Source organism: Eublepharis macularius, chromosome 7 (genome assembly GCF_028583425.1).
Source record: "Eublepharis macularius isolate TG4126 chromosome 7, MPM_Emac_v1.0, whole genome shotgun sequence".
Classification (NCBI taxonomy): Eukaryota; Metazoa; Chordata; class Lepidosauria; order Squamata; family Eublepharidae; genus Eublepharis; species Eublepharis macularius.
In genome coordinates, this window is record NC_072796.1 from 48,897,863 (window position 1) to 49,142,682 (window position 244,820).

The 244,820-nt window shown below is 43.0% G+C and overlaps 6 protein-coding genes across 12 annotated transcripts; 2 read left to right on the forward strand and 4 right to left on the reverse strand.

The window, feature by feature from the left end:
• Positions 1-13,800: 13,800 nt before the first annotated feature.
• Positions 13,801-22,750, reverse strand: TDP2 (tyrosyl-DNA phosphodiesterase 2). Its single transcript, XM_054985172.1, has 7 exons — positions 22,496-22,750; positions 22,334-22,419; positions 21,385-21,558; positions 20,243-20,334; positions 19,600-19,718; positions 18,621-18,791; positions 13,801-14,446 (listed from the first exon to the last, which is right to left on the reverse strand). Exons 1-7 carry the CDS (start codon positions 22,685-22,687, stop codon positions 14,165-14,167), a joined length of 1,116 nt encoding a protein of 371 aa, XP_054841147.1. The 5' UTR covers positions 22,688-22,750; the 3' UTR covers positions 13,801-14,164.
• A 114-nt stretch (positions 22,751-22,864) lies between these two features.
• ACOT13 (acyl-CoA thioesterase 13) lies at positions 22,865-27,599 on the forward strand. 3 transcript variants are annotated; one of them, XR_008597469.1, is made up of 4 exons: positions 22,865-23,045; positions 25,417-25,601; positions 26,394-26,648; positions 26,791-27,599. XR_008597469.1 is itself a non-coding variant. In XM_054986031.1 (4 exons), the coding sequence occupies exons 1-3, from the start codon at positions 22,962-22,964 to the stop codon at positions 26,551-26,553; spliced, it is 429 nt and encodes a 142-aa protein (XP_054842006.1). In that variant the 5' UTR covers positions 22,865-22,961; the 3' UTR covers positions 26,554-26,599; positions 26,791-27,599. The 3 variants fall into 3 exon arrangements, 2 of the variants coding, with proteins under 2 accessions (XP_054842006.1, XP_054842005.1); XM_054986031.1 differs by having other exon boundaries at positions 26,394-26,599; XM_054986030.1 differs by having other exon boundaries at positions 26,394-27,599.
• Positions 27,600-35,422: 7,823 nt separating this feature from the next.
• Positions 35,423-42,112, reverse strand: C7H6orf62 (chromosome 7 C6orf62 homolog). The gene is made up of 5 exons (XM_054985055.1): positions 40,008-42,112; positions 39,033-39,209; positions 38,264-38,389; positions 37,324-37,458; positions 35,423-36,681 (listed from the first exon to the last, which is right to left on the reverse strand). The coding sequence occupies exons 1-5, from the start codon at positions 40,134-40,136 to the stop codon at positions 36,556-36,558; spliced, it is 693 nt and encodes a 230-aa protein (XP_054841030.1). The 5' UTR covers positions 40,137-42,112; the 3' UTR covers positions 35,423-36,555.
• A 9,439-nt stretch (positions 42,113-51,551) lies between these two features.
• Positions 51,552-60,901, forward strand: GMNN (geminin DNA replication inhibitor). Of its 5 annotated transcripts, none has more exons than XM_054985261.1 (7): positions 51,552-51,852; positions 53,858-53,948; positions 57,855-57,950; positions 58,237-58,372; positions 59,414-59,496; positions 59,570-59,680; positions 60,423-60,901. In XM_054985261.1, the coding sequence occupies exons 2-7, from the start codon at positions 53,895-53,897 to the stop codon at positions 60,609-60,611; spliced, it is 669 nt and encodes a 222-aa protein (XP_054841236.1). In that variant the 5' UTR covers positions 51,552-51,852; positions 53,858-53,894; the 3' UTR covers positions 60,612-60,901. The 5 variants fall into 5 exon arrangements, with proteins under 5 accessions (XP_054841236.1, XP_054841237.1, XP_054841233.1 ...); XM_054985262.1 differs by having other exon boundaries at positions 51,564-51,852; positions 53,906-53,948; XM_054985258.1 differs by lacking the exon at positions 51,552-51,852 and adding an exon at positions 51,861-51,947.
• A 3,929-nt stretch (positions 60,902-64,830) lies between these two features.
• ARMH2 (armadillo like helical domain containing 2) lies at positions 64,831-66,299 on the reverse strand. The gene is made up of 2 exons (XM_054985862.1): positions 66,089-66,299; positions 64,831-65,273 (listed from the first exon to the last, which is right to left on the reverse strand). The coding sequence occupies exons 1-2, from the start codon at positions 66,297-66,299 to the stop codon at positions 64,831-64,833; spliced, it is 654 nt and encodes a 217-aa protein (XP_054841837.1).
• A 1,250-nt stretch (positions 66,300-67,549) lies between these two features.
• RIPOR2 (RHO family interacting cell polarization regulator 2) lies at positions 67,550-165,963 on the reverse strand. Its single transcript, XM_054985678.1, has 22 exons — positions 165,914-165,963; positions 111,423-111,549; positions 108,436-108,591; positions 106,682-106,760; positions 105,096-105,119; positions 104,429-104,482; positions 99,223-99,372; positions 98,107-98,170; positions 92,639-92,682; positions 90,808-90,933; positions 88,759-88,907; positions 87,281-87,410; positions 85,367-86,053; positions 82,584-82,771; positions 80,416-80,593; positions 78,878-79,013; positions 78,242-78,406; positions 75,835-75,993; positions 74,628-74,833; positions 72,723-72,806; positions 71,562-71,652; positions 67,550-69,047 (listed from the first exon to the last, which is right to left on the reverse strand). The coding sequence occupies exons 2-22, from the start codon at positions 111,521-111,523 to the stop codon at positions 68,947-68,949; spliced, it is 3,072 nt and encodes a 1,023-aa protein (XP_054841653.1). The 5' UTR covers positions 111,524-111,549; positions 165,914-165,963; the 3' UTR covers positions 67,550-68,946.
• Positions 165,964-244,820: the final 78,857 nt, after the last annotated feature.

Consider the following 244,820-nt stretch of genomic DNA (forward strand, 5'->3'; position numbering starts at 1 on the left):
TTGGGGGGGCGGCTTTTTTCCCTCCAGCTCTAATTTCAGAAGTCAGCATTGTCCAGATGACAAGCTGATGACAAGGCCTGAATGACTGCTTCCCCCAACTCTCCTCTGGGCAATTAAGACCTGGATTATGCTGTCAGTCGGAGAAAACCTGGGAGGTGTCATTTGGGAACACAGCTAAATTTTACATACTGCACAAATTCATATTTTGAACCAGCTAATGTTGGATTTTGGCAACATCACTAATCATAACTGGCAGATTATTTCTAAAAGCAGCAGGAACTCCAGTTTCTTACATTATAATTTCTCCTGGAGATAACAAATTAAGACACTGTGGGTTTTTTAAAAATATCAGTCTGTGTGTTTTTCACATGTCCAGTTTGGTAATAGGGGGAAGACAGGGTTGTATTAGTTAAGATTCAGTTGACTGCAAAAATAACTTTTTAAACTACCAGTTACAAATGTCCATACTTAAGGAAAGCAATTACACCTGTCAAAATTAAATATTCAGATTATAAAGAATTTATACATTTTTATAACTCCTCCTGGGATACAGAGATTGCAATATTCAGGAAACTGCAAGCATTAAAGCCTCCATAAATTCCATTGGCTCCAATAGGACTTAACCACATTTCACTTTAAGAATGTAATTACCAATTCCCTTGCTGGATCAGACCAAAACTCCATCAAGTCCAGTTGCCACTCAGACACTTCCTGGAAGCTCAGTAGCAGGGCATAATGGAAACAGTGCTTGTATCCTCCATACCTTATGCTCTATAGCAGGGATGGCCAAACTTGCTTAATGGAAGAGCCACATAGAATAAATGTCAGATGTTTGAGAGCCGCAAGACATGGTGCATTGAAGTGACTTCAGATGAAGTGGGTTTGGGGGAGTGTCCTGAAAGTGACATCAGAGGAAAGGGTGGAGTTTTGGTGCAATATGACATCAACAGAAGGGGTGGAGCTTGGGGAGATCCATCACCTGACCTTTGACTCAGAAGTGACAATCCTTGCTAGGCTTCACCCCCAAAGTCCACAGGTATTTTCTGAGTCAGACCTTGCAACCCCAACATTTTTACTGAAAATATGAAAGACATGGAAAGAAGGAAGGAGGAAAAAAGAGGGAAAGACATGGAAAGAGAGAAGGAAAGAAGGGAGGAAGGGAAATAAACTCAACTAAAATAAAATGTATGGCCATGGCGATACTCAGACCACTGGGAGCCGCACAATATGTCTAGAAGATCCACATGTGGCTCCCGAGCCGCAGTTTGGCCACCCCTGCTCTATAGCTTTGAGGTATAGCATCCATATTCAGTGGCCTAGAGCTCTGGAGGCAATGATCTCACTAAAAGAGTGCTATCAGATCCCCAGCTGTGATGGCCAGGCACACAGCAATACAGTTACTGACAAACCAGAAATTTCAGGGCATTTTCAGTTGCTATTTTCAATCACTGTTAATGTGTTTAAGGAACTGCACTCACCTGATAGAAAAAGAAGACCCCCGCCCACCAAACAAACTTGGCAAAGATGGGACTTCCAATTCACTTCATACCTTTTCCACCCCTCACATTTAGAAACAAGAAACTGTGAGTACAGTCATCAATCGGCCAAATATATAATCTCCTAAAAACAAGACTCCTCAAGATAGCAGAGTGACTAGAACCAACATCTTTTTTTTTTTTTGCTGGGCCCAAAAGAGATGGTAAACATTAACAATCAATCATAATAAAGAACAGCCATTTTGCTCCTGATGGTCCCCATTTTCATTATCAAGATAAATAAGGGTTCACCATCACAAACTGAGTAATAACACAGGGGTGGATACTTGACAGGGACTTTAAATCAGGCAGCTGTTTATGAAAGAGGCTATCACACTATTTTATACAGAACCTAAGGAAATGATCTAGCAGAGTACATTAAAACATTATTACTAAACATGGTTTAGGGGAAAAAACCCAACAACCTCCACCATAACTAGCAGACTACATATTGTGATAATCCTTCCCTATACATCCACAAAGGCTCTTGCTTTTTCCATGTTTAACACCAGCCTTAACTTGGATTTTTCATCAGCTATTTTTTTTAAAAAAATAATAATAAAACCATACACAGCAGGGTATGGGGCATACGAAATCCATAAACACTGAATGGGGAGTTTACAATTCTTACTCAAAGGAAAACGCCAGTAGTTTAAATTTTCTCCAACCCTAAAGCGAAGGTCCCGTTGTTCTCAAGGCTAGGAATTGGGAGCAAGTCCAGAAGGACAGTGAGAGACACTGAACCTATCATTAACTTCCCATCAACGTCCCATTCCTTGCCATACATAGTGCGGCAGATTTGTTGGAGAAAGGACTATTCCGCTCTGGACCAGTCGAGGTTACAAAATGAAGATCCCATAGAAGGCAGTGGTTAGAGACAGCAAGCACTAACCTGTCTTATGCTATTCACTTTTCCATGGGTTTACTCAGCATAAGACCAAGATACTCAATCCTACAGTACCTTCCTCTCAACACCAAGTTGTTGGAAGTTGGTTACTCAATAAAACTTCTGCCCAGATTACTTTGTCAACTCTTTACTAGTGTTTTCCAATTGCGACTTGAAGTATGCAATCTGAGAATCTTCGGCAAAACTATTATTGTGTGGAGGGGGAAGCAAAGAGAATTAAAATTCCACAGATTGTTTGATATGAATCATAATTACCTACTGGAGAAGAGACTCGGGAAGTGTGAGAAAAAAGGCTAACTGTGTTTGTCTTTTAAAAAATAACAAACTTTTAGAAATTCTATTTGTTTTTAAAAAATATGTATTTAGAAAAATCTGAAATATAACATCTCCACTTATCAGTCTAAAAATATCCAAAGCTAATTCAGATATTACTTTTAACGGGTACAAGTGGGAGAGCTGCAAGGACTTATGGACCTGCTGAGCTGATAGTATAGTATGCAGCTTTCAGCTTCTCTCTGGCATACTTGCATGATGAAAACTAGACAAGGGATGAAGGAACTGGATAAACTGAGAAGCCATCTTTTCAGGTCTCAGTGAATCACTCAGCAACTCAAGAACCAATCAGGGCTGAGCTGTTAACTGGTGTTTCAGCTGTGTGTAAAATTAGGGAGGTAACACAGAGCTCTCTGAGAACAGTCTCTCCAAGGTTGGATCTCAGGAACTTAAGAGACTACTTCAACCATTTCTGAGCTAGGTCCACAAACCTTTTAATACTTACAGTTCTGAACCTAAGTTCAGCCATTTTCTCTCAGAGTCTTAGTCTCAGGCTCAAAACTTCCTGATATTGCCATGTCCTGTTTCCCTTCTCTGCCACCCATATCCTCTCCCTCTTTTCCTGCTTCCTTCTCTCCTTCCCACTCATCTTTGTTTGCCCACATCTTCACTTTTCACCTTTCACCCCCACCCCACACACAGTCTCTCCACTATGGCCCAGTTGCATGGTGGGGAACCTGTAAGGACTTGCAGGAGAGTACTTCACTTTCCCCGCTATCTCATTCCCTTCACCATTTCTTCTTTCTCTCGTCCTGACAGCCTCCATATGCTCACCTTTCCCTATGTCCTTTACTCTGAGAGGTAGATTAGGCTGAGTGCTGTTGCCAAGTAGGCCCCCTCTCCTGCTTTAAGGCCTGACATGGACTGTGTTAAAGTTTCCTGCGTTGCTGTTTTACCGCTGCACCAAAGACTGCTTTGCACCTGTGTGCTCTAATACACGTGTCAGTTTCCTGCCTGCGTGTCAATTACCTTGCTGCTGCAATAGAAGGTGTAGTTCCCTGACTCCATGTTTGGATAACTACACAAAGGACTCTTTTCCTGGGCAACCCTGCCCTGACCTGTATCTGGACTTCCCAGTGTGTGTTTGGACTTTATTACAAGTGTGCCCCGTGCCTGCAGTGCCATCTGCCACGGACCGTGCCTGTTCCCTGCCTTGGACTGTGTTTTAAAGTGCTGTTCCCCCTGCCTCCATGGAAGCCTGCCTCATATGGGCCCAAGCCGCTGCTAGCAGCCGGGTGCCTGCCGGGGAAACCTCCAGCGAGCCTGGCTAGGCGCTCCCTGGTCAGTTCCCGCCTGGAGCCTCCCGCGAGCCGGGCGCCGAGCTTGCCCTCGCTACCGGGCAGCCTGCTATCCAGCCCCAGTTGTGCCCAGCCGGCATCCATGTTCTAAGGCAGCCAGAAGACCCAGGGAAGAAGACTGCTTTGGGAAGCCATTTCGGCGAAGCGGGCACACCACGTCCGCAGCGAGAGCACCTCGCCCCGCTCTGCATATCTTAGGAGCCGCCCCGGAGAAGGAACTAAGTGCCGACCATCCCAAGCACTTAGAGAATGCATCTCAAAGAAACCTCCGCATTCCAGAGCTGATGACATCAGGACAAGCCCTGTCCGCTGGAACATCCTTTCAGCCCACTCGGATTTCCCCCTCCCTCTTTTGTCCCCTCTTCCTGAGGTGTCACTTATCACAATGAGATTACCAAAGTGGCCCATCCAAGCCATTCAGTAACCCATTAGAACCTTTGTTTTAAACTGTGAGAACCACCAAGTACAGCACCAGCCCCAGGGTACGTCTTGGGGTATTTAAGCCGGTCTCCCAGACCGCATGGTGCGCGTGCCATCCTATCCAGAATCCCTTGCTGTCCATCTGTGGTCCCAGTGCTGGCATTGGGCCACCTCGCTGTTGTGTCTCTGCTTCGCTTCAGGATTGTGAGTATTTCCCTTACCATCGTTGGGAACCAGCTAATGCGAAAGTCTCTGCATTTCCTACTCTGTATTTCTTAGATCTTGTATGTTCTCTTGTATGCTTGTGCAAGTTTAGGCTTACGCCACATTGTTAGTAAATACACGTGATTGAAACTATTTGTAGTCTGCCTCTTTTTCACTAGAGTGTCTGAAATCGGGACCTCCGTAAACATAGGTTAAGATCCGCACTAATTTTAAGTTACAAACTGCTAAAGCTAATTTCCCCCATTAATAAGAGCAGTTCTGGTAACAGTGTGTGTGACTGGATCAAAGTCACCCAGTGAGCTTTCACAGCAGAGTGGTGATTTGAACCTGGGTCTTCCAGATCCTACTATGAAACTCTAACTACTACACTAGCTTTTGGAGTGGGGGCTGCTGTTGAACAGTAGCAAGCAGCCAGGACTGGATGAGCCACGCAAGTCATATGGTATCAATTTGTCCAGTGGTTATTGACCTCAATGATTCCTCCCTCAGAGGCCAAAAGAGCCCTGGAAATAGCCCTGCCCCCTCCTCCTGCCTTGTACTGACCAAGCCTGGAATACTGGCTAAGCTGTTATTGTTGCCTAGCAACATCCACTGAGAGCCTCTGGTTAAAGCTACAGACGCTTCTTTTATCATTTTGGACTTTGTAACGCCCCCCCTGTATTTTTTGTAGATTTCAGGTTTTTCTGCAAAGCTGAAGCATGTTTCAGGTGTGTAGGAAGATCTGTCTTGATAATGTCATAGCTTCAGTCTCCAGATTTAAGTATCCAAGATCAAGGCCACTTGGTTATTAGTATATAAGATTATACAGGTAAGCATTACTTCCTCCACAGCACATCTGTTATAAAATGCAGTATGTGGATCACTCATTGGCACACAGATTGCCCACAGTTAGATCCAAAGTCCTAAAGGCTGACTGCAGGTGCATCAGCTGTTTACACACTGCACTTTTTAGCAACAATGGACCTAGCGCTTAAAATATAGAAAATGAGATGCTGGTCCTCAAACCTTGTCTCAGAACACCATCTTCTGACCCAGAGACCCATTCCTCACCTGCTGGTCAGCAAAGAGATTCTACAGTCTGAAAACGCACTCTGTTCTTGCTCAGGAGCCCTTTCAACTACTATTCTGGCTTTATATGTTCCAGGCCTGAGACTTGGCCTTGAAAACAGATACTGGAGCTGCACACCAGCACAATTAAGACCTAAACAGAACAGAAGCACAAATGATCCTTTCACTGCAATACCAGCAAGAAAGTAATGTCCGAATCAACCTAATATTTAGTGGGAAAATCTGGAACACACATCTATAAGCTCAAGTATATTGTTCTTTCAGATATCTGGAGTTCTTCATTACAAATTTTGCACTTATTTGTTTAATTGGAAGAGGCCAGGAATGCTATTAAGATCTATACTCATAACTATCTGGTATTTATTAAGGTCTCATTTTAATTGTATTTTATTTTTATTATTTTAATAACTGTATTTTATGCTTGTAAGATAGATTTCTATTTTTACTGTTTTTTAACTTTGTATTGTGACGGCCTTTGGCCATATACAATTAAACCCACTGCTGCTGCTGGATCAGCCGAGGTTGATCAAGCCAGACGTGATGGCTTCCTTGGGATTATTCAGATCTATATTTCTCACCTGCCTCTGTAATACTTTTGTTCAAAGGTTCTTTTAAATTATGGCATTGTTCTACAAGATGACAGATGAACAGGGTAATTCAGGGCAAGAGGTATTTATACAATAGCCAATGTGATGCAGCACTTAAGCATCTTGGACTAGGATATGGGAGAACCAGGTCTAAATTCCCACTGTGCCACAGAAGTTTACTGGGTGGCCTCAGGCCAGTCACACACTCAAAGCATAACCTTGTTGTGAGGATAGATGGAGGACAGGAGAACTATGTAAGCCATTTCAGGTCTCCACTGAAGAGAAAGCGAAATGCGGAAACTGAGTGGCTGGACACATTTAATGGAGGCCTGTCAGTATTGAGAGGTTGCTCCCCACCCCCTAGTACAGTGATGGCGAACCTTTTTGAGCCCAAGTGCCCAAACTGCAACACAAAACCAACTGATTTGTTTCAAAGTGCCAACACTGCAATTAAACCTGAATACTGAGGTTTTAGTTTAGAAACAACAACTCATATAGTTGTCCAAACTAATTAACATATTTTGTCTTAAAAGAGCTCTCCCCCCCCCCCCACCGTCACAAATGAAAGTAAAGGAGCAGAGCAGAATGAATGCAAGCAGCTTGCGTTCCTTTGGAGCTCAGCACCACTCGGCTTGCACTCATTCATTTTCTCTCTTCCCCACCCCCCCAGCCGCTCCAGTCACAAATGAAAGTAAAGGAGCAGAGCAGAAGGAATCCAAGCAGCTTACTGATCCTTTGAAGCCCAGCACCACTCGGCTTGCGGTCGGAGGAAAAGGAATCACATGGGTGGGGCCAAAACCCACGTGACCTCTCTTCAGCTCTACTGGAACGCTGTTCCTGTGCGTTCCGGCTCCAAATGAGCCCTGGGAAAAGGAATCATGTGGGCGGGGCCAAAACCCACGTCTCCAAATGAGCCCTGGCTCGCGTGCCTACAGGGAGGGCTCTGCATGGTGGCTGTGGGACGCGTGCCATAGGTTCGCCATCGCTGCCCTAGTAGATTTAAGATGTGTGTGGCTATATATGTGAGTCCGGGGGGCTGGCCATAAGCCTTGTCAAGCATATGACTGAAGCATGACCAAAGTCGTATGTGTTCCTGATCTTTGGCCCAGCTGCAGATACAGTGAGACAAAATGGTTGGGACTTACTATACCGCCATCCAAAGAGAAGTAGGACAAGAAAAAGGAGATGAAAAGCAGCTAAATAAAGTCTGCTGAAAAAGGTAGAAAGACCCACCAATGGAGGGTCACTCTGATCGGAGTTGTGCACAGCAAGAAATTCACACCAATATAATAATAATAATAATAACCCCACCATAACACCTACAGAATTGCAAAAAGTGTTACTTGGAACAGTGCATATATTATACCGATACCTGGCTGATACTTAGGTCTCTGGTGGAAAACTTGTATCAGCTCAGCAAGGCCAATCAATGATAACATATTATCTTTATTTATTATTGTGTTGCGTGCAATTCGAATAACAACAACATTTGATTTATATACCACTCTTCAGGACAACTTAATGCCCACTCAGAGCAGTTTACAAAGTACGTTATTTTTATCCTCGCAACAATCACCCTGTGAGGTGGGTGGGGCTGAGAGAGCTCCCAGAAGCTGTGACTGACCCAAGGTCACCCAGCTGGCTTCAAATGGAGGAGTGGGGAATTAAACCTGGTTCTCCAGAATAGAGTCCCGCGCTCTTAACCACTACACCAAACTGGCTCTCCCACTACACCAAACTGGCAGACAGATAGCTCAACAAACCAGATCCACTGGGGGGAAATGCAAGTTGTAATACTTTGAAAAAAGTAGTTGCATTAGCTGATTCTTAAGTTGCTTACATTTGGAGGAACAGCGGATCACTACCTCTTACCACTTCAAGCAAAAAAAAGGTAACTAAATTGTAAAGAGAGAAGAGAGCAATTATCTATGGTGACTCACCAAACAGTGACTGAAAATTATATCACCTTTGGTGCACTTAATTAGAAAAGTGCTTAATACTCACTAAAGTCAACATGGTAACCTTAAAAATCGCAGCCGAGGGCTTCTGAGCCATAGGTCAACATTTAGTCTGAGAATACACATGGGACTCTTGTTCCCATTCACTTCAATGGAAGGAATAGTCTTGAAACATATTCAACCCTTTGCACATAAGGAGCTGTCACTCCCCCCCCCCGCTGAAGTAAATGGAGAAACCTTATCTGTAAGGGAGCTTCAGGGGCCATCCGAAGAACCCCACCACCAAGAAGGAACCACGGGATTAGGGCTATAGTCTTTCTTTTGTTTCAACATAGATTTTTGATCCACCGTTGTTTGTGGTCTCTGAGGCAAGATGCTCTTTCTTATGGGAGGGACCGTTTTTATACTAGATGTGTCAGAATGATTCAATTTCCCACCACCACCACACCCACCCACCCACACTGCAGAGAGGAGCTATAGGTAGCAACTTTTCAGAAGTGATGCTCAAAATACTTTTTAGTTGGGATGCAACACTTACAAATATTTTTAATGCAATATGCAAATCTGACCCAGGCAAGTCTGATCTCATCAGATCTCAGAAGCTAAGCAGGGTCAGTCTTGGTTAGTAATTGGATGGGAGACCTTCAAAGAAGACCAGGGTGGCTATACAGAGGCAGACAATGGCAAATCATTGCCAGTCTCTTGCCCTGAAAGCCCCAGGATGGATCACCATAAGTCTGCTATGACTTGACAGCACTTTTATTTATTTAGACTTATATCCCGCCCTCCCCATGAATGGGCTCAGTTTTCATCACAACACAACTCCTGAGAATAGCCATTTTAAAATGTAACGCACATTATAGCAAATATAGGTTTTCCTTTCACATTTCAAACACAAAATCCAATTTAAGCATCACAACAAGTTCTTTGCACATTTTGCACATATGCAAAAATGCCTGAAGTAAAACACATACTTGATATTTTTGTGTATTTGTATCATAATTCTGTTCAATTTATTATCAATACTGAAGTCTTGGGATCCTAACTAAATGTTGCCCACAAGCATTTTGAACTATTCAGTTCATCCATTTTTCCTATATAAATTGGGAAGGTGGTTTTCTGCAAACAAGAAATCCGTTGTTAATGAAGTGTGCCCCTGAGACAACAGGTTGCAAATTCCCAGGGAAAATGCTCCTATCCCTTTCAAAAAACGTATTTTCATGAAATAAGCCGGTCACCAGCATTTCTAGTCAACCGTTCTGCAACTTCAGCATAATGTAATTAAACAGGTTTCCCACAGCAGGGTTAAAACAGGTCAGGCGGGGCCGCCTGCATCTCACCTTGTCACAGGAGGAGCACACAACAGACAATGACTCTTCGATGTTGCCTCCAAAAAATCACCAACACAGATTTAGCGAGAAGGAAGGATGTACAGGACACACACACAGGGCTCTGTCGACAGGAATAAGCCGCAGTAGAAGCTTTTTGCAAACTGCACCTCAGCTATGCAAGCAAGCAAGCAACGCATCCTCCTCCCCCCGCCCCCCATGAACAAACATTTTTAATAGGCAGGGGGCAAAAAGACTTTGCTCGTTTACGGTTTTTTTAAAAAAACAAGCCAGTTCAAGGGTGGGTTCAACTCCGATCTTACCCGTATCTAAACAAGGAACAGACCCAGCATCAAGAGAGAGAGAAACCAAATGCATCTCCGCCAGATCTCCAGCAATTGCTGGATCCATCCCCCGCTGAATTTATCACATCGGGCATCTGTTCGCTTTCACTGCATGCACCAGCGAGTCATCATCGGCAGCACCTACCGAGGAAAGAAGTGACAGCCCCTTTTTTTTCCTACCTGGCGATGATTAATTGGGGGCGAGGGGGGAATCAGGCGGCGTCAGGGGCTGCAGGGCTGACTCCTCCACCGCCCCATCTGCTTCCCTCGTCTTCCCAAGGGTAAAAAGGGGGTGTGGGCACGGTAAGCAACGCTGGTAAAGGAGAGGCTGTCGACGCCCGGCAATCCGGAGCTTGCTGCTCTCCAGAAATGAGTGAGCAAAAGCCTTCCTCGCCTTGCCACGGGCGCGCATCCGCTGTTCCGACGGACGCCTCCCTGCGCTAAAGGCAAACCCCGCCGCCAGGGGGCGATGACCCGGCTCTGACACACACAGGCGCAATTCGAAAATATGCCGGAGGGGGAATTGCTCGGAAGGGCCGGCTGCAGAAAGAATGGGAGAGAGGGCTCGAGAGGGTCAGGCCGGGCGTTGAAAGCACGGGGGGTTAGAGGGGTGTGACTGTACTTAAGAGGGCGCTGTAAAGTACAGGTGCCTCCCATGAGGTGAGATCATTGAGACTTAGCACAGACTTGTGTCCCGTGAAGTCACTTTAATATTAACCGTTTATATTCACCGTCAGGAGGGGCTGAAGCATGTTTTGAGGATATTCATGTAAACTAGGTCGCAGTAGTGATTGTGTCTGGATTCATTCTCCATAGTTTTTTTTTTTCTCTTCAAGTGTGCTGTGTTGAGAGAAGTGTATGGGGTATTTTAATCTTTGGTGTAAAAAGGTATTATAATGAAGGCATTAAAATCATTTTTTTTTAAGTTGAAAACATTTCCTACCTATTTCAGGCATCAGGGAGTAAAAACAGCATTGTGTAGTAGGTTATGTGTTGGGCTAGGATCTGGGAGAGCCACGTTCGCATCCCCTTTCTGCCCGGGAAACTTGCTGGGTGACCTTGGGACAGTTACACACTCCCAGCCTAACCTGCCTCACAGGGCTGTTGTGAGGATATTCTAGAGAGTATCATGTAAGCTGCTTTGGGTCCCCATTGGGGAGAAAGGCTTGGTATAAATGAAGTAAATAAATGAAGATACCAGAAAAAATGAACCAACAAAGGCTTGAAAACAGTTTTCCTCCCTGAAATGCGCTGGGAAGGGATTATGACTCTGCCTTATATCAAGGCTGACCAGCTCAGCATATTCTCTCTCTCTAACCGCACAGCTCCTAGCCTTTAGGCTGTGTGAGCCATCCACACTGAACTGCAAAGCAGATTTTATTTTATTTTGAGTATTTTCTATAATTTAATTATTATTTAGATTCTCCTTAGCTCAGCATTTTCTACACCAGTGATCCCCCAATGGGCACTATGGCACCCACTCGCTGACACGTTTCCTGGTGCCCACCAAGTGTTTTTAGAAGGTGGGTCTCTTGCCCAGCAGGGCTTCTGACTGGCTACTGGAGATCTGATTGGCTGTACAGATTATAATAATGCTGTTTCGGCAGCAGCTACTATTACAGCATTGGTTTTATTCTCTCACTACTTTTCCTAGTGCATTTTTTTAATCACTCCTCTGCAAATTAAGCTACTTCTGTATGCATGGCTTCACCTCCTATGGCAGCCATTTTTTTTGGTTGCACCTACCACCCTGTGTTAGAATTCCGAAGGTGCCAACCGTGGTTGCCAGGTCTCCTGTGGATATTTGTGGGTGTTGGGGTGGGTGCTATTGATTTACCACTCTGTGGAACCCCATGCCACCCAGAAGCAATGGCGTCACACTCGTGTAGATTCTTTTGGTAGCTACCCCAGAGTAAATCAAAGATTTGATAGCTGAGGCAGTAATAAGCTCCTGTCACCTACCAACCTTCCATAGCATGTATTCAAAGTATAAGTATTCTTGCAGGCCCAGCCAGTCAGTCCTCTTTTACTTGTTTCACTTCAAGTCCAGGGAGGAGTAATTCTAGAGAACACCCAAAGTTTGTAGACTGCTTTGGCTGGTCCAAGTTACTTGACTCCTGCTGTTACCAGCAATTCCTGTCTATCGGGCGCATGCACTGAAGGCCTCAATAAACTTCAGCTGAACTATTAAATCCTATGCTTTTTTGTCAAGAGTCTACTTCTTTTGATAAAACAGCGTAGGAGCCAGTTTGGTGCAGTGGTTAAGAGCGCAGGACTCTAATCTGGAGAACCAGGTTTGATTCCCCATTCCTCCACTTGAAGCCAGCTGGGTGACCTTGGGTCAGTCTCACAGCTTCGCAGAGCTCTCTCAGCCCCACCCACCTCACAGGGTGTTTGTTGTGGGGATAATAATGACATACTTCATAAACTGCTCTGAGTGGGTGTTAAGTTGTCCTGAAGGGCAGTACATAAATCGAATGTTATTATTATTCTACTGCTTGTTAAATACTATCAGACAGCCCCACCCATACACACTTATGTACCGAGAGATGGTTATCTTGGGGCAGTAACAAGTCACAAATCCCAGTTTTCATTACTAACTTTTAACAAAAATTGACAAGATGACCTGCTTCATTTTGTCTATAGGCTATCCCCCCTTTCCCGTTCGCCAGTAGCCAGCTAGTATACGAATGTGAAATGTGTTCAGCACCTTGCAATCAGACCTTGAATCTCTCGTTTAAATGATGTAAAATACTTCTTCCATCTGGGTGCGCCACAGAGTGTGAAGACCCTTCTCTAATTCTAGCCTAGCTTTTCTTGGGCACTTACATCTCAAACTCACCATTCTCTGGATCAGGTGTCATCAGCATATTTGCATACTTCCATATAATCAGAGCATAAACTTTTCTTCCTTTCACCGGTTAAAGGACAAACTTTCCAGTCAGTTCCAATTGCTAAATTTACAATGAACTGAACATACATAGATTTGGATCTTTTGTCTGTTAATTTTTCAGCAGGTCTGCAGCAGCAGTTGAGAGAGAAAGGCAAGTTCAATAAGTATGGCTGCACTTCCCGTTTCCTCCTGTGTCCAGCCATATAGATTAGACCAATCCAAGAGAGAGGCAACAGCAGTATAATAATCTCTTTCCAAATCCTCCCATAGTCTCACCAAGCAGCTAATCAACAGGAAGAAGTAGAATGGACTTCTACCTTATTTGTCTGTGTATGTTAAGACATTACTCAAGGGCTGCAATAAATTCATTGTTAAGAAAAATGGATAATTAGTCCAATCATGACTCAGCTCTGTTTCATCCTGGGAAAAATGGCTGTACAGACATAACAGCATGTCTGCAGATTAAATAGCATGATTATTTCCATTAAGCAAAGGTAGGAGTTTAGAATTCCTTGCAAGTACAGGGTAACAGGGAAAGTGATGAGTGTACATCTGAAAAATGATAGGCTTACCTATCCATGGGCAATCATAACTTATCTATAGGATTTCAGAAACCTTAGTGGTCACTGTCTTTTGCTTCCTGACTGCAGACGTCCAGCATGGGGAGAATGATGGAGGTTTCCCTTATTTGGTTTCATTATGTGATCAGAGGGTTATACCAATTCAAGTGTATAATACAGTTAGCCCGTTGACTTCAGAGGACTTGGGAAAGCTGTGACTGTGTTTAGGATGACACTGTAAGGTCCTGAATCAGTAGCTCTTTTTTTCACTGACACTTCAGCAATACACCCAATAGTTCTACACTTACCAGCTTGTGTAAGCAATTGACTACTGTTTTTCCATATCAGCTAAAGAATCTTACAATCAGCATTTATTAAGTATTTTATACAATTATTTAAGACAGACTCAGTGAATTATTCTGATTTGAGGGTAACAGAATATACAATATTCTAAATGGCTTTTACATTTCTGTGGTCATAGGCATTAATTTTAAAAACCCACTTAAGTGCATTTGAAGGGGGAGAAAGTAGAAGAGAAAAAAGTTGGAAGAAAGAAAGAGCAGATTTTCCAACAGTTGAAGGAGAATGTTCATAAGTGTGCAAATAAAAAAAATCCTAAAACCAGTGTAAAATTTAACAACTATAACTGAAAACAGGAAGATAAGTGTCCTTAAAAAAGCAACTTAAAATTGTCCTTAAAAGGGCTTCTTATAGTATCACATCAAAATTGCAAAAGAGACCCCAGTGGTCACTAGGAAATTTGCCGCAGTCTAGTTTCTCCAGCCCAATTAAATCTAAACTCTGGGGGACAATTTGACTGTCAGTAGAAGCAGCTCGAAGAAGCAGGCGATCAAACCGTAACTTGCAGTTGTACTGTGCATTCAAATTCGTGTTCTGGCTTGTATCCCATGTGTAGTGACAATGTTCTGGCTTGCCCAAAAACTCCCAGATGTCCAGAACGTTGCTAGGCAGGCCACCTAATTCAGCAACCTGATTGAGAAAGAAGTGGAAAGCGTTTATAATGATTTCTTTAAAGCACACTGTCAACAGTAATTATTAACAATAATAGATCAGTCCCAGGGTATGGACTAGAGACACATCATATAGCAACCTCACTGAAGCTAAGGACATCTGTACTTGGTTGGGAGACTGAAAGAGACTTCTTTGTATACTACCTTGAACCCTATGATGGAAGAAAGGGTAGATGTAAAAGTAAAAAAATACATAGAATTTTAGAAATATATTAACATGACTGTTTCATTGTCACTTCATTTATGGCTTACTGTATTTATATCCTATGGTAATGATTTAAAGTGTGTGTGTTACTTTAAATGCTTGGTGTAATACAGGTGAAGAGTGTGGGTGAAAGAGGGGTGAGTGAGATGATTAGTTGATGACAGAGTGATTGGAGTTGAGAAGTGTGACTGGAGTGAAATCTGATTGGACAGTGGCAGTGCTCTGGGGGCAGAGTGAACTGCAGTTTTTAGTTACTGAGTGGAAAGATACGTTCTGCATTCTGGTTTAGACTGCCATGTTGTGTGCAGCCTGAGAGTGTCTATATATTTCTGAGACAAATACAACCTGTGTGGAAGCCTGAACTCTGTGTGTCTGAGAGTAAACAACCATTTTCTGTCTGAAGCAGGCAAACTGTTTGTGCACCTAAGAGAGAAAGTTATATATATCTGTGCAACTGAGCCCATGTAAGGAAACTTAAAGAATCAAAAACAATCTTTGAAACCATCAAGCTTAAGTAATAGTGTGAAACTGATACACTTCTTGTAAAACTTTTTTTTGTTTTTTGTTCATACTAGAGTATATGTTATTCCTATATATATATATATCCCATTTGTATCCTCGGGGCCAGATAGTCCCATGAAGGAGCCTGACACTTGGGCACATTATTAAAGGGACAAAATCAAAAAGAGTCCAGTAGCACCTTTAAGACTAATCAATTTTACTGCAGCATAAGCTTTCGAGAATCAAGTTCTCTTCATCAGATGCATGGTACAGAGACTGGTCAAATATAGAAGAGGAGGAAGGAGAAGGGGAGGAGACCAGTCTCTGTATCATGCATCTGACGAAGAGAACTTGATTCTCGAAAGCTTATGCTGCAGTAAAATTGGTTAGTCTTAAAGGTGCTACTGGACTCTTTTTGATTTTGCTACTACAGACTAACACGGCTAACTCCTCTGGATTATTAAAGGGGAAATTTAAATTAATAATTCTTGGTGGCAGCAATTTACCCAGAGAGTGTAAGAAGAGGGTTTAAGGCAAATTCTAATTACATGACAGAAAGGAGGACATAACACCCATCTTCTACCAAGGAGGAAGACAGCAAGGATTTTACAAAAATATTTATTTTATTATATTTCTATTCTGCCCTCCCCGCGAGTACTCCCCATTGCAGGACACCGCACACCAAAAGGTGACAGGATGACAATTTCTTCCCTAGCGCTACCCCAACCATGGAGAAAGGAGATGAGCCACTGCAAGGTAGTCCCTCATATCCCCACACTGGCGAGGTGGTGGGTCAACAGATTATAGTCAACTGTACTGAATGCTGCCGAAAGATCCAGCCAGTCAGCACTGGCTTTTACCAGTCGTGACAGGCACAGGTCCAAAGAAGACATGGAGAGCCTCACAGCTCGCAGGGTCCTGACTCCTGTCAACCTTCTCCCCGGAGAGCAAACTGAAAACACTCCAATGTCAGCTCCGAAGATGGCCAAGGGGTCTCTAGTTCATGTACTGTATCAACAGTGGCTAGCAAGTTGCGGCGGACAGATAGGATTTTATCAGCAAAAAAGCTCACAAAAGCCTCACAGCTAATACTCGGATTCAACATTTGGTGGTCTCCCTGTGACAGCAATCAAACCACATTAAACAATTTTGCTGGGCGTGAGCTTGCTGACGCGATGGAGGCTGCATAATATTTCTTCTTCACAGGCGTCACCACCACCCTATAGGTTTTCAAAAACATCCTATAGGATGTTCTTGCCTCTTTGTCTCGAGATCATCACCACACTCGCTCAAGCCGTCTCAGTTCCCATTTCTTCCACCGTAGCTCCTCTGTATACCAAGGAGCCAGTCTGGTGCAGGAATGCAGAGGGCAATGGAGGGGGGAAGAGATGTCGTTGATGGCTTCAGAGAGAGGGACATGCCAGTCCTCCACCAGCATATCTAATAAACTGTCAGGGAGCATCGGATCCTGCAGACCATTCTGGAAACCAACTAGATCCACAAGTCTCTGCAGGCAAGCATAAATCAATCAGCTCGCGGCCCATGCAAAGGGGGGGGGCATCCAACTGAGCCTTCAAGATTGCATGGTCTGACCATGGCACCAATTTGGCTACTTCCAGATCCACATGAATCCCCGTCCTGAAGATCTGATCTAGCGTGTGGCCTGCTTGATGTGTAGGGGTCAATACAAATTGGGAGAGTCCCAGCACTGGCATGAAAGACACCAGGTCTGTGGCCTATGAGCAAGTAGCATCATCAGCATGGGCACTGAAGTCCCTCAGCACTAAGAGTCTGGGATACTCCAAGGCCCACCCCACCACCCCCTCCAACATGCACAGCAGAGTATCTGCTGGTGCGCTAGGTGGTCGGTACACCAAACAGCCAAACTCTCCTCAACACCCCACACCAGGCCAACCCAATCAATACCAGAGATCTCAGGGGTGGGGAGCAGCCCAAAGGAGAAAGACTCTCGGGTAAGAATTACCACCCCTCCTCTCCAGCCTCCTGTTTGGGAATAATGGAGGAGTGAGAAACCGGGGGGGGGGGGGAGCATAGTTCTCCCAAGGCAACTGTTTTGCCCTCCCTCACCCAGGTTCAAGGGGTTGCCATGAGGCCTCTATTCCAGGCACTGACCAGACCTGCTTATCTGCTGTAAGCTAGCAGTGTCACACACCCTTCAACCATACCGTAATGATTTTAAGAAATGTGTGCATGTGTCTTTAAATGCTTGGTGTGATATAGGTGAAGAGTGGGGGTGAAAGAGAGGGATGAGTGAGCAATATGATTGGTTGATGACTGAGAAGAGTGAATGCAGTTTTAGACTAAGAATGGATTAAGGACATTCAGTCAGGAGAAAGCAGGCTAGCTGTGTGCTGCCTGAGCTTGTTTAAGTATTTCTGAGATAAATTTCTATGTGGAAACCTGAACTGAGTATGTTTGTGAAAGGACATTCAGTCAGGAGAAAGCAGGCAAACTGTGTGTGAAGCCTTAGAAAAGATCTGTGTGACTGGGTTTAAGAAAGTAACTTTAAGAATTGAGAACTACTCTTTGAAACTATCAAGTTTTAGAAATAATATGAAACCGATACGCTTTTCAAAAAAAAAAGTTTACTTTGTTTTTCTTCTATCCCAGAGTATCTGTCATTGCAATATTCCATTCCTATCCTCAGGGCCACATAGAACCACAAAGGAGCCTGACGCTTGGGCACGTTACTAAAGGGAAAATTTAAATAAAATATCTTGGAATATAATATTCCTGGTGGCAGCAATCTACCCAGAGGGTGTAATGGAAAGATTAAAAGCAAAATCTACCCAAGAGAAAGAAGGGGGCATAACACATACCCTTATAAAATTTTCACCATGCAATAACCACCTTGAATGTAAAAACTGTGCAAGATAAAAAGTTGGGCCTTCCAAACTAGTTCTCTCTTTCTTCCAGCATGTCTACTGAATAAACTTTTTCGTTGCTATTCCATTGGACTCAGTGTGTGTTTTCCTGTCAGACTTCTCGTGCTGATAAGGACGACAACATTGTTTATGCTAGTAAGTTGCAGTGGAATTATCATGACCCTCAGCAGCTGCCCCTTCCTCAGTGGTTAGCTGCATGGCGAAGCATAGTTTTCTTTTCTTCTGATACTGCCCTCATCTCCTTCCTGCCAATTTCCAACCAGCAGAGAAGCTTCTGCTGTCCTGGGACAAGTGGTGCAAAACAGGATTGGAAAATGCATGCCATGAGGCATGAGTTGTTTTGTCCAAACTGACCCACCAGAAGTCTCCACTAAAGTACAGGGAGATAAGTGTTAAATACCTCTCCCTCCTTGTGTTGTACTGCTCATGTTCAGGGCTTGAGAAGCACGTCCTTGTTCTTCTAGCCAGGGACCTCTGCAATACTACTCCTCAACTTAAAAATATAATTTGCTGCAGTTCACCTCTTTGTCTCTCAGATTTGTATCTCCTCCAAAGATCACAGTAGTGGATGCCGGAGTATTGCTTATTTTCTTCAGCACCAGCTTCAACTGGTTTAAACGCTCTTTGGCATGAGTCTTCGTACTCTCCAGATGAGAGGTCATAAAGCAGAGATCAATGCCAGATATGGTTCCCTGTTAGAGGAACAAGATGCACAAGATAAAGCCAGGTTTCTTCCACAAAGCTTATTTTATTTATATCCCGCTTTTCTCCCTCATAGGAGACCAAAATGGCTTTTCATATTGTTCCCCCCCCCCCATTTAATCCTCACAACAGTCACCCTATGAGAGTAGGTTAAGCTGAGAGACTGTGACAGGCCCAAGGTCATATAGTAGGCTTCCATGGTTGAGCGAGGGATTCAAACCTGGTAATCCCAGGTCCTAGTCCAACTCTCTAACCAAAGCTGTATCAGAACAGTTTTTTATCTCTCTGATCCTAGTGAATTATCTCCTCTTCTTCAAGCTCTGCCTCCTTCTGAATTTTATGCTGTGTTCTTTAGACTGCAATCCCTTTGGGCACACACTATGTCAGTTCCAGATTCTTCTATACCATGCTTAGTCCATCGCAATTGATATTATAATAATAAAAAGACAGGTTTTGCAAACTGTAATTGGTTTAACTGGTAGATTAATTAACTAACACGTTTAGTGAACTCTTAGGAGCTAATTATTAAATATGTGATGTTAGAGGTTAAGTCTATTTTGGTTTGGGAGTTATTACCAAAATAGGGGCCGAAAAAGAAAACATTAGTGATGATTATTAGATAGTTGCAAGAACAGGAGAACAAGTATGATGTTTTAAGTTCCCTAGAAGGAGAGTAAGATAAAAATGTACTAAAATTTATCCAGACATGGAATTCAGCAGTCTTATACTATGGGAGGACAATTTTAGAATAATAAATTATTTGTGAATTAGATGTACAAAATTCAACAGTTTACTCACATATACTGCTAATAAATTTCTCATCATGGAGGTAGTTGGAAATGGTGTTATTTCATGCTTTAAAATGGTTACTCTTGACTTTTTTAACATTATGGCAGTGAAATAACCTTCAGTGTTACCTAGAGAGAGAGAGAGACAGAGAGAATGCAAAGGTCAGCAATAAAATCATTCAGAAATTACACAGAATAAGAAGACAACCTTATTTATTTCATTTTATGTATTATAAAACATTCTACACTCCCTTTACTGTCCACTCAAAGCAATCAGTGTTCAAGAAAATGACACAGCCACTTTGGTTCTCTCATAATCAATCCTGTAGAGACAGAAGGTTCTACTGACTTGTTAACAAAAAAATTTTTTTTATAGGTAACGTTTTTTAAAAAAAAAGTTCTGCACCAAGAAGGTGCAGAACTATCAAACAGAAAATTTTGGATTGCCAAAGGGTTTCAATGATATTTGTGAGAATTCGGGGTTAACCCAAGAGACAGTAACTTCCCAAGGTCACTCAGTGAATCTCCTAGAGTCTACTCCAATCTTTGCACCACACAAAGAAAAGACAGCTGTAATAATCAAAATACTACATTAACACAAGACATGGGAATGCCATCATGAAGCTTATAATAATTAGTATAACTTCCTTTACCTGGAATAATCGTATAACTAACAGCTCTCTTCTGTAGATAGTTGAAATACTGAGGAATAACTTCCTGTAAAAATACCACATCTGGGCTGTACCTAAACAAGGAGAAGGTTATAAATGCAACCCAAGTAACACTGAGGTAGTCCCAATGATTGGGACCAACTGAACTAACAGTGCAGAATTAAGGCCTTTTAAATCCACTGAAGTCAATGAGCTGTATGCCTGCTTAGGATTGCGGTTTTGAGTCTGGATGTTTTAATAAAATGAAAACACATTTTTCTGATTACTTTAAAAATAATCAGTGGGCTGATTCATGTACCCATAAATTATTGTAATGGCAGTTCTCTCCCACATTTGAATTCTTGCCAAACAAAAATCCTTCTCTCTCACACTCTTTTGCCAAAATTTTACCAGCAATGAAAAAAAGACCTTGGTAGCTTGCTGCAGCAGGCTACAAGCAGTTAAGGGCAAAAAGGCTGGTGATCTCTTCTTTTTCTACAGGTATTTAACTTGAGCAGGGCCAGAAGAGCAAGCCAAAGGCTCTTGGGCCCTTAACCTGGGGCTCACAGCCTGGCACCTGTGAAAATCAACTGGCCAGACCTGGACCACTTTTCTTGGGTGGGGGGAGAGGATAATTTGAAAACTTTTTCTTTTTATAAGATTGTTTGGTGCCATCTGAAGAGAAAAGCAGCCCCAAACAGTTCAAACACAATGGCCCAACATTGTTATCCTTTAAAACTAAATGTAGCTACCAACAAAAATGTTGCAGGGAGATGGGAAGAACAACACTTACAATTTTTAAATTGAAAATCATGACAGAATTCAACATACATGATACTTCATAAGGAAATGCCATTGAAATATACTGATTTCAACAACTATGCCAATTAAGAGATCTTATGTTAACAGCTACATATTCAAATATTACTGGGGTTAAAATTATTTCTAGATGAGCATAATTATTCTTGGGAGGCCCTCATTTAACAAATATCTAGCACAAGATTTGATATTACATGAGCTAGGCTTGCTCTTAAAGGACAGCATGCAGCCCATTATGAAGTACATTTATTAATAAGCACTGCAATTATTTTAACAGAATTTTCTACCGTAAAAGTGTTCATAGGACTGCTGCAGGAGGTACTTACAGAGCTATATAGGAGCAGACTCCTCGAGCCCTTTCTTGCAGGTTACTCAAATCCAGGCCATCTATGTTCCAAGTAATTAAAGAAAATGTGCTATCATTCTCTTGTAAGCCAGGCCCTGCCTTTTTCACAGCCACAGCTGCACTGCCAACAGTCAGACCATCAGTTAGGTCAACACTAGAAAACATACACAAGAAAAGACTTTGAGAGACAAAATTTACTAGGCAAAGTAGCACATGTTCATTTTCTACAGAAAAATATTTTGGACAAGCCCCGCGCAAAACAAATCAGCTTGATATCAGGAGGGGCACTTAATGAGGTGAAAAGGAATGAGTCACAGCAGTTGCCCTGAGGTTTTGGCTTGCTTGCTTCTTTGGATAACATCAGGTACAAAACAGGAAGTACCAATGATAAGAGAACTGTCTATGCATTAGCTTATGAGGGTAAGCCACAAGTCACTGCAGAGACAAGATAAAGGACAGCAGACAGCTCTGATCAAAATCCACCAATGAGAATGAACCAAGAAAAGGGCCGTATTTCTTCAAATGGAATAGAAAATTTAGGGCACTTCCTGCAATTGTGAAAATAGCAATTGAAAGGTTGGGGTGGCTCCTATAACTCCTTTCTTTCAAGTCCACCAAAAGGCACATGAGAAATCCAAGAGCAAATTGGGGTGAAGTCTATGAGGCAAAGGCAGGGAGGGCTATTTAAAAAGTCAAAGTGGGACATGTCCTGGTGGCTTTTACCATGCCTCTCCCCATACAGCAAACAAATGGAGAATATGACAAATCCAAGAAAGGAACCAACCTAATATTACTTCATTCCAATCAAAAAACACTTGCATTTCGCACACCCACACCGGTAGCACGTAATACATTTGTATACACGTTAGGATTATTTTCCATGTTCCTTTCCAGAATTACAGTCTAGAGATGTCACACCGACTACTCACAACGTTTCAGTTACCGGAAGAGCCTGGGGGATCGTGTCTACAGGCAACTCCTCAAGGGGTGGTTCAAAAAAAGAGTTCAGCGCCCTCTGAAAAGCAAAGGCAAAAAGATGGGATCTTGTCTCGAAGCCATCGTTCCAAACCATCACGTCGGAACCTACCTACCTGCATATCCCAGTCATTCTCGGCCAGGTAGCACTGGGCCACAGCCGCGTCACTGCTGGTGATGGAGGCAAACTCTCCACAAAGGAGCTGCCGGCGCTTCTCCAGCTCTTCCTGCTGGTCCTCCTCCGCCACCCCCTGAGGGGGCAATTGCTGCTTCTGCTCCGTGCCGGAAGCCACGCCGCCCACCTCCATCTCTCCAGCTCAGCAGGCGGACCGCGGAGCGCCTCCCAGCTCAGCTCCCGCCGCTGAAGGAACAGGAAGGCGGCCAAGCCAGAAGAGCAAACACAGCGCCTCGAGCTTGCCAGGTCATCACACGGCGCGCAGAACCTCGCGCCGGCAAGTGGCGTCATCACTCTGCGCCGCAGACGCGATTCGCTCTGGTTGTGCTTCGTTGTGGGAACCGCTGCCAAGCCAAGAGGGGTCGGCGCTGGGCGGCTGCCTGGTGCTCTGAGCGAAGCTCTCAGCTATGAGTCAGTCGATACTACAGTCCGCCCGCCAGATGATGAAAGCCATGGTGGACTCGCCGGGGTTCGATCGGGTATTAAACAAGGTAATAGACATGAGAGCTGCGTGACCTTCCTAGGCGACCTTGACCTACGGTTGTCAGTTCCAGGTTGGGAAATTTCTGGAGATTTGGGAGCGCAGCTTGGGAAGGGCAGAGACAGCATCACCAGAGTATAATGCAGTAACTGCAATTCTACAAAGCAGCCGTTTTCTGCCGCTGAACCGGTCTCTGTGACCTGGAGATCAGTTGCAAATTCCGAGGGCTCGCCAGCCACCGTCTAGAGGTTGGCAACTGTATCGTGCTGGAAGCCAGTCGGGATCATGGGCATACGGTAAGGTGATCTAGGTTTGCAGGACACTCTCGTTGAAGGTAATGCCTTGTAGGAGACATTTGCGCATCTCTGCCGGTGTCTGGGCAGCTAATGCCCTGCCCAGAGGGCCGCCTCTCACTGCATGAACTGTCACACCATTTGACACAGCCTGGCAAAAGCTCGTGCTCCATTCAGTGTTATTACCCCACCATCAGGGTCAGCCCTTCTGTACCACACCCTACACCTTTATTAATTGTGGCACCTCCTTCCTGGAATAGCCTGGCACAGGAAGTTCACAGCCACCATCCTGCACTGAATTCCAGAAGCTTCGCTTTTGGAGGCCTTTTGTCAGCCACTAGGGTTGTGGGTTCTGTTATTTATTGGCAAGTGGAATTTGGTGGGGCAATTACTACCTGCTGATTGCTGTTGAATTTTAAATTGGTTTTTGCTCCTGTAATGTGTTTATTTTAAAAAAATTCTGCCTTGCCTTAGCTTGTTGAACAGTGCAGTAACCATGTTACAAAGACATAAATTATAATAGTCCAATAAGAAAATTAAAGCAGATTAATATACACAAATCATAAATTTAGAAGCACTCGAGTTATAACACCTTGTTAACAAACTCACAGCCCGGTATGTTAAACAATTCATCTAATGCTCTCTGGGACAAGCCAGCCTTTTGTGCCTTCATAAGTGAAGCAAGGACAGATAACCTCTTCATCCACTCTGGCAGGCCATTTCAAAGAACTGGGCCCACCATAAAAGAGCCTGTGATTCCACTGTGGCCATATAGAGAGTCCTAAAGGTAGATGCTTTAAGGAGAAGGCTGCCTGCTGGACATAACTGGTGCAGGGGAGCATACTGGGAGATGTACTTTCTGAGGATCCTAGACCATGAAGAGTTATTGTGTTGTGCTTTCACTGTGAGTTCCTTTGAATATAGCAAGGAAGGAACATACATTTTAATATAAAAAAATCTGAATAAACACACTGACAACCAAGTATATTCTGTTGATTTATTCCTAAGTATTAAGATCACAGCTGGTCTCAATGAAAAGAGGCTCAGTTTCTGTGATGGGTTGTGTATCCACATCAAATCAATCAGTGCTATATCAAAAGGTTACAGGCCAGTTCTCACCTTTTGAGAATCTGTTCTGTCAGAGTCATTTATTCCTGTATTATATGCTTCTTCCAAAGAGCTCAGGGCTACGTGTACATATCTACTCCTCGTCTGCTTCCTAGTTTTATAATGCTAACAACCCTGTTAGTTAGATTATGCTGCAAGAGAGCAACTGGCCCAGTGTCACGTAGAAAGCGTTGGTACTGAATAGGGCTTTGAATCAGTGGGATGTAGTGGTTAGGAGCACAGGACAACCTGGGTTCCAGTTTCCACTCTCTCAGGAAGTTTACTGCGTGACCTTGGACCAATCACTATGTGTCAGCATAAACTCTAAAGAGTTTTTGTATAAATAAAATGAAGCAGGGATTACATATATCATCCTAAACTCTTTAGAAGAAGGATAGTAGGATTAAAATGCAAAACCAAATGAGTCCAACAGTTAGCATTTTCCATGTCTTTTTATGTGCACAGAGTATATTGTCTTAGAAAAGGATTCTTCCTACCCCTTTCCCTCCCGACATTCTTTATTTTGATAACTTGTCCTTTCTCCCTATTCTGTGTAGGACTTTCAGCTGTGTTGTAGAAATGAACCTTTTTACCAGTTTACTGTAGTTTGGTATTTTCTTTCTTTGCTGAAAAGGAATACAAATTTATGTTAATTGTTTGCATTTGAAATATGCATAGGAGCTCTACTTACCTATGTCATCATATCTTTCCAGTGTATCCCTGTGATCTCACATCTGCTGTAATCCATATTAAGAATAATTACCAAGCCTTTTGGGATTGTATGGGTTTTACTATTGTTATGTGTTGTCATGTTTGTTTCATTTAAAAAAATCTTGACTGCCTTGAAGACATGTGGCCAGGAAGCAAAGAGGCAAATAAATATTTTAAATTAATAAGCAAAGGTTGAAATTTCATTTTGATGGTATACAGAAAAGCAACTGAGGCTTGACAGAAAATAATCTCTTCTGTTCTCGCTTCCAGATTACTGTTCTTTCTGCCAGCCCTAGGAAAATTGTATGTGAAATGAAAGTTGAAGAAGAGCACACCAACCGAGGAGGAACTCTGCACGGAGGGTTGACAGCAACACTTGTGGATGTTGTGTCAACAGCTGCTTTGCTACACAGTGAAAACCCAATAGCTGGAGTCAGTGTGGATATGAACATTACGTATGTACCTAAGAGGCAAGATTGGTTTGAATGCTGGCTTTGTTAAATGAAATTGTAAAATCAGAGCTTTGTTAAATGAAACCTCAGATTCTACAATTTCATTTAAGGGGTGTGCCATCTGTGGGTAAAAAATAGTGGCAACTATTTTGTTTAAAAGCTCATTCCTGGTACTTAATGCTTCAAAACTTGGTGTAGTGGTTAAGAGCGCGGGAGCCAGTTTGGTGTAGTGGTTAAGAGCGCGGGACTCTAATCTGGAGATCCGGGTTTGATTCCCCACTCATCCATTTGAAGCCAGCTGGGTGACCTTGGGCTAGTCACGGCTCTCTGGAGCTCTCTCAGCCTCACCCACCTCACAGGGTGTTTTGTTGTGGGGATAATAATAACATACTTCATAAACCGCTCTGAGTGGGCATTAAGATGTTCTGAAGGGTGGTATATTAATCGAATGTTGTTATTGTGGGGGATGTACTTTTATGCTGGTTGTCTAAGGACCTGTGAGTAATGTGTTTGGCTTTACAGTGCAATCCAGTGCAGAATCCTTTCTGTTACTGAAATTATAGGTGTGGGAGTGCACTGCTAATTACTTTTGGTTACATTTTAGCTTGAAGCAGGTTTAATTTTTTTAAATTAAATAGAATTATTTCCCTTCTGTCTGCTTTATTTACCTTTTTAGCCTTTGAAGTTGCAAGTCCAGCCCTCTATCAGTGTGCCTCACTGGCTCTTGTTTGTGACTTTAACATACAAAATCTTCTTTTTATACCACCCCCTCCCCCCTCCCCTGGCACATTCAAGCTATATGTCAGCAGCCAAGATTGGAGATGAGATCCTGATCACTGCTGAGATTCTGAAGCAAGGAAGAAGCTTGGCGTTTGCCAGTGTGGATTTAACAAGCAAGGCAACTGGGAAATTGATAGCCCAAGGAAGGCATACAAAATTCCTGGGATCCAAATAGAAGGATGTGATCTCTTTAGATAACAGAATGGAGCTTTGAGAAGACGGTATGAAATAATGTAACTCATGCAAACAAAATAGAGAAGAAACCACTGGGTATGAAACAGTAATGTCTAGATCCTGTTTTTTTATTCCATTTTCTTATTTTGTATGTATTTCATTGTAAACTACTGCGGGGTCATGATGATATAGACGTAATAAATGAAGCTGTTCACACACACAAATATTTTTCTTACAGTCGACATGAATTTGAATCTTGAAGCACTTCAGGAAAGAAGAAAAATCAACAGAGGAAGGATGAAAGCATTCCCGTCTGGCCTGGAGACTCTCCTCAGCTGCTGAAATGGGTGGACTTTTTATGGGAGAGGGAGCTGCCAATGGCTGTAAACTATGCTCTTGTAATTGCTTCTGGGGACATTGTGTGCATATGCTTCTTCATACAGATTTTCTGTTCTGAAACCAGCGTTTAAGAGATGCCAGAAACACCCTCCTCTAACTTGAATTTTATCAGTAGTATTGAATGTTGTGGGGTTAATGGGTATTTACAAGGGTGTTAAACTCTGCCCAGGAATTGTGACGACAGGTGGTGGGTGTCTCAGTTAGATAAACCTTAGACCCTGAGTAGGGCTTCTTGGGCTGTCCGTTCCTGATACACAATGGGCAAGGACTTGCCTCTTCATAGGCTCATTCAAAGATGTAAGGGCTCACAGATCAAGCTTGGCTCCAGATTCTTCACAGAATGGTCCCACTACCTACCTGCAGGTTCCTTTCCCTGTCTGTGTTGCTTTCTGAAGGGCTTCCAACATCATTGTAGCTTCCTTATTGGTGCTCTGATGTCACTTTGAGCCTGTTCATATTATATCCAGTGTTGCCAGAAGACCTGCGGAAAGGGTGCATCACACATTGAATCTAAAGTATGAAGTTCAGTGTGGAAAGAAAAAAAACTAATTTTCAATAAAACTTGGTGTTATAGAAGCTTTTACTGTGCATAATTTACTTTTCAGATGTGCTTTATCCTTTTAATAAATATGAAACAATTTAAAAATCCATCTGTTTATTCATTTCCCTTGTAATTTTGTTTAAATTGGGTTTTTTTTAAAGGCCTAGCATATAGAAAATGATTGTGTTGTGGTTGCTTTGCAGCTCGCTCTCCCCAGAAGTCTATCCCTACTATTGTTTTATGAACTATAGCTGAAATGCATTTTGGACCTCTCTGCCTATTGAGATCTTTAGTCCCACCTTTCTCTAAATGTCATCAAAACAGGCATGGAGCATAGTCCTGTTAATTGTGGCACTTGATTGCAAGGGAGAGGCTGACTTGAACGTGCCATTGTAGATTTTTAGATCTGCAAACAAAGGTTCCCTGAACTTGTGATAGTTTTGCTCTTTAATTATTGTTGAAAGGGGTTTTGGAGTCTATGGAATTGTTGCCATTCTTTTATATTATGTAGGGTATAGGAGACAAAGATCTCCCAAGTTCAGATCCTCACTTAACCATGGAAGCTTGGTGGGAAACCTTTGGCCAGTTGCTCTCATCCCAACTACCTTTCACATTTGGTTAATAATAATAAAATGGTGTTAAGTCCCAACTGACTCATGTTGACCCCAACTGACTCGTGAGGTTTTCAAGGCAAAAGCTGAGCAGAGGTGGTTTGCCATTGCTTTCCTCTGCGTAACAACCCAGATCTTCTTTGGTGGACTCCCATCCAATTTATAATCATGTCTAACCCTGCTTAGCTTCTGAGCTCTTGACAAGCTCAGGCTACTCCGGGCTATTCAGGCTGCTACATTTGGTTACAAAGAGAAATTTTTAAAATAACTGTAAATTATATTTCAGCTCATTCTCTGTTATCTTAAACTTACATTTACATAAATGTGCATATTTATATATTAGTATGTTTTTTAAGGACATTAATGGGCCTTTTTTTCTCTGAAGTGGGATACAATTTACAGTGTGCTGTGTTAGGTCTCCTTAAATACTTTTCCGTCTGGGAATCCACAATATTTATTACCCCTGGGATGCACATGTGGCAGCAATAAATGATCAAGAAATTCCCTGTAACACTGCTGCACTTTGTTTCAAGGAACCTCAGCACTATAAAGCAATTGCCCTGCCTGCCAAGGGTTGAGGCTAAGTGAGTAGGAGTCCTGAACCTTACCAATTCAGCACAGGATTAGTTTCTTCCCATGGTGTAGAGGACAAGGTTCAAGGGGCGGGAGGAATAGGAGTGAAGAATGTATACCTTATAGCATACTTCTCCCAACCCTAATTTTACAACTAGCATGCTATGAACTCCTTAAGAATTCTGCCCTTTCACAGAGGCGGACACAAAAAATACTGACAACGCAGGAATGAGGTTAGCAGTTGAGCTGCTGAAGGGGGCATTGTTGGAGGTTCAGAGAAGGAATAGTTAGTGCGGTATAGAGGTCAGTGTGTCAGACTAGAGTCTGGGGGAGACAGGTTCAAATCCCCATGGAAGTTTGCTGGGTATCCTTGGGGCAATCGCATACTGTCAGTCCAACCTATCTCACAGGGTTGCTGTGAGGATAAAATGGAAGAGAGGACAACAATGTAAGCCATTTTCAACCCCCATTGGTGAGGAAAGACAGGGTATAAATGAAATAAATAAAACTAAGAGTTTATTAAGTACAGAAGATGATTGCATTGGGAATTTTTTCCCAGTCATTATATAAAAGGGTATTTGTATTTTGTAGTCATGTCAATAGGTAATCAAGTGATTAACTAATAGTTTGTGATATTAATATTATATGGATTGCTAATTGTGAAATATGTGGCCTTTATTGACAACTTTTTAAAAAATCCATTATGGAGTGTTGCAATTAATTGTGCTAGGTAAAACATTTTTCCTCCAATCCTTTTAATCCTTCCTACCAGGATGACTTTCAGTAATTATCATTCCTAGAAGCTTGTAGGTTCCTGGATTGGAAGAAAGGAGAAGTAGTGGGAGGCTGGATTGGAATTTTCCTTTCCCTCTCCAGGGTCCTGTAAACTGTTTTAAGAGTGAGCAGAGCAGTTATCCACCCTCCGTTTTCCTCCCCCCTTCTTAGCTGTTAAAGAATCGAGCTGCTCTCTGGTTTTTTCTCCCCCTCTTTAACAGATTCTGAACTGCCTTCAGTATTTATGGGTAAATGACGTGGCAAAAAATACTGCACAGTGGTAAAATTCCTAGATTTAAATTAATAACAAAATACTTGTTTTTTGCAGCGATTGAATGCCGAATAGATTCTTTAAATAGTGGTGTGATGGGCAGGGTGCTGTATGAGCCCCTGTACCTATCACAGCCCTCAATAGTTGGCTAGTGGAGGGTAGCATGTAATAAATTTCTGTTGGTGAATGGCCAGTAAAGCTAAGTCTAGCTATTAAGAAGGCTAGATAATGTGCTAAAGTTTCTATGAGCGGACCTATGAATGGCAGCCCAGGTTTCAGGGCTTCCCCTTCCTTTTGACTCACACAGGCCCCTTCATTTAAACGACGTAATAATGAGTTTATTGTCTCTGGTAGAAAGGTTAAACAGCTTATTTTCAGTTGACAAGGGTTATAAAATTGTAATGGGTTTTCAGTGAAGCTTGGTAGCAATTTTCTTGAGAATCCTCAGAGAAAGCTCAGGGTTACAGAACTGACAGGCTGCTTCTGGTGAGAGAGATGAAGTAGTTTTATCTGGGAAAGGCTCACTGAACACTGGGATCTCAGATCCTTTCGCTACTGCCTTCATCATGTTAACAGAGATAATGGAAATGAGAATCTTGTCTGTTCAGTCCTTGTGCTTCCACAATCTGCTCCCTCCCCTTGACACAGACCCTGCAGATAAGGTTAACTGGTGTCTCAGGATTCTCCCTTGAGCCTCCCACCCCTCTCTGTTGTAGATTAACCTACCAAACACGGGATGCCTGGTCCTATCCCTGTCTTACTTTTCTGAATATCTGGCTGAACCCTAACTAACGGGGATCTTGATGCAAATGGAAATCTTGTGGGGTGGGATGGATTCTTGTTCTTTTTAACACCCTTGTGTTGAGCAGAAATCAAGCATGTGAAACTTTCCCAGATGCTTAGTGATGGCAAATGTTTGGCTGGCTGAATATTTACATCACAGAACTTTTAGACTCCTAAGATATCCTGGCAGGAAGAAAAGTCAAAGACAGAACTTGCTGACCGAAGTGACTGCAATCTGATCGGACTTCCTACATTTGCATCAGTTCTGAAGTGTAGACTTTAGTGAATGGTTTTGGAATCAGGCCATTTTAACCTTTTACTCAAGACATGCGGAAGCAGTCCATATTACCACATAGAAAAGAAGTGGTCTCAGGGTATGTTAGCATTATAAGCACAAACTAGTTTTAAATGACAGCATGGCATTTTACACAGATATCTAGTTGTTAAATATTGCTGGTAGGGGCTGACCATTTTAGATTTCATGAAGGGGCAATGAGATTTATCTGAGTTAAGAGGAGAAATTGCAAAAGCTGGATATAGTTAAGACTGAACTGTGAAAAGCAGGGAGATCATTTTACATTTTATAAGAAATATATTTATTTAAATACTCATACATTGATTTTCTTCCTGTAGAAGTTCAAAGCACCTTACACCAACAAAAAACCCACATATAAATAACCCTCTAAACCAGAATTACATCTTGGGCTGGTTCTGGGACCTGTTGACTAGCTCATCTGAATGCTCGAGCCAAGAGTCTTTTGGCTCATGCTGTCGGCCACACCAAAGTTTTATCAAGTATCTGAAACAAGAAACAAAAAAGCTGCTGCTCAGCAAAGACCTTAAACATCAGGTAAAAACATTCCTCCCCCTCCCTCCGTACAAGGGATTTGCAGCTTTGCAATACATGATCAGAACAAGTAGATAAGACCTGTTGAATCATTCCTAATAATTCTTCAGATTGACAGTATAGCAAAGAAACTGCCATTAAATTGGTGAGCCTCAAGAACATGAATTGACATAGAGGCTGAGGGATACAGTTTTATGAATTTTCTATCCTCCTCCTTCCCCTGCCCCATGCTAACTCTTCTGGCCATTGTAGCTGTGTTTTTAACAATATCTCCATGCTGAATTCTACCCACCAAGCAGCTCTGACATGTACTAGAGCAGGTCATAATAATACATTTTGTCAAATTGTTCTATCAACCATATGGCCTTCCTTAAATGGTACCTCCTGTTCATTGAGGTACTGAAAAAGATCCTCTAGAGATCTGCCCTTGGAGAGCTACATTATCCAGTATCCTCGAAGGGAGAAAATTACTGGCTGTCAGTTTAACAGTATATAACAAAAACTTGATGTAAGTATTTGCAACCTATTGCAAGTACTACTACTTTATCTACTGTAGGAAGCTGACTGCACTGCATTTTCTATCAAAGAAGGGCATCACTAAGGCTTCTTAAATGGGACATGAAAGGGGGAGATTCTGGAAAAGAATTATGGTGGTAAAGGTAAACATTATAGCTGTGTAGCATCCTGTCTTGCTTTGGAACAATCCAGCAGCTTCCAAATAGTGTTTATAATTTGTTACAATGAAGCAGCTGGAAAAACTTCCTACAGGAGAGTTCTCTCCCATTTGAGGCTTCTGAGATTTGGATCGCTGGTGCAGATGGTGTTTCTTTTCTTAATATGAGTCTATTACCAACTGTCTAGAGAATGTTTGTGATTGTCCACTTTTAAATATCTTCAGACTGAGTAGGGAAAAAGGGAAAAAAACAGTGGGGAAGTAAGCAAATTGCTGGCACCAGGGAATGCATTAAATGGTCTATTATATTATTCAGACCAGCTAGTTTCACAGGGGTGGTTACGAGGGTGAAATATGTTTAAATATGAATGAGTAGCTATCACTAGTGCTTTCTGTGATTTAGCGGTTTTTCTGATCATTTCAGTTTTGATAATGATGAAGCCTATCTTGCTGTTGAACTATGCTGCATTCCTCTTACACGGGATGTATTAGCACAAGCTAGTTTTCTCAAGTGGAGACAGTTTGTTTCTGAGAGAGTGCAGTATTAGGACTCAAGACTGTGGTGTGGAAGGGCCGCAGTCTAAATTCAAGTGTGTTGGCCTTCAAAATTCACTTTGGCACTGTGTATCCGCCACATATACCAGCCAGGTTCAAAAAAGCAACTTTATGGGGTTTTGGAGGTCTGAGGTACAACCAATGGATTTTTAAAAGGTTTTGAATGGCAGAACATCAGGCCATAACACAAACTGTTTAGGAAACCCCCTCAGTTTCAAATGAGTTTTTCTATGTGTTGGTGGCAGGAAACTAATTAAAACTAATGAACACTAATATTTCCTCAGGATGTGTGGGGCTACATGCACAGTTCATTGACCCAAATCACAATGGAGTAGCCCCCCCTATAGATTATTTTGGGTTTTTTAAAAATCTTGTTGAGTTTTTTATTGTGTAGTGTATGAACAGACACACAGCCTGGCCATTAAGGATTTCAGTCTCTCTATACAACTTCATCTTTTATTTTTACCTCACAATATTTAATGCATTTCTCAGGAGTTGAAGTTATAATGGATAATCATTTTCAGTCTGTATTTTTACCCACAAAGTAGATCTTTCCTTCCTCCCACTATCTTTTGCAGATCCCTGGAGCCATCCCAGAAGTTGCTGTAATGGGTTAGGAGTCTCTGGGAAACAGTATGGGATGTAGTGTGTGTGTGTGTGGGGGTGGGTGGGTTGCAACTTAAGCAAGAAACCACCATTGATTTCCTCTTTCCTCCTCTCACAAAGAAGTTACTTTAGATCTAACCCACTCAAGGGGAGAATCCAACTTTTTCAGAAATAATTTTAACTTTCATGTCTGTGCATTTAATTTTCAAATACAGGTTGTTCTTTTTGTAGGTAGTTAGACCTTCCACAGTTCTGGTTTAAAAATACATTGTTACCTTCAGAAAGCTAGGCTTGCTAATCCTATAGGGAAGATCATGTTATCACAGTAATTAAGCTGTCTGTTCATGTCCCAGAATGTATCTTAAAACAGAAAAATGGATTTGAAGCACAGTATTCAGAACCCCCTACATTGTGACTGCACAGCAAACAGAAGCTTAGAAAAAGAAACATATTGCTCCAAGAAACGTCTGTCTGGTTTTTATTTTCTAGTCCTTTGATCGTTGCTTATGCAATTCTACATAAAAGATGTTTGACAAATCTGGAAACCTTTTGGTATCATCTGGGATACGATGAATAAATCTCTCTACTCAAGCACCAGCTTCCCCCTCCCTCACAGACCGGTTGAAAGCAAGCAAGGCACCAATTTCCATAGCCTCTATAAGACCTTTATGATGGTATAATAAACACAATTCAAACACAAGAGGAATTGGAGATCTTTGGAGGGGGCAAAAAGTAATATAAGGATGGCTTCTAGAACACAAAAGTAGAAGGCAATGCTGCAGCTCAGAGTTAAGCAAGAGCATTTAAGGATAGCAGCTTTTAATCCTGTGCAAATAGTGTTTTTATGCTACTTACATGCATTTTTGATAGTTTGATCAGAACATTTTCTAGTAACGTTATACTGCCCTTCAGAACAATTTAATGCCTACTCAGAGCTGTTTGCAAAGTATATTATCATCCCCACTACAAACGCCCTGTGAGGTGGGTGGGGCTGAGAGAGCTAGAAGCTGTGACTGACCCAGGGTCACGCAGCTGGCTTCAAGTGGAGGAGTGCGGAATTAAACCTGGTTCTCCAGATTAGAGTCCTGTGCTCTTAATCACCACACCAAACTGGCTCTCAGTATAAAACACTTCCATCAATGGAGGACTGGGCAAACTTTCATCAGCTCTCCCTTCTGCATGCAGACTCCCACATTGCCTGTTGGAGTCCCCCCACCCACAGGATTAGTATTTCAGGATACTCAACCCACTAAAGCGGGGAAGCAAGGAAGTTCTGTTCAGCTGTGCTGATGGGTGTTGAATCCATCGTTTTACTGTGCATTGAGTGCTGACTAATTTTTCTAAAGCTGTTTTGAGAAACCTAATAAATAAATAGGATATCAGATGTCATGCTTAGGGAGAGGCAGAGGATGGAACAACACTATTTTTATTTTTCTCTACACTTGGATGTGTGGTAGATTCACCTGCCACTTGGCAAGCTGATAGATATGATCAAGCGGCCTCAGAATGAAAGCTCAGCCCAAGATAGTCTAGTCGTTCATAAGCAACCAGTTTTTAGATCTCATGAATTAGGAGCATTCAACTATTCCACAACTGCAAAGAAATGCTGCTTCATACCCGATTCATTTCCTTGGCATGGGTTATAGTGGAAACAACGGCTTGCAATTACAAATAGGGGCATTAGACAGAACACACAAAATCAGAAAGGGCAGGATTTTTATTTGCTGTCAAGACACACAACCTAATGTTAAGTGTACCTTAACAGTTGAATTTTCAATAACTGCAGATGAGGATTGACCATAAGTCCGATTTCTTGAGTACACTTTCAAATTTAAGGTTTGATTGAAATGAACAGAGTGCTAATTATATATGGGTTATTCTACTACACTTCTATCATGAAGCTCAATTTACTCAAATTAGCAGTTGCGCTTGCAAGGGCCAATTAACCCAGTTCTTCCTCAGACTCCTCTGGTATAACACATCTCATGTGTTTTTATGGTATCTATTGTATTTTCAATAGGTACCCTCACTATGTATGTTCACTTAAATAAATGTAGACAAACCTTATTGCTACTTGCATGACTGACTTTGCAATTAAGAGTAATACATCTTAAAATCATTTCAACTGTTATCTTTCAGTGGTTTATATAATGTATTATGTCTTTATTCTGGCTTTATTACAAACCCTTTTTTGTAAAATTCAGTAACTATCTTATAAACAAACATTGCAGTCACTGTTCACCTAATTTGTTTATTTCCAATTCCAAACAAAAGCTAAATACAGATTTTAAACAGATAAGCACTAGCTTTACCCAAAGGGAGTAGGCTTATACAGATTTACTTCAGTAAATTACTCAATCCTTAAGCAAAGCATTCTTTGCCAAAACTATACAGTAGTCTTCCTTATGTTCATTGCACAATCTTTAACAAAATATGTTCTGTCAAAACCAATTTTGACACTCCAAACAATATTTTACAATTAAATCCACAACTGCTTTAGAGTATCTTACTCCACCCCCTCCCCCAACCCCAAGAACTTCGGAGGGTTTTCCATAAGAAATGTTTTGGAAACCAGTATTTCCTACACAGTTCACCAGCAAGTTTACAAGTCAACTCTCAGGAAAAAAATCCTCTGCCAACACAGTTTCTGCAGCTGCTATTTTAAATTTAGCTGCATTAGGCTACTTCAGACTCCAGGTCTGTAAAATGTATTCAACTCAAAGAACACTCTACATTTAGTTATACAGCAAACTGGGGAAAGAGATCCAAAATGAGAATGCCAGTAAACTCAAACATGGCCAAGCAAAATAAAAGAGGCAGTTAAATGCCTACACCAAATGAGATGCTTTTCCTTGTAAGATTTCTCTCCCATGTTTAGCCTTCTACTGCAACAGCCATAGAACTATTAATCAGAATGAATCTGACAGAGCTCTGAGACAATCATGTTAACAGCAAAGCTATAAGGCTTTTGAACCATTGTGTTCACTTCTCACCCTGTGAATACTGATACTGGGGGGCATGACCAGCACAAATGGGAACACCACCATAAATGATCACTTTATGCTCTCAGATACATTCCTTTCAGTGTATAACAGTCCCTTCATTTCACATTTTGGTAGGATGCTCATGCAATGCAGAAATATGCAGAGCATTCTCTTTCACAAGGTCCATGCAGAAAACATCTAAAAAAAAAAATTAAAGTTCTGAGATACAAATGACAAAAGAAAATAATCCAGGATGATCAAGTTCCACGATGGGTAGTGTTCTGAACATGTGTCCATTTTCTTCTATTCCGAAAGAATAAATGGCGAGAAAAGTGAAAACTGCACTCCTGCATTCTGTGATCTTCCCCATTTTGCTGGCCAGTACCCTATTCTGGCATGTAAGGACGGAGGTGGTCCTCTATGGTACCAACCGCCCAGTGGGTGAGCTGCTCCTGTGGCAGATACAGGCAGATGCTGCATAACTTGAAGATTGTAGCTTTGTTTTTTGGAGTCTGGAAAGAAATACACAGATCTGTTTCAGAACCATATTGATTTATAAATACTACTGTACAGGAAAGCAAACTTTTAAGACTACTCTACTAATCTTTTCAGAAGTAAAGAAACATGCAACTAAAGGATACTGCCAACATTAAATCACAGCAAAGATTTAGGCACTCTAGGGTTGGCTGAATAGTGAACGTTGTCTTTGCTCAGCAAAGAGGGTATGCATACTGCCTCTTCTGAATGTATAAGACAACTTCTTAAGTTCCAGGAATGACATTTCTGTAAACAACAGCACTGCGGATACATAGATGCAAATCCTTACTTTCAATTCTATAGCTAGCAGAGATAAAACCTGATTGAAATGTTTCATTACATTCACAAAACAAAGAAAGCAAAAACACCCAGCTTATCAACCACCACATCCTACAACATGAACTGTGTCTGAAACATATTACACATTATGTCATAAAAAGAAACCTAGATGTTAAACCGTTTCAACATTCTGCCATAGCAAATGGCTTTATTTGTACCTGTTGCTATTTAAGTCAAATGGCAAAGACAGTGATGTCAGGTTCAGCTAAACAGACTGCTGTTAAAGCAAAATAGAGAAAAGTAAGAGAACAGTTATTCACTGGAATGAATCTTTTCACCTGCAAGTGCTGTCTGTCAATGAAGAGAAACACTGACTGGTTAGGGTTGTTGATAACAATTCCAGTCTTGTCCTTTCGGCTCAGTACATGCAGAAACTGTTTTTCATAGTCACCATGATGAAATTCAAACCTGACCTGTAGGAAGAAAATAAGTTTAAAATACAAAATTTAAGTAACTTCCAGATTAACTACATTCACAAATAGATCAGTTTGAAATTATAGTTACTGAAGAAATGTCAACATTTATTGGTCATTATGTCAATGCATCTACTCCCCGCCCCTTCTATCAGAAAGGGCTGGAGATCGAAAGAACCATAAGCAGAAGGAAACTAGCCACAAATATTGTTCTGTATGTTACAGCTGAATTCATGAACTGCTGCGATAATAGTTCCTATGCTGCTATGTACACCAGTTGTTCATCTATCACAAGCTGCTCATCTATCACAAGTAATTTCTCATACAACATTCTGTCATATGTCTCAGTGAAAAAGGTGGCCAATAAATAATGTAAAAATAAGGGTGTAAAACAGTCCTTCCAAGAGCAGAATACACCTTTCACATACGGAAGGGCACCCCAATATCCAAAACAGCAATTCCATGCTTACCTTTTTATGAGCAAACCAAGTCTAGTGGTTGTTCAAGATGCAGCACATCATATAAATTATTGATACAAAGCTACTTCAGACAATCAGTTTGCCACATGGATTAAACCTTCTATCTTGCATAACAGTATTAATAGTTAATTTTACTATATCACTTTAATCTGAAATGTTTTTGCATGTACGTTCAGCAAAAATATCTTGCCTTATATTTATACTAGCATTTAAATATAAAAAAGATGAGAAAATGCTCCAAAACAAATATAAAAGTGGGATTTCATTAAAAGTGTAAGCTGCTTACTCAGGATTGACTGTGGTACTGTCCTAAACATACATCATACCTGAACAGGCCTAAAGGGCTCATCATCAGATCCCTTCCACCTAGAAAAAAGAAGACAGACTATCTTCTCAATATCATTCCGAGGCCAAAGTATGAAGTCCATCTCCTGTGTACAGCCAATCACATCCTACAAGGAAGGAAAAATGTCACTTGCTGAAATATAATCACTTTGAACAATATGAGAACACATACTGACTGCTTAGCAGCAATAGACATATTTTAAAACACAACTATAACTTTTATAAAGGCACAATAGGAAATATTCTAAGGTTCTTCCCATAATGGCACCTTCCTCCAGCCCAAACAACCTTCCTTCCTCTGGTTCAACAGGCTCTTCAAAAAAGGCCTGTTGGGCCAGACCAAATGATGCAATCTTTTATTAAGATTTCCTATTCTGCTCTTTTAATTTTAGAATAAAGTTCCATAACACAGCACAACTTTTTTCTAGTGTGCGCGCGCACATATATATAGAGAATGCATTACCATTGAGATAAGTTTTACTTCATCATAGCATACATTCTAGATTTAAACATATGCTCCATTCCAACAAATACTTGTCTCAGAATTTTATCCTTTTGATACTCTAGATGCTTCGGTGCAAAGCCTTTCAAGGATTGTGTCATTTTATAACATTTACATTTTTATGCTGTGTTTTAAACATGGTTCTTAACATGATAAAAATCAAGTTTATTTGATCTAGAAATGTAACTAGAACCAAGAACAAACCCTTTTTATAGGATACATGAATAAACTGGAAGGAATTATTTTACCCTGCGCATAGACTGATAGCGGGGTGCATGCAGCTGTACGACATCCTTCTGTAGAAGCTCTATGGAACTTTCCAATGAATAGCTGGAATCTCGCACACCTTTCAGGATATTTTCTTCATAATTATTGGTCATGACTGGTATCACTTCAGGCACTTCAAAGAGTGCTGACTTTTTCCTCTAACCAAAGAAAACAAGTCAAGTAAGTACATTTTATTTCATGAATTGCCATCTGCAATTGCAAACTTCTTTAACACCATTGAGGATTGTAAGGCTGAACATAACCCTTTCCCACACAAGAACTAGAGGACTTGCTTAAGAATGTGCCTATTTCACCCGTTAAGTTCAACCAGAAAAAAGGACAAGGCTTCACCTAGGATTTCCCTCTGAATTCACTTTGGGATATGCCTGGATAAGTGCTCAACCACAGTATATTACATAACTACTCTACATTAACTCTCACTTTTTCAAAGCATAGTAGTAAAGAGTCCAGTAGCACCTTTAAGACTAACCAACTTTATTGTAGCATGAGCTTTCAAGAACCAGTTCTTTGTCAGATGCATCTGACGAAGAGAACTGTGGTTCTCAAAAGCTTATGCTACAATAAATATACACTTTACTATTTTGTGACTGCAGGCTAACACGGCTAACTCCTCTGGATCTATTTTTCAAAGCAAAGTTTTTGTTACTATTCATATCTCATCAATATCTAAAAACAGAACAAACAGTGCAATTCGAAGCAGTTATTCCAGTCTAAGTCCACTGAAGTCAATGAGTACTGAAAATGGTGTTATTAGAAGACTGTTACTAAACCAGAAGTTCAAGTCACTATTAAAACTGTAAACAGAATCAATCCTGCAGCATAAACATAATAAACAAACTGATTTTTTCTGTTACTTTTTTGCCTTAGACCCCTAGAATTCTAATGAATACAGTTGTCACAACACACCAAATCTCAAGAGTGAGAAATGTACTTACCTTGTCTTTGAATACAAAGGCGATATACATCTTGAAATCAAACTGATCAGCTAGAGACTCTTTTTTCTTTTTAAGCTGAGCACGAAGTCTGTTCAGAGCTTGTTTCTTCCGGGAGTTTGGGTCCCCCATTTTGTAATACAGATGGTACTAAAGCCTTTGGAAACCGTCACTAAACTATGGGCCCTTTTTTCACAAGATTCGAGTACAACAGAAACAAGTCATTTTATTCCTGCTAATACCACTGAATCAATAAAACACGGGCATAACCCAAAAAAATACACTTCAGGCAACTGTTTTATGAGGCTGTCTTATTAGAGGGGTCATAAAACAAAATAAGTAGTCCAACCATGGTTGGACAAGAAGACCTTGCACAGTATTTTCAAAAACTTTTAAGAAATTTGAAGAAGATGCACTGATATACACAGTTTAAACCACAGGAATAAGTGGGCAAGAATGGGAAAAAAATCTTATCACAATTTGTGTGTAGAATAAAAGACAATAATGGGCACAGACCCAATCCATTTGGGCGTGTGGTTTTTTGCCCAAACAACAAAAAAGAACCCCAAACAAAACAAAATTAAAGACAGTTTTCCATCCCATTCAGATTCATGACTCTGCTGATTATTCTCAAGATTTTTTTGGCTATTGCTATACTGCCTGGCTTTTAATAAGTATTACACTTGGTAGAAAGCAAAGGAGGGAATGCAGAAGAAGAGTGGATGTCCTGGGAGGTAATAGGTTTCCCTATCAACAACAAAATCATCAACAACAGACAACAGGGTGCTGGTTTGCAGAGGAGCAAGGAGTTTGGAAAACAGCAGAGTCATTTCTAACTTCATCCTGCTCATCATCAGGCACAAGGTCGCCCTGAGGCTGTGTCTGTTAGAGAGAAAAGGAATCATGATGGCCATTGAGAAGAGGGGGGAGGGAAGCTAAGGGCAGTATCCAGCCTAAAGGCTCTGCACCCGAAGCGATCTCTCGCTCTAGCACCTCCCTAGCAGGGAGAGAGGCCTACATCCCCCAACAGCCTGCCTGCCTGCCCTCCGTCTACTCCACCGAAAGGGCGAAAATCTGTCTCCCTCCGCCGTTAGGCCCCACACGGACTGCTGCTTAGCTGGGGCTGGGCATGGCTTCCGGGGAAGGGGCTGTTCTCTGCCTCGCTCGAGCCTCAGAAGGGGAAGAGGCGGGCCTGTGCTCAGCGCAGCGGGGGCACTGGCTCTGCAGCCCTCGATTCACTATCTCGCTTTCATGGTCAAGAAAAAATGGGTTATTTCCAATTTAAAAAAAAAAAAAGCTAAACACGCCAAGTTATTTCTGGGGGGGGGGGACAAGTTGACAAGTTTGCAAATGTTTTTTTTTTTTTTTTGCAAACTCAACTTACATTTCAGGAAAACGTTTTTCTCGGGCAGGCCCTTTAGATAAAAAAAAATACGGTGGAGCCGCCTCTCTTCCCCCTAGAGTGGTCGTCTGGCTCCGGTGCGGTTGTTCCCCCCTCCCTTCAGCCTCTTCCCTTCTTCAAGAAGCCGCTTCCCTCCCCGTCCCTTCCACTCAGGTGGCCGGAGAGAGCGACCGGACCCAGAAAGTGTGTGGCGCGGAGACCGGCTCGCTACCCGCAGCCGGCGGGCGCGGGCGGAGCAGTGGAGGCGGCGGCGGCGGCGCTGCTAGCAGCACGGGCAAGAGCCATGTCAAGAGAAGGCCACCAGGAATCCGCCCAGCCCCCCCATCCCCGCTGCGCTGTTCACGACGACCGGGCCGCCCGCTCTGCCGCTGCTCAGCCCCAGCAGCCTGGTCCCCATAGCCTAAGCTCGGCGCCCCGGAGCCGCCGGGGGTGGGCAAATGGTGGCGGTAGCGGGAGGAGGGAGGAGGAGGAGGAAGAGGCGGCGGCGGCAGTGGCGAGGCCGGGCCGGGCGGTCCCTGCGCTACGAGCTCCTCTCACGAAGGGCAAGAGAGCGACCGCAGCCCCCCTCCCGTCCCTTCAGGCGAAGGATAGAGCAGAAGAGTCTCTCGCGCCCGACGAGGCAGAAGAAGCCGAAGCGCAGCCGGAGCGAAAACCCCCTCAAAATGGCAGCCGACGCTTCTCCCGCTCGCCTGAGTCACACACAGCGAGAGGCTCCACCCGTGACCCGCCGCGCAAGCGCGTTAGGGCCGGCCGTACCATCTTTGCCCTAAAGCGGAGGGAAGAAAAAGGGAGGGAAGAAAGAGAAACGGTAACAGGGCGGGAGGGAGTAAATATCGACGTTGCCCGATTCGGCAACGCCGCGCTGATTGGTTCCACGAAGATGCGCTTTGTTATTTCTCCGTGTTTTCGCTGCCAGAAAAGCGCGCGACAAAAAGGATCGTCGCCTTACAGCAGCAAGTTATGCAAGTTAAGCGCCTCCCCCCTCCCATGTCACTCATTGCTGATTTGTTTTTAAGTCATTGTATTGTGATTTGTGGAATCTTTCTTTTATTGTAGTCACGTTATATTAATGTTGCATGAGCCGCATAAGGTTTGGCATTGTACTAAACGAGTGTTTCAAATAAACGGGGGGGTAGGATCGACGGAAGTTTGTGTTCAAGTATCCTGTTTCTAGGGGCGGGGAGGGGGGGACTTCGTCCTTATGGCTACAACGAGGTTGCTGAAGAGTATTTGCGCTCAACACGTAATTTGGAGACAAGGGGTCGAAGATGTTGCACGTTCCCGCCTCCGTTCCTTTGATTTTGGCAGACTGAAATCTTTCTGTTGTAGATTTCCTAGAAAGACAGGGTTTGTGCCTACCTGATCGCTTACCGGTTTGTTTTAAAGCAAGAAGACACCCTTCCGTTCCTCCCGGATCCTGCTCACTCAGCAACCCTAGCCAGCCTTCCCTTTTTTCTTTTTTAATCCTGCCGAACAGTTTTGCACGGAGCTCTTCCAGACCCGACAGAACCGCCTGCTACGATCTCTTGTGCTGGAAGGTTTGAGGTAGGCGGCCGGCGGGATCTGCAGCAGAACACCAGAATTTGAGTCCAGAGGCACCTTGGAGATTTCGGGGTGTAAGATTTCGAGAGTCAGGCTCCCTTCTTCAGGCACAAGGCCCCTTGACTCTTGATAGCTTGGTGGCGGAGAGTGCCCTCAAGTCATAGCTGACTTATATCGACCCCTGTTGGGAATTTCATGGCAAGAGACTAACAGAGGTGGTTTGCCATTGTCTGCCTCTGCAACCCTGGTCTTCATCGGAGGTCTCCCATCCAATTACTAACCAAGGCTCACCCTGCTTAATTTCTGAGGCCTGAGAAGATCAAACTCTCCTGGGCTATCAAGGGCTGGAGCCTCCTTCAGGGATTTTGAAAGCTTACACCCTGGGAATCATGGTGGTCTCAAAGGTTTCACTGGACTCAAATCCTGTTTTGCTGGAAAAAGTTACTACCTGTTCTAGCAGCAACAAAAAGTAGTTCATTCAAAATAAATTCCAGAAAATTAGGTGGTGTTTGGGGGGGGGGGCTGGATGAATAGATATAGGCATCTACTCTGTATTGGATTTTTGCTGATGTTATGTATTTGCAAACTCACATTTATATACCCTGTTGCATTATTGAAATGCCCTTGATATTAACTGTACCAATTTCACACTATAATCTGCTTTGACTCTCAGTGAGAAAAGTGGACTATAAATGAAGTGTGTGTGTTATGGCAACTCTATGAATGAAAGACCTCCAAAACCTCTTATCATTAACAGACTTGCTCAGATCCTGCAAACTGAGGACTTGGCTTCTTTTATTGAGTCAAGCCATTTCCTAATGCCTTCCACTTCTCCTAGCATTATTGACTTCTACAGAGAATCTTGTCTTCTCATGATGTGACCAGAGTAGAAAAGCCTTAGTTTTGTCATTTTAGCTTCTAAATGACATAAATAAAATGTCAAGGGGGGCTTTTGCTTTCGAAAGCTTTTAACTCAGTGTTCTGCTGTACCCAACCAACATCAGCTACCTGCCTGGAATTTAGTTTTAACCATTTAATGTTGTATTTAAAAATGTCACTTGACTTCTCCTATTGTGTACGATTCCAGTCCAGTAGCACCTTAAAGACCAACAAGATTGCCAGAGTGTGAGCTTTACAGAGTCCAGCTCGCTTGGTCAGATACCAGGAAGACCCTGGAAACATCTGATGAAGAGAACTTGATTCTCGAAAGCTTATGCTATAATAAAATTGGTTAGTCTTAAAGGTGCTACTGGACTCTTTTTGATTTTGTTGCTCTCCTTGGTGCCGTTGGACCCAAATCCTGCTCTTCTGCGGCAACCTGCACGGCCTGTTGCCTGCCTTTCTCTCAGTCCTCGCCCCCGTTAAACTGTGCTGTAACCGGCACGGGGCCCTGTGTCTTGGGCCGCCCGAGAACGGCACAGAAAGAGGTTCGGAGGTTACTTTGGCTCTCGCCTCCTTCCCTACCGCTTGGCTGGGCGGATCTCCGCCTCCTCCCCTGACGACGCACAAGTTCCTGTTGTCCCACTCCATACTCCCCCCCCCTTCTAATGAGCGTCATGCCACACAAAGAACTGAGCATGCGCCTTCTCATACTCCATGGAAAGGCAGGTTTCCGCCCGGAGACAAGCACGGGTTCCCTAGTCCCGCCCTTTCCCCTTGACAGCCCCGCCCCTCTCTGACGTCACCGTTCCCGAAAGCCGGCCCGCCCCTAAGCCTCAAGGGGAGAGAGAGAGAGAGAGAGACGAGCGTGTTGCCTGTGCGAAAGACGGCGCTGCTGTTGCGTAGCGGTTGGACTGTGTGTGACCAGTTCGAAGTTCGACTACCACTATTGCCATGCAGGTGGCCTTGGGTCAGCTCAGCTACTCCTCTCAGCTCCAGCTGTATTGTGGGGATAGTAATCACGCCGACTTTGCTCACTGCTCTGAGTGGGGCACTAATTTGTCTAGAAGAGCAGCGAATAAGTGCAGTTGTTATATGATTCCCACTCAGAGCAGCGAAGAGGGTCCCGCACACCTATGGATCTCCGTTTGCGATTTCGCTGTCCAGGTGTAGCATGCGGCCTATGCAATTTGCTCGGGAGCAGGCTTACGTTCGAGTAAGACAAGCATGGTGTTCGGCGCTTCACCCTTGTTTTCTGAAACTTCATAAACAAAGGTGAAGACGAGTTATTTACATCTACAGTTATATAGCATTTTAAATTATTTATATAGGCTTTGTTCAAAATTTAAATTTGATATATTTGCTTCTGTTGTTATGTCTGCATCTAGTCTTTCCTTCTAGAAGCTCTGCCCTGTACCTTTACTGCCAAACCATTCTAACGTAATTTCTAAACTACTTTTAATGTATACAAACATATTTAGGACAACTTGTAATGTTACTTTGTATACTCAGATAATGTTGCCCACCTCGAGGCAGGGGCTGTTTCGTTGTTATCGCTAGTGGTCTTCCCCTGGAGAAAATGGCAGCTTTGTAGGGCAACTCTATTGCATCACATTCCCACTCTTCCCAGAAATTTCCCACAAATCTACAGGAGTTTCTGGAGCTGGAATTAGCAACTGGACTAGTGTACTGAGATCCAGTAATAAAATAAGCACTTTTCTTCTCAGCTGAAAATACATGCATGCATTTAATCAGCAAAATGCATTAATTATACACTGCTCTCCACATGTTCAAGGCAATTTTGTAATTTAAAAAAAACAAAGTGATAATAAAAACTATAATATAAACTGTATTTGTGTGTGTTTAACTGTTATTAATTTTTTTAACCGATACTCGATTTTCCTAATATACAGAATAGGAAAAATATCTATAAACCCAAAAATGTCCCAGAAGAACCAATACAGTAAAAAAATAATACCTGTACATTAATGTTACATCGCCATCTAGTGGAAAAGGAGAGATTGCCAAGCCTGTGGTTTGAGTTCATAATTGAACAAGTTCAACTTTTAGAAGAGACAAACAAAACTTATTGCGCTCACTACACTTACAGTGCAATCCTAAACAGAGTTACTCCAGTCGAAGCCCACTGATTTCAATTGGCTTAGACTGGAGTCTAAGCCAATCCTCACTTTAGGATTGTTAGTGATTTGAGAACCAAGGGTCATAGGGCCCATAATGGGCCTGGAATGCAGGATGATTTATTAACTATAACTTGTTCCTTCCCAAATCTTTATGGTAGATACTTAATGGGATTTTTGCTGTTTTTATCAATGTTTTAAATGTAACTTGTGTTTTTATTGTTGTAATCCGCTCTGAGCCCACTTGCAGGGAGGGTGGAATAGAAACCCAATAAATAAAAATTATTATTATGGAGCAAACTAATCAGATCTATTCAGAAATAAGTCCCATTTTGTTCCCTTGGACTCACACTGAGAAAAATGTTCTTTCTCATTTGGGACATCTGTTACTTTTGTTTTTTTAGTGAAAAAGGAATATTCATGTCTATATCGTGGAGACAGGAATTGCCTACACTGTATGTTCCTGCTCTCTCCCTCCCAATACTGCAACTCTTTGCACCACAACCAGTGCACAAGAGCCACACCTCTAGTTCATCTCTCCCCATCCTGTTCTTTTACGTTCATTAACAGCATGATCCCATGCTGAGTTATCTCAGTCTGAGCTCTTTTAAATCCATGGGCTCAGACCGGAGTAACTCTGCATAGGATTGCACTGACAGGTGCAGCATGGAGGAAGAAAACCACATTGGTGCAGGATGTTGGATCTCTGTGTGTTTTATACGCCTATGGAGATCTGAGCATCACTAGAGCTTCAGAGCCCACCACCTCCTCTCATATGCTAACATAGCCCTGTTTTGAGGATCAAATTGTCAGGCCAAAGTGATTTCAAACAATCTGGGTGGGTTTGCAGTATATGATACCTTGGAATTTGATTGCCAAGCAACAAAGGTTGTAAATTAGGATAAGAACCCTGAATTAACAACTTTATCTGCAACCGCTGCTTTTTATGTAAGAGTTTGCTGATTCATGTTTGTAATCTATAGTAACCTTCAGGCCTGTCTCAGAACTGCATTAATCGCTGTATTTATATTTCAGCATTTTCCCTCTTATGCTTTCATTCAAATAGCCCTGCCACATAGGATTTTTTTTTTGCTTTCCTGTCCATTTTCACTTTTCCTATATTATTTTTAATTCTTAGCCTATCCTCTGAAACATTTGCAATCTCCCTTCTTTGCACTCTTCTATCCCAGCCATTAATGAAAGAAGCACTAATTATGAGCTTTCTTTCAAAGGCCACGTTTTACACCAAAGGCATGGACTGTGGTTTTGAGATGCAAAAGCCAAGATAATTTTGGCCTAATTGTTTTCTCTCTGAACACTAATTATCCTTCTCTAAGGTGAAAATAATAAGAACCTACTTCATGGGTTTGTTGTGATGAAGACTGACACAATTTTCAAACAGTTTGTACCACAGATATGCTGTATGACTAGGAAAGCACTCTACACACTGCAGCAGTCCATTAGTTACCAATGCCATCTAAAACAGAGTTATATCCATTGACTTCAATGGAGTTAGAAGGGTGTAATTCTGCTTACAATTGCACTATAGATCACTGGCTGTCTTGGTTCCTTAGGATTTGGATTTTGTAGTCAATCAACATTTGAAGTTTATTTTTCTCTATATCAGCCCTTCTCCACTCAGTTCCGACGAGGAACTAATCTTCCACTGGAGTTTCTATGCTATCGGATAAAGTGCATATGCAGGTATGGAGCTAAAAAGAATCTGGAAGACCCCCCCTGATGAAACTGCATGTGAAATGCATAGAGGTTGTACAATCATTAAAGATTCTTCCCTTTGCACCAATTGCCTCTCTTATTTGTTTTGCCTTGGTGCAGCCCCTTCTTCATAAGATAGTTCTAACAATTTCATACATTTTTGTACTATATGAGGCTACTCCCTCACTGGCACCCTCCTCTGATGCTCTACTATCCTGCCAGCTCTCCCAGCAGGTGTCCTCCAGCCTCCAATGGGCAAGAAAGGGGGTTGCACCACATTGTTCCTTCTCCTGCCCTGGGAGTCACAGCACCCTTCAGCTGCATCTCCCTTCACTTCCTCCTCAGCCTTCATGAGAACCTGACTTTAAAGGCCTCCTCTTGCCCCACCTCCCTGGCTCCTCTCCCAATCTCTACCCAGCCTCCCTGACTGGCCCTGCTCCCAACCTATCTGATGCAATTGCCTGGTCCCACCCACTCCATCCCAGCCTAGGGGCAGGGCTTGTGATCTGCTCTCTGCTGGCTTGCTCCTGTTGCTTCTGGATCCTCTCCAGTGGCTCCCTTCGCAGCTTGGGGCCTGTGCTTGCCTGTGGACCTGGCTGAGGTGGAGCTGCCTGGGCAACTACAGGAAAAGGGTGAGTCAACCAGGTGGTTGCAGGCTGTCCCCCAAGGCTGTGCCTGGTTGTTGGCTGCTGCTGCTGGAGGTGGCCTGGGGCCCTGTAGAGGCATCTGCAGCTGTGTTATTGCCAAAGGTGGTGCTGCAGGGCCTGAAGATGGGGCCTGCTGCTGCAGAGGGGTTGAACAGGAGGACAGCATCGCTGGACACACTAAAATGGATTTCAGCCTCCTTCAAAGTGTTTTTGCTCACACATCATTGCACGATATAAAGCAGAAGAAAATGTCTCTACTGAATGTTTTACAGCCTAAGCACAGTTAGACCCTTCTACATCCATTGAAGTCAATGAGTTTAAAAGGGTGAAACTCTCCTTAGGATGGCACTATGAATGATATTTTTATGCCCCTTGTTTCATTATTCGTGATTTCTTAGTTGTTATTTTTATGACTTTATTCTGTTATTTTTACTTTGTGAGCTGCTTCAGGGAAGTCTCTGGAGAGATGGCATATAAAAAGTTCTCAATAAATATATAAAATATTTTTAATTGACTATACATTCTAGCCAGTGTAGGTTTTATGTTTGCATTTTAAGAAATTTTTTTAAAACCCTCTGTCACATGAGGAAACAGTCATAGATATTTTCAATGGTATAGTACTACTTAAATAGCACTTTTTAAAAAATTACAAGTGCTTTATAAACTTATTTTGCTGAAGCCTAATAACACCATGTCAAATCATTATCTCATATTCTCATCACTTAGATACAACCCCAAACATATTTACCTGGAAATATACTCCCTTGAAATTAACATGGAACTACATCCAAGTAAACAGATTTAGGACTGGAATTAAGGGATAATGCACGTAATGGCTATATTTGTGTTAGCAATGTCCCATGGCAAGTGAGTCATTTGACACAACCTATAGCTGATAGATTTGTACATCATTGCAAACCACCTTTGCCATGAACAAGATAGTAAAGTACATCAGTCAACAGAGATGGTGGTTTTCCAAAGCCAGTAAAGTCCATGGCGAGCTGTGGTGATTTGAACATTGATTCAAGCAACACTGTATCCACTGGACAGCATCCCTATTGGAAAAACGAGTTCATTTGAATAGAACTTCATACTACAAATGTGACTTTTAGTCCCGTCATGTCCCTAAATATGATGCTGTTTATTACTCTGAGCAAATGATTCCGTTTTTGTGTTCTGTAAAAGCAGGACAGCATGTTTTCTGCACCTTGACATACCAAATCTCTTTAAATAGTGTGCTTTTTTTGCAGCAAACAAGCAAATAAATTGGCTGAACACTTTATGAGAAAACTGTTCAAGTCTCTATTGAAGTGCAAACAGTCATAACTCCAGATGTACTGATTTGTTTTGAAACACATGGAGAATCTGAAACCCATTATGTTACATAGAATTAGAGAAAAAGAAATATTGGGATTGGCAACATGTTTAAATGAACCCAAATGTCACAACATGTTTTTATACGTATCAAGCCTTTTGTGCTCAGCGAGATGTAACTTGAAGCTTTTCTGTGGGATTTCTGGTATTAATTATATGGTGTTTTTCACAGATGAGTTTCTAAATGACTGAAGGGAAGTTCTTTCAAATTAAAGCAAAAGATTCTTTACAATTCCCTCCAACATGAAGAAATTAAGGAGAGCAACTTAAGAGTGATGGAGCATCGAGTTAAGGAGTGGTTCCAGTATTATGAACACCTGGGCAGCATATCAAGAGCCAGGGGCAGCTGAAAGGAAAAAAATAAACAGAAACTCAGGTTTATTACATGGTAGAACATTACACAAAAGATACGACTTCAGTTAGTTCTAAAAGCCTACTTCGTTGATTTCAGCTCATTTATTGGTATTCACATGAATAGAACTGTTCATAGTTATAAATCTGATATGTTTTTTTCTGTTCAGAGCAGTAACTCTGAAGTGTGCGTCTGCATAAAGACTTCAGTCTTAGGCCTAGTTTTTAAAATTCGTATTTACATCTTCAAACATTTACAAGCTACCTTTGTCCAATTAACTCACACAAGGGAAGTTTGAGAAACCATCCCTGGAATGTACCACTTCAGTGTCTGTGAAGGCTTGTTTGACAATGGATTTGGGGATTGTTATTTTATTTTTAACTGTAAATGCTTTTAATTTATTATTGAAAGCTGCCTTGAACCACAAGCAAAAGTGGGGTCAAAATGTTCAAATGAATAGAACTCCCTGCAGGTGGAGAAATAGAAGTCAGGGAGAAGAATGGCAGCCTTAACCACCTGTATGGTGTACTAGATTTGTATGTGTAGGGAATGCTTTTCATGACAAAGCAGCTTACAAGCTTCCACCTGTATCTGAAGGAACACCTCCTCTGCTTTGCCTGCTTGTGTCACATGGTTCTTAAAATCTGCATTGGTCCTCCAAGTGGCTCTAGCTGCTGTGAATGCAGACACTTGCAGTGGCAATGGAGCATCCACATGGCGGTTTTTCACTTTTCTTATATCAGCCTCCCTTGGCCACCTGAGGGCTTTCAGTGGCTTAAAAAAATCAGCAACTGACATATCTCTGAAAATTTGGGGGGAAATCTTTATCTCATTAGTGCAAACTTGTGCAATCATTCAAAAACGACCATCCCAAAGCAACTTTAAGAAAGGTTCCAGCAAAGTGGGGAGAAGCTGAAAAGAATCCTGATGCTTTTGATACTGGTAAAAAGGACCACTCCTGTAAGAACTGTGTGACAAACATGCCCATTCATCAGTCAAATGTAACATTAGTTACACTGTATATGCCCCCAGTAAGTTGTCCGATTCTCATGCTCCCCCTTTCTTTTCATGCCGAAGGCGATTTAGGCAACCTGTCGAAACTCTCCAGAAAATCTTGATGTGCAAATGTAGAAACACAGAGATCAACTGGAATTTGTTATTCCTCCACCCCAAATCTGGATTAAACGGTGGTTTAGAATTCTGTTTTGTGGGTAGAGAACGAACTTTGTTAAACCATGTACGCACTGCGTTTGCATGTTAGAGACAGCTGGAGTTAGGATTTATTTATTTTATCCTCACAACAATCCTGTGAGGTAGGCTAGGCTGAGAGCGTGTGACTTGCCCAAGGACACCCAGATTCAAACCCCCACTCTGCCATGGGACCTTGCTGGGTGACCAAGTTGCCATATGTACATATAAGGGCGTAGGCTACGATCCTGCGAAACCTGAGGCAGTCTTTTCTGCCTCCCCCTGAAGCAATGCAAATTTCCCACCAACGGAACTGCTCCCGCGCGTCTATCAAGTCAATTTGGGACTGAAACAAGCCAAAGAACACTACAGGAGGCTGTACCCCCTCAACAGCTCTGCCGGCAACCAATCAACGCGCCTATCGAGAGTTGCGTTGCAGGAAGACGTCGCTGTTCAACACGAAGGGGCGGAGCCAGAAAAATTCCAGAGAACACGTTTGGAGAAGGTTTTCCTCCGACTGGACTGTAATTGGCCGGAGGGTTTTTGACTGGCGAATGGGTGCTCGCGGAGAGTGCGCGGCATGCCCCTGTCCCTCCCGCTGACCCCTGAGGTATTTATGGCTGCGCGCGAAAGGCTTCCTTGTTCAAGCGAGCGCGCGGGAAGGTCGGGGGGCGGCTGTCCGGAGAGGAACTCGCGGGTTGCTCGGTGAGTTCGCGCGGTGAGGCGTTGAAGCAGGAACTGGCCGTGCCGCCAAGAGACCGGCGTTAATATAAAGCGGGGCGGTTGTTCTTCGGGTGGGAGAGGCTGTTTCCCGTCAACCCCTGTAGTGCTTCCCTTAGGCGGGTTTGTAGAGTTGGGAGAGTTCGTGCGCGCCTGAATATGCTATCTTGGTTTATGAGAAAGCCCGTGGCTTAAGGTGAGGGTAGGTACGAAGTCCATTTGGGAGCACCCCTTCGGTTGAGCAACGCAACATGTGTGAACCACTTGCAGTGCAGTCTCGTGTAAATTACTGCAGGTAAACTCGTTGTGTTCAGTAGGCTTAAACTGGAAGGCCCCACTTACGTATGTTTACACTGTGCTGTGACTTCCACAGGGAGAATTTTAGGACTCTACCGAGTACTTAGTGGCAAAACCGTATCCTCGCTTCCACATGGGTACTCAGTAAAACTGGTCAGACTTAAGCACATCTCGTTGCTTCCGTTATTTCTGGCTTTGAAAATGAACTTTGAGGCCGAGTTCTGTCTCAAACGGGAGAGTGTATTCAAGAGCCAGTTTCCCTATAGTGATGGCAGTTGAGATGTAGGCAGGAGTATAGGATAATAAGTTAGGGTTACCGCTCTGATAGTTACAGGCTTGTTGTGTGTTGATAAAATCTCACTTTACGTCTGCTGGTGTTTTGGGTTGTGGGCTGCTTTCGGTTACTTTTTTTGACTTGCGAGCAGCTTTCAGTTACTTTTTTGGCAGTTGTAAGAACTTCCCTATTGGCCTGAAATGATATGATTCTGAATTTCTGTTCTTAAAAACAAAAGATCACATCTTTTCAGGCATATGTGTAGCTCTGAGAAATACTCCCTCTGGAATGTAGCAGAAATTGAAGTCTCTCGAATAGGGATGGCCAGCTTCTGTGTTACAATGGGCTGCACCATTATATAGAGATATGCTCTAGTTCTTACTTTCCAGATCGCTGCTGGCATGTGAACTCTGCCATATGGGAGGTAAGTGAGGCAAGGCTTCATAATAAAGCTAATACCAGCTAGTTTCATGCTAGATAGATAGATGTGACTGCATAATGATGGGTTCATTCAAGAGCTTTCACAACTCTTGAACTTATTTTCTTTAAGGATTAAACAATAAACAAGACATTTATTGTATAAAGTTTAAAATGTAGACTTGGCTGCAGTGGAGGGCTAGGACTAGGACAGTTCACCTTCACTCTAAAGAACCAATCAAGGGGATTTATTCAAGACCATTTACTGAAGACTTCATGACCTTTGCTACACTTCATAATTCAGACAGAAGCTAAAGATAATAAATTAATAGTTTGTTCTTCACCTTCTGCTGTATGCTTACAGTAATCATGCACATGGAATTGGTGATGATAATGTGATTTTGTGTGAAGAGGTGGGGGAGAAGACATAGCCATAGAACTTATAGAATGGTAGAAGCTGTAGAAACCGCCCGAGTCATTTGGAATTGATTACAGTTGTTTAAGGACTACTCTGCTTTTAAAGCAGAGATTATTCCCTGTGTTTCCATAATGGGCTGGCCATGCCTCTTCTCAGATGTTTGAAGGATGTTTGCATTAATAACTCGAGGCTCTGTGAACATGTTTGTATGCTTGTTTTCAGATGTGTGAATGCCATTTTCTTTATCTTATATACTTGGACCTTCTGAAAAAAAACAATTAAAATTGTTGAACAGTAATCTTGTGGTCCTTCAAAAAGTTGTATGACTTTCAAGCGCTCTTAATAGTATGCCTTACAAGTTCCGGGGCTTCCGGCTGAGGATGAGAAACTGATGTCTGGGGAGTCTGGAGAATGAAGTTCTAGTATGTGAATCCTTAATGGACTGTTGTGATTGTAGTTAAACAGAATAACTCTTACTATGTATTCTAGCATATTTTGTGCAAATAAGACTGCTTAAAGTGGACGAATGAATTCCAGGGTGAAGCAGAAGGCTGAAGCAGACAAATCTTTGGCTGCAAAGGTAACCAACTTTTAATGACTAATTTACTTTCTTTATCTGTATATATCAGAGTGGTTTGCTGTTAAATCTTGGCAAATAAAAGGTTTAATTTTCATATGAATTGGGCTCAGAGGTACTAGGTTAGTTTTCTTTGATTAGCTGCTGCTTACAGAATTAATTCCATGGAGGTAATTGGAATTTAGTTTTGTTGCAGCATTAATCCTTGGGTGTAAGAGCTGAAATAGTCAGTCATGAACTTTTGTTCTTTTCCTTATTTGTAAGGTAGTAGCAACTCATGCAAAATGCTAAGCTAAACATCCTCAAATTAATACTTGTTAGTGGGGTCAGAATGACCCATAAGAAGCGGGAAGGGGGTCAGCTTCTACAACTTTTATCTCTTGACTTTAATGAGGACAGTTGTCTTGTGGTGACTTATGCATCTTCACTTATAATTTTATCTATACAGCTGCAATGATTATCACTTTGACTCAAAATGCATCCCACAGGAAACTGAAAAGAAAATAATGGATGAAATTGACAAAGTGCTGGGTTCTTCCTATTGTCTTGTATTGCAGGTGGAAATTGGATAATGAAGGCTAAACTTGGTTTTTTGCTGGTGGCATCATGCTCAGTGCAGGCTTCATATTGATATGAGGGTCTGCTACACTGATTAGTAATATTCTTTCCTAAATACTTTCAGCGTTTGCAGAGAAGGATAAACTTCAGCAATACCTACCCTTCAGAAAAGGCATATTTAATGTTTTTTCTCCATTCCCTATTGCAGTAATAGCTGCGGAGAGATGTTGCCTTAATTTATAGCCTCAGAAGTCAAAATTGGTTCTTGCCAGTTAATCTACTGACGGTTTAGTTGGATTGCCAATTAAGGCTTGCAGACTTGTTCTACTGTAAGGATTTTTATGAGAGGTATATAAACTACCTACATGAGCAGTAATTGGATATGAATTAACTCCCTGCAAATTACTTTCTTCTTGTGCTAGTAACAGTAGGAATTCCAGTATCATATCTTAAGATGCCATACAAATCCAAGATAGAAGAAGGCTCGTGCTACCAGTGCATTTCATACTGCTCAAAAATTGACTGGACAGTCACTGAAGTTTCTCTGTATCCCTAGATGATAGGAATCTTGTTTTTACATGCTATTTTTGTGTAGTTCAGTACCCTGGAGTCCAACACAAATCACTTTAAATGTAATTGACTTTGTCACTTTGGTATTTTCATATGCATGTAGTTGCTTTACTATGGGAAACACCAGAATGCAAATCCTACTTTATATTCTTATCCTGCAGGGGCTGCACCTGCTCTGAGTTGCTACATAACACTGTTTTTAGTAGTGCTGTACTTAAGACATACTATGAAGTTGGCAAAATGTCAGAGGATCCCATGTTAGTATTCCAAAAGAGTGTTGAACAGTACAGGAGTTGAGAAAGTTGTGTTCCTTCTTTGGAATCATCAGCATTCTCTGAAGCCTAGAAAAAAATTAAATCTTTTCTCCAGTCTCACTATGTTAGAGTACAAACTACTTCCATACTTGTTATTCATCTCCTAGGATGCCTCAGGTAAAGGAAGGCTAGGTTCTTTCTCCACATTTCCTGATAAGACTATTAAGCTTTTTTTGTATCTCCATTGATTTATATATTTGAAGTGGTTTTGCTTCAGATCTGACTTTGGGTCCCTCAAGCTCCATCACCTGCAGTGACTACAGTGGTGCTGCAGTGTCTCAGGTTTAGGTTTCTCCCAGTGTCTCATTGCAGATGTTGTATCTGATGGTGCCACTGCTTTGCACTTTTCTACAACTGATCTGCAAGGCCCTTCACTTATAATACCTTTATGATCAAAAGATTTGCCAGTATTTAGCAAAAGATAGCTATTGCGCCAAAGCTCTTGTGCTATCTAATACCCAGCTAGTGAAAGCCAGCCCGCACTCCTCTGGTACATTTAGAAAGCACAAGTTCATAGCCCTCATTGCTGCTAGAGAGAGTGGTAGAATTAGCAGGTTGTCATCTGAGCCATGACCATTGTTATTGGCCTGGCTGGGGTGTGTGTTAGGCAAGAAAAGAAAAAAAATGGTTGGATTTGTGGGGTCACTCGGTGTGTTGGGTTGGCACCCTATATCAGAGCCAATAGGGGCAGGAAACCATTCCTCCCTGGCTCCAGACTTGCTCCCTTTCAAAGCACAAAATCTAGAGGGGCATGCCATGTTCACCTTTATTGTCTGGTAAGTCAAGAGATGGCTGCTAAATTTTATGGAACCATGTCAGTGAATAATACCGTTGTTAAGAAGGGCAAAGGAGATTGAAGACCACCCAAATGTAGAAATAAAGTGTGTGAAACTTCTTTGCTGCCTGTTAATTCTTGGCCTTGCTGCTTCCTGTAGGTCCTCTATATCTAGATTTTCATACTACTAAATTTTTACTTTCTGCCTGGTTTGTCTTCAGTTGGCACTCTTTGGTTGAACATAAAATATTAAGAGTAATAGATTAACTCAAGTAAGTGGTGGCCAGTGAATTCCTCTTAATAACTACAGCCCAATTCAGCAGCATTGAGTGTAATCTGAAATATAGCACAGTGCTGGTTCCCACAGTAGCTGGCACTTGTCCTGTACTTTAACAGTAAGTTAATCGGCAGTAGAAATTTTACCGTGGGAAAGGTGAGCTCTTGTCATGTGAAGTAGACTGAATCACTAACTTTCTCACGCTAGTATGACATTATGTTCCTGTTATCCCTGTTTGATTATCTACTGTTGTTTGCTATCTCATGGTGGCTGTGTAATGATTTTTTTAAAAAAAGACTTAATGCCGGAAATAAGTATTTACATATGACAAGGAAGGTAATAGATGTTCTGTTTCCCCAAAATAATACTCTTACTGGATCAGTGTGTTATGCCCCAAACAAGGCAACTAGACACCTGCCATGAATCAAAGGAAATTGGTACCCTGCGGAGTATCTTAAATCAACTTACTGCTTTAGGTGCTCCAATCTGTCTTTAAATAGGCATAACAGCATTAAACAAAACAATTACTAGAAATTCAACCTCTGCTTTTGGTACAGTACAAATGCCCATGTTGGTGATACAAGAGTTCTTTAAACAACTAAATCTGTTAGAGATCCAGTTACAATGCAAAGATGACCTGATTTGTATATTTCAGCTGGTTTGGGTACTAACTGTTCATAAGTGGCTATGAGTGGTCAGGTCTAAAATAAGTAGAGAACACATCTCTGGCTTTAATTCCGGCTGATCTCACAAGCACTGGACTTGCTGTTTGTCCTACTCACCTGGTGGTTTGCATTTAAACACATTTTAGAAGTAGTCTTCCTGGCAAAATATAAGTGCAATACTTTTAAAATGGATGATTAAAATGTTCAATATTCAGTAATACTTAACAGCTACACAGTATAACATTTGTTAAATATCTAGCATACAATTCAAAAGAATTCATATACCTAAAGGAAGAACACCAGATCACTAGATTTTTTTTCTGGTGTTGCCATGTTGTCAAATTGGTAAACTGAGGCATTTCAGCTAAAGTCAAAGACTTGTTAGCAATTTCAATACAGAAGAAATAGTTGAGTGACATCAATAATGACCATTGTTGGAGAAGTTCCCCAGAAGTGCTGAATATCACATACGATGCAGGAATGTTCAGTGCTTCAGTGGTATTATATAAATAGTTCTGCAACAGGGCATGAGTTTCATTTTGACCGAATAAGTATCATTTTTGGCCTGGCTGGGCGATTAATCCACTTTACTGTGATCTAGAATCTTCTTATGAAGTATTTATTGCTGTGTTCTATAATGTTCTGTAGTTTACATTAATGTTTGAGAGTTAAATGTATTTCAGACTGCCTTGGAAACATGATCTAAAATCTAGGTGGACTATATTGAGACTGTACTCTTCTTCAAAACAGGCGTCTACAGGTAATACAAATGGCCCATTCCAGAGACAGACCCTGAAGATGATACAGCCATCTGTTACGGGGTGTCTTGTTGGCCGGGCAAATGAGGTATGTGCCATTACTGAAAAACATTATTTGGGAGCTATTGGTTTCTCACATAAGCTGCGGCTTGCCTTCAGTTGAGTATAAAACTAAATTGCTAGTATATGCAGCATAGAGGCTTGAATAGGTATTGAGTTGGCTGTTAACTTTAAAGCACATCTGAAGATGCATGTTATGTTAATACAGTTAACCAGGAATATGTTAAGTTGTTTCAAGTAGATTGGCATGTAGGAGGGAATATTTTTGGGACAATGTACCTGTTTCTGAGAGTTTTTTCCATTAAAACTTATAGCAGGTCCAAACATCAATCAAGGGGAAACTCCGGAGTGAGCAGTCTATCTCTAAGGTTTGCAAACCTGCTTCTGCAATGGTGTCAGAACACAGAAATGCAAAAGGTGTCGTCCAGGCTTCTGACCTCATGGTAAAAGGTACATAGTCTTTTAAAAATAAAACAACTACCAAAATCCTGTATTAAGAACATGCAGCTATTGCACCAAGATATATATATAAACAAATGGTATTCTCCAATATGGCTCTTTGGATTATGGTAACATATTGAATTCTTGGAAATAGAGTAGATGTTAGAACTCATAAAGATGGAGGTGTGGGAGAGCACATGGTAGGATCCATAGATCTTGTTTCCCCTAATGTACATCATTAAGGATAACTTTAGCCAATTTGCTCATTGCAAAGGAGTGGTTTAACAACATTAAGCTTTCTGAGTGCTTGTGGATGATTTCTTGAAGGGCTCTGTAGGTAGAGTGCTATAGAAATGCACTGGAAAGGGTGTGGACATGTTTGTTTAGAGCATATTGGTTTTAATTACCCATTTTAGGCCTCACCTTTCTACTAACACTGACAAATTGGCAAGGTACTGTGACTTAAACTCTCTTCAATGAGTATACTCACATCCTCTTTAAAAGTACCATGTGTTGGCATTAGCAATAGCTTTCAAGCCCTTTTAACACTTGTTCAAGTTTTAATAGTTTAGCTGAAATACCAGTAAACGATGTGGGTTTAATGTACTGCAAAACACAATCTGCTGAATGGAAAGTGACTCTGAAGTTGCTTGTTCTTTGCCATTCAAGGAAAATACTTGCTTTTGGATCATTTTGACAACTTATTTAACACGAGGTAACTCTCCAGGTAACTTTAGTGGTCTTCTACACAAACCATACTTTCAGCACCCAAAGTGCTGAAAAATAGCTACTGTTACCATCTCTATAATTCAGAAATCTAAACGAGTGATACTTATCAATGAAGATAATCAATTAAGTTCTCATAACAAATGTGTCAGCGTGATACCTAGATTCAGTGATGAACTAATATCTTGATGCTATCCTATTAGGACTCACTCAGCAGGGCTGTTAACCATTTTGTGCCTGGTATCTCTATTGGCTATCAAGGATACTATCAAGATGTGGGTCACAACAACATTCTTGAATGTTAATAGTGTTAACTCTTTGTAGGCAATCCTTCATCTGTATATTGGAAAGAGTTGGCTGAAGAGAGGAGGAAAGCTCTGTATGAGGTGTTGCAAGAGAATGAAAAGGTAATTGCAGTATTGATGTGGAAAAGATGCTTTTGCTAAATGTCATTATTGAAAATCTGTCTGCTTTTTCCAGCTGCACAAAGAAATTGAATTCAAAGATAGTGAAATTGCTCGTCTAAAGGAAGAGAATGAAGAGCTTGCACAGCTGGCAAGCCATGTGCAGTATATGGCAACCATGATTGAGGTAAATTACTATAATATTAAATGGGGTGCTACAGACTTAATCAAACCCTACGCAAGAGATCCGTCTTGCAAGGTTGCCATGGGGAGAGCTGCTTCATAACGGAGGATGAGGTGTTGTCTCACTAGCATACTCGGACAACACTTGGATATATGGGACCACACAAATGAACGCTTCAAATTTTATGAACTATTTCAGAAAATAAAGGGTAGAATTTGCCCCTAGATGTCAGTCTGCATGCATCAGCTGTACCCCGGTGCTAGATATCAAGTGATATTTTATCAGCTTATTACAGTGAAGTTGATACAAAGGAACTGTTCTGAATTCTGAAACATGTAATTTATGACCTTTGGTAAGTATAATCTGGCATTCATTTGCATTAAAAGTTAAAACTCTAAATGCAAATTCTGTTGTGACCCACCATGCTCTTAATACAAGCATCAGTTTCAAAGCTATACTCAGTTTTGTTGGCTTGCCATCCTTGGGTTCAGCAAAATTCTAAGGAATTTGCTGAGTGGTGTAACTTTTAGAACTTGAGATTTCATATAGTTGATTCTAAATGTTAGTTGTATGGACAGGAACAAAATAACAGTACATTTAATTTCAAGTTGATTGCCACTGACTGTACTAGACAAGCTTCAGCAAAGGCTAAGACGTTAATTACCAATGTACAGTGTAATTGTAATCTGCAAACATTAAATTCCAGCAGTATTTTTGTCAGTGATGCTGTCTTATGTCTCCCCAGCAACTAACTGAACAGGCACCAGAAAGCTTGGAGACACTGAAAGATCTAGACCTGGAAGAAATTGTGTATGAAGATGAAGGTCCTTCTTCAGAAGAGGATTTAGATAGTGATTCTGAACAGGAATGTTCTCAGATCTCTTCTACAAAAAGTGTTGCAGACCTACGTCCATGTGAAACCAGTAATCCTTAAAACTGAGGTTTCTTGTGTCTGATCAGTGCTTCAGGGGAGACTAAACTGCCAGAGATTATTTGGATATTACGGGAACAGACTCATCTGACAACTGAAAATTTAAGAGCCAAAGTATAAATTGTGGCAAGTAATTTATAGTAATGCAAGTAACAGTATCATGTCAAAAGAGTTAGACTATATCTGGCCACTTGCATGCAATGGAAATACTATGTATTTCATCATGTAAATAGTTTTATTCATGTGTTTGAGTTTCATGTAACTGCCAAATAAACTTTATTATCTTATCTGTATGTATTGGATATTCACTGAGCAAATGGGTTCTAGCATCTGGATTATTATCTCTAATGAAGAAGCTGCCCTCTCAAGGCCTGATTGGAATGGGAAAGGCAGCCAATGCATGCAAAGGTTGCTTTGAATACAGACAGGTAGCTCAGATTCTGAATATGGAGAGAAGTGGACAGTGGCAAAGCCCATGCTCTTTAACAGAGCAATGCAGCATCAGTTAATGAACGACTGGTTGTAGAAGTCTTTGAATCTTGGTTTGTGTTCAGCTTAGTGTCCTTGATGTAACTTTGTTATATATATATATATAAAGGTCACAATCCTAAAACATTAATTCTGTTAAAATGCATTTCTAGTTATTTAGACTGAGGTATGTTTGCAAATAAGGTCTCTGTTAAACGCTGAACAGTTTCTGAGGGGAGATGTTCTTTGAACATTTCAGAATAGCCCCTAGCGCTTCTCCCCTACATGTATGTCTCTTAATGTTGAAGGAAGTGCCCACCTTGCATTGTCAGACTTGCATAGCAGAAATGTAACTGATACACATGTAACATTTTAACTGATGTGTATGACGAGTGGGGGAAGTGACTGATCACCAGTGCTATATGACTAGCAGAACATAAGTAATTTACCACTAACCTCGAAATGAGGTTTGGTTAGCAATTGGTGTCAAATTCATCAATTAACACCAGGGATCAAGGTGTATATTATCACTCAACAAAAAAAGGTAATACTATCCTTGCCGCTAGTTGTGCTTCTTGAAGCTGGTCACCTCATTGGTGACTGTTCCTTTAAAACTCTGGTGGCTTCCTTCTTCCCTACCCCCAAGAAACAGTCCTGATGTAATTTTTTTCCAAAAAAGAGCAGGGAGAGGTAGCTGGTACTTTACTCCATATGTTTAGATGACTTCTGCTCCCTTCATGTTCTGTGAGAGGGTTATCAGACACAGCTTGGCGGAGGTACAACACACAGCTGATGGTTTAACATAGTTAATTCTTAATAATATTTCTTAATTGATAATCCTTAATTCTGGTATTAGATCACTACTTGTTTGTAGGTAAGTGCTACATAGGTGTAGCAGGTTTTTTTGGAAGTGGGGGGAGAAAGTAATTGTACACCTTTCTAAGGCTCTTCCAAATCCTACTATTCTCTCCAGAAGTCTGTGATCTGTTTGCCAACCTTCATTCTCAAGCAGAGGATTATTCACTAGTCAATATCTGACGTTTTCAAAATGACTGGGACCCAGTCTTACTTGGTAGACCAAGAGACATGTTGATTTCCTGCTACAAGATGCATCTTTATATGTTCCATCCTTTCTAGGCTCCCTTCCTCCAATATCCCTATTTACCCTCATATTCCTGGTCTTTTATATGCATACAATCCCCAGAATTACTTTAACTGTATGTTGCTGGCAGTGTTCTTTGAGGGAAAGACCTGCCTAGATCTAATTCTGTATTTTTTTCCATGCAGTGAATGACTTTTAAAAGCTATTGTGATCCCAATAGCAATAAATCTTTGCATGGCTAACAGAGCCCCAAAGCTTATACTGGAATAATCACTCGAGGTGCCCCAAGGCTTGCTCTACTGCAATAGAATACTCCTTCTATTCCTCTGTAATTACAATCCCAAAGGAGTTCTCCCCTCCAGTGTTCAATGGGAAAGATTGTTGGAACCTTTCTCAGGCCTACTTCTATTATCCATACAGACTAGAAGACCTACATTGCACTGAGGGAGATTGTTAATGCTCTCTGTGCAAATGAAGTAAAAAAAATGTACACAAATGTATTGCAGAATAAAGCATTAGTTAAGGTCAACTCAGATAAGTGTAGCTGGTTTTTATTTCTGTTGACTTTGGAAATTTAATTGTAAAAAATCCTTTCATATATTCTGATGGCAAATGAATAATTCTGTGGTTTAAGTAACCGGTTTCGTTATGGGATCCTTTGAGAATAGTATATGTTCTGTTGTCTTCAACACTGTACAATACTGCATTATTTCCATCCCTTGACAGAGAACATTATACCTGACAGAGCATTATATTGCCAAGTGCCAACTACATAAATTTTTAAGCGTTTCAGTTACACAAATATGCATTTTATTTATGATGCTGTATACTATTATCATATACTGGAAGTCCGTTGATTAAAATGCATACCATATTCAGCAGCTCATAAGCATATTTAAATTAGACTAAAAATTGTTCTGCTGTATGGGATTTCAGAGCTTCCTCCACTGGATGAGATTTGAGAATTAGAGAGTTGTCCCCAGAGATGTATAGATGTAGATCAACATCGGGCATTAGAATATTCAAGGAAGGAACTGTTGCTTCCTGAAGTGCACTTGGAGCTGGAAGAATGGTATATCTACATACTACAATATACTTAGTAAAACATTATCATTTAATACTTGAAGGCATTTTGAGGTGGTGGTGGTTGCTTATGTTTTTTGAGAATTAAAAAATATCTGGCAAAGTATTGAGGCCAAAAATATGAGGGACATAGTTACACAGATTGAATTTTACAAGGAGCAGAACCCCTGTGGGGATTTTTCCTTGGCAGATGAGTACATTTTTAACAGACTAAAACAGGGGCTTTGTATTTACTCAAACATGCATATATGTAGAAACATCTTTACAGTGAAAACCAATAGATAATGAACTTTGGAATAATACTACTTAAGAGTATGTATCTCTAAATTATTTTAGTCCTGATTTCCTTTTTGAGCATGCTGACCTGCTTGAAAGATTATGGCTGTGATTCTAAGAACACTTTTTCTGGGAGGAAACTAAATGAGACTTGTGAGGACTGGATTGTCCCTTTTAGTTAATTTTGAGGTTGTATAATAACTGGGGAGCTTAATGATGAGGTTGAGAGGTATTCAAATTAGGACAAGTCTAGATGGGTTAGTCTGTGATAGCCAAATAAAGTAGGAGTCCAGTAGTATTTTGGAGATGAACATTTACTTTATTGGACTCCTGTTTTATGTAGGATATATTTGATATGGCAAGAAAGGTATTACATATACAGTGGTTAGTTAGTTTCATGTATGTATGTTCTGTATTTAGGGAATATATACAACACACATTTGAGGCAGCTCAATAAATGATTGGGGAATTGGGTGTCTTGCGTGTTTCAAGTCAAGGTTCTTCCTCAGGGGTAGAATCTACAATGAAATAATTCCTGATTAGTCATTGGGTTGTACCCTTCTACCATTCTGGTCAGCTGTGGTTTGTGAGTTTTGTAGGCAAATTCTGCCAACTGTGGAGATTCTGCCAATGTAATGTGCTACCAGTAGATTCAAAGTAATTCATGTATGGAAATACCATGTGTAGTGTGGCCCATAGATGGTGCATTCTTAGGCACTTACGAAACACATGAAAAACAGTACCCAAACTTGTAACCTCTTGTGCTGTGTAAGGATCTCCTTTCAATGTATTTCATTCAAACACTTTTTCAGCATTAAAGATGTCGTGCACATAACTCCTGATGAACACAGAGCAGAAATATGCTTTTTACTGTACAAGCTGTAGCAGGACTTCTCAGCAGTGATGAGCAGAATATTTTAGAATCATGTCTTCATACTACCACTTGCACATCTTCCCAATAGTCCTTTCTCAGCTCCACACCCATTTAGCTTAAGTGGTGCTCTGGTGTTGCCAGACCATTCACTGGGCACAATGGCTACTTTTAATGATGTGGAGAAGGCTATTGAGATTTGGAAAAATTTCAGTGGCAGCTTAGGAAAACAGACCTTGAATGTGTGTTATTATATGTTCGTTAGTATATGCTGTCAACTATAAATGATAGGAAGTACTAGCATTTGAACGTCACAGAAAGGCTTTAATCTCAAATATTTAGGAAACATGCAAAATTCATTGGGGTCTGCATGTAATACAATGGTCCTGTCAGGGTGCATTTCTGGGCATTTTGCTCAAGGACTAGTTTAATTGTATTTTCTGATATCCCAGGAGTGAAAGCATTATTTCAGCATAGTTTGCTGGCCAGCCAAACCATTCCATGCTAGAGAGGGATTCCAGCCTATTCTCTAGCATTTGTCCGCCTGAATCCTGAAATAATTTAAGATAAGGGAGGTTGTTACAGCTGACAACAGTCATGAGATAACAGACCCAGAACTTCACAATGATGATATCCTGCTCATCATCAGTGGAATCTTCATCCTCCTCCTCATCCAGGAAGGCAAGAAGAATGTCAGCGAGATGGAGCTCTTTGGCAGCATTTTGGTTGGTGTAATTTATGTAGCACACACCACATAACCCTTTCAGCACTGCAATCCTCATCTTCCTGGAGCTCTCTGGCATGATCAAAATATTAATCATATCCTGAATATATTCTGAGGCAGGAGCACCACAGGAGACACCACCTGCAAAGAGAAGCATTTGTCTTAAGACTTCTTTAATATGCTGGAGACAGTGAACCTGCTTTAATAACTCTTCTGCTTGGATAAAAGCTGTTGGTTTTAATGGCTCTCTTTAATCTTGGTGGGTGGGATCTTAGTTTGATTCCTTGTTGGTACTTGAGTTGTTTTGTGTCAGTTGCTGCTACCACATACAAATCCCTCACACCTCTCTTGTAGTACCTTTTAATTACCCACTGTCATATTCCAATTCCAGCACCAAAAAATACAATGTGATATGTTACCACAAACATTAAAAAGGGTAAACCACTGTGCTGTAAGTTGAGACATCTAGTCAATTTTTGTATCTTTTATGGTTTGATATGATGTGTCTTTCACTTATATGAAGTATTTCAGATATGTATATTGGCCTGTTTCCAACCACACATTCTGAAGGCTTACAGGAACTTGAGAAAATATGAGGGGGGAATTTCTTTCCTCCAGTTTCAGCCTATTGAGCCTCCTGAAATTTTGTTCCTCAGGAACTAAACTCCCAATCTTACTGCCCCACTTTTTAATCAATCCCGTGTTTGAAGGCTCCTGATGTCTGAATGAATGATATTCAAACTTCTTAGCCATTTGAACATTCAACTCATGCTCAAATCTCAAGTTGCTTTTTCAGTACCACTTTTAATATCTTTTTATCTTCTTTAAAGAAGATAGAGATCTTGAAGTTACTTTAAAAGTTTTTGGAAAGATGTGATTAAATTAGCTGCCCTAATTCAGCCTCAAACCTCACCGATAGGTGTTACGTACCATTCTCTAGCTCTCTTGGTGCATACCTGTGTAAGCTAGCAGTCCAATATAATGTGCAGCTTTGCCTCTGTCCTCTAAGGGGAGCTTTGTATCTCTCAGGTTATCACCGTATCTTCTTATTTTATCAGCGTGAAAGTCACCGTCTATTGGTGGAATAGGTTCTACCTCCTCTTGAGGAAAATTAAATTTCATAAATTTTTCATACCAGATGTGTAGCTTATTTAATATATTCCCCATATTTCTCAAAGAACCTACTAGGAAAGAAATCTTTATAAAGTTGCTATATTCCCTAATACAAATAAGAAACTATTGCAACTGCTGGTTTACTTTTCACTTCAAACCCAAGCAACAGGTAACTAGGAAACAATTTGGAACACAGTAAATAGAATGGAAAATAGAACAAAATGGAATATTGAATCCTGTTCCTGACTCAAGGATTATAGTAAACTAAACAAGTATTTACATTTTTACTTTTCAAAAAAGTGAAATCAATACTCCAATCTTTTGGAGCTACATAATATAAATTATCTGTGTGGAATTTATCCCCTTCCTGTATAATTTCAAATCCAACCCCCCCCCCCCCGCCGCCCCTGTTTTCCCAGTCAAGGGATTTTCTTCAATTTTTGCTGTTCCAGATTCCATATTAATAATCTGGGAGGGGGTTGAAATTAAAACAGGTGGTATGATAATGCCTTTGCATGAATTTATTATATGAATTTAGACTGCTGGGAGCTGTTCTGATCACCCCAGTGCAACTACAGAGCTGGAAAAGGTAGAGCAAAGGGCAATTCCGAAGTGATTAGGGGTTGAAGTAACTTCCTTATCAGAAAGCTGAAGTATGAAGCTTTTTAGATTAGAAAGTAATGTGATTGCAGGAAGGGAAGTGATGGAGAAAATGGGCAAATTTATTCTAACGCCCCATCCCCCCAATCCAGTGAAACTGGTAAATGCAAACATCTTCCAGTGAACACCTCCCAAACAAATTGCAGAAGACAGCAATTCCTTAGAATAACCCTTCTAGGCATTGCCCTTTGGCAGCTGGCTACAGGTAGCCACCCATTTATTACCAGATATATTTGCAGCTTTTAAAACCAATTCAATGAGACACCAATGGTCCTGCTTTCCCATTGCTGAAGGGGTCCATCTGCCCGTCTCTCCTGTCTATAAGCAAATAGAATATTTGGACACTGGTGTGAGTAATGTAAACAAAAATGGCCACTGAATTACCTCCCTACAACTAGCAAACATATCGATAATTTTCAAAGGAGAGTTAATGTCCAGTTTGCTGTACTGTTGACAAAAGACATTAAAGCCAAGCTTTGAAACTTCATTGGTAGGAGAGTTATTTGACAATTGAACAAGCAAACCAAAATAAACTGTAGCACACATGCTATTTAGTAATTCAAAAATAACATTTATTATAACTTAACTGTTGCAGTAAATATAAGAAGTACAAATACCACAAAAACTAGAAGGCAAAAGGAAGTCAGTACAAAAAAAGAGAATGATAGGCTTTTGGGAGCCACATGCTGTAAAAATCAAATCATAATTATTTCACATATTGTCAGAGACTTTCCTTCCATAAAATGCTTAAAACTGGCTGTACAGATGTATCTTTTAATCAGAGAATATTTATATATAATTTATAAATATACATACATATATATATATATCTATATACAGGTTTTTAATATTCACAATCAAAAATACTGTCTTGCCAATGCATTTGGCAAAGGGTGGTGGTTTTACTGGACTTTTAAAAAAAGAATCTTCAAAATCTGCATTTTTCAAATAAAAACTAACCCTTTTCCCAACAGTTGTATAGCAGCTACCAGCTATTAGTCTGTATCATTGGTGGGGACAGTAATCCAAGGGCTTCATAAACAGACCCTCTTATGCTTTGCAAGGAAGAGGGATTCTGCAGACTATGGGCCAAGCTACACATGACGAATGACACTTGAACGGCAAGTGTATTTCTCCCTGTTCACTTGCCCTCCACTCAATCCACTTGCCGTTCAAGTGTCATTCGTCATGTGTAGCTTGGCCCTGTGTTTCTAAACAATCTCCAAGAACTCTGCCACTAGTTCTGAGTTATCAATGTAACAGATTCTCATATGTTTATGCACAACACTTTTTTCCTTATTGGAATCTTGGGGGTGAGGGGAAATCAGGATTTTAATGCAAAAAAAAGAAAGAAGAAGCATATTGTGTGCATTTGCCCCTTTTCTGGGATAAGTAGTACATGTAACCTTCCATTTGTGGCTTCCAACCCACACACTCACTTGACGACAAAAGAAAATCTCTGGAGTAGTGAGAGTTCACTACCAGCTGGTGGGGGAAAGCAAGAATGGAAATCTAAAATGAGTCAGTGAACTGACAACTGGTGTTTGCATCTTGCTGTTTCCAGAGGCAGGCCATCTTGAGAAGTTCATCTTAAACTTTGCTGCTATAATAAACCGTGGCAAGTGAATAAGAACTGCTGCCTAGTTTTCTTCTCTTTTCTCATGGCTTCAGAAGAAGCTATCATGTTTCAAGTAGATGCAGAAACGCACAAAGCAAACACCAAATTCTATCAAAAATGCTTCAAAGCTGATTTCAAAATACCTCACAATTGCTGAGGTACAGCAACCACACAGTTTCATTCAGAAGCAAATAAAATAATCACAATCAAGGACAGATCACTGTTTCATTAAGAGAAAAATAAAAGACAATAGGAAGCCAAAGTTAGACTTGCCATATACATTTTTTCTTCAAAAGTCCATGAGTTGCTAAGTTTCAGAGCATCCTTCAAAAGAGTTTTTGCAGTTTAGCTACAGCACCACTGAGGTTAATACAAACAGCCACTGTGACTGTTGTTAAATGTTTAATAGGCAGATTAGAATACTTAAAAGGCTGTGGCCACCTCAGTCCCACGTCGTCCACCAACTTTAATGAATTCACGAGGGAATTTATCTAGCTGCTCATACGCCAGCCGCCCATCCTCTCCTGAGCACAAAAATAAGAACAAAAGTTTTATTATTTCAGCCTGTGGCTTTTTGACAAGGGAGACAATCTCTATGAAGGCACAAAGGACAAGGCAGGAATCCCCCTTGTCTTCCCATTCTATTTACTTCCTGTGAACAATAGTCATTTGTATTTGCTACAGAAAAGTGACAAGATTTCAGTGGTTAGTTTTTAAAAAGACAGCTATTGCTCACAAACTAGGTTGTCTGAACCTGAAATCTGTTCCAGCTTTGTGTAGACTAATGGTCACTTCAATTGGTAAAAGAGAACATACACATCCAAAGACTGAGGAGGTCAACCCGGGCATACTAAAGTGTTTCTGGAGCTAACTTCAGGTCCTGGAAGCTTTACCATAGAAAGGAAAGATGGCTATGTCCCCTATTTGTGCCAATGGCCGCATTTGTCAATGGCTGAGAAATAAGGACTGACAATTATTAAATAAGAAGGCTTCCTTGCTTCCCTTGCTGGAGTGAGAGAAGTGTGGCTCCATGAGAATTCCATTAGCTACCATTTCTATTCTCACCCTTGGGACCCATTCTTATGTTATCCGAGCAGCCTTTTCATGTAACTGGGTCCCATTCTACTCCAGTAACATTTGGATTGTGAAATCATGTGGGAAGTGCTCCAATGGGCCACAAGAGAAGAGAAGAGCATCTCATATGATCCACCTTTCCATTTAATTCCATTTGTCCAATTGTGACATGAGTGGAAAGGGACTCAGTCATGGGAAAGGGATGGTCCAGAATCTGTTTTCTTTCTTTGTGTGGTACTTGGGAAGTATGCATATTTCCAGAGAATTATGATACCAAACTATGTGTCACTGAAAGAACTCCTAAAGTCTTCCTTTACAATTCTATGTTCATGTTAGCATGTCACTTAATATGTGTCTGCATATGCATCCACCAGAATCGGGTCAGTGCCAGGCAGGGGAGGGTTCCCCTTATGATCTTTGGAGCTTTTCGCGCTCCGCTAGTATGAGCCGGGCCACTTCTTCTGGACCCTTTCAGCTCACCTATACAGTCGTCTTCTGACGTTATATGCTGACTGCATTGCACGGGAGGCTGAGGCCGGCGGATCGCTTGAGGTCGGGAGTTCGGCAATGCAGTCAGCATATAACGTCAGAAGGGGAGGGTTCCCCTGCCTGGTACTGACCCAGTCCTGTCTGTTTTGGCCCCGATCCGGGACCAAAATGGCCACTTTCAGCCATTTTGGTCCCATTTGGGAGCAGATCAGGGCCAAAACGGCCAGGACTGGGTTGGTGCCAATGAGTTATGCTAATAAGTTCCTGCAGCTCTTTTTCTACAAAATGATCCCTGGGGGAATGTATCATCTGACACAGTCCATTGTTTATCTATCAGAGTTCCTCTATTTTTGTTGTTGGTGGTCAATGTTTCCTTCAGTTTACTTAGCCCCAGGTAATAATAGTTTCAGTAAACATTATCAAAGATTTACAAAGATGGGAAAGGTTGAAAATTTTCTGGTTAGGAAGAATTTCTGCAGTCAAAATGAAAGTATTACCAAATTTGACCTTTTTGTTTCAAATGTTACCTGTTTATATAGATGAAAATATCTTTAAAAATGGCAGAAAATGATAAGTAATTTTGTATGGAGGGAAAAGAAGTCAAGAATAAGGTTTTAAAGTATTACAGGATGAAAAAAAGAGGTCTAGCTGTACCAAATATTAAATTGTATCACCTAGCAGTCACATTAGACTGTGTGTCAGACTGGATTATAAATTTTAATCAAAGGAATGTTAAATTGGAGATAATATTAAAGAAGGAATATATAACTATCTATGGATTAAGAAATCATTAAAAACAATTCAAAAACAAGATGACAGTCAAATTTTGAGAGGTGGCTTCCTATTAATATGGTTTCTCTGTAGAAATAGAATAAGTCTTCCAATCTCACCATTGACATCCCCAGCTGATGTTTATTGTGATAATGGTATAAGAAAGAAAACTGACCGTATAACCTATGATGACAATGTGATGGATAAACAAAGAAAAATAAAAACCTAGCAAATAGTTCAAGATGAAGGGAAAAAACATTCCATGGTTGTTATATTATCAAATAGTATCAAAACTGAAAGAACAAATGTCCAGATTTGAAGGAATGGAAGAATAAACTGAATGCATATGAAACAATGGCAAAATTGACATATTTTATACACAATAGACTGATTACAGAATTTCAAGAAAAATGGGATTTTTTTTAATTATATGGCTGAAAATCAAGATTAAAATTAAATTAAAACAAGGACAGAAAGAAAAAGACTTGGGTAATACATATCAATAGACATGAAGATAAATGGGAAAGATAGAATAAAGGTATTTAAATAGAAGTGAAATATTAAAAAGTAAATTTAAGTAAGTTCTATAATATATGATTTGATTATAAAAATTAGAGATTATGAAGTTTATATTTGTATGTTTGTAAAATGAAATAAATAAAAAAGATACTTTATAGAGATAAGGATCAAGATATTCAACACACCAAAAGAGAGCAGGGTTTCAGAGGCGACTTTTCTGATTTCTTCATTATCAGACTGGCAAAGTGTGACAAGCATTTTAATACTTTCAGTTGCCTGTGAATAAAAAAAGCATTGCTAATTATTTTCTATTCCAAATTTTCCATTATGTATTTACTTCTATTTAGCTTATTTCTTGTCCAGTTCTCCAACCCTGTATGTAAATATGTGCTTTATGATGTACTTGCAGATCTTCATCGTTTATTTGGTTGTAGTGTTAATTTCACTGGACAAAGAAACATGTGTACACATCTGCCACCTCCACCAGAAAACAAGCTCTTGAACTTTTTGCTTATGCTCACAGGGTGAAAGTGGTTGTGTGAGGAGGAGAAGCAACGATTACATGTTTTGTGGCATTAGCCTTTGGAAGTCAAACCTTGGTGACGTCCAGATTCAATTGCTGTAAAACGCTGTGTGTGGGATGCCTTTAAAGAGATCTTGGAAACAACAGTTCAGAATGCATCCACAAGGGCAGGACGTATGGATGCAAGATTTTTAATAACTTCATCGGCTCAGCTTAGTTCACTATTCTGGTTTTGTCCGAACTTTATTATGCATCAAGAGTGTTATGGATGGACAGTGTAATTCTTGAGTTAGTCTGGACTGGAAATAGATATATGAAAACTGTATGATATTAGACCTTACAAACTACAGCATCAACATAAGCTATACTTTTCTCTATACATGCAAAGGCACAAAAATACTGCAGTAATTGGAAGCAGATCCCTGTCTGAGAGTGGATACAAACGCAGTTTTTGTTATCACTGCACTGGGGACTCCTCTCACCCTCTTTTCCAGTGTCTGCAATCCAGAAGGAGAGCTGTGTTTTTTGCCTTGCTATACAAACATTAATTTTAAAGCTACATATTAGCCATATTACATCTCTTAATATTAGCCAGCAATCTTAAGTGAGAGAGGCCTCATGAACAGTTGACAACTGGCACCCTGGAGCTCTATCAAGGTCCTAAATACTGTTTTTTTTAAAAAGCACTCATTTAAGAAAAGTAGCATCACAGTGGCAAATAAAAAAGGTTCTTGTTGTTACTGAGTAGGGGCTATTGAAATCCTCACTGCTTGCTACCTGACCTTCTGTTGTACCTGTGAATACAAAGATGGTAGAGTTTTACCTGGAGGCATTTCAGTGCCAGGCAAGCAGCTTTCTGGAGGTGGAGGTTGGGTTGTGCAAGCATTTCACAGTAATAAATTAGAGCCTGGAGCACAAAGAGAGAGACCATGAGGAGGAGGCAGCAGTTGCAATACTGTATCACAAAAAAGACAAATCCCACACATGATGCAGTGGTTTGCAAGGTATTCTCTATGGGCTATTCCAAAGTATCAGTTTATTGTGCAACAAACATGCAGCTGTTACTCATTTGTTGCAGAAAATCTAGAGGTCTTTCATTTCATTTATTTATTTTCTATTTATATTCTGCCCTCCCCACATTTCTAGCAGGCTCAGGGCGGATTACAGATACATAAGAGGTTAAAATATATAAAACATTATAAATTAGAAACCATAAAAACATCCAGTTTTACACAATTTAAAATGCATATAAACATCAACATAGCAGCACAAAGTCCAACTGACCAAACCTAAATCATCTCCAGAGCATCTTCACAGTAAAAAGATTTTTAAGCAGGGGTATTGGTGGTGGGGAGGGCCTAATCCACCATCAACCAGCCAGGGGGGCTTCGCCTAGCACCACCCATATGCCTGGCGGAACAGCTCCATCTTGCAGGCCCGGCGAAAAGATAAATCCTGCCGGGCCTTTGTCTCATTAGACAGAGCGTTCCACCAGGCTGGGGCCAGGACCGAGAAGGCCCTGGCCCTGGTCGATGCCAGGCGGGCCTCCCTGGGGCCAGGACCTTTAGCAGTTGTTTCTCACTGGAGCAGAGAGTCCTCTGGGGTTCATATGGGAAGAGGCGGTCCTGCAGATATACTGGTCCCAGTCCGCATAGGGCTTTATAGGTTAATACTAAAACCTTGAACCTGATTCGGTACTCCACCGGTAGCCAATGCAGCTGACATGGTGCTGACGTTATATGCTCACGCATCGGCAAACCTGTGATGACACAAGCTGCTGCATTCTGCACCCACTGTAACCGCCAGATCAGGTTCAGGGGAAGCCCTGCGTAGAGTGCGTTACAGTAGTCTAACCTAGAGGTGACCGTTGCCTGGATTGTAGCTTCATGAGAGCTACAATCCTTTTTGCCAGTTGCATTGCATCTCTCGAGCACTGCAATGATAATATGTTATCACTGGGAAAATGTAATGCTGCTCCTCTGCTAATCTGTGCTACATAAAATGTGGTTGCATGAGTATCATAGTTACTTACGGAACAACACTTGTGATGTTGTCAGCAGTGTGCGTGATACAACTCTAACTTATTTCCACCTTTTATGACAATTTCTGAAGTTTAAATATTTAATTAAAATTATTTTAGAGGCTGTGCTCACTCCCCACAGGAATGTTCATGCAACAGAAAAGCTGACAATACCTTCTAAAGGTCAGCATGGTCAGCAGTGGTAGGCCTGCTCGGGGAGGGGGGGGGCATGGCTCAGTGGCGGAGCATCTGCTTAGCATGCTGCAGGCCCCGGGTTTAATCTACAGCAGCATCTCCAATGAAAAGGACAAGGTCGTAGGTGATGTGAAAGACTTCTGCCTGAAACCCTGGAGAGTCACTGCCCGTCTGAGTCAACTATAAACTATACTGACTTTGATGGACCGTGGGTCTGATTCAGTGTAAGGCAGTTTCATGTGTTCTTGTGAAAAGTGTTCTAGAATTTCCAGGACAGTTATAGAGACGGCCAAGATCTAATGGGTTTTTCCCAGTAAGAAGCAGTGCCTCCTCGAGGAATGGGCTCAGTGAGGAGAGATGCCACTCCTCCATCTACTGCAGCTTGGAACTGGAGCTGCATATACTGCAGGGTTCCTCCTCACCAAGGATCTTGAATGTCCTAGCTACTGTCCTAGATGAAATCTAGCTACTCTATTATACTGACAGTCAGTTACAATTTCACTCCTTACTTACCTTTTCCCTGAAGAGCTTGTCTTCTGCGGCCACTAATAAGATCGATGCAACAGCTTCACAGGTCTCCCTCTTATTCTCAGTTAGGAGGAGGACAGCCAAAGATCTCAATACTTCTTGCTGAGGCGGGAGGCTGATGGAGGTTAATGGGATCACATTCTGCAAGTACTTTTCATCTTTCAAGGACTGCAGAGTCTGAACCGTTAAAGCTAAAACGCAAAGACATTTTCGTGAAGTTCCTATCATGTTAGAGGAGGTCTACTTATAAGCCCTCTGAAATAGCCTTGTGTGCCAGTTGGCTGCTCCATGCAGTCTCTGTAGAGTGATTTGGTCTGTGGATTGCCCTCTGGGCACACAAAGTGCCCCTTATCTTGCAATACTGGCTGAACGCACATTTATCACATGCACTTGCAAGCATTCTCTATCTTTAAACATGGGTTAGGAAATTTCAGGTTAAAGATGCTGAATACACAGAAGTTTCAAGGGCAGTTAGAAATGCAAGTTCTTGAGCTTGTAGGCTTAGAAGGAGACATAAAAACATCTAGTATCAGATACCAAACTCGTTTCAAGTTTATTGGCTATCACATACAAAGCCTTTTATGGCCTTAGACCCTCATGCCTGCAAAACCATGTCTCTACCCATGTCCCGCCATGACCACTTCACTCATCTGACCAGGGCCTTCTGCAGGTGTCATCCTGAAAATGGGCAAGATCAACTACTGCCAGTACATGTGCCTGAATAAGGAGGAAGGCTCCCATATCCCTGGCATTTCACAAATTGTAAAGCAGAATTGTTCAGGAGGGCATTTTTAAAAAGGAAAGAGGGCTACCTCGTTAACAGATTAGTCCAGGGAAAGGCACAGTGTTTCAACTGATGTAATACCACTTTTTAACACAACTTGTTTTATATTTATCCTTTGTTCAGATAACAGCTTTATTTTAAATTCTTGCAGTTCCTTGTTTATTAGATGTTATCATCTTATTGACTGCATTGATTTATAATGCGTAATCTGCCTTGATTCTCACTGACTATAAATAACATAAAGAAAATAAAATGCATTTTGCCTATCGACTCCCTTGATTTTAAAAACATATCCCCAATGTACAGAAAACAGTCGCCCGTCTTATTTGTGCAAAAGGAATTATTTCAGGCTAGACTCTGAAATGGTGTGGTGGTTTCCTTCCTTAAGAAGCAGGTTATCTTCCTTACCTTCTCTTGCAAGCTGAAGCAAATAGTTTCCCAGGTCAGTAACACTCCTGCTGGCAAAATAGTTGTAATACTGAAACACTGTTACGATTTCCAAAGACAGGCTGGAAGAGAGGAAAGGCTCTGCTCGGTCCAAGATATGAGACACCAAGGTTTTGAATACTGTGAGTGGGAAAACAAAATAATTACGTTAAATACACCTTAATGAAACAAACTAAAATGATTGGAAGACCTGCACTTAGCCGAACTTTTAAAAAGTTGCTTCCATGTCTTAATTTTTAGAAATGTTAAAAGGGCTCTAAATTATTAGAGAGGAACAAATAGTTTGCTCAGTTATACCCATATCATATTACGATTGTACCAGGGAAAGGTTTGATGTATTAGTATGAACTGAGATCAACAGAACTTGCACAAGGTACTTAGCTTAAGATGCATTACCAGCTCCTGGCTGGGAAATTCCTAGAGATTTGGGAGTGGAGCCTGGGGAGGGAGGGTCTGGGGAGGGAGGGACTTCAGGAGAGTAGAATGCCATAGAGCCCATCCTCCAAAAGCAGCCATCAGGGAAACTGATCATTGTCATCTAGAGATAAGTTGTAATTCCAGGAGATCTCCAGACCCCCACCTGGATGTGAGCAAACCTAGTAGAATCCTTTGTTTCTCATGGGCAGCATCCAAAGAGCTACCTAAGCAGTATACACCAGGATGATTTTATGGGGTTCTTTGTTTGATTGCCAGAAAATGTTTTGGAATTTAAACACCACTCCTTTTGAATTTTTTAAAAATTACCATATATGATTGGTGAAGTGGGGTGGCAGCGATGCTGCTATTCAAAAAGCAAGTGTTCAATACTTATATAAATGGAATTATTTGTGCACAGTTTTTTTCAAAATGAATCGAAGTGTTTAATTGGGCTGTGAAGCAGCTGATTTAAAATATGTTGATTAATCAGGGCAGTCTTTTTAGCCTGGACTACATATTTAAAATTATTTTTAACCTTAAGCACTTGTAAGAGTTGCAGATGGCAGGTAGCATTTTAGAAGAGGCACTACCCTTCACTTTCACAAGAGAGAGGGTGCCTGCTGCAATATACAATACAGAAACTAAAGCCAAAGAGGTTTGTATCCTGCTGCTGTTCAGCAGATGGATGAGAGATGAGTACTCCCTTGGTACTTTCTGACCTCTGAATCATATAACTTTCTATAGGGGAGGGGTCCCATTTCCCTGGAAAGGTTGGTAGCCATTCTATACCACTAAACCATCCAGGTGCAATTCTAGAGAATACAATATAATATCGTTTCCTAGCACTGCTTGATCTCAAAGATGCAGCAAAAATTGTACACATTATCACAAAGGATGATAAAATGTAAGATGAGCGTCTACTGCACTAGCCTAGTAGGATGACAATTCTGGCATGATCACATCTTGTATCTGATACTGAACCTGGCCCCTGTACAGATTGTTAGACCTAGAGAAGGGGGCCAGGAACAGACAGGAGACATTTTTCTACAAACCCAGGGGAACCAATGGCAGGGGGGGGAGTTTACAAGTTCCCCCCAACTGGAGCATCACTGTCTGCATAAGAGCAAGCAACATTGGTCTGAGTGCTGGGAAAGGTGCATGCTGAGTGTTGGTAAAGTTGCTGACCTACCTTGTCACCACTAGGAGGGAAAGAGGAGGGAAGCCAGGGTGTTGGGCGCTGTGATGTTAGGGCTGCCAATACTGCCACCACCCACTTCATCCATCTCTTCCTCCTCCTGGCTGCCAGGAGGGAAAGGTGGTTGTAGACAGTAGGTGCCCAGGGCCAGTGCTGTCTGAGCTGAGAGGGAGCCCAAGTGTCCATGGCCAACCCCCAGGTCATGGCAGTCCCCTCCCCCACCTTAAGTAGCCCCCCCACAACTGAGTAAGCTGGGCAAGGGAGAAGTGGGAGCCACTAGCCCCTGCCCACTGGCCCTACAGGCAGGTGGATGAGGGAGGAGTGGGAGGGCAGGGGGAAGAAACAAGAGTCACCACTGCATCTCCCCCCACTGCATGAACCACATACCGTAGTGGTGGCACTGCAAGCGGAGGGAGGGGGTTAGTTGGATAGGTGGCCAGCCAACTGGGTGAGGGGGGATCCCCCCCCATGAGTCTTGCTGTTCCTCCACTGAATCTATACAGATCAATACTCAAATACGACTTCGGGTTTCAAATACAACACATTTTGTTTAAATTGATGGATATTTAGAATGCAAGGCAACAAATTTCAGCACAATTATATCTGCTAATGTCTTTTTAACTATTTCCTGGTGATTTCAGTCAGGTCGCAAATGATCTGAAGGCTTTAATTTTTGCTGATGTCTTACAGAATCTGTCCACCTAAGAGGAACACTGCATCACCATTAAAAAAAAAACACACATTCAAGAATGGCACCTGTTTCTGCAAGCCCTGGATACTCCTCGTTCACAGCTGCAGCAAACGTGACATCCAGCTGTTTGATCAGCTTGTCTGCAGAGGTGTGATACATCCCAGAAGAATGAGATGTACATTTGTTCCAGAAGGACAGGAGGGAGATTCTTTTCTGAAATTCTGGAATTGCTGATAGGGAAAGAAAACCATGAAAGGAGTTGATGCTGCTAGAAGGAAAACTAGACAGATAGTATTCCAATTATCGCTGAACAACATGTGTTACACCTAAAAGGGCCCTCACTGAAAGCGAGTGTAAAATACCAACTTACTTTGAGAGCTGTAAGGAGCTACTTCTGCTTTTCAGAATAAAAAAACACCAGACATAACACCTACTTATACATTTGGTTTGATTATGCCCTGTATGTGCTAGTAAAGGACCTCTACCCAACACTATTTCTGCATATCCATGTTACACAGAATCTGTGTTTGTTGGTATAGGATTCTTGAAAAATTCACAATTAGTTTTTGCTAAAAACAAAACAATCTTCTAGTCCTCAGGGTAGCAGAGAAACTGATAGATTAAAAATGTATCTGCTGGTTAAATGCTCTTTTTCACCTGTGTGATATCAAGAATGCCTTTTACTTTATGCCATTTCTTACCTTCACTTACAGGTCTGACGTTCCCCGTGTTCTCATTACTAATCTCTGCAAGACACTCAATCACTAGAATCTGTTGTGATAGTTTATCTAGGAGGTTTCCTGTTACGAATGGAGTTTTGTTGGAAAACACAATTTGCTAAAAAAAAAAAAAAGTAGAGCAAAATTATATTATATATACATGGGCAAAATCACATATAGGGGGGGAGTATATCTGATGTACTAGTATTATAAATAAATCTGTTAAAATGCTCTAATATGGAAGAACATAAATTGACCAAATGATAAGAGCTGGCATAGCACTGTGAAGTGATGGACTAGGATCAAAAATACCCAGGAGGTTCAAATCCCCGATTTTCCATGAGTCGTGAATTTTTTCTTCCATGAGTCATGATCTTTTTTCTCAATCTAACCTACCGCACAGGATTTTGTGGGGATTAAACCGGGGGGGGGGGCATATCTATGTATGCTACCTTACTGTCCTGGAGAAAACATGGAATAAAAACAGAGGCGTGTGTCCAACCTCATAGTTCTAACCATCGGAGGTTTTTGTATGTATATGATTTTAATTGCTGAATGTTATTGTAAAATTTGTTATGCAATTGTATTTTATGACTGTTGTAGCCCGTCCTGAGCCCACTTGTGGGGAGGGCGGGTTAAATACCTAATAAACGAAACGAAACTCAACTAAATTAAGGATTTAACTGTACATGTCTTACAGAAGATGGGGTGCTTATTTCTACTGTTTCCCCATCCCATTTCAGACCTCCACTTTTTTTTATTCACAGCACTTATATCTTGCCTTTCTGCCCAGTCAGGGACATCTAAGTGGCTTTTCCCTCAGTGCTATTCCTAACAGTCCATTGACGACGCCCCACCGCCCAATAGGGCTAAAATTTCAGAGGTCTTAGGGGGCTGCAGAGTGAAGGGGAAGCCCCAGTTCTTGTATTGCTGAATGTATGCCAGCATATTTTATAATATAGTATCTTGGGGGTTACCTTAACTTGTGGTGATGTTTTGCACAAGTCTCAACAAATTGAGTAGATTATGTAGATTTCAGAGAATTTAATCCCTTTGGATTTAGTGTGGTTTATGGCCCAAACCACTATGAATGTCTCCCAGTGCTTACACTACAGGTTCACACCAGAGAAAGTCAATTGCTGATTGATATCAGTCCACTGATATCAATGTAGACATGTAGTCACAATTCACCTAATCCCCATTCATTCCAATGGGATTTATGCACAATTTACTCTGGGCTGGACTTAGTACAGCCTGCTGCTACCACACACATGTATGATTAGCTAGCCTCCACAGCAAGGAGGCTAGCCCCTTGTGGGTGCTTCAAGTGTTTACTCTTGAACTGATCTCCGTGAGTACTATAAAATATCCAAAGTTCAGCACAAAGGAACATGGAGATGCATAGCAATACAAATAAGAAGACTTTAAATGTGACAAAAATGAACAAAATCCTAAATGCTGGATACAAACACCTGTCCTGCAGCAATCTGTTAAATAAAAACCTAGGCAAAGGGTGATACCTGAATAAGCTGTGTGCAGCACTGCAAGTGCTTGACTATGGTGAGGTCCAGGCTTTCGTTCCCTGAGGTCAATGGGAGAGGGCTTCCAGCTACACTGGTACCAACTCCTGTGTCTTCTGTCAACGCTTCACTGAGATGCCCTCTGGCTTCTGGGTGTTCTGACCTGTAACTGTTCATGCTGGGAGGTAAGGAAGCAATTTGATTTTCTTTTCATGTAGACTTGACACAACTCACATCATGCAAAAAGAAATGGATGAACGCACCGATCTGTAACCAAACAGCCCTTGGTAGGCGAAAACTCTTTTAACAAATGCATCATATCTCAAATTGGCAGTGGGATAAGGTAGCAAAAGCCAAACAACTGTCTACATTTAAAGAATATATTGCTTGCACAGTGACCTGCTTGTTTCTCTGAAACAATACCTCTTTTGTGCAGAGTTCTCACTATGAAGCCTTTGAAAATCAGCCTTCATTAGAACTTGTTTTCTAACCCACCCACCCCGCATCCACCACCTAAAAAAACCTTGGCCTGTTGACAACATGCTTTGCCAAACTGTTTTGGATTTAACTGAATTACAGATTTGTGGTTTCAAAAGTTGTACAATTAAGACCTAATCTGTCAGTGCTTCACCAGTACTTGATTAATTGCCAGCCAAGGAATCAAAAGGGGAAGCTGTGGGAGCAGAAGAGATGATGATTTCCTCCGGTGTTTAAGACACATCAAGTATGCAAACACAAGCTTAATCTTTCTTTTTTAATAAGACAATAAAAATCTCACTATTTAAATAATTAGTGATTACAATGAAATACAGCTTGCAGAACATTTGAGAAGTAAGCCAAGAGCCTCTGTGCTTGTACTAACAGATGTTGCAATGTAATAGTTTTGAACATTTCAAATCAGCAGCAGGGATGTTATCAGACTCTCAGGATCTTCATTAGAACAAGATCAAATTGCTTTGGAAGCCAGGCCTCTTACTCTTTCTGCTACGGAACTTTTCACCAGGCTTGACTCCACATTGACCAGAATCAAGACTATTGAGTTTTCTGGATTTGAGATCACCCCTCTAACAGTAACTTCAGGTGCAACAATTACACTGAAAATTGGCTTTGTTATGCCATAACGGTACTTACCTTATACTTAGTCTTAAGAGCTAGAGGTACATATGAACAACTGGGGTGCTACCCCCATCATTAATCCATTTCTGCACTCCAGGGCTTGAGTGAGGTGCTCAAATTTTCATGTCTTAGCCCAGGTCGCAATACAGATTGAATAATTATGATTACATTCTTAATTACATGCCCAATTAACTCTTCTCAGCACAGAGACAGCACCTGTGAAGTGCTGCATCCTGCTGCATTCAACTGATGCACTGGAGCCATGATTCCCCATGTGGCACCATTGGGCATCATCTCTGGATTTCCTGGTGCCCAGCGCCTAGAAGCTGTGGCTGACCCAAGGTCACCCAGCTGGCTTTAAGTGGAGGAGTGGAGAATCAAACCTGGTTATCCAGATTAGAGTCCCGCACTCTTAACCACTACACCAAAAGGCAGTATAGTAGGATGGGTAAAGAGTCCAGTGGAGCAGAAAGTGCAAGAGCTGTATCCTTTCTTATTTAGTGCATTTTTATTGCACTCTTCCCTCTGAAGAGATCAAAGTCGTTCTCCCCTCCACCATTTTGACCTCATATTAACCCTGTAAGGTAGGTTAAGCTGAGAGAGTACTGCCCCAAAGCCACCCAGTGAGATTCATAATGATTCCCAATTTCAGCCTGGGTCTTCAAGTCCAGCACTCCCTCCCCAACACCACACTGGTTTTCTTGCTGTCTCACAGCTGTTAAAGAGAGAAGCACCTCCATACCATGACTAAGGAACCCCACCTAATGGCACTTAAATTTTTTTTTTTGAAATGTGACTTAGAGACTCTTATCAATGCAACAAAGAATATTCAGGCACCATCAATTAATACTGAGAATTCTATTTGCATCCTCAATAGGAAAACCTTTCCCAAACCCACAGACTCCAGTGAAGTATACATGCTCTGCTTCCATCCTGGGGTCCTGCCTGATCCCCAGATATATCATTATCCTTGAACAACGAGTGTATATTCAGATGTTTGACAACTAGTAGAGGAGCCTGCCCTAAAGAGGAGAAAATATTGACTTCCTTACCTGTTTTTCTCAGTCTCAGAGTCTGAGAAGACAGAGTCAGCCCCTCGACCACCACCATTGCAAAGTTCATCGGTACCACCATCATCCTCATCAAAGTCAGAGGTGTTCAAGAAATCAAAGCTTTCCAAAGCACTTTCAACTGTTAGGCTTAGACTGGATGACCTGCTGTGGTTTACTGGTGGTCTGCACTGCAATACCAAAGGCAAAATGAATACACAAACATTATGCTAAACATTATGTAAGGGGAGGGGGGTAAGTAAAACTTTTCAGCCTAAATTATTTTGAGTACATTAATAAGAAATTGGTGGACAATTAATATTTATTTGCTATATTTGCCTGCATTGCCACAGCTTGCATGCAAGGTTATTTTCTATATTGTAAAGTTTTTACTTTACAGGCTTCAGTAAAGGATGGCTGTGACTTATGGAGAATTATTTGGTGGTTAGCAATAGTAAACAGCTGCAGTGATTGGGACAGTGTGTCTAATACAAATTAGCCAAGAAGGAACTTAATTTTTTACTAATTCATAAACCTCACTAATGAAAGCTATACCAAGTCCATTTATTTTTTAAGACATGAAAGAAAAATGGTGACTTTTGAGTTCAGTTCTGAGTTCTGTTTTAGATGGCACCTCTGGAATTGAGTTCAGGCTAGTAGTGAGAGAGGAGAATTGGCAAAAATCACCTCTCATTTTGCTGATGAAAATGATCTTTAGATTCAATCATTCTTTGAAAAAAATCTTATTTTTCTACAAAATAGTAAAGAGTCCAGTAGCACCTTTAAGACTAACCAACTTTATTGTAGCATACACTTTCGAGAGCCACAGCTCTCTTCGTCAGATGCATCTGGACTCAGGTGCTACTGGACTCTTCGTCAGGTGCTACTGAACTTTTCACTATTTTGCTACTACAGACTAACACGGCTAACTCCTCTGGTCTTATTTTTCTACAACAGTGGCATAAGCATGAAACACACTTTCATGTGGAAATGCTCCTAATAAATTCCAGTTTAAAATGTTATGTTTTAAAGCTGCAGTTCTTACTCATTTATTTCTTTTGAAAACAAATATGGTGAGGGAAGGTAGGAAATGCAAAGCCAGTAGATTAAATATAAAAAATCATGATAGTTCAGACCACTTGTCTTCTGTTCAAATTAAACTATGCATTTAACTGTACACTTCAGAGTTACTAAAACATACAATAGTCATTCATTCTTGGTTTGACAGTTAGTAGTTTCCAAGCAAATGCAAGAGCCATTATTACACATATCTACTTCTAACAGAAACTGATCTCTAAATGTAACTCTAAGGGGATACTACTGAAATGGTGGGTGCCTTACAGTGCTCAACTAAACAGAGTTATGCCTTGATAAGCCCACTGACTTCAATTGACTCACTGTGCAATCCTAAACTTCTTAGGATCGCACTGCCAGAACGGTATAATTGCTTAAAATGGCACCATCAGTGTCAGCAAGTTAACTGTCAAACTTGGAGAGCTCGAGTCAGTTCTCAAGGAATGAAGCCCACAGGCTACTGAGTTTGTTAGAGAGAACTCAAACATATAATGATCAAAGAAATTTGTAAAATATTTAGAAATTGCATGAGACTGTTTTCTTTTTTAAAAAACTAGCTAAGGTAACACCCTAAAATCAAAGAACTACAAGTCTGTCGACACTTGCTCCTACAGGCTAGCTGACTAAAGAAATAAACAACACATTTTGAACTTGTCTGGAATAATTATCACCTCATCATTTACTTTAGTAATTAGTCCAGAGCTCTGTATTCTAAAGTGCATACGGAGCTCCAGCATGTGTGTGCTTGTCTCTTACGGCTCTGTATGCTTGTCTCTTACAGCTGTATGATCAAGTGGAGCAAATCAGTCGAGTCAGTTACAGTACCATGATCACATATTAACAGTTACCATGCAAAAGCAGGTGTAAATTACTTCTTATGCACCAACACATGGTGAGCTGTGTGCAGGTCTATTTTTGTCTGTGGAGGCCTGAGAAACTGCCCTGCTTTGTATGGCATGCTGTTCCTGAAGCACATCATTAATTTGCCCCATGTTATCATGCTGAGTAACCAAAGCTCCTCTGATATTTCTATACATATAAATCTACATATAATTCTGTGAACCACCTTATTTATTCCTGGCACACCATTGCCTCAAATGGGGGTGGAAGGATCAAAACCAAAAGTAACAACTCGTTCAGTTTCTGGATATCCCATCATTTATTTGTAGATAGAACCAATATTTTTCCAGAGTTTCCATACTGGTTTTTGTCTTCCCTTGGCATTTATTCCCATCTATGGGTTCTTTACTTGGCGGGGGGGGGGGGGAGTGTGACACCACTGAGACAAGGGTGCATCAAAAAGGGAGACTTTGGAAGAGAATGCTTTTCCCCTTTCCCCACAATCATAGCTACATTGAAAAGGCTTGATAGCCTGAATAAACAGCCAGCAGCAGTTTTGTGTGTTAGCTTTACAACACATGGGATTGCCCTTCCAGTTGGTTATCTAACCTTCATTTTGGTGATCTGTCTTTAGTCTATGCATTATTTGTGACCACAGCACCACCCATATTATTTCTAAGTTAATCTTCAATTCTGTATCCAATGCGTGGACTGTATTCACTCAGTGTTGGTGTATGGTATACATTCTTTCCCCCAAAATGTAAGTAATTTTAGATAACTGAAGTTTGGGTAAGGACGTCTATGTTACACTCTAGTGTTTTTAGTGCATGAGACTGAAATTCATGCTTTTCTTTATCTGAAGCAGAACTTACTTTTAGAATTTCATCCAGGTGTGCTACTTCTTGATCCAAATCTTGGAATTCTTTAAATTGTTCTTTATGGGGCTCAAGTGCTAGAAGCAGCCCTTGAAATGCTTCTTCTAGGCTTCCATCTACACAGGATTTATAGCCTTCAGATTCTCCACTTATTGATCCTTCACAATGCAGTTTTTCCGGTGTCGTTGGACCTTCCCCTGAAGTGAGTCTTTTTACAAGCTGCTTAGTGATATTGCCTTCAAAAGTATCCAGTTCCACAGGTTTGAGCTCTGATAATTCATCTGTGTCCTGCAGAAGAGATACTGGGGCACTATTATCTAAGAAAATGTTGTTTCTGGAAACTGGAGATATTTGGCAGACTTCAGAATCTATATTTGAAATCCTTTTTCCCTCACTAACTGGTGTATGTTCTTGCGGCTTTATATCTTTAGATTCAGGTATGGAGTCCACTGATGAGTTGGTACTGATGCTGTCCATGGCATGAAATTTTGATGACTTCTGCCCATTATGTTCTGGAGGTGTGACAGTAATTTCAGGATTAAAATTATCCATGGCAGAAGAGGAACCAACTAAACTGGAAGAGTGAGTGCAATCTCCATTGGAAATATCATTGAAGCTGAAAGACTTTGGCCTCTCATCAACTTCTGTGGTCCCATTTTCAAAGACATCGTCATGTAAATTTGACTGCAAATACAACAAGAACTGTTAAAGATGAAAAGCAAAGTAACTTTCCATGGAATGTTAAAGCCAACTCTTACCATAATTAATTTTAAGCCACTACTGACAGAAAATGGAAGCTAAAGACAGGTCTCTCTGGAGTTGTGAAATTTGTCTTTTATTTAAAAGACATGAAATAGCAAAAAGGAAATATCAGAATGGAACTAGCATGAGTATAGGAAAGAAATCTTGGGCTTAAGTTTTTCGAAAGTTTCTACAAATTCACTTAGCACTTCATGCACAAAAGAGAATGCAGAAAGATCATGTATTTTGCTGATCAAATTTCTTCTACTACAAAATCAGTGTGTGGAAAAGAGCATACACCAACTTGTGAAACTGATTAAAAATATTTGGCTTTTTATCTAGAAAAGTGTTTCCAAATTAAAGTCAAGAACTCCTATAATCACCAGCAGGGCCCAGCCGGACCTATAGCGACTCAACAAATTCCCTCAACACTTAGTCAGCAAAGTAGATCTCTCTACTAAGGTTTGTGGCATGCAAGAAAATAGAGGAACTGCTTGAGCAATAGAAAAATATCATTCAGTGTAAAGAAAACTCCCACAATCCAGACTCACATATCGTTCTAGCCCTGTCCTAGGCCTCAGCCTGAGAGATGGCAGGTCACTAAAGGAGCGACTGCGACGCAGCTTGTCAAAGAAAGTGTCCTGCAGAGCATCTACAACTGAAAACTGGAGCTTGTCTTGTGGAGGATGTAGCCATTTCTTCAACAGTTAAGGCAAAAAAGGGGCAGTTAGTTGACTAGTGGTGCAATCCTGAGAACACTTTCCTGGGAGTAGCCCCTTTGAACAGACCTGAGCAGGATCCTTAGATGACCTGTTTATAAATGTGCCCAGATCACTGTTTCATATGTGACTGTACAATACATAGCTCAAAATGTCCTTGAGATACTGGAATCTCATAGTAAAATTTACAAAAATATTATTGTAATCTAGATCTAGGGAAAGTGGGGACGAATTAATTGAATTTGGCTAGTTAATAAGGAAAAGAAACTTTAACAGCAATTATTATGAGGAAATATTAGCAGCATGTTTGTTAGCCCAAAAAAGATTAGAAGGACATCAACATGTAACTACTATAAATATAAAATGGTTCAAAACAAAACATTAACTATATCTGGTAAGCTACCAAAGATTTTAAAAATATATATATATGAGATGGTCACATTCAGCTTACAAAGAATGAGTGGTCCTTGAAGGTTGGTGTTTCTGGAGTGCCTTGACTGTACATGGACATCCTTCTCTGAAGAGCAGATGCTTTGTTTGTGCTGCTTGTGGATGGGGTCATGTCCTCAACATCAAATGGGCTGCAAAAGCATAAGCTTCTTCTTAAACTGAATTACCATTACAAGGACTATCTGTTTTCTTTTCATTTTAGATTATTACAGCAAAGGGACATACAACCACTTTCCTAGTGGGGCTTTACAATCTCTAGCAATACATTCACAGGACTGTATTTTTGCACTTTCCAATTGTTAAGATGCCCACACTTGGACATCAACAAATATCTTTCCATCTTAGGTATATGAAAAGCATATATTCTGTATCTACTACATCATATGACAGAGTTCAACAGATTATGATCTTATTAAATTTTCCAATTTAATACATACATAATACCTCCTAGTATTAGTACCTCTAGTATTATGCTGCCTTTTGACCCCATTGTTAACCATTTTTTCCTCTATACTCAACTGAAGACAATATTTTGTGCACTTTAGGAGAGGGGCAGTGGTTCAGCAGCAGAGCACCTGCTTTACATGTCCAATGCGGACTGGGCCCAGCATACATTCGGGACCGCCTCTCCCCGGAGGTCACTTCAATCAGCTAATAAGCAGTTGCTGATGGTCCCTGGCCCCAGAGAGGTCCACCTGGCCTCTACCAGAGCCAGGGACTTTTCGGTCCTGGCTCCAACCTGGTGGAACTCTCTGTCTGAGGAAACTAGGGCACGGCAGGATTTGTTATCTTTCCGCCGGGCCTGTAAGATGGAGATGCTCCGCCAGGCATTTGGTGGGGGCTAGGCTGTTCTCTTGCCGGCCATACCACCAAAGACTGTCCACCACCCATGCAGAAGCTTGTACGTGTGACACAGGGCATGATGCAAGAGCCGAGCCCTGTGCCTAAAATGCTGCATTTTAATATTTATTCTGCCAATCGAGAAATGTTATTGTATAAGGAATAGTGTTTTAATGTTTGTTTATAATATTTTTATTGTTTTTAAACTGTATGTTACAAATTGTATGCTGTTACACCGCCCTCAGCTCATCTGATTTGGGAGGACGATCTAGAAATGCAATAAACAAACACACACACACACACACAAACACACAACAACAACAACAACGCCCAGCTTCTCCATTTAAAACGATCAGGTAGCAGATGATGTGAAAGAACTTTTCCAGAGTCCCTGAAGAACTTGTGCTAGTCTGAACTAGTCTGAATAGGCAAAGCTTAACAGACTGATACAGTAGAAGGCAGCTTCAAATGCTCACCTAATGAAGCTGCCTCTATTCAACAAAAACTTATGCCACAATAAATGCATTGGTCTTTAAGGTGCCAAAGCCATCTTTTTTGTCTTTACTATATCAGACTAACATAACCAGCTCTTTCTTATTTGAAATGACAATGACACACCAAAATAATTACATTACTTACTGCCAAGTGATTTCCAGGTTCAGCTTTATCGTACCAAGGTCATTAATGTCCACAGCAACAACCTGAGGCTGAGCAGCAAACAAATCTTTTGTTTCACAGGTAACACTTCCCACCAGAATGTGAGTAGCAAGGCCTTTCACTTCTGTGACCTGAAAACACATTCATGTTAATAATTAGGAATGGAATAATGATGTTTTAACAGTATATTGGTTCAAAAGTATAGCCCAGAGGTAGCTGTTCTTGCTACATGGCAACATCACACCTTCTTGGAGTGAAAGAATAAATCAGCACTTGCACTTTAAGCTCATGTATAATAATGTAAGAAAAATGCCTGAAAGGGACACCTCCCACATTTCTATCATTCCAGAGAACGTGTAAAACAGAATTGTTCGTGACGGCATTTTTAGAAAGTGAACAGAGCTGCAGTTTCAATGTCTGTGTTAAAATTGTAGGCAGTTATATTGCACCGATGATTGTATGTATTATCCTTTTTTATTGCATTGTTTTCTAAAATTCTGCAAACCATCTTGAAAGGAATAAAGGGAGTATAAAATAAGTAAGTAAATAAATACGAATCTCTATTATGTTCACTGAAAGGAAACCAGTTTGAATTGGGATGTTATTCCCTTTGGGGCAAAAACAGGATTGATTCTGGTATGGTTTTTTAAAAAGTTTTTTTAAGGTATTTTTCAGCCTCCCATATAATCTTGTTCTTTTTCCCTTGGATCTACGGAAAGTTTAATCTCCTTTCCCTCCCCATCTTCAGCAAACTGGAAATCCATATGCAGTGACAACTTTTCTGTGTTTGGACATCAGCTGTGCAGTTGCACAGGCATTTAGTCGTTGGACTATTAAATACCTTAAGACTTGGCATAAAACTACAAAAGACACCAGAGAGTCACAATCAGGTTGCCAGACATACTTATTCACTACTGAATGTGCTAATTAAACAGACCATTATCATTCTGAGTGCACCAGGATGAGGAAAATAAATCTTTAATGCATTATAAAGATAAAAATATGGAATAAATTAATTACATATTCTAACATAAGCAGAAAAAATGTAACACAGGCTCTCAATGTAGTCCTGTGACTCAGAAATGCATGCTTAGCAATAGCATTTCTTCTGCTTTGTAGTTGGCATTTTCTGCAAATCTGACAAGTCTAAATCACTACCTCCAACTGAGAATAATTCATTTGGTATTGAATTTAAATCAATAATATTACTGCTTAACATCTATTTAAAGATACATTATTGGATTGAAAGAAGCATTGACAGAGCAACCCTAAGCAGGTCTACTCAGAATTCTACTGAAGTCTACTCAGTGGGGCTTACTCCCAGGAAAGCGTTTTTATTGGATCGCACTGTGAGTCTTTCTACATGTGCATCCGTGCTTTCTGGGTTTCTTCTCTCCTCACCAGTTCCTGTACTGCCATTCCCCGTGTACTTTCCTCTGGGGCAACAGTGGGAGTTGCAGCTGGAAGCAACAACTGGAACACACCATGTGTATGTGGAAATGCTCCAGTTCTCCCCATGTGGTTCTCTGGATTCTAGCCATAATAAATACGCCCAAGGATCTAGAGGTGAGGATGAAAGCGATGTTGTGCTGCATTTGAGATATTCATAAATTTGCACATCTCACTGAAATTGCCTTACACTTCAAGGGATGGCTTCATATGAAGGTTGAGTAATCATCTGATCTGTCATAATTTGATTACTCAGAAATGTATGAGTACTTTGTGTTGACTTAAGAAAAACATTGCTTGAGATGATATGAAAATTCTGTCATCTGTGATTATGGCTCATTCACACATTAAAGTCTCCTCTTGGTGCTGAGTAAACCAGGTCATACTCCTAGAAAGCATTCACTGGATTTCTTGTCTGGCTGGCTTATAAGCAATACATTGGGAAACCTAGATGGACTCCTAAAAATTACAGTGTGCATATGTTTATTTTGGGAAATCTGGGTGGCATTGTCCATCACCGACTGGATAACTTTGTGGACACATTTTAGTGACGTGTGGCTAGATGCACTTTCGTACTGATACCTTAATGGAGATCAGCCCAACAATAAGAGGGAAAAAGATCATTTCTTCTCCATCCCAGCTTTGCTTGCCATTGACTTCTATTTTGCCTTTCAGCTTCCACCTCTGTCGGCCGTATCTCATGAAGATCTGCAAAAAAGAAAAATTGTCTTGTATTTATTTATATACTTCATGTATAGCCCATCTTTCTCACTCAGATTACAAAATAAAAAACAATTCTATCAGTTAGCATAAGACATCCAATAAATAATGCAAAAAGGACTAGTACTTCAGAACCAGAAAACAATGCAAACAAAAAATGCCTGTCACAGGCTACACATTTGTCCTGCCTTCCCCCCCCGCCACCATTCATTCTTTAATCGAAGAAGAATCCCATCAATTTGACAGATGAGAACAACTGCTACAGAATGTGAGATACTACGAATATGTTGAGAAAGGGCCATGCCTTTTTTCCTGCCTGCCCTCTTGTAAGCCCCATCATTTGTAACCTTTTGCAGAACCAGTGGAATGGATTTGTACCACGTAGTCCCAGAATACTAGAATCGTGCTCCCTGTCCATACCTATGCATGGTGGCAGTTTTGTGTATATATCCCTTCAAAGGAAGGGAGTGTGAATCCAGCAAGAGCTGGAGTGAAAGGCTTGCTTTGGAAAGCTAGCCAATCACATAAGGTACTTGTTGAATGTAATATATAAAGCAGGACTGAGCTGCATGATGTCACCAATGTGCCAAAACTATGCCCTCCCATTTGATATAGCACAGTGTGAGATTATCTGGTTGCTAAGGGGGCATGATTGGCTCTGGGTAGTTTTCTTTTTTGCTTTTATTAGGGGAGGGTTTATTTCATCTAGTCATTAAGGTGGCTGGTAGGAGAGCACAAGGTTTAATGGTAAGCACCCTGAAGTATCTGTCAAATGAACAAAGGTTTACCTAAAACAATGTCTTAAGGTTGACTGGCCCAGGGGCTTGGTAAAGAGACTCTCTGAGAATAGGGAAACATCAACGAACCATCCAACCTGGCCCTCCAACCTGTGCAGAGGGCATACAGCGTAGTACCTCTCAGCACATAGGTTGACATCTAGTGGCTTTGTTTGTGCCAAGAGTAGATGTGCTTTGTGCACAAAGACACGGGAGATTTAATCTCAGCTACTGAGAATGTGGATTCAAGTTATTAATTAGGCCTTGTTGCTGCAGGTTACTATTTATACAATTGACCTTGGTTTCATCCAACATCTGAATTTCATGTCTCCCTTTTGGGGCTCTGTGAGCAAAAAGGAGAACATCTACTTTTTGAAGATGCCTACTTTTGTTTAGGGATGCTGTGCAAGTTTGTAAAGCTTGGATTTCAACATGAATCACGTGTTTCCAAGCAACATTGCTACATGAACACAGGCTTGCACTGTAGTTGAGCCAGAGACAGTGATTGTACTCTGGATTCCAGCCATACTAGTTGTTGATGAAGTTACACTGCTGCCTTCAAAAGCAAAATGCTTGGTTTGCATTGTTCTAATTGCTCTGCTCTAGTCACCCTGTCCAGACTGGATATGAGAGTCACAAGAGGAGGAAAACAAATGCCAAGAACGAAATATTGGGAGACAGGCTGACACCCTTCTAAAACAAAGCTGAAGAAAGATCTGTTGTTATCTTGCTAGCCATCAATCAGTTCAGTGGGACCAATCTCATAGTCTTTACGTGGGAAAGGCTTGGAGTGCATTCATCCATAAACAGAGAATAGTGGGATCTTTCTTGCTGTACAGGATATGGGGACAAAGAAATGCCATGTGGAAGCCTTTGAACATGATGGAAAAGTGACTTTTTAAAACAAGGTTACTCACCTCATACTGGTCTCCAGGACAAAGTCGAGCAAAGCCAGCCAGACCTAGAAGCCAACATTTGAGATCCGTTTCAGAAGAACTGATTATAGCCTTTATTTCTTATATCAGTGACTGTTTTCCTGGAACCTGATTGCCAACACTCCACAGTGCTGCCAAAGAACTTATGCTACTGCGAGAATAACGGTATCACCCGGCATCTTCTTCGCATCAGTGGAGAGGATGCAGGATGCTCCAACTGATGCTTACATTTGCTTTGTCTTAGAAAATAGTAAGGATGGACACCTGATTTATGTTTCTGCACCGAGAGTTGATGGGATACTTGGGAAGACTACTGAGAGAGTTAAACGATCCTAAATGCCTAATTTTTCTCCACCCTGGCAGGATTTGACTTCTTACCAGAACACTAGGCCCCACTGTAGCTCCAAGGCAGATAAAATACCAACTCCATCTCAAGTACCTTCAAGTAGGACAATGGTATTTCATATGGAGTCTCATTTACAAAAAAACTCCCTTTCTTTTTTCAGGGGCTTCATTGTTCCAAGTCACAGCTCTGCTTATACAAGGAAAAATTCTAACCCTCTCTGCAGGAACCTCTACCACAGTGAAGGAATTCCCACTCATGGGCACTGGAGAACACCTGGAGCTCTAGATGGGGATACACAGGGGTTTTTTTTAACATGTTAACATACTTGATAAGTAGAGCACAGAGAAAGCCCAGTTTAAAATGAAAATGAATGGCAGCTCCACCTGTAATATCAATGTTGCTATATACACAGGACACCCAATTCCCAAAGTCTACATACACTAATAGAGAGAAGAATTTTATCTTAATCTAGGCAGACAGCTTTGGTCATAAAAATGGTCCCAAACTACAAGATACAGTCTCTCACCAAATGTTTTCACATGATTATGGTTTAATCTACATAGTTATAATAATTAGGAGACACCTAACTATATGATCATAGTGAACATGCTGGTGAGTTGTAGCTAGTTGACACTGTTAGAATAATCTGAGCAATACCGCATGTAGCTTTTGACCTTGATATACTCCCAAGTCACTATATTATGATTTACTGAATCAGCATACTAAGGTCTGTAGAAACGACACTTTCTCAGTTATATGGGAGTAGCAAGGAAAGCCAATTGTGTGAAAGGGGTGTGTGTGCTTTTGCATAGTATTACTACTTTATACCTGTAGGTGGCAGCAGACCCTCACAACCTCCTTTAAAGTTTTTCATAAAGGTGTTTAGAGCAGGATAACATCTTCATAATTACTCTAAAGTGATGTCACTAAATGCCTCTGGAGAGTAAGAAGTAAGAATTAACTGGACACTTCAATCTACCAGGACATTCCATCAAAGACTTAAAGGTCACTGTAGTTCAACAGAAACCTTTCAAAAACAAAATCCAACGGGAAGCTGCTGAATTGGAATTCATATGTAAATTTGACTCTGTCAAGCTGGGACTGAATAGGGACTATGAATGGTTATCTGATTATCAGAGGTAACTGATTTCCTCAACAGAAGCAAACTGATCTCCATATCAGAAGGAGCTGTTTGCATCTCCATATCAGAAGGAGCTGTTTGCATCTACTCTGCCCTCCCCTCTCCTCCTCTATATCTGACCAGTTTCTTTTTGCCCTCCATGCATCTGACGAAGAGAACTGTGATTCTTGAAAGCTTATGCTATAATAAAATTGGTTAGTCTTAAAGGTGCTACTGGACTCTTTTTGATTTTCCTTCAACTACAGACAGTGGTGTCATCTCCCCTTTCGAATGCCCTTCCCCTTGAGGTCTGCATGGTGGCCTCTTTATTGTCCTTTAGGCTCAAGGTTTTTAACTGAAATCTTCCAACTTGTTAAGCTTTTTCTTCTGGTCTACTTCAAGTGGCTGTTTTATGGATATCATTTTAGGCTGCATTTTAATGCAGTTTTTAATTTTATGGTGGTTGTTTTTAATGATTTTATTGCATTTGTTTTTATTTTGTGGGACACCTCAGATCTCTGGAGATGTGGCATAATTTTTTTATATATAAATGTGTTTTATTTATTATTATTTATTCCTACTATTAGGCACTTCAATATTTCATCTATTTGCATGCAATAAGCAGTTTAGAATTGATGCACACTCTTTTTCGTTTCTTTTTTTGACATTGTATTCTGCCACTCCTACAAGGACTGTAGGAGTAGCGTTTCAACCTTTTAGCAATCTTTTGAGGTCAGTTAATCTGAGACATAGTAACTTGCCCAAAGCTACATAGTGAACTGCATTGGTGTGCAAGGACTTGAACTGCATTTCATCTGCACTTAAAAATGAGTGTTAGGTAGAGGGGACAAAAGCTTCTTCGTTATTTCATAAGCTTTCTAATAAGGCAATATATTTTCATAGTACACAATGCATAGGGGAGTGCCCCATTGAATAGACTTGAGTGGTATTTAAGATTCAGATTGCTCTTTAAAATAACTACCATCCTGAGAATAAAAAAAGATATAGCGCTAACATTTAACACAAAAATTAAGGCAGGGGCAAGCGGGGTATCAGTGATGACTGCAAATGCAGCCAATTTTTAGAGTTCAACTAATGAGTGTCAAAGCACTGCAGCAACATAATTTCTACCAGTATTGTATGGAACAACCTTGTATCCATGCAGTGGTTCTGAGCATCAGATATTCTGTTTCGGTCAAGAAATATTTGTCACAGAAATTCTGTGCCACAGAGCTCAGACTCTCTTAACTCCTACCCTGGAAATCTAGTTGGTCTTCAAGATGCTACTGAACCTGAATCTTGCACATCTAGAAATAGAACTCGGACCATCTGTGTGCCAGTATTCTTAATTCATAGGAACAGATTTCCTTTCCACTGTCATATAATATTTGTTAAAGCCACCAGTATACTAAGGGTTAGTCTAATATATTTTGACACAGCTATGCCCAGTAGCTCTGTTCCTACTGCTAAGAAGAATTCTTGCTTTGCCTATGAAAGTAAACCGTCAATTCTGCTGTCTTCCCACTCTGCTCCTACTAGCAGAAGAACAAAGCAGCCCTCTGCTGGGCTCATATTACCTCCCACTTTCTCATTTATTTATTATTTATAAATAATTTACATTTACTAGCACTCTGCTGCTGGCTCCATCTCTCTTTTGATGCCTTAGTATGCCAACTTTCTCTCTACTGCCCACACAGCTGACATCTACTTGTAGATATATGCACCCCCAAGCAAAGAGAAGCAGGAATGAAAAATGCAGACCTCTAGATACACCCACAGACCAAAATTATCCTTACTTCATCCTAGCGTAGAGTGGCTGTAGGGAGTATTTTAGCCCAATGCAAGTACAACAATATTTTGCTAGTTCCATAATTCCGACACTTTATGCCATACACTGCTACAATTAAAGCTCCAGCTTCTGAAATTACTGGATGGCACAAGAACCCTGTATCAATTCCTACTGGCTATGAAAATCCTATTTTACATTTACTGTAAGCAGTGATTTGGATTCATGTGGCCAGGAGGCCCTGATCCTTGTAACAGCAATATATTCATGACAATCCTTACAATCCTAAGGATAGTTTCCTGGGAGTTAGCCCACTGTATAACATGGCACTTATTTCTGAGCAGACATTTTTAGGATTGCTCCAAACATGACCTATTTACCTTCAATCTACTGTGATATTAAAAGCAAGGCTGTACTCATTTACTACTGACCACAGAAGCAGTTGTTACAGTGCTAAGAGGAGGGGGGATCCACTTTTTAGGTCTCAGGATAAGACTCAAGGACACTTCTTGTGCAGAACTTCTTAACGTATAAAAGCTTCACCTCAGGGCTGAAAGAACAATGGCTACTACAATTCCAATTAGTATTGGGGGAGGGCCATGGTTCCAGCACTGCTGCCAAAGAACAAGGTGATCTGGTAGTATGAGCCCTTGCGGACCTCTGCTGGTACTATGAGGTCTGAGTACAGCTACTGTGCTGTACTCTTAAAGAGCAATGTGTCAGACCAAACTTTTTGAGAAAAAAGGCATCTTAAAACTAAGTCACATTATGTACACTTCAGATTGTGATAGTTTAGTTTGCCTGCAGCAAAATGAAAAGGTGTGTTTGTGAAGGAAAAAGGAGCAGTCTCTTTCTATATGTAGCAGCAAGATTTATTTTTCTTTGCACTCAAAGATGTTGGAGTCAAAAAAGCCTGAAATAGAAAGACAAACCTCTAGGATTCTGGCTACCTTAATGAAGGACCTAGGTGCCAATGCTACCCCCTTCCACTGATGTAAACCGTGCTATTTATCAGCAAGTGTACAAGTTAACTTGATTTACATAGAACTGAATACCTGAAAGAACACTGAGATATTACTTTAATGGGTTGGAGCAGCAAAGCTTTAATATTGGAAAATATATTATGTTTTGATTAATTTATAGGTGGTTTTTAAAAACTATTTTTAAAAATAGCTGCCCCTTACTTTTAACTTTGATAAAGTTAGGGAAATAATTTAGAAGTCAGAATCTTGTGAGTGCGCTGAGAAAGACCTCGCTGGCTTGCTGCAGTAGGTTAGCAGCAGCTGAGGTTCACCAAGACTGACTTCTTCTCTCCACTTTCTGTAGTTATTTAGCCTGGGGGTGGGAGCAGAGCATGAACCTTTGAGCATGAGCCGGAAGTCAAGAATTAAAGGGCTCTTGGCTCTTAGTTCAGGGCTCACAGGCTAGAAACTGTGAAAATCAGCTGTCCAGACCTGGACAGCCCAGAGTTGTTTGTTTCTTTATCATTTAGAGGCTTTTTTTCTCTTTGTAAGCTGCTTTGACCAAATCAAGCACAAAACTGAGATTATCATACTTTGGTCACATCATGAGAAGACAAGACTGTCTGGAAAAGTCAATAATGCTAGGAAAAATTTAAGGCAGTAGGAAAACAGGAAGACCCCCAAATCAGATGGCTTGACTCAATAAAGGAAACCATGCCCTCCAGTTTGCCAGATCAGAACAAGTCTGTTAATGATAGGTTATTTGGGAAGTGTTTCATTCATAGGGTTATCATAAGCTGGAAGCAGCTTGATAGCACATCACACAAACTCATACAAGTTGCTTTGGGTTCCTCTGAGGAGAAAAGTAGTCTAAAGCTGCTCACCCAAATATAGTTAGTTAACCTGTTAAAGATGTATGAATATATTAGTAAAAGCAGCAGCATCCACTTATATGTCACTGACGTTGCTCTGAAGATGCAAGTGTAATAAAATCTAATTATCCCACATACCTTCAAAGCAAGAGGAAAAGTAAATGCTTGATATTCCAGGATGTACACTTGATTCTGCTTACTTTGGGTGTAAGGCACAGAGAGTTTTTGAAGTTTTAACAACCATTGTGGTGGGAGAGAGAAAACAAACCTCTTATCTAAATTGGTCTGTACTCTCAGTCTTTCCAGAGAGCACTTGCCCTGCTGCTTGTGCAGGAAAATGCAGGAGAAAAGACAAGCCAATTACCTTTCATCTTGATACAGAACTCCCCCATTAGATTCTCCATCTCTCCTTCAATAGTACACATGTTCTGTGTGGGAAAATAGAAGACTGGCATTATATTCAAAAATTGTTATATAAAAGGTGAATTAAACCTGGTTTTATAACCAAGGGCATAAAATAGCGAGGCAGCTTTGAGTATGTGTTCAGACAATTGTCCACAGGACAGGAAGAAGGAACCCGTGGTCATATATGTGGGAACAGGTGATGAGACTGGACCCTGGGAACATGCCATTTAATGTATATGTGCACAGTGTGAAACATCCAGTATCACCTATGACAATTTATATGCAAGATCCGCTCATTTCCGCACTGAAGTGTTATTATGTGGGCATCTGCAGTGAGCTGAGATCTGAGCAAGCTTCAGCTATCTCAGTACTCTTGTTCTTCGGCTAAGCTTCACTCATCCAGCTGCTTCTCTCTACAATAATAACTTTCCCAACAGTACATTGAATCTCCTGTCTTTATTCTGCTTTAGAATCCTCAGACAAAGGTTCTGACACCTCATGTTCTGAACTGCATGAATGATGACCGGAAAAAATTTCAATGGAAACCACAATGGAGCTCTTTTCCAGGCACTCTGAGTGCCACAGAAATTTCTGTGACATTCTTAGATCCAGAGGAATTAGCCGTGTTAGTCTGTAGTAGCAAAATAGTAGAGTCCAGTAGCACCTTTAAGACTAACCAACTTACTGTTACATAAGCTTTTGAGAACCACAGTTCTGCATCTGACAAAGAACTGCGGTTCTCAAAAGCTTATGCTATAGTAAAGTTGGTTAGTCTTAAAGGTGCTACTGGACTCTTTACTATAATGTCTTCAGTGTAGTTAACTTGCTTTACTGGGGGCCTAAATGTTCCTTTGGATCTCTGTGTTCACAAGAGGATGATCATATTCTAGGCAGTGGAATGCACAAAAGATACTCATTACAATATGTGATTATTTTCAGTGATTATTAATTAGTTTATAGAATTTAGTCCTTTAAAAATCCCATAATCCATTTTCCCACTACAGTTCAATGTTCCCACAATAACCAGTGGCAAATTCAGCCTGGGGAAGAGCATGTTAAATATATCGCTGCTTACCTCTGTGTACTCTTTGTAACTTTTGTTGATTTCTGACAAACTCTCTCTAGCTGCCTTGCTGGCAGGGGACAACCCAAAGGCTTGCTTCATTTTGCTGGCACCATCACGGAGCCGTCTTTGGATACAGTAGGCTTCAAAGAGTTCATCTACCTGGAAGAAAAAAACAGAGGCCTCATTAAAAAAAAAAAGACAACTCAAAGAAGTTAAATGAGGCAATTCTGAATGTCTTCTTTAGATAACTGAGTAAACAACTTTAGTGCTGATGCCATGTCTTTATTCAGGAAAGCAAACTCAAGCTCACTCCAACAACAAAGGATTTGACAGGTACTTCAGCCCGTCAGATTTCTAACTATTACTGTCCTATGTTGATCTGGGTTTTGTACAACTTCCATTTCTCTCATTAAGCTTTCTTTAAAACCTGTGCTGCTCTTAATAAAAGGACCCACGGCTGTCTGTTTTAAAGCTTTGAATTATTTCTCAGAACAGGACAAAAGACACAGCATTAGTGAGCCATTGTATTACTCTGAAGAGGCTATTTCAGAGGATAGCAAAGGAGAATAGTTAAGTTTCTGAGTCAAGGCTTTTCTGTCAGGGCTGAGTAATGCTGATGATGGCTTTTTTAGTTTAGTGCACTCCATGGGCAGTGATCATGGTTAAGCTGAATAAAAATGAGAAATCAAAGCCCAAACCCTTTCGCTCCTAACAGACGAACTTGTCCAAGTATTCTGTGTTCTGAAGAACTTCTCATAGTGTGATTGTGCATGAGTGCTTAAATAATTACCATTTTCAAACACTTTTTTATGTGACTGATTCTAACTTTCTACCAAGGGACAACAGATTCCTTGTAAGACAGAAGTACAAACAGTATTTCTTTCCCTGTGTCATCTGACAAGAGTCAAAGAGCTCAACTTCAGAGTCTTACAGTGGAATCTCAAGCAGAGTTACACCCTTCTAAACCGATTAATTTCAATGGACAGAAGGGTTTGACTCTATTTAGGGTTGCACTGCCAATCAGCAAGGTCTCACTGGCTCATCCAGCTACAAAAGATGGTTCTCAAGTGAGATGATGCTCCATGAGATGTCTTGGTCCTATTGTTTTGGACTTTAACAAGAACCAGAACCTTGAAACTAACTGCCAAATACTGTTATTCCTTTTATAATGTTTTCTATCCTTGTCTTGATTTTCATCAGGACCTGTGTTTTGCCCCAGTGGAGTAAAGAGCATCTCTGTGAGACCATTTCACATCAGGCAAATGGTATCCTGGATGGAAGCTTGACCTCATGTTGTGATCCTGATTCAGATCGGGGCTTTTAAAAAGAAAAAAGCCCACACTTTGTTAACGGCACTTCCATCATCTAATTTAGTTTGGCCTATCAGCTCTCAGGTTAGCTATAAACTACATATATACTTTAATGCATAAATATAAATTAAAAACCAACTAATAACAATTAAATTGGAATTAAAAAGTACAAATGCAATGAAACTGTGGGATGAATAAATAACTCTCCTGAAGCCAAAAGCTTGGCAAGCTTGGCACCAAGTGAATAGATGAGAAGGGGTCATTCCATAATCAGGGTACGCAAAAGGTCTGTTTTCTCATGTTACTGATCAACTGAATCGCAATAATGGCAGGATATAGAACAAGCAGGGCTTTTTTTCAGCTGGAACGCGGAGGAATGGAGTTCCGGAACCTCTTGAAAATGGTCACATGGCTGGTGGTCCCGCCCCCTGATCTCCAGACAGAGGGGAGTTTAGATTGCCCTCCGCGCTGCCGAGTGGCGCGGAGGGCAATCTCAACTCCCCTCTGTCTGGAGATCAGGGGGCAGGGCCACCAGCCATGTGACCATTTTCTCTGATGGCAGCCCACTGAGTTCCACCACCTCTTTTCCCAGTAAAAAGGCCCTGAGAACAAGTCTTCAGATGTAAGTCTTCATCGTGAAAAGCTATGCCTTGGAGTAGGCTGTGCTTCTGATACTCTGCTCCAAAGTGGTTAATAACTAGCACTTTGCTTAGATATTGAAAGCAAGTAGACAACCATTGTAGTTGATGCAAAGCTAGTAAAATATGAATTCTTTAATTAAATGTAGTAGCAATTTTGCCGCATTTTGCACTAATTGAAACTTGCAGGCTGTTTTCAGCCTGTAATCTAACATGGCTATGATCAGGGCATAGTAGCCAAATACTGATGTTCAAGAAGTAGGGTCTGTAAAGCATTCTGTACAGTAAACAGGTCATGTATAGGTTGCATGCAATTCTTCCATGAACAGAGTGAGTTCATGGATACAATTTCTACTGGTTTCCCATACCTCTGGAACACTATGCTATATAGTACAGGGTGTAGTAGCAAGAGGTACTCAACTTATGTTGCCTTTCTTTCTTTTTGTGTGGGGCTCAAGCTTACTCCACTCACACAATGGAAATGAGAATGATTCCTTGCTGTAGGCTCTTGTGCCACATGACCTACTGCTCTGGAAAGTCCCCTGGCCAACAGCAGCAACTTTCTGAAGGCATGCAGAACGTTGTTGGGTGAATGAGAAGCCTAACAACATCACTTCCCTGAACTCACTCCATTCACAGAAGTATTAGATCCCACCCAGGAGTGGTTTAAACAGCAGGAATATATGTAAAAGGTTAACCTTTTTAGCCACACAATGACATTTCATATTTTTTTTAAAAAAAGCTTTCTTGAGATATTGATGCCTGTTTACACCGTTTCTACTTTTAAATGAATTCTCAAAGCTCAGCACCAGTGGCAGATTCACAAATCAATTTAACAGGCTTTAAGTGGCCTGGCGCTTGAAGGTCAGGCTGCCTGTCTCCATTCTAAGGAGCTACTATAAATAGTTGTCATTTGCTGTTTACTTCTGTTAACAAGGGCAGGGAACAACATTCTCTCTCATTCTCTGCTTGCCTGAGCACAGCTACCACGAGTACCCATCTGCTATGGTACAGATCTGTCATTAATAGTATATTTCCTGTTTCCCTTGCTTTGTTTCCTGTTCAAAATTCAACTTCAGATCCAGCTGTCACAGGAAGACAGCATACACTGGTGTTTATGATAATCTAAAACTTCTGCTGCATTCCACTGAAAAGTTATCTGGAGTAGCTTTTCATATTTTTGGCCTTATAAAAACTTGCCTCACATGAAGCTGCTGTTATTTGTCACCATGGGTTACAGAACAGACTGCTAGTATATTGAACAATTTAAGTATGGATTTAGCTCTGTACCAACTCACTCTTCAGAACATTGAAATCATTTTGTTCTGAGTAGGAGGGACTTGAATACAAAGTACATTGCTGCACAAAATGTTGCCGGCAGGGAACATGTTGTTTTGGAATCTTTCTTCGTGAATATTTGATAACATAAGTTTGGGAATAATGAAGAAATGCTCTACTGTAAGAAGTTTAAGTAGAGGCAACACTATTATATATTGTTGCAGAAAAATGTAAAACACTACACTTGGAGACACAAGCTAAATATAGGCAAAACTTACCTTAGGGGTGTGCTAAAAAAATTCATTATAATTTTGCATCTGGGACTTCGGGGAGAAAACTTTACCATGACTGCTAATTTGGGGGCAGAAAATTACCACTTTGGAATTCAAATGTACGTTCGGGGGCGGGGGGGCTCCAGTATTTCAGGATCATTATTTTCAATGGGGAACCAATGTGAGGGTCATAGAAGCCATAGAGGCCAATTTTGCTGACAAAGGATTGCACAGGTGAAAGAAGGGTCTCTTGCTTCTCCCTCTGCCCTTTCCCTGATCCTAAAGAACCCCCAGTAGGAAGTTATTCATATAAACTTGGAGCTGTAAGTAGAGTAGTCTGAGCACTAAGCTCAATACAGAATCTTCCACAGAAATTCTTTCTCTGGGACTTGTCTCCAAAGGTGATTGGCTGGGAGAACTCATCTCTTGATCCCTTGCAAGGATCCAACTGAAAGGGGAAAATGCCATAGCCTGGGAAATAAGGATAATCAAATAAAAACAGGACACCTGCTGTTGCTTCTGCTGCTGGCAAGCACCCAAATATGAAAAACATCATGGATTTTTCAGTGTGTGAATGTTTTGAAATGCCTAAGAATCCCTGGTTTGTGTTACTATTCCAGAAAATCATGGTAATGACACAAAGCAGTGATTTTTGTTTATATTTTTGGCTTTGGGATTATAAAATACACCCTTAGTGTCTATACACAAGGACTCTATGAAAATGATGGCATTTTACTATCATATAACTGAACCATTTAATAAACAATGGGAAAGATATAACATGGGCCATTTCCACACGACTTACTGGCCTCTGGAGCATTGAGCAAAACATGTGGAAGATAGCGTCTTCTCGCGTGAAATCGCACCAGGAAGACGTGATGTCATGCAAAACTCCCGGATGATAGCGTCTTCCTGGCGCGATTTTACGCAAGAAGACGCTATCTTCCACATGTTTTGCGCAACGCTCCGGAGGTCGGTAAGTCATGTGGAAACAGCCAGGATGCAGATGCATATACGTTTAAAAAGATGTGATTAGTTTGATATTACTAGAAATTGAATGGATCGTGCTATAGATTCAGGATCTAATTGCTCACTGTACTTGAATTCAAGAACACACTCCTTTCCTGTAAATTAGGTGGGCTAAGCCATGGCAGGTTTACTGCCCAGCAACAGAGCAAAAGACAGGGCAGAGTTTGCCTCTCTTTGTCATCAGTACCACACAGAGATTAGTGATGCATGCAGGATTTTAGACGGACCCTCTCTCCAACATATCTGTCAAGGCAGGGGTATTTATTTATTCCTTTACTTAATGCATAGTCCACCTTGCTCACTGAAACTCAAGGCAGATTACAGAGTGTAAACCAATATGATCAACTGGATAAAAAAACTAATAATCAATGTAATAGGATTAAGATTACATGTTCTCAATATAGGGCAAATGTGCATGTGTGCTTTCCCCTGGTATCTTAGGAAACATACCTCTATTTCCCTACTTCTTTATAGACACACAAAGCTGCTCTCAGTTGCTGTGAAATTCCCTCACAGGCTGCACTTTATCCCTACTTTATTCCCCCACTCCATCATTGCTTGCATGTTCTAATCTAAATGTATTTGAAGAGATGCTTTGTGAGGAGGTTCCTTTGGAATACTGGACAATGCCAAACAAGTTTTTGATAAAAAGCTAAGAACAAAGTGGGAAGCAAGATGAAAGGACTACCTTGCTGATGTGAAACTCCAATTTTCTCATATATCTTTCAATAGCTTTCATTTGCTGTAAAATAATTAAAAATAATTATAGCGAGAAGAACGACAATTGAGACTAGCAAGCTAATTTCCATTTTTAAAGAACTTGCTACCTAAATCAGTTTGTCCTGAAAACACTGTCCTTTTCTTACAACAACTTTGGATTTCATGTGACATTTTTGGGACATAAGGATAGAATAATAAACTTCAAATGTCATTTGAGAGCCTAAAATAAATAAAAATAATTGTGATTATTTTTATAGATAAGGCTTTTAAGCTTAAATGCAAGCTATTCCTTCCCAGACTCTGTTAAAGAGATTTTGAGTTCCAAATATTGTGTAATGTGCCTACGTATTACCAAGAGCAATACTGAGCTGCAATACATGGCAAAAGCTTTGGGCCTCGATCTTCAAGCCACTTTTTGAAATAAATTTTCTGGCTTGAGGGTGGCTGTTGTACATGGAATGATTTAAAGACTCAAGATGGACATCATGATCCCATCCTCTTCTTTATCTCTGGCACAATTTCAGAGGGGTTACCTAAAACTGTGTTCGCTACACCTTAACTTTATGCTCTGCTGCCAGATGGGATTAAGCTCTTATCTGTATATTGCATTACAATGGACCAAGAGGGCAACATACCTTGTCTAGATCATACAGCACCCCCTGTAATGAATGAAATTAAAAGATTAATAGTACCTAAGACATTATTCCTAGTAAAGAAACATTATGTTGCTACACACAGTATCATTTAGCCAAAATAAACTACAAATTGAGGACCTGCTGTATAACTGCACATGAAATAGCAGCAGCAGCAGCAGCAGCAACAACGTTCAATTTATATATCACCCTTCAGGACAGCCTAAGTGTGTTATTACTATCCTCACAACAATCACCCTGTGAGGTGGGTGGGGCTGAGAGAACTGTGACTAGCCCAAGGTCACCCAGCTGGCTTCAAGCAAAGAAGTGGGGAATCAAACCCCATCCAATTATTAGCAAAGCAGAGAAGTAACCCATTTGGTCTGGGTAGAGAATAAAAGACTTCTTATATTACTTAGGTGAAAAAGGAACATATGCTAAGTTAGACCATTGGTCTGTCAAGGTCAGACTGGGGCTGAATCCACACATCCCAGTGTCATGCTAAACGTTCGCTAAACTTCTGGAAGTATAGCGAATGTTTAGCGCAATGCTGGGACGCGCCAGAACGTGTGGATTCAGCCTGGCAGTCTCTGTCTAAGGTTAGATCACCTACTAAATGCCCCTTATAACAGAAGATGGTATGGATTAAATCTGGAACCTTCTGAATAGAAAGCAGATGCAAGATATGCTAGCTTGCAACCACTTTCAAAACTTTGCTCTGCTCACCTGTTTTCTCCTCTGTTATATCATTATGATGCACATTACTTTCATGACATATTACTTTCAAAGGCTGTTAAGCCTTTGGTTATCAATGAGCAATTTTTTAAAAAAATGTATATGTTCCCATTTTCTTTGTGATATTTAATAGGGTTGGATGACAAAACTTTTAAAAGGAATGATCTCTTCTGTTTCACATCCACCATATTTCCCCTCATATTGGAAAAAGATTCACAAAAGTTCTTGCTTTCCATTGTAAATTGGCCTTTACAGTGTGCACTGAAATGTGTTTGATAGAGGAAGACTTGTGAAAGAGATGAGCAAATTTATGGTTCTTTTATCATCATATGTGGCATAACTGGGCTTCCTATGAGTATTGTTGTGGGACAATTTCTCAGGCATCCACGCAAGATGATTATTATCAAAAATGAGGAGAAACTGATAGGGTGGATGTTAAGGGATTCTGAGTTTCCTCTCACAGTGGATCCACCCTGACACCCAATGAAAAACTCAGCAGTGCAAGATTAAGGACATGGGGGCTCTAGTATGGGTCAGATATACATTCTAGTAATTCAAATGTTCCTAAGTAAGACAGTATATGTGCTGACTATTATTTCACATTTCAGGGAGCTGGATTGCCTGAAAACATTCTCATATGACTATTGTCATCACATCAAAAATTTGCTGCACTAGAGGGAAGCATTTATCAGTCAGTAAAGTAAAGCACACTTTTTAAGCCTCTCCTGCATGAAATTTGAGACAGTGTAGTTTATTTTCACTAGCAGGATTCCACTATCTCAGTCTGTTCATGATCCACCAGCTTAGTAAGTGAAATTCCAGTCCCTGCTGTTGAGTTCTATGATGAGACATACCAGACGTGAGTTTCTTTTCATGTCCTTTAACTGAGCAGTCAACTTATCCAGCTCTGTTTGATGCACTTCTAGATATTCACTGTAAAGATAAACCCCCAAAATGGAAACATCAGCTCTGTTACATTTCAATGTTTAAGTTCTGTGAAAAGGAAAAATCTGTTTTTCAAAGTCTTATGGCTTGCCACAAATTATGTAAGCAAGTAAATTAGTTTAATGAAGTCATGATTATTACTGAAGTCTACCCAATATAAAATTAAATCTGATAATAAAAGTGACAATTGCATTACATTATGAAATTGAAAACAAAGGAATAGGTATATAGATATTGGGAGGGTAATAAGAGAAAAGATTAAAATATGCAACTTCGGGATATATAAATAAAAAAATCAGTGGTTAATGTTCAAAGTAAATAATTTCTTTAAAATTAAACATGTGACTTACATTTCTATTAATCTTCTATGTCTTGTTAGAAATTAAAAATATAACTATAAATGGCTTTCAAAAAGTGCTGATCACGTAATTGATGTGTCTGATTCTAAGCTCGCCACACCCTTGCAGACCAAGAGCACATAACAAATTTAGAATCAATGGACTGAACCCAAAGTACGTTGAGAACAACTCTGCTCACATAATGGAATTTGCTTACCACCCCTTCCTATTGCACCCAAATGCTATCCTCAGGGACAGGAGACCTCATGGGAACAACGCTGGAAACAATGCTGTCCAACATGGGAGTGAGGAATTGGTAAAAATCACTCCCTGTCCTCTGCCAGTGGAAGTGTTCTTCCATGAGGGGAAAATGAAGTTTGGCTCCAGCTTCAATTCTGCTAACAGCAGAGCATTCCTCTGGTGCAGGCAGGGTTATGTTCCAGAAGCACATGCCTCTTCTACTGGAGGAAGATTCTTCCAAAAGCAGGAAAATAGATTAAATAAAACATTTAGGGCACTGCCTTGTTCAAGCCTTACTGAAATGAACATAAACTACACAGGAGCATGATAGTGCTCTTGAGAAGTTTTCATTAATTTCAGTGAGATCTGATCACTTTATCATTCTTGCAAATCCTCAATTAATTTTAGTGGAGTTTGCAAATAACATGCAGGTGGTTTGTGCCGTTCTTTTCCATTTGTTTGTTTACATTAGCTAGCAAACGAGACACCTGGTCCTCCCTGCTCTGTTTGCCAAAGGGTCTCTATAATTAACTAGAAGTCCCCTCTGGAGGTGCATGCTGCAAATGAGAAGAATATAGAGGAAGGGCTTTCAGCGGCTTTCTCCTAAGCAATGAAATTTCTTTTTCTGCTAGTCAGAGTCTAAATCCAGAATCACGGTGTTCTGAGTGTAACCAGAGCAGAGTAATCAGACAGCTACTTAAGAACAAGCAACTTTGAAACTGGGCTCATGAATGGGACCAGTCAAAAGGACTACTGCATGTGGCAACTTCGGGCTGTTCCATACTTGTTATATAGATGCGCTGCTGTCATTACATTCAGCTTTTGGCATGCCAATACATGGGAGATAGTAATAGCATGCATACGCACAACCACAGCCACAAATTTACACAACCATTTCGGCAAAAGGTGCAGTGGGTTGTGGAACTAAATGCTGCATGAATCAGCCCCAAGTTATTAGATGATTACAAAAAAAAGAGGCAACCCCAGCGCATAGCCTAAATTCTTATTTCCTTCAAGGAATCCATTTTTCTTCATAGAGCAGTAAAGATAACTTGCAGTGTTCCAGATACAATCAAAGTCCTTACTCGAGTCCACTCTTTAATGCCTTGTAAACCTCTCCCATCCTTTCTGGTTGAGGCTCTTTAGCAGTGCTGTTGTTCTTGTGTCCCAAATTGTGCATCTTCTTCACTTTTGCCTGGGGTTTCTTGAGTGCAGAGGAATTTTCAATAAAGGAGTTACACCTACAAAAGCAGCATTAAAAGAAAATGTATCTGGTGTGAAGAGGGAAGAGCTGTAAGTCACATGTCCCTCTTTATCTCAAAGAACATCACTTAAAGAGCTTTCCTGAACTTAATCTTTCCTGGATAAAAGCAATTTCCTTACTGTGGTGTCTACCAGAGGACTATTTTATGGGTTAATGGGTTTGAGTTAACGCGCTATTGGCATTGAATGTTAACAAGCTATTGGCATTTGATGTTTCACTTGCTGAGACTTCCAATGCCTTTATAATTCCATCTTATTTGTTTTATTTGGATAAAGCTGTAAACAGCATGCTCCACTGCAAAGGCGCCCTGTGGGTAACAACAATCACATGGAATTAAAAAAAAATTAAAAGGGAAAAGTTTGATACTAGTTTAATTATTTACTGTGTAGTGGTGTTTATAATTGTATTGTACTTACTAGATGTTGAACTATGGATCTTGTTGGCTATTAGCTTCCTTGATTAAGAAAGGATGTACTTATTATAAATAAATAAGGACATCAACCAAATGAGGTGCTCGTTCCACACATCATATTTACTTAAATGGGGTTTATGTAGGCTGGGGTGGGTTTGTGGTAGTTTTGTTTTAAGCTGCCACAGCCAGTAGTAATGAGCTTAATACCGGCCGCCAAAGCTGGCCTAAATCAAAAACAAATTCCCCAACAATAATGAATGCTATCTTCTTGCTGAGAATTTATTATTATTGTTGTTGTTATTGTTATTAACATCAATATATCAACATCAATATATCAACATCAACATCAACATTAATATTAATAGTTCACCTTTCTCACTTAGATCTAAAGTGGATTACACAATGAAAGTGAAAATACAATATAATCAACAGCTCAGACATTCACTGAGCAAAGTACAATAATGAACAACAGAACATTCAGTGAAAAAGATACAATACGGCATTGTAGCAGAAAATTGGAAAAACACGCATAAAGCCAAGCACAGAGATGAAATCTTTCTGAAATAAAGTGAACTAATTTGCATGACATGTTTAGCAACGTGGAAAGCTCCCTAATAAGCATATGTCTGTATCAGCAGCCAGCATCTAACAGAGTAGTATATAGTCTCTGTCCCCACCAATGCATCCCTCCGAGCTACTTCTTATGACATAGCCCTCTAATCTTGGTTGAAAGCCCTCCTGAATAATTCCGTTTTGCATAGTTTTCAGAAAGCCAAGAGAGTGGGAGCTCTCCTGACCTCCTTAGGCAGGCCATTCCATAAACTGGAGGCTACCACAGAGAAAGCAAATTAAGCCATAATTGTGAGGTATGGGGTAACCAATACAGCATTAGAGAGGTAGGTTCTATGGGTGTCCAATTGGTTATTGTTGGCCTAATAAAATGTGTTATATTTCTGGTATCAAATTGGATCATGAAGCTGCCAGACATTTGGTCTGTCAAGGTCAGTATTGTCTACTCAGACTAGCAGTGGCTTTCCAAGATCTTAGTCAGAGATCTTTCACATCACCTACTAAATGATCTTTCTAACTGAAGATGCTGTGGATTGAACCGAGGACTGTCTGCATGCCAAGCAGATGCTCTGCCACTAAGACACAGCCCCTCTCTAATGTCAACATCATATTTTGCGAAAGGCTCCTCCAATTCCCAATTCTGATATTTCCTCACTCAATAATATTACAATCAAGAATTATGTAGGGGAGGCAGCATAAGCAGAGAGGAAGGGAGAGGAAGCCGGGTCTGGATCCCAGCTGGTCCATGGCAAATTGGCCCTTTAAAGTTTAAAGAGATATTACTTTCTGTGATCAGTAGACATACAGTGAAATCCTAGGCAGAATTACTCCAGTAATTGCATGGTCTTAGCCTAGAGTAATTCTGCTTATGATTTCACTGTATGTCTACCACCCATAGAAAATTAAAGTTTAAAGGGCCAATGCACCAGGGACCCCAAGAGACGGGCTGTGTTTCCTCTCCCTCGCTCTTACTGCTGCCTCAGGAGGGAAAGGCACTTCAAAAATTATCATTTTAATTTTCTTCAGGAAAGAGCATGATTACTGTTTTCAAAAAATTGTACTACTGTTCCAATATTTTTTAAACAGGAAATTTTCCCCACACAACTCAACTGGAACAATAACAATATTTCTTATAGATAATGAAAATGATAATCATGCCCATGCTGAATTTCCAATATGGAGTTAAAACAATAGTCTTTGAATTATACTCCTCTGGTAGATTTCCTCTCAGATCCCAAACAAGAAGGACATACGCCATACCTTTCAAAAAAATGGAATAAGACTAAATGGGCCATTGCTTGCCCAAGGCTCCTTACCCCAGCCCTTATAATGCTATGTTAAAAATAATTTTAAAATGTATATTCTGGGCCAAGAAAGGCCTCATTTCTGTTCTTGCTATCCTAGTCTTGAGAACTATGGCTGCTAATGAGACGTCATGTCCTCGCCTAACTGATATAAAGAGAATACATTAAACTGTTTCAACTGAATTGGATCTAAAGAAAGCCAGAGTATGTAATTTGGATCACAGATAATGGGAAGAAGTCTGACAGTGGACGAAAAGATGGATTTCCTTTTCATTGCCACATCATATACACTCAAAAATAATGGAGCAAAGAAGCTACCTAAGGTTAAAAGGCAGGAAAAGTAAAAAAGATAAACTTGGGTAAAGATAGGTTCTTCCCTTTCCCTTTGTTTGGGATGAAATATTGCCTGTGAAGTTTTGCCCATTTTCAGACAGTGGAATGAAAAAAGGAGAGATTCCCCAAGGTTTTTTTTTAATTGTTTGTTTACAAAATGATAACTTAAGCTTTGGAGATAGGACTTGCCTGGATCTTCGTTCTTGAAGACCACTGAAGCCTGCAAAGGACTGGCTCCTAATAATCCCATTAGGGCCTCCTGGGGAGAATGAATGTGATCCTACTGACATGATTTCTGGAAACCTGGAAGACAGCCCTGCAAGATAAATGATAAAGAGGTAGGTTACAATGACAGGCAGGTTTTAAGTCGCTTGCTGTCCTAGTCTTGTGCAGTAAAAGGCAAATAAATTGCACGAGTTACAAAATGAATAAGTATTTGCTTTCCTTATAATTTTTTTAGCCAAGAAGAGCTTAGTTTTCAGGGTAATAACAAGCATACCTACAGAAAAGATTTATGAAATCTGTTCATTTGTTTCTGCAGTTTTTCACGTTGCTTTTGTCTGTTTTCAGACATCCACAGAATATTTCTGTTATCCTGGATTTTCCAACAAATACATTATTGTTTTACCTGAAAAGTCATTTGGGCAGATTGTTGTAGATTATAGCAGTTGGCTAACACACGTTTGTTTGTTTGTTTCTTTGTGATATAGGGCTTAGTCTTTTAGAGTAACACCACAAATTTATAAGAGGAGTTTAAGCCATTCAAGACCTCAGAACTGTTTCCATTTTAATTTTATTTCAACCATATTTACATATAATAAACTGCAAACTCTACTAATCAACTCAATTACTTCGGTATACAATGGCACTTTGTTTCTCAGTTATGAGGCACAAGATGCATACATACATTTAGGCCTTATTACTCTGCAGAAATATTTTCACTCACCACTCAGGGGAGGGAGAAACCAGTATAACTTCCTCTCTCAAGCACAGAGGAATGATCCTATTCTCCCCCTCCCCCAAAAAATATTACTTGGGGATCAGGCTCACTGTTACCATCATCTTTGAACTAAGCTTCTTTTCATTTATGGTAAAAAAATTAATGGTTAGGAACTTCAACTCCCACCTGAATAAAAATGCTTAAAATCAGTTATCATATTTATTAACTGTGTAAGTGATTGACTGCACTTGGACGAGAGAGCACCCAAAAGAGAAATAGGTAGCTATCCAGGAATGAAATGGTAACGCTGTCTTCATAACACATATTGACAATCTGCTGAAATGAGACATTCCTCAAGCAATTTTAAGCATTTCTTATTTATTACATTACATTCATACTTTAGCCTTGTACTTCAAATAGGTTCAGAATGTTAAGCAGTGGAGAAGGAGAGGGGGTCGATGACCCACATGCTACTAATTGCTTAGCCTTTGCATAGCTTATGGGAGATGAATGATGAACCTCTAGGCTGAAGCAAGAGAATATGCTGAAGGTAACATGGTCAGACATACGGGTTTCATGGCAAAAAATTCTACAGCACTTTAAACAGCAGATGGGATCAGTTATAGTCATGATGAGTTCATCTGCTTTTGACGAGCTACTTCATGGTTGAAACTGCCTATCAAAATAACAGCTTACTTTCCAAAATAATACATTTCCATCAAGTCCTTATTAATGCACATCAAAGGATAAGCTGCTACCGGGGAATGAATTTATGTGTCAGTGCAAGTTTGAATGGAAATGTGTGTATGTGTATGGATTAGGGAAAGGGAAATTTTATTTATTAACTTATATCCTGCCTCTTCACTGCAATGGGGACCCAAAGCGGTTTTTATATCATTCTCATCTTCTCCATCTTCACAACAACACTGTGAGGTAAGTTAGGCTGAAAGAGTGTAATGAGCCCAAGGTCAGCCAGCAAGCTGTCATGGGAGAACAGGGATTTGAACGTGAGTTCACAAAACAATTTATGCTAAGGTACATTTAGAAACACAGAGAAAACTTCAGATGTTTTGTGCACACAATTCAGGGGAATGTCATCCTAAACCATTATGTCCCCCATTATGCCACCCACAAGGTCTTGCGCTCTGCGGATAAGCAGCTTTTGGTGGTCCCCGACCTGAGGGACATTCAACTAGGGCCAGGGCCTTTTCTTTCCTGGCCCCAGCCTGGTGGAATGCTCTTCCAATGGAGATCTGGACCCTGTGGGACCTTTTACAGTTCCACAGGGCCTGCAAAACAGAGATGTTCTGCTGGACCTTTGACTAGGAGCCAGCATTTTGTCCTCCCTTCTGACTGCCATACCCTCCTTTTGCAGCCGCCCTGGAGTTACATCATGACGGTGCCTGTGGTTTATGGTGATTTTACAGTAGCCTGATTTGTTTGGTGGCACCTGGATTTTTTATGCTATTTGGATTACTATGGATTAATATTGGATTTTATGATAATTGCAATAATGTTTTATTGTATTTTAACAGTACATTTTGTTGGAAGCTGCCCTGAGCCCACTTGCAGGAAGGGCGGGGTGTAAATTGAATAAAATAAATAAATAAATAAAATAAATACCACTAAAGTACATGAAACACAAAATTACAAGCAGGTTAAAGTTGTAGCTTTCATCTGGAGTAGAAGCTTGTAAACTTTTGAGTTACACAGAACATCAGGTAGAATGGGGAAAAGTAGACATTACACGTACATGAAAAACAAACTTGGCCATAGATCCAAATTTCTTTCATTTCTGACAGATGACCTAACCTCTTTTTCAATTTAAATTGATCATAAGGTATTGAATGTTGTTCTAATGGGTTAAGAATAATAAATGATCCTACTCAGCAGATTCACCTGTATTCAAAAAGATATTATGTATGGACTGTGATACTGCAAAACAGACAGTAAGTATATTCAATAAAAGAATTATCATACGCCCCAGCCCTAAAGCTATCTCTGCCTAACTCCCATTTTGTTTACTATGAAAATTAAAATCAAACATAGTTGCTTTGATGTAGGAATCCTTGAGCCTAGTCCCAATACAACAGATCATGGGACTTGATCTCTGTTGTTACAGTTGAAAGCTATACCGCATAGGAAGGAATGCTATCTCTAAACATACAGAGCAATATTCATTTTATAACTTCTTTCATAGCCCTCTCACCATACCAGAGGCAAAATGAGAGCACAATATTGCAGATAACTGCTAGTGTCCCTGCCCTGGGGAAGAAAAATCACCACAGCATCTTTCCTTCTGGAGACAGAAGAAAATCACACAGGATGGGGGGTAGGTTGAGGAGAACTCAGGAGTGTATTCCTGAAGAGGAACAGTAGTCTCCCACTCACCATCTATAATGTGAAGCCCCCCCTCCTCCTTTAAATCTCTACTTCAAAACTCACTTATTTGGTAATCCTTTTCCCTGCATCACTCCCTGAAGCCTCTTTACAGATCAAATTTTAAAGATATGCAATAAAGGTATTTCAATGGTCCATCTAAAAATGTAAAATGTGAATATGACAAATGTTTGCAAAATTTTGTGGCACCATAAATGGCTAACAGGTTTATTGACCCATAAGCTTATTGAGCTAGCTCTCACTTTGTTACATGCATAAACAGCACAATCCTAAGAAGAGTTGCTGAAGTTTAAGTCTGTTGAAATCATTGGGTTTAGACTGGAGCAACTCTGTTTAGGAAGTGCAGTCAAATTATATGCACAGTAGGGGAAGGGATGAGCAGATCATGACAATGGTTGAGAGGCTACGAAATGCAGGATATATAGCTTGTGATATTTCTATGAAAAACACAAAAGTATTCAAAATAAGCACAGGGCTGCAAAAGAATAGAGAGACACACATTTAACATCAAAATGGCAACATTGAGAAACCTGTGAGCAAGCACTTCAATCACTGCAACTTCAGCACAAGAATTTTAGACTTTATCAAGTGGTCTGATTGTTTTAACCTGGAACCTAACAGGTCTGGCACCTTTCTTAGCCTCCACAAGTCACAATAATCAAGGAGTCTTGTGTTATCAACAAGTATAGCTGTTATGAATAATCACAGCGTTTATCTTGCATACTTTTGTTTTGCATAGAAATGTCTCAAGCTATACCTCCTGCATTTCACAGCCTTTTTCAATCATTGTTCACAACTCCACCCTCTCTGCTGTAGATGTAATTTTGCTGACTGAAGCTTCACTTCATGCATCCTAATTAAATGGGTTCAAGCCCATGAAAACTTATACTGTCCTGTCACTTATATGTAGGTGACAGGATGTAGACTATATGTAGACTATAAATCTGCTAGTCTTTCAGATGTAAAAAGCCTTTGGTATTTTTGCTGCAACAATCTAACATTTTTTCTTAAAAAAAACATGGTTACTAAGTGAAATATGGTCAGGAAGCTGGCTACAACTCTAGCCCTTTTCAAAAAGGTCCCTGCTCCCCTGCCTACATGTAATCACTGGAACATGTGCATGGTGTCATGCACAAAAGCAAACACACATTGGCTCTGTTCCCAGTTCCATTCTGTTTCCACCCAGGATGCTGCATCTGGAGATGGCTTCTCTGTCGAGAGTAAACTTAGTGGTAAATCTAGATTTGCCGCTGCACTTGAATGAAATGGTTCTTAGATTCTGAATTCTCTACTGCCTGTTTAACACTCCTATTTTCACTAGTGTTTTTTTTATCAAGTCTATTTTTTCTCCTCAGATTTACCCTGACCATCTTTAAAAAGCATCTTACTGGTTTTTCACATTTCCATGTTTTGTTACAAAGAACTTACCTTCTCCCATAGGAACCTACTTGCTGTCTTCTCATTGGAGGCCCAGTTCAATGTTTCTCCACTGTCATGGGGGGAGGGGAAGCTTTAAAGTAATCTTGACCTACAAAATATTTTGCTGAAGGCTACCAAGTCTACCCAAAATGCCACTTGAACTTCTGAATTAACCATTGTGCTTTGGGAACAAAAAGTTTCATGAAAGCATTACTAGTGCAGGTTTGTAACCTGCAACTCTTCTACTCGCCTGCGGTAAATTAAAATATGTAAGATGATTTTAAATGGTTTGTGGGATGAATATGCAAGTTTTAAGTCATTCATACGCACTGTCATTTGATAATATATGTTTATTAAAACAGACTGTGAGGAAAACAATAGAGGGAGAAGGGGAAAATGTGGGCAAATGTCTTTACACTGACTCAGAATAAGAATCAACAAAATAAGCCAAAGGACACATAGAAAAGATGGACTGTGAGGGGGGATTAAAGAGAAGGGAGAGGCAGGCACTGCGTATGTAGCAACCTACATATAAGTGACAGGAAGGGATAATGCGAGGAATCGTTTAAGGGAGTAGTAGACCTTTGGTTGACTGAAGATGGTAGAGTTGGAAGGATGGAAGTTATCAGTATATTGAGAAACAAGTATTGTGCATCTACACTCTCTACAGATGCTTACACAGAACTCAGAGTAGGTAGTAGAACAATGTTCAGGAACCTACACTTTCTTACCTAGGAAAGTTATATAGGGATGCAAATGGCAGGGCATCTGTTCAGCTTTTGATAGTCCCTAGAAGTGAAATATGTTAATTGCAAGTTCTGCAAAGAAGAGACTACGATTTCCACACTACTGCTTTTGCTTAACAGAAAGCTTGAGAAAAGCATTTGTTTCATAATTGGATTGATATCCTTTTCCCCTGGTGTGTTTTAATGTGGTGAATTTAAGAGGCTCTGCTGTTCCATCACATTCACGGATGCTTATATTCCATTTATTACAGGCTAATTAGCAGAATTACAAGTGTGAATGTCACTGCAATAAAATCCTCAGAAATCTGGAGAGCTGATGATAGTAGTCTCCATGTTTGGTATTGAAGTCCCACTTCAATACAAACACATTGTGCGTATAGAAGGATTATCCCATTGTACAGCATGTTTTTGATCTACACCAAAATTTGAACCTAGCTATATTTTAATAAAGACCGCCTCCCTCCTTATGTTCCTCTATGGCAACTTCGCTCATCTGAATAGGGTCTCCTGCAGGGGCCAACCTGTACATGGATGAAATCAACAGCAGCCCGTACACAGGCTTTCTCTGTGATAGCCCCTACCTTGTGGAACGGCCTACCTGAGGAGGTCAGGAGAGCCCCCACTCTCCTATCTTTCCACAAATGATGCAAAACCGAATTATTCAAAAAGACTTTTGTATTGTAGCGAAGGGTCTCAGATGCTCCACTAATGAGTTAAGGACCATAGACTTCACCACTATGTTGCCTGACGTACTATCTGTTGCTTTAAATATGTGCTCCTACGTCAGTGCTAGAATTGCTCTGTTTCAGCATTTTCTTTAACTCTGTATTGGATTCTTGCTAATGCTATGTCTTTGTAAACCTGTGTTTATTTACCCTATGTCATTGTTTATGAAATTGTCCTTGATACTGACTGTTCTAATCTCACACTGTGTAATCTCTAGTCTTAGTGAGAAAGGCGAACTATAAATGACACACACATACATACATACATACACACACACTCAAACAAACAAATTACGGTCAAAGGATATATTCTCAGATTTCCCTGATCTGCAGCGCTTGAATAGCAGGAGCAATCCCATTTGTGCAAAGGTGTGTATGTGCATAACTGCTGATTAAGTGAAGTGTGTTTATACTAGAATTTGAAATGCACACTGGAGCACGCACAAGATACATGCTACTCAAAAATCATGACTAAGAAGATACTGAACTAAGCCCACTGAAATGTCAAGCAATCACAAGTGATACAGAGAATTTGCAAACAGCAGAATCATGACAACAGCAAAACAAACAAACAAATAAATAATTGGTATTCACCATGCTTTATCAGTGGGGAGACTGTGGTACCAAATGTATTCCTTCTGGAATAATATAACAAAAAATATCTTACCATGAGCCAGAAAATGTATCATCCCCTTTGAGGAGCCTCAAAACAAACCTACCTTCATTGAAGGCAAAGGCCGCAGAACTGTGAACCAGAGATAATCTTGTGAAAGTAACTTACTAGCATCTGCGTCCTTTCAAGTAAATCTTTAATAAGAGGTAGAACAGGTTTGAAAGACTATCTTTCATTCTTTTGAACTTTTCCACTATAGTCATTTATGTGTCAGGAATGTTGTTCTTGCAATTTTCCAGGGGCTTTGAGTTTGTACAAGGACACATCGAAGGCTGTGACTTTTAAAATGTCTCACTACACAGCAGCTGCTGTAAAATTTAGAAGCAGTTCTGTAAATCAATTAAGGTATGTTATTATGGGGGTCATCTACAGATCTAGGATAGAACAGTCATTAGTATTACACCACTGAACTACACCTACCACTGTACTGTACTCTCTTTATTCTCCTGTTTTTTTCCTCATAGCAGATAACTTTATCAGAACCATAGTGGCTACTGCTGGGTGACATTTTTCTTGCAGAAGTGAGTAACCTATTCTTCCAGTGCATTCCCAAGAACATTTTCCTGGGAGTAAGCCCCATTAAACAGATCTGAGTAAATCTGGGTAAGATTGCTTTCTTACCGAACCTTAACACCATCCAATTTACTTATGTACATATGCTATAAGTCCTTGGTTTTCTGTTCAACTGTACTGAGAGACGGGAAGCTTTTTCCATAATCCTTTGCAAGTTGCTTTCTTCAGCCGTGCTCCAGTCATGAACTGGTAACCAAGGTTACACTGACTTCCTATGCACCACAGGGACATTATATTAGTTCTGTACCAGCTAAAGTGTTTGCAACATAGATTTTTAAAAAAGGGAAGTGCAAACTCTCTCACACTGGTCTTGTTTCCAAACATGAAGAAGCTTCATGTTAATATCCATATACTTCCTGTGGCTCCGTCCACTCACTTGTTTGCTCTTATCATACAACTCAATACATATAGGACTTCCTTGGCTTTTCTACAACATAAACTGTCATCCTCCCACCCCTACTTACTTTTGTCTCAAAATGTAATCTTCTGCGTTAACATCATTTTCTGGTTCTCAAGACTAGTACACTTTGGTTCTCATATGGCAAGCCTAAAGACACTTTTCCGGGATTAAGCCCCATTGAATAACAAGGAACATACTTCGGAGTAGACTTGCTAAGGATTGCTTTCATCATAAGCTGCAGCCACCACATGATTCCCCTAACTTACCTACAGTTACATCATGCTGGCGGCAAACAAAAAAGTTCTATATTAACCTAACCAACAGCAATCCCATTCTAACCATTTTTGCAAATAGTGAGCTTGTCAGTTTGCACTTAGACAGTGGTCTAAGATGGTATGTAAATTCACCATTCTCAGTCCTACCATCTCTATGCCCCATCACCAACCACCCACTTCTGTGCTGTACAACAATTCTAATAATTCTGTGGCATCTCATCTAATGACAGCTACTTTTAGTGCTGAGCTGACCACATGCAAGTTGACCACAAAGAAATTTAGCAACAAGAAGAATGGGGGTAAATAAATATTTGTTGCCCTGAGTATTTATTTTACTATGGCCCATTCCACATGGCCAATCAGTGCTGAATCACCTTGGGCTCCCGGAATTCTGCACTGTATGACTTCAAGATGATTTGGTAGCTGCTTTCTTATACCAGATGAGCTGAGATGTGCCTGTTTGAAGCCACCTTTTGTGAGGGCTGGAGCCAATGTCATAAAAAAAAAATTCAACGCATGCATCATAATGTTGTGATGTTTGAACCCAGTGTATCCACCATTCCCCTCCTTCTCCCTGTCCCTATATTTGCTGATTGGGCAATCCCATGCCTACCATTTTTTTTAAATTCTGGAGATGCAATTGGGGGCAGAGTTATGGGAAGAAATCTACAAAGTACTTTTTGTGCTTGTTCCACTAGCTTCTAGCAGATTGCTCTGGTGTAGTTCGAATTGACTGCTTGGTGCAAAACGGCGCCTCTCTGACAGAGCAAAAGGTTCAAATGCTGCTGCCAAAAATCCCGTGTTCTCTCTGGCCTCCTCACATCATGTGACCATGATATGGGATGGGGAAGGCGAATTCTTGAGACGAGTCCCCCAACCCTATTTCCAAATCAACATGAACATGGGCCCTGGTTGTAAATAAAGGAAATAAAAAAGGAAACTCAAGAAGTGATCGGTGGCGAATGTGGATTGCCATCAGGGAATGGGATGGACATTGTGCTTAAAGGGGTAAAATGCATGAATGTCTCACAGTGTTGTGAGTGACTCTCCTCTATTTAAAAAAGGAGGGAGGGGAATGGATGCTCGGTTACTTGGGGCTTGTTTCAGGCTTCTCCTAACACCAAAGAGCGGAAAAAAATGTGTGTGGGGAGCTGGGGAAGGAGGGAACATTTTCCACAGCAATTTGAGAAATAACTCCACAACCTTACAATCCTTTCCTCACTTAAAAAATAATAACGAGGGAGTGTGTGGAGAGCTGGGAAGGGAGGGAGTGGTTTCCACCAGGTGGCCAACCAATCAGCTCCCAGGGAAAGGAAAAGGGTAGGGGGAAGAGATGCAATTAGGAACTAAGAATTCTCCACACATCAGTGGAGACACAACAGTGGCTTAAAAGAAAGAAGCCTTATGTGCACAGGGGAAAAAGCTGGGGAAAAGCCAAGGGAAGGTTGATTCTGCATTTCACACATCCTTTCCTTGTGTGGAAATCTCGAGATTGAGAGAAGCAAAATGGAATCATAATTGCCCTAAATTGACCATGTGGAATGGTTAGGTGGAATATAAATATGCCATATAAATAAAATAAATGGGAGGAATGACTTCTCACACAGCAGAAAACAGAGGCTGAGGTATTTAAAGGGCCAGTTCATACAGAGCATTTTTCAATACATGAGCAGCCCCAATAATCTTCACACGTACATTCATGCGGACAAATGCAACATATGAAACATGTAATCACAGGTAAGGATAACAGGAAGTCTCATGATTACAGCTTCTGGGGGGAAAGCGGTTTTCAGTCATGGGAGTTTCTGCCAGATGTACACTACATTTGTTCATGCCAGCACATTCCTGAAAAGGATCAGACTAACCAGTAGAAAAAGAAAATATAGTATATGGACCAATATAACTCAAAACATACAGCATCTAAAACCATGTGGTTTGAACATACAGCATATAAAACCATGTGGTGTTATTATTCAGATGAAGGACATAAAAGTAGTCAAAGCCAGATGACAGCACTAATACAGACAACTAGGTTAGTCACAAAGAAATGTGTCAGAATTTCTACAGCTTGCTCTGCAAAAATATGCTGGCAACTCTGACACTGCCAATGTCATCAATAGACTGCTGAACTCTGGATATTCTTTCTGGACATAAAATAGGAGTCTAGTGGCACTGCACAGACTAACAGAATTTATCCAGCATAACCTTGGGGGAAGGCACCATCTGTTGAAACTTTCAGGGGGCACTGTAAGGATACTTTATTTGCCAGAGCTTTGAATGGAGAATAAGTTTCAGGCATTGTCGAAGGCTTTCACGGCCGGAGAACGATGGCTGTTGTGGGTTTTCCGGGCTGTATTGCCGTGGTCTTGGCATTGTAGTTCCTGACGTTTCGCCAGCAGCTGTGGCTGGCATCTTCAGAGGTGTAGCACCAAAAGACAGAGATCTCTCAGTGTCACAGTGTGGAAAAGATGTTGGCAGGTCATTTGTATCTACTCAGGAGGGGAAAACATACATAAGGATTCAGTCCCACTCCGACCCATTGTGAGTGCCATTGGTTCACCGACATATGAATTAGCTAGACATCTGGCTGATCTCCTACAGGACCACATCGGGAAAACCTCGTCTTACATCAAAGATTCAGCAGATTTCATCAACAAAATCAGTTCTCTGAAACTCACTCCACAAGACATACTTGTCAGTTTTGATGTTGTATCCCTGTTTACCAAGGTTCCAGTAAAAGACACTATTGCACTTATTAATCAGATTTTCCCAGAGGATGTAACAGCCTTATTCCACCATTGTCTGACAACCAGTTACTTCCAATGGGATAACGAATTCTATGAACAGATGGATGGGGTGGCCATGGGGAGCCCTCTAAGCCCAGTTATAGCAAACTTCTACATGGAACATTTTGAAAAAACAGCTCTAGAATCAGCACCCCACAAACCTAGTGTATGGTTCCGATTTGTGGATGATACATTTATCATTTGGAGCCATGGGGAGGAAGAATTGATGGGGTTTTTGAATCATCTCAACAACATCCACCGGAACATACAATTCACAATGGAGAAAGAAATCGAGGGAAAACTCCCATTTCTGGATACCTTGGTCATCCGCAAAGCAAACTTTCAGTTAGGTCACAAGGTCTACAGGAAACCAAGTCACACTGATCGGTACTTACACAAAAACTCCAATCACCACCCCCGACAGAAAAGAGGCATAATGAAAACATTAGTGGATCGCGCAAGACGGATATGTGAGCCGCACTTTCTCAATGAGGAAATTAATCATCTAAACCACGCACTTCAGGCAAATGGCTACTCCAGAAATGAAATCCGAAGAGCAATCAAACCCAGGATGAATCAAACAACCAAGGAAAAACAGTCTCCTACAGGAAAAGTGTTTTTGCCATATATCAAAGGAATTACTGATCAGATGGGAAAGCTTATGAAAAAGCATAACCTTCAAGCATTATTCAGACCCACCCGAAAAATACAACAGATGCTACGATCAGCAAAAGACAGTAGAGACCCCCTCACCTCTGCAGGAGTATACCGTATACCCTGCAGCTGTGGACAAGTTTACATCGGGACCACAAAGCGTAGCATCCAGACAAGAATAAAAGAACATGAAAGACACTGCAGACTTGGACAACCTGAAAAATCAGCAGTGGCTGAACATAGCCTAACTCAAACAGGGCACAGTATCTTATTCCAGGACACCCAAATACTGGACAACACTTCCAACTACTTTGTCAGACTGCACAGGGAAGCCATTGAAATTCACAAGCATAAGCAAAACTTCAACAGGAAAGAAGAAACCTTAAGAATGAACAGAGCATGGTTTCCAGTTCTGAAAAACACCAGGCTAACAAAACACTCTATACTCGACAATAGCCCTGCAGAGAAGATTAGCACATCAAGCACCAATCCATATGCAAAAGAACCTCCTCAGGATACAGTGAAGCCTCCCGCCATTAGCATTCCACACCCTGGGAAACTCTTACAGGATGACTCAGCTCAACCCCACCCCTCCTAAGTAGATACAAATGACCTGCCAACATCTTTTCCACACTGTGACACTGAAAGATCTCTGTCTTTTGGTGCTACACCTCTGAAGATGCCAGCCACAGCTGCTGGCGAAACGTCAGGAACTACAATGCCAAGACCACGGCAATACAGCCCGGAAAACCCACAACAACCATAAACATGTTCTCTTCGTCAAATGCATGATACAGAGACTGGTCAAATATAGAAGAGGAGGGAGGAGAAGGGGAGGAGAGAGAAGAGGCAATTAGGGGGGAGGGGGAGGGTGCAACCAAAACATTCCTTTGCTAGTATATGTAAACATCTCCTTTTGGTGTGTGGATCAGTTGGCTTCAAAGGAGTTTGCCCTGTTAGTTTGTAGCAGCCAAACAGCTAGACCATCCAATTCAGATGCAGTATGAGCCTTCGATAGCCACAGCTCTCCTTGCCAGATGCATCTGACAAAGAGATCTGTGGTCCCTGAAAGCCCACGTCAGGTGGCCAACTGATCCACACACCAAAAGGAGATGTTTACATATACTAGCAAAGGAATGTTTTGGTTGCACCCTCCCCTTTCCCCCCCTAATTGCCTCTTCTCTCTCCTCCCCTTCTCCTCCCTCCTCTTCTATATTTGACCAGTCTCTGTATCATGCATCTGACGAAGAGAACTTGATTCTCGAAAGCTTATACTACAATAAAATTGGTTAGTCTTAAAGGTGCTACTGGACTCTTTCTGATTTTGCTACCACAGACTAACACGGCTAACTCCTCTGCATCTAAAGATAAACATGGTTTAGCAAATTATATACATGTCCCCCCTTTGGCATCTCAGTGAGAGATCTCTGTCTTTTGGTGCTACACCTCTGAAGATGCCAGCCACAGCTGCTGGCGAAACGTCAGGAACTACAATGCCAAGACCACGGCAATACAGCCCGGAAAACCCACAACAGCCAAGTTTCAGGCAGTTTATTAGGCTGGGTATGAACTGGGAAATTAGTATTACTTAGATGCTTTTATTTATGTAAACCACCATGACTATGTTTTAACAACAACTAATATCCATAAGGGGTAAGCTACAAGATATTAGCACTATACTGAGTGAAGAATCCTAGGTCCTTTTTAATACTTGAGGGGTAAATAAACTTGCACTTGAATTTGAATTGAGAAACAGTGTGGTGTCAGAGTGGTTAAAGTGTCAGACGAGGATCTGGGAGACCCAGTTTTGATTAAGGAATATCTTGCATATCTCTCACCTTATGAATGTTAATTAGTCCAGCTATACTTCTGTAACTTCTGACTGCATCTGCTTATCTTGTTTCATTCCGCACTACATTTTACTTTAATTCTATGCTGCCTATGGAACAATCTTAGTAGTGGTTCTCTCTCAATGTTAGTGATTACTCTTTTGATTGAATCTTGTTTTACTGGCCTTTCTTTGTAAACCCCACCCCCCCCACACACACACCTTTCTGTTGCAAGTTTAAATGCATGTACCTCATGTATCTGAAGTGCACTCTGATCCATGAAAACTTAACAATGGAATAAATTATGTTAACCTCCACTGGATTCCTGCTTTATTTTGCTGCTACATCTGTAACTATTTTACTGATCAGGATTTATTCAACAGAAATGAAAAAGTTTTATGTGACAATAGATGAAAGTTAGCTGTGACAGCACAAAACAGGTGCAACTATTAAAACACCTAGTGAAAACTGTAGATCATATCCCCCCATGAGGAAAACTGCACCTTGAGTGTAAGTGTTAATGCATGTGAATTTAACATATTTTGCAGCCAGTGCATGTGTAACACAAAGGCGATTTACATACAGCATAAACAGGAAAAAAAAACAGGGTGTGAGAGGATCAGCAGATGATAAGAACAGAAACCAAGAAAAGGCATTCTTTAGAACTGTTGCATTATCTCCTTCTGGGTTTTGTTGTCTAAAGAAGAGTGTTGTAATAAAAAACTGAACTACACCCAAGACTGATACAAGTCTGCACATTCCTTTAAAAATACATTTACTGTATTTGCATTAAGAAAATAAATTGCATTCTGTGTGTGTGTTGTTGACTACTTATCACTAGTGCAGTCCTAAACATAATTGCATCTCCACACACACCCATTTTTGTTCTGGTTCTTCTGAAACCACTTTTATCCTGAACTTTTGCTGGAAGCCGATTTTGAGTCTAGTTTTTCCTCATGCACAATTTTCCTTTCAGTTTTGTTTGTCCCACCCACTCCCACCCAGCTCCAAACAACTTTTTGATGATTGTACATTGGTCATCATTGAACCTCTCCTTCCCCGACCTTCCTTTCCAACTCTCCCGATTTTGTTTTTGATCTTTTTTTAAATCATCAATTTCATATTGCTATAGCAACCTACTATTGTAATAACAGGTGCAGCAGCTGGTTCTTGGAATTCCCAGCATTTAATTTTTTAAAAAGTAAGTCTCTAGCTTATTCCACTGTGGAGATATAAGGAAAAAGGCATATCTCTGCAATGAAATGGGCTAGAAACTTTATTTTTTTTAAAAAAAATGAAGGCTAGGGATTCAGAGAACTTGCTGCACCTATTATTACAATGGTTGGTCAATATATTGATATGAATTGGACTATTTAGAAAAATAGCAAAAGCTCTGGTGGCTCAGGAGATGGGGGATGGACACTTCTGCCGCCGGAAAAAGCAGCATGGTTTGAAAAGCACATAGTCGCTGCTCCACTGGGCTCCATCCCAACAGAGGTTGGTTTGCCCCACTGGTGCTGGCCTCCATCTTCTGGCTCTGGATGATCCCAGGAAGGGTTCTCTGGTTTGCACCATAGTGGAGGGACTTAGGTATGGGTGGCAGAGCTGCTCCCCTTTTAGGCTTCCCCGTGCAAAGAGTGGCAGTGTGTTCATTTTCTGTCTTTAAAAAAAACAAAACCCTATTGATAAAGTGATATAAGCACGTGCAAAAAACCTTAAAAAGGTGTGTGTTTGCTGTGATGTCACCAATGATGCCACTGATTACAACTGCACTCTTGCTTGAAAATCCTGATTATTTAAGGAACGTGAGCAAGAAAATAAACCTCCTCCTCAACTGCAAAAATGCAAAAGGAGGGCAAGAACTGTACCCAAACCAATTTCAATACCTGTGGATGACCTGCTAAGAAAATCAGGAATAAGTTAAATGTGCACAAAAGCCTAAAGAAAAGAAGATGGTTCTCTTGGCATATCCAGACTTACAATGTCAAATTCAGAATTCGTGAATGATTGTTCCTTTTTTAAAAAATCAGTATTTCATTCTGACCATATTTTATCTCTTGTTATTTCTGATTCTTCAGGACACACTTTTTCCCCCTACAGAGTCTGGAGCAATGAGAAGCATTAAAATGAAATCATTATAGATACTGCTACTATTACGTGCACGTGAATGGATCCTGTGTTGACTACGGAAAAGCAAAAATGGAACTTGGAGGCACCTAATTTTCATTAAAAGCTAATGGGAATAAGGACACACAAGCCGCATCACAGTTTCTGTTTAGAATGTAATCAGCTAGGTTTGCTGTTTCAATTTCTCCTGAATGCAGCATTTCGGCATGTGTCTCTGTGGACATGGATAAGGCCTTGATTCTGTAATTATGCTCAAGCCTGTTAATTTGAAACAACAGATTCCGTTTGAATTGCAGATGTACAAAACCCAGGTTTAAGATGCTGGCGGCACACTGTTCATGTGGTACAGGATTGGCTACCACTTAAATGTCATCAGTACAGGGATATCAGGATAAATGAAGATCGAATTAAGATCTGACAGCATTCATCTTTACTGAACCACAAGGGTAATTCTCCGTTACCTCTTTTCATCATATCTCTAGGAATTTGTAACAACAAATCCTGTCTTTTACAATTCTCTCTCCTCTTTGTATATGTTAAAATATCAACTGTTTTGATGCTGATAAATAGGACAGATCCGAAAAGCTTTAGTGTTCTAGTTGGAAAATAAATCACAAAATGATTTCTCAGGATTTTCAGATGAAAGCATTTCAGGTGAAAACCACTCTGCACTTTCTTTCATATTTCCCTGATGGCAGACCATTCTCTCTCTCTCTCTCTTTCCCTCTCCTGTTAACGTCCTTCACAGGTTCTTATGATGCTAAAATGGGGAAAGGAAAACTATGTACATCATTCTGAGCTCCTTGAAGAACGAGTAGAATAAAGATATACTAGACTGATAAATGTTTGAATGTCAGCAAAAATGCTAACTTTGAACCCATCTTTCTGGACACGCTAGTTCTGTCTATGCAAGGAGTTGTTTTGTTTTTTAAAAAGGAAAGATCCAATCGAACATTTCAACCCTACTGTGTAGTCTGATTTGGTACAGTCCAATCAACAGAAACATCATGTGAATATTCTGATCAGGTAGCTCAGCTCTTAGTTACTCCTAGTTCTTGCTCATGTACACTCCACAATGTGTTCCATGATCTTTTGCTTGGCAAGAAGGAAAAGGAAAGGACTTCCACTCTGCATAAAAAAGAAAATCAACAAACACCCCAGTCCTCGCTCCCTGAAGCCCTGTTCACAATATTTACAGTGAACAACTGTATAATCTATATACAGCGAACAGTTAATTTTTCTTTATACGTACACTGAGCAATTCTCATGTTACATTCACCACATATACAGCTGAATATGTGATTACAACTACAAATTTATCAAGGTACTGGTCCTCAGTTTCATTTGTAAGGTGAACACAGGTTGGTTCTTTCTTACAAACAGAAGTATACACGTACAAATATGTATGTTCACTGAACATGTGAACAGGGCTACTGTTTGATTAAAGTGGCTTTCAAGTAACTATGTTTCACTATGTGCCCTCACCGACTGAGGTAAAGAAAGAACTTGTGCTAGGTGCTCCAGCATTAGTAAAATTTCAAGTTAGTGGCAGCTCCCGTTAGCAGTCAGATGCTCAAATAAATATTCATCACATGAATGAAGATAAAGTATATACTCAAAGATCATAACCTTTATTGGGCAGGTTTATTCATTTAGAACTGCTTTGCAAGCTTTAAAGTTGCATATATATATATATATATATATATATATTTATACAGAAACAAAGGGAAATTAATTTCTTTTTTCTTTGCATGTCCAGGGTTGGTGGCTTGTCACCCGATTCCCTTGCTGGGTGAACTGAAAATATGGGTCTTAGAAAAGCACTGCCAAGAACATATAACAGCTCATCAATCAGGAACATTCCAGTATTCAGTTCCTTTCAAATGGCATGGAACACACTGGCAGAAGCTCAAAAAAGCAAAGCACAAAAAACCTGGCATCCTATGAACAAAATTGGCACCTGATGATTAGGGCAGTGCCTCCACAATCACATTCCTGCTTCATTGAAATGGGAGGGGCCACAGAAAGTCATTGCAATGATGCCTACTGAAGAATGTGTGACGGGCAAATCCTGTGCTGACACTAATTCTACAGAACCAACAGTAACCCTGTCTACACTTCTTTCACTAACCTCTACTGTAATGTAGATAGACGCAGGAAGGTTGAATGTATGACAAAGGGAAGGCTCAACAGGGTAGAACACACTGGACTGCATCTAACCTGCAGGAAACATACAGTTTCTTACATATCCAACCTAAAGAAGATTGTATAGAGATCACCTGATTGCAGAACACACTAGAAACACAATCAATTCAACTCTAATACATTTCAGCCATTGCCCAGTGTTGAGAGTATATGGGAGGGCATTGTACAGTTTCCATGTTTGCAAGCATCAAGTTTTACGTGAACATAGGGATGGACTGCATGCAAAACTGCCACAGATGTAAGCAATTTCTGTAAGTGGAGTGAAACACATCTACTTTCCTTTTTGCACTGCAGCTCCAAATGCCAACCGAAATGCTGCTCACTGGGGACAGCAAGAGGAAGGAGTTGGAGGTCTGCCATAGGAACAGTGACAATCACCCTCCTTCCACCAGCAGAAATTTCCCACTGCTGTAAGAAATATCCAACTTACCCACTGCTGTAAGAAATATCCAACTTACAGAATTCAGATTAATAAGGATCTCTGCTTTTAACCCAAAAAGCAAAATTCTACCTTCATGGCTGTGGACATAACTTTGACAACTAGCAGCAGTACTGTAACCTCAGAAGCAAGAATGGGGCTGTGCAGGATTTGCAGAGGTCAAGGGATAGGATGCCATGCTCTGCATCGACTCTTCCCTTTGGCTAGCAGAAACAGAATGATGTAAAATGAACATTTGGTTTACAGTGGAACAGAATTTGGATCACAGTACTCTTATCTTACCACTATGTACAGTGGGAAAAAACGACACTTAATCTCCTATGGAGACTTGTAGATACTTCCAGGTCCTTCTCCCTGTTCCATAGGCTCACGTGCTTAGCCTACATTTAAGAATGTCATAGTCATTTTAGAATTGCTAACTTCTAATGAAGAAAATACAACCAGACTCCTTTCCTAATGGCCGATGGTCTGGGACACGTCAGATCACCAGTACTCTGATTGTACTGCTTCTTAGGGACAGCAGTGTTATAACATGGATGATCTGTTGAGTAGTGAGAGGTACAGGGGTACAAGAATTCCATCCAGCCTCCATCATGGAAAAGTGCTTTGACAGCTGCGGTGGTTTTCATAACACTGATTTATTGATCACAGCTGTGTAAGATGACTGGACCCGCAGCTAACTGTGGTTTGACAGTCAAAAAATTTGCCACTTCTGTTCACTACTTGCGCCAGCTACTTGTCTGCCAGTTGCAAGTTTGCTGGGTTTTGCATTGCTGGACTTTACATTGACAAAAGATCATGTGGCAACCTTCCCCTAGCACATATGCTACTATTTTGAACATATTTTAATGAAACCTTACCCTCTGGGAAGGGCCTTTTCTGGGGCAAAGTGGTATACCTCATAATGGCTTAGTAGTTAGAGGTGTGCAGCAAAAAACCCAATTGACTTAATTTTGATCTGGGATTTTGGAATACCATAAATATTTGGTATTCTTGATATCTAGGTAAGATTCTTGATTCAGGTTCAGTTTTAACCAGGAATGCCACATATATTTGGCCATTCCCTATGGGGAAGACTATCTGGGGGCCTCTTTTAAGTAACTTCACCAATTTTGCAGAGGACCAAGTCCTGCCTGTCCACTAAAGATACTCCAAGTTTCAAGAAGATTGGACCCAGGAGTCCAGTTCTGTGGGCCCCTGAAGAAGGTAACCTCAGCCACTTTCCATTGTTTCCTATGGAGGAAACATTTCCAGTGCTTTCCAGGCAAAGAAACCTTAAGCAAAGAGGCAACTCCTGGCCAAAAGCCACTTCCCAATACAAGCTGAACCTACAAAGACCAATAAATCCAGAATCCAAAGGAAATCTCACTAGAACCAAGCCGAAGCAAGTGGACCAACATAACACCAGAGAATCCCACTAGAACCAATGTTAACCAAGAGAATATCAGTAGAACCAAACTGAAGCATGGAAGGACACTGTTGCAAGCATAACAGAATCAGTTTTGCTTAAAGAACCCCAGCAGGCAGAACCCAGGGCCAATGTAAGCACTACAGAACCAACCCCAGACCATAGAATCCCAGCAGAACCATGGTTAAAAAACCAAACTGAAGCAAGGAAGGATGCTGTTGCAAGCCTAACAGAACCAGAAACCAACATCAAACCATTACCAGACAAGTCTGGGAAGCCTGAAAAGGGAGGAAACCTCACTCAATCATTCACTCCCCCCTTCCTCCTGCCTCACTCCCTCTCCCCTGGGGGGAAAAAGCCCAGGAAAGCATTGGAAAGTTGGGGAGAGAAAAAAGAGTTTACAAGAGCTTCCAGCTAGCTTTAAAAAGGCTGTAGGTGCATTTGCTGGATAAACCCAAACATATTTATAATCCCCATTTTATTTGGGATTCTCTAATGTTATTTGTTATACCCGGACAATACTGAATCAGCGATTATTCAGTATATATTCAGTATACTGAATCGCACACAGTGACCATTAATGAATACTATACAAGATAGCTCCTCTTCCTAATATTTTGAAGGTTTTCATTTTTACAACAATGCATTTGTCTCTGATCATTTGCTGTCTGTGTTCTGTGTTAGGAAAACATCCTGTGTTTACAAACATCAGGATTAACGTATAACCATGTATGTTCCCCTAAGTGCTATAGCATAAGAAACAGCTGGTCTATGCGACTGTTGTTAAGTGTTGCAGCCTGTGGCTCATGGATAAGTCCAAGTGGCTTAGAGATGAAGTACTTTCTGCACAGTACCAAAACCCTACAAAAAACTGTGATGAAAATTCACCAATCTGCATAGCTAGCTATTGCACATGAAAACTTTCTTGCATGGAGACAATCAGCACAGTAAGGACGATAAATCAAAATCATATAAATGAAGACAAGATTTTAAAAACATGTTTAAAATGAAAACTTATTGTAATACATACACAAAAATGTCTTCAAACATTATCTACGGCTGTCAAACACACTGTTTAACAGTATACCATGGGCCCTTTGAAAATGGAAAAGCCACTTCCCATGGGGGCAATCCAGAGCTTCAATCCAGAGCTGCAAGAAGCTCCAAGCTTAAGAAGCTTAAGTTTTTTCCCACCTGCTATTTTTCTGCTCCAGTTGTCTCCTTAAATGTCCATGTCTCCTGCATCCTATAGAACTCTGGACTCAGCCTTTCCTCCTGGTGTCCATTTACTATAGGTTGATCTAAAGCTATAGTCCACAGTAGTATTCTGGTATGAGAAATGAGAAAAACTCACATTTTGCTGCCGTTCAAGATATGATTCATTCAAAAGATGACAAATGAGTAAAGAATAATGAGACTGAACAAATATGACAGGGAAAACCTTAAGCTCCTTACAATCTTTTTAATAGAAGGGAAAGTACCCAGAATTCCCCACACTTCACTAAGAGAATCATCTAGTGAGCATAGCTTGAGGCTGCCTTATAGCAGCTTCAATAGAACTTCTGCGCTTCTGACTAGTCTACTTCGAGGAATGTCATGCCCGCTCATGCTTGGAGTATGATACTACACCGCGTCCCTTCATTGTCTGTTTTCAGCTGGTATTCTTTGCCGGTTGAATGCCCACAAACACAAGGGGGTCTATCTTCTAAAGTTAGCAGCTTAGCCTAGCAAACAAAAATAAACTCGATATGTGAACTGTATCCCTTGCCTCTACTTCAAGCACAGCATACAGAACTGTATCTTTTAATCTATCATTTTTAGAAGAAACAGAAGGAAAGACAAATGCCTATTTTCTTTTTGCCTTCCAGTCACCACCAGTTTTCAGATATAGGCAGGCACTTATGATTGTGGCCAGTTCTGGTTGTAACAGATAGTTATGACCAACATCGCACTTCTTCTACAACTTCCCTACTGAGGGTTTTGTCTTTGAAGAGACAGACAACAGAACACTTACAGTATGATATCTGAAAAACTATAATAAACTGGATTATAGCTAATTAAAAGCCTATTTGTTTCTGTCTGTAGAGTCTTTAATAGGTGGAATCACAAAAATCACAAATATTGAAGATGCCAACATTTGCTGATCAAGGGCAAAAATATTATGATGGAATATATGAACAACTATGCCAGCATGTAACAATATATTAGTTTATGATGCTATTGCAAAGATGATGTTATTCCTTGTCTAAAGGAAGTTATGCCACCCATGCACACTTTCCCCCTGCTCCCCTGGCCTGAGATCTACTCCTACTTCCCTGTACCTAGGGGCAGACTGGCCATTAAGGCCACTAGGAAGAGCCCCAGGGGGGGCAGAGCTGCAGGTCCCAGCCTCACTGTGGCAAGGGACGGGACACACACCCCATCCTCATTGCAAAGGACACCATGCACTTGCCCAGCCTGGCCTTGCTGCATGCAGCAAAATCACTTCCTTTCATGAGGGATAGGACAGGGATAGGCTTATCCAGCCTTACCTCACCTGGCTATCCAACTTGACCAGACAACTCCTGCTCTGGGATGGTTAGGCAAGCTCTCTCTTTCTCTCTCCTTCTTTGGAGAGAGAGAAGGGCCAGGGTTGGGTGGAGCCAGAGTGAGGCAGAATGGGACCCCTTTTCAAGGTCATTTCTCACCCCAATCTGCCCTGTCTGTGCCATGCTCAGTTCCCATTTTACTGTTTTGTCAAGGATGTTAAAAAGCTTTAGCTAGAAATGGGGCAGGGAGTAGACATTACTTTGTAAGACTGGTGTAGGTGGTGTGATAAGCTACCTGCAATCTAAGGTCTTCCAGACCTTATAAGAGACAAGAAGTAGCCTTCCACTTCATGTATTCCCCTCTGCCCTTTCTACTTGAAATGTCTCACTGTACACATTAAATTGATGTCAGCCCACTCTTTGTTGTACTGCTCATATTGAACACCAGTGATATGAGGCATGGGCAGGAAAATGCATCTCCTAATGATGTTATATTGCACACTGTGTTTAACCAAACATCAGGGGGAAAGATATACAGAATGCCAGCAATTTGTGTCTCTAGGGCTGCCAGCAAAGTGTAGCAAGCCCTGGGACACTGGGAGTGGCAGGGTCCCTACAAATGGTGTTGTACAGATGCCGCATCAGTTCCTGTGTGAATCTGGAAGTGGTGGCACTGCATCAGAGTAATGCTCTAAGACTCACCCAAACTCTATCAGAATTTTGGGTGAATCCTAGAGTGCCATGCCCTTATCTGGATAGCACCTGATCTCATCAGATCACAGAAGCTAAGCAGGGGTGACCTTGGTTAGTAATTGAATGAAAGATCTCCAGTGAAGACCAGGGTTGCAGAGGCAGGCAATGGCAAACCACCTCTGTTAGTCTCTTGCCTTGAAAACCCCACTAAGGGGGGAGGGGGTCACCATAAGTCAGCTATGACTTGACTGCACTCTCCACCACCACCTAGAGTGTCATGTCAATGTCACTTACAAGTTTGCAGCAGAAGTGATGTCTTGGCATCTCCCTGAACTTGATTCCCCCCCTTCTATTTTGCTCCCAGTGCTCCACCAAGCAGCAGTAGGAGCCTGGAGGCAGCAAAGAATAACCAGCAGAAACAAAACTTTACTCCAATATCAGTGACTAGTTCCACAGTATTTTGTACCCCATGCTCAGGGTGAACTGGGTTTGGAGTTTTTATTTCAATAAAAGTGTTTCAATAAAATTAATTTAGCAAAATCTGGGACTCATCACCTATTACAGATGTTAATTTGCTTAGCATTACTAGTACATGTATTTCTCCATTTTTAAAATTAGATTTCATTTTTACAGAACCGTATTTCATGGCTCCTTGACCCTGCTGCATATTTTTTTTAGAGCTCCTACAAAATATAGAAACATAGGTGGCGGCACTCATTGCATCTAAAGAAGTGGGCTTTAGCCCTAGAAGCTTAAGATGGAATAATTTTTTTCTCTTGAGCTGAGCACTCCTCCGTTTAGTGTTAGAGCTAATACCTCCCAAGGTTCTAAAACTTTAAAGGTAACAAACAGCCTTTTCCCACAGCACAGAACTCTACCCCCCCCCCTCCAAAGAGAGGCTTCAAGTCCTCCATTGTTTTGTTATCCAGCTTTCAATATAGACTTAGGGCTACAGCCACCACAGGAAGAGATTTGGGGAAATCACTTGTAAAACGTTTCTGTAGTTTTACAATGAACTTGAATGATTGGTGGTGGATGGAGAGCCAAGTCTCCTCCCCAGTCTGGCCAGAGAGCAATCCCATCCACGACCACCTCCCTCCCTCTACATTATCTGGAACCACTGTGGGGATGGATGTGAAGAACATGTTCTTTAAGCAAGAAAAAGAGGATTCTTCCTGTTATCCGGCATGCCTGCCTCTTTACCATGTTCTCTATATCAGACCTAAGAGGAAGGAGACACAGGAGCCCAGTGAGAGAAAGGGGACTTTCGTTTGTGTGCTTTCAGTCAGAAGTGTATCATTAGTGAGAAGGAAAGAGGGCAAGCAGTCAGTGCATCTTAAGGAGTTGGATTTGGCACAGGGACCAGCAGTTGCCATCCTTTAGTTTATTGCCAGGCCTGCATATAAATCAAGGAGGTGCAGCACAGGAATCTCTTAACACCGCACTGGGTTTCTCCCAGGGCTGGCAGTTAGCATAGGAGAGTTTCCCCAAATAGAAAGGATCTTTCACCTTCCATGCCACCCTCGCTGAGTATTTCACAACCTAGATTTGCTCCTGATTAGCTATGCACAATTACAGATGATAATGTTTCTAATTGGGAGCATTCCTTGCTATGGTCTCCTAGTGTGTGGCAGCAGAGAAAAACATGACCACTGAAACTAGTTAGGCAAAATGTCAGATCACATAATATGAAAGCAGAGCTTAAAGATATGCAGCTTGCAAAGTAATTATACTGGCATTTGGAATTATGCCTGAATAATAAACGTTACAAAATGCCACAATCCCCCCCCCAACACCCCACGTCAGAAGAATGCCCAGTCACAGAAAAGCAGAATTAGGTAAAGAATGCCATGACTCCACGGAGTAGTATGTTTTCTTCAGCTTTGCTCAGGTGCTGTCCTCAAACTGAATGAAGAACGCACTGAAGGGTGGTTATGAATCTCTTGATTGACTGATAATGTTATAAAATTGGGTAGGATAAAACATAAGGAAATTCTGAAATGGTTCCAGTATGGATGATAAAGGAATTCTATTCAGAGATATAGGATTGTGCTATTTCTGCCTAAAAACACTACCTGACTACCACACAAATCACAGAAACTGGAAAAAAAACTTCTTTCAGTGGTTGGGCAGAATCCATGGAGAAGTTTTCACAAGCAAGCACTCTGGCAATGAATGGGAACTTGAATAGGAGAACTTCTCGGTAAATTGTGCTCAAAATTTGCAACTGTGCAAGAGATTGCTGTAAGTTCCTTCGAATTCCATCAGTGCAGCACAAATAATGAGAGAGTTCTCAAGGGGCATAAGCATGCAGTGGTGTCTGTTCCATGGAGCTGTAGGATTCTAAAACACAAGAGGGCATCAGTTCTGCTTACAGGATTGTCACATTCCAAATAAAGGAACTAGCCTTTACTCCTAAGCAGCATGCAACAAGCCCTATAATAGGCTAAAAGAACAATAATCAGTTTTTATCACTGTAACCAGAAACAGCCTTATCACTGTCAAAAGAAAAATCTCAAATGAAAATACAGTCTTGGTACTATTCTTCACATGAATTTCAAATCTCTGTGACTTTAACATGATACCTATTGCTTCCAGGAAAAATGGCTTGCAGAAGTAGACTGGAGATCAACATGAAAAGGCAGCTCAGCAGAATCTTTTTATCCCTCAACGAAGTAAAATATCAGAGCTATATGTCACCCCCACCCCAATTAATAAAGATATCTGTATTTCCTCACACATCTATTCTTACCTGGAACATTCATCAAGCTAAAGCAACTGCTAGATTTGAAACAGAATATTCTTTTCATAAGACCTTGCAATACTTAATTCATTCAATGGCATTCTATGCAACAGCTCACAACTTGTATTGAAATGCCATGCCCAATTGCCAATGGCAACAAGCACTTTCACCCTTTTAAAAACAATTTCCGTATTGCAATACCATGTTGCAAAGAATCAATGTTGATTTGAAACATCTGAAATAATTCAATGAGGACAGCTGACACAGAGAATGAGCATAGTATGAGCAACATCCAACACTACCATATTTTGAAGGAAAATGCAACAATGCTAGAGCCCTCGCGAGTCAGAAAATTAAAGGGGGGGAGTAAAAAAAGGCACCCACCTAAATGCACAGATTCATATCCATAGCAGGAAAGTTGAACACTCTGCTTTGCAATCTCAAACTTCCTCTTCTAGAGTCAATCCTCATAAAAGCAACAATAGGATCTGAATAGAAGCCCGTACTGCTGTCTATGCAGCCAGCCCTGGCTTAGTTAGTGTTTCTGATTTAAAGGTGAAAAGACTGGGGAGGGGAGAGAGAACAGCAGTTACCAGCTTGTGTTCAGTCATTAGCTGGTCTGACTCACTCCTCTGCCAGCAGAAGCACCAATGATTCTGTTACCCTGGTAAAGTTACAGAAGAGACAAGAGGGAATGTGTGTGAGAGAGAGGAGGGAGGAGGCCAGGGGAGGGGTGCAGTGTCTGACTCCAGACTCCTCTGTGTTCTGGCTACAGGGATCAGGGAAACAGCTGCTTGTCAGAGACTTAACTAGCTGCTCTAGGTGAGAAAGACTCTCCCTTTTCCCTTCATTTGATCACTCTGGCATTCTTGTTTGCTCTCCAGATATTTATGCAATGCAGTACCCCATAACTTACAGGAGCCTGGAGTTTTTTGTTTTTTTTTAACTGTGGTAATAGGGATGCCTCAGTAATCCAGCAGGTTTGATTTCCAGTGCAGAAATAGTTCTGCTGGTTCAGACAATTATTCCAAACCTTCCTTATGCTCGATTCTACACAATTTACTTTCCATTAGAGAAAAGAGATATACAAAGGTAGATGTGCAAACTTTTGCACAAGTTGAAGAAAAGGAAAAACAGAGGTTGCATACACATCTGAACAAATATCAGAAAACACATTTCTGAATGAGTAGTTCAGCATTACTGGCGATGGTATGTGCAATCCAATGAACATTAGAATGCATGTTCACGTACACAATTATCAAAATGACAGAGTAGTTTACTAGATGGGTCTAGAGCTGGAACGTGGCACACATGGCCAAAGCTTATTGTTAAACAAGTACACTTTGAGGGAAGGATCTATAGCTGATACTTTCCAGGATGGTGCATATGCATGTGTGCAATGCATCTATTGCCCATCTAACTTAGCTCTTTTCTTATTCTCAAAAAAATGACTTTGCTCACTCATTAAGGCAAGATAGAATGGAAATTATGGCACAACCAGCAACACTAGGCAGGCAGCTGCTCATGTAATATATTGGCACTCATATTCTAGCCTGCCACTATGATATACATCAGTTTGCCAGCTATTTTTTTTCAAGGAAAACAGTAAGAACATTATAAGCGCTAGAGATGTCCAAGTCTATGGGAAGACAGAGGAGAAAACTAAGCAGAAATAAACTAAAAGGGCAGTTTCTGCTTCCCTAAAAGGTGATTGACAGTGCCATCCTTAGCAGAGTTACACTCTTCTAAGTCCATTGAAGTCAATGAACTTAGAAAGGGGAAATTTACCTTAGAATGGCATTGTTAATTTGAAATGATTTCCTGTTCTTCACTGAAACCATTCTATTTTTCCTTTACAAAGAAAAGGTTCTGCAGATTCTTCTTTTGATTTGCTTAAAATATTACATATTGGGGATGCCAGCCCCCACCTTTCATCCCCCAGCCCCTCTCATCTGGCCTACCAAACCAATGGGCTTAGACTAGGGTTGCCAGCTCCAAGTTGGGAAATTCCTGGAGATCTGGGGGGTAAAACCTGGAGAAACCTGGAGAAAGTGGTGTTTGGGGAGGGAAAAGACCTTGGCATGGCATAATTCCATAGAGTCCACCTCCCAAAATAGCCATTTTCTCCAGGTGAATTGATCTCTGTGGCCTGGAGATCAGTTGTAATTCCGGGAGATCTCCAGCTACTACCTGGAGGCTTAAGCAAAAACAGCAGGGAGAAACCCGGATAGTAATGGCTAGAAACAACAAGTCCGGGAATAAACCGTTAGCCAGCAAATAGATTGTATAATATTCTTTTTTAAGTAAGTGCAAAGTGCAAAAGTGCAAAAAGTGTCTTGACCCAAACAGGAAATTGAGCTATTATGCTGTAAGAAATTGAGCTGTAGAAATACGTTTGACTTCATGGAAGAATTTCCAGCTTTAATTGTGCCCAGATGAAGTGTGATATACACGAAACGGGAATTGTATAGGATGCCTGCATAATCCCGTCGGCACATCCTTGGTTATTACTGCAACTTGGATTGGACTGGAGTCACCTCTTTCCTTAGCTCTGTGACTTTTATGAGTGAGCCCATTGTGGCGTTTACTACAGTTTTGCTGGATATAAGTGTTTACCATAACGACTTGGACATAGGAAAAGGATTTTGATTAATTGTATTTATTGAAATTGTATATTTATTAAGACACTTTTTGCACTTTTGCACTTTGCACTTACTTAAAAAAGAATATTATACAATCTATTTGCTGGCTAACGGTTTATTCCCAGACTTGTTGTTTCTAGCCACTACCTGGAGGCTGGCAACCCTAGCTTAGACTGGAGTAACTCTGCTTAGGATTTTACTGTTAATTCTGTAGGTGGGAGACACACAGAACCGTGTTTGAGAAGAGGCTCTCAGCTGGACAATGTGGTAGCGAGCCAATACAATGCACAGCGACTTTATCTATACAGATTTTACATTTTAAATACATTTCATATTTTCCTTGATTTCTACACAGAGTACCTACCTTCCATCTCAGTTGCAATCTTTGAATTCTACCAGTAAGAACTACCTAGTAACTGAAAACAGCAGTAACTCAAATTGACATTCAGCAAAGAAAGTCTCAAAGATGTTTTCATGATTATTGATTGCTAGCCAACACAATTTTTTCCAGTTCTTTGAAAGCAAGCTAAACTTAGTTTAGATGCATGAGGAAAATTACATAGCCCAATATTATGCAAGAACATTAGTAAGGGGAAAGTTTTTCTCAGCTGTGATTTGAGACATTTTCTCCCACACGTTTTTTTTTTAATATTTGAAGTCTGAGTAGTAGGAAAATACAGTGTCTGCCACACAAAGTCTTTAGGGAAGCACGGGCGCCCGACTTACCGGGTGCCCGGTTTGCTGCCGGGAGGCGCAGGGGCAGGGCAGGCGCGGCGGCCGGAGTGCTGGCTGACTCGGTCTCAGCCGGGCAGCCAGCACCCAATCAAATTTGAATTCCGGCCGGCCAATCAGCCGGCCGGGGCGGGGCCGGGCCAGCCAACGGACCTCAGGGAGGCAGTCTTCCCTCTGGTCCGCTGGCTGGGTATTTATTTAGGGCCCGGCCCGGCCTCATATCACTCGGCTTGGGCGGCGACAGAGAGAGGAGCAGCGAGGAGAGAGGGAGCGACGAGCGGCAGCGAGAAGGCAGAGAGAGGAAGCAAGCGGCGTCGGACCGGCAGCACGGAGGCTGAGGCTGGGGAGGTTTAGCTGAGCCTCCCCTTTCGACGCCCGGCTCAACTGCCGCCCGGCACTCGGGCCCCTTGGCTCTCCTCTTCACCATCTGGCCGGCAACCTCGCGGGCCGGGCTCCCTGCCCCTCCTGTTAGCACAGGGCAGGTGGGAGCGCCGTGGTTGGGGCTAGGGGCAGAGCTGAGCCCAGGCCCCACCGCGATGAAGACAGCTGACGAGGACGGGAAGGCTGTGGGCTGCGACTCGCACAGCCGTTTGACAGCCTCCTGTTGCTCCCTGCCCCTCTGTTAGCCAGGGCAAAGGAGCAGGGGAACCTCCCCCAACGGAAGGCACCGCAGGCCGGGGCATGGCTCCACCCAGACAGGCTGGAGGGCCGGGGAAGAAGTCCCGGGGGGGGGAAAGTCCTCACCACTGCCCCCCAGGGCCAGCAACAAGGGGGCCGCCTGTGGCAAGGGCAAGAAGGGCTCTGAGAGCGGGAAACCCAAGAAGAAGGCCGGGGGCCGGGGGAGGAAGCCCGACAGCGGGGGGGCCAGCAGCGGGGACCCCCAAAGGGTTCCTCCCCCGCCACGGAGCTCCCCCACACCACGGTATCCAGGGGAGGTAGGGGGCAGGCGAGGGAGGCCCGCCCTAGGCTTCCCCCCAAAAGGAAAGGCACAGAACAAGGAGGGAGAGCAGCTGAGGATAGCACAGCCTCCTCCCTCCAGAGTATCAGCCGCACATTAGAATTGCTCTCAGCCAGGGTGGAGAGCCTGGGGAACTTCAGGCCTGGGGGAGCCGCACCTCCCCCAGGGCCTGTCGAGGTCCCCTCAAGCGGGCGCAGCAAGAGGAGGAGAAGCAGCCCCGCCAGAGGGCGCCGAGGGGAGAGGTCATCAAGCTCCAGTTCGAGGAGCTCCAGCCGCAGGCGGCGCCCCTCCACTAAAAGAAGGAAGGCCCCCAGAAAGACAAGCCGAAGCCGCCGGCGCCAGGAGGATTCAGACAGCGAAGGATCCACAGGTGGGTCCTCATCGGAAGATGAGTGCGGCGGGGCGGGCTACTGGGATGCAGGGGCCGCCATCCCCGGGCTCCCAGGCTGGGCTTCGCAGCGCAGGGGGGCAGCTGGTGCTGGGGACTCCCGGGAGGTTTGGGGAGCAGAGGACAACGAAACACCTGCCCCGTCCTCTAGGTCCTTCACGGACGAAGAGGATCCCCCGGGGATTCACCTATCTCGCAAGGCCCGGGAGAGAATCCTAAACGGGTTCTACGTAGACGTTTTCTCCCTCCTCAGGCCGGAGGCAGAGGATGGGAGGTGCCCCCCGTCCAACAAACGGGATAAAAAGATGCCAAAAAAGGAGACAGCTGAACGAACCTTTAGTAACTGGATGGAAGGGTTCACTGTCTACATGGGGGTGGTGCAGATAGCATATCCGCAACGGGGGTGGCATCTGTCCAACCATTTGAGCAACGTCCTACGGGCCCGGGCCCTGGCCGGGGACGCGGCAGCTATGGATTACGATGAGGCCTTCCGGAAGAGGGCTTCCCAGAACCCCAGGGCCAGGTGGGACCTCATCAGCCAGAAGCTCTGGCTCTGGCTGGTGGGCCCCCAAATGAAAGGGCGGGCCGAGCCTGCCCGGGGGGGACGCTGGTTCAGCCGGCGGGACAGGCCTCGCGGTCTTTGCTGGGAATTCAACCAGGGCAAGTGCCAGCGGTCCAAGTGCCGCTATGAGCACAGTTGCGAGTCTTGTGGGGCCCCACACTCCCGCCAGGCATGCCTGCGAGGTTCCCAGACCACGGCTCCCTTTCGGGGGGGCGGTCCTCCAATGGCGATGCCCATAGGGACGGGGGGTCGAATTCCACCACCGGTCACCAGTCCAGCAGCGGCAGCAAGTAGCCCTGGCGGCGCTGAGTTAGGGTTGGCTCGCACACCTATCCGCCTGCAGGCCCTCCGCCCCCTCCTGGCACAATACCCTAACAGGCTGGCGGCCGCCTTCCTGATGGAAGGCTTCTCCAAAGGCTTCCGAATTCCTTTCATGGGCCCCCGTGTGGCCACTTCCTCGGGCAACCTTAAGTCTGCAAGGGAGTTGCCCGAGGTGGTCGCTGCCAAAATTACCAAGGAGGTGGGGGCTGGCCGGTTGTCCGGCCCCTTCTCTTCCCCCCCGTTACCTAACCTCAGGGTTTCTCCTCTGGGGGTCATCCCCAAGAAGGCCCCTGGGGAGTTCAGACTCATACATCACTTGTCATACCCGCGTGGTTCTTCAGTCAATGATTGCATCCCCCAGGAGCTGTGCTCAGTGAGATACGCCTCCTTTGACCAGGCGGTCCGCCTTGTCCAGTCCTGTGGGCGGGGGGCCCTCTTGGCCAAGTGTGATGTCCAATCCGCTTTCAGGCTACTTCCAGTTCACCCTCAGGACTTTTGCCTCCTGGGCTTCAAGTTCAGGGATCAATGGTACGTGGACAGGGCCATGCCCATGGGGTGCTCCGTTGCCTGTGCCGCCTTTGAGGCATTCAGCACCTTCCTGGAGTGGGCCGCCAAGGATCGTATGGGTTCCCCCCACATTACTCATTACCTCGATGATTTCCTGATCATGGCGCCCCCTGGTGGTCACACTTGTGCCATTCGGCTTAGGATCTTCCAGGACTTGGCTGATGAGCTGGGGGTCCCGCTCGCGCCGGAAAAGACGGAGGGCCCCTCCTCCCGTCTCACTTACCTGGGGATTGAACTCGACTCCGAGGCAGGCCTTTCTCGCCTCCCCCCAGACAAGTTAGCCCGGCTACGGGCCATCATTGAGTCCACGCTCCCCCGGGAGAAGTGCACCTTAAGGGACCTCCAGTCCATCATAGGGCATCTTAACTTTGCCTGCCGAGTGGTTTCCCCGGGCCGGGCCTTCTGCGCCCGCCTGGCCAGGGCGTGCAGAGGGGCATCGGCACCGCACCATCACATACGGCTCACTAAGGGGATAAAGGAGGATCTCAGGGTCTGGGGGGAGTTCCTCTCCAATTACAATGGGGTTTCGCTGTGGCAAGGCGCCCTCTCTCCAGGCTCCGACTTGCAGGTGCAGTCGGATGCAGCGGGCAGCCTGGGGTTTGGGGTCTTCTTCAAAGGTAGGTGGTGCGCACAGTGATGGCCCTCATCCTGGGCCAGCTCCGGGATCCTCAGGGACCTCACCTTCCTGGAGCTGTTTCCCATCTTGGTCACCGTTACAATCTGGCGGGAGGAGTTCAGGGACAAACGGGTCCTCTTCTGGTGCGACAACCAGGCGTCAGTCCGGGTGATTAACAAGCAGTCCTCTCGCTCTGAGCGGGTCATGCGGCTCATCCGGCATTTTGTTCTATGCTGTCTTTCCGCTAACATCTCATTTTCAGCCCGGCACGTAGCAGGTTTGGATAACAGCATGGCAGATGCGCTGTCTCGCTTCCAGATGGAGAAGTTCTTCTCGCTGGCCCCTCAAGCGGCACGCACTCCCGACCCGTTCCCAGCGAACCTGTGGTGGATTGGCGAGACACAGTGACACAGGGAATTCTCAGCTCGGTGGCTCCCTCTACTCTGCGGGCTTATGCCAAGGCAGTGGCGCGCTTCCTCACCTTCGTCGGAAAGGAAGGAGAGCGGTACCCCTGGCCGCCATCCAAGACCACGGTGTTGCGTTACCTGGCCCACCTGCGAGGATCTGGCTTCGCTCCAGGAACCATGCGGCGCGAGTTGTCGGGAATCTCTTTCGTCTGCAAGGCAGAAGGATTCCCTGATCCATGTGACGGTTTCCAGGCTCGCAGGGACATAGAGGGGTGGGGCAGGGTCTCCCCACGGGCACCTGACCAGCGCAGGCCCATCACCCTGCCCATCCTGCGGGCGATCGTGCAGGCGCTCCCCGACATCTGCTGGTCTTCGTACGAGGAGCGGCTTGTACGCGTGGCCTTCACCCTGGCCTTTTTCGGAGCCTTCAGGGTCAGCGAACTGGTGGCGGGGTCCCGCCAGGATGCCTCTGGCAGGGCCCTGGGAGCAGGGGACGTGGTTCTTTCCAGGCGCAGGGTCACCATCTCAGTTCGGCAATCCAAAACTGACCAACGGGGCCGGGGGGTCTCTGTCATCCTGCGGGCCTCTCGGGAGCAGGCCATCTGTCCAGTCAGGGCCGTCCAGTCTTTCCTGGCAGTCCGGCCTCCCCTCCCTGGCCCCTTACTGGTGCACAGGGGCGGCGCCCCATTTACACGCTACCAGTTCGCGGCCCTTCTGCGGGCATGCCTACAGGCAGCGGGGTTCCCGCCAGCGGACTTCGCATCCCATTCCTTCCGCATTGGCGCAGCCATGGTGGCGGCAGGCCTCGGGCTCCCCGCGTCTGCCATCCAGCAGCTCGGCCAAGTGGCGGTCCCGGGCCTTCCGCACTTACATCCGCCCTGCCCGGGCTCTGGCTCATTGAGTCTGTTTATGCTTCATGTTTCAGGGTGCCGGAGGATTGTTTGGATTTGCGGCCACAGTATCGTGCATTGGGCCGGAAAGTATGCGGCGTCCTCAGGATGGGGAAGACACCTCGGGTTGGACGATCGCATCGAGATTCGCTGGATTGGCTCCTGGGGCATGTGGTGGGAGGCGCTGGTTCCCACCTTGTTTCGGCAGGCCCGCCGGGAGAGCCCACCCGACGCCTTGATCATCCAGCTGGGAGAAAACGACCTGGGCAGGCGGGAGGCTCCGGAGCTGAAACGGGCGATGTGCAGCGACCTGGACTATCTAAGGGGGCTGTTCCCTCGGACTTTCTTCCTGTGGTCGGACTTGCTCCAGAGGCGCTGCTGGCGTTTTGCGCACCACCCCGAGAAGGTGGATGGAATCCGGCAAAGGGTGGCCCACGCCATGGGACATTACATCTCTGCTGCTGGGGGCCTGCTCATTCGGCACTCAGACATCTCGTTCCGCATGGAGGCATTGTTCCGCCCAGATGGGGTGCATCTGTCCAGCTGGGGGCAGGACATTTGGCTGCAGGACCTCAGGGATGGTCTGATGGAGTGGTTGCGGCGGTAGGAGCTTTGGCGGGAGCCCCCCCCGGGGGGGGGCTCTGGTGGCGGTTGGTCATTGGATCGGATCTCTTTTGGGGGAATCAGGGCCTCCGCCCTGGTTCCTGTAAGGGGATTCCCATAAGGAATCTTGGAGGTGAGGCACGGAGGTGCATGCCCAGCTCGGGGGCTGCCAGGCGGACTCACCACCAGGCGGCAGGGGAATCATGCAGGGGTGTACACCCAGATGATCTCCCCCTTAATGCCGCTCCTTGGGTGCCCCCCCTCAGCTGGGTCCTGAGGGGGGAGGGTTCATCGGCTGGCAGGCGGGTCAGCCGATGCGTGGGGATCCGATCCATATGACTGCCTTCGCTCCTTACCTGCTGTTCGCAATAAAGTTATGGCCTATTTTCACCCAGCCAGTGTGTGGTCTCAGTTTGTCGCCAGCGCCTGCCACCCGTCGCGCCATCAGCCTAGGCTGCAAGCACGGGCGCCCGACTTACCGGGTGCCCGGTTTGCTGCCGGGAGGCGCGGGGGCAGGGCAGGCGCGGCGGCCGGCGTGCTGGCTGACTCGGTCTCAGCCGGGCAGCCAGCACCCAATCAAATTTGAATTCCGGCCGGCCAATCAGCCGGCCGGGGCGGGGCCGGGCCAGCCAACGGACCTCAGGGAGGCAGTCTTCCCTCTGGTCCGCTGGCTGGGTATTTATTTAGGGTCTTTAGGGAAAAGATGTGAACTGTGTGCAATAACTGAGAAACAAATGTACATTAATATATTCCTCAGTAAAAAAATCTGTGTGTATCCCATCAGTTGCGAAGGATCTATGCATTGCTTATTTATCACTTGGTCCTTTAAACTACATAGATATTGTGGCCAGAAAAAGCACCGAGTTCCTGTTTCTATTATTTTAAGGGAGCAAAGGGCACACATGTGCCTTTCACAGATTATGTGGTTCATACAGTATACATTCTCATTTTACACAGGCTGGTGATACATAATAGAAATATTCTCCATGGGTAAACAGAAGCAAAGCTACAGCAATGCTCATCATTCTGGGCTTACCTTTTGATGTATTATATGTTTAATCATGGAGGCTGTGTGCTGCAAGGGAATGCACATCTAACTAGATTTTTTTAAAAAAAACTGAGAAGGAACAGCAATGAGAAGGCTTAAATACAGCTGGAGCATATTTAATCATGTGGAAAAGTCACACACTTAGTCCTGGTTTAACCTAAATATGTCTTCCTGTCATAGATGGACACATTTCAAGCTTTAGAGTTCTTGTTCTTTTTGCCGTAGTTTGGAGACCTCTAGCTGGAGTTACTTGTAAAAAAAAAGGGAATGGTTTACAAAATGGCTGCCCCAGAGAGGGCAGAGATAGCCCAAATTACCAGCTGTTGCACCACATAAACCATACGCTGGGATATCTGTCTTTCTATTTGATCTTTTAAAACAGCATTTTTGTCAGCATTACTAGCAAGAAACAGCTGTAGTGCTACTAGACTGGTTTATGTGGCAATGGGGGCAATCTCTCAAAGGGTGGTAACTTTCTGGAATTCAGAGTGGGGGAGAAGGCAAGGCTCATCTTGAGAGTGAAGGAATTTCAGAAAAATAGTATTTTCCCCTGGGAATGGGGCTATTAACTACGTTAGTTTCTGCTTGAATGGGCTTCCTGCCTGAACATAACCATTTGCTCAACTGCCATTGAGGGGGGAAGATGGATGGCTATTTGGACAACCTGTGCTGGGCCATAAAGGATTGAAATGTACACTCTGATTTGATTGGAGAGAAGACAGGAGAGTGATCCATGTGGGATTTCACCCCAACCTCAATACCCAACCGTGCAATAGGGCGAGGGGAATCCCACCCAATAAGGTGAGGGGAAATGGAGGGACCATCCTCTGTTTATTACGTTCAGCAGGTTTTGTGTTTATCCCAGGGAGGGGTTGCTTAGGTGCTATCTGTCTCTCTCAAGCTTAGATTAGCCTTACATGTTTTAGTTCCTTTCCTAGATCTGCAGTGACCCTTTAGTGCTGTGATATGATTTCCTTATATATTTGTGCTTTAGAGTTTAGAGGTGTGTGACAAATAAACATATTTCTATTTTAAGAAACCAGGCTGTGAGTCTCACCTTTACATTTGACTGCTTCTCCCATACATTGGCAAGAACTTCCTGGGTAGGCTAGGTTGTACAGCAAACAGGAGAAAATGAGGTGGAAGCTAGCAGCACATGCAACTATACAGCACATGCATGGAGCCCCTACTGACACCCCATGCCAGAAGATGAGGGAAAGAGCAGCGGTTGAGTGGTGGCACTATACATAGTGGGAGGGGGAAGAAATGAGATGAGTCCCTTCAAACTCCTGTGCCCCCTCACTCCACTGGGACAGAGACTACTGGCCAATGAGGACTTCTTGTGTCTTCTGAGCCATGAGCTGTAGAATATCTACCACAAACCAGCCCACAATTTATCCATAGATTGCCATCTGCATTCTGTCAACTCCTAATTTAGATATATGTCTTCTCCATTAGCACAAGAAACTCATTTCAGCTTGTTATTATGTGACTGCAGGCTAGCAGTGAAACTGGAAACTAAGTTGACTTGATATATGAAAGCATATGAAAAAAAATTCAACAGCTACTTGTGTAATGAACATGCCTCAGTTTGCTTTTCAACATTTATAATGTGGATCCAACAAGTAAAAACTTTTCCTGAGCTTTCAGGAAGCCTTAGGATATAGTTCTCCTCTCCCCATTTCCCTCTTCTCTCATTTTTACCTGCGGACATGACTTGCAAGCTATTCAATATAATTTTCCAGTAGTAATGGAAAAATCCCAATACATTCCCGTTCTTCCTCTTCTTCATTTAGTGTTATATTCTGCTAAGCCCCCATGAAATCACAAGTTCTTTAAAAAAACATCTAGATGCAATGTGTTTGCCCCAACCTGCTTTTCACATCATTCAATGTTCCAGATGTTGCTACTTTTGAAAGAACTGGTCAATTCATGTGTGTCTTGTTTTGCTAAATCAGTAGAAAATGCCAGAGAACGCTGCTGCCCTCCACAATTAGAGAGGCATAAAAGCTTCTATTGTATTGTTACCATGATTGTGCTACCTATGAATTATTCACCCATTGAAGTGTAATCTGCCACTGCATTAAAATAGGTCACCTAGGAAGCAGCCAAGTGCAAATCACAAACTGAGAATCCCGAAAGCAAAGTTTATATTGGACAATTTAAGAAAGGCATCCTTGCCCAAACTAATCTGTTTTGGGATTCACTCTAGGCTGTATTACATTTACACAAATGGGCTGTTCGTTAATACTAGCAAAATATAATATTTGAGTGCTTGGCACTGATTATCTTCTCAAACAATTGTCTGTGATAGAATCACACAGTCGTCTAAGATGCCTATTCTCAGATCTTGCAATCTGTGTTGCTAGTTCTCCTGCAATTTTCTGAACATTCAGGAATAATATGCAAAGCAAATTATTTCCACTGAGAGAACAATTTGTGATAATCCTTATGAACATTTACAATGGGGATGATGCTAGGGGGGAAATGATGGGAAATGTGTGATGGGAACAAATATGGATAATATATGGTAACATGCCTGAGATTATTACTAACAATATACCCATAACAATGTCAATGAAACAGGGGACCATTCTAATTACTGATAATAACAATAACAAAGCTAATTATGTGTTTAATACATTATTGGATTGACACACCAGACTCATCAATTGGTAGTCCCCATAGTAACATAAAATGCAACAAGCAAATGCAAATCATAGCTATAATAGAAATGAGTGGTTCTCCCATGCAGATCAAAAGCTCCACAATTGAGGGGCCACCCAGGACTAAGATATATTGTTTGTGTGATTCTGTGGTGAGGAAACTGGGCAATGGTATCAGTTGGGGGGAAATCCAGTGGCTGGATAGTTTAAGGATAGCGATTGAACAAATCAATAGAAACAAAAGAAGAAGCAGGGACCAGTGGGAGGATAGGATTTTTCCTTCTCCATGAGTGCAACCCCACCCCGCCACTTGTCCCATATATTTACGATGCAATAAAATCACAAAGAAAATGAAAGGATAGGTACATTGAAGGGTGCACCAGTTCTAAATTTTGGAGAGACTAGTTTTAACGGTTTTAAAATATGATTTTATTTTGTACATTTTAATTTGCTAGACATCTTGGTGGCCCTTGTGAGGGCAGAAAAGTAGGATATAAATTTTGTAAAATAAATTACCATTCTCGTAAAACATTTTTAGGAGAATGCCATACTAACAATTCATCTGAAATAACTCAAATAAGCCGGAATACTATATTTATATTTTTATTAATTTAAGAGAAAAAACAGGAAAGGGTCACATTGCTGAAGTAATATCAGAACAGTTAAGAGCCGTTCTACATATTTCATGGGATGAGGCGTATTAAACTAGCTTATCTGGGAGAAAGGAGCTTCTCCAATGATATCTGTTACATGCAGACAGCTTTTTAAACAGAGACCATTCTTAAATATGCCCCCCTGCACAGTCATGGAGTTTAGAATTCTAACACTCCAGGTTATCACCTCATTCTGCTAATGCGCATAATGGATCTAAAGTCAGCGGCTCACTAGCAAGGGTGTCTTTGAGGAGGGCAGCAAGTAGTCCCTTAGGGAGTATACTGTATGCTGTATATAGACTTCTGCTGCTGTGGTTGCTTTGTTGCCAAACTCACTGCAGAATGTCATGTTTGTAAAACCTTGTCAACTCTGACCTCTCTCACTGACTGCCATGCTCAGATGTCTTTAAAATACATGTGGAAATGGAGCACAACATTCTTATCTGCAAAGCAATTGGGTTTTCCTCCCTGAAGTACTGAGTTTTCTCCCATGAAAATCTGAAGACTTGAAAATCATATTTTTTGTGCAGCCAGTCTTTCTTGCGTGCCACCACCCCCACCCCTTTTACGGCAAAAGAAAAGAGCAGGCTTGACAGAACTGTACATTCCAGTTTCTTACAATGCTTAGCAACCAGAACAGGCTGAGCAATCTTTAAGTGCTTGCCTTGTATGTGTGAGTGTCTGAAAGGGTTTTGTATTCTCTAATTAATATGCCTGAAAAGCATCTGGAAACCTGTTACATGTTATCAAAACAGTAAAAATCAGGTATGTGAAAAGGCAATGATTGCAAAAGCAATAATGAAAATGCTGTCGGTACTACATATTTCTAGGTTCTAGATAGTCTAGATAGACAGAAGGGACTATGCAATTGTTTATGGCTAATTAGCTTTCAGGAGGACGTGTGCTGTCTGGATTGTATGCTCTGTGTGAGCATGACATAGTGTAGCATTTGGATTCAGGCAAAAGAATCTTGGCTTGTATCTTACCACTCTGCTCAGCATTTGAGGCCTTCCTCAAAGCTTCTTCCTACTTAAATGGCTTCTCCTCTGACATTAAAACTGTTTAAATAGGAGGAACGCTCCCCCAGTTTACAAGGATACAAACCCTTATGTCCTATTTATTATTTATTTATTGTATTAGATTTTTAGTCCGCCCTACCTGCCAGGCGGGCTCAGGGCAGAGTACAACATTTCAATTTACATAAATAAGAATTAAAAACAGATAAAACAGTATACAAATAACATTAAAACAGCTTTATGCAATAAATACAATACAGCTAACACTCTTAGTCAAAAGCAGCAAGAACTATAAAATGTCTAGCCCACATATTTATGAAAGAGAGTTGAAAATAGGGAAGCTGTAACTGCTTAGAGATTGGTAGTCCTCAGAGACCTCTGAAAAGCTGATGCTGGGAAGCTCAAAAACCATGGGAAAATGCCACACGGCCCCAGAGGCGGGGGGGGGGGGTCAGATATCACACATCCCTCCTCTTCTGTTGGTGGAATTTCTCTTGATGTAAGAGGCTCCACTGGCACAACAGGGAAGCAGGGGTTAAGTCATCCAGTTCCCTTTCTTCACAACAGCCCCTCATGTTCCATGGCTGTTTGTCCCTCACAATCTGTGCAGCAACTTTTTGGAGGCCTCACAAGGCTGCTGGGGGAAGGAAGAGCTGAGAAAGATCCACCTTTTACTTGTAGTTTGTGTAGGATACCATTACTATATGCCAAGGGGGGGGATGGGAACATGGGTTCCCTGAACTGCGTATTTCAGGAGTAGGTGCTTGTTGACAAGCATCTGAGGACACCTGGGCCCACCAAGATCTTTTTTCCTTCAGGCGGGCCTGTAAGACGGAGATGTTCTGCCAGATGTATGATTGAGGCCCATCAGGGTTTCTACCAAATGAGCCTCTCTCCTGCTCTCCTCTATGTCTGTAGGGGGTATTGACCATCTACCCCCCATATATGAGTGACCACGCATGGTTAAGCTGCACCTCCACCTCCATCAGATGTTCTATGGTTTTTATATGGTGAGCAGGTGTTTTATTAGAAAGCGGTGTTAATTTATTGTAATTTTATCTTGTATATTTTATCTCCTGTTGTAACCCACCCTGAGCCCTGAGCTTGCGGGGAGGGTGGGATATAAATATAATAAATGATAATAGTAATAAAAAGACTATCCATGTTGTAAGGGCATAATGTGCCAGCGGGTAAGATGCCTTGGAGCAAAAAAGAAATTATTTACCTAGTACAATCTGCTTTATAATCATGTGCCTGAACTGGAGCTTTTGAGGAAAGGAGCTTTTGGGGAACTTTATGTGCCTGAACTGGAGCTTTTGAGGAAAGGAGAAACATTTTGGATTCAGAAATGACAAAGCGAATTGTAAATTGTATCTCCCACTCTGTTTTCTCTGATATAACCCAGCACAAATGGTTCAGTTTGCTCACAATTACGCTTACTAAAGTATGTCACTGATAGTAACTATAGCTAACTGGGAGAAATAAACCACAGTTATGTACAAGTGTTCTTATTTGTGGTTTAACTTTGATCTTGGACACACACCTCATCTGTCCCTTCCTCTGAGATTTTGAAACAGACAGCTGGGTCAATGAGACCTGCCCACTGTATCATGCAAGCTGAGTAACTATATGTTACAACTGTCACTTGAAGGCCACATGAAACGTTCTCTATGTGATAATGCTGTTCCGGTAGCACTTCACATGAACTGAATGAAGAGTTTCTGCACAGCCTCAAGATGAATACCACTCTGTGCAGTGATATAATGAAAAAGACAGGTTTTTGCACAGTAAGATACACACCAGGCTGAAACAATAGATTGATTTGATCTAGCACATTGTACACTGCTACTTATCCATCTTGAAATAAGGAATAAAGTAGGTAGCCAACTCTTATTCTTTACTCAGGCTTTGCTTATAGCACCCTATGTAAGACAGGCAGGGCAAAGTATTACAATTCCATTTCATTTGACTTTGCCATAAGAAGAAATATTGTGACCAAAATTCTTCAATTGTAGCAAATGTTAAACACTCAGGAAACACTCCGTAGAACATAAGGACACAAAGGGCTGCTAGCTTCTGTCCCACAGCTCTACATCATCCTCCCACTCCTTCAAGAGTGCTTCAGAGTCAGGAAATGTTGTTTTCCAAAGCGCAGAGACAAATGCCACTGGTATTGCTCTGGTGCTGGAAAACAGGGATGAAGACTCCAGCCAAAAAAAAAAAAGTAGCAATGCAACAATTAATGTTATTTATTATCTTGGCACTGATCAAAAAACACAAAGCACAAACAGGGGAGGTCCCTGACAGAAACCAACGACCAAGGACCACAGTCCTAGGAGACCTATCAAATACAACACAATTTTGTTTTAGTATTTTTTTTAATTTATAAAGTGCAAGGTGCAAGTGCAATTAACATCTATTAACAATTCAATACATATACATTCATACAATTAGTACCCCAAAACACGCTTTTCAATCAACCAATGTGTCCAAATCACAGTTTATATCACCAAACAAAGTCCTTTTTCTTATCTATTAATCTCTTTCTTTGTTCCTTTTTGTAGGCAGAAGACCATTGGTGGAGAACAAAGGCTGCATCCGACGGGAAGCAACAGTCCAGGAGAGTTGGCAATGGGTGCGCTAGCAACTAAAACATCCCGTTTCGCAATGCTTCTTCACAAGCCACATTCAGAGAGCGTCTCCAATCAATATCCATTCCATGCATTGGTAGTAAATTCTTTGTACACACAAAGCCACAATTCTAATAATTGTAACATGTTTATATTTGGCTAACCTCTTCTGCTTTGTGGTAAGTGGTAAAAATGGAAAGGGCGAATGGAGAGACAAAGAGGCCTGGGTGTTGGATATTGACAAAGATCACAACAATTTTAGGTTCTACTGATATAATCAGTATCAGTATGTGTCAAAATTCTCACCTGTGTTACAAGAGCAAGACTGCAACCAGTATATATTGAAAGTCTTTAATACATGGAACTCATCATCACAAGGACATATATGTCCCTCATGAGCCTGCCAAGGACCCTTTTCACAGGTGTGGTTTGGGAGCTCCATGCATGGATTAATTCCCAGGCATGCATGGGCCTGATTCAGATTGGGACTTAAGCCACCCCCATCATGCTGTTTCCCATCCTTAAATATTCCAAAGGAGCCACTGCTTACCCCACTGGGGAAACATATAGGTTTCAGCTCAGCAGCACCACAAGTAAATTTCCCAATGAGGGCAAACACTGGCTCTCCAGAGCCTTTTCAGGTTGAATAAATAGCACACAAGGAAAGCCTTCTCCCATTCCCCACAGTGCCAAAATGATCAGGCCCATAATGCAGCTGGGAATTAAAAGTCCCAATGCATATCTGTTGACTGTGTCCTTGGAAGATATAAAGACTATGCATCATATGATTAGACTCTAACAGTCCAGAATTCGAGTGTAAATGCTGCAACAAGAAAACCCAATTTATAGTTGAACTACAATTATACTGCTTGTAGAAATTAACACACATGCACAATTTCAGTACTTTATCCAGTTGTATTTATTTTTGTGGAATAATTTTTTTAAGGCATTGGAGAAGTGGGAGGGAGGTTAAGATGGGATAACTGATAAAGAATGAGTTGATGTATAATCCAAAGAAGGACTCTAGAGCTACTAGCAGGCATATTGAGGAGTGCTTAGTACCAAAATATCATCCCATGGATTGTGAAAGTCACATAAAATAAGGCCACACCGTTTTTCCCTGGGCAAGCTGGCATGCTTGAAGGGTCTTGTTTTGCTATACCAATCAGTGAAAAAAAATGGTGATAAACTATTATGTGAGTGTGGGAATTGTACTTAACAACATTTGATTTATATACTGCCCTTCAGGACAACTTAACGCCCACTCAGAGCGGTTTACAAAGTATGTCAGTATTATCCCCACAACAAAACACCATGAGGTGGGTGGGGCTGAGAGAGCTCCAGAGAACTGTGACTAGCCCAAGGTCACCCAGCTGGCGTCAAGAGGAGGAGTGGGGAATCAAACCCGGTTCTCAAGATTAGAGTCCCACCACTCTTAATTGCTACACCAAACTGGCTAGAGTTGATTTTTACAAATAATGATTGAAAGATGGATATTATTTGTACAGAATTTCCTAACTGCTAAAATACCGCAATTAATTTTTGAGGCTTTTAACTACTATCAATCTTTTCTCACGAAGTATCAAAACTATCTGCTTTCTGCTAGCTTCCTTCCCTGTAAACTTTACGTAACCCAACTCTAAATGGAATCTAACTCATTAAAAACTAGTTTTGCTGTTGTGCTAATGCAGATAAAATCTAACATTTGCGAAAGATTAAGTGTAGCATAATAAATACACCGATTTCTTTTAATCTGTACTTTTGTAACTTCATTCAAAGATTTTTTCACAGCCCTGAAATATAGGGAAAGAACAGGTATAGAATAAAATAGGATTTATTATGTGCTTTTAATTTCTCAGGATTTTGCCCTGACCTAGATAACCCAGGTGAGCCTGATCTGATCAGATCTCAGAAGCTAAGCAGGGTTGGCCTTAGTAATTAGATGGGAGACCTCCAAAGAAGACCAGGGTTACAGAGGAGGGCAATGGCAAACCTCCTCTGTTAGTCTCTTGTCATGAAAATCCTGCCAGGGGTCACCATAAGTCAGCTATGACTTGAGGGCACTCTCCACCACTACCACCACTCAGAATTTTAAAACAAAAAGGTTATTTTAAAAACTTGAGTGAGGGGGCCTCAACTCAGAAGACTGACTGAGATCTGTGTAGATCTCCAATCATACTTCAATCAAAACCCTCCAGAAGACATCACAACATTGCAAAGCAGTATATATATCATGAGCTATATAGCTCATGTTTAAAAACATGTCTGCAAGGACTTGTGTGGGGCATCTCATTTCCCCCTCCCTCACTTCTTTCCCTTCCCTGCATCCCCTTAGCCTTCCCCCCTATTCCTGCTTCCTTCTCTCCTTCCTATCCACCTTCCCTCTGTCACAGGCTCTCCCCTATGGTCCAGTTGTGTAGTGCCAGCTGAGCCAGGCCCAGCTGCATGGTGGAAAACCTGCAAAGACTTGTGCGGGGTACTTCACTTTTCCCTGTATCCCCTTCCCCACACTATTTCCTCTTTCCCTCCTCCTTGCAGCCTCCAAATGCTCACCTTTCCCTATGTTCTTCTCTCCTTCAACTTAAATTTTATCTGCCCCCCCCCATCTATAGTTATTAATTTACTTCATTTATACCTGCCTTTCTCAACAATGGGGACTCAAAGCAGCTTACATTGTTCTCATCTCCATATTATCCACACAACAACCCTGAGAGGTAGGTTAGGCTGAGTGTGTGAATGGATCAAAGACATCCAGTGAGCTTTCACAGAAGAGTCATGATTTGAACTTGGAGTTCCCAAATCCTACTCTGAAACTCTAACTCATATTTTAGTGCTGGTTCCGGATATTGGTGCCAAGAAAGTAACTTCCGCTTGCATCCAAGTGCCACCATTATCTGGGCTCCAGCCACACACATCTGAAGGGTGGTTACTGGCATTCTCTGAACACCTTCCCTGCTCCCCCCAACACCATGCAAGTTTATTTGTTCTGTGTTGCCTTGTGCCAGCTCTAGTTTCCTGCTTGAATTTGTCCTTGATAGCAAGTTAAATGATGTATTTCCTAACCCAATAGTTTTTTAAAAATTCACATTCTTAGCCAGCACGTGTGTTCTTGTGTGTGATATACATTTATAGATGTATATTTTCAGGAACATGGAACACTGTTAAACATACGTAATTCCCAAGAGACTAATATAAAGCATGCTACTATGTTTATCATTCTAATATGTGTGTTGATAAGGATACAAGTCCTTTTCAAGACAAGGAATTATATCGCTGATCCAATAGTACTCTTCTGTTCGTAGAGAAATCTTCTATTCACAGTAAGAGTCTTTCATTTCGATTTATGGAAGGAGACTTTACATGAATACATGATTGCTTTATACAAACACGATTCCTTCTACGAATGGAAGATTGTGCACAGATAGACGTCCTTGGATCTAATCCATTAACTGTAATCAATAAATATGGGGAAATCACGTGTGCCACTGTGGTCTGTTGTTTAGAATCTTACTAGAACCTGAAACGCTATGGTTCAAATACCCACTCAGCCATGAAGCCCTCTGGAATACCTTGAACAAGCCTTTCTCTCAACCTCTTCTGTCCTCTGACGGCAGGATAATAGAGGACTCCTCCTTAGGATCAGGAAGTGTCAGGGAAACTATGGCTCAGCAACAAGACTGTCCCTCCACCTCCAGGCAGCACTGAAGTCAGACTGGCAAGCACTGAGTCACACACCGGTCAATACAACGTGGTTGAACCAGCACATCTCCTACTAAAGACCGAAGCTTATGCATTTCTAGAGGGAAGCAGCTCCACTTGTTCTCAATGTTGTTTCTGGGGCCTCGAACTGCAAGGACTTAGTTGAGCCATAATCCTGTGAGAAGCTGTCTTATTGCTCAATGGCAGACCTTGGAATGCAAGGCAGGAACTTCTCTTATGTTTGCCATCTCCAATGATTCGGTCAGGTTGGAGGAGAATGTGTAGGGCTTCTTGTTCAAGACCTGGTCCTATATGGTACAGGGACAGCTGCCTCTGACACTGGAAGGTTAATCAAGTCTCCTGTTGGCATGGCATTGGGGTGAATTCCTCAACTGAGACCTCTGGATCTAGTGAACCCCCAGGGAAGGGGTTCTGATAACATTATGGGCCTCAGTTGGAGGCCCCATCTCAAATCTTATGTTATCTGCATAATGGAGGAGAGGGAACGCACCATTCCTACTTCATCCAGAGGTATCAAATGATGCAGGAATCAGGACTCTAATCTGTTTTCATGTAAAACTTTTTCCAAAAGCCACATCTATTCCAAATGTTTTACGAGCAGAGGAGAAATATTGCTTGCAGTTGGGAATGTTGTTCCAAGACAGGGGGCAGACGCTGCTCTCAAACTTTTGATAGAAGAGGAATTACGGAGAACATCCTCTTCCCCAGAGCTCTAACTTCCTCTTAAGGGATCTATGTTCAGTAGGGACTTAAAATGTTTTGAAATGTGACTCTACAGGAAATTTGGGTTGCATGATGATGAGCAATTCGGCATTTTCTGTTCTTTCCACTGGAGTTCAGGGTGTTCATATGTAGTCATAGTTCTCTGGGAATGGGAGATAAACTACAGGGACAGATAGAACGGTGATGAGCTGTGAAAGCTTTCAGGACAAATTGGTCTCAGTCTCCCAACAAGTAGCGTAATTTACACATTAGGGTGCTATAGCAGCTTAACTACCGAAGAGAACACAGTACCACTAGTAATTTTGTGGAAATAAAAAAGATGGTTTTTAAAATGAAAAATACAGCAGTATGTATCTGTTAAAAATTTAACATTTCTCACACATGAATGCATCTTGAACTAGGTATATATTTTATTTTAAAATAACAGAGGCTAAGCCTTATAAATGCATTTATGAATGTGACCAGTATTCAAAAAAAATGCTTAATTCCAGGGGTACGGGGTCTTACACTGAGAGCCAGTGTGGTGCAGCGGCAGAGTGATGGCCTAGGATCTGGGAGACCCAGGTGTGATTTCTGCTGTGCCATAGGGCCAAGCTACAAGTGATGAATGACACTTGAACGGCAAGTGAACAGACTCCACATGTATTCCTCCCTGTTCACTTGCACTCTACTTGCGCTCCACTCAATCACGTAGAGTGGAGCGCAAGTGAACAGGGAGGAATACATGTGGAGTCTATTCACTTGCCGTTCAAGTGTCATTTATCACTTGTAGCTTGGCCCATAGAAGTTTGCTGGGTGACATCGGGCCAGCCACAAACTCTTGTGCCAGAGCATGATTCTGATAAAGGTTTATATGTCTCAGTTTGCCAACTCCCCCAGCCTCCTGCCTACATCGTGGTCTTCCAGAAAATCACTTTGCCATAGATGTCAATTTTGAACAGACAGTTCTGGTTGGCAGATGACACCCCTTGGGATGTTGGATGTTTTTTTACTGGGATTCCATTTCAGTTTACTCTCATCTTCTGTGTATAGCTGGTTAAAAGCAGGGCTTTTTTTCAGCTGGAATGCGGTGGAACGTAGTTCCAGCACCTCTTAAAAATAGTCACATGGTTGGTGGCCCCACCCCCTGATCTCCAGGCAGAGAGGAGTTTAGATTGCCCTCCGCACCACGGCGCAGAGGGCAATCTAAACTCCCCTCTGCCTGGAGATCAGGGGGCGGGGGCCACCAACCATGTGACCATTTTTGCTGAGGGCAATTTAAACTTTAAAAAACTCCCCCTCGCCCCCCCCCCCGTGTTCCAGCTGAGCAAAGTGATATCATTGTGTGGTCCTGGGAGCATGGACACACTTTGAGCACGTGATTGTGGTACCAGGGGCGCTACCTCCCACCAAGAGTTGCCCTGTGTGCCAGCAACCCACTGAGTTCCACCACCTCTTTTCCCAGAAAAAAAGCCCTGGTAAAAAGAAATTCTCAAACCACCTAAAGGCCTAACCTACAATCCATGCATCATACTCTACACAGCAGTGAGTGATTAATCATCTCAAAGGTGGCAAACAGATCAAGGTTTAGTTCTTGTTGCAGTTGTACAGAGATAGTCAACCAGGGCCAGCAAAGATGTCCTCATCTCAAAATCAGGTCTGACATCAGACTGAAAAGGGTCGAGGGAAGACATGTCATCCAAGTATTGCTACAGTTACTCTGCCACAAGCTGCTCAACATTCTAAGAATGGTAAATCAAATGGTCTATAATTAGACAGGAGTTAATTGTTGTCATTCCTCAGGTGGGGTGAGCCAGCTTATGCTGCCACCACTCTGGGATTTAGGGTCCCTTGGGAAGGTCCAGAGTACCCTCCCAACCCTTCTGACCTCCGTAGCGTGGCCAATAAACAGGCGTGAGGACCTAGCAGAGTAACAACAAACAAAAGGATTTATTTACAAGGAGGTCAGAATATCAAACAAACAAGCAAAGTGCCTTAGCAACAATAGATGGGTGAAAGCAAAATAAACAAAAGGCCCTAGTGCGACTGAACTCACTGTTCCTCTGTCTGCCAGGCCTGTCTTCTTACCCTACCTGGAGGAGGGCCTCTCCTCCTAGTAGAAACCTCCTCTAACCTGCTCCCTGGGAGAAAGAACACAGGCTTTTTTTTTCCTCCCACACTTATATAGTACCAGCCCCCTGCGTTCTGATTGGCCAAAATGGCCCAGGGGCTCCTGGGAATTGTAGGCAGGCCTACTCCCACTGCTAACAGGCTTCTGAGGCCTTTCTAGGACTTCCTGGCACAGCCAGATCATGACAATTGTCTAAAAGGTTTCCCCCTGCAATGACTTAACAATCCATCAATGATTTAGAAAATATTCCGCTCACAATCCTCCATCATGCATTGAATATTTGCAAGATCCGCTGGGGGTCACCATAAGTCAGCTATGACTTGACAGCACTATCCACCACCAATAACCAACCACAGCAAGGTCCAGATTGTAGGTAATGGCATTCACAATGAAAGCCAGTATGATGCAGTGGTTAGAGTGTCAGACAAGGATCTGGGAAACTCAGGTTCAAATCGTGGAAACTTTCTGGGTGACCTCGGGCCATCCACACTCTCTCTCAGCCTAACCTACATTACAGGGTTTCTGGGGAGATAAAGGAACAGAGGTGAAGGATATTGCAAGCTGTTTTGGGTTCTCACTGGAAGGAAGTGAGGTATGAATTCCTAAATACATGAATGCTCAAATTCTGTTGGAAGTAATTCAAAGAGACCCAACTGAAAGGATCCCTACAACCAGGACTAGCTGACGCTATAGACATCCCTACCCCATGATCCATGGATACGCTGGCATCCAGACTGGAGAAGGTTTTATCCACAAAGACGCACTCCCATTTAGAAGTCATTAGTTGCTGAATTGCCCTAAACAGCTCGACAGGATGTAATTCAGTGGTAGCAGAGAAGTAAATTTCTTTGGTGCTGCCATGTTAGAAGCTTTTAAACGAGCTTGAACACCAGCTCTGTCAGATTCATCCCTAGATGTCTATCAACAGCATTCTAGCCATCTCCCCATCCTCTACAGTTCCCTCAGTTCTAATGAAAACCACAGAGCTGGGCTCCTACTAAAAGAGAGAACATAGGAAGCAACTTCATCAGCAGCTAGCTAAAGCTTATCATTCCAGGTTCAATCCATGGCTTCAACAAGGCTATCATTCAGACAGTGAATGTTATTTGCATCTTAAAGAGCTTTCTCCAAGGAAAGTGTTCTTAATCTTTTTTCCTCAAGACTCAGCCTACTATAAAAATGTAGTTGCCAATTTTCAAAGAAGAAGTTTGCAGAAGGGGGAAAATACAACTTATACATTTTTAAATCACGCCATCTAAATTCAATGCAATTAAAATCCAGCAGGGAGCTTCTGAGCAGAAGGCAAAGAAGAACATGGCTGCATGACCCAGTAAGCAAATCAGCTGTAGGCAATGAATCACCTGTGGGAACTGGGAACATGGGCCTTTTCTTTATGGCCCTCATCCTTTGGGACTCCCTCCCCAAGGCAGACGAACTTTTTTGTTTTTAGGAAGCTATAAAAACCTTTCCAAGTTCTTAAGGGGTTTTTTTAGTGCAGTTAATGTTGCACTATGTGATTCAAGAGTAATTTTTATTAGCTAAGAATATCTATTTATCACAGGTCTACAACCAATGATATAACTGATTGTTTCAAGTTAATAGTTGGAACATCAGTGTTGCTTACATCTAAATCTCCTGATCACTGTTGAGTTTCACATTATGAAGTACGCAGGCTGGGAGTATGTTCTCTAGCCTGTGTAAATGGTCAGGTCTGAGCTATAGGTTCTTCTCAGTTCCCATGTGCACAGTGCTCAATTCTGATTGGAAACATGGCATGCATGGAGAAAGGGTTTCAGCCTTCTCCCCTGCACCATTTTCCCAACCTGAAATGGTCCATGGGTGTTATATGACCCATTAGAGGAACTCCTGGCTCTCCTCTTTGTCTGTTGTCTCTTCTTTTATTCTCAGATTTTTGCCTCTGGCCTCTTCGATCCCCTTTACTCCCATGGATCCCTCTCTCTTCCAATTTTCCTTTCCAGTTTCTTTCCTCTTTCCTTTTCCTGGATCTTGTGCTTGCCTTTCTCTGCTTCTCTCTTTCTGCAAGCAGCACAACCAAAAACCCTTAAGAACCGTTCAGTCAGTAACAGCCAGAGCCCTCTTCACTGCCCATCCACTCTGAGGCAAGCAGAAAGATGAGCTAACCCCCTACTAGAGATTCATCATGACAACTATGACAAAATGTCTTGGTGAAAGGAAAGCTTCCATAATCAGATGATTCCCCATGAATCAAAGCGTACTGCTAGATCCAATCCATTTGTTTGCTCAAGGTTACCTAATGTAATTTGATAAAATATATATACAGTATTACAGAATGCTTGAGAAATTGTGTCATCTTCATGGAAACTGCAGAAACTGGGTCATGTAGCATAAGAGCATCCATACAAGCTACTCAGCTGGAAAATGAAAGAATGGGAACAGTGAAGGCCCTACAGGCAAGTATAAACATGGTGTTGAGTAGCCATCTAATTGGCACTGCAATCATTCTAGAGATACATAGGCTAATATTAATTTATTAATACATTAAGAGAAGTCTAATAATGCTGACTAAAGTACATGCTTTTAAGAACCATCCCACTGGATAGATAATAAGAACTGTTATTGTTTCTATTTATTTGCAACAAATCAAAGATACCAGATTCTGGTATACAGCCTCATTGTGTCATGTGAAATCACAAAGGTTTCCCAGCCACAGCATGATCTCCTGAGAAATTTTCAACAGCCCCAGAAAATGTAACAGCCTGATACATCCAAGGAGAATACAAAAATGTTCTGAATGCATTTTATATATGTGGAGGTTGGACTGAACAGGAGCTGTTTAAATTCCTTCCTGAACAAGTGACAGCAGATACAGATGCACAGAGAAGAGTATAATCTCTTTCAATAGTAATTGGCTACTGTGATTAGGGCAACAAAAAAACAACCATGAGCAATTATCACCTGCATTTTTTAAGGTGCTATACAAACTTGCTGCCTTGCTTGGCTTTTTCATTTGTGAAAATTGGTCTGGTTGAAACCAGAAGTCAGTGAGCTCTGCAGATGAGTGAAGTAATTCAGAGTAAGGGATTAGAAACCATCCTTTCCTAGCCAGCTGTGTAAGGAGTTATTTTTGTTGGTTAATCTATCATTAAAAAAAGCATCACCAGCTGCTCAAAAGGAAGTGCAAGCAAGTTGTTAAGTTTAATTTGAATTCTTAGGATTAAGTGCCTCATTAAAAAAAGAATAAAGAGGTGCAGAGTCCTTGGGGAAAGTGGCATAAAAAGTCAATAACTAACAGAGAAGAATGGATAACAGAGAGAAGAATGCTATCTGGAATGCTAAAGTTCATGTCTGCTGGGTAGAACCGTCTCATGGGGAGGGGAGGGAGAGAGACAAAATGCTTGCTTTGGGGGAGAAATTCTGGACCCAGTTCTCTGGGTAAAGCTCTAGAACACTGGCAAATGTATAATGGGTTGGTAGGGCTGCACAGAGCTCATGAAGAGGAATCATCCTTACTTTAGATTACGTGGGTAGCCACATTGGATTATCGTGGAACAGCAGGATTTGAGTCCAGCAGCACCTTAGAGACCAACAAGATTTTCAACCAACCTTAAAGACCAACAAGATTGCTTCTTCCAATGAATTTTATTTATAGTAGTAGCAGCTTCACAAAACTGTTCAGATATATAAACCTTCTGCATGGCAGGTGCTTGGTGCATTATAGGTCTCTATTCTGCTGCCACTGCATTCTGGGACTCATAACAACAACCAGCAGAAAACAAAGAGTGAGCCAAGGCACAGACCGGGCAGAAGAACTCTGTGTCCTTTTCATGTGCTTAAAGCAACTTGAGGGTTTGAAAGGCATGTTAGGGAAAGACCTTCACACCATTTATCTCCAGCAGAGTAATTTACATGCAGACACTTTTAGCAGGGGGGAAGGGGATTTCTTGGCCCCTTCCCTGCACACCATTTCCCTGCACTCACAAAAAAATTCCTCCTCCACCCCCACCCCCGATTGTACCAGTAAAAAGATATGGGCATTTTGTATCTCTTACCTAAAACAGGTAAAAGCAGCTTGGGGTAAGGCTGCTTTTCAGCCAGTCTTCCTCTTTTGAGTGCATCTGCAATTGTTTCATTGTATAAAAGGGGGAGGAACCTTTCTAAAAAGTATCATGAAACCACAAATAGTTCTACCCTTAACTTGAAGGGGGGGGGAAGGCAATACCCAAAAATGCAAGTCTGAAAATGGGGTAAGCCACACAAGAGTGGCACTTCCTCTTTCACATGCTTTAACCATCTATACATTGGAGAAAGGAGCAATATAAATTCAAGCACTTATTGATGCAACCCATCTGTATTCACTTGTCTTTTGTTTAAAGAAGTACGCATAGATGATCTGACCCCATTACTCATCCATCTGCAAATACACTACATCTCAAGGGCAGATTTATCAGAGTAGTTGCTTCCACAGCATACCCTCTCCTACATTCAGATGACCGACGCCTGTAACGCACATACTGTACTGCATTCTGCCCATAAAGCCAGAATCTATTCAGGTCTCCTGCTTTCCATCTCTTGCACCATATGTTTAGTATCACTTAATGCAAGTTACTTAACATTAGAGAGTGATGAAAACAAGGAGTTTTGTACTCTTTCCATTCAGATCTATTACTTTACAATCACATGAGTACTTGAGAGTTACTATGGTTTAATTTATCTGAGAAAAGGATGTACCTTTATGTATGCGCCATTGCAATTGACACAGCACTTTCCCTAACTACTTCAGGTATACTACCACCTATATTGTCTGTAACATTATAAAGCTCCCTGGAAAAGGTGAAAGAGATTGTGGCTTGCTTGTCTAAGCATGGCAGAGCAAGATTTGAACTTGGGACTTCACACACTTTATTACAAACTTCCCTAATTTAAGTTGCGGTTCTATACAAAGTGCCTTATTCACTCAAAGCAGCTGTAGTAGGACAACAAAAATATTGTTATATTTAATAGAAAACTGACTGTCTACCATGTAGTTGATGAAAGTAGCAAAACCAGGCCACATATAAACAAAGGCAAGATTCTCTAGCTTCCTGGCGGGACTCCTCAGACACGCAGAAATATAGACTTTGTATGTAGATTACCAAAAGAAAAGCAAAAAACCTTTCAAAACAATCTAATGAGGACTGAAAATGCTAAGCAGAGAGAGAAGGTTGAGAGCAAATGAGCATCAGCTAAATGGGAGAAAGGGGAAATCAGTCTTCTAAAGCCCAGGAGAACTTAGGAGGGAAATCTTCAGGGTGTGGAGTTTCTAAATTGTTCGCTCTTGCTATTCCATGCAGGTCCCCAGCTTATAGGTAGTATTCTCCTTTCCGTTAAATGATTCCATTCTGGTTTAGCAGGTACAAGATCTACAAAATGCTGAAACCATCTCAGTTGCACACTGAAGCAGTTGTATCCTTTGTAGGTATATCCTCAAAAAGGTTTGCTGTGTTAAGTAGTTCAGTAAAAGGTTAATGGCTTACAGCTTGCAGTGTCAGTGCGCTACTGTAACAGTGTTACCATAAAAATATATATGGTATCCTTTTTTAAGGCTATCACCTTAAGCATGTTTATTAAGGAGCAATTCCTCTTGGACATAGGCAGCCTTACTTCAGAGAAAATTTACCCAGGACTGGAACACAAGCTGTCCCAAGAGCTCTCTTTTGAAATGAGCTCTCTTCTAACATTAATCTCACCTACAACATAAATGCATTCTTTCTGATATTAATACAAATAGTTATTCCAAGTCTCAAGAACACACTCTCTCTTTCCTCTAAGGAATTCAATGTGCTGACGTCCCAACTTTAGCAGGTCAGCATGGATAAAGGAACGGCTTTGTCAGAGATCATTTACCTTCACAAAAGCTATCCCCTGCTTCATCAAGCTCGGCCAGATCTTCCTCTTCCAGATGTATCATGGCCATGAGTAAGCTGAAAGCGGCAGCCCTGAACTAAAGCTGCTTTCAATGTTACTGCAGGTCTGTTTCCTTTCATGTGCTTCCTAAACACTGTGGTGGTACTAGCAGTAGCTTCCGCATCTGCACTTAGGAAAAAAACAAGTCTGATTTGCATAAGCAAGATAGCAAAAGGAGTCTGTACTCAACAATGCTCAGCCATGCTTCATTTTAAAGACAAGAGTCTAATTTCAGTAACTGTTTAAAGGAAGACACTACGATTATAGCAGAATTATGTTTCATCCTTCACAGCACAATCATAAACAGAGCTACAGCCTTCTAAGTCCAAGCCATTTGGCTTAGAGCCAAACTACAAGTGACGTCTTACACAGGTTGGATACTAGTCGGCTTCCCTCAAGTTTTGATGGGAAATGTAGGTGCCCTGGTTTTACAGCTTGGCTCTCCATTACAGCTGCAAGACCAGGATGCCTCCATTTCCCATCAAAACTTGAGGGAAGCCGACTAGTGTCCAACCTGTGTAAGACGTCACTTTTAGTTTGGCTCTTAGAAGGTATAATTCTGTTTAGCATGGCACTGTCAAGCTCTGTGAAGTTCCAAAGCTTTCCAACAGATTAGGAAGAATTACCTTGTTGAAGGGCATTTTCCATGCTACATATTTTCCACATGGAAGGTATTTGCATACAGTAAATGCCTGTTTTAACATACTTTAACATACAGTATGTAGACTATCATGCATGACAACCACATAAAAGTTTTTTGGGGGGTCCTGCTTGTATTAGAAAATGATGGCTAACTCATGTTTATATGCCTCAGCAACAATGAAAAAAATCCTGTATGTACAAACGCAACTGTAACATGTAACAATCTACTATAGGCTGCAAGTTATTTCCTAGATAGAAAGGTGGCCACTGGAGAAAGATTCATTTAGCAGAAAGAAGTAACTGGATCCAACCCGATAAATATGGATTTTAGTGACAAAGCAATAGTTCTGAAAAAACAACAACTGGAGGTTATCTAGCCCATTTTCCTGCTTTATGAGGCAAATTCATACATAAGAGCATAAGAACTACTTGCAGCATTAGACCAAGTCCAGCTTTCTGTTTCTATTAGCAGTCAGCCATATGTCTCATGTTGTTGCTATATTCCATAGTATTTCATATTCTATAACTGTATTATATTCTGTGAAAGTTCACAAACAGGTCATAAAAAGGAAGATCTTTCCTTCTGTATGTCCCCACAGACTGGTACAAGTACACAGCCTTAGGTAACAGTCATTGATAAGCCTTTCTTCCATGGATTTAATAATTTTAAAAAGCAGTGATCACAATATCCTGAGGCAATTAATCCTATGGTTCATATAAGTTACTCCACACACTGACCAACTTCCTCTAATCAGCAGATGCAATTGAAAAAAAGAAAAAAAATTAAACCATATGTCCACTTCACTCTCACTGCACTGCAAAGACTTTTCTCCATCACAAGAAGCCTTTCTTCAGAAAGAAAAGACATTCTCCATTGGAGGAAGGAAAACTATGAAGCGAGGGAGAGGGTTTCTTTTGATGGAGAAGAGTCTTCTTCTCTTAGATGATGACTTGGCAGAAGGCAGTCATAGGATCCAACACAGTCATAGGAGCCAACCCCATATATGTACAGAGAAACTGTACCATTTAAGAAGAACATTTAGATATCCCTTTGTTATTTTCATAGCTGTTACCATAAATGTAGCAAATGGCTTCACAATAGATATACTCGCGAACATGGCTGAAAGCACTAATTAGAACTGCAACTCCCGAGACACATAACTATCCTAAGAGTCAGGGCTGGATCTAAATCTGGAGCAGAAGAATCTCCCAGTTTTGAATGTGGATCTTTATCCAGCTGACTTTTTGACTTCAAGGAGGAATGTGATGGCTAATTTCTTATCACAAGACAAGTCAGCAATAGTCATTGTGGAGAAATATCTCTTTACTTTGGGGTTTGGGTTTGACAGACCCCCCCCCCCCAACACACATTCTGTTTTTTAAAAAATTTCTCTCTTCTGGCAGAAGGCAGACAAAAAGGGGGAAGCCAGTTACTTCCAAGTATCTCCCCAGTATAAAACTTCAAAAATGCTAATGGCCATCTTGATCAGAGACAATGAAATGATAAGCTCACACCTTGGCTTGAATCTAACACCTTGAAGCAGACCCAGAGACCTGGTGATGCAAGGGGCTAGATTGTATTTTCAGGAAATGATAATTTGACCCATGATGGGGCAAGAAAACAAATGAGATAATATCCTTTGTCAGGAAGGGACAGAGGTCAATTTTGCAGGCCTATCTTGGCTGATTACATCTGGAGGAAGGAGCTCTCACACCTGAGCTCCATCCTGAAAGCAACCACTGCCATGTGGAGCAGACAAAGGGCTGGCTGCCTAGACAAATACTCTGAAGAAACAAACTTTAGCTCCGAAGTAACACACTTTAACTTCTAAGTTAAAAGACCCACCCTAGAACAAGATCAGTTAGGGCATGTATAGCGTGAGGGGCAGAGGAATTGTGTGTTTTCACCTTCCTTTTTTATTCCTTGATCAATTTGTTGCAGTGCAAAGTATGTCTGTGGGCTTTTTACTTTTTATAAATTCTTAACTATTTTTAAATGCTGGTAGTTTTCTCCATATCACATAGACCTCCATCATTCAAACACACTATTTAAAACAGACTCAGTGGAAGAGAAGCTGTCAGTTGCTAAATCACTATCCACACAGTAACCAGTCACTTGGCAGCAGGAGATGCAGGCACTGGTTAGAGCCTTAGAATGGCAATACAGGAACAGAGGCTGGAAGTACTAGTCCTCTTGGTGGATAATTGCTAAAACAAATAATTGCAGGTAGCATACCGAACAAGAAGCAAAAGATAGACCCCTTCAAGGGTTGGGCAGGCTGGGAGAGTGGCACATTGCCAGGAAGAGACTTGGGACAGTCACCAGGTGTCTAGACACCTCAGAGGGCCAAATGGAACAGTGCTCATGGGTCAGCAGAGCTGTTCAGCCACCGTTACACTTGTACAGGCAGCTCTACAAGATTTTAGAATATTGATGGCTGGACCAGAATGAGAATCCTGCCTATACTGTAGGTAATGATTAGATCAATGTGATGCTTACACTGGTGTGAGTCCTACTAACTAGATTTTTCAAACTGGGACAACTCTGAATGGATGAGGGGATGGAGGAGTGGCTGTTTCAGCAGCTGAAAAGGCACAGGCTGGGGGACAAGAGCTCCTGGTCTCATTTTTTAAAAAATGTCCCGTGTTCAGCTCTAAAATGCCAGTGCTGTGACATGGGTCATCCTGGGGATGTCATAATGTCTAATTGTGCCCTGAGACCTAGATCTGAAACAGCCCACTTGCGGGGAGGGTGGGATAAAAGTTTGAAGTAAATAAATAAATAAATAAATAAATAAATAAATACATACATACATACATACATACATACATACATACATACATACATACATAAATAAGTAAATAAATAAATAAATAAGAATATCAGGTTTGTTGGCAAACAGGATACAGAAAATGGAGATTTCAGTTGAACTCACATTTCATTTTAAACATCCAAACATTTTACAATTCTTATCCTGTTCTTTCCTTATTCTTGTTACACGGAGGAATAAGGATTTGTCTAAGTACATTCTGTCAGCCAGTTCAAATATAATGCCAAGCTTAAAAGTTGCATGAACAATCTTCTATTTCATGACCTCCATCATCTCTCCCTTCATCTCCCACAAGAAACAATTTGCTCCCTTTGTTAACATTTTCATGATGAACCACAGTTATTATATTGAAACTGGCACATTACAGTTTATACTTGCGCTCCAAACCAGGATTTCAAGCTAGGGCTTGATTGTGGTTTCCAGACCTGGCTTGAAGAGAATACACAAACCATACTTCACTGGTTCAAATATAATGGCAACTATGCTTTCTAAGAAAAATGAGGAAACTGAAGCCTGTGAAGGTAGAAGATGGGGTGGTATGGAAGGAGTCTGTGAACTGAAGGGTCGCTAATATAATACCAAACCATGGTTTGTTCCTGCATGTGAACTGAGTCGATGACTGAACTCAGACATGAAGCCAAACCACGATTTTTACTAACCATAACTTAGAACACAAACCACTGTTTAAGCTTTTAAACAGGCATGCAAACTAGATTTGCTTGTGTGCTTGCATTTCCCATCTACTTGGCATTCTATTTTTTTCATCCAGTGGCTTTTGGAAGCAGACTAACAGCAGTAATAATGCTTTGTCAGTTTAGACAGCATGATAAACTAGTGCTAAGACAAATTATAATTACCAATTCTGGTTTTTTAAAGCTAATTAAAAAACATTGTTTGCCCATTCAGAATTACAATGAATTATATTTAAGCTCCCTGAGATTTCTGAACTGAGCCACTGAGTCATAGTTGACCCTAGTTTTCCAAGTCTAAGACCAATATATGATAACTACAACATCAACAATGGTACATTTGTATACCACTCTTCTGAACAGATTAGTGGCACAAAGTCAGTGTTATTATTATCCCCACACCACATGCTGGAGGCATGGCTTACCCAAGGCCATTCAGTGAGTTCATGACAACAGTGAGATCTGAACCCTCAAAGTGCTGCACCATAGCTCAGTTACTTAACCACTATGCTACACCAGCTCAAACTGAGATGCTTAGGAAGAAAGACTTCTAAACGAAATGTTCATTAGTAGAATTGCCATTGTCCTACCTGTGATACAAAGCAAGAGAAATCCTTGCCATGTCTTTCTGATGAATGCTGTAATCATGTAATTTAATGATTCTGCAGTAAGACACAAAGGCAGAGTATTTATCATCTTCATTCTGTGTAATGCAATGCACAGTCAGTGCACATACTTTATAAATGTGGCATAGAAGAGTTTAGTTATTTAATTCAGTTCCTGAAACATTAAAGAATGAGTCAACTTCATTTCTGTTGGTGTTCTCCTTCTTGCAGCATTCAGATTTTCCCTTGGATTTAAATCTGTTCCCTCGTGCACTGCTTTCAAAGCTCCACATCCGGATGCCTGTTACCTTGACAGCCCTTGTTTCTTTTATTTACAGGAATTAAAAAGCATCAAAAGGCTGTTTTCTTTCAAGAAAACAACTGTCACCTAAATGAGCACACAAACTAGCTTGGCGATGAATAATAATGATTCGCTCAACCTCCTCTTCAAAAGCCTCTAAGAGAAGTCTCACTTTCATCACCTAAATAGCAGGCTCACCTGCAAAGCATAAACAGCCAGTGAAGTATCTTGCAAAATGGGGCTGGGGCAGGGGAGTATGCAATGTGCTGTCTTTGTTACATGGTTTCCCATTTTAAAATAATCTATGTATTAATAATTATTAATGCTGATCTTTCTTTTTTCTTGACCAATTAATTTCATTAGTTATTGTAATTTAGGGCCTGTTGCCTCTCTTTTCTATGTCACCTGAAATGCTGCTAGAATTCACTAGCTGCTAGAATAAAACTTTTAAAAGAGCTTCTCTGTTCCAAATCTCTCCTTTCAGTTTAGAGCAACCAACCCCCGTCACTTCAAGGGTCATAGAAGCTGTCTCACATCAGTCATTGGTTTCATGTTAGCCCAGTATGTAAACTCTTATTAGGTGCAGCTATCCATGGTCTGAGGCAAAGCATTTGTGTGTAAAATGCTGTCAAGTTACAGCCAACTTATGGCAGCCCCTCATGGGGTTTTCAAGGTTCAGGGTTGCTACACAAGTTCAGGGTTGCTACACAAAGGCAAGCAATGACTAATCACATCTGAATGTCTTTTGCCTTGAAAACCCTATAGTGTCACCCATAAGTTGCCTGTGACTTAATAATCATAACAACAACAACAACATTCGATTTATATACCGCCCTTTAGGACAACTTAATGCCCACTCAGAGCGGTTTACAAAGTATGTCATTATTATCCCCACAACAAAACACCCTGTGAGGTGGGTGGGGCTGACAGAGCTCCAGAGAGCTGTGACTAGCCCAAGGTCACCCAGCTGGCTTCAAGTGGAAGAGAAGGGAATCAAACTCGGCTCTCCAGATTAGAATCCCGTGCTCTTAACCACAACACCAAGCTTAATGGCACTTTCCACCACCATCACAAAATAGGATCACAATTTTTTTTTAAAAGCCACGTGTGATGGACAGGACTGGCTCCAGTTCCACCTCTCCTGAGAGACAGCCAATGAGAGTGGGTGGAATGCTGAGCCAATCAGAGTTAGAGTCCATTGGAGGGGAAAGAGGGCTTTTGAGAGAATGAGGAGAAAGTTTTGAGACACTGCTCAGAGAAGAAAACTGGGTGTTAACCTGTTCTTTTATTCTGAAATCTTTCCTGTTCAATTCCAGTATGTGTTTTAGTTTAAAAATCCATTCACTCCTATGTCCCTTCTTATAAAGTTTATTTTTGTTTGGTTTAACCCTGGCTGGCCTGAAGTTGTTAGCTGAGGGGCAAATAAGGCACATACACCCAAATTCTCTGGTCACATGAAAAGGGCCTAGTCCATTAAATGGTGGAACCGTAGACTGAGGGAAAGTAACCTCTGAGTTCCCTTTCCCCAATAGTGGGCTGTAGCTGGGTGAGGGGAGGCAAACACAGGGAACTGGCTTCCTGTCTGATTGAGCCTCTGGAAGAGGAGAGAGGGGACCCAGTGAAGATTTGGGTCAGGGCTCTCTGCCTGCTGTAGTGGAGGCTAGACAGGTGGCATGTGGTGGGGAACTCCTGGCCTTTACCTGCCTGAGTGGCAGAAATGTGAAAGGCTTGGGGGGGTATATATATATATACATATATATACATACGCCGTACCAGGTTATATATTATGCTCATTGCAAAGAACAGCCTGAATGTGTCTGGTTTCCCCTAGCCTATAGGTTGAGAAGGCTGCAGAGGATCACAATCACATATGCAGGGAGAAGATGCTGGTTGCCTTTCTCTATTCATTCTTTATTTCATTTTTTCCTAGAAGTAGGGAGGGACAGGGGCAGGGGAAGTTAGAAGAAAAAGAGATCAAGTGGTTAGCAGATCCTCCTCCTCTATTCATGCAGGAACGCAAACCCTCCTCCAGTTTTCCCTGCTTCTCAGCAGGGCAGCTTTGATTACCCTCCACAGGCAGAGCAGGGTTGTTATAGCATGGTCAGTGTAACGTGCAGCCCACTTTGAGAGACTGAACCCATCGTGCCATTCTGTTTAAATCAGTGAGAAAACTCCCATGGCTCACATCAATTTGCTTGGGTAGCATGCTGGAACAAAATTTTCTCTTTCAATGCACTTTGCATATGAGCACACTTTAGAGGAATGTAACAATATATGCAATTCCATTCCCTGTGGTACACTACACAAATATGCACAATAGCTCTAGGGAGAAAGAACTGATTAGTTTTTTTAAAGACAACAAAAATACTGATATATCTCAAAATTAGGACAAATGAGCTCCCATTTAAGTGATTGATAAAATGCCAACATTTAAATCAGTACCTCAATATTTTACCACAGTATCTCCAGAACCTATCTTTCTTGTTTTATATTTATTTAGAAAATGTATAATCTGCTTTTCTATTCACAAGAATGCTCAGAGCAGAAAAGAAAATTCTTTATATGTTTGCGTAATCAAAAAAGGTTCAACAACACATTTTAATGGGCCAAATTTGCAGACTTGCTGCACTGCAAATGCTAACAGACTCCATGGATATGAGACCACAATTCAAAATGCTCTACTGTTGTTGTTGACCTCCTGCAATGAAGGAGGTACCCGTAACAGAGAATTACCACTAGACTTACATAAGTGGAAAAGTTCATTCAGGAGCAGGCATTCCATCAGGTATCCTAAAACCAACTTGTTTTAAATATAAAAGGTAACTCCTTGAATTTAACCATTTGCGACTCCATCTTGTTTGAATTAAATTTCAGTTTATTCATCCTAACCCGGTCTACTACTATTTTTAGGATGACATTACTACTCCTGGTGCAAAAGAAAAGGAGAAACATCAGCATACTTAGGACAACTCACTCAAAAACTCACATGCCCTCTCCTAGGGGTTTCATGGCAGACAGAATAAACCACTGCAGTAATCTACAAGGGATCTCCCATCGGAAACGACGGAAGCCATGCAGCGCGGTTTTCTGAACGCTTCCAAAGGCACAGAAGAAACACTACAAAGCAGTGGTCCTCAATCCTAAATCCACACAGAAGTTTATACAGAAGGGTCAACAATTTATATCAACTATATATCAACAATATAAACTGCTGAGAGGCCCAGGAGAATCAACAGGACTGAAGTGTATCCCAATAAAGACAGTCAACAAAGGTGACCAACGTTCTTGTAGTCCCAGTCTCCTATTGGAAACCAATGGATAATCAACAAATAATCTGCATTACTGCAATGCGACTAGATAGAGCTACTCAGTCATATTTTAATTATAGTGCACTAACTAGCAAAATGCAGTCCGGATGAGAGTAGCTGTGTTCTACATTGCTCACTTCACTTCTACAGGTCATTTTTTACCTTTTATTTTCATGCCTATTAAGTACCGCAGCTTTTGCCCATTTACTTTAGTGGAAGATGCGTTGACTGATGTGCAAGCAAATGGGACTGAGATACAGGTGGAAGAATTGAGTGATAGCTGATGATGTAACAAAAGCACTTTCCTAAATTAGAGGAAGCAATGCTGTTTCCCTATGTGGTTCCTAGAGGAAAGTGAATCTGGGAATTTCTCTCACAAGAAAAAAGTGGCAGGTTTCCAAAATACAGTTGTCTTTCGCTCCTTCTCAGCTTTCATATGGTACCTCTGTGAAGTAAGCAGTTCACACACATTATTTGTAGAACTGTGACACATGATTAAATAACTATTTATTAATGAAAGCATATGGCAGCATCAATGCACAGAATTTATGAATTGCAATAATTGTATGGACATGACCAATTATCGCTTCCATGCAGGGTGGAGTAGTTCAACTCAACTTTGTATACACCCCTAGACAAATTTATTGTTTTTTGGGGGGTGATCTCCTTCTGGGCAGCCCTAACCATAACCTTGCTCCAAACAGTTGCTCAAGACTTCAGAAGGAGTTTCTGCGCATCTAGTATCCTTCTCTTCCTTGTATTAAGGGCTGCTTCAAGAACAGTTCAGAATATCCTTCCTCTCTAGTCTCTCCCTCTCACTGCTTGCTTCTTGTTGAACTCTTCTCATATGAGTAGTATCTCACTCAGTAGGTTCTTGCTCATGAGCAGGTCTTTCTCACAAGTGGAATTATTCCTAAGCAAGTTTGCTGCTCTTACCTAAGGGAAGTGTCATGATATGTACAAAACCTGCAATGAAACAATTTGGCATCTTTAAGAACATGATGTATCATGATAGCGCAAGATTGTGTTTCCCAGCTTTCTAAGGTACTCTCATTCATCTGACTGACACTTTCTTGGAGATAGATGGCTTGAGGATTACAGCTAACATTTGACTTCCAGGTTTGTTTGTTTTTTTTAATGTAAAATGCCATTTCCCTATACCTAACAATGCTTGCTACATTCATTGCTGGGTGCACCCAGAATTCTCTGAACAATTTCAACAGCAACGTTTGCTTCTGTTTTTCTCAAGCCACAAGATAAAGAGGGCACATGAGAACGGAAACTGCGGTGAGGAAAACCTAACCACAAGCTATGGGCAACCTACTTCCACTCTGGTAACATGGACAATATTGCAATAAATAAGCAGGAGGGGAGGTAACTTCCAGGGTCACAGTATACTTCCTAAAGCTGGATTGCTTTACCCTGAAAGCTTGAGCAGTGAAATTGATTCTTCAACAAATGTTGCAAGACTCTTTTGAAATGTGGTGAAGCAAAGGGAAATTAAGAAATGCTGAGATCACCTCCACATACAAAAAGGTGAAAACAGGAAACTACTATTTTGTGGTTCCTCTTACTCTTCATCCTTCTTTACCCCCAAGAGTGAGAAATCAAATCTAAATAAGTGTTGGTTTTGTGGCCACAAAAAGGAAACAGAGAGAGATTTAAATATAAAAAACAACTATCAAGATACCAAAATTAGCAATTGATCTGCAAATGTTATTTTGTCACATTCAGCCTTTCTGAGGAGGGGCAGATTGCTAGAAGTAAGGGCCGTATGCCAAAGAAGCCCAAATTAGGTACAGGGAAGGTATCTGGACATCTTCGGTATAGGCCCTTCCTTCTAGCAATCTGTGCCTCCTTAAGAGGACTCCCAACTCAGGTTAGATACATCAAAGGCAATTAGTGCTTTCATGCAGGCTACATTTAAATGGAGTAAAGGTGCTTTGGTAGTGGCGTTTCATTTTATGGATTATTTGAATTTATTTTGTTTATATACCTTCACACTTCTCGTTCTTTTAGGGTTTTTAAAAAAATTGGTGCCAACAAAATTATCATTCTTTTAGTTTTTACATTTTGCTGTTAACATGGTGTGGCAGATACAGTGTTGGACTAGGATCTGGGAGACCCATATTCAAATACTCTTTTTGCCATAGAAGCTCACTGAGTGACCTTAGGCAACTCACGCTCTCTAGCCTTCTTCACAGGGCTTTTGTGGGGAATGGAAGAGAGAAAAACAATGTTGTAAATTGCTTGGGAGAAAAGCATGATATAAATAAATACAGAAATTTAAAGCTGGAAATAAAACGGAGATTTCAAGAATGGTGCCGCATTTAGGGGTTTGAAATGTTCCGTGGAAAGGACAAATCAGTCTGGCAGCAAATGGCGCCTCTCATAATCGTCCCTTCTTTATCCTTTGATCTCTTCACTTACAAACTCCTTTTTTTTAAAAAAAGAATTTTTATTGGATGGGTTTACAAACATAAACATAAAAATCATTATCATTGTTCACCCCACTGCATTTTCCCCATCCCCCCCTTTTTCTGGTGACTCCCAGCAGTTTTCCATACCCAACTTAATCTAAAAAGTATATCATATAAATTCTTAAAATCTATAATGTATATCTATATTATACATACTAATCAAATCTCTTTACTTATCTTAACTATCTACACTAACTATATTGCTTATCTTAGTTAAAAATATAAAATTAACTATAAAATACATTTTATAGTTAAAAATATAAAAATTATATAAATAATACTAGGTACATATACTAACTAAAAAAAAAGAAAACTACATATATATATGTAACATACTATTCCTTACATACCAATTAACTATATTATCTATATTTCACATATACTCCCTATAACCTTATTACTCATAATTATACTCCCCTGTAAATATACTATACTAATCCAATAAAATACAGTAAAATATACCCCTTTTTAAACTTAAGTAAGTTTCTATCTCTCCTACTTCTCCAAAGACCACAGTTTCCCCTTCATGTCCCACTTTTTCTCCACATATTTCTTAAATTTTCCCAGCTTAATGTATAGTCCAATTCTTCTTGTTCTTTCAATTTCCTTGTTAATTTGTCCATTTCTGCCATATTCAAGACTTTCAGAATCCAGTCTTCCATAGATGGTATCTCCTGAGTCTTCCACATCTGTGCATAACACATTCTGGCCGCCGTAATCATATAAAACACCATAACTCTGTCCATTTTATCAAAATCTTCTAGGTTCATACATAATAACAGCAATTCCGGGGTTTTATTTATATTCCTTTGTAAAATATCTGACATAACTTTAACTATATCTCCCCAGAACTGCTTAGCCTTATCACAAGTCCACCACATATGACAGAATGAACCTTCATGCTGTTTACATTTCCAACATTTATCAGACATCTGGCTATTACCATTGGCCAACTTCTTCGGTGTTAAATACCATCTATACAACATTTTATATACATTTTCACGCACAGTGGTACATGCTGAAATCTTAAGTACATTTTTCCATACCTTTTCCCAAGCTTCCATTGAAATTTCCTTATTACAGTTTATTGCCCATTTGACCATCTGAACTTTAACAACTTCCTCCTCTGTAAACCATTTCAGTAATATCTTATATATCTTAGAAATTATTTTCTTCCCCCCCTGAAGCAAACAATTCTCAATCTCAGAGTTTTGTAATCTAAAACCATTTTTCCTTTTGTCTTTCTCATATAAGTCTTTTATCTGCATATATTGAAACCATCCATATTGGAATGGCAATTCATCATTACCTTTAAGCAAATAATTGTTCTGCTTTATCTCAAGAATCTCTTTATATGTCAACCAGTCTTCCCCTGCATATTCTGTTCTTGGGTTTACTACTTCCACGGAGATAATCCACATTGGTATAGACTCTTCCATGTATTTCTTGTATTTGTTCCATAAAACAAACAAGCTTCTTCTTACATAATGGTGTAAAAACATAGAGTCTGCTTTCACTTTGTCATACCATAGATACGCATGCCATCCAAATAATTTATTGTATCCTTCCAGTGCTAATAACTTCAAATGCTTCAATGACAACCATTCCCTTAACCAGTCCAAACATACCGCATCATGGTCTAATTTAAAATTTGGTAATTGCAAACCTCCTCTTTCTTTTGCATCGTACAGTACTTTCATTTTAACTCTGGGTTTCTTTCCAGCCCAAACAAAGTTTAGCATCATTCTCTGCCACTTTTCAAATTGTTTACTATCTTTAACAATAGGTATTGTCTGTAGTAGAAACATCATTCTTGGAAGAACATTCATCTTGATTACTGCAATATGACCTAACCATGACAAGTTCATTTTATTCCATTTAATCATATCTTTATCTATCTTCACTTACAAACTCCTTAGCTGTTTGTCCATTGGCTGTGACACTATAGTGGGGCTTGGCAGCCCTTCTAACAGCCACTGGATGAGCTGGTCTGACATCGAGACAAGCTGGATAGTCTACCACTAAGTGGTTTGAGCGTTAAGGGAGAGTTTGAATTTGATGTCACTGGACAGCTTGTGTTAAATTTAATCACATCCATCACTGCATGGATGCCACGGACTTCTGAATGGCTCCTTGGTAGGCTGAGTGGTTTTTGACGCTTTTGATTAAAGCACGCACAGGTGACATTTGCTGTGTATCTGACATTCCAAAACCTTATATGAATGATAATTCAAGCTAGAGGATCACAATTTTTAGCTGATATTTGGAATTACATATTTAAGTCCAACAATTCTTTCGCAGTATGTTTAAATAGCTGGAAAATATGGTGACAGCAGCATTCATCTAATCAAAAACTGAACGCTGAAGAGGAGCTGCTTGTCAAGAGCTGCAGTGCTGGCTTAGATAAGCAGCTTTATATTATATGCCTCGTGAATGGTGTTCCCTGCGAAAAGTTACTCCTGTCTAGTTTATGCAATACTCTTGAGACAAGGGTGAAAAGCATCTGAAGCAGGCATGGTTGGGAGAGAAACAGCATCTAAAAATGGAACTCCTAAAAGATATTAGCATTCCATTTGTGATTGTAGTTTACTGTAGTCAGTGAAAATAAGCTTTTGCATTTCTCCATGTGAATTTTCTCATGGAGCAAAATAACCCAGTCATTTCCTGGCTTTGTGAGTGTCTTACCATTAACAGTAGTAGCACCAAAATTTTCAAATATATATAGTGCAGTTACTTGTTTCCCTGTACATGGCATCTGCTTCAGCATTATTATATCCCTGAAAATTTCCAACTAGGAAATTTGCTGATCTCTCAGACACCTATTAGCAAAGGGATTATTCTCATATTACATGTCTATCAGCAACATGTACAGTATGAAAAATGTGAGCCAAAGAATTTACAGCCTGTTACTTCACAAATAATTAACAAGTTGTTATAGCTGCAGGAGTGCAAGATGAGGATTTCTGAATTGACACGTAACTGGAGCCTGTCTACATTGCAAGGATTTCACAGTTGGAGCCAAACTGATTGAGAATATTCCATTTTCGATCTCTCTTCTTTTCTACTGAGAATCATGCATACAACACTGTTAGCAGCAATCTAAAAACAGCTGATTTTAATAGGCTGGCTCTCTTATAATACTATAGAATAGAGTGATTCACGTATTTGACTTGAAACAGATTATGTAAGAAGTCTCAAACCAGGGCCTCCTTGCAGACAAGCTCTGGTGCCCTACCTAAGGCATTGGTTTCAAAAGCACCATCTAAGCTGAAGTATTCCGAAGTTGGTAGAATTTGGCCATTGTTTTCTATGGGAAATCTAATCAATAGAACCAAACTGAAGCACGGGAATGGAATCCCTCCAGAAACAGAGTGAAGCAAGGGAACCAACATCCCATTAGAGAACCACATCCATTCCACCCAAACCAAACTGAAGCAAGGGGCAGTGTTGCAACTTAGCCCAACATAACCATTGTCATTCACCGCAACCAGGCACTGGGTGAGGAAGCACCACAGAACAGAACCAAGTAGTAACCAGCCACAAGAACAAGACACTTCCTTGCTTCAGTTTGCTTCTGTTGGGTGGAATGCATGTGATTCTCTGATGTTCGAATCTTTCAACTTGCTTAGATAGTCTTATGCAAGCCACTCTTAATACAGACTAGCCTTACAGCAGGGGTTCCCAAGCTTTTTGAGCCTGTGGGCACCTTTGGAATTCTGACAAAGAATGGTGTGCACAGCCACAAAATGGTTGCCACAAGAGGCAGAACCAACCACAAAATATCAGGGAGTGAGATCATTCATAACTCTTATAGTAACTCTTCAACTTTTCAGACAGAAGAGCTGTTTAACAAGGTGCCTTTTCAAAAGAGTATATTGTTTAAAATATTTTCTTGCATACAAGCAGCATGCAGTCATGTAGTGAAGATCCTTGTGCTGGGGTGGCAGCTGCTGCCAAAGCAACTTTTAAAAAATCTGCACAGCCAATGAGAAGCCCTTGCAGGCCACAGCCCCATGTGGCCCTGCTCACTTTCCAAAATCACTTGGTGGGTTGCCAGGAAAGGTGTCAGCAGACACCATGGTAATTATGGAAATCATGTTGGGGATCCCCATCTTACAGAATTGTTTGTAAGGAATTGCAGCAAATTCAGTGTATGTGAGGAGCTCTGCTAGATCAGATTATGGGATTACCACACAGGATGCTTGCAATATAAGGCCTTTAAGACCATGGCCTGAAACATATTTCGTAAGCAGGAGGTTGACCTTGGCATTGCCTCAAAGTGGGGTACACTTTTTCCTGTAATCCTTCGTTAAATACGGCACAACATGCAATGAATGCAATGAATACAATTTTATACATATAAAATGTAAGTTTGATGATATAAATAAATGGAAAAAGCTGAAGCAAGCTTTATGGACAGGCTGTTCCTCTTTTTAACTTCAAAACAGCTCCCATTCTGGGAACAGAAATACAACTTCATGAAAAGTAAAATAGCAGCAGCTCTCAATAGGAAAGATAGGGTCGTGGTGGAAAGGTCAATAAAAATGTCAATTCAGTGTGCAGCATCAGTAATGCAAATTCTTTATTAGAGATTATTAGGAAAGAGACTAAAGATAGAATGATCACTTATACTGCCCTTGTATATACTTATGGGGAGGGTGGCATTAGGAATACTATGTACAGCTCGTCACTCCAACTCAAACAAGGATATTATATAGCAGGAAAAGGATTTTTAAAAGCAACCAGATTATCAAGAGATTAGAGTGTCCAGTCTAAAAGAAAAGGTACTTGGTACTATTTAGCAGTGCACCCCTCCCCTACCAAATACAAGTAACAGGAAACAAGACAGAGTTCTCTAAAAATCATAAATAGCTTCTGGAGAATGAACAGAAGGAATTTTTCCCTCTCTTACAATATTAGAATTCAGGATCACCTAATGAATTGGTGGGTAATAGATTCTGGACATATAAATGAAGTACTTCTTCACACAATGAAAACTTAATAGAATTTGTTGCCCCAAGATGTGGTGATACCAAATAGCTTATTACTGATTTATTTAACAAAATTTATATCCCACATTTGACCTCAAAAAGGCCACCAAGGCAGCTAACAAATTAAAACATACATAATAGATCACATTTTAAAATGATTAAAAATGACAAAAACAACAAAAACACATTATTAAAACAGTTAAACCATAGCTAAAAACACACAAAGACAAAAACAACAACTAAAGCATTGGGCATGAAGGAGGTTTCACTGAGAGAATACCAACCCAAATAATAAAAAGTCTTCACTTGCTGGCAGAAGATAGCAACAGAAGGGGACAGACAAATCACCCTGGGGAGATAGTTCCAGAATTTTGGTGCCACTTCCATAAAGGCCCTCTCCCAGGTTGCCATCCACCTAATCTCAGAAAGTGGGAGTTCTCAAAGCAGGGCCTCCAAAGATGACTGTAATGGCCAGGGAGTGCCTCATAAAGGAGTAGGCAGTCCTTCAGTTTTATTATCAATTATCTAATCCAGGGCTTTTTTTCTGGGAAAAGAAGTGGTGGAACTTAGTGGGTTGCCTTCAGAGAAAATGGTCACATGGCTAGTGGCCCCACCCCCTGATCTCCAGACAGAGGGAAGTTTAGATTGCCCTCCGCGCCACAGTTCCAGAACTCCGTTCCACTGCGTTCCTGCTAAAAAAAACCCCCCTGATCTAATCTATTATAATCTATTAATCCAATTTTAAAACTAAAAGACAATAAAACCTTTAAACATATTAAATACAATAAACCTATCCTTATGAATTTAACCATGATAGGTAAATAAAACATCCCACAACAGTATCCTATATCTAATTTGGAACCTGGGTCCCAGGTGGATCGATAGATCCAGAGAATAGGGCCAGGTACATGTAAGGGGACCTCCTCAGATTTGCAGAAAAATACAAAAAAAAAAGGTTTTTAAAAAACAAAAGGAACATTTGAATGAAAACAGAGACTTCAAGATGCTCTGCTGTGACTTTCAGACACTATTTTTTTCCAAGGAGAAGAGCTGCATTAGCTAGGAAGATAGGTGGGTCAGAGGAGTCAGAGCCACTGCTGCCATGTTAGCCTGTCATGACCAGTCCACTGACTCTGAGCTGGAGGGCTGAGATGAAGAGCCTGAGGAGCCAAGTCCAGAGAAGCAGGAGGGATTGGCAGGGTCAGGGAAGGCCTGTTGCTACAGAGGCACCTGCTAACCATACTCCATCAATGTCAGAGGCAACCTTGCCAGAGCCTGCAAGTGAGCCCCCACCACCAGCCCCTAGAATAACCACTAGGCCTCTGCCAGCCCAAACAAAACCCAGGCCCACAGACCGCCCCCCCCCCAGGACCTTCTCTCACTCTACAGGAATGGGGATGACATAGACTGAGGTGGCACATAAAAGGCAAAGTGGCAGGCTGGCTGTGTGCAACCTTCCTATAGATGCAGAGCAGGATCCTGGACTGCAGGACCCTGGCCAGAACCCGGCACAGCTTCAAGAGCTTCAGCACCTGCTAGCAGAAGCAGCTGAGCCAGATCACTTTCAGGCCATTTAGGCTGAGGATTGAGAAGGCTGCATTGCTGGATCAACAGCTCCCCTAAGTGCTGTGCTCCAGCATCAGGCCCTTGGTTGCTCCATGTTCTTCAGCCTAGTCAGTTCAGTTGGTGGCTCTACTCCAGAGGAGTCCATACCTGGCCAGCCTGCAAAGCATAGGACATAGCCAGCCAAGCAAGAGAGCAAGGAGCAAGAGTTGCTGCCACTTCCCCTCTGCTGCCAGGACTAGAGGCAAGTGGGTGATGAGGAAGGCAAAGGAGTGTGAGTAGGAGCTGCTGCCTTCTGCTCCAGCTGCATGACTCAGTTAAGTGGGTAGAGCATTGGGAAGGAGGGAGAGCAGTGGTGGGGAAATGAAAGGTGGGACAAGCAGATGGGAGGGAGAGAATGGGGCAGCAGCAGGGCTCCACTACAACTGGGCTTTCATCCTCCCCTTCAAGTTTCTCACGGGTCCCTGCTTGTATCCCTGATTATCAGTTGCTGGGGGAAGAAGCAATGCCTTGATTCCATGTCTGTGGGTTTATTGGCCATCATGGAAAATAAGATGCAGGAAAAGATGGACTCTGGATTTCATCTGGTTGAGCTCTTATTCTTGTCTAAAAACATGTATTAAACAGCTGCTTCACCAAGGCTCTAATGCTAAAACTCTGAAAAGGCGAGCTGTGGCTCATGAAATCTCATGCCCTACCACAAATTTTGTTAGTCTTATAGGTGCTACTGGACTCTTGCTCTTTTCTACTGCTAGGGAGAAAGTTTCATTGAAGTCAGTGCAGATTATACATGCTTAGAATTGCACTGTAAATCTTTTCATATGAAGGATTTTTTTTTGTTTCTTGATGGACAGCTATCCTTAAACAGTTCTTTCAGAATTAAGAGAAAGAGGCATCACTCTGTAAAAGAAATGAGTAAGACTTGTCCCAGAAGAAGGATTTCATGCCCCAAAACATATTGATTTAACTGCAGTACAACATTTTTCTATTACCTTTGAGGCTTTCTCCTCACCATTTTTTCCCACAACCTGGGCCAAATTTTTAAAATATTTTGCAACTGTTATTTTGTCTTCCTCTTAGCCATCTAAAGTATCTGTATGCACATCGAACGGATATTGCAAGAGACAGGATGCAGAATTACAGAATTCACAGAAAATATGACTCATTGGGTAGGGTAGTACATATCTGTGAATAGTGATGCCTATCTTTACAGTGCCATGGTGCTGGGGAATACTTGTTGGATTTGCCCTTTTGTGTCTAATAGCCCAGTTCCATAGATAGAGAAATTGCTAAAGTACAGAGCCAGGAGTCCCAGCAGCTCCTGGGCGTTCACGCTCTGATTGATCTTTCAGCCCTGCTGATCAAAAGGCAGACGAATATGAACAAAAGCTTGGTTGAGGTTGGCAAGGGACTGCTGAACCCAACAGCATCTCTGGAACCACCCACATGACTGCAGTTCCTCATGCTAAATACTATATAATATATATACTAGAGGAATGGTAAAAACCCACCTTCACCAGTTCAAACACTGAAGGTTATGTAGCTAGTAATCTGCATCTGTAACAGTTGTTTTTTTTTTAAAAAAAAAAACAGGCTACTACGTCTTTACATTTAACAATTAAAGCAAAACTGCCTTGACATCACAGGTGAAACATTAGAAGAGAACTAACAGGAACAAGTGTTACAATTTTATCTTGTTTGCTTGCACTGTAATTTTAATTTGCTCGACTCAAAACAACATAACACTCTTACTAGCAGTAACTCTTTATTATAAGGAAAAGTCTACTCTCACACATGAATACTTTTTATTTGCATCAATTTCTTCATCATGGCCACCCAATCAAATGTACTGAAGCTCAGTTATTTCAATTGTGAATTATTTTATTCAGATGTAAGCCTCATTTTACTCAAAGGGCTTACGCCCAGGAAGAAGTATTTGGGCAGCCCAATCCAAGAGCGCCCACTCTGCTGTTTCCCTGACAACCTCACCAGCACCAGCACCAGCCAATGGCTGCACTGCCCCCCGACAGGAGTGTGAGGGGCAAGCAATGGCACAGCCAATAAGCAGGCCATGATCTCGGCTGCCCAGTGATACCATCTCCCTCCCTGCCAGGGAGCAGGCAGCCAAGGACCATGCACCCCTGCAGCAGCAGCAGTACACAGCCACACAGCATACCCAGGCGGGGAGGCCGCCTAGTTGATCAACATGCAGGGCATGCGTGCCCCTGGGGAGGCAGGGTGAGAGCCACAGCACACTGGGGATGGGGCCAGCAATGCACAGCCAGGAGAGAATGCTCCCCAATTGTCTCAGCAATGGCAGCAGAATCTGCCATCTCCACAGCTGGGAGGCTGATTGGCTGCTGGGGAGGGGGCTTGGCTGTCATGAAGGTGTGTGCAGATTGGTCTCAGCAGTAGCCAGCATCCTGCGCTCTGCTAAACTGCTTGGGAGGGGCCAGGCGTTGGGAGGAGTGAGCAAGTTTTTCCCATACAATGGGCGCATATGGGTTACATCGCCGTTTTTCATGGCATAGCTTTCTACTGCTGCAGGGGGCATTCCCAGGCTCAAAATGGCTTAGGGAGTTGATTAACTCATGCCCCACCCCCTGGACCACCCCCCTGGACACCAGCGCAGGGACTTCCGCCACACTTGTGCCTGTGCCCAGCTGCCGTAGCTGGGTGCCAGTGAGAGGCAGTGATAGAGCGGTGCCACAGCCAGGCACCATCATGGGGGCAGGTTACACCAGTGTAAGCGTGGGTTATGATGGTGTAACCCCTAAGTCCATTCCCTGTGCACTTTCTGCTCCACCCCCTCAGGATTGGGGTGTTAGTACTAAACTGTACATTGCATGCATTTCTTTATGAAACAGTGTGTAGTAAATACAGTGTGTAGTACAGATGCTTCCTTCCCCCTCATACATTTAATCTGTCACCAAAAGAATTAAATACACAATGGACTCAATAATACATCATTTATCTATCAGACAGGAAAAGGAAGAATGTAAAATATAAGCAAATGACTTCACACAGAGGTCTTAACTTTTAATGACAGGAAGATTAATTAAATACAAAAAGATTCAAGACAAATTAATTCAGAGTTGGTCTCACAAGTATTATATGGTTACACAATTAGGATAAAGGCACGGCCTTTGTTTTTGCCTTTCAGAACTCGAGTTTGGAATTCCTGGAAGGATACTGATAGGCCCAGCATGATGGTGTGGTTAGAGTGTTGGACAAGGATATGGGAAACCCAAGTTCAAATCCCCACTCTGCCATGGAAGCTTGCTGGGTAACCTTGAGAAAAATCACACACAGTCAGCCTAACCTACCTCTAGGGCTGGCAACCTTTAGGTAGTGGCTGCAGATCTCCCAGAATTACAACTGATCTCTAAGCCATAGAATAAGTTTCCCTGCAGAAAACGGCAGCTTTGGACAGTGGATTCTATTACTTTTTACCCCACTGCGGTCTTTCTCCTCCCCCAAATCTCCAGGAATTTCCAAACCTGGAGCTGGCAACCCTACTTACCCCACAAGATGGCTGTGAGGATGTAAGCAGCTTTGAGTCCTCATTGGAGAGAACAGTGGGGTATAAATGTGGTAAATAAATGACAGTGATCCTTCAAAACTGAATGTGTAACAAATCTATTCTCTCAGTTCTGATATGAACATACTTAAATGAATGAAAGTTTTACATCTAAATCTGTATTTGTTTTATGAATATTCAATAAACAATTATTTTTACCAATCAGTATCCTTTGAATTTAATTTGAGGGGAGAAGAATGAAAGGTTGCACCCCTGCATAAATGGACTAACCTCTCATTATTTAATAATAACAGTTCATTTGTATTATTGCTCTTCTGGACATATTAGTGCCTACTTACAGCAGTGAACAAAGTCAGTGTTACTACATTATTTATATTCTATATTTCTCACTAAGGCAGATTACACAGTGTGCTGAAACAAAACACAGATAAATTGACATGACATACTAAACAACATGGAACTATCCAGTAGAAGCATATTTACAGCAACAGGCAGCATACAGTAGTATAGCCTACAGCTTCTATCTCTTTACCCAATGTGTCTCTCTCGACCATTTCTCAAAAGCACAGACACAGATTGTGTAAATAAAGTTTGCAGAAAGCCAGGAGAGTGGGAGCTTTCCTGACCTCTTCAGGCTTCTCATAAGAAGTAAATCTACCCCCTCCCCACTCCTGCACACACACCTGGCATGTCCAATCTCAGTGCACTATTACTGTACAAAGTGGCTGGCTGTTTTCTTTATGCCAGGAAACATAAGAAAATAACCACTACATTTCTATATCGCCTTAGGGCACAAAGCAGAAAGGAACACTAGTAGTTTAATCAACACTGAAATACAGTGCAAATAACACAGAAATAAAATACTTTACTGCTCAATCACTATGGGACTAAGCAATGGCTATTTGGAAAAATGAGTGTAAGTGCACTTCAAAAATCTGTTGAACTCAATGTCACTTATGTATGCATTTTAAATTTGGTCCTTTTTCTTCTGTGGCAAAAAAGAAATTGTCTCACTTATTAGAAAAGAGGTATTACTTGGATTGTCATCTTGTTGAAGAGGCAATAATAAAGATTTATGTTGTGGATTTATTGTCAGGGCTTGCTGCAGCCACCACTGGGTGGTGCCAGCATGCCTGGCCCTGACATCAAAGGGGTGTCAGGGATACTGCAGGACCCTGCTCTGTGGAAGGAGGGGTGGTATACCTCACCCAGACTCCCTCTCAGTCCACTCACTGGCCTACTCAACCTACTCCAGCCATCCCCCCTTGATCTCCTCCATCAACTTACCTCCTATCACTCCTACTCAACCCACCACACCCTGTGGGTGGACTTTCCTTATATCCTACCCTTCATCCCCAGGCTCCACCTGCCACACCCCTCTTTTGCCTTCCAGCATTGTCCTGGGCTGCCTCAAGCAGTTGCAGCTGGGGTAGCTAATTTTGCTGCGTTGGCCAGCTACAGCTGTGTCTTGTTGGCTGGATGTCAAGCCTCTCTGGCTGAGCTGATTGCTGAAGGCAGGCCCAGCTGTGTCTCCTTGGCTGGCTGCCCAGCTTCTCCAACAGAGTGCTTCAGGCAGCTCCACCTGGAGTTGCTTTGCTCCTGGAATCCCCTGGGCCATGTTATTGCCTTCTAGCTGGGCTGTAGGCTGGGGCGTGGCTCTGAGCTGCTGTGGCTGCTTCTCCTCCCTGGCTGGTAAGGTCTCTGCTTGGTCAGCTGCTGGCTGGCTGTGCCTGCTTCTTTTACCCTTTCCCTCTGCTCTGGCTCCCTCTGGGTTGACCTCACTCTCCCTGGCTGGCCTCCTAGCCTCCCACTGGAGGGTGGGACTAGCTGGCCTCCACTCGCCCCTTCTAACCCTCTGAGGCTTGGGTGCTTCTCTCCCTCCCTCCTGTGTAGGTAGGTCCAGGCCTTGGGGCTCTGCTGGGGTGGCAGGGCGGCTGTCTCCCGTCCTGTTCTCCAGATAAGTCCGGGGGCTGGGCTATGGACCCAGGACATTTATCATTGCCAACTAGCCTGTCCTTTTAAAAGAGATATAATGTGAGAAAAGGAGCCATTGAAGCTTTTCATGGGCTACAGTTAAATAACATTATCTGGTTAAAAAACACCTCCTTTGCCCTCTATTAAGGGGCAGGATGGTTTCCTCCAGGCCAGGTGGCAACCCTATGTGGATCATATTGCAACAAGGATACTAACAACACAATGAAGAAAGACAAGCCATGTTTTTTTCATCTTAAACTAACAAACCATGATAAAATGCAAATATCATAATACACTCTGAGCATGATGTCATGTTTTAGAAACAATGTTATTTTACTCAGATCCTTTCAAACACACCAAATCTGAAGCTGTAAAAACAAGTACTTCCTTTAGGAGGATTATGAATTTGATGACAGATTCAGATTCCTGAGAGACAGCCCCATTAGTCTAGAAGTACAAGTCTTCCTGTTGGCATATTTTTACCCACTAAAGAAATATATGAACAAATAAGTGATATATGAAGAAACTGTAATTGGCAGCTATTGAGCTTTTACAGTAGCAAATCCAGACCAACCACAGATAAGGTAGGGGTTTCTACTTGCTTGGGGATTGCCAAAAAATGCAGAAAAATGACACTAAATACAAACCAAAGTATGGTCTCCCCCTCCCAACACACACACACACAAGTCTGGAACAGGGGATTGGGGGGGGTGTAGTATTTTCAAGTTGTTCCCCTCTCAAACCATTCAGCCAGAGCCCACAATTTGTAAAGCTACAATAAATCAAAAAGAAACCTCAAACAATAGTCTAACAATCTAAAACCAACAGCAACCATCTAAAATAGATAAAAAACTATGTAAAATAGTAGTAAAAACAAGGCACTAAATGACAATGAGAAGTCCAGGACTCAACTATGCTTTTTGCCAAAGGCATATGTTTTATATGCATACCAGAGCCCCAATGGTATTTAGGAGGGAACAATTAAGTACAGAGAAGGTGTTATGGGAGAGGGTACTAAAAATTCCACTATTTCCAACTTTAAACTGCCCCAGTGGGTCTGCTGCATCTTTGGATTTCAAATTTGCAGATTTTAAAAAGATATTAACTCTATAAAAAGTTATTTTGGTAAGTATGAGTGACTAGTAATACTGTTGCCACTCATAACCAGTAAACATAAGGCTAATTAAACTAATTAATAATTCAGGGTCTTTTAAAGAACATTTCTTTTAAAAAATGAAACACACCAGCTATAAGCTTATTTTGCAGGCTGTACACAATATAGTACATTTTTCAGATACCTTAAGTATTGCCAGACTGGACCATGTACAAGGCACTCTGGAATGCAGGTGCCGGTACTAGAAGTGCTGACTCTCTCATTACTTCATCCAGAACTCACAATGTAGTTGACTGGATATAATGTTTCTAAGTGAGATGTAAATAGTGGTCTAAATTCCTGTGCACTTTTGAAATCCAAATATTTTCTTACTAACCATCTGTTGCTATGCTTCACTCCTGATACCATAGCGGTTAATGGTTGGACTGCAAACCAGCACTCTACTGGTTCAAATCCCACTACTGCCATAAGCTCAGCAGGGAGCCTCTCAGCCCCAGCTGTATTGCAGGTATAATAACTATAGTTACTACTACATGGGTAACATCTTTAAGAGGTAACAACAAGCCATAAAACTTGAGGGATACTGAGGCTCACACCCTCCTTCTTCCCCTTTCCTTCATTCATGGGGTAATGAAAGATTTTCAACTGAGTAGCACCTTTAGCTAGTGCTAGTATCAGTTGGTTCCACAGCTACAGCTCTCCTTGAGAGACAAACTGAAAAGTCCTCAGAAAAAAGTTCCTCAGAAAATTACTTTCCCCCCTCAGCATTTCTTCCAGTCCTTCACATCTCTAAACCTCAGAAGACAGGACCTTCTCAACTTTTGACATGCTCTTGTGTGCTTTTGGAACCAGGTTAAAGCACACCTTTATGCCCAGAAAGTGTGCTGAGTTTGTTAATTTTGTTCTCCTTCCATATGTGACCTCCTATTTTTAGTTTTAATCATAATTTTATCACTATTGTTTGGTTGTGATTGTAATCCCAATTTAGTAATCTCTCTGATACTATCATTATTACTATATATATTTATGCTGCCTGTTTAAATGTTCCTGATTTTCTTGTACTTAAAATACTGTCTTACTTCAGATTTGCTGGTTTCCAAATTTGCAATTTTGGAGAGGATATGGGTTAATAAACTGAAGTTTAATCCTGAAAAGAAAAGTGTTACTGGTGAATACAAAACTGGACCACAGGTTTAAGGTGTCACCTGTTCTGGAAGTGTTGCCCTTCCCTTAAAAGAACAGTTTTGGGTTCTTTTGGACAGAGACCTACTGCTGGATAAACAGGTGGCAGCTGTGGCCAGGAGTGCCTTTTACCAGCTTCAGCTGATTAGCCAGCTTTAGACTTTCCTGGCCAGAAAAGATCTAGCCACTGTGTTACATGCCCTTGCTACATCAAGATTAGATTACTGCAACGTATACTACATGGGACTGCCCTAGAAAAGTTCTCAGAAATGTCAATGCAGAAAGCTGCAGCCAGGATGTTGACTGGAGTGGGTTGTAGAGACCATATCACTCCAGTTTTAGCCCACCTATACTGGCTTTCAGTCGGTTTTCAAGCACAATTCAAGGTGTTGGTGTTGACAAGAAAAGCCCTGCATTGCTTCAGACTGGCATACCTGAAGGACTGCCTACTCCTTTACAAAGCTACCTGGCCACTACAGTCTTCTTCCAAGGCTGTGCTTCAGGTGCCGTCGTCTGAGATTAGGCAGTCGGCAACCTGAGGAGGACTTTCTCAATCGCAGCACCAAAACTCTGGGATTCTACTCCAAAAGACTCTCCTGTCCCCATCTGTTGTTGTCTTCTGTGTCTTCTTTTTGTTTCATCTGGCATTTTCTCATTGATCCTCCTGCCCTATTTTTAACATTTTTATGTTTTGTGTATTTTAACTTGGTTTTAATTGTTTGAATGGTGTGTTATTTATTTTCATTCACTTGATGCCTAATCTTTCCCTCCCAATAGGGATCCAAGGTGGTTTACATAATTCTTCTATCTGTTTCATCCCCACAACAACCCTGAGAAATAGTATATTACTGGCCCAAGGTCATCCAGCAAATTTCTATGACAGAGTAGGAATTCAAACCTGGCTCTTCCAGGTCTTAGTGCAACAGTCTAAACACTACAGAACACTGGTTCATCTTGGTTTTAATGCTTTTTGGGATGTTTCTGTTTATGTATGTTTTCAATCTGTCAGCCACCTTGATGGCCCTGATGAGGTAACAGTAAAAAGGCATGTTATAACTTTTGTAAATAAACTATTTAAGCTCCTATTTTTATTTAGCTGATATTGTTAAACATGCATATTTTAATTTTTTTGTTATTTGAATCATATATTTTAATGTATTACCTTGTTTATTTTGGTGTTATGGATTTCTATATAAACTACATATAGAACTGAATATGGTATCTGAGCATGATGTCTTCTTGGGTCCGGGGAACATTATACCAGAGGTCCATTAGGTCTTGAAAGCACCGGCCCACTCAGCTCTCTTGCACAGATTGTTTTATTGGAAGTTAACCAGTCCAAGCACCTGATGGTTACACTGCATTATAAAGGAGAAGAGGCACAATACTGGAACCTGCCTCTTTGTCCCAAAAGCTCTCTGAGGCAACTCCTATCCCTGTCTCCTTCTCCTCTTAGCTTGTTTGGTTGCTGCTCCTGTGCCCTCCCCCTCCAGTCAGCCTTTTCTCCCTTTTTATAACCCCAGATCTACACCTGGTCCTTGTGCTAAACTCTACCCTCCTCTTCTATGTTCCATGCTTCTTAGCCAGCTCTTGTTATCTTTTAAAAAAATTTTTAAAAAAATTATTGGGTAGAGTAAAATAGGTATTACAAATTTCATAAAAAACATTCATTTAGTTTCTCCCTCTTACAAATTAATTGTCTTACATTTCTCCAATCACCATTTCCCACCCTCTTCCCCCCTTACCCTTGACCCTCCACAGCACTAAAACCTATTTAAATCTTAATATATTACTCTATTCTAGTACTTCTAATTTTTCTAATTCTTCAAGGTAAAGTTCTTTTTTCACATGTTTTAATCCCTATCCTAAAGACATCAATAGTTATCCATTGAGTATAATTGTCCTTTTACATCCCATTCATTTTCCAAATATTCTTTAAATTTTTCCCAATCCTTTAAAAATTCATCTTTCAACTTTCTAGTTCATCTCCACCATGTGTAGCAGTTTTTGTATCCAATCTTTGATCTCTGGTATTTCCTCTTGCTTCCAATATTGCGCATATAGTAATCTTGCTGCCACCGTCATATACCAAATTAGTATCCTATCTGTTAGTCTCATTTTTTCCATTTTAAGTCCAAGTAGAAATAATTCAGGGCTTTTCGGTAAATTACCTTTTATAATTTTCAACATTTCTGCGTGTATTTTGGACCAATATTGTTTGGCTTTGTCACAAGTCCACCACGTAGTAAAAAGAGCCTTCATGTTGTTTACATTTCCAACATTTAGTTGACATAGCACTACTCATATTTGCTAATTTTTTCGGTGTCAGTACCATCTGTACATCATCTTATATCCATTCTCTTTTAAATTAACACATGTAGATATTTTCATGGTATTTTTCCACAAAAATTCCCATTCATCCATTGTGATCTCTTTGTTGAAATTCAAAGCCCACTTCACCATTTGATGTCTTAACCACTTCATCTTCTGTATACCATTTCAACAACAATTTATAAAGTTTGGCAATTATCTTTGTTGCTTCCCCAAGTAAAAGTTCTTCTAGCTCTTAATTTCTGCTTCTAAAGCCTACTTTCCTTTTATCTACTTCAAATAAGTCTTTAATTTGTCAATATTGTAGCCATCCATATTTAAAAGGTAAATCTTCCTCGGTCTTCATTTTAACAGTATCCCTCTCAATCAACAATAAGTCCTTATATGTTATCCAATCATCCCCTTGATACTGTATGTGGTTTTATCACTTCTGCTGGTACAATCTGCAATGGTCTTTTCTCCTCAATGTATTTTTTGTATTTTTGCCAAACTAGAAAAATATTTCTCCTTATATAATGGTGTTGAAACATTCCATCCATTTTATATTTCTCATAACATAAATATGCATGCCAGCCAGCTCTTGTTATCCATCACCACATGCCCTGCCTTAAGCCACCTGGGTTTGGACAGCCATTGCTCCCCCATCTAGGTTTGCCTGCTACTCCCATGTCTTCTGAGCTTTCCTGTGGCAGACTGCCAAAGATGACCTGTTGCTGAGGCTACCCTGGCTGCACACTCCTGCTCATGGTCTCAGGTCCAGGTTAGTGTTGTTGCTGGTCCCAGGGGCATGCGGACTGAGCCAGCGAGAGCACATTCATTCATCTGTTACTTTTGCACATTGAACTGCTAGTATAAGTCTACTTATACAAATAGTATAAAGTCCTACGAGTTTTCACATGGAAAACCTTGTGGCTATTTCTGTAAAAATGGATTTATATATATTTAGTATGACTTGCTGGCTACATGATGAGTTAACTGATGATTACACTTTGGATTGGATCTTGTTTTAAACTTTTCTCTTTGTAAGCAAAGGCCCCCAGACTTACCTGGGCAGCCGGTTTGCCGGCGGCGGGGTGGCCGGCTGGGACGGGAAGCCGGGCGTGAGTTTCTTCCCGGCTGCCTCCTCGCGCCCCGGCCAATGGAATTCAAACCCCGCCCGGCCAATCGGCCGCGACCGCGGGGCCGTTGGGCCGGGTGGGGCGGGGCGCCGGGGTGGGCGGACCTGAGGGAGCAGTCTTCCCTCTGGTCCGCCGCGTGGGTATTTACCCAGGCAGCCGAGCCGGGACGCCTCAGTTCTTTCCGGCAGGCGAAGTGAGCGGACGTCCTCGCGGCTGTGCAAGAGGGGCTGAAATCACTGTGCGCAGCACGCGGTCGGGCGGCCGGAGCTTCGTCGCGGAGAGAACGAGTCGGCGGTTACGGTGAACATCGGGGGCAGCGGGCTCTCCCAGCGAAGAAGGATTTCGCCGCCGCGGCCACCGGTGGGACTCGAGGAAGGAGGCAGTCGTCCGGCGGGGGAGGAAGAGGCCTTGTGCGGAGCAGGAAGAAGGCAACCGGGAAGAGGAGACATGGCCCCAGCGGTGCGCCGGAAGATGGCGGCAGGCCCTGCCGCGGCCACCCGGGAAGGCCACAAGAGGGCGAAGAAAGCAGAGGACGGGACATCCCGCTCCAGGCGGCGCCCAGGCGGGGCCGCTGCTTCCCAAAAGGGCTCCAAAGCAGGGGGAGGGGGGCCAACAGGGTGTCCGGCCCCGCCGCGGCAGGTCGATGAAGGGGCCCAGCCCTCCAGGCAGGCAAGAGGGCCGCGGCAGCACCAATGAGCTCCCCAAAGCCAACCGGGGGAAAACGCTCAGGCCACAGGTCTGCAGCTGCGGGGCTCAGCGGGGAAGGGCCAGCAGGGCGGGGAGGAGCAGGGCCAGCCGAAGATAGCACCCTGCTGGGAATTTCACGGGCCTTAGAAAAGCTCACCTCAAAGGTCGAGCTAATGGAAGCCTCCAGCCGCGGAGGGGCCCAGGCTCCCAGCCAGCCCGAGCTGGCCCCCAACAGGGGCCGGGGGAACCATCCAGGGCAATGCAGAAGGGGCAGAGAACAGTCAGCCTCCAGTGAGGATGTATCCAGGAGCCCGGCGCGCAAGCAAAGGAACAAAAGGAGGAAGAGGAGGCATAGAGCACGCCGGAGCTGGGACTACACAGACAGTGAAGGATCCTCAGGTATGTCCTCCGACGATGACGCCCCAGGGGAGGATTACTGGGGGGTGGCCGCGCATGTCCCAGGGCTCCCTAGGTGGGCATCCAAATGCAGGAGGGGCCAGGCAAAGGAGAAAGGGGGGGCGGCAGAGGTGTGGTCCACGAGCCCGTCCGGAGAGCCCCCCCAGGCGGCACCGTCCTTCACGGACGACGAGGACCCCCCCGGCATCCACCTGTCGAGGAAAATCAGGCAACGCATATTGGAGGGCTATTATGTGGATGTCTTTGCGCTAATCAGGCCCGAGGCAGAGGATGGCAGGAGCGCTCCCTCAGCCAAAAGGGATAAAAAATCCGGCAAGGGGGAGGTGGTGGAGCGCACGTTCAGCAACTGGCTGGAAGGTTACACTGTCTATATGGGGGTGGTCCAGGCAGCCTACCCCGAGAGGGGCTGGCACCTCACCAACCACCAGGGGAATGTGCTCAGGGCCAGGGCCCTGGCGGGGGAGGTGGCAGCCATAGAGTACGATGAGGCCTTCCGCAAGAGGGCGTCACACAACCCCAGGGCTAGGTGGGACCTTATCAATCAAAAACTGTGGTTGTGGCTGGTGGGACCCCACATCCGGGGCCGGGGGGAGGGCCCCCGAGCCTGGAAGGGCTCCAGCCGGCGGGACAGAAACCGCGGGGTCTGTTGGGAATACAACCAGGGAAGGTGTTCGCGAACCAGGTGCAAGTACGACCACAGCTGCGACTCCTGTTTCGGTCCTCACCCCCGCCCCTCTTGCCCCCGGGGGAGCACAGCCGCTCAGCCCTTTCGGGCTGGCCGGCCCTCCCAAGGTGGCCCCCGCAAGGAGGGAGGACCCAGCCCGGCCACCCCCCAGCCCAACGGGGCAGGCAAGTAGTGCGAGCAGGGGGTTGGGGGGCCTGGCACCTACTCCAATCAGGCTTAGGTCCTTGCTCCCCCTCCTACTGCAATACCCTAACAAGCGAGCAGCCCGCTATTTGGCGGAGGGTTTCTCCTCAGGCTTCCATATTCCATTCATGGGCCCGCGGGTCGCTACCACTTCAGGTAACCTGAAGTCAGCCAGGGAGATGCCCAGGGTGGTCGAGGCCAAGCTGGCAAAAGAAATATCGGCTGGGCGCATAGCGGGCCCCTTTCCCAATCCCCCTTTGCCCAATTTGAGGGTCTCACCGCTAGGGGTTGTCCCCAAGAAGGCCCCCGGGGAGTACAGGCTCATTCACCACCTGTCTTACCCCCGGGGGGCGTCAGTCAATGATGCCATTCCCCCGGAATTTTGTTCGGTTAAATACGCATCCTTCGATCAGGCCATCCGGCTGGTACAGGCCTGCGGCCCGGGCGCACTAATGGCAAAATGCGATATCCAGTCAGCCTTCAGGCTGCTGCCCGTCCACCCAGATGACTTTTGCCTGCTGGGGATCAAATTTCAGGGCCAGTGGTTTGTGGATAAGGCCATGCCCATGGGGTGCTCGGTTGCCTGCGCAGCTTTCGAAACTTTCAGTTCCTTCCTGGAGTGGGCCGCGAAGGAGCGGATGGGGGTCCCCCATGTCACGCACTATTTGGATGACTTCCTGATATCGGGGCCCCCCGGGGGGTCGGCATGCGCCGATCGGCTCCTTGGCTTCCAGTCCTTAGGAGCTGGGCGTCCCCTTGGCAAAAGAGAAAACAGAGGGCCCCTCTTCCCGGTTAACCTACCTGGGCATCGAGCTGGATTCAGTGGCGGGGATTTCCCGCCTGCCAGCTGACAAGGTCGCCCGCTTGCGATCCCTCCTCTCCGTCGCCATATCGCAAAAAAAGTGCACGCTCAGGGAAATACAGGGCATCATAGGCCACCTGAATTTCGCCTGCAGGGTGGTATCCCCCGGGAGGGCCTTCTGCGCCAGGCTCGCCCACGCCACCAGGGGTGTCCCTTCTCCCCACCATCACATTCGGATCACAAAAGGTATCAGGGAGGACCTCAGAACATGGCTGCGCTTCTTGGAAAGCTTTAACGGGGTCTCGATGTGGCAGGGCTCCCTCGACCTGGGAGCGGCCTTCCAAGTCCACTCAGATGCTGTGGGCAGCCTGGGCTTCGGGGTCTACTTCGGGGGGCGGTGGTGTGCGCAGCACTGGCTGCCAGCGTGGGAAAAGGAGGGGATTCTCAGAGACCTCACCTTCCTCGAGCTATTCCCTATCGTGGTTACCGTCGTCATTTGGAGGGACTTATTAAAGGACAGCAGGGTCACTTTCTGGTGCGACAACCAAGCGGTCGTGCGGGTGATCAACAGGCAATCCTCTCGCTCTGAGCGGGTCATGCGGCTGGTCCGCCACTTTGTCCTATCTTGTTTACGGGCTAACATCTCGTTCTCTGCGCGTCATGTAGCAGGTGTGGATAATGGCATTGCGGACGCCTTGTCTCGATTCCAGATGGAGAGGTTCTTCAGCCTGGCTCCAGCGGCCCGTCGCACCCCAGAAGAATTCCCAGAGGACCTGTGGCTGGTTGGCGGAGAGCAGTGATGCAGGGAGTGCTCAGCTCCGTGGCCCCGGCAACTCTCCGGGCCTATGAGGCAGCGGAGAGGAGGTTCTGGGCATTTGTGAAGGAGAGTGGGGGGCCCCGGGCATGGCCGGTCCCTCTGGACTGGGTCCTCCGCTATCTGGTTCACCTGCGGGACGCGGGGCGAGCCCCCAGCACAATTCGCAGGGACATGGCAGCAATTTCTTTCTTCAGCAAGGCCTGCGGGTTCAAGGACCCGTGCGACAGCTTTTTGGCACGACGGGCGGTGGAGGGTTGGAGGCGGCTGGCCCCTCCTCCCCCGGACCGTCGGAAGCCCATAACGCTGGCCATACTGCAGGCCATCGTGGTCCTCACACCCTGGGTCTGCCGTTCCAAATTTGAGGCCCTTCTCTTCCGTGCAGTTTTTTCCCTGGCCTTTTTCGCAGCCTTCAGGGTGGGGGAGCTGGTTTGCGGGTCCCGGGGCGACACCTCGGGCCGGGCACTGGGATTGGGGGACATCAGCTTCCACAGGGGATCCCTCCGGATCAGGGTGCGCCGGTCAAAAACGTATCAGCTCGGGAAAGGGACCAGCATCCTTTTGCACCCCTCATCGATTGTTGCAGTATGCCCGGTTCGCAACACGCGGCGGTACCTTGCGGCCCGCCCCAGGTCCGATGGCCCTTTGCTGGTTCACGCAGATTCCACCCCAGTTTCCCGTTTCCAGTTCTCGGCGGTATTGCGGGCTTGTCTCGCCAACACCGGCCTCCCCATGGGGGACTTCGGGACCCACTCTTTCAGGATCGGGGCTGCCACTTCGGCAGCAGAATGGGGCATGGGCCCCTCCGAGATTCAGGCCTTGGGATGGTGGAGGTCCAAGGCATACCGCACCTACATCCGCTCCTCACGGGGCAATCACTTATAATCCCGTCTGGTCCCCTTTTTTCGGCAGGTCTCCTCAAGAGGGTCTGGATCTGCGGGCACAGCATTGTGCACTGGGCCGGGGAGTACGCGGCTGCGTCAGGATGGGGACGGCACCTGGGCCTCGACAGCAGGATCAGCGTCACCTGGATTGGCGTCAGGGGCATGCGGTGGGAAGGCCTGGTCCCACTAATGCAGCAACACGCCAGGCAGAAGGGGGCTCCAGATGCAGTAGTCATCCAGCTTGGAGAGAACGACCTGGGCCTTCGTGAGGGACCGGAGCTGAAGCGGGCAATGATGAGGGACCTGGAGCGGCTAAAACAGCTCTTCCCTGGGGCTCACATGGTCTGGTCCGACCTACTGCAACGACGGTGCTGGCGCACGGCTCGGAGCGCCGAGAAGGTGGACAGGATCAGACAACGGTTGGCCAGAGCCATGGAGCTGCACGTCAGAGATAGGGGCGGCACCGTGATACTTCATCCGGACATTTCCTTTAAAATAGATGCGCTCTTCCGCCCGGACGGGGTCCATCTGTCCAGCTGGGGCCAGGACTTATGGCTGCAGGACCTCCGTGATGGCCTCCGGGAGTGGTTACAGTGCTAGGAGTTTTGGCGGGAGCCGCTTTGGGGCTCTGGTGGCGGTTTGGCATTGGGATCCGATCCCTTTGGGGGGAGATGGGGCCTGAGGCCACTTCGAACCCTGTTTATAGGGGATTCCCTTAAGGAATTCAGGGAGCAGTGCCTAGGGGCGGGACCCAGCTCGGGGGCCCCGCCACAGCGGCGCACTCCCTGGTGGCAGGGGGTCAATAAGGGGTGTACACCCGATTGTCCCCTCCAACTGCCATCCCGCGGTTTCCCCCTCACAGCAGGGGCCTGTGGGGGCCGGAGGGATTGGCTGGCAGGCGGGTCAGCCAATCACTGGGATCCGATCCCTATGCGGCCAACACTCCTTGTCACTGTAAGCAATAAAGTTGTGGCCTTGTTTGACTCCAACCTTGTCTCCGTGGTTTTGTTTCACCGCTTTCCCGTCCTGGGCCGGCCGCCCATTATCGCTAGGCGGCAACATTCTTTCCCCACTTTTCTATTGTGTAGAGTGGGCCTGATGTATTTACCCTCCAGTTCATTTTATGAGCTGAGTTCAGACTCCCAAAAGCTTATGCTGAAATATGTGCTGTTAGTTTAAGGTGCCACCAGACTTCAGTTTCATTTTGGTCACAGATACAGCTGTGTAAAGATCTGTAAATATTCTCCTCTAATATTATATTACTGACACATGTTGCTCACTTCCATGGAACAGCTAAATTAAACAAAAACAATGTATGAATTTAAGAGTTTATCTTTTCTTTCTGACTGAGAGTACAAGGACAAGTTTGGAACTGATTAATGAACTACTTAAGACCTGTTTCCTATTCTGCATCAAAACTAGAACAATATTGTGCATTCTTTCTTATATTCTTGATTCTTGATTCTGTGTTCTCTCTTGAATAACATGCTCCCCCTGTTTAAGAATATTCATGAGTTTGCCTTAGTTTACACAAAAGCTAGACACATCCTGCTGTGGCTTCCCCTGATGATCTCTTAAGGGGACCCCCAAAATGGGGTTAGACCGGCAGCCAGAGCAGCTGAATCTAGTCCTGTGTCTCAAACCGCCCCCAAGTTGGGACAACAGCAAGTGTGAACCAAATGGTAATCCACGTACCAGTGCATCACAAGAGAGAGGGCAGGAGGGTGGCAAGCAAGAACAGTCAGTTGCTGCCTCAAGTCAGGAACAAAGGAGCCGCAGGCCGGAGGGGAGTAATGTCCTCACCCTTCCCCAGAAGCCACTTGCCTGGCTGCCTGAGATTGGACCCTGGGCCTCCAGTGCAGGAAACAGCAAGAGTGCCCTCCCCCCAGCCATCACAGCAAATGAAATAGTTGAGAGTGCCCACTGACATGCCCCACCACCACGACAGCTGAACTTCTCAGCGGGAGACTGCATCCAGCTTCAACCACCAGGACTGCAAACCAGCACCCTGGAAAGTTGGGGAATCATGCTTCCTGGGGGTTAGCTCTGTCGAATAGGCCCAAGTAAGAGTCTGAGCGGACCTGCTTAGGATCGTTCTCTAAGGTATCCTTACTTACATGAATATAATGCACTGGAAAGAAGTAGCGAATATGTTAGGTACTAGTGGGAAATTGTCTGCTTCTGTTCCTTTACATTAAAAGTCACGCCACAAGTGGATCAACTGCAACAGTCTCTGAATCCATGGCAGACACAAACAGGTTGTTAAAAAACAAGCCTGATAATAAAATATTTTGGTAAAGAATATCTAGACTTCAAATTAAACTGTAGAAGTGTGCTAGTTTTTTGCCATCTCAATAAAACCTTTGTAGAAGAAAGAAAATGACAGGCTGCAAATTATATCCATGAAGAACAAAGGCAGACAGTGAAGTAACACCACAACAACTTTTGTTTCTTCAGGCATTTAAAACTCCTAGGCTCCTGAACAGATGCTGTTTATAGCACAGCTGAAAATTGCTGAAAGTTTATATGAATGGAAGTTGAGATGCCAAACCTCCAACTTGGAATGTAAGGTATTCTGCCACTGGAGAAAGCAGTCGTGCTAACAATCTCAGATACTCATTGTACTCACATGTATTCCAGGAAAGGCAACTGAATGCAAACATAAGTGGTTTCCTAAGCAATCTGGAAACATTATAGCAAATTCAAAGTTCTGTTACCGCCTAGGCCGAGTGGAGGGAGCAGGGGAACCCGCAACAGACCGAGACACACGAAGATTTGGGTAAAACATGGCCACAACTTTATTAACAGCAGAACACAAGGAGTATTGGCGCTGCATGTGGGTCAGATCCGCCAAAAGCATCGGCTGCCCCGCCTGACAGCCGATGAGCCTCAACCCCCCCCAGACCCAGGCTGGGGGAGGGACCCCAAGGAGTGACATTTAAGGGGAGATCACCTGGGTGTACACCCCTGGGTGATTCCCCTGCCACCTGGGAGTGAGGATGCCGTGGCAGCCCCCGAGCTGGGCATGCATCCCCATGCCTCACCCCCAAGATTCCTTAAGGGAATCTCCTTAAGGGGGAGCCTGGGGCGGAGGCCCCCGGCTCCCCCCAAAAAGGGATCTGACCCAATGCCCACCGCCACCAGAGCCGCCTGTGGCTCCCGCCAACACTCCTACTGCTGGCACCAGTCCAACAAGCCATCCCGGAGATCCTGGAGCCAAATGTCCTGCCCCCAACTGGCCAGATGGACGCCATCGGGGGCGAAAAGGGGGGGCGATGCTGTGAGAAATGTCCCAGTGCGCGATGAAACGACCGCCGACTTCCTCAACATGGCGACGCATAGCCCGAGCGACCCTCTGCCTGATGCCATCAACTTTCTTGGGGCACCGTGCCCCGCGCCAGACCCGCCTCTGGAGTAAGTCCGACCAGATCAAGGCCGTCCGAGGGAAAAGTCCTTGCAGGCGACCCAGGTCAGCGCACATGGCACGCTGAAGATCCGGCCCCTCGCGTTTGCCCAAGTCGTTCTCCCCCAGTTGAATGATGAACGCATCGGGGGGGCCGAGCCGGCGGGCCTGGCGAACCAGCATCGGGAGGAGGGAGTCCCACAGCATGCCCCGTACTCCCATCCAGTGGATCTGCAGGCGATCTTCCAAGCCCAGGTGGCATCCCCAGCCCGATGACGCCGCATACTTCCCGGCCCAATGGACAATGCTGTGCCCGCAGATCCAAACTGACCTTCTTGGCCCTGTGGAAAGACCAAATGAACAACCACCACGTCAGTGCCCAGTCGCCCACTGCGGGCGGATGTAAGAGTGAAAGGCCCGGGACCGCCAGCGCCCCACAGCCATGATGGCCCTGTCCGACAGCCCGAGGTTGGCTGCCTCTGTGGCGGCTCCAATGCGGAAGGAATGGGTGCCGAACTCGGAGGGGGGGAGCCCCGCCGACCCCAGGCAGGCCCGCAGGAGGGACGCGAACTGATAGCGGGTGAGGGGAGAGAGATCCCCGTGGATGAGGAAAGGGCCCTGCCGGGAAGGACGAACGCGCAAGTAGGCTCCCACCGCCCGCACTGGGCACAGCGGCCCCCGCCGGGAGGCCCGTAGGCAAATGGCGGCCCCTTTTCCGCGTTGATCTGTTTTGGAACGGCGGATAGTAATGAGCACCTGTCGGGGGGACCAGGCCACGTCTGTGAAAGACAGTGCCCTGCCGTTCGTGTCCGCCCGAGAACCCGCCACCAGCTCGCTCACTCTGAGGGCCCCGAAGAAGGCCAAGGAGAAAGCAGTGCTGAATAGCTGCACCTCGAAGGAGGACCAGCAAAGGTCAGGTAGCACCCTTAAGATGCGGCGCAGGATGGATAGGGAAATGGGCCGCCTCCTGTCTGGAAGGGGAGGGGCCAGCCTAGCCCAGCCCTCTATGGCCCTGCAAGGGATGAAACCGCAGCATGGGTCAGGGAAACCTAGCGCTTTGCAGAAGAAGGACACAGCCGCCAAGTCATGCCGCATGGAGCGGGGGGCCCGCCCCAGGGCCCGCAGATGAGCCAGGTACCGCAGCACCTCCTCCTGAGAGGGGGGCCGAAACACCCCGGCCCCCGCCCCCCACGTGAAGCCCCGAAAACGCTCAACCGCTGCCGCGTAGGACTTGAGCGTGGTAGGGGCCACAGAACCGAGTACTCCCTGCATCACGATGTCTCTCCAGCCCGCAACAGCTCCTCCGGAAATGGGTCGGGGGTGCGTTGAGCCTCTGGAGCCAGCGCAAAGAACCTCTCCATCTGGAATCGAGACAATGCGTCTGCCAGGCCGTTGTCCACACCTGCTACGTGCCGGGCCGAGAAGGTAACGTTAGCTGCCAGACAAACCAGGACAAAACGGCGAACCAGCCGCATGACCCGCTCAGAGCGAGAGGACTGCTTATTGATGACCCGGACGGTGGCCTGGTTGTCGCACCAGAACACCACCCGCCTGTCCCGTAGGACCTCTCCCCAGATGGAGACCGCCACCAGGATGGGAAAAAACTCGAGGAATGTGAGATCCCGCAAGACCCCTGACCCCTCCCATGAGGATGGCCAGCGCTGGGCGCACCAGCGGCCCCTGAAGTATACCCCGAAACCCAGGCTGCCAGCAGCATCAGAGTGGACCTGGAGCGCGGTCCCCAGGTCGAGGGGATCCTGCCAAAGGGAAACCCCATTGAACGTGGACAAGAAACGCAGCCAGACCTCCAAGTCTGCCTTGATCCCCTTGGTGAGGCGAATGTGGTGGTGGGGGGCGACCACCCCCCGGCAAGCCCCGGAGAGCCGCGCACAGAAGGCCCGCCCCGGGGACACTACCCTGCAAGCAAAATTGAGGTGACCGATAATAGACTGAAGCTCCCTAAGGGTGCATTTCTCCCGGGCCAGCGTCCCCGCGATCAGATCCTGAAGGCGCCTGAGCTTGTCCGAAGGAAGCCGTGACAGCCCCGCCGCCGAGTCCAGCTCAATGCCCAAGTAGGTGAGGCGGGACGCCGGGCCTTCCGTCTTTTCCGGGGCGAGGGGGACCCCCAACTCCGCCGCCATCGCCTGAAAGGTACACAGCCGCTCGGCACATGCCGCGCTGTTAGGCGGAGCCACGATCATAAAGTCATCGAGATAATGCGTGATAAAGGGGGCCCCCATGCGCTCCTTGGCAGCCCATTCCAGGAATGTGCTGAAGGTCTCAAAGGCTGAGCAGGCTACGGAACATCCCATCGGCATGGCCTTGTCCACGTACCACATGCCCTGGAATTTAAACCCTAACAGGCACTGGTCGTCAGGGTGGACCGGTAGCAAGCGGAACGCTGACTGGACGTCGCGTTTTGCCATAAGGGCACCCCGCCCGCAGGCCCTGACTAACCTGACCGCATGGTCGAAAGATGCATACCTGACTGAGCAGAGCTCTGGCGGGATGGCCTCGTTTACCGAGGAGCCCCGCGGGTAGGAGAGGTGGTGTATGAGGCGGTACTCACCCGGGGTTTTCTTGGGCACCACCCCCAGAGGGGAAACCCTGAGGTTAGGCAAGGGGGGGGCTGGGAAAAGGACCTGCCACCCAGCCCGCCGCGACCTCTTTGGAAATTTTTGCAGCCACCACGTGGGGCAGCTCCCTGGCCGATTTTAGATTGCCCGCAGAGGTAGCCACCCGGGGGCCCAAGGAGGGGATGCGGAACCCCCGCGAAAAGCCCTCCCTCAGGAAATTGGCGGCCTGTCTATCGGGGTATCGCGCCAACAGGGGAATCAAGGCCCACAGCCTGATAGGTGTGCGGGCAAGGCCGAGGAGCTCGCAAGAGGGGCTAGTTCCCACCGCCGGCAGGTTGGGAGGCTGCGGTGCCGGACCCTCCCTCCCTGCGAGCGTTGCTCCCGGAGGGCCGGCCACCTCGAAAGGGCTGGGCCGCAGCGGACCCACGGGGGCAGGCGGGGCGGGCGTGGGCGCCCCCACAGGCATCGCAGTTGTGCTCGAAACGGCACCTAGGCCGCTGGCATCTCCCTTGGTTGTATTCCCAGCATAGGCCCCTCCCCCTGTCCCTGCGAGGGGGCCAACGGCCGGGACGGGAGCCCTCCCCTTTGCCTTTCATGTGGGGGCCCACCAACCAGAGCCATAGCTTCTGGTTGATGAGGTCCCACCGCGTGCGGGGGTTATGGGAGGCGCGCTTCCTAAAGGCCTCGTCATAATCCAAGGCCGCCGAGTCCCCCGCCAAAGCCCGGGCCCGAAGCACGTTCCCCAAGTGATTGGTGAGGTGCCACCCCCTGTCAGGGTAGGCGGCCTGGACCACCCCTAAATAAACTGTGAAGCCCTCCAGCCAGTTGGAAAAGGTGCGCTCGGCGGCCTCCTTTTTTGCCCCTTTTTTCTCCCGCTTGGACGAGGGGGCAGACCTTCCGTCCTCTGCCTCCGGCCTTAGCAGGGTAAGGACGTCTAAATAAAAGCCGTCCAATATGCGTTCCCGGACCTTGCGGGGGAGGTGAATGCCGGGGGGGGTCCTCGTTATCCGTGAAGGATGAGGTGGGTGGGGAGGAGTCGTTGGCACCCCAGACCTCCCGGGGGTCTCCCTCCCCGTGACAGCCCCTGGCCCGCCGGCGCTGGGCCCAGTCGGGGAGACCAGGGACGCCAGAAGCCACTTCCCAATAGCTCCCGTCCTGTTCCCCCTCGTCCGAGGACGAAGACTCACCTGTCGTCCAGTCGCTGTCTGAGTCCTCCTGACGCCGCCGATGGCCTCCCTTCCCATGTGCCGTCCGCCTTCTCTTAGCCGACCGCTTCCGCCGTCTGCTGGTTGACCTCTCGGGGCTGGATGAAGGGGAGCGCGAGTCGTACCGCCTGGGTCGTGCCGCACCTCTCTTTGACTTGTTGCTCCCCTTCCGCTGGGGGACCTCGACAGGCTGTGTGGCTGCAGCCGCTGCCACGGGCCCGGAGTTCCCCAGGTTCTCCACCCTGGCTGTCAGGGCCTCCAACGCCAGGCTGATGCTTTGCAGAGCGGAGGGGTTGGGATCCCACTCAGGGCCCCTTTGCGGAGCATTGCCACCGTTCCTCCCCTTGCCCAATCTGCCGGGCCTGGCAGCCGAGGGGGCTGGCCCGCTGGTTGCCCTGTCCCCTTGCTTGCACCCTGGCTTACGACTAGGCTGCCCCATGTGCTGCCCCTTTGCTCTCCTGGGGGCTCGGGGCTGTGCGGGAGTGTTGCCAATGGCCTTGCCCCGAGTGGGCTTTGCCTGGCTGGCCCTGCTGCTCTGGGGGGCTGCAGCTGGGGGCCGCCCCCCTTTAGTGCCCTTGCTGCCCCCCCGTGATCCCTTATTCCCCCCAGCTCTCCTCCCTGATGGGGCCATGCCTGCTGGAGGCGCGGCCAATACCCTGTGCCCGAGCGGGGGAAGGGAAGATAGGGGAAAGACCAAGGGACGCAATAAAATGCCCCCCCCCCCCGGCAAAGGGATGAGAGGGGAGCGGAGGGGAATGCCAGCTGGTCCCTGCCGGGCTGCTGCCGCTTCACCAATGCACGGGGGTAGAGGCTCAGCTAGACCTCTCCCCACGTGCTCGAGTCCTCCGTCTGGTTGCCGCCTCTGCCGCTCGCTGCTCCTTTGCCCCGACGAAGCACGGGGGCCGAGGCTCAGCTCAACCTCGCCCACGCGTCCTCTCTCCGCCGCTCTTCCTCCTCCGACGATGACTTCTCCGCCGCCCGGTCGCCGCCTCGCTCTCGCGTGTTCTCCCTGGCCGCTCCTCTTCCTCCGACGAGGCCTTCTCCGCCGCCTGGTTGCCGCCGCCTGTCGTCTCCTCTTCAGCTCGCTGCTGTTGCTCCGCCCGCAGACCGAGGAGAAGTGAGGTGGGCGGGGACGGCAGCTGGGTAAATACCCCACTGCCGGACCAGAGAGAAAACCGCGGACCCAAGGTCCGCAGCCAATCCCCGCCCCCCCAGGGCTGGCCTGGGCCGCCGCGATTGGTCGGCCCCGGATTTGAATCCGATTGGGCGCCGGCCCGCCCGGGCGTCCCGGGCGAGCCGACGCCCAGCCGTTGCCTGCTCCCCGTCTCCCTCCCGGCCCGCCGGCGGCAACCGGGCGCCAGGTAAGTCTGGTCGCCCCTGTTTAACAATATTAACCAGTATTTTTCTTTTCAAGTAGAGAGAAGTTATAGCAATTAGTTTTACATTCATAAGGATGCTGTAATTTGACTACCCAATTTACAGCCTATCGGTATAAATAAAAATGTTAGCACGAACAGAGCAGTTGGTAAAATATGTTTAGATGTTGCTCCTTTTTCTAATAAATGATGACAAATGATGACAGGAAAATCTGGGTAATGGAGGCACACGGGATTGAAGGAAACTACAAAAAAATATCCTTCATTTGGATTTACCATCATATAACAGTGATGAAGCCCTGCTTCTGCATAGCCTAGTGGTTATAGGCTCTACCCTAGAAGCAGGACTGGAATGTATGGGCTGTTCTTAAGATCTGCTGAAAGCCACAGAATCTGAAATAGATCCTGCTCACACTGTGCATACTAGAGATGTAAAATTTCTAAGAATTTTGAATCTCTGAGGGAGGGAGAATTGTTTTCTTTTTCCAGAGTTCTTTCTCAGGAAAAATCATTTTGGGGGAAAATTTAAATACATGCAATTCTTTATAAACCTACTTTGCTGATTTAACAGAAGTGCATCACCTATATAAGTGAGTATATATAGTTTTACTTTTGATTTATGCGACTTAACAGTATAAAAGAACAATCCTAAACAGGTCTGCTCAGAATCCTATTTAGGTTTATTCAATAAGCCTTACTCCTACAAAAGTGTTCTTAGAATTGCAGTGCACATGTCTTTTTGTGCAGAAATGTATAATTTGCACGGAAACAATCCCATACAGCTTGCCCTGGATGGCCCAAGCTGGCCCAATCTGATCAGATCGCAAAAGCTAATCAGGGACAGCCCTGATTAATACTTGGATGAGAGACCACCAAGGAAATCCAGTATTGATACACAGAGGCAGGCAATCACAAACTACCTCCATTCGTCTCTTGCTTTGAAAACTCCAGCAGGGGGCGCCATAAGATGACTGTGACTTGATGACACTTTACACACAAAATCTCACATGGTCACATTAAGCCTACCAGCATATCCAGTTAAACTTAATAACTTTGGAAATACTGGACTCCTCAGTCATGTATCATTAGCATACAAGTTAATTGTAGACAAAATTAATTACATTTAAGCAATAAACATATCCATATTATTATCAAATACTTTTTAAAAAAATCTTCATTATGAGTGAGTAAATGCTTTGTAAAAGAGAAAACGTTTATTCTGATTTTTTTTCAGCACCTGAAACCCAGGGGAAGTGTCCTCTGAAAAACTATGCCCTGATCCCATTTCCCTCAAGTTTTTAAAATAGACCTTCACATCTCTGTGATGTACTATAGAAACCTTCTCAAATCAGACTTCCAAACCCTTCAGTGGACAATAACATAATCTACTAAGTACTTCAGCAAAAATAGCTATATATCGTGTTATCAAATGAGGTAACTAGTAAAATGCTCATAAGTAGATATGGAGATGGAAGAACGGCCTCTAAGGACCTCCAGAGGATGAAAAGCATATGTGTGGTCCACCTTATAAAGAGACATTTCAATGTGTGCACATATACACACCATACCACTGTAGGTTACCTGTTTGTGGGGGCCGTGCAACACAATGTTAAGAGTACAAGACAGGTTTTGCCTCACTACCACATGTTTTCAAGTGCAGTATTGAGCAACTGTTTTATAGATATGGGAGAAAGTAAAGTTTGCCCCTAGTGATCCAAGGATGAACTAAACCTGTCATCTGCCCCTAGTAATAACAGAATCTGAGGTGATAGGTCATTAAGTTTTGACTCCTCTGTTCCCAAAATCTCACTTGGCATGGAGCCATGTCAATAATACAGTCTCTTCACCAACATAACTGCCTTGCGGGCTCTGTTTCTTGGTCACCAAATGTTTCATAATTTGCTATTTATATGAATAAAGAAGTATTCAGCAGTCCCACATTGCCATTTTGATGCATACTGACAGGGAAAAAAATTAAACTGAAACAAGGCTTAAAGTAAGATCATGGGCATTTTTTTAAAAAAAGCCAAAGATGATTTAAGACTGGCCATTCCTTCATTGAGTTTAGCAGGATTTGACCATTTTAAGACCAAGGTATTCACTTCTGCGGTTTATAAAATGTATCTTTTCTACATATACTTTGGAACACAACAACTAACTGGTGATATTGCTGGTATCCCAAGATTTATATTTTATCGGAATTCTCCTATCACTTTAATCTGTCACAGTTATATAGATATTAGCATAATGCATAAAACCACGTGACATAAGCAGAGGATGGTGCCTGAGAGGATAACATCAAACTAATTCTGAAGTAGCATGAGTGCACATTAATAGAAAAGTTAGAAAACATCCATAAAAGTGCAACACAAACAAATAGATATATAGATATGGATATGTGTTGCGGTCAGCATTGTATTTAAAAAAAATATTGGGTCCTATGCAGATTAATATTCTCTCTCTCTCTCTCTCTCTCTCTCTCTGTGTATATGTATCTCTGTGTGTGTACACACACAGAGGGAGGACTATATAATATGAATATGCAGAATATTAATCTGCATAGGGCCCAATTTTCTTTTTTTAATACAGTGCTGACCACAACACAACATTCCATTGTAGTAATCTTTATTTTTTTTTTCAAATACAGGGCTTAATCCCAATGGGCAACATAGAACCCACTTCTACCATACATGTATTTTTTCCCATGTCTGTATAAGGATTCTTCTCTCCTCTGGCTTTGTATTCTAGCTTCTCTTGGGGAAGATACTCCATCTTTCTCCTTCTTTTATTATTTTTTAAAAAAGATAACGATGCTAGTGGCATCAATGCAACCCACTTCCGAATACAACAAAACCCTCTTATGGGCCCTAAGCCACCAGCTGAAGATCAATGCTTTATTGCTCTGCAACTCTCCTGAAAGTTTAAGCTGCACATCAAATACAACTAATTAAAGGGTTGTACTGTCATCACTTTTCACTGTGTAACTCTAGATCTTGGCTCCTCACTTTTGATGCATCTTGTCAGATATGACAAGGAAATCATTTTCAGAAGCCTTGTCACAGTGCCACTTAGTGGACAATGTAGATCAAAGAAACCAAGTTAGTGGGTTTTTAAAAAAAATCTCATTTTCCTTTATCACCAGTTCACTCTCTTCACTCCTTGTTCCAGGAAATTAAATGAACAGAAAGAGATTACAGTGGAATACTATACAGAAAAATGCCAATCAACATCTAATGGGTTTAGATTGGAGTGACTCAGTTTAGGATTGCACTGTAAATTCTTCATCTTAATGGACCTCAACAGCTTCGCTTTAGAATGGCCATCAGTGCTTCCACTTGACATTTTTAACATTAGATATAATTACATCCATATATAGGTGTGTCATATTAGAACCATTATAACAATAGGCACACAGCAGGAAAACTTGTGTCATCTCTTTCTGATGTGGATGCAATGTACTTAAATAAGTCAAAAACAGACAGCAGAAAAAATGTTACCTACTCCACAGATCAACGCTCTAGTTCTCTAGCTAGCAAATGAAATTTTTACAGTGAAGAAAATGTCAGGCTATCCAGTTGAATGGGTAAAGATGCACTCCAGTCCATTTACATATAGCTACTTTTGTTTCTTTCAGGGATATATATTAACACGAATTAGCAATACATGCAGAACTAAATTAAAATAAATTACTTAGAAGCACCGACCTATAATATTAATGAAAGCTGTGTAAATCCAGCAGCTCTCCCATAATTAGATCCTTTAAAAAGTGGGGGAAATCACAAAAACTTGGTGGGGGCATCTCATTTCCCCCATGTCGTCTCCCCCCCTTTCCTGCTTCCTTCTCTCCCTCCCACCCACCTCTATCTGCCCTGTCTTCACCTTTCCACTCCCACTCCCAGCAGCCTCTCCTTTATGGTCCAGTTGCATGGTGGAAAATCTTCAAGGAATTGTTCAGGGTACCTCACTTTTCCCTGTATTCCACTTTCTACACCGTTTCCGCTTTCCCTCCTGGCAACTTTTTCTAAACCCACTAAACAACTTATCCCTTATCTACCCCCATCTTCATAAATATTTATTAATTTACTTCATATATACCACCCTTCTCCTCAATGGGCCTCAAAGCAGCTTGTATCATTCTCCTTGTCTCCATATTGTCCCCACAAAACCTTGTGAGGTAGGATAGACTGAGTGTAACTGGATCAAAGTCACCCAGTGAGCTTCCACAGCAGAGTGGTGATTTGAACCTAGGTCTCCCACATACTACTCTGAAACTCTAACCACTATACTAAACTGGCTTGGAGGGGGGCTGCTGCTGAACAGTAGCATCAATAATACACCTGCAGCAGATCGGTCTCAGGACCAACAATATTACAAACGTACCACTCAGCACCAACAGTTTTAACAATTTATAGGTGTATTATTTAAGTGTATTATTGACATTCTGTTACTACGCGGGGCGCCCTTCCTTGTTTTGGCTGAATAGTAGCAAGCAGCCAAGCCTGGGTGAGTCATGCAAGTCATGTGGTATCAAGTGTCTCGTTTGTTCATGCCTCCAATCTTCAGATTTAAGTATCCACAGATCAAGGCCTCTTGGCTATTAGCATATAAGATGAAAAATGAAATCTTGCCATCAAGTCAGCGTTGACATGGCAACCCTTGGTGAGATTTTCATGGCAAGAGAGGTGGTTTGCCATTGCCTGCCTGGGCCACCCTGGTCTTCGTTGGAGGTCTCCCATCCAATTACTAACCAAGGCTGACCCTGTGTAGCTTCTGAGATGTGATGAGATCAGGCTTTCCTGGGCTATCCAAGCCAGGGTTAGTATATAAGATATACAATCTGAATATAAAAGATAGAAACCTCAGTTGTATATGAAGATAATTTTTAAAAGTATTAATGGTAATTTCTGTATCATATATGATTCTGAATGCTATTTGTAAAATAACATAATAGAAATTATATGTAAATAAAGAATGATTATTGGGATATTAAATGTCAAAATTTATCACTACAGATGCTTTCTCCCAAGTTTCACTCCATCTCATGTTCAAATGAGCTATTCACTAACTTTAGCCCCCCGAGACCCAGCTTCAACGAATATTATATTGCTGGTTAATTTTCTTTGTAGGAAACTGATATGTAATGCTCTGTCTGGTTCTCTGGTACATTACATCTGATTGTGCTAAATAAAATAGCATCTCAGTCATAATCTCCCGTTGAGCTCCTTGATTTATACAACTTGTTAATGATCAAAGAAGGAAAAGGAGGATGAAAAAGCTTTCTTTGCTGGCCTATGACAACATTCCAACTATTATCTTTAAACATTTGTGCTGGGTCTACATTCACACACAAGTGCAATCAGACACCTGCTTGCTTTTAGTGAGAAGAAATTGCCTGCAGGAACATGGCGGAATGTCCTCTTGACTGCTGCACCCATCAATCCCACAGCAAAAAAGAACAGGTGGGGGTGGGACCTGATACCCTTCTCCTATCTCTTTAAGTATAGAAATTTGCAATATATCAATACGGGCAGTTTTTTTCCAGTGAAAGTGCAACAGACATCAGACAACACCATCTTTGAGACAGGGAATGAACACTGCTACGCCAACAAGGAGCACCTTAAAGACCAACAAGATTTCCCAGGTATAAACTCAAGAGTCAAACTCCCTTCATCATGTACCTGATGAAAGAAACCTGACTTTTAAAAGCTTGTTGGTTGTTAAGGTGCCACTGGACTTGAATCTTGCTTTTCAACTGCAGACTGCCATGGCCACCCCCACCTGAAACCGCTATACCATCAAATCCCTACCTTTCCCCACCCTTAAAGATTTTTGAGGGAGGGAGTTGTTTCTATAGTTAACGTAATTGCCTTGTAGCACCTTTAAGACAAACTATTTTATTATGGTATATGCTTTCATAAACTAGACCGTACTTTGTCAGATGTCCTGAGCTCTGGATTATGAAAATTTAGGCTAGAATTTGTTGGTCCTTAAGGTCCTACAAGATTCTCTATTGTTTTGGTTGCGACTTTAACCCATTTTTAAAAATGAAATATTTGGTTTTCCCCACCCCCACCCAGATGCTTTAAGTCTGCTATGCTGGGAGAGATCAGGACCTCTTCATTCTTCACCATAAGGGTGTGAGTGGTAAAATTAGGAAGAAAGCAAAGGCAGTTTAGAGGAAGGAAAGAGCTTTCTGGCTAGCTGTTTTTCAGTAGTATAAATTCATCAAACATAAATGTGTTAGAAAGTAAAACATTAGCACATGTGGAAAGGAACAAACAGGAAATTATAAAATAGTTTAGATGAGTTGCAACATTTAGCTAAATACTAAAAGTTTCCCCTACTGTGTACTAAATCTCTCTTCAGGGAAGCTTACAGCATGTTGCTGAAACATAAGAGAGAAAGTTATTGAGCTACTGTTCTCAGCTACCCAGCACATTCATCCTGCTAGAAACCCAAGGGGTGGTGAGAGCTGTTAGTCTGTGCTGTCATAGCAACCAGAGTATGCAGTACTTACATGCAGGGTTCAAGAGAATCCAAAATAACAAAGACTATTCAACGGAAGCCAAATGCAACATGAACAGTTTCGTTAGCAGAAAGAATGTTTCTCTAATAAATGCACAGTCTAGTAAGTCAAAGCCATACTTTAAAGTAACCCTGCACAACTTGTGGCTTAACAAGCTGAATGTAACCCACCAATGGATGGGTGTTTGACAATACAATTTTGGTAGTCCTATGCAAGACAGTGCCCTAGTAAGTTGTCATATATAGCTGCTGGGTTGCATTTGGCTTAGTGGGGTTTTAAAACCCTCACTGATTGTATTACTATGTTTTCCCACTACTTTTCCTTAATGTATTTTATAGAAGCTGGCACACTAAACTTGCTAACATATGGTTTTTACACACACACTCCCACACTCCGGCTGTAATCTCCCTAAACTCTACATGATGCAGATTTGCACCCATTTAAAAAGAAGGGGGGGGGAACCCTTTACAATTACCTTATTTTCCTCTTGGATCTTAGTGATCCTCAAGCAAGTAGTAGTGAGAACATATGTTCCCAGTCACTTGTTTTCTGTTAGGCTATGTTTTTATAACACATGGCTTGTTCTGTATTCTGAGAATAAAACTATAGTGGGCCTCTAAGTGAAAATATTACATTAGCATATCAAAGAAGGATCAATGACACAAACTTCAAGACAGGAGACCTGGCCACAGTTACCCATGCCTTACATTCAGATTGTATTACTGCAATGTGCTCTATGTGAGACTGTCTCTGAAGAGTTATTGGAAACTGTAGCTGGTTCAGAATGTGACTGCCAAGTTGTTGATGAGTGCAGGCCATTCAGATCATATATAACTTTGCTTCTGTACCATCTGTATTGGCGTCTAGTTACCTTCTGGATCCAACTGAAAGTGATGTTTTCCACCTTTAAGGCCATAGCCAGCCTCGGACTGAGATACCTTAAGAAATGTATGAACTTGTCCCTTGTGTTCCCCCACTATCTGTAGCCCAGGAAGAAGTAAAAAAAAAAAGAGCCTTCTCTGGAGTGGCTCCAAGACTCCTGAATTCCTGCTTTGCTTCTCACTGCTCATTTTCTGATGTAAGTTTTAAAAGGTTTTGCTTCAGGTTTTAATATGTGAATAGTCAACTGGTAATATAACTCATACAGACCTACAAGGAGCCCCGTAGCACAGAGTGGTAAGCTGCAGTACTGCAGCCCAAGCTCTGCTCACGACCTGAGTTAGATCCTGGCGGAAGCTGGGTTCAGGTAGCCAGCTCAAGGTTGACTCAGCCTTCCATCCTTCCAAGGTCGGTAAAACGAGTACCCCATTTCCTGGGGGTAAAGTGTAGATGACTGGGGAAGGCAATGGCAAACCACCCCATAGCAAAAAAAGTCTGCCAAGAAAAGGTCATGATGTGACATCCCCCCATGGGTCAGTAATGACTTGGTGCTTGCACAGGGGACTACCTTTACCTTTTTTAGACCTACAAGAAAGAAGTATTGAACAAAAATGTTCAGCTAAAAAAATTGTTAAAGAGTAAATTCACGAGGTTTTCAGCAATTCAGTTCCCAAGATTTTTCTCTGTTACATTTTTCTAGCCTGCATTTTTCACCAAACACGAGGAAAACAAGCAACTACAGAGAAAATGAAGCACTTCTGCATTTTTCTTAGAAGTCTTCTAATGCAGGCTTGTCTGACATTTCTGGGTTATGTCTTTGGAAATTAACAGAGTTGAAGTTTTTATTACATTTCCAAGCAATACCCTATTGCCTTTCCACCACAAGTTTTGCAATACCACTGCACCTTTTTGGCACCCATTTAACCACGGATAAGTAGGCTACTGCTGGCACCAGTGATTATTTTACATTTCAAGGTATCTACTCTAATGATCGCTTTGGGCTTAACTTGGGCTGTCATGCCAAATATCCCATTTTCACCCATCAGCTGCGGTCATTAACAATCTCCCTGTTCTTTCCACATCAACCAAATGTCAAAGGTGCTGCTCTTCCAGAAATCATCCATCTGCAAATCTTTTTCCTAATATTAGATTTCCTCACAAAAATTTAACTACAGCCGATTTCGGTTTCGTTTTCTCAGCCATGTCGGACGCTCCTCTTCGCTGGCTCGAGAGGAAGCGGCCGAGCACCCTGTCCAGGCGGCTGATCTGCGAAGATTAGCCCCCAAAACTCCCAGTGAGGGAGGCTGGGTCCGGGACACTGCGGGAAGAGCCCCCCGGAATCAATGCGGGGGGTTAATTGCCCGTTTGTCCCTACGGAGGCCGGTGGACGTGCGCGGTGCCTCGAGTGCTGCCGGGCCATGAGAAACGGCAAAGAGCAGAACTAGGCGAGAGCCTACAAGTAAGCGAATTCCTTCTGTTATTACAAGCGTACGTGAAGGAGAGGTGAGATCTGAAGCTAAGAAGGCTCACTCTTCCCCTTTGCTGAGTTTCAAAATTTGGTTGGCGCCCCCCCCCCCAAATGGCAACAAAAAAACAAAGTCCTGCCCTTGGCAAGTCAGTTTCGGCTGCCTTAAAGGGAGAATCACTGGAGGAAATAGTACGGAGGGCGGTTGGTGAAGCTATAAAACCCTTTGTTGACAAGCTGAATGAAACAGATCAAAGGGTGGGCTTAATTGAGAGTGAAGTGAAAACCATCAAAGAAGCAGCGGGGGGGGGCAGAGAAGTCTGCTCGGGAAAGTGCGTCACTCGTGAAGGCTACGAATAAAGAGCTTAAACTGGTGGAGAATCAGTTGATCGGGCTACAAGTGGAACGAACACAGACAATTTTGCGCCTCCAGAATGTGAAAGAGGAGGAAAACGAGGATTTACGGGGTCTTGTCTCGGAACTATTGGCGACACCCGCAAGGGCAACTAAAGAAGAAGTAAAAAGCGCCATTTTGGAAGCCCGTCGGGCTACTTCAAAATATGCAATGAAGCGTCAGTTGCCGCGCGAGATCATCATCGATTTTTCATCTAAGAGGATCCGGGACACTATCCTATACAATTCATACAATGCGGATTTGGACTTCTTGGGCAACAAAATTAAGATATTGAAAGACGTCCCGTTTCTAGTTCGGAAAAGACATTTTAAGTATAAAAAGTTCGCAGCTCTTCTGAGAGAACGTGGAATAAAGTACAAATGGTTATTCCCGGAAGGAATCTGGTTCAGCCATAAAGATCAAGCCTTTAAGATATTATCAGAAGATCAACTAAGGGATTTTGAGGACAGGAACCCAGAATTCCAGTGCACCAAGCAAGACGAAAAGGAGAAGTCTGAGGGGGAGGGGGAGGAAATGAGCACTGCGGCTGCAGCTGCTCAGAGAGAATTGCGTCCGGGACCCAGGAGGGGAAGAAAAATTTAACTTGAAATTAAATTGTAATTTGCATTTAGTAAGGTCAACCACTCCATCAATATAATATAAAGCTTTAACTTTTGAATAATGACAGTATGAAGGGAAAACAGAAATGTAGTGTTTAGTGTTTGTAGGGCACCTTCCCCTTTTTTCCACCCTTCCCTCCCTCTCTCTTTTTTCTCTCTTTTTTCCCATCCCTTGTGTTATTGTAGTCTTTTGTAGTTACTGTTTTGTAGGGTATGTATGTATGTAGTAGTTGTATGTTAGATATTGAAAAATAAAAAATATTACAAAAAAAAATTTAACTACAGCCACAAAATTTCCAAAGTATAACTACACAGATTGAAGCATGTTCTTGATATTAAAATGTCATTTCAGCTTATCTCACTATTGTCATCAAGAATGTTTGTTGTATTATTTTTGTCACAAAAGCATCTGATGACATGCCAGTCTTGTCCAGATTAAGGCAAAAATAAAAGATTAATTATTTCAGTTTTTTTAATAGTTACTTTGGTAGACTATTGAAAATAAACCAGAACATTGACACTGACTTTACTGGAATATGAGTCACTCATTTCCAGCCCAAATATATTTACTTGAAAGTGTATGAATGCTCTTTGCATGCTCCTCAGCACACGCTACTTCATGTGTGAATGTTTCCTAGTGCTGACACAATTATCTAGAACAGTGTTTCCCAACCATTATTCCATGGAGGAACCCCTAAATTAATTTTTCAAATCCCAAGGAACCCCTACTTATGTAAATGCTTACAGGTCAGAAGAAGTTATTGGCGAGGAGTGCAATTCAGTACCTGCTAAAATACTGTCAAGAAAATTTATTTATAAAGAGCAGCTCTCTCTCTCTCTATATATATATGTTTATACATCAGCTTACATTATAAGAAAAACATGAAGTATTTTTGTAGGATCTAATCATTTTTTCTAAATATCAACATATCAAATCAAAATAAAGTTTATGTAAACATCAAAATAAAGTTAACATCCAAAGTCAATAGGTTCGCTTTCAGTGTGATTTTTGGGCTTATTTTTTAACAATGTTGAATTCTTGGCTGGTTTCTCACAGAACCCCTAACAATGTCCTATAGAACCGTGGTTGGGAAACACTGATCAGGAACATTTTTAAGCCCACCCTTTTATACCAGTTTGGTGTAGTGGTTAAGAGTGCAAGACTCTAATCTGGAGAACCAGGTTTGATTCTCTACTCCTCCATTTGAAGCCAGCTGGGTGACCTTGGATCAGTCACAGCTTTAAGGAGCTCTCTCAGCCCCACCCACCTCACAGGGTGTTTGCTGTTGTGGGGATAATAATGACATACTTTGTAAACCATTCTGAGTGGGTGTTAAGTCAACCTGAAGGGCGGTATAAAATTTTATATCATCATCATCATCAGAGCAGCATATGTGTTGCCTCTCACCAGCACTGAGAGCTACAGGCAGAGAGAGAATGACTAGTCCCTTTTCTCCCACTGAATTTCATGAGAGGGTAGTGATTTGAACGCCTTTCTCCCAGATCCTAGACTGACCTTTGGCTTCCTCCATCTGTTATAATAATAATAACAATAAAAACGACAACATTTGATTTATATACCACTCTTCAGGACAACTTAATGCTCACTCAGAGCAGTTTACAAAGTATGTTATTATTATCCCCACAACAAAACACCCTGTCAGGTGGGTGGGGCTGAGAGAGCTCCAGAGAGCCGTGACTAGCCCAAGCTCACCCAACTGGCTTCAAGTGGAGGAGTGGGAAATCAAACTCGGCTCTCCAGATTAGAGTCCTGCACTCTTAACCACTACACCAAACTGGCTAGTTGGCCAGCTAGAAAAGCTGTTGGTAGCTCTTCTAGAACTGGTATTCTGTATTCACAGGAAAGTTGTATACTTCTAATGGCACAGAAAAAGGATTGGCTAGATAGTGCTATAAGTGATCTGAAAAGTAGTTATGTAATGAGTGGCTCTGGGTAAAGATGTACCCAGATGTACCGTATCTGTGTCAGTCACATAAATAAAAATAATTAGGGAGGCACCAAGATGTACTTCTACATCTGAAAGCATATGTTCAGCCACCACATAAGCAAATCTTGCTTCCTGGATTGAAGCAACTGTATTACATGCATGCGTAGTGCCATCAAGTATTTTAAGTATTATAAATTTTTCAAATTGTAATTTTAAAGGTAACTGATAAATGGACTCTTAAAACACTTAATTCCATTCTCTTCTTACCACTTTCTTCATCCTGATACATTGTAAGCAAAAAAAGATGTAAATCCCCAACATACGCTTTGGAAGTTTAATGCTATTTCAGAATGTACATATGTAATAGGGATGAGAGGAAGAATCACAAATGTTTGGATGCTTCCTCATATCAGTCAGCATGGCCCATAGAAACTGGAACGTTGAAAAAAAAGTGGTTAGAATATTTCTCCTAATATTGTAGTTTTTTCAGATCATGACTGGTCTAGAACCCAGAGGTCTGTCTCATATGAATTATCTGAACATTTGTCTTGACTTTTTGGCAGAATAGCCATGGGAATGTAGTTTTTTCAACACAAGCTACATTAGAAATTATCAAGAGGATCCCAGTTAAGTTGTATACAGTATTCCTATATAATCAACAGAACTAGTATGAAGGAGAAAAATTCCATTCCACTAAGGGGGAGGGAAACGTCTTGTCTCAAGAGAATTTTACAGATAATTAGGAAATCCTAAGAGACCTGGCACAGCACATGGTTCAAAATCAAATCATTCCAAATTTCCATTTAGGCTGCATTCAAATATCCATACTGGACCATATCCCCTTTGGTAATCAATATTGTGCATACATTCCTGTTGTACATGTATGGTCTTCATACATTTAGAAGTCATGAGAATAAAAACAATTAAATTAAATGTTAAAGTGTTATTATGTGCTTTTGATTTTGAACAGAGGCACCCTAAGTAGGTCTACAAAAAATCCTACTTAGGTCTATTCAATGGGGCTTACTTCCAAGAAAGCATTCTTAAGATTGCACTAGAAGTTTTCAAGCATATTGCAGGGCTCTGATCTTAAAAAAAGCAAAGGTCACATAAGAGATTTTTGACAACCTCCCCTTTCAACAGTAGCCTCACAAACGGAGAAGCTGCCCCTGAGAGTTAAATGGGGAATCCTCAGGTAATGTGTGGGGCTAATGTGTGGGGGTTGATGGGGTAAAATGGTTGTAAATCAACACTCCTCCATACATAAGATTTTGCTTGGGGAAAGAGCAGCATCTGCTCACGTGATGAATATTGTCTAATTGTGATCCTTATTTTCTCAGGTTTCTTAGTATGTGCATGCTGGGCAACAGTTTCCTCACCATGTTATTTATTTGCAATGGCTTTATCCTAGCATAATAAAAGGTCTCCAAGTCAGCTACCAATGATAACAAAAATAATCTAAAAAGGAAACACTGCAGAAAAATAATATTAATTAAGGAAAGTTATTCTCTTATTTATAGTCTATCTTTCCAATCCACCATAGTAGCTCCAGATATAATACAAAGGCCTGCCTAGCAGACAACAAAATGATTCCAACTGAAAGAATCCAGGTTCAACATACTATCATTTATCAACAAAACCACCAATACCTCTAACACACAACTCCTCATTATCCTAAGTCACCCATCCAAAGCCCAAACTGTATTGCTTACAGAAGCAGGCTCTTCACCACCACCACCTTGGAGAGCATTCTTAAGAGCCAGGACTACTGCCAAGAAAACTTGGGCAGTAGCCAATTAAAAAAAAAAACTTTAAGAGAAGTTGCTACTAGGAGAAAACTGGGGAGGAGGGAACCTGAGATGGTGCACAGGTTTACAATGGGAGAGAATGTCTTTAAACTTGGCTTGTCCCAGGTTGTGTAGGGATTTAAAGATTAAAATCACCACCTTGAATTGAATCCAGCATATAGGCATCCAGTGAAGCTGTTCCAGAACAGAAGTGATGTGCTCCCATCAATGGATCATAATCAACTGACTAGCCATCCTATTGTGTGCAGCTTTCAAATAATCTCCAAGGACAGCCCTATGTGAGGCAAATTGCAGTAATCTAGTCTAAGGGCTACAAAAGCATGGAACTGCATGGCTAGATCAATGGGATCTAGGAAGGGCCAGTTTCTGCACCAAATGCAGCTAAAACAATATATTCTTTGCAAGTATGTTACACTGACATTCTAGTAGTAATGCGAGATCTAATCGAAACACTAAACTCTTTACAAAAGTTGTCACATGGAGCCCTACTCCAACTGCAGCAGAGAGTTCCATCTTGCCTGGGCTCCATTTTGTTCCTCCTCATATACTTGAGGTATCCACATGCTTGCCCAGCACAGACACTGCTGCCTCTTGTAGCTTGTTCAATGAAATGGCAAGAACTGGCAATCTACAATAGGTTCAAGCAGACCTCCCTCAGCTGGGCATTCCATAATCATGGTTCCTTAACTGAAAAGTCCATTTTCCCCTAACCGCCCAACTTCAGGTAGTATGGATGGAGAGGATGGGGACATGAAGCTGGATCTCAGTTTTTGATCTGAGTAGGTCCAGGTCTGCATAGGAACAGATAAATGGGAGTTCCCATGAGATTTTATGCCTTCCCTAGTAAGTAAGCTTATTAACATCATCTGTTTTCAGGCAAAGTGAATGTCAAATAAGTGGTGTCATAATCAATAGCCATGCCTATCAATTTGGCTCCATGTTTATAAGCTGCAGGTGATAACAAATGATTCCACAGCACACTCTCATTTGTTTTCTGTGTTAAGGCTAAAACCACAGAATTAATAATACTTGCAGATTACAGAAGAAAGAATTGAGGTTGTATTAATATCAGAGGAGAAAATAGCCCCACTTTAAAAACATTTTTTATCCACAGTTATAAGACTGTACTCCATACCTTTCAAGGATGGGAAAAAACAAACAAAATGAATGGGCTTTTCCAAAGTACTTACAAGAAGACACGGTAAATCCCTGTTCATGCAATTTCTAATGATGACACATTTTCTATGGTTACCATAGACATCACCAGCAGTAAATAATCATATATGTTGAATTTTCAACATCATCACAATTAGAAAGCTTGCTTCAGACATGTCACACTGCATCTCCCTGCTTTCTTCATTTGCCCATACAAATTTACACTGTCGTTCTGCTGACAGTATTAACTATGGTGAACTTTACTGATGCTAACCATAGCAAGCTTGCTTGAAATCTGGGTTTCAGGACAGTCTGGATGGCAAAGGGAAGGCTCCCACAGGTAAAAGATCCGCTAATTTTGCCTAAAAGATCAAGAAATATATCCTGATAACAAAGATTCAAAATATGAAATGGCACCAAATGGGCTAAAGAACCCTGATTTGTTAAATGCATTAAGGTATCTTGATAAACAGCTGCTTGTTTAATCTGTGGTTTGTATAATGAACTCTGGTAAGCACACCAGACTCGGGTAAATATTTGCGCATAACCCCAGTTTGTCTGCTTCTTTCCTCTTCTGTATCATCCAACAGGGAGGACATCTCTATGCTGCTATCTGCTCCAGGAAGGCAAAGTGGGTGGTGCAACATTGTGACATTATTAAGACATAGTCAGAATTAGTACAAACTGATTTTTTAAAAAATCTACACATCCTAGTTTGAAGCCCAGATTGGTGCCTACCAACTAATCCCAGTTTGCTGCACTTTGCACATCACAGTGTTTGATCAAGCCATGGTTTATAAATTACTGTTTATCACAAAGTCAAATTCTGAATGCAGTTTTAAGTTTTGAAGATGCCACAACCATCAGACAGATATATATATATATAAGCATGTTTACTCACTTGACTGAAGTGTCTTTAGAATTACAAAATAACAGTTCAATTCTAACCATTCAACCTTTTTATTTATTACAATATGTGTATCCTGTCTTTCTTGCTATCAACTGAAGTTGCTCAAGAGGCTAACAAAAACCAGTGTACACCAGCACCCTAATAATTATAAACACATAATAAAGACCAGATAAGCAACTAGTTAGGACTTCAGACTAGAATGACATCAGAGATCACTTGCATTTAAAAGTTCTTTTAAATATGAAAGCATTCCATAATCTCCGAAAATGGGCGAATGGTTGCCTCTTGACCTTTTAGGGGAAGCTTGAGCCACAAACAAAAATTCCAAAAATCAGACTGTGGCAGATCTAATGGACCAAATAGAGAAGACAGTCAGGAAGGAGCTCTGCAAAGATGCACTGGTTCACATCACAGCAGGTTCATCCACAATTCCTACCAATATTAGGATGGAATCATTTAAAAATAGTTTATTTGTATTGTATTATTCATAAAAAGAGTTAACCTCATAGCGATCAAGTTGTTAAAATATTATACTGCTTCCTTTTTAAGCTTGCTGAAGCACAAAATTTTGCCACCATAGGGTGATTTCATTAAAACAATCAGTAAAAAGGTATAAAATTTGTCAGATCTGCTTGGATATTTGGATAGAATTGGGGTAATATATATTTGCTGAACATACTTGTAAAATGAACAGTACAACAGCTCATGTTTGACTGTTTCAACCATGCCCAATTGGCAAGTGCAGATGAGCTGGAGAAAGGAATACGTTAATATCTCCATTTCAGAAGAGCTGATGGCAACACATTAAAGTGGGCCAAAGTAAAGGCTCTGTGGCATTTAGAGAATTCTAATCATTTAAAAATGTATGCACCCTCCTATCAAAATGCAACACACACTTCACAGCAGAAAGAAAAAGAGACAGAGATAGAAAGAGATCCTTTTCAGTCCTTTTGTCAAAGTTCATAGGGAATTCTCTAGAGATATTCTTAATTTTATTATAACTGTTCAGAGTGCCTGTGATCAGTCATCCTCAAAAAATGTCATTCTCAAAAAATTATTTTGGCCTTTGGAGTTCCTGATCATTCACCTGAGTACATGCTTGACCTGTGCAAATGGTCATTAAGCCCAGAAACATCTTCAATATCTGGTCAACCTCTATCACTTTAGAAGAAGACATGCTTCATTGTAACACAAACTCAAGCAATTCTCAATGTATTTGCTCTGTTACAGCCAAAGTTGCAATAATCCTGGAAAATGCTCATTGGAAATCTGAATAAAATCAAAGTATACTATTAATAATCAATAAGTAACAAGTACTAGACAACTTCTTGTACAAACAAAGTTGTAATAGAACCTAGAACAACTAGAAATCCAAGCATATAAACTGCCAGAACACTGAGTATTACCAAGACAAAACAATGTTATGGTTCAGTTTGCTTCCTTCTAAGGATGAGTCCAGACAATTGTGTTCTCCCACTGACTGCAAATTTTAAAAAGTAGAGAACAATGGGAGTCTATAGAGCTTACTTGCCTGAAAAAAAGATGCGACAAATGCATTGTGGTTATCATACTTCAGCATGTTGCATTTCTTAAGCCTAAGTGTGATGATGACCATGAAGTGCATTCAATTCATTCATACAACCTAATTCTGGAGGATTCCACCACAAGAGATGGAGAGGAGGAAGGTGATTATTTGAATATTATTAGTTACTGTGAGAATGTCCTGCATTTGTTTATTTTCTTACAGTCATTTTGCAAATGCATGTTCTCACTCAGTCAAGCAGAAAAGGCAAATCAAGAGGAGACATTTAGATGTACTGATTCTGAAAGTCTGTTTGTGATATTTTTCCAAAAAAAATTCTAGAACTGCTTTTGCACATATTATGATGCAGCCAGAGCAGCAGCAGCAACCTTTATTGGCATTACATCCATGTTAACAAAAACACTCGATGCAACCAGAACTCAGTCTACAAATACACAACTCGCCTCATTGATGCAAGATACAAAAATTTAGCTACAGTTTCTATAACTTTTTGGTTCTGAGTAGCCAATAGGAAGATAACTTTACATTTATCAGATTTTCCAATTTGCTCTCCCAACAGTGGGTCAACGAGTGTGGGACGAATATCACAGTAATAAGTACAATACAAAAAAACATGTTCCAGGGTTTCTATGTCTCTCTGAGCACAAGTGCATAACCTGTTAGCATATGGCGTTTTATGGAATCTCCCATAAAGTATCGCAGAAGGTAGCACATTAAACCGAGCTAACAAATAAGCTCTGCAATAATGTGGGGCCACTAAACAAGTGAGATATTCTGCCCTATACCCATGGGGTAAAACCCCCAAACCTAGGGGTGAACATCTGCCTACTGCAAGACTCCTGAGATTCTGAATCTCAATGTCAAGGAGTCTTTGTCTAATCAGTGCATGAGCTGATTTTTCTGTGAGGGAAAACAAATCTTCAATATTAATCCCTATTGAGTTAATTTTTTTCTATGTTGTTAAGCCACATGGATGACTGAGACTCCATCAGCATGTAAATGATGAAGCTAGCCTCATTATTCTTAAAATGTAGATGTAACCAAAATGTGATAGTATTAATCCATGCTTTAGTCTCAAGGAGTCTTTGATTGGTTTCAAGGCAGATGGCAGCATAAGACACACACATGGGAAGGCCCAATATTTTCCGTAGGAAGGTGGATTGTACTCTTTCTACTTCTTTGTTGAAAGCCATAATCCATATCGGTACACCATAAAACAGTCCTGCACTACTTTTGTGGTTGAATACTCTGATAGCTGATGCAGCCAGAGTGAAACAAATACATTATAATCTTTGTGTTGTTCACTCGTCATATCCCTACTTTTCCACAGCACTCAATGGCCTCAGGCCAGTCACACTTGGTCCACCTAATCTACCTCACAGGGCTGCAATGAGAATAAAACAGGATGGGAAAGATTATCTGGGTCTCTGTGAGTTCCTTGGAATAAAGGTGGAATAAAAATGTATATAAATAAATAAATATTCTGTGCAGTCACCTGTCAAGAACTGAGAAGGATGGTGGAAGGCTGTGCATTTTAAGGAGGCTGTAGATATACTTGTTTGGCTAAGCAGATTCTCTTGCTCTTCCTGTGTCCCTATGTGACTGTTCCATCCTATCCTTAATCGCATATAGGTAGGTGCCCCCTTCTTAAAAATATATACATTAGTGATTCCAATTGTGCTGTTGTATTTTTTTTAAAAAAATCTGAAATTTCTGAAATACAGTGAGCAATATCATCAAAAATGTTAGTTTCCTTTTGATCTAAAATCAAAACTCAATAAAATAATTAATTGGGGTGGGGTGGAGAAGAGCTAGAGTTTAAAAAGGAAGAGGTATATGGCTCCAAACTGATGTGGGGAGGGGATGTACTAAAACGAATGACAGGATTGCCCATTGGAAATAATGGGAGAGGCTTGAATGCCCATTGGAAATAATGGGAAACTGGAATGCCCATTGACTTGCATGGGCTCCATTGAAACACATTAGAGCAAAAAAAGAGGTGCAACGAAAACGTGGAATGGATTTTGAAGGAAAGTGTCTGGGCCCAGATAGCCTGTTCTGGGACTGGAATGACAGGTCCCATGCTGGAATGACGGCCCCTGGGTGTGACAGAAGGGCTTGGGGACTGGAAGGACAGGCCCCACGCTGGAATGACGGGCCCTGGGTGCGCCAGAAGGGCTCTAGGAATGGAATGACAGGCCCCTGACTGGAATGACAGCCCCTGGGTGTGACAGAAGGGCTCAGGGACTGGAATGAAAGGCCCCACGCTGGAATGACGGGCCCTGGGTGTGACAGAAGGGCTTGGGGACTGGAATGACAGGCCCCTGACTGGAATGACAGCCCCTGGGTGTGCCAGAAGGGCTCGGGGACTGGAATGACAGGCCCCTGACTGGAATGACGGGCCCTGGGTGTACCAGAAGGGCTCTGGGACTGGAATGACAGGCCCCATGCTGGAATGACGGCCCCTAGGTGTGACAGAAGGGCTCAGGGACTGGAATGACAGGCCCCAGACTGGAATGACGGGCCCTGGGTGTACCAGAAGGGCTCTGGGACTGGAATGACAGGCCCCTGACTGGAATAACGGCCCCTAGGTGTGACAGAGGGGCTCTGGGACTGGAATGACAGGCCACTGACTGGAATGATGGCCCCTGGGTGTGACAGGAGGGCTCTGGGACTGCAATAACAGGCCCCTGACTGGAATGACAGCCCCTGGGTGTGCCAGAAGGGCTCGGGGACTGGAATGACAGGCCTCCGACTTGATCGACGGCTCCTGGGTATGATAAACTATGTCTTGGCTCCTTGCTAATGCTATTTCTTTAAACTTGAAAATATTTACTGTATGGTACTCTATCGTATCAGGACAAGCTTTACTGTATAAACTCAACATTACCTCCACTGACCTATCAAAATCTGCACAAAAAAGATAACTCATTCAGCACCTACTCCTCATAAAGGAACTAATATTCCAGTAAGAAACAACTGAGCAACAAAATGGAAAGCATTCCAGAGTCAAGAAATTGTTTTTTTCCCCATTTCCTTGCAAGCCGTATAAGTGGGGAAGGGGGGAAACAATCCAAACTTTAAAAAAAAAAAACATTTTACTATGTCACTAGTAGGGGTGTGCAAGCCAAAAAATTTCGGCTAAAGCCGAAAGCCGAAAGCCGAAAGAAGAATCTCTTTCGAATAAGCCGAAAGCCGAAACGGCCAGCGTTTTCGGCTTTTGGCTTTGTTTCGGCTTTGTTTCGGCTTTGTTTCGGCTTTCGGCTTTCGGCTTTTTCAATGGGAAAATGCCTCCGTCTTCCCGGACGTCTGGGGGAGGCATTTTCCCACCGAATCAGCCCAAAATTGGTGGGGACCTTCCTCTAAACCCTCTCTAAAAAACCCCCAAGTTTCAGACCGATTGGACTTTGGGGGGCCATGTTATGGCCCCCCAAAGCAGGTCCCCCTATCCTCCCATAAGAAAGCGAAGGAGCAGCATATTGTTAGCATGCTGCTGCTCATCTTCTTCATTATTTCCTATGGGGAAAAATGAAGAAGCAGGCTTCCTTTGCCAGGGGTGGCATTTTGCATGCAAAATGCCCCCTTACCCTCAGGGGCCCTTCTCCCACCCTTCCTCCCACCCCCCACCAAGGCTCAGCCTGCTCCCACTTGGGGGGGCCATTTCATGGTCTCCCCAAGTAGGTGCTCTGCTCTCATCTCTACCACTGACAGCTGGGGGAGGCTTGTCTTGCCAGGGGTGGCATTTTGCATGCAAAATGCCCCCTTACCCGCAGGGGCCCTTCTCCCACCCCTCCTCCCACCCCCCACCAAGGCTCAGCCTGCTCCCACTTGGGGGGGGCATTTCATGGCCTCCCCAAGTAGGTGCTCTAATCTCTACCACTGACAGCTGGGGGAGGCTTGTCTTGCCAGGGGTGGCATTTTGCATGCAAAATGCCCCCCAACCCTCTGGGGCCCTTCTCCCACCCTTCCTCCCACCCCCCACCAAGGCTCAGACTGCTCCCACTTGGGGGGGCCATTTCATGGCCTCCCCAAGTAGGTGCTCTTTTCTCTGCCACTGACAGCTGGGGGAGGCTTGTCTTGCCAGGGGTGGCATTTTGCATGCAAAATGCCCCCCAACCCTCTGGGGCCCTTCTCCCACCCTTCCTCCCACCCTCCACCAAGGCTCAGACTGCTCCCACTTGGGGGGGGCATTTCATGGCCTCCCCAAGTAGGTGCTCTTTTCTCTACCACTGACAGCTGGGGGAGGCTTGTCTTGCCAGGGGTGGCATTTTGCATGCAAAATGCCCCCCAGCCCTCAGGGGCCCTTCTCCCACCCCTCCTCCCACCCCCCACCAAGGCTCAGCCTGCTCCCACTTGGGGGGGCCATTTCATGGCCTCCCCAAGTAGGTCCTCTCAGCCCCTAAAGTCCACCCCTTACAGCCCCACACAAACCCAATTCCCCCCCAGCTGCCACACAGACCCAAATCCCCACATTAGCCCCTCACAGACCCAAATCCACCCCCACCTGCCCCACACCCATAACCCCAGGAACAGGCTGGCAAAGGCCAGCCCTCTCCCTTTGTTCCCTATGCTGGGAACTTCTAAACTCTCTTTCCTGCACAGCCCAGGGGTGCCACAATGGTGGGCACACTTCTGAGTGCCAGCTGGTCCCTGTGAAAGAGCACCTGAACCACAGACACCCTCCCTCAAATTCCCCCACCACCTACAGAAATGGCTGGCCAGCCAGCCCCATTGTTCCCTATGATGGGAACCAACTGCACAACAAAGAATAAAACACGAACAACACAAAATAAAGTTTTTTAAAAATTATTTTCTCCCTTTCAAAGTACAAGTAGGCAAAGCATTATGACACATTACACCAGCAGTCCCCCACACAGAAAAATTAACACAACTCACTTAACATCAGAGAATCACAAAACACGATTCCTGTCAAAAACACTTTATTTCTTGAACAGCTTTAGGTTACACAGCAGGGGGGGCACACCAAAGGGCATGGCAGCAGTATCTTACACAAAAATAACACAACTGACTTAACATCAGAGAATCACAAAAGCACAATTCCTGTCAAAAACACTTTATTTCTTGAACAGCTTTAGGATACACAGCAGGGGGGCGCACCAAAGGGCATGATAGAAGTGTACTACACAAAATAATACAACCCACTTCACCGTTTTTGACAGCAGTTGTGTTTGTGTGATTCTCTGATGTGAAGTGAGTTGTGTTATTTTTATGTAGTACACTGCTTTCATGCCCTGTTGTGCCTTCCTACTGTGTAACCTAAAGCAGTTAAGGAAATAAAGTGCTTTTGACAGCAATATTTTGGGGAGATTCTCTGATGTTAAGTGAGTTGTGTTAATGAAGAATGAAGAATAATGAAGAATAATGAAGAAGATGAGCAGCAGCATGCTAACAATATGCTGCTCCTTCGCTTTCTTATGGGAGGATGGGGGATCTGCTTTGGGGGGCCATAACATGGCCCCCCAAAGTCCAATCGGTCTGAAACTTGGGGGGGTTTTAGAGAGGGGTTAGAGGAAGGTCCCCACCAATTTTGGGCTGATTCGGTGGGAAAATGCCTCCCCCAGACGTCCGGGAAGACGGAGGCATTTTCCCATTGAAAAGCCGAAAGAAAGCTGAAAGAAGCCGAAACGTTTTGACTTTTTTTCTTTCGGCTAGCCGAAACGTTTCGGCTTTCTCCGAAACGTTTCGGCTAACCCGAAAGAAGCCGAAACACTTTTGTTTCGGCTTTCTTTCGGCATTCAGAAAGCCGAAACGCACATCCCGAGTCACTAGCAGTTTGTGCTACCCAGCAGTATTGAGGATCGGGGGGGGGGGGGACATTTTATCTTGCTCCCAATAAAGACAGGCCCTTGATTTTGCGCTTTTGTTCAACAGGACCAAATAAGGTCACTTTCCACAGGGTCTCTCAGAGGCTGTAAATATATCATGTTTTTTGATTTAGCATTTGGTATGAAAATTGCTTTCTTATTAATTTGAGTTCAATAGTTTTTGTGGGGTCCAAAGGGGAAGGGAGAATAACATATCGTTATCAATATTATATTGCCTTTTCAATGGGTGGTGGGTAGGGGGTGAAGTTTTGTTATTTTATACTTGAAACAGAGCCCGTTGTGCAAATAAATACAATGGGCTCTAGAAAGCTGGGGCTGGGGAGGGCTGGTGGGAAGTTGTGGTTAGAAAGGGCTGGCAGGTGGGGGGCAAGGTGAGAAGCAGGAGGGGTCTGGGGAGGGATGGCAGGTACAGAGGCAATGGAGGTTTGGGGAGGGCTGAGAGGCAGGAGGGGTGTGGAGAGGAATGGCATTTAGGTAGGCAATGAGGTTTTGGGGAGGGCTGAGAGCCAGGTGGGGTGTGGAAAGGAAATACATGGAGGGAGGCAATGGGTGTTTGGGAAGGGGTCAGAGGCAAGTGGGGGTGGGGAGAGTAACGGCAGTTAGGGAGGCAATGGGGTTTTGGGGAGGGCTGAGAGCCAGGTGGGGTGTGGAGGGGAAAGGCAGGTAGGTAGGCAATGGGGTTTTGTGGAGGGCTGAGAGCCAGGTGAGGTGTGGAGGGGAAAGGCAGGTAGGGAGGCAATAGGGTTTTAGGGAGGGGTCAGAGGCAGGTGGGGTGTGGAAAGGAAAGGCAGGGAGGGAGGCAATGGGGGTTTGGATTGGAGAGCGGAGTGCCGTGGCTCCAGAGGCCTTGCAGGGCAGCGGCACTCCGCTCACGCCGCCTTTCCCCGGGCCCGAGGAGAGTGGAGCACTGCTGCCCTGCGAGGCCCCAGGAGCTGTGTGCACTGCTCTCCTCGAACCTGGGGTGAGACGCCGCAAGAGGAGCACCGCCGCCGTGCAAGGCCCCGGGTCTTTGCAGAGTGGTGCGCCTGGCTCCGGCAGGGCTGACGCGGCAGCGAGCACTTCGCCCTTGCCCCATCGCCCCGTCCCTGCTGAAAGCAGCACGGCTTGGCTCCAGCATGGGTCAGAGGGTGGTGGGCTTCTCTCCCGCCGTGGTTTCCCCAGGGCTTGCCGGCACGCTGCCCTTCCCAAGCTGCCGCCGCCACCCTCCAAACGGGCTGTGAAGCCTGCAGCATCAAGTGGCACCCTCCAGAAGCAGCCTGCCTGGTGAGCTTTTATGCTGGTGGGCCCTGCGCAAGCGCACCAGCATCAATGTGAGTCGTCGGAAACCTGCTAAAGGAATAATAAAGTAGGACTAGCAACAAAGCCCGTTGTGAGGCTCTTGAAAGGGCAGGGCAGGTGGGGCAGGCATTTCTGCTTCCACCACAACATGATCTGGTCAAGGGGAGGGCAGGGCAGCAGGGCCTGGCGTTTCCCCCTCTGCAGCACCCAAATATGGGCAGCAGGAAGACAGGGTGGCTGGGCCTGGCATTGCTCCCTCCCCAGTATGACCAATCATGTTGGGAAAGGGCTGGGAGGCGGGACCGTCCATCCTTCCACCTCCTCGCCCCAACTGGGCTGCAAAGGGTTTGGTAGGTGGACCCTTCCCTCCAATCCCAGGCCTGATTTGGACACCGCAGAGCCAGGAGCATCGCTGGGGGGGGGGAGAGAAGGGCCCTGGAGTGCTCCTGTGCACTGCAGCCACCCGATTCTGCGCAGAATTGGGCCACTGCGGAGACCAGGAGTGCTTCTGGGCAGGCAGAAAGGCCCCAGGAGCACTCCTGAGCCCTGCAGCTGGCTTATTTAGCCCTGATTCGAGCTGAATCGGGCAGCTTTGGAAACTGGGAGTTCTATCTGTGTTGGGGGCAAAAATGGCCCTGGAGTACTCCGGTGCTCCACAGTGCATCGAATTGGGACTGCTTTGATCTGAAATCGGCCTACTGTGGTGCATAGGAGCATGCTGAACCATCAGAGAGTGTGCCCAGGGAGTGGCATTCCCCAGCTTCCCCTGCCCCAATTGGCCTGGCCCTGCAAGTGTATGGCAGATAGACCTGAGCTGTATGGGTCTGGAGGGCAGGTCAACTCACTGTGCAAAGCTATGGCAAGTAGACGTGGCCTTGAGACATGCAGAGGCCAAGTAGCCACGGCAAATAGATCTGGCCTTCGGAAGTGCGATCAGATCTACCTGCTTTGCAATGCCATGGTGAATAGACCTGTCCTTCAGACATGCAGAAGCCAGGTCTCCCCCCCCCAATTGGCCCATTCAATGCCATAGCAATTAGACCTGGCCTTCAGATGAGTAGAGGTCAGGTCTACCCACCAAACAAAGCCATGGTGAGTAGACCCAACCTTCGGATATGTGTGTAGGCCAGGTCTACCCCCCTGGCAAACCTGTAGCAGGTTGATCTGGCCTCTGTTGGCCAGAGGCCAGGTCCACTTACTGTACAATATCATGGCAAATAGACCTTGGTTCTGCACATCTGGCATGCAAGCCGCGTTACCAACTGCACACACAACCTCTCCATGCAGCAGATCGAGGCTTGGAGGTGGGAAACGGAGGTGGAGCTGTGGAGATAGAGGGCAAGCAATACACTCCACACCTGTGCCCTCTTCCCCACAGCAGACCGAGGCTTGGGCAGGATCCTTGGGAGGCGGAGCGCAGACAAGCCAGGCATGCCCCAGGCCTCCTTGACCCAATCGTGTCTGGTGAGGGTGGAGCCGACAGCTCTGCAATGCCATGGAGAGTAGACCTGGCCTTCGGACATGCAGGGGCCAGGTGTTCTCTCCTTGTAATGCCATGGCAAGTAGACCTGACCATCAGAAGAGTGGAGGTCAGGTCTACTTACCAAAGTCTTGATGAGTAGAGCTGGCCTTCAGAGGTGTACAAAGGCCAGGACTATCTGCTCTGCAAAGCAATAACAGGTAGATCTGGCCTCTGCCACTTCAGAGGCCAGGTCTACTCCCTGTGCAAGGCCAAGGGAAGTAGACCTGGGCTCTGGATGTCCATCATTCAATCCACATTACCTGCTGCCTTCTCCTCCTCTCCCACTGCTGGGGGGAACCTTGGGAGGAGGATCACAGGGAAGTGAGGCTTGCCCCATAACTGCTGGCCCATAACTGCGCTGAGCAGATTTTGAAAAATATTCCTTGGGCATCAGCTGACAACTCATTACAGGGATCTTCACTGTGTGACCAAAGGAACACTGCACCCAGTCTTTGCTTGCTCACTCACCTGCTGCAGCAGTCATTTAGTGTCTGCACCCACCATGGTGTGTCAGAATCACAAACATGCCGGCAGGCTCCAAAGGGTTGCAAGCTTGGGGACCCATTTTTTTTTTCTGTTGAATTTATAGTCTGTTATCACTGCAACCTGACCAAAAGTGGATTAGAACAAACTCAGTAAATAGATAAAACAGCAAAAGCATGCAACAAAATAAGACCATATGTTTGTCAACTGTTAAGCTAAGGTATGAAATGGGTTTTTTCACAGAGAGACTATGGAGGCGTGCTCTGGGCCAGTGGTCGACAGAATGAGCAAAACTGAGCAAGGAATTTGAGTGGGGTGTGACACTTGAGGAGGACATGGAAGTCTGGATGACTGTGGAAAACACTGTGGGAACAAGAAGGGAGAGAACAGAAGGATTTATGCCTGAAAATAGAAGAGGTGGCTGATATAGACTTCATGAAATTGTGATGAAACTGACCGGGCGAGAGGAAGGATAAAGATATAGGAGGATCTGAAACGATAGCTAAACAAATCCCTGGAATATAAGTTGAAATGTTAAGTGTTTGATTCCAGTCTTGGTGACTTAAGTGGCAGACAACTATCTCTATAAGAGACTATTATTTCAGTCATGGGCATGTCATTCCAGCCACAGAACAATTCTACAATTTTTAGAGATTATTAGTCCATACAGGGATGACTCAATTAGCTCCCACAAAGCTTCCACCACATCAGGGGCTGTCAGGGCATTGATGGGACTGAAATTCAACTGCAAGACCACATCTCTCACACCCATAGACCACGATTCCAGTTGGGAGCCTGTCATTCCAGTCCCAGAGCCCTTCTGGCACACCCAGGGGCAGTCATTCCAGCATGGGGCCTGTCATTCCAGGCCCAGAGCCCTTCTGGCACATCCAGGGGCCGTCATTCCAATCAGGGCCCTGTCATTCCAGTCCCCGAGCCCTTCTGGAACACCCAGGGGCCGTCATTCCAATCAGGGACCTGCCATTCCAGTCCCAGAGCCCTTCTGGCACCCCCAGAGGCCGTCATTCCAGCATGGGGCCTGTCAATCCAGTCCCCGAGACCTTCTGGCACACCCAGGGGCCATCATTCCAGCATGAAGCCTGTCATTCCAGTCCCAGAGCCCTTCTGTCACACCCAGGGGCCGTCATTCCAGCATGGGGCCTGTCATTTCAGTCCACGAGCCCTTCTGTCACACCCAGGGGCCGTCATTCCAATCAGGGCCCTGTCATTCCAGTCCCCGAGCCCTTCTGGAACACCCAGGGGCCGTCATTCCAATCAGGGACCTGCCATTCCAGTCCCAGAGCCCTTCTGGCACCCCCAGAGGCCGTCATTCCAGCATGGGGCCTGTCAATCCAGTCCCCGAGACCTTCTGGCACACCCAGGGGCCATCATTCCAGCATGAAGCCTGTCATTCCAGTCCCAGAGCCCTTCTGTCACACCCAGGGGCCGTCATTCCAGCATGGGGCCTGTCATTCCAGTCCCAGAGCCCTTCGGTCACACCCAGGGCCCGTCATTCCAGTCAGGGGCCTGTCATTCCAGTCCCAGAGCCCTTCTGGCACACCCAGGGCCTGTCATTCCAGTCAGGGGCCTGTCATTCCAGTCCCAGAGCCCTTCTGTCATACCCAGGGCCCGTCATTCCAGCATGAAGCCTGTCATTCCAGTCCCAGAGCCCTTCTGTCACACCCAGGGCCCGTCATTCCAGCATGGGGCCTGTCATTCCAGTCCACGAGCCCTTCTGTCACACCCAGGGGCCGTCATTCCAGCATGGGGCCTGTCATTCCAGTCCCAGAGCCCTTCTGTCACACCCAGGGGCCGTCATTCCAGCATGGGGCCTGTCATTCCAGTCCCAGAGCCCTTCTGTCACACCCAGGGCCCGTCATTCCAGTCAGGGGCCTGTCATTCCAGTCCCAGAGCCCTTCTGGCACACCCAGGGCCTGTCATTCCAGTCAGGGGCCTGTCATTCCAGTCCCAGAGCCCTTCTGTCATACCCAGGGCCCGTCATTCCAGCATGGGGCCTGTCATTCCAGTCCCAGACCCCTTCTGGCACACCCAGGGGCCGTCATTCCAGTCAGAGGCCTGTCATTCCAGTCCCTGAGCCCTTCTGTCACACCCAGGGGCTGTCATTCCAGTCAGGGGCCTGTCATTCCATTCCTAGAGCCCTTCTGGCACACCCAGGGGCCGTCATTCCAGCATGGGGCCTGTCATTCCAGTCCCAGAGCCCTTCTGTCACACCCAGGGCCCATCATTCCAGCGTGGGGCCTGTCATTCCAGTCCCTGAGCCCTTCGGTCACACCCAGGGGCTGTCATTCCAGTCAGGGCCCTGTCATTCCATTCCTAGAGCCCTTCTGGCACACCCAGGGGCCGTCATTCCAGTCAGGGGCCTGTCATTCCAGCCCCCGAGCCCTTCTGTCACACCCAGGGGCTGTCATTCCAGCATGGGGCCTGTCATTCCAGTCCCAGAACAGGCTATCTGGGCCCAGACACTTTCCTTCAAAATCCATTCCACGTTTTCGTTGCACCTCTTTTTTTGCTCTAATGTGTTTCAATGGAGCCCATGCAAGTCAATGGGCATTCCAGTTTCCCATTATTTCCAATGGGCATTCAAGCCTCTCCCATTATTTCCAATGGGCAATCCTGTCATTCGTTTTAGTACATCCCTGTGGGGAGATGTGTTTGCATTCATGATCGTGATGCTAGTTATTCCAGACTAACTAATCCAGTTTTTAAAAAGTTAGAAATGACTTTATTCTGATACGAGCGACCTCTCGATAACGATTTACTGAAATTCCTCTCAGAAATAAGGAATAGGGAGAAGGAAAATGAGAAGGGGGAGAGAGCGCCCAGCGCAGCCAAGGGAGCGGGCAGGGAGTGAAGTAGTAATTCCGCAGCGAAGCGCTCGCCTCACGGGCACTTACTGCTGAACGGGCCGCGCCTGGTTCTGCGCCTCCAGGGTTTCTTCCGCGCCCGTTGGCACGACAGGAGCGGAGGCGTCTCCATAGTCAGAAGCGTCGGGAGGTTGAAGTGACGGCGGCGGCCCAGGACTAGCCGAGTAAATCCACGTGCAGAGGCAGGCGGCCGGCGGGAAGCTTCCTTGCCTCGGTCTACGAAGCCCCCGCCGTAGCCCACCTTCCTCCCTGGCTGGTCGGGCATGCGGCCCGCTAAGAGCAGCTGGGCTGGGAGAACCCGGCAGTGAGGCGAAGCGGCTTTTGGACTCCGCACAAGAGCCCTCCCGCCTCCTCCCGCGGCATGTTTTATGCATGAAGGCTAGAGGCGCGTAATTTCATCCACTCCTGAGGCTCGCCCGTGTGGGCTGCTGCACTTTCTAGCCAGGTGCCCGGTGGCAGAGTTCAGAGGGATGCCCGAGTGAGCCCGCGCGCTTGCCTGGCAGAAGTTACAAGAGGAGAGGAAAGGGGGCTTCTCTTTTTCCGCCTCCGCAGACGAGCCACAAAAGCCTGACCAAAAATGCTACACCATGCTGCACTCTCTCAGTTACTCTGGAATTTTCCACACAAGACATTTAGAAAAGGATTCTAAAACTCCTCGTGTGAGCCGTGTTAATGCGGGATAGGCAAGAAAATCACGTGTTTTAATACTTTAGTTGCTCTTATTCCCCCAAGAACGCTGTTTTATAAATGGTTAAATAAAAATACAAAATACGCATTAAGTGCGAATCAGACAGGATTTCCATGTAAGAAAAGTATTCCATGTGAAGCTGCTCTTTATGAGCATCTAAACCTACAGAGGCTCATAATATTAATAACATTCAATTTATATACCACCCTTAAGGGCAACTTAACACCCACTCAGATAGGGTTACCAGCCTCCAGGTGGTAGCTGGAGATTGCCCGGAATTGCAACTGCTCTCCAGGGCACAGAGAACAGTGCACCTGGAGAAAATGGCTGCTATGAAATTATACCATGCTGAGCGCCTTTCCCTCCGCAAACCCTGCCTTCTCCATGTTTCCAGGATGCCCGAGTGAGCTGCGCACTTGCCTGGCAGAAGTTACAAGAGACGAAGAAAGGGGGCTTCAATTTCCGCTTCCGCAGATGAGCCGCAAAAGCCTGACCATAAATGCCACGCCATGCTGCACCCTCTCAGTTACTATGGAAATTTCCACACAAGACATTTGGAAAAGGATTCTAAAACTCTTCGTGTGAGCCGTGTTAATGCCCCTCAAACCTCCAGGAATTTTCCAAGTTGGAGCTGGCAACCCTACACTCAGAGCAGTTTACAAAGTATGTTATTACTAGCAACAGAGCCATTTTTTTAAAAAAAAAACAGGCCATAGAAAACGGCATGGCCTCCAGAGGGACAGGCCAGCTTGCCTGGCTGTCCTGCTGTTGTGGCGCCCTCTGGAGGCCGAATGGTGCACCAAGATAAAATGTGCGTCATCAGCAACACGGTTTGGCTTTTATGTTTAAGGATTATCCCCATAACAATCATCCTGTGAGGTGGGTGGGGCTGAGAGAGCTCCTAAAAGCTGAGACTGACCCAAGGTCATCCAGCTGGCTTCAAGTGGAGGAGTGGGGAATCAAACCTGGTTCTCCAGATTAGAGTCCTGCAGCCCTTAACCACTATACCAAACTGGCTCTCACGTCCCTCGCCCCTTCTGCACGAGCCAATTTCACTGGTTCAGTTCCCATGCTGTTTTTTTTGTGACCATCTGCACCAGATTTTCCACTATGAGTAGTCACTCTGGCCACTATGAGGCTTTCCTGGAAGTACTTATACCCTGACTCTTTTTAAAAAATCTGTTTTCCAATCTACTGTTTCTCTGCACATGCTTTATCCCATCCTTTAGCGTTCCACCCTCTTCATCCCCCCTCCCATCCTCTGCCAGCCCTCTTCATTGTGATTGGCCACTGTTGTCTATCCATTCCTCCCTCCTCCTTTCTTATCCGTTTTCCTTTCCACTCGTTTTTTAAAACTTTTTAAAAATCCAGTGTAGGATAGAGAGGGAGAAATCCAGGAAACAGAACGATCCAGCATTCAAGTGATGCATCAGTTAATCATGTGTGCAAAAAAAAGGGGGGGGGGAAGGCTGGCACTATGACATCACCGATTACATTCATCCTGATGCATTTTAACATGGTGCAGACTAAAAATAACGGCACCACACTGACCAAACATGAGAAGTGCAAAAGGGCCCAGATAAGCTGATTCCATGCCTTTCAGCTTGACTTCTGGGATAGTGAGGAGTTATGTACTGATGCAGAAGGGGCTTCTGTAAACTAGTTAATCTGTGAGATGCCATGGTACTTCTTTGATGCATTTCACAAGGGAATCTTACATTTTTTCTTGCATTTCTTGCATTTTATCACTTTTGAAGCATGATTGAATGCAATATATATTTCTCTTATTTCATTAATAACATTCACCCATAGAATGGATATCCTTTATTCTTTATTCTTCCACACTTGATTAAGTGTAAGGGAAATCATATAATTGGCTTAACTTGTAATTTGGTCTGTATTTATTATGACACATATTGTTCTGTGGAACTGAATTCTCCGATGACTCAAGATATTAATCTGTACATCTAAAAATGTGCACAAGTATATATCTGCAAAGATGTACCGATGCCCTGTTTTATCAACTAACAGAAATACACATTAGAGAAATTATTTATTTATTTATTTTCTTCAATTTATAGTCCGCCCTCCCCACACAAGGGGGCTCAGGGCGGATCACAACAGACTTAAAATACACCACACAACTAATCACATCACCATTAAAAGCATAAATAATACATATCATTCAATTTAAAATATATACTACAACTATATAAATACAAGTGTAAAAACAGAGAACATTAGAGAATTTCTGTGTGTAATAGTGAAAGGTGCTTTTCAAGATAATGCAAAACTCTTCCCAGTCCAGTTCAATGTCGTTTTTCAGTCACATAACATTGTACTGTAAAATGCTGAGCAGAGCAGAATGTTCCCAGTGAAACTTGAGAGCATCACAGACTCTTACCTAGCTTCAATTTTCATTACAAGAAATTCACACCAGGTTCATTAAAAGGTTCATTGTCCAATTTTTTCTTGATTAAAATTAAGTTTATAAATCCAAATAAAACACAGCATTAATTTACCCCTATATAGCTTAACATTTTCTATAATGTAATTTTTTTTCAGTCATAGAACATTGCACTGCATACGTAGAGCAGCGAATGTGAATGAAACTGGTTTGTGAATGAGACTAACACCCATTCTTTCAAGTTTTCCTAGAATTTCTGCAACAGGAATCCATACAGACAGATGACCTTACACAAAAGATTCTCACTGAAAGGCAAAAAGGTACTTTGACATGAATGAAGTTTATTTCTTTAATTAGAATGGTGGGCAGCCACTGTCTCTTTCATAATTCACTCACAGTTGCTTCAGAGTACAAAATTTACATTAATAAGTTAAATGTAACAGTAGGTATGTGGGGGAGGATTGGAGATAAAAACGGATCTGCAATTAGGACCACTGACAGGCTTGGTTTCCTTTCTTTGTTCATGTTATCATAAATAGTGTCTGTAATATTTTTAATAAACCCTGTCACAGGGAAAGGAAAGGTATGAACAATAGAACAGGTAAAGATAGACAGACAGACTTTTTATATTAAATCTCAAGATTTCAGATGTTCTGTATCTAGGTGGTGGGCAGACTCCTGGGGGTTTGCCACCTTGCCTGCCGCCCTGCCAGTGGTCAGCAGGAGGCGGCAAGCTCCCAGAGGTTGCCCACCACCAGCAGGCACCTCAGGAATGTGCTCCCAAAAGGTGCAGCAATGTCACTTCCGGAAGTGATGTTGTTGCGCTGGATGTGGGAGCGTTCCTGTGCTTCGTTTGAGGCCACTGGCACAAGGTAAGTGCCAGATTCCCGCCCCCGCCCCCACACACACTGGGAGAGTATAGGGACCTGGCAACCCAATCTGTGTCATGTACTAGAGATTTCTTTCTGAGGAAACCCTATATATCTGTCAGTCTCTTGATCCTTTGAGAATAACCCTTTAACTCTCTGGAGACAATTTTATCCTGGGGCTTAACTGTTGTTCTTGCTACCTCAGTTCGGATACCTAGTATACTGATATCTAGGTATCCACAGACAGTTTGCACACTTTTTTCTTGTTACGCTCAGGTGGCTTTGCGCATCTTTAGTTGTCCTTTTTACTGTGTGATTTTATTTTATCACAGTAGGCCCCGGAATCTAAAATCAAACGATCCATAGTTAAACAGTTACCAAGCAAAATAAAGACTTATTCAGGAAAGCAGAACTGAAAATATATGAGAAGCATAGATAATAATAATAATAATAATAATAATAATAATAATAATAATAATATGTTTATTGCTTTTCCAGCTGAAGCCATAAGCCATACAAACACCAACAAAATATGAACTGTACACTTGAACATACCCAATTCACATAGACATAACTCGTCATTATCACTTTAAACTATCTAAACTCATGAAAATCTTGTTTCTTTATCACCGTGGCTAAAAAGGAAGCCACTATAGCAGAGGTTTGATTGTCAGGAAAGTTATCAGACAATAACACTGAGATTGCCCAAGGAAGGAAGGGAAGCTTTTCTTTTAACATAATAGGAATAATAAATCTCTCTCTTTCCTTGCTCCACTTAGGGCAAAAAACTATTATATGATCCAAGGTCTCTAACTTTCCTTGTCCACAGTCACAAACTCGTTCAGAATAAGGGAGTCCAGAGAAACGACCAGAAAGCACTTTAGAGGGGAAGGAATTAAGTCTAGCCAATGTGAAGGCTCTGCGTTGAGCTGGAATCTTTAAAGAATAGCAATAAGATGGAATAGCCTCTGGGGGTGAAAGTCCCAAGGATACGCCCGAACATGTATGTCTGGCTCTCTGGAGAGTACTGCTGTAATCGAGATCCTTTAGTTTTAATTTTATAACTCTTAGGGCCTCATTTGTCTGTAAAGATGTTATATCAATATCCAGAATTTTTAGTTTCTGGTTAATTAAATTAGTTCAGCTACTCTTATAGGTATCCTGCGAGATCAAATGTGCAAAACCTATTTTCCCTGAATTGTCCTTGTAAATTTCCTTGTTCAAGAACAACTTAAAGGCTGTAATCCATGCTCTCTTCTCAATTGAGGGTTGGGCGAATTCCACCCTAAGTGCAGTACCTGCTACGCATCTCGGGACTGCCGCTATCTCCCTCAAAAATGTGTGTAGAGGGGTGTCAAGGTTGTCGGATACACCTTCAATCCACACTCCACACCCATAAAGTATCTGTGGGATAACCTTAGCATTAAAAATCCTAATGGCTGCTGGTATATGTTTTGCTCCTTTGGAGTAAAAGAATTTTTTAATTGCCATTGATGAAATGTTTGCGGCCTTCAGAGCAGCCTGAATATGTGGTTTCCATGATAGATTGTAATTAAAAGTGATACCAAGATAACTAAAGGAGGGGACTCTCTCCAAAGCCCCTCCCAGTACTCTTATCAATTTGGAGCCGTTATGGAAGGACCTGGAAAATCTCAGGACTTTTGATTTAGCATAATTAACTTTAAGTTCCTCATTATTACAATATGTGATAAATGTGCTAATTAGTGATTTTAAACCTAATTCTGTTTTGGAGATAAGGAGAGCATTGTCTGCGTATAAAAGAATCGAAATTGGAGTATTTGCTAAATAAGGGGGGGTGTCTGGTATGTGATTTCACAAATGGAATCATATCATTAATGAATAGATTAAATAAGGATGGAGCCAGCAAACAACCTTGTTTCACACCTTTATCGGTTTGAAAACTTGGAGTTAATTGACCCTGCCAGTTGTACCTAATTTGGGCGGAAGTGTCAGTATATAAGTTCATAATTAAATATAAAAGTCTTTTATCTATTGTAGATTCTGACAATTTACGCCACAATCTACAACGATTAATAGAATCAAATGCGGTCTTCAAATCCATGAAGGCCGCATAGAGTTTACCGCCAGGGGGTGCCAAATATTTGCTTGCTAGATGGTGTAAAACCAAACAATGATCCATAGTCGAGGCCCCTGTACGGAAGCCTGTTTGTTCAGGGTAGAGTACTGAGAAGCATAGATTAGCATTCTAACTACTGATATGTTGTTAACATAGATATTGAATACTTTCAAGCTCATCCTAAGCCTGTTTTCTCAGAAATACGTTTTATTGGCTTAGATGAAACCATGCAATTCCAAAGACTTCCACTTCCAGAACTGAAGGTAGCAATTTCTGCTGATTCTCCCTCCCACTGCAGACCTTCACTTTATTCCTTTTGCTGTTCCTGATTTTTCTTAATTTCTTACCTTTGGGAGGCTTATGTGAAGGAGAGTGGGAAAGTCCAGCCCTGTGAAGTCCACTCCATGAATGATTATCATTGTACATAAAGCACTGATTTCTGTGGGAACAACTTTCCAGTACATAAAGTGAGCACTACAGCTTTAGAGATAAAATATATGGTTATCCTTGTTGATAAGATTCTGTTGTATTTTGTAGTGATTGTCACAAGCAGAGTGTATTAAATAAGCCAGTTTGATGTAGTGGTTGAAGTGCTGGAATAAGACGTAGAAGGTCCAGGTCTGAATCCCCACTCTTCCATGGAGTTTGGTGGGTGACCTTGGGCAAGTCACTCTGAGAAGAAATTACCTCATGGAGTTGTTGTGAGAATAAAACGAAGGAGGTAACACTGCCCTAAGATCCCTGGGGAAAGAGCAGGATAAAAATGCCCTAAATAAATCCATAAATTGCTTCGTGAACTCTAGGAATGAGAAAGAACTCTACCCTTGCTGAGAGAAGAATTCATTAGAAGGTGGAGTGACCATTAAAGGACAATTATCTCCTGGATCATTTGAAATCTTAATTACAGTTAAAGAGAATCTACATGTTAAGACACTTTTAAACAATTAAATAGTATCGTCATCATTACTAACCAAGATCTTTCTTACAGGAAATCTAAATTGTAGACTAAAGATTTCCCAATAAACTGTTCTGGCCATGCAATGAGGGCTGAGATCAGAGATGCAGAAGATACAAATTAGGAAAAGAGGATGATTCAGAGGAATCAGGGATATCATTTTGGCCAGGCTCCATTAAGGTGCAGAAGCCATATTTCAAGTGCCAAGATTAATGGGCAATCTATTGGATGACTGAGAGCAGTCAAGATTAGAGATGGGCACGAACCTGAATACGAACAAAAAAAAAACCACGAACCAGCCTGGTTCGTGGTTCGCGAACCAGTGGTTCGTCAAGCAGTGGTTCATGGAAGCTCATTTCCACAAACTTCCACAAATTGGTCTACTGGTGCGTTTGGTTCGTTTTAAAACAGCAATGCCCCTTTCTGTGCCCATGGATCAGCTCCTTGTTGGGGAGATCCCCAACAAGCAGCTGATCATTTAAACAGCGGGGCTTAGCTGCCCAGCCAGGAGTTCCCAGCTGGCTAGCTAAGCCCCACCTGCAGTTTAAATGGCCATTTCCCCGGTGCTCTGAGCCATTTAAACAGCGGGGCTTGGCTGGCTGGCCTGGAACTCCCGGCCAGCCAGCCAAACCTCACCCGCTCTTTAAATGGGGTCCATTTAAAGAGTGGGTGAGGCTTGGCTGGCCGGCCAGCCAGGAACTCCCGGCTGGCCAGCTAAACACCACCCATGGTTTAAATGGCCATTTCCCTGCTGCTGGGAGCGGCCATTTAAACAGCCTCTGCTTGTTGGGGATCTCAACAAGCTTGTTGGGGATCTCCCCAACAAGCAGCTGATCCGGGGGTTTAAATGCCCCTTTCCCTGCTG

Coding starts and splice junctions, on each gene's coding strand:
- GMNN (XM_054985257.1), top strand. CDS start 52,214: ATGTGTGAACCACTTGCAGTGCAGTCTCGTGTAAATTACTGCAG. Junction 58,373..59,413: donor TTCTGACCTCATGGTAAAAG/GTACATAGTCTT, acceptor AACTCTTTGTAG/GCAATCCTTCATCTGTATAT. Junction 59,681..60,422: donor ATATGGCAACCATGATTGAG/GTAAATTACTAT, acceptor ATGTCTCCCCAG/CAACTAACTGAACAGGCACC.
- RIPOR2 (XM_054985678.1), bottom strand. CDS start 111,523: ATGTCAGTAGGATCACATTCATTCTCCCCAGGAGGCCCTAATGGGATT. Junction 82,772..85,366: donor ACCTGGATGAAATTCTAAAA/GTAAGTTCTGCT, acceptor TTGGTATTGCAG/TGCAGACCACCAGTAAACCA. Junction 72,807..74,627: donor ACAAGCTCTTCAGGGAAAAG/GTAAGTAAGGAG, acceptor TTTGTGCTCCAG/GCTCTAATTTATTACTGTGA.
- ACOT13 (XM_054986030.1), top strand. CDS start 22,962: ATGAGTCAGTCGATACTACAGTCCGCCCGCCAGATGATGAAAGCCATG. Junction 23,046..25,416: donor TCGATCGGGTATTAAACAAG/GTAATAGACATG, acceptor TCTCGCTTCCAG/ATTACTGTTCTTTCTGCCAG. Junction 25,602..26,393: donor AGTGTGGATATGAACATTAC/GTATGTACCTAA, acceptor GGCACATTCAAG/CTATATGTCAGCAGCCAAGA.
- C7H6orf62 (XM_054985055.1), bottom strand. CDS start 40,136: ATGGGGGACCCAAACTCCCGGAAGAAACAAGCTCTGAACAGACTTCGT. Junction 38,390..39,032: donor GCTATCAGTCTATGCGCAGG/GTAAAATAATTC, acceptor CCTTCCTTGTAG/GATGTGATTGGCTGTACACA. Junction 36,682..37,323: donor TTGACAGACAGCACTTGCAG/GTGAAAAGATTC, acceptor ATTTCTTTCCAG/ACTCCAAAAAACAAAGCTAC.
- ARMH2 (XM_054985862.1), bottom strand. CDS start 66,299: ATGGGGAATATATTAAATAAGCTACACATCTGGTATGAAAAATTTATG. Junction 65,274..66,088: donor TGGACTGCTAGCTTACACAG/GTATGCACCAAG, acceptor TTCTCTTTGCAG/GTGGTGTCTCCTGTGGTGCT.
- TDP2 (XM_054985172.1), bottom strand. CDS start 22,687: ATGGAGGTGGGCGGCGTGGCTTCCGGCACGGAGCAGAAGCAGCAATTG. Junction 22,420..22,495: donor AGAATGACTGGGATATGCAG/GTAGGTAGGTTC, acceptor TTTGCTTTTCAG/AGGGCGCTGAACTCTTTTTT. Junction 14,447..18,620: donor CAAATCTGAGAGACAAAGAG/GTGAACTGCAGC, acceptor TTTCTCAATCAG/GTTGCTGAATTAGGTGGCCT.